General features: G+C 44.5%; 2 protein-coding genes across 2 annotated transcripts; both read left to right on the top strand.

The window, feature by feature from the left end:
* Positions 1-35,266: 35,266 nt before the first annotated feature.
* Positions 35,267-50,407, top strand: Strap (serine/threonine kinase receptor associated protein). The gene is made up of 10 exons (XM_032905508.1): positions 35,267-35,625; positions 36,467-36,602; positions 38,653-38,734; positions 39,054-39,126; positions 40,686-40,782; positions 41,358-41,495; positions 44,693-44,829; positions 47,102-47,251; positions 47,797-47,862; positions 49,016-50,407. The coding sequence occupies exons 1-10, from the start codon at positions 35,514-35,516 to the stop codon at positions 49,075-49,077; spliced, it is 1,053 nt and encodes a 350-aa protein (XP_032761399.1). The 5' UTR covers positions 35,267-35,513; the 3' UTR covers positions 49,078-50,407.
* Positions 50,408-52,936: 2,529 nt separating this feature from the next.
* Dera (deoxyribose-phosphate aldolase) lies at positions 52,937-131,903 on the top strand. Its single transcript, XM_032905507.1, has 9 exons — positions 52,937-53,055; positions 75,108-75,205; positions 76,501-76,648; positions 77,728-77,823; positions 79,529-79,663; positions 94,098-94,226; positions 127,396-127,508; positions 130,776-130,925; positions 131,152-131,903. Exons 1-9 carry the CDS (start codon positions 53,025-53,027, stop codon positions 131,206-131,208), a joined length of 957 nt encoding a protein of 318 aa, XP_032761398.1. The 5' UTR covers positions 52,937-53,024; the 3' UTR covers positions 131,209-131,903.
* The last annotated feature ends 125,844 nt before the right edge of the window (positions 131,904-257,747 follow it).

The following is a 257,747-nucleotide window of genomic DNA, read 5'->3' as shown; positions in this document are numbered from 1 at the left end:
AGGAGCGTCATTGGTCTACACAGCCCTAGTGGGAAATTAAACAAAACTATGTTCTTTGCTTTGGAAAGCTTAGTCCCAGGTTAGCTGATGGTAATAACTTTAAGTGGCAGAGCCTCCTGGGAGGCTTCGGATGCTCAGAACAGGGGGGATCCCCATCTTTTCCTTTCCACTCCTTCATTTTCTGTCCGCAAGGTTCTGTTCCATCATGATGTGCCACGCCACCGTATGCTCTAAACAACAGCGCCCATGGTTCAAGGACTGGAACCCCCTCAAACTGTGAGCCAAGACAAAACTCTTCATGATTGATCATCTCAGGCACTCATCCTAGCAGCAGAAAGACAACTAACGCTCAACCTCTTCATTCAGATATAGGCTCAGCAAGACGTGTATGCATTGGCAAGTCCAGGCTGAATTTCTGAGCTGAATTTTGACAATCTTGTGCAATAGGCCTCTCTGGGTAGTGTACAACCTTCAACAAAAATGCAAGAAGCCCCCTAGTTCAGTGTCCGAGCTAGATTAGCTAGATCAGAAGCGAAGGTGAGAATGCCTTCCTCCTTATTTCTCTCCAGCCTAAAATGAGACCAGAAATAGCTTCCAAAGACAACGAGCCCATTTGCTGATGCAATGGGATCTAAGCCTGGCTTCCCTCCATCCCCCCAGGCCTATATTTTCCCTCTGTTTCCTTGAGATTGTATTACTTTTAGCCTTGAGTGTTTAAAAAAGGAAGATCAGGGCCATTTATTGAATGTCACAATCAATACTGATCTCAGGGCTAGGTACAGCATGGGTTCTCGGTAGGAGTGCTTGCTGGGGCTTTCAGGGGCTCAGGGAGAATTTACAATCATGGTTCTTCCTTCAGTTATAAAGGGAATGCGTTCAAGATAAACGAGACAGCCAAAGAGACGCACAGTTCTCTGTTTTATGCTCACAAGATGAACTTGTGTTTACTAGACAAAGAATTTATAGCTGAGAGAAGTAGACTTCTACCTTTAAAAACATCTAACAGCTTTCAACTCACTTGTACTGGCTTGTAAAAAATATGGTATTAAAAAATGCTGCAAATGGCAAAGGTCATAAAACGAATGAATTTCAACATTCAATTACTGGATTTTTCAACTAATAATATTGCCCCGTGTGATACAGCACCAGTTATAAATAGCCATTTAAGATTCCTTCTCTTGTCACACATAGTGAAATGTGGCTTTGCAAATGGGTCACTCAAAAGAATGGAGCTGTGTGTAAACCATGATTTTTTTTTTCCTCACAGCTCTGTTGTAGAAATGAAAAGAAACCATCAATCCCAGAATACCTCAGAACAGATGTACTTCAACGACAAGATGAAGCATTTTATACTGTGTGACATTCTTGACATAATGGAAAATATTCTATTGCCTTTCTGTTTATTTGTAACTGCAAATACACTTTTTTAGGCATTGTAAAAACTGGGGAAAATCATTATTAAGGTTTTTCTTAAACAACCAAACAAAAAACTAGAAAGTGGGAACCCATGTGAACAGCTTGTCCGTGGTACTGGCCACCCATCAAGTGTCATTGTCTTCCATATATTTCAGGTGGACGGTGTAATCTCCATGACCCCAAGTGCTTTTGGACCAGTGACGATCAGAGTAACTCACAGTGATTAGAGAGCCCAATGCGTTCATCCTCTCTAGTAAACAGCCTTCATTTCGTGTCCCTTGATGTCTTGGAGACCCAGTGAGCTCAAAGTTACAGCAAACCCATGTTTCAAATACTATCCGAGCTTGAATGTGTTTACAACACCTAGCTTCTCCAGTTCGTACCACCAACCCAACACTATCTGGGGTGCTCTCTTCCTTCCCCAATCAATCCTCTCTTCTTTGAATCTCAATCTAGTGTAATAGTCCATTGGGTAAGGGCACTTGATGCCAAAGGGCTGAGCTTGGTCCCTGCACCCTCAAGCTGGAAAGACAGAATTGACTCCCACAGGAACTGACCGCCACAGGTACACACGTGACCTAAATTAATGTGATAAAAAGACATGCCGTGGATTCTCATATCTCCTAGATAACTAATTTCGATGCCGCCTCATCCCATGTTATGTTATGTCTGCCTGACATGTAGGAGCCTTGTTTCCCTAGCAACTCTGAAGCCTCGGAATACGGAATGAAGTTTTTCTCATTTTTACTTCCAGATAATTTGGGGTAGAACTAAACCGAACCCAATCGAATTCAGTACATTTGAGCCACTTTCCTTCGAATATCCGGACTGGGAAAATTCCCCGGGTCTTCTGCCACTACGGACATAACTACAGACCATGCGGCTGTGTAGCATGGTTGATTACCCCCCACCAGAGTCTACCACTGAACCTCGGCTACGGAATGAGACGCATAATTAAAATGTGTCACAGGAGACCTAATTAACATTCACTCTCCTCAAGAGTCCTATTAGCAGACTGCAAATTAAAAGTGTTTGAAAAGTATAATTGGCACAATGATGAGAGAACACAGAATAACCGCACTACCCCACCGAATACATAGAGAGGGAGCTGTTAAAAATGGAGAGGGTGTGGCAGAACCTCACAGGAATGGGCTGTGCCAAATCCCCACGTGGACGGGCCATATCAGACTTCACAGGGCTAGGCATTACCAAATCCTCACTTGAAAGAAAATTCAAATGACAGTCACAGAAGGACAGACCCTGTATGGCTTTGTTCTTGAAGGGTTTTTAAGTAAACTTAGAGTAGCAAACACTGTGCTATATTTGTGAGAGCCAGAGGCAGTGGGAAATGCAGGGCTGTTGTTTAATGATATAAAATTCCGGTTTTGAGACAGGTATGTTTTACAGATCTGCTATACAAATGAACAAAATGGTACTTTTCACTTAACACTATTAAATGAGTTTCTATGCTAGTACATATTTCTTAGCATAAGCACATCTCTCTCCCTCCCTCTCCCTCTCCCTCCCCCCCTCTCTCTCTCTCTCTCTCTCTCACACACACACACACACACACACACACACACACAAAGACATTAAAATCTGTCCAGTTGACTGGTTTTGACGTCTATCTTGGTCCTGATGGTGACACCCCACGGGCATGCGCACATCTAACCTCCTGTGCAGGTGACATCAATTACATCTCAGTACAGTTGTTAGAGAGCGTTTATCACGGAAAGAAAATGACAGAAAGACTCATAAGCTCAACACTAGATTTTAAATAAGTAGGTGAACAGTAGATATCAGATTCATCAAGAAGTAAATAGGCAACGGTGGAAACAATGCCTAGTGCCATCATGCTAGGCTTGGCTCTGGCTCCCACAATGCCTCCTTACTCCTCATAACCACCCCCAGAGATGAATATAATCATCTTTACCTCAAGGAGGAAACCGAGGCAAGGAAAAGTTAAGGTGCAGTAGATCCAGGACAAAGCTGGGATTCAGCCTCCAGTGTTATATCAGACCTGGGGTTTGAAGGACGTTGCCTTAACCACTGGGTGATGTTTTGGCAGACTCTGCTGCCCAAAGCGTACCCTTGATATTGCTCCAGGCAAATGTTCCATTCCCTGAACTCTCAAAAGTCCACTTAATTCTTACGTTCTTCCACCGTATCGTGCACAGACTTTTAGTGACGGACACATTGTAACATGACCTTCAGCAACTACGTTTAGAAAGTCTGCTCCTTGTATCTGAGATGAAAATGTGAGTTTCTCTGACCCTAATAAACACGGATGCTGGGAGGATGCCATTCTTGTGATTAGACATCAGATAAGATCCTTCTTAGAGGAGACAGGATTTGGAGGATTCTCTCACTCACGGGCCTTCAGAATCAAGCACTGTGATCCCATTGTGAACATTTTCTTGAGAGAAGAGTTACCTGGCAGGGGAAGGTGAGAGCTTTTCATCCATTGGCCAACAACAACAACAACAACAACAACAACAACAACAACAACAAAACACCTTCAATTCAATGGCCAGAAAGACGTGGGCCCTGCTACTATACTGTGTGAGCTTGGAAGGAATCCTTCCTCAGTCTGTATCAGAACACAATCCCCAAGGTACTGTGGAGATCAGTAGATCTCTGGCTGAGGTGGTGTAAGATATTCCCCAACAATCCCGCCCTCTGGTTCTACACATCTCCTCTTGGTTATTCCATCAGGTACGAATCCGGGCACCATTACAAAGCCCTTTGTGGATGTAAATATCTCAACAAGGTTGTCACTGAGGTGCTGAGAGCATTCTAGTTGGTCTAATTAGATGAACTGGTACAAAGAGGCTGACCTCCTCTGAGAGACACTGGACACGAGTGAGAGTCACCATTGCTGGCTGGAAGAGAGGACCACCACCAACAAAAACATCCAGGATGGATGTCTATGCTCTGCTAAATGCAAGCAAGGAAAGGCAGACCTAATCACCACCACAACACAACAGGCCATGGCATGTCACTCCATGCCAACCCCTCCAGGACCTCAGGCTCTTTTGACCTCAGATTTTCTATGGAGAACAGAATGACCTTGAATATCCGACCCTCTTGTCTCCTTCCCCTCTTTAGTGCTGGGATTACAGGTAGGCACTGGAGACAGAACCTAGGCCTTTATGCATGTTAGACAAACACAGTTGAGGTGCACCCCTAGCCTGCTTTTCTGGTACACATTCTAGGTTAGTTTTGAACTCACTCCTTTCCCTGGGGTGGCTTCTAAGCCTGATCCTCTTGCTTCTGCCTTCCAGTTATTAGGACAGTGAGCGTGTACCATGCCCAGCCCAAGCTTCATTTCTTTTAAAGACATATAAAATGGCATTTTTACTTGGGTTCGTGTGTTCCTGTAGACACCCACCTTCAGGCATGGCACAGCCCAACACACGAAAGTCAGAGGACAACATTCAAGAGTCAGTCTTGTGGACGACAGGGGTCAGGCTCAGGTTGTAAGCTATGGTGACAAGCGCCTTTATGTGATAAGCCATCTCATCTTTCCTCATCTCTCCAACCACGGTCAGTAGATTCTGCTGAGGACCAACCTGGGGCAATGCCCTTGATTTTAGAGACATGATCCCCTGAACAGAGAAAGCATGGCCGCTGGGCTCAGGGGTTTTGGCCACAGAGTACTGAGCTAATACATGTTTTAGCTGGCAAAGTTCGTGACAAGTTTCCTGTTGTTCTCAGAGACAGAACAGATATGTATCTCGCTCTTCATGTGGGTCCCGAACAACCGGAGCAGGAGCCGTCCCAAAAGCTGTTGCCTGTACATGGGATGTGTTCTTCTAGCTGGGCTGCCTTGTCTGGCCTCAGCGGGAGAGGATGCACCCAACCCTACAGAGACTTGATGTGTCAGTAGGAGGGGGTGGGGTAGCCAGTGAGGGGCTTCCACTCTCTCAAAGGAGAAAGCAAGAGGAGTATGGGGGAAGGATGGTAGAAGGGGTGATCGGGAAAAGGATGTAAAGTGAATAAATTTTTTTAAAAAAGGTTTCTTGTAGCACAGCAAGACAAAATGAAGATGCATCTCATAATGATAATAGATTGATAATAAGTTGAATCAATTAAACACACATCGAATTGACCCGTGGGGTATGGTTAAACCCTTCTGGGCTCTGTTTCCCACTGGTCGGTGAAATGCAATATTTCCTACCTTATCGTCAAACTCTTCGGACGACTTTCAGAAGCGAAGGTGCTCACCATCCAGAAGAGGAGGAAAGCACTCAACACTCAGCAATAATTGTCAGCCTAACTCCACAAACCGTCTCTTTTGGGCATTAAAAAAATTGGGCATATAAAAAATTATAATAATATATTCTTTTTAAAAAATCAGTAGCACTGGGCATGTCTTAGGAGTAAAAAAAAATTGAAGTTGCTATCTTGGGTTTTGGGTGACCAAAGCATTCAGTATTTCTTGAAACTCTTCTGCAGCCTTGCCATTTGTCCAACTTCCTGGCCTTTCACATACTGACACTCAAGGATACTGAGATCCTGGGAAAGGTTTCAACCATTGCCTCATGGCTGACTCAGAAACCTTGGCAGCCATGGACTGTTTGTCGTTGGATGTGTTAAGAGGATCTCTGCCCGGAGAGGCCAAACACTTAAGTCTTGGCCTTTTTCACAGATAATTCCAGCCTCCGCTCTAGCGGGTGGGGTGACCACATTGTACGTGCATGTTGCTTGTGACTTAGATGTTCTAGTGACTTCTCTGGCTCTCTAGGGTGTCTGATTTTCTCCATTAAAGATCCTGACACTATTTGAGATGTTTGACCTCAGAGGTGGGGCCCCATTGTTTCAGGAAAAGCAAAGCAAACACCAGCATGGTTTTGGGGGGTGTATGGGAGGCAGTGATGGGTGTGGAGACCTGAGGTCACATTCGGGTGTTTCTCTCAGCTCTGTCTACCTTGCTTTTCTGAGCTAGGATCTCTCGCTTGACTTGGAACTCGGCTATTAAATGAAGCTACCCGCTCAGTGAGCCCAGGGAGCTGCCTGTCTCCACCTCCCAAAGTGAGATTACAAATGTGTGCTTTTTTACATGGGGTCTAAGGGTGGAACTTGGGTCCTTATGCTTTTGAGGGATGGAGTTAATGACCAGAGACCCCCCAACCTTCTCATATGCATGCCTGTTCTTTACGTTGGTACCCCGGTCCTCGACCTCAGGTATCAGGACTGAGATGAGAACACTGTAGTTAATTATAGAAAGAGATGGCTCAGAGGTTAAGCATGCTGGCTACTCTTCCAGATGATTCAGTTTCAAATCCCAGCCTCTATGACATGAGACTTATAACTGCCTGTTAATCTGGCTCCTGGGGATGCAATGCATCCTGCACACATCACACATCACACACACACACACACACACACACACACACACACACACACACACACACATAGAAAAGTCTTTTAAAAAGTAACTTTGAAAGTAATCAAAGACCCAGCATTCCCTAATTTAAGCCGTGATGAGGAGATCTGGGTGGCTTAGAGGATGCCTTGCGTAGGAAAGAGAGTTCTTTTATCCCCCACCCCCACCCCCATTAGAAATAGGTTTTAACAGGGAACAAAGACTCGCTCAACTGTCCAAGTGTGTGCTGGTGAAGGGCGAGTCAGGCAGTGTGTTCTGGGAATTACTTACGACCTTCTTGGAGGTAAAGTGTCCTTCACACAGTAGATTTTGAGGGCAGCAAGTGAATAGTGTGGGCTATTAGCTTATCATAACTCAATTTGGTTTTGTTTGTTTAAAGAAAGGCTGGGCTCTGACTTTCTATGTAGCTCAATGAGACCGTGAACCCCTGTTCCTGCTGCAGCTACTGAGTGCTGCGGCTGTAGGTGTAGGACAACCCTGGAGCAGGCGACAGTGTGGCTAGGCTGCCTCCACCTTCCTGTGACTGCGTGAGTCAGCCACTGGCCCCTGTGGCTTCAGGTTTCCTGATATTTACCAGATTCCCACCTCCCTCCCACTCTCCCTCATCCCTGTTGCTTTGGCTTTTGGACAAAACGCTAATGGGGTCTTGTCCGTTACCCTGAACTCAACAGCTTCCTCGTTGCTCTCCCTGCCCCCACATCAAAACATCTCCTCCCACACTCCAGCCACAAGATCTCAAATGCAATGCAAGCCTTATCTTTCCATTCCCTCGAGTGATTTCCCACTGCTTAAAAATAAATCCCAAGCTCTTCAGCATGACATGAGAAGTGTTCTAATACGTGCAGGCCCTGCTCGGCTCTCGTCCCACTGTCCCTCTGTCTCCAGGACGCACTTCTCCCCCTGTGATGGCTTTCCCATACGCTCTTCCCTCTGCCTACGCTGCCATTTCTCCCTCCCTCCACCCAACCTCAGTCGCCTGTTCCACCCCATCTCCCTAACCCACCCATTTGCAGATTACTAGGAAGACTAGAAGTCATAGCAGCTCAATGCAGCCCAGTGAGGCCAGTAGAGGGGGAGGGGCGAGAGCGGCTGGAGCCTGTGCATCCTAGCCGAGTTTTAATTGCGTGCGTGCGTGCGTGCGTGCGTGCGTGCGTGCGTGCGTGCCTGCCTGCCTGCCTGCCTGCCTGCCTGCCTGCCTGTCTGCCTGCGCGCACGCGCATCAATGACAACTTGTGACAATTTGTTTTCTCTTCCTACCATGTAGGTCTTGGGGCTCGAACTTGGGTCATTGGTCTTGGTAGCAAGCGCCTTCAACCGCGTTGAGTCCTCTACTTGATCTTCCACCTTACTTTTGGATTCAGGGTCTTTCGTTGACCCCAGTGCATACCATTCGGATACCCTGGCTGGCCGTCAGACTCTGGGGTCTGCCTGCCTACCCCACCAGTGCTTGGGCTGAGGAATGCATAGTCACTTTTCTTTTCTTTTCTTTCCTTCTCTTTTCTTTTCTTTTCTTCTTTTCTTTTCTTTCCTTTTCTTTTCTTTTCTTTTCCAATAGGCACTTTATTGGCTAAGCCATCTCTCTGCCTCCTTGTTTTCGTTTTCCTTTTGGAACAGGATATCATGTAACCCAAGCTAACTTTAGACTACTACTTAGCTGAGGATGCCCTTGAATTTCTGATCTTCCTGTTCCTCTCAGTCCCAGGATCCCATGGGCGTCCTAAGGTCATACTCTACCTAATGAGCTACATCTCTAGACCCCGTTCTTCTTAGCAAATACACAGATAAAAAAAAATAAAAATACTTTAAAATGTATATATTATATATGTATGTCACAAAGTTGTTTAGTCTATTTTTTGAACTTTTTTTTCTTGACTGTATCACTAATATGAACAGTTATATACGGCAGGCCGTGTAGCATATATAAACTTTGCAATATGAATATTTATTTACTTAATGATTTTTGCTGGACATGCTCTTCAGCAACTACTAGCTTCCTGTAACGGTTACATCTTGCCTACCTATTTTTTGTGATTTATAATTTGTCCTTTGTGTGTGCACGTGTTTGTTGGTTTGAGGCCGTCTCACTATATAACCCAAGCTGGACTCAGAGTCACCACGTATTCAGCTGGCTTTGAATGTTTGTTCTCTCTGTCTGAACCTCCCAAGTTCTGAAATAACATGCATGCCGGGCCACATCCACCATCACCTTGTTCTTAACGAAATATGACTCCTCTGTACTTCGGCTCTCTGCAATAACTTGGCCAAGTGTACTTTATATTATGCCTTAGCATCAAAAGTCCCTCTGGGGACACTAGAGTGGCGCTTGCCTTACTGTATTACCCAGTCTCCAGTCCCTAGTGAAGATGCAGGTCTGCCATATCCGTTGTATATCAGAATCATGGAATGCTGCTCACAGGGCATGACACGGCCTTCACTATCTCCAGATCAGACCAGCAGGCCAGCTTACTGTCAGAAGACTCTCACAAGACCAGCTGACTTAACCTTCCCTTGTGGACTGAGGAGAGGAGAGCGATCAGATCCGAATCTCAGATGCTCACCTCACACCCACCCATGCACTGATGCTGCATACAACCTTGGGCCAGGAGTGCTAGGGCATGAAGGAGATGGAAACCTAAATAAAGGGGGCACTCAGCCAACGCAGCTTCTGTGAGGTTATCCTAATGCTGAGACGAGACCTGCTGATGCAGCTGCTCGGGGTTGGGGTGGGAATCACCCGTGCTCACGAAACTCCTCACCCACACCCTTGCAAGCAAGCCAGAGAAGCCCGTGGTTTGTCAAGCCAGACTTGGCTGGAGTGGCTGCTTTGATCTGCTATCCATACCTATCCGAGGTGAAGAGACATCCAGTCGTGTGTCCCCAGGAAGAGGCACAACAAGCGTTCTGTGGCAACAGAACATTTCCCTGATGCTTACAGTTTTCCCTTTTTCATGCCTAAGGTTTCATGCCAAAGCTTTGCATATGCAGAGTTCATGCCTTCCTGCTGGTTACAGTGCTTGGTTTTCACATGACTCGGCAGTTTCTCTCCACACAAAGCCGATTTCACTATGTTTGAAAACGTGTACTCCCTGCTTCTATAAAAAAAAAAAAGAAAGAAAGAAAGAAAATTCATTAAAAATAGTATCTTATAGAGTAGCAAATATCATCTAATAGAAAATTTCCAGCTAATAGATTTGAAGGAAAGTTCCCAAGTGACATTTGAGGCTGGGGTGGATGGGTTAAACGACATAGACCAAAGACATAAAAAGACATATGGGGCAATTTCATAACGGTGGGAAAGTTTGGAGCATAACTGTGTAGTTGCTTTAACTCGGGGAGACTACGGTGTGTCTAAAAAGAATTTTAAGAGGCCAAATTGAAGTTTCCTTAGAGTCAGGCCATGAATGTCCTTGAATATAGAAAGGCATGAAAGTTTATTTTGTTAAAAAAATGGAACTACTGAAATGTTTTTTTTTTTTTAAGAAGAGAAATAATATAACCAAAGCCACCCTTCAAGACAGACTAACTGGGCAGGGACATCTTAAGTGGATTAGAGAGGGAGGGATGGAGGAGGCTGTCTGTGGAGAGGCCAGCAGTCAGACAATGTACCCTAAAGGTATGAGGATGCCAATTAGAGCAGTAACACCCCCAGAAGGTGCAGAGGGGACAGGTAGAGGTGGATCGGTAGAATTCGTTAGTTATCTGGCTCTAACACTCAAAGGGGAAGAAGTATCTGTTTGCTTGTATTTGAGAATGGCCAGGAGGAGAATGTCCTCTTTGGCACGACTCCCAAAAGGAGAGGGGTGAGCAGGTGGTCGTACTGGACTCTAACCTTAGGAGCAGACATCAGGAAGCAGGCAGGCTGGGAAGGTGCTGACATGGTGGCTGTCACTGCAGTGTACCCAGTGCACTTCATAGTCCATGGCAAGCTATGAATGGAAAGTCTGGAGCATTGACAAAGGTGCAAATTCACAACATGCACAACTACAGGCAATGCACACTACAGGCAATGCACACTACAGGCTATGCACGCTGCAGTCAATGCATACTACAGGTTATGCACACTAGACTGTGCACCCTACAGTCAATGCACACTACAGACTATGCACATTACAGGTTATGCATACTACAGTCAATGCACACTACAGGCAATGCACACTACAGGCTGCGCACCCTATAGACAATGCACACTACAGGCTGTGCACACTACAGGCTGTGCACACTACAGGCTGTGTACACTACAGGCTGTGCACACTACAGGCTATGAACACTACAGGCTGTGCACACTACAGGCTGTGCACACTACAGGCTGTGCACACTACAGGCTGTGCACACTACAGGCTGTGCACACTACAGGCTGTGCACACTACAGGCTGTGCACACTACAGGCTGTGCACACTACAGGCTGTGCACACTACAGGCTGTGCACACTACAGGCTGTGCACACTACAGGCTGTGCACACTACAGGCTGTGCACACTACAGGCTGTGCACACTACAGGCTGTGCACACTACAGGCTGTGCACACTACAGGCTGTGCACACTACAGGCTGTGCACACTACCGGCTCTGCACCCTCCATCTTCTTCTGGCCAACAACTAGCTGCCATGGCTGAATGCTTGTGCAAAGTGCTTTCTTGCTCAACTTTGGATCCTTAATGCTCCCTGTCCCTGCTGAACTTCCTGTGGAGGACTCTACAGTCTAGAAAGCTTCCAGACGACCTTCCTTCTTTACCTCATCTACCAGAGATCAGACGTGTGTCATCGTCTACCCTGCCTCCCCGCCTTCTCTGGATCCTCCCTTTTCGTTTAGACCACGATTACTCCATCCTGCCCACACAGTTGTCTACTGCTGTCTTGGTGTTCACTCCTCACAGCACCTAGGGTAACACAGGAGCACCCTGAAGAGGGTCAGCTGCCTGTGCCGTTCTGTACAGTCAGAATCAGTGTTCAGTGTAAATCATAAAATGCTCAAGCTTTGTTCCAATTTGATCAAAATTAAAAATAATGACCTTGATCATAATTATAAAATAATTCCATTCTGCATTAATAATTTTAGACTGGATATCAGAAATTCTAGTGGGTGGTTATATTCAACCTCCAATAACACTGAGGCAGTGACCCAAGGTGCAATGCAAAAATCTCAGGTTATAAAGTTACAAAGGCCATTGTTATTTTTTGGGGGTGGGGAGTTATGCTGACTTACGTGGGCCCATTCATATTGGTTTCGGCACTCGCCAACCACTCTGTGAGCAACTTCTGAACAACATTAGAGCCTAGTGTTTAAAAACAATCCTGATAATGTGTTTATTTAGTAAATGAGCAAATGGACAAATCCAGTGCTGTCACCATAACCCGCGATTCGACTGACCACTCGCCACGCCGTAAGTGCCAACAAGTTTAGCAAACACCGAAAGTCCATTTTGATGGTTGGAACCAAATAATCTCAGGCTTCTGTTACTCTGTTTAAAATAAACTGCATATGCTCTGATCTGACCGTAGCTCAGTGGGTGAAGTGTTTGCTCCATATGCATGAGGACCTTAAGTAGAGATCCCTGGCACCTGTACAAACAGCTGGGTGCAGCAGCACACATCCGGAACCCCATAGCAGAGGTGGTGGATCCCAGAGGCTTGCTGACCAGCCAGCCTAATTTCACACCAAGCTCCAGGTTTCTCAAGAGACACTGTGGCCAAAACTAAGTGGACAAGCAATAGAGGAGGATGCCAGTGTCGATTCCTGAACTCCAGTACACACATGCACACACACACACACACACAGAGACATATACTCCAGTACACACATGCATGCACACATAAACATATACACATATACACACATGCACACACATACAGTCACATGCATGCACATATACACATATACACATGCACACACATATAGTCACATGCATGCACACATACACATATACACACATGCACACACATATAGTCACATGCATGCACACATACACATATACACACATGTACACACACATAGTCACATGTGTGCACACATACACACACACAAACACACAAACACACACACACAGAAAAACAAAGCAGAATCATCAGAACAAAATGGCTTAATCAACCTAATCAGGCTGTCACCTGAATCACTTCTGCAATTATGGTTTTGAGATTACTGACATTTGTTTTCTAAAAAACAATGTAAAGTGAGATTGCTGTTTCAGTTGCAGAAGCTGTGACAGGCTCTCTCTTCAGAATATGAATTTAACTTTCAGGAAACAGCTTACGGAAAAGTCATTACTGGAGGACCTGTTCTCCCACATCCTTAGGAATTGCTTGCTTTCTCTCCCGTGTTAGGCTATGGCTTAGAAATCTAATGTATTACTAACTCTGCCTCAACTGAATGCCTTTTGACTCAAGAGAATAAGACTTCAGCAGAAACATCTGCAGATCTTCTGAGAGGCAGCCAATAATGTGGAGTTTCCTTCGGCAGAAAAAATTAATCCTGGGCTAGGAGCCCAGTCCAGGGTTGTCTGTACGAGGGACAGTGAGGTCAGTTCTGACATCTAGAGAAGAAGACACGATCACTCAGGGGGACAGTAAGACTTGGAAAAAGTAATGTTTCCTGGTTATTTTCCTGCAGTTAAAACACCTGGGAAGATAGGAGGAGAGCAGACGGCTTCAGAAATACTTATGGGCATAATTAAAATGGAGGGGTGAGTCAGTCTGTGGAAAGTTCGGGTCATTATAGAACGTTACTATGTAAAAACATAAAAAAGGCCAAGTATTTAGTCTGGTATTGGTTAAATCACAGTTCCATAGTTACAGAGTTATTAGTAAACACATTTGAGTTAACAGACTAACGCATGGACATAACGCATTTCTCGCCAGCTCACATCGGCTTCGGGCATGATGAGTTTTCTAGTGTGACATTTATTTCTATTTTCAGTCTCCCAGGTTTTTTAAAAATATATATATTATTAATTTTACTACTGCTAGTAGTGGTAGTAGTAGTAGTAGTCTTTTAACGACTCGACCAGGACTCTCCCAGACCTTCAAAGACCTTTCATTAGGCCACCCTCCTCTGCCTCATTAATTCTGAATGCTGAAGACCTGAAGATCCTCGGCTTCAGTCAGTTGCTACCTGGATGCATTTCGTATAAACACCTATATTAGTTACTTTTCTCATCGCGTTGACAAAATGCCTGACAGAGACTTAAGAAATAAAGGGTTTATTTCTGACTCATCATTTAAGAATACAGTCAACCATGATGGGGAAAGGCACCGCGGCAAGAGCACGAGGCATCTGGTCACGTGATACCAGTGGTCCGGAAACTGAGGGAGAACACTGGTGCTCAGCTGGCCTTCTCCATTTTAAAGACTCCTCCCACTCCTGTGTGTGTGTGCCTGTGCATGCGTGCGTGTGTGTTTGTGTATGTGAGTGCGTGCCTGGTGTGAGTGTGTGGGTGTAAGCAAGCGTGTGGGTGTAGACTATGTATGCACATGAGTGTGCATTGCATGAGTATGTATGCATGTGAGTGCATGTAAGTGTGTATGCACATGTATGTGCACACCCGCACCAGTGCACACTTATGAGGGGTTAGAATCCTCTGTAACCAGAGTTACAGGCAATTATGAACTTGCCTGAAGTAGGTTCTGGCAACCCTACCCAAGTCCTCTTGCAAGAACAAAGTGCTCTTTTTTTTCCCCCTGGAGCTGAGGACCAAACTCAGGGCCTTGCACTTGCTGGACAAGTGCTCTACCACTGAGCTAAATCCCCAACCCCACAAAGTGCTCTTAATCATTGAGCTGTTCTCCTTCCTCTTTTTTATTGAGTCTTGGACCCCATTTTGTAAAACATGCTTGTAAATTGTGTGCTTTCCCAGTTTAAGGAACCCAGTACAGAAATTCCCTAAGAGGAAAGTCCAAAGGTTTGCCCCCTGGGTAATTCTAGACCCTGTCAAGTTAACAATCAATATTTACCATCACAGTGTCCATTCTCTCTGTCATTCTCTCACCCCTCTAATCACTTTGGCAGGCCCTCATTATCTCTAGACTGCCACGGAACCTCAAATCTAACTATTAATATCTCTTCTGTATTGGTGCTGTGCTATTATATGTTAAAAAATTCTTATAACTGTCTCTTAGTACACTTAGAAGCTACTTATATGAAAAGGAATGTATGTGTGCTACTTTTATATTATGCATGTCTAAAATCAGTTCGTTTCTACCTTTATCCTACTAGCCCATAATATTTAGACATCTGTGTGTGTGTGTGTGTGTGTGTGTGTGTGTGTGTGTGTGTGTGTGGTTATGGAGGTCCTACCTCAGAGTCCTGAGCAGTGAGGGTTACAAGTTTGTACCACTGCACCCAGTTTGTCTCTGTTTTTAATTCTCAATTTATAACGGAAATGGTCTTTCGACTCAAACAAGGGCCTCCTTGAAGCACCTTTTCCCTTGCACTGGTAGGGACCTCAATCTCAGGCCAGCTCTCCTGATAATCTCTTCTTTGCAGCCCTCAAATGCAAGGATTCCTCAAGGATATTTTCCCCCTTACATAATCATCTCACTGTGGCAGATTTTTCTGGGAGCTTTCATTATCGTCTGTATCAATGTACAAATTTTAGAACATGGCCAAAAAAAAAAAAATGTCTTTAACGCTTTAACACTGTCAAAAGACTGGAATTCAGACGCAGTGCTCATGGGAAGTGCTTCTCTCTTTGTATTCGCCGGCTGCAGCTTTCTGGAATTGAAGGAGCGTTTGCCAAAGCAGCACTCTGTAACAGTTCTCAGGCCATTGTGTGCGCCAGTTATCTATAGCCGCATAGAACCCATCCTTTAAAGCAGGAACAAACATCCGATTTTGCCCAGAAATCTGCAACCCAGGCAGGCTTAACTGAGTGGCTTCACTGTGCTCTATCCCAGCTGAGCTGTGTGGTTCCTCTGGAGGCTGAGGTTGGGGTGGGGGCCGGTCTCTCAGAGCCTGGCAGATTGCTTCCCGCTGTGAGCTTAGCTGTGACCTTCGAGAGGTCCCTTTGTGGTCTTGGCCATCGCCACACCACAGCCTCTGTTCTAATGAGGAACATCCCGAACACCAAATGCATAGGCATGTTGCTCTGATGACCTTATCTTACTGAAAACACTGACACGGCCTTGCCTGGCCTGGTTTCCAGAGGACAGAGACAAAGACTTTAGCATTTGGATAGCAGTAAGGTTGGGGCAAACCTTCTGGATAAGGGCTTTCTTTTGGAATGCCTTTTCAAATTCCCAATCTGCTAGGAGTCCTAAAGCATCAAGTCGCTATCTGAGGGTTAATTCTGGATCATCCGCATAATCCGAAGACAGCCCATATGGCTCTTCGGTTCTAAACAGCAACTGTCTGCCTGTCTCTCCCTGGGTATGGAGCAGCACTCTCTCCCCGGGTGTGTAACAGCACTGTCTCCCTGGGTGTGTAACAGCACTCTCTCCCTGGGTGTGCAACAGTACTCTCTCCCTGGGTGTGTAACAGTACCTCTCCCTGGGTGTGTAACAGTACCCTCCCCTGGGTGTGTAACAGCACCCTCTCCCTGGGTGTGTAATAGCACTCTCTCCCTGGGTGTGGAACAGCACTCTCTCCCTGGGTGTGGAACAGTACACTCTCCCTGGGTGTGTAACAGCACTCTCTCCCTGGGTGTGTAACAGCACTCTCTCCCTGGGTGTGTAACAGTACACTCTCCCTGGGTGTGTAACAGCACTCTCTCCCTGGGTGTGTAACAGCACCCTCTCCCTGGGTGTGTAACAGCACCCTCTCCCTGGGTGTGTAACAGCACTCTCTCCCTGGGTGTGTAACAGCACTCTCTCCCTGGGTGTGTAACAGCACTCTCTCCCTGGGTGTGTAACAGCACTCTCTCCCTGGGTGTGTAACAGCACTCTCTCCCTGGGTGTGTAACAGCACTCTCTCCCTGGGTGTGTAACAGCACTCTCTCCCTGGGTGTGTAGCAGCACTCTCTCCCTGGGTGTGTAACAGCACTCTCTCCCTGGGTGTGTAACAGCACTCTCTCCCTGGGTGTGTAGCAGCACTCTCTCCCTGGGTGTGTAACAAGAGTAGACAAAAATGATCTCATTTTCTACATTATAAAAGCAACTGTGTTCTCTGTATGTGTATATGTGTGTTAGTGTATGTGTGTGTGAATGTAGTATGTGCCTGTCTTGTGTATGTCAATGTGTATGAGTGTATTAGCATGTGTATATGTTAGTGTGTTTATGTGTATGTTAGTGTGTGTATGCATGTTAGTGTGTATGTGTGTGGTAGTATGTTTGTATGAATGTATGTGTGTGTTAATGTGTATGTGTGTGTATATGTTAGTGTGCTTATGTGTATAGGTTAGTGTGTTTATGTGTATGTTAATGTGTTATTTGTGAATGTGTATCTGTTAGTGTGTGTGCATGTGTGAATGTATGTGTATGTGTGTGTTTTGTCTGTGTTGATATGTATATTAGCGTGTGTATGTTAGTGTGTTTGTGTGTATGGGTGAAGGTCTATGTGCATGTGTGAATGTGTGTGTATGTGTGAATGTGTGTGTGCATGTGTATATGTGTGTGCATCTGTGTGCATGTGTGTGTGTGTACATTCCTATAGCAGCTTCTTTACCGGTGGTAAATCTCAGCCCCTGTAGATCAGTGTGTCATTTTTCCTCTGGCTTTTGAAGAAGGAAATAGAGTGTGCACATAAGAAGTTCCCAGCATGTGTTTTAAGAATAAATAGTTCGAACAGTGTGACGGCTCAGACGGATAATCAGATCCGGTTTATCTCCTTTCTACTAAGGTGGCTGTTTTTAGCTGACACTCATCTCCTGGGGTACAAACTGCATTTCTACTTATTTCATTTAAAATATTAGGTTTCATTTTTAAACGGGAAGAATGACTCTTGTCCACCAGGGAAACCACACCTGTGGCCCTGACACGCTCTCTGTTCAAAGGACGGTCAGAGGCAGCCTCGCTCTGAGCCCTGAGTAGCTGCACACAACGTAGCACAATGTCGCCTCTAGAGCCAGTGCTCACTGGCAGAAACCAGCAGGTCAACACGTGGGACCCTCGCATTTCAGGGGCTGCAGAATTTATAATTTCATAAAACACTACAGGAAAAAAATGTTAAGTTGGCATTTTATTCCAAATGCAAGTCATATTTTAGAAAGCCATCTGTCTTGTTTTCCAAAGAAACGCTCATTGGCCTAAAACCCCCATGTTCCTTTTCCAGTGGTTGTAGATCATTTGCAGACTCCGTGGACAGATTTGCTGTTCTTAGCTTGATAGCCTAGAGTCTGGGCTCTACCCCTATATATTTACTTCCCGATATCAATTTCAAATAAAAAAAATAAATAAACTCCTTTGAGGATCGAGCTAACACATTTGCAATGCAGCTTGCCCGGCAGCCTGTGTGGCTCTAAGCCCCCTTGTGGGTTTGAATGCTTTTATTATAGTCACCATTTGGGGGATGATATGATGAGCTATGATTTCACGGTGAGAGTTCTTTGGTTGACACAGGACACAAAAGGCTTAAGTCAGAGAAACAGTCAGCCAATAAACCAATGATTTTTTTTTTTCAGTGCGAAATGTCTCCGTAAGAATGAGATTCAGGCTTAGATGGATTTCTCTCAAGTACTGGCCCACCTGCTCATTCTGAATTGGCACAAGGAAGTGAATAAAGACCTTTATAGTCTATGCATGGAGTGGCTGGCACCAAGCTGGCTTGTGGAGTATGATCCTTGTCATTATTGTCACACTCAACTGTCACTTCCTCAATGAGGCTTGCTTCCCTAAACTTTCCAAGCACCCCAATCGAAAGCACTGATCTCATTTGGCCCAGACTCAGCATCACACACCTCTCTCTTACAGAACGCACTCTCCCACTCATAAATTCCCCCAGCAGCTTTTCCTAAGTGGGTCACGACATCTCCCAGGACCCAGCTATGCACATGTCAATAAGAGTGTTATGTCCCAAAGTCCCTCGTGGAACTGTCCGAGTAATGGCCTTTGAGGATTTAGATCTGTGATTTAAAGGACCACTGCGTATGAGTGTCCCCTACCTCACTTCCTTGGCCATCATTATCCCAGCTCAGCATGTGCACTGACCAGTCTGGCTACAGACTTCTAGTCTTGAGTAGCTGCTGGAATCCTAACTGAAACAGGGCTAGTGGCGGCTCTACGTGGAAGAGAATATCAAATACCCCAGGCATACTGGTTCTTTGTGGCTCACCAGGAAACAGCCAAGACCCTGCACCACAAGCATTTCAATTATGGAGATGGTCTTCCATTTGCCCTACTGCCAAATGCATATCAAGGTCTGGTCAATGACCTGGTGCCTTGACTTGATCCGCATATGTCTGGCCTTTGGTAAAGAGAGCTTGATTATCATGGCACAAGCGTGTCCTGCTGTCCTTTAGGTTTTAAGAGTTCCCACCAATGAATGGCATGACCTGCCATATGTCAAGACAGGAACAGGAAGTAAACACGTTTTTTCATAAGTCTGTAGCTTGGATGTTAAAGAAATTACATGCGGGGCTGGAGAGATGGCTCAGTGGTCAAGAGCACTGACTGCTCTTCCAGAGATCCTGAGTTCAAATCCCAGCAACTACATGGTGGCTCACAGCCATCTGTAATGGGATATGATGCCCTCTTCCGGTGTGTCTGAAGACAGCGACAGTGTACTCACATGCATAAAATAAATTAATTACATGCGACGGGTCATGGTTTCTCATGTAAAAAAAAAATCTGGAGGACTGGGAAGACAGTTCAGTTGGTAAAGTGCCTACTAAGTGCCATAAGCCTGCGGGTCTGAGTTCAAATGCCAGTGACTGTGTTGAACACTGCGTATGCCTGTGTCTGTGAAGTGCTGGGGTGGCCGTGCTCAGGCAGATCCTGGGCTTTGCTGGTCAGCCTGGAGGGTCAAATTGCTGAGCCCCAGGTTCAGGGAGGGGCCCTATCTCAAAATATTAGGTAGAGGTCTGAGGATCCTGAGCTCAGAGGGCAGGGTCCTTACCAACGCACGAAAGGGGTATATGCAAGCCTATTGGCTTGCGACTCAATTAAAAATATAATTAAAACAAAGAGTTTGCATAAGTTGTCCTGCGACTTCAACTCATGAACCATAGCACACTTGCACATGCGTGCACAACGCCCCCCTCCTGCAACACACACACACACACACACACACACACACAAACACACACAGGCACACACACACATTAAGGAATGCAAAATAAATTTTAAAAAGTTTAAAAAGAGTTTTATGTGAGAAGCCTGACAAGGCTAGACAGTGCTGCTGCTTAGAAGCCTTGATTATTAAAAGCAAACCAAAACCAAAACCAAAACCATGCCCAATGCCAGGTGTGGGCTACCTTTCTGGGTCCTTAGTCACCTCACAGCCCCCAGCTCCACCCACACAGTCCAGCCTCTTGTCACTCCACCTGGTTGCTCAGCAGTACTGGATGAAAAGCCTGGACTGCTGACAACATAGTAACTGATCAAAAGATACACAGTAGTCAGGCTGGAACTGAGCAGGACGCTCCTCCTGGCTAGCTTTCATTATGCCACAAGGTGCTGTTCTGGCTGCTGGGGGAGAAATGGCCGCAAACGTTACCTCTCCAACAGCAGAGATGTTCACACTTGTGCCATGGTGGAGTAACTGCTATGGGGGTAACCAATCACCCTCTGACAGAGTTCGAGGAACACTCCGAGAAACGGAATCCACACCTAGTCAAAAACCCATGGTGGGGGAGGTCACGGCTCTAAGGGAAACTTATTTCTGTTATGAAGCCAAGTTGACATAGCAACGAACTGCCGTCTCAGTAATTATGTTTCTACCTATAGACAAACGCTATTCTCGGCCTTCAACAACAAACTTTCCCTCCCAGGAAAAAATGGTGATGGTAGAGACTCAAGTGTGCAAGGAGCTGAGGGTAAGTGCTGAGGAAGCTAAGCCCTAATGAACGCATTTACGGCCGTCTGAAGGCCACACTGTAAGAGGAGGACTGGAAAGAAGAGAAGGTAAGAGCTGGAAGATGGAGGCAGGGGCTGTAAACCAAGCTTCTGGGGAGGGACAGGGGCCCTGCCTTGGCAACAGGTCTCATGGACAGTTGTGGATGCCATTATCTTCGTCCTGTGTCCACCAGTGTTCAAGAGGGTTGGTTATCAACAATGAACAAGGCATCACAGACTGGGGAAAAGGATCAGAGAGGACCCATGCCTCTGGAGCTGATAAAAATGGGTGGCCATGGAGAGATTATTCTGGGGGAAACTGTCAAATAAATTTATGTGTCCATTAGTGTTCAAGGGAGGGCTTGTGGTTACACACACACAATGAACCAGGCATCACAATACTGACTTCTGCATCACTGTAAAATGACATATGTCTGTGGGGTAAAACACAGACAAACATGAACACACACACACACACACACACACACAAAGTAACTGAGGGTAACTTCTAACATTGACTTCTGGTTTACACATGCACACATGCACATATGTCTGTGTGGATAAGACACATACAAACATGTACACCTGTGCTCTGGCTAGTTCTTGTCATCTTGACAAGCTTGAGTCATCTGAAGAGAGAGATCCTCAACTGAAAAATGCTGTCATCAGACTGGCCGGCCAGCAAGCCTGTAGGGCGTTTTCTTAATTGAGACTGGTGCGGACCTATCCAGTCACTGTGGTGGTACCTATCCCTGGGACAGATAGAAAGAAAACTGATGAAACCAGGGGTACCAAGCAAGTACGTAGCTCTCCTCCATGGCCTCTCCTTCAATTTCTGCCTCAGCTTCCTACACCGAGTCCTTCCTTGACTTCCCTTCATGTTGAGTGGTAGGTGAAAGGTAAAATAGATTTCTTTCCTTCCCTAAATTGCTTTTGGTCATGATCTACAGAAATAAAAATCAAACTAAGACAGCACACCAGGGCAGGCACACACACACACACACACACACACACACACACACACACACCTAAATACAAAATGAAACTCTTGACTCTCATCCACGCCACCAGCTCTCCTTGACAATGTGTAGAAGCTGACACCTCTCACCATCTCTCTCACTGTCACCTGGGACCCGAGTCCTCATCCTCTCCTTCTCCTGTGGATCCTGAACATCCTCCCATGTCCCACAAGTTACACTCTCCCAACCTTCCAACTGGCCTCTTCCTCTCCGTAAGAGCACATGCTCCTCTGAGAGTCACGAAGATCTGCATCTGGCCAGCTCTCCTAACCGCGTCCAGTGTGGTCACTCCATGAAACCTCGGCAGATGTCGTGCCATCACCCCAACTGGAGTGTTCTCCATGCATGTAACCGTGTGGCTTATTCCTCTACTTCTTTCAAGACATCAATGTGAGTACATCAAAAAGAGAGCCTGGAGTCATTATCTTCTCCATTCCTCCCAAAACCATATGCCAGATCATCCCCACTGGCTACCATCACGAAACGCAAGTGCCACACCAGTGAGGAGTTTCTAGGTTTCACTCTCCCTAGTCTCCAAAACACTGCCACATAAGCAGTGGCACTCGGATACATAGATTTATCAACACAGAATAACGGTGCATTTCTCTGAATCCCTCACCCAGGTGCGAGACAGGCTTGATCTTTTCCATGTCAGGGATCTGCAAATGTCTTGCTAAAAAAATAAACTGGCATGGTTTACAAGGAAATCTAGAGTCTCTTCTGTTGTCTTTAAGCCCAGCCCTTTTAGTGCCATGTAGCAGTTAATGGCACAGATGGTATCGTTTTCAAGTTTTTGTTTGAGTCGATCAGGAAATCGTTATAACTAAAAGGCAAACAGCATGCGTGTGGGAGCTTGATGTGTGATCGTACGTTACTATGCTCTAAAAACTGAAGTGGCCCTTAATTCTTGGAGCATTGGCACCACAGGTCTTACCTTGTAAATTTTTTCTCTTCTGGCCCTCTCACTTTATTTTTCCCATTTCCACATGCAGAAGATGGGTACAGACATCCTCCTCATAGAGTGGTATTTCACGTGCAAGCAATGAGGGCTGCCCGTAGGAGGACTGCATGAGCCGAGATGACTAGTGTCAGGGACATTGTGGGTGAGGGAAAACGTGATGAGTGTAGAAGGGACAGGCTGGAAAAGATGGTCGAATGGTTAATGACACTTGCTCCGCAATCATGAGAACCTAAATTCAGATCCCCAAACCCTCAAAAAGAAAAAAAACCCAACCAAACAAAAAAAACAAAGAAAACAAAAAACAGGGAGTCCCCCACAAACACCTGTCACCACAGCTCTGGGCTAGAGGTAGAAGACAGTAGGGTCTTTGGAAGGTGATGGCTTCAACCTAGTTCATTCCAGTTCAAGAAAGAGATGGCTTCAAAGGGGTAGGCAGAGAGTGATGGAGGAGGACACTCAAGTCCTTCTGGCCTCCACATGCATGCACAGGTAGGCGCACACACGCATGCATATACACTCACACAGAGACATAAATAAATACATCTTAACATATTGTAAAAGTGGAAGTGAGAGTAGTTGGGGAGAGGATTAGCTAGAGTGGGAAGCAGACAAGAGATGGTGCAGGGAGAGGGAATATGTTAGAAACACTCTATGCTCACGTATGAACCGTTGTATGCTCATGTATGAAACACTGCATGCTCATGTATGAAATTGTCATAAGGGAACCCGTTATTATGCATATAATTCATAGATGCTAATAAAACACTTAAACGTGAACTCTGAACCCAACAAGAGAAATAAAATAAACTTTTTTTTTTTTGCTTTTTTGAGACAGGATTTCTCCGTGTGGCCTTGGCTGTCCTGGAACTTGCTTTATAGACCAGGCTAGCCTCAAACTCACAGAGATCCTCCTGCCTCTGCCTCTCCAGTGCTGTGATTAATGGCAGGCACCACCATAACCAGGCTTAGAAAATAAACACCAAAGCAGTTTGTTCTTAAATTATCTTATTTAAAAGCAAGATAAAACTTTTTTTCTTGCTTTTAAATCATTCACAGTATGCTGGACATGATTGAACAGGACTTTAGTCCCAGTACTTGGGAGGTAGAGGCAGGTGGCTCCCTGTGAATCCAAGGACAGCCAGGATACCCTCATTTAATACAAGCTCTTAAAATTGGAGTTGGGTGTTTAATCCAGCAATAGGGCCTGTGCTTCAGTGTGAGACTCTGGGATAGATCCCCAGCACAAAACAAACAGACAAACAAACAAGAAAAGCAGAAAGGGGAAACAAACCACTTAAAACTGGTTTTACAACTATTTCTAAGAAACATTATCAGATTTGGGAAATCATGAGCCATTTCACCATTTTGGGCTTTTAGGGGTAATCAGAAAATTATAAATAATATATATTTTGTAGTCAGAAAATTTTTTAAAAAATTGCTAGGAGCGGGAGAGCTGGCTCAGTCGTTGAGAACACTTGCTCTTGAAGAGGACGTGGCTTTGGCTCCGAGCGCCCACATAAGGGTTCACAATTGTCTGTAACTCCAGTTCCAGGGAATCTGATGCCCTCTTCTGGCCTCCAGTGCCATGGCACCTATATCATGGTGCCCAGACGTACATGAAATAAAAATACATAAATCTTTTTTTAAAAAAATCTCTATGTGTTTATGTGTTCCTCTTTGATCAACAGTGGCAACCCTTGGCATGTATATCCAGTTCTAGGACCTAGACATTAGAAACACCTCTCACATTTTTAAAGCCAAAGGCTAGTTGACTTGGCAGAAAGCCAGCTCTGCGTCTCCCAGCTGATTCATCTCTGGGTCTTGTTTAATCACCAAGTGAATGCAGTGCTCCGAGCATCGTCCAACCAAACTAACAAAGAGAAGGAGCGCTGCTGACAAGCAATGGTCAGACCTGGAAAGGAGAAAACAGCTCTAGAGACCATTCATGACTTCGTTGATGCTTATCAAATGCTAGATGCAAAAACTTCGGGAAATGGGAACGCCGAACCCTACCCCCCCTCCCCAGAAAAGTTTTTTCCGTGTAGCCCTGGCTGTCCTGGAACTCACTATGCAAAACAGGCTGACCTCAAACTCACTGATCCATCTGCCTCTGCGTCCCACCTGCTGGGATTAAAGGCGTGGGCCACTATGCCCAGGTGGCAACGCTGATTTCTAAACATCCTTCTAATAGTTGAAGTGATGGCTCAGCACTAACCACACTGGGTGCTCTTCTAGAGAGCCTGACTTCCATACCCAGCATCCAACTCTCACAGCATCCGGGAACTCCAGCTCTAAGGGATATGGTACGTTCTTCTTGTGGGCACCAGTACTCGTGCATACATTAACAGAGAGACATATGCATGACTAAATATTAAAAATTAAAGTGTATTTCCAAACAATTGATTGTCCTGTGAAATCTGAGGGGTATTCATTGGTAATATCCACGAATACGTTATTTCAGAGACAGTGCAGAATCACTAGACACAGACATGTGCCGTGACGACATTTCTCAAATGCACGCCTTTCTCTCTACCATCTTCTGACCTTTGGAAATTTGACTCAACTTGACCCTTCAGGTTTCTATGGAACCGCATGCATAGGAGGGTATCAGTGACCTAAACCTTGAATTTATCCACTTAGTCAAAGTAATCATGTTGTGGTTATCACCTGAAAGCCTAAATCAACAAAGAAAAACAAACAAGGATTCCAGGAGGAAGGAAATTGCTGCCACTTTCCTAAGCGTCTTTTGGGCCAAATTGGATAAAAGTAATTGGTATCAATAAACAAGAGGTGTTTATGAAAGGTTCATTTGAATTCTAATCGTTCCAATGACATTTTATTGTGCATTTAAAATTTTCTAAATGCCAACAAGACATTATAATTTGTTAGTTGAAAAATGAAAGTATTTGTGTAAATGACACACCATCTCTACAAGGTTGGCCTTGGCATTTTTGTGTAATAGATGTTGAACGATCGCCATCTAGTGGCTAAGCGAAAATTCACTTTCGTTCCTGTAAAATTTTCTTCCTAAGGTAGCATTTCTCACTATGCCATTACCTAATCAAACACTCCAGGAGTCAAGCACATTCAGATGCAGTAACATGGTGTTTTAAAAATATTTAAATAGTTTATACTTGTTCCTGTTTGAAGGTGTGATGTATGTTGTTGTAGAAAATGTCAAAAACATAGAAAAATACAAAATTTATAACCCTGTCATTAATGACTCCCCTTATAGCATTGTAATGAATTCACTGGGCCTTTTTTCATATGAATTCACATTTTCATGTAATTGATATCATAAAATATTTGGCTTTAGGTACTACTTTAAAGTTTTAATGCTATATTATATGTTTAAAACTATATTTAAAGTATGCTAAAGTTTGAATGAGTTTGTTTAACCTGGGTCATTAAATATAGTTATGTGGGAGTAGGTGGCACTATCATTTATTCAGGAAATTAGAAGTAACTAAGTGCTGTTGGGAAATGAGTTTAGAACTTTACAGATCCAGGAGAGTGGCTGGGAAAACAATCCGAACTTGGGAGGCCAAGGCAGGAGGATTGCAATGAGTTCCAATGTCAGTCTAGAATACATAGAGAAGCTCTGTCCAGCCAGGGCTCCAGAGTGAGACTCTGTCTCACTCAAAAGCAAACCAAGAAAACTGAAGGAGCACGGAAGTGCCAGCCAGTCACACTGCTGACAGGATCACTGGAAATCGGGGTACTAGACTGACCCCCCACAGTAGTCACGAGCCACAAAATTGTAACAGAATAATCCCATACTGGAGTTCATGTTGAAACAATAGCTTTTGAATATCATTCTACTTTTGAACGGTTTCAAGCGGGTTTTAAAACTGCCCTTTCTGGGTGTGCTGGTATTTGCTCTTGATTCTAACATTTGGGAGGCAGGTACAGGGGTGCTCTAACCCTGAGGGCAGCCTGCTCCAGACTGAATTCTAGGGCAGACAGAGCTACTCCGAGAGATTCTCTCTTGAGGCTATATACCAGTTATCAGTACAAACCAATTAAGGGAGATCTAGGGAATAGGTTGTTTTTACAAATTTCTTACACGCTACAGTTGTATCTCCTGATGGGAACATCCCCAGACTACAGGGAGAGGAAACTAGACGGAGAAATACCGTTGAGAAGGATGTAGCGTTAACCACAGAGAAAATGGCATGAGCCAGTAAAGCATGTGTTGTAGCTACTTAATGACGACGACTGACACAGGTTGGCATTTAATCGAACAAGAGGCATGAGAGAAAAAAAAAGAAGAAGAATCAAGGATTCCTCTCTAATGTTGCCTTGATACCGAATCATAGTATGTTCAGAGAGGCAGCTGGGTGAGCTAGATACCCTGGAGAGCCGGATGTGTGTGGGAGGTGGCAATGTGTATTAATTACTTTCCTTCAGATCCGTGTCAGTGCTGCAAACAGGCTGTGTAAACTTTTTCTTTTTTTCCTTTGTGAATGCCTGCAATAGGTGGAATCGTACGTAAGCCACCGGACTTCACCTTTCCACTCTGTGATGTAGTAGGTAGAACTGCGAACAGTGCGCTCACGCGTGGGCGCGCGCACGTGGGTGTGCTTGTGTGTGTGTGTGTGTGTGTGTGTGTGTGTGCGCGCGCGCGCACACGCGCTAGGCATCAACCTTGCATGTTGCTCTTCAGGGGCCATCCATGTTGTTTTTACAGAATTCTTCCACGAGTCTAGGCTGACGAATCCTGGGGCTTTGGTTGTCTTCCCCTTCCGGGCGTTGGCGTTCTTATCCTACCTCAGGGCACACGGATACCTATGGTGGCTGCCGGCAATCGGACTCAGGTCCTCTCGATTGGAGATGAGCACTTTACTGTCTGAGCCGCCTCCATGGCACTGCAGGTCTCCTTTTTTGCCTCATCTGGTTGCTCTGTTACTCCTTCAGTGAGGTGGCCTTTCTGATTTGCTTCCGGGTTTTACTGAGTTCTACTCCAAACCCCTCAGACCACAGTCCCCCATCCTGTTAGCACCCAGTCCTAGCTTTGTGTAGCAGTCAAATCTAGTTTCCACCCCGACCCGTCTCACGTGACCCCTGCCCGGCCCAATACACACACAGAAGCAGCCCTCACGACATCCTTCACAGACGGCAGCAAGGGCTCCCAGGAAACTCTGGGCTCCAGGACCTCCCAGTTTGAAATGCGTTCCTCTTTGTTGGGGCTGGCACAGACCTGCTACCTAAAGATGCCATTTCCCCCACTCAACTTCTCTGTGTTTGGTACCCACATTGTTTTGGTCTGTATGGGGTCCTCTCTTCTCACAGTCTCTTTCAGTAACTGTCATGGCTGAGCAAGTCCCTAAGGAGTACTGTTCCATCTCTAGAAATAAACTCTCTGCGAGGGCGAGTTTGGGGGCTGCTTTTGCTCCACGGCTAGCTAATAATCTCCAATTAGCGTAAAGAGCCTGTGTCCTGGTTTGCTTCTTTTGTGGCTTTGGTAAAAACACTGGCCAATATCAACTTTGGGGGGAAACAGTTACAACCAACCCTCCAGGGAAGCCAAGGCAGGAGCCATAGAAGAACAGTGCTGATGGCTTGTTGTCCTGCTTTCCCCAGCCACCTTGCTTGTGTAGCGATGGGCTGGGCCCTCCCATCTCAATGAACAACAAAGAAAATGTCCCAAGGGCATACCTGCAGGCCAGCGTGCTGAGACAATTCCTCAGTTAAGATTCTCTTCTCAGGTGCATCTAGGTTTTCCTCAAGTTAACAACACTACCTAAGGCAGCCTGAGAGTTGCGACTTCATCCAGCTCGGCTGGTTCTTCCTCTGCTTCTCCTTGCTGTGTGGAGAGTAGAACTCAGGGCTGTAGGCTACGCGTAAATGTAAATGTTCCACCACGGAGCTGCTGCAACTCCAGCCCTCTGTCCTTGCTCCAAAGCGCAGGAGGAAAAGCAGAAGCAGGAAAAGCTCACAGGCCTTTGTTTCTTGTTCCTAAACTCTTCTCACACCCTTCCCAGGACTCTTTGGAACCTACCAGAGTCCTCCAGGAAACTTCTTTTCACATGGAGAAAAGGATAAAGCATTCCACCCTGACTGAATGACCTGGGCTTCCTGCTAGGATAATGATGGGGTTTTCTCCTTTCTCCTTAGTCCCCTGGGTAGCCAGAGAAGCTCTTGAGTTTGCCCAAAGATCCCTGCTGATTCTGGTTTGACACTCGCTGAGCACTTGCTTGGATGCTGGTCTGTTCTTCACTGACGGCTGCTTCTGTTTTCCACCAGATTTGGCTAAGGACCAAAATGTTTCTATTAATGACTTTACTCCTCAGAAGTTACCCATGGAGGGCATGACTAAGGTCCTCCCCTCTGTCCCGAGCACACTTACTCTACATAAACTATCACTATGATTAGAAATCGTGCCTGTGGAAGTTCAGGGAAAGCAGGCACAATGTGTGGATGTGTTATTACCTCTCAGGAAGGTTTGAGGAATGCTGGTGGGAAGGGGGTCTCGTTTTTATCCCAGTCTCTATTTCTATCTCTGTTATGTTCATTCCAAACAAACAAAAAACGAGAGCTGATCTTCTCATCAAAAACACTCCCCTGACCTTGGAGATGGAGCTGCGAGGATCTACAGGGGTTAAGGCCAGTCTCAGCTACTCGACCCTCTCATGTTTCTGACTCAAAATCTAAAGTAGAACTAAACAAACAAATGAATGAAAGTGAAAGGGCTAACTAGGATGTACCTCGGTCTGGGTGAAGCCCGGTCTCGGTCTCCAGGCACCCGTGACTCCTGCAACTGGCAAGGAGAGGCAGAGGATCTGAAGTTCAAGGTCATCCTTATCACAGCACCTCTGAGTCCATCCTCACATACATGAGACCACGTCCCGTAATTTAAAAACCTAGAAAGGGCTGGCAATATGGCTCAGTGGGTAAGGGCACTTGCAACCGAATCTATGAGCTGAGTTTGCTTTTATATCTGCAGGGATGAAGGAGAGAACTGATTTCCTAAAGTTGTCCTCTGACCTCCGCATTTGTGTGCATTCGCACATATACGCACTAAATAAACGCAAACTATTTCTAAATCAGAAGATAAGAATACTCAAAGTGTCTATATTAGGTCTCTCCCTGTACTGGACATGTAACTGGGAATTTCCCACAACAAAAGCAACTCGTTTCCCACCCGCCATCATAAAACGTGTATTCATTTTCCAGGTAAAGCTATAAACGTCTATCTAAAACAAGCCTAATGAGACAGGGGAGAAAAGAAAACACACAGTACGTTGCTCCAAACCAGCTGCCAGGCCAGGTTCCAGAGCGAGACCCTGTGAGGCACGCACAGGGACTTTTTTCGTGGCATTTCTGCCTTGGTGATCTGGAGTCAGAAGATCAACCAATGTTTAGTGAATAGCTGATTACTGAGGACAGGATCACCACATTGCCTGCTGAGGCAAATAAAAGACAGCATCTAGAGAGCACAGCAGTATCAGGGATGTGTACTGGGGCTGTGCAAGAGGACCAGCAGAACAGCTTTAGAATTCCCGAGGACTTCGTGGTGTTGTGAGTCTGGCTCTGCCTGATGCTCTCACGGAGAGCCATCACAGCCCTCAGAATCTGTGTGTTGTAGAAAAACTCTAAAGGGGTTTCTCACTGGGCAGTGTCATGGGCACTGACAACGACAGTGACTGACCTTTCCCAAGCATTGCTGCAGGGGCAGATGAATGATTCAACCACCATCCTTAGAATTTGGAGACACAGAGTGTTAGCAGAGTTCGGCTAAGATGCCTTTGCTAGTGGCCTTGACTTAGAAAATCTAGGGGAACAATTCAAAGTTGAGAAAGGTGCACTCTTGATAATTGAATGATGAATTTTTGAGGTCAGGAACAAGAACACTGGCAGCCCAAATCACAAATCACATATATATACATATATATACATATATATATATATATATGATTCTTTTAAGATTTTTTTATAAGACTACTTTTTAAGATAAATAATAATTGATCCTTCCTTTGTAACTTCTAATTGCAGTCTGCCATAAGAGAACTGGTTGAGAAAAGTCCCTCGCTTGCTTACACTTTGCTCATCTGTAACAAGCCACTTAGACACGAATGTATGTGGGTTCTTGGGAATAATTGGTTTTTCACCTATAATGTGTAAAGCGTTTGTTGGGAACATGCTGGTTTTTTTTTTTAATGTATTCGTATTGTAAATGTTCACTCGAAGAAAAATAGAATGTGATCACAGTGTAATTTTTTATATTGCTTGAAAGATTTCTCTTGTGTATATATAGGCTGTGGGATGAGAAAAAAAGTTGTTGGAGCTTGTTGGAACCTTGCTTCATCTCCCGTGTGTGTGTGTGTGTGTGTGTGTTTCCCCCTTTTCACCAGCCCCAGAGACATTTTGCTGACCCCAGAGAATTTTTTTAATCCCTCACAGAAAAGTCTGCTGAGTGATTAACTGCTGTCTACTCACCCCTCCTCAGTGAACCTGACCTGCCGAAGTTGGCCTTTGGTGGATGTGTGTTTACTGCAGTGATTTTAATTGTGCATTGTACATGTAAAAATCTATGTCATAATAATTTATGACCTTTTATTTTTTGATCGGGTCTCACTCTGTGTCCCTGGCCAGCCTGGAGTTCACTAGGTAGAGCAGGCTGGCCTCCAATATAGAGATCCAGCTGCCTCTGCCTCCAGAGTGCTGGGGTGACAGGGGTGAGTTACCACTCCCTGGGGTTTGTTTTTAATCATGGGCTTGTGTGTCTCTGTGTGGATGTGTGCACATAAATGCAGCTGCCCAGAGTCCAAAGAGGATATCTGAACCCCTGGATGTGGAGTTACGGATAGTTGTGAGCAGCCTGGTGTGAGTGCTGGGAACTGAATTCTGGTCCTCTCCAAGACTTTCCTCAGCTATCCCTAATCCTCAGTCGTTGCTATAGGCAGAATCCTAAAACAACCATTAAGAGTCCTGCCCTGGGACTGGGGATTTAGCTCAGTGGTAGAGCGCTTGCCTAGGAAGCGCAAGGCCCTGGGTTCGGTCCCCAGCTCCGAAAAAAAAAAGAACCCCCCCCCCAAAAAAAAGAAGAAGAAGAAGAGTCCTGCCCCAAGCACAGATGCGCTGTACCATCTGCCCGTACCTTTTGTGTGTGAATGGCCTGGGATGCCTATGGCCTCACAATCACTATTTGGGTGAGACAGCATCATGTGACCAAGTCCTGGGGAATGTATTCCTGTGGTTTGACATAAGCTCCGTGTCACAGGCCACACATGAGTACGAAGTACTCTGCCTTGCTGTGAGCATGCACAAGCAGGCTTTTCTTTTTCTTTCTTTCTTTCTTTTTTTAATTTAGCCATCACAGTAAAGATGTGTGGAGCAGCTTATACTGCCATATAAGGCAGTATCAGAGAGGGGAGGAGGAGAGGAAGAGAGGGAGAGGGAGAGAGAGAGAGAGAGAGAGAGAGAGAGAGAGAGAGAGAGAGAGAGAGAGTGAGAGTGTGTTTACAGTCCCTGCTCTAATTCAAAGGCCTATCAGGCTGGCCTCTTCATATCTCCTACTTCCCCACGCTATCACTGCAGACAGAGCCTTCAGTCACAACCACCCCAGGACACACTAGAGACACAACCTTAGACGTAACGGCTATGCTTATCACCTTGTTTTGATCTGCAATCAAAATACTACTCTATTCCATAACTGTGTACAATGATGGCATATTAAGAAAAAAATTAAAAAGTAGAACAAAATAGGGGCTTTTAAGAAGCCCTAACAGACTCAGACTCCCAAATCCCAAAGGTATGATTAACAAGGATCACAATAAAATCCCAGTGAATAACCCTGGTGTGTGAACACTTCCATATCATCCAGTAACAAAATAGGCATCCACTTTCATTTATTTTCATACAGCCGATTTGTGCAATTTCTTTCCACATTGATCAAAGGAGAACATCTTCGTCATCAACGAATCTCTTCATGTAGAGATGATTTATTCTGTACGTCACTTCTACAATGTCTATTACAATGCCAACCTGTGCTCGATATGCACTTTAAAAGCCGTGTGTGCGTGTGCAGTATGCAGAAGTCAATCTTAGGTACTGCTCCTCAGGACCCATCCACTGTTGGGGTCCAGGCTGATACAAGGCTTTCTCAGAGGCCCCACAAAAGGAGAAAGGGAATACTAATTCAGTGTCTTTGTCCCAGAGCAGACTTAGCAAAGTCCAGTCTGGGACCAGGGCCTCCAAAGAGTTAGGATTTCAGTTTGTGAGAACCTGACTTTTCCTCCTGAAGGGACCAGAGTATCACTGTGAGCTCAGTCTATGGTGCACGTGAAGTGTTCTGTGCTCGTCTTGTGCAACACTGCTTGATTAGCCTCCTGCTGATTTCCTCCCACTGTATGATAGCTTCCTCTGTTCCATATCCTCCCCCTGCAAACGGTATAAAGAAAAAAGACGCTGTACTTCTTAATAAGCTTTATGCAAAACCTTCTGACCCCAACTTTCCTGTCTTTATTTCTGATACCCTGGTCCCTCCTCTTAGGAGCCTGTCACTGAAGAATGACTTGCTGGTCCAGAACCACCTACCTTGTTTTGTAGATAGTCTCTCACTGGTACTTGGAACTGTTATGCTGACTGGCCAGCAAGCTCCAAGGATTGTTATCTTTCAGTGATGGACTACAAGAATTCATCACACTATACATGGCTTTTTAAGAAAATGTGGATACTGGGCATCAAACTCAGGTCCTCTTGCTTGCATGGCAAGAACTTTAGCTCAGTAGACTGGGGTCTCTCTGGCTGTAGTAATAGTTGTTAGAGCCATCTTATCAGTTATGTTCTCATCGGTATTATAATGGCTATTCCTGGCTGTCAACTTGACACTATCTGGAATGAACTACAATCTAGAATTGGAGGGCTCACCTGTGATCCAGATCTTGAGGCTGGAACTTGGCATGGAGATCTTGAGGCATCGTGGCTATGAAAAGCTTAGGCCCAGGCAAGGTAGTACACACCTTTAATCCCAGAAGACTAAGGCAAAGAGATCTCTGAGTTCAAGGTCAGCCTGAGACAAAGCCAGTCCCAGATCCAGGCATGGTGGTACTCACCTTACCCTGGGCCACACTTTCTTATGGAGACCTACATAAGGATTGGAAGAAGGAAGATTCGCTCTTCTTTGTCTGCTTGCATTTGCTCGCCAGTACATCTGTTGGAATCTACTTCTACAGAAGACCAGCTGAAACGACTTCCCTAGTGGGACGGAGCAACTGCTAGATTCTTGGACTTCCCATTCACAGCTGCCCGTTGTTGGGGTAGCTGGACTACAGACTATAAATCCTTCTAATCCCTTAATATAGATATTCCATAAATTCTGTGACTATAGGGAACTCTGACTAATAAGATACTCTCTGAGCACTAAATGAACATTTTTTCCACTAGAAAATAAGCATTTGCTGGCCATCCACTACAGACCACTTATCTGTCACCAGGGTATAAATGTTGTTGGCATAACCATTCTCATTACTGAGTTGTAGTGGTGGTGGTGTGTAGAGAGAGATATAGGTTGTAGGGAGAGAATGGTTGTTACAGGGTAGGCAGTTAGATGTGAGGTAATTATGGAAAAGTGTGGCTATATCTTAACATCACTGTCTCTATTGGGTCAGGTGCTCCTTTGTGCAGTTGGATTGTTTGTTCCTAAGACCACAGGACACTTACCCACTTACCACACACACACTAACAAAAGGCCTGCATGCTCAAAAGACCCTTTCTTCATTAAAATGACCCTTACATGGTGGTTTTGTTCTTCCATCCGTTTATAGCCTTTTCTAGAGATCAATGGAAGGGATAAACTAACCAGAAAAAGGGAGAGCTGATCCTCTATGATTTGCAAGGGGAAAGGGGTCATCTTACCCACGAGAATGTTATCCACCAAATAAGTATCCACAAATATGTCTTTAAAATCATAACACTGAACTCTATGGATTACTCCCAAACCTTCCTTCAGGGCATCCCACTCCAATCTCTTTGCTGTGTACGCTTCACTTTGCCAAATAAACGTCTAATTCAGCTCTTCTACTGATTCAATTCGCTATTTTGAAAAAAGTAAGAACCAAGATACACACCCCCAGTGTTGTTTATTCAAACTAATGAAAAAATAAGAAAAAAACATAGACAGTCACATCTGAGTTATACATGAATAAAGAAAAGAGTGAAGTAAGGGTGGGCTGGCAAGAGGGCGCAGCGAGTAAAGCCCTAGACGCCAAGCCTGACAACACAGTTTGATTCCGGGTTCCTCTCGCTGCCCTGACTCCACCACCACACAAGAGGGCGTGTGGTTGCTCCGGGTCTTGTAGATGCTCGTGGACGCGAGTGGGAAGAGCTTTTGGACTTTGAGTATCCAGAGAGAACAGCAATTAGAGAGTTCCGACTCTACAACAGCAACCAACAATGGGCGGACTTGGGGCTCACAACACTGGGTACTGACTGGACGCAGTCCGCGTTACGTCAGCACCACGCTCAGCAACGGCTCTGAGTTCGCGCCTGCGCACTTTGCTTCTTGCCTCGATTCAGGGCGCTACCGCCTTCCCGCCGTCCGTCACTTCCGGTTGACGCGCCCCGTCAGTGCGCCATCACTTCCTGCCGCTACCGGTGTGGACCGTGAGTGGCGGCGGGCCGGTTTCCCGGCGCTCCCCTTCCCTTCTCCCTCCCTCCCTGTCCCTCCCTTGGCGACCGCGCGTCGCGGGGATTCCCGACCCGGCCTCGGCGTGAGTGCGGGGGCCTTAAGCAGCCTGAGGCGCCGCGGCAGAGAAGGAGGACGACCGCGACCCTCGGTCCCCGCTCCGCGTCACCGCGCTCGCCGCCGCCATGGCCATGAGGCAGACGCCGCTCACTTGCTCGGGCCACACGCGGCCCGTGGTGGATTTGGCCTTCAGCGGCATCACGCCTTACGGCTACTTTCTGATCAGCGCTTGCAAAGGTGAGCTGACCCCGCGACGGCCGCGGCTCCCGTGTGCCGAGGGGTGGGTGGGTCATAGCTGCCAGTGATTGCGCTACTGGAACAGAGGCTCGCCCCTGGCCAGGCTTTATTTGTCCCTCCTCACCACCGTTTTTAGTGCTCCGCAGCACTGCGCCTTTCTACACACACAGCTACATTGTATTTCTCAAGGATTTAAGGGGAGGAGAAATTAGGCCAGGCCGACAGGAGTGCCTTTTAAGTCTCACTCATCATATTGTATCAGCCTTTGTGGTGTGAGCCTCATTTTTTCCAGATGAAAATGTACGTTAGGTTTACATGGTCCAAAGTAAAATCGGCTATCTAGATCGTCTTGACACATGTCGGTGTCATCCAGCCTCATGTTTTTTTTTAAAAAAGGTTTTATTTATGTGTGTCCGTGTGGTGTCTCTATGCGTGCTTGTACATGTGTGAAGGGGTGCCCAAAGAGGTTACAAGGCGGCGTCAGATTTGTCTAGAACTGGAGTTACAGGCGGTTGACAGCCTCCGTGTGGGTGCTGGGGATCTGAATCAGGTCCTGTGGAAGAACATTTCCCAGCTCTTTAGAGTTGTTTTGTAACCCGAGTTTGCAAAGGTGAGGGAGGCCTCTTGTTCGGTACCAGAATTGTTTAGGCTTCCCAGGAAGGGTGACCCAAATTCCTAGTCCAGTCACTGGGACCAGTGGCACAGACCAGGATGGGAATCCCCAGTGCTCAAAGGGAGTAGGTGGGACCAGTCAGAACAACTGTTTTCCAGTTTGCTGCCCAGGATTTGGTAGTATGTTGCATGCATCTAAATCACATTATGTCTTAAAATAATTTTCTAGATGGCAAACCTATGCTCCGCCAGGGAGATACAGGAGACTGGATCGGAACATTTTTGGGTCATAAAGGTGCTGTTTGGGGTGCAACATTGAATAAGGACGCCACCAAAGCTGCCACAGCAGCTGCAGACTTCACAGCGTAAGTGTGACAAAAATGCTTAAGTTCATTCTTTCTGAATGGTGTGGTGACGTTGTCAGAATCTCCAACTTCACAGTTAGGCATAAAGTTCTGACTCTGCAGGTGCCGTGGAGAATACATGGTGTTTGACCTCACCAAGATTCTGTTCTGGTTCTCTGAGCATCCTCGTCTTCACTAAGTTCCCAGACTTGAGATGTTTAAATGATTGACCCTCTCCTTGATACCAGGAGTCTTAGTGATCTATGCAGCTTGGAGAATGGATATTGGTGATGTCCTTTACAGATATTTTTGTAAATTTAGTGCTGTATAGTGATGTCCCCAGACACTTTTTCCACTCAGTTTTATTAACTGGCTCTAGATACATTTAAAACCGGGCCTCAAACTTACTTTTTATTTCCTGTGGTTTTAAAAATTGCTGTCTGAAAGATCATTGATTTTCCTTAGGTCCTCACTGTCTTAGTTAAGTTTCATTATTGTGAAGTGACAACATGACCAAGGTAAAGGTAACTAGATTTAATTGGGACTTACTTAGAGTTTTAGAGGTTCATTGATGAGAAACATGGTGGCATCCAGGCAGACATGGTGCTGGAAGAGCCAAGAGTTATATATAGAGATAGATCCAAAGGCAGCCAGGAGACTGTCTGTGGCAGGCAGCCAGGAGGAGGATCTGGATCACATTGGCCAGACACACAGACCTACTGCAGCGTTGGATAAGTCGCCTCATTGCGGTTCACTTTGTCTTACCTGTTTTTACTTTGGGTTTTGCATATATTATCAAACTGACTTAATGACTCTCTTTGCTCTTTTGAGGCACGTGTCACCTTTTATATAATTACCTGTGTTTGTAGTCACCTTTGTCTTTAAACTGATGAAGGTAACTTTTATTTACTCTTGTGTATGTGGGTGTGCACACGCCATGGTTTGTGTGGGGGTATGGGGTGAGGGATGTGATTCTGGTTGTCAGGATTGTACCTACAAAACCATCTTGCTGGCCCAAAGGCAGTGCCAAGTGCTGTTGTATGTGATAGTAGTCCAGAGCCTGGAGAGTGAAAAGGGCCTTCTCGATTTCTTATTTAAAAGAATTTCACACTTTGGAACAGTTGTAAATGTGTCATCATCTTTGGTTGAAGCAGATTATAAACAAGGTTGCTGGATGTGCTGCACCTGTTTCTGTAATCCCAGCATTTGTGTGTGGAGGCAGGAGGATCTCAAGTTAGAGACTAGTCTAGACATACCAGCTCCATGCCAGGACTACACAGAGCGATCTTTCCAAAGAGGGAACGAAACAAAACAAAAACAGGAATAAAAGTGATTAATTGTTGAAGGAAGGAAATTGAGATTAGCATTTGAAGTGAGTATGCGAAGAACATTAGGACCCAGATGGGCATCATGTGGGAGCCTCTGTGAGGAATGGGTCATAGTTAGGATCTTGGGTGGCTGGGATCAGCAATAAAAGGAGGTTAGGGCAGAGAAACTAGAGCGCAAGAGACTGGAGTAGTTGTAAGTGAAGTGTGGTGACATCATTTCTCTCATGCATGCTCTTATAGCCATGTATGTAACTCCCAAGTATGTAGTTAGGTGTTGTATCACCAGTTCCTGCCTGTTTCTTAGATTTGTAAATCTTACTAATGCTGTTCATTCAGAGTGCTTTGCATTCCTGGCCTTTGGTGTACTTCAAGTTGTTAAATTCTATATTTTGCTCTGGTCTGTGACTAGATAAAAGGATGACTTGGTGAATTGAATTGGCTAAAATATTTTGCAGATTTGGTAAAAAAAAAATAGCTCTAAGCTAAAAAACTAGAATAGGTCAATTTGTGAATCTTGCATAAATTATTCTTTTTCACTGTCAAAAATATTAAGAGTTAAAAAGTCCTATGGGAAAATTGTCTTTTAGGGCTTTTGATAAATTAAGTATCCTAATAATTAGCACTGTGGGAAATGCATAATACAATAATACAATAATAATGTAATTATGTTGAATTGATCACAATCACCATTATATTTAACATCGTATTAATGTTACATACTATTTGTTTATGTTTACATGTAGCAAAGTGTGGGACGCTGTCTCTGGAGATGAACTGATGACCCTGGCTCACAAGCACATCGTCAAGACCGTGGATTTCACACAGGTGTGGGAGTGGAGCTTGGGGTAGGGATGTAGTTGAGCCTGCACACTGTTTGCATAGCGCACACACACAGGCCCTGAATCCCACTGGAGAGGAAAGAAGTGTTGCTGGGTAACTCCTGTGATGCAGGGAGGGAAGGAGGGCAGCAGCAGAACTGCAGGCAGTTCTGGCGGTTCCTGTGGTGTGGCATAGCTAAAAGGACAGCAAGCTTGGCAATTCTCTAAGGAGGTCACAGTGCCCTCCTAGAAGTAGTTGGCTGCAGTGCTGTCTTTATTGGGAATTATAAAGTGGTTAGTGTAACATTTTTCTTTTTTGTTTTCAGGATAGCAATTACCTGTTGACTGGAGGACAGGACAAACTGCTGCGCATATACGACTTGAACAAACCTGAAGCAGGCAAGTGCGGCTGACATATCACTCTGTGGTTTTACATTTCCTTTAAGTAACGGACTAAAGAACTCTAGAATTGTGACAGCTAAGATAATCAGCAGAAAGAAGCATCCATCATTGTTAAAATCTTTTGTCAAAATAAATCCTGTTAGGCTTTTCTTATTCTGTGCAGATTTCATTTTAATATTGGCTTATTTTACTGCAGAGCTCGTAGCCTTCTGGCAGTGTAGAACATCACCACGGTAATGGTTTTTCATTTCATGATGCTAGGGTCTGTGAAGGTACGAGAGCAATGTTGGTAGAGTTAGGTGATGTGTGGTGTGGCCCTCTGGAGGAGAGGATGCTGAGACAGTGGTGTGCATGGTAAGGGTTAGGCTTTCAACTGTTTAGCTGTATTGGTCCATAAGAAACATTCTGTAGGTGCTGACAGGGCTTTTGTGAATTACAAAACGGACATTAAAGTTTAAGAAGTGATTGTGATGAGCAGTTACTCTGTAGAGTTGTACTGTTTGGAAATGCATCTGTAATGTGGTGGACTGCTTGTCACTGCTGACTGCAGTGTCTGCTGGGCATTTTCTCTCTGTCTATGGTGCACTTATGCTAATGTAGCAAAGTGTTGTTGAACTTGCTGGACACAGTAAAGGCATACAGGGCTCGGGTGGGATAGTTCAGGGCTCGGGTGGAATAGTTCAGGGCTCTGGGATACATTTTTCATCCCCACCTCTCACAACTGTGCTTTGAAGGTGGTTTTCCCAGTGGATCTCAGTAGAAGTGATGGCAGTTCATGGGGCTCTGACTCTTCGTCAGGCTGTTAGTGACTCAGGTGTACGCTGTCCTCACAGACTATATGTAACAACTTCTATTGCCCCGTTTTAAAAATGAGGAAAGGAAATTTCTTTCATGGGAATTGCTTATACTACTTTTAAAATTTCCCTTTCTCCTTCTTCTACTTTCGTGTTGCATGCTTGTGTTGCGTGTGTGTGTGTGTGTGTGTGTGTGTGTGGTGTTGGCGTGTGTGCGAGTGTGGGTGCATTTGTGTTTGTTTCCCCCCAGTAGTTACTACCAACAATGACTTAGACAAGGCCCTAGAGTTAAGTTTACTATGAGGATTAGCTTAGTACATCCTTGTTCCTGGGCCCATGTTTTTATCCATTAGTAGTATGTTTATCCTAGGGTTTTACTGCTGTGAAGAGACACCATGACCAAGGCAACTCTTATAAGGACAACATTTAACTGGGGCTGGCTTACAGGTCCAGAGGTTCAGTCCATTATCATCAAGGCGGGAGCATGGCAGCCTCCAGGCAGGCATGGTGCAGGAGGAGCTGAGAGTTCTACATCTTCATCTGAAGGTGGCTAGTGGAAGACTGACTTCCAGGCAGCTAGGATGAGGGTCTGAAAGCCCACAGGGTCACACCTACTCCAATGGGACCACACCTTTTAGTAGTACCACTCCCTGGGCTGAGCATAAACAAACTGTCTCAATGTTGTAACTTTCAGTTGTTTTCATATTGCTCAGTTTGGAAAGCCAAATATTTATTATTCATTTTAAATTGTTTCTTCTAAAGAACCCAAGGAAATTAGTGGTCACACGTCCGGTATTAAAAAGGCTCTGTGGTGCAGTGAGGATAAACAGATCCTTTCAGCTGATGATAAGACTGTTCGGTAAGTTAATTTTTCTTCATTAGCTTAAAGGTTGAAAGGTATTTTACCTTGTGGTTTATAAATACTTTACTAATCATGTAGGAACATGTGTGTAGCTTAAGTCAGTGTAAGTCAGAGTGACGTGGAGTTACTATCATTGTCACATGGAGTAGAATTCAGAAAGTCATTGAGTTGCGTGCGGCCTTGCGGTTGTTCCTAGTTTTGTTATGGACAGGTTGGCTGAGGGAGTTCATGATGCCCTTTAACTTTTGTGTGTTGAGACCTGCTATATTTTGTGTAAAGATGCACAGCTGTGAGAGAGACCAAACCAACAGTTAGATTAGGTAGCCAGAACTAGGTGCTTTATGACAGTTTTATTAGGACGTTAGGAAAGTAGAAAGTTGATTTCACCCATACCTAACGCAGGCTTTTATATTTCATAGGAACTCACAATTCCTACTAATTTGTAATGAAAATTACTTTATTACAATTGTGACCATTTTCTCATGGATTTATGCATAGATTAAAAAAAGCTTTTTTTCTGGCTATTGAATAAATATACTTATGTACTCATTCATTCGTTTATTTATTTGCAGGCTCTGGGATCATGCCACAATGACAGAAGTAAAATCTCTAAATTTTAATATGTCTGTTAGCAGCATGGAATATATTCCTGAGGGAGAGATCTTGGTTATTACTTATGGACGATCCATTGCTTTTCATAGTGCAGTAAGGTATGTCCATCCAAGACATTTCTTCATTTCCTTCAGTGGGAAAGAGGGGGAATTAACTTTAAAAATAAAGGGCTGGAGAGCTGGCTCAGCTGTTGGTTAACAGTGACTGTGTGTCTTGTGGAGAAGTCAGTTCTCACCACCGTCAGGTGGCTTGTACTCACCTGTGACTGCAGCCTTGGTATCCGTGGCCTCCACAGGAATCCACGTGTACATGCACAGGCACACATTCATACAGATAAAATGATCTTTAAAAACTTGGAAGGTTTATACCAGAAAGTTGCATGATTCTTTTAAAGGCAGATTAATACCTGTGCTGTGTAACTCAGTCAGAGGGAAGTGTTCCCACTCCTCTTAGCACCTGTCTCTTAGGTTGAGCATACTGTAATCAGGAATTAGCAAATTTTAGCTACCTAGGATATTTATTGGCATATTTTATATTGTTTTTTATCAAAGGAGCCATTGGCAAGGTGTTGTATATTCCTTACTATGTAGAAATCACTGATACTGTTTTCTTTTTTCTAATTAAAATTTTAAAGAGACAAGGCCTAGGGATACAGCTCAGTGAGAGTGCTTGTCTAGCATGGATTAGGAACCTGGGTTTGAATCCCTAGAATCTAAAAGCAGGGAGGGAAGTAATGCAAACCCATTCATTGTGTGTGCATGTATGTGCATGCTTTGGTTTTTTTTTTTTTTTTTCTTTTAATTATTAGGACTATGATGCATATAATCTTGTTTTTAATTAAAAGTGTTTTCATCCATTAAAACACCTTTAAAACATTTTTATTGGTTGTAGTGCATTAAATTGTAAGAGCTTATGTTTCAGTGCCCTGAGCAGTGTAGCTGGTATTGTGCTGCTATATCTTTGTTCTCAGTACTGGAATCCTGTAAGTACAATGTTGAGTTCAGCTGTAGAACTGACTGTGCACTTCTTAGCCTTGGTATTTAAAGGGTTTCTGTAAAGATTAGACCACATTCCCCTCTGACAGTAGTCTTATGATATGGTCTTGAAGAATACCACAGTGTTTAGCTTCATTGAATAGGGGACAAAAAATGACACGGAAGCTCTAAAACATGTAAGAGAGCTCCTATAAACAAGAAGGCTATTAGTGGAATACTTTTACACAGACCGTGAGATTGTGCAACTGTAACTGTTCATCTCTGGACCGTGCGTTCCTGCTCTAGACTGTTGCCTCAGATCTCATTTGGTAGTCACTGACCCGTTGAATATTTGAAATACCGAGGGCTGGTCTGTAATGCTAGATACAGCACAGCCAACTTTAGGGTTTGTGTGTTTGTTTTTTTCCAAGACAGGATTTCTCTGCATATCCTTGGCTGTTGTGGAACTCTGTATAGACCAGGCTGGCCTTGAACTCAGTTTTACCTGTTTCTGCCTCTTGAGTGCTGGGTGGGATTAAAGTTAGACGCCACCATGCCTGGCTATTTATATGTGGTGTGTGTTGATTGATGATCTATGTTGAAATAATTTTCAGGATTGAACTGAAAAGGACTGTAAAGAATAGATAGGATTTTTTTTTAGGGGAAGTAGTTGTGCATTGATAAATACAGTTTCATTATAATGCAACTAATTAATCTTAGTTATTGCTGGGAAGAGACACCATGGCCAAGGCACTTACAAAAGGAAGCATTTAATTGGGAGCTTTTGGAGACTTACATTTCCAGTGCATAAGTCTGTGGCCATCATAGCAGGAGGCAGCTGGCATGGCATCGGAGCAATGGATGAGAGCCTGTATCTGACCCACAAGCTGGAGCTGACACAGCTAACCAGACTGGATCTGCCAGGGGCTGGTGAACTCCGCTCACTCCCCGGTGACACACCCTGAACCATCCTGATCCTTCTCAAACTGGTCTAACTGGGAACCAGGAGAAGACTCCAGGCTTCATTCTCCCTCAGACCAGCACAGGGCCTTCCCTCCCTGGTTAGAAACAGCTGCCGAGAGCAGTGGCAGGTGTTGCAGGAGAAGCCTGAAGCCTGCACCCCGCACCCTGCACAATTGAGAAGACATTTAACATCCCTTTGTACTGTAGTGATTCCTACTGTAAACTATTGCTCTTGTTTACCTTTGTCAGTGTCGAGCTAAACAAATGCCTTGTCCCTGACTTTTGATTTTTCTTTTTTTCGGAGGTGGGGACTGAACTCAGGGCTTTGTGCTTGCTAGGCAAGCGCTCTACCACTCGCTAAATCCCCAACCTCTCTTTTTTTTTTTCTTTTTTTTTAAAGCAGGGTTTTAAGGGTGCTCTTCATCATGTATCTCTGGCTGGGTTCTTTTTTCTTTAGCCTCTTGAGTGCTGGTATGCAGATGCGTGCCACTGCTCAGCCCGTATGACCTTTTTGTATTTACTAAAATAATGCATGTTTATAGAGAAAAATAGAATGAAATTTTTCAGAAGAAAATGAACTAATCGGGCATTGTCACTGCTCTAAGTGGTGGAGCTTGGGAGAACGGAGGTGACAAAGGAGGTGGGCTAAAGTCTTGTGCAGTAGCCAACTTTATTCAGAGCATCAGACAGTTTATATCCACCGAGGGTAAAGAGAGGCGTCTTACGAGCTTAACCTGTACAGTCACAAGGCTAGTTACATGTAATTGAGTAACAACAGCAAGTACTAGTAAGTAATCTGAAGTGAGGACTTTCCTACCCCCTGCACAGGAGGAGCATAAATCATTCCAATAGCTACTCCATGCTTTAAAGAAACTGAGGTCAGGGGACTCCAGTTTTCTTGAAGAGTTCTCACACGCATGCAGAATTCTCACAGAACTCCATTCCTGGACTGAGTTCCAGCATGGCATGATGTTCATCTCTAAACCTGAGCCCAGTAACAGTTAAGGCGAGGAGGAGCTCAAGTTGAAGGCCTTTCTGGACTCTGTACTGATTCTGTCTCAAAAACAATACAAGGTCCCAAATACGGTTTATCAGCCAAGACATTGATCAGAAAAGTGGCTCCTGCTCAGAATACGGAGTTCCCACTACTAAATGTCTTCCTGAGATGAGGTCCATTAGGGTATAACAGTATAACAATCTTAAGTCATATACACCTAACTGAATCTCTATTTACTGTGTATTGGGTTTCAGAATTCAGGAATAATTTTTTAGGATTAATTTTAATATGGCTAGATAGTTATTTATGCAGTGTTAAAATTTTTGTAGACATTTATGTTTTTGTGTTCTTTCCTTCACAGTCTGGAGCCAATTAAATCCTTTGAAGCTCCTGCGACCATCAATTCTGCATCTCTTCATCCTGAGAAGGAATTTCTTGTTGCTGGTGGAGAAGACTTTAAACTGTATAAGTATGATTATAATAGTGGAGAGGAATTAGGTGAGTCTCATTCTCTCCCCTTCATCAAGTATCTCCCTCCACCTGTGGGTCCTGACCCCTTCTAGGGGTGTGTGTGTCTCAAATGACCCTTTCACAGGGATTGCTGAAGACCATTGGAAAACACAGGTATTATGATTCATAACAGGTAGCAAAGTTATAGTTCGACGTAGTAACAAAAATAATTTTATGGTTGATGGAGGTCACTACACCACCACAACTGTGTTAAAGGGTTGCAGCATTAGGCAGGTTGAGAGCCACTGCCTTAAATAATTTACTATCAAAATATTATGAATGCCTTAGGTATTTACGTATGGTTTGTTGAAAGTAAGTTTTCCAGCTAACTAAAACTGGAAACTCATACCTTCAAAAACAAAGGTGTTATCCATTTTTGATAGAAATACAGACCCTCTGACAAAATAGACTGAACTCATTTCCTCTTATCTGAGTCTTATCTTTACACTGATGTTCTGTAGTTCACTGATTTTTGATTCTTTTATTGGGATGGAATATTTGTATTTCAAGTCAAATATGAAACATATGCAAGGGTATTTTGTTCTTTCTAAGGAGAGAACAGGTATAAAATCCTGTTTACCCAGCCTCCCTTCTTCAACCCAAGTCTCTAGAGAATGGTGGGGGAATCATTGGTTTAACAAGGACCCTTTACAAAGAGTAATATATATAGGATTATAACATATAATATTTACTATATATAATTTATTTTAACATAAAGTAATTAATATAATTTAAATCGAAACTAAAGTATAACTTAATATAGTAATATATAAAATATTAAGATGAGTTATATATTGACATGTAATATATATTATTTTATATATATAAATATATTATTATTAGTTTAATAGTTCTTAAGAAGTAGAATGGCTGATGTATGATTAATTTGAAGCAGAAACATCCTAACTTTATCATGTGTAGAATAGTAAGTATGCTAGATAGGTCAGAGAGCACGATCTTTAGTACCTAACCAAGTCCAACTGTTTTGCTTTTAGTTTAAAAATCTCTCTTTCTGTTTGTAAACTGGCGTCTCTTCTTACCTGTATCTAAGTATTCTGGTTTTCCACCCACAGAGCTAACTCACTGGATTTATACACAAAGAGCAAGAAACGGCTTTATTTTGTTTCTTGGGAGAAACTGGTGGACCGGGGTTGCTTAAGTCAGTTCTAGAATGTTCAGTCACATGTCCGTTTTTTTCAGCTTGAGAGAACTGTGGCTGGGCTGGGGCGGAGGAGGTGCTCAGCGTTCATGATCCAGGCTGTGTTCAGAGGAGAGATAGATGGGTGTGAGTTTTGGATACAGTTGTTCTCATCCAGTGTCTGTTCATGGAACTTTGGGGTTGTGTCTGAGGGTTGAATCCAGGAGGTTTGTATATGATAGACAAATATTCCACCCTGGTCCCTCTACTCTTAGAAATATTCCATCCTGGTCCCTCTACTCTTAGATGCTGCTATTCCCTGGCTAGTCAGAGATGGAGGAAACTCCAGAATAAGATGGAGAGGCATAAGATTATATATGAGAGATTCGTAAGTTTTCCTGCAGTAGAAAAACCTTCCCGATCTCTACATTCCCGGTATTAAAATGTGGGGTCAGGATTGAGCCTGTGTCAGCACTGTGGTGGAATTAGGAAGCCCGATAGATGGCCTGGTTAGGGAGTCAGGAGCTGGCGTCTGTAAAGAGCTCCATCTGCTGGCCCTCTGCAGGCATGGATGGATCGGCTCTAAAGCAGGGTGAGTTCAGGACCTGGACACTGGGGTAAGGTTGAGACTTGAGCTCCAGTCTAGAATTTAGTCTTTATTGACAGCTTCTCAGTTCTCAGTGGGACATGAAACTTCATTTTCCGCTTTTGAAAGACAGTCTGTGTTGGGACACGGTCAAAAGAGTGACTCATAGTGAATGATACTAAGGGTCTCTCAGGGGACCCTGAGAGAGTCTGCAGGAAAAAGTCAGAGGCCTTTCTTTCCCCTCAGCTGCATTTTGTACACCGGAACCGCGATAGCATTGTCCGCAGCATCAGACTGGTCCACCCTGTCTTTCAGCCATCAGATCCCATGGCTCCCAGACAAGAGCTGTGTGGATCAGTGAAAGTTGACAGGGCTGCCTCTGACATTGGACAGGAAAGGGCTAATTCTAGGGAAATGGTAGAGGTGATCCCCAGCAGTACAGACGGACAGTATCTCTTCTAGTACAGCGCTATTTACCCTAATAATTAGCTTTGCATTTATTTAAATCTGATAACCCCGCTCTTCGCTGTTTTCAGAATCCTACAAAGGTCACTTTGGCCCCATTCACTGTGTGAGATTCAGTCCCGATGGTGAACTCTATGCCAGTGGTTCTGAAGATGGGACACTGAGATTGTGGCAAACTGTGGTTGGAAAGACCTACGGCCTGTGGAAATGCGTGCTTCCTGGTGAGGACGTCTCTTCAACGTTACCAAATTATGCTGCGGAGACTGTGTGTCCTTCACTAGTTCTGTTGCACTATGTCAGTTGCCTTTAGACTTTGAGTTCTACATATGGCATAAGCAAGTGACGTCATGCTGCTAACTGAGCAATGGCCTTTATGTGATGAATTGAATGAACTGATTTCAAAATTTATTACAAAGGAGCTCGGGAGTTGGCCCAGGGGTTCAAAAGCATACATAAAAAAATAAAATAAAATAAAAATAAAGCTTGTTAGAAGGCAGTATGAAGAATTTGCAAGTATCTATTCAATTGTTTATAGTATTACTTGATCCTTACCACTGAAAACATGTTTTTAAGTTTAAATAACAAACAAACAAACAAACAAACAAAAACTCCAAATACGTATTACTAATCCCAGAGTGACTGTTGTACTAAAGGTGGCTTTAGATGTCTCTTTTAGACTCAGTGACTGTTAGGAGGAAGTGTGCTGTGTGAGTTGGTGGACACCTGCCCTGCTCCCTAGTCAGTCACCCTGCTTTTCTCTTCACAGAGGAAGATAGCGGGGAACTGGCAAAGCCAAAGATCGGATTTCCAGAAACAGCAGAAGAAGAGCTGGGTAAATACAAATTAATGAACTTTTCTAAGGGTCCTGGGTATGTAAAAATTCAGTGTATGAGCATTTTTGGTCCATGGCAAAAGAGACTTAATAAGTGAACACATTTGAAATACATTATAGGAAGCTTAAGTGTGAGTGTGTAAGCATTCGCTCCCGAGTTCAGGCTCGTGCACGTGGACAGGACTGATGGGCTCCCTCATGCTTTCAGAACAGGTACTTAAAGGTTCCCGAGACAGTTTATAGCCATGAAGGGAGGCAGAGAGGGCTTCCTGCATAAGGGACACTTACATGCGAGGAGACCGCAGGACGGACAAGGTGGCTGGTGAGGATGGACAGGAGGGCTCAGCAGAAAACAGAAGAAAGGCAAGGGAACCAGCGTGAAGGATGTCGCTGTCCAGTCTGAAGAGTCAGGGTAACATGAGATGAGAGGCTAGGCCAGCCGGCTCCTGGTTTGCTCTGCTACAACCTTGATAGTTTTATAAACTAGGAGAGTGAAAAACCTTTGATCTAAGTGAAGGTCTAGATGTAAAATTAGGAAATTGTCTGGATGTATAGTGTGGAGAAAGAGTTAGACTAGAGACCGTAGATTCAGGGTTAGTAGCCACAGGACAGACACCAAGAACAGAAGGAAGGCGGCTTGTCTTAGATGCATAATGGCTAGATTGGAAGATTGCTCATTACTTGTCTTGTAACGTGGGGCGGTAAGAGGAGTTGACCGCAGATTCTGAGGCCAACCCCCGCTTTGGATGCTATTAGAGCCTGCCCCCAAGAAGCAGTGCTTAATGGTTATGTTTTAATTACATGCCCTTGATACTAGGAATTGATTACTAAAGGAAAGGACAGGACCCGCAAAGGCATGCTTTTAATTAGATGCTGACTGGATAGTTGGAGTCAGCCGAAGTTTATCCCGAAAGGAGAGGGATTGGGGTTGGACAAGGATGTGAAGACCAAGAACGGGTGACTGTGTCTAAGCTCTGCCCAGGGGTTTGGTGGCCGGAGTCCTGGGGTAGTGTGATGTTCAGTAGCATTTCTGTCTATTTTCTCATTCTCGCCACAGCATGAAAAGACCCTCTATTCATCCCTCCTTGTACAGAAGTGTAGATTTCCTTCTTCCTTTATTAAGTCCGCTATGGCCTTTGTCTTTTAAATGCAGAAGAGATTGCTTCAGAGAACTCAGATTCCATCTATTCGTCAACTCCTGAGGTGAAGGCCTGAGCAGCTCAGACGTGTGCCGCAGATGCCATGCAGTTGATGGACTGAACAAGCAGAGACCGGCATCGGCCTTCAGTTACTCTGCCTGTGCCAAAGGGGACAGACTGTTGGGGCATGGATTGCTCCAGTGCACGAACAACTACAGTGTTGCCTGTGAGTGAACTGGCTGAGCGTGCGGTGCAGGCAGGAGGATTCTGTTCACCTAGTGCCTGCCAAAGCCTGCTGCCGCGATGAAAAGCCAACTTAGTGTCCACTTTACCCCAGATCTCCTGTAGCTGTTTCTGTTATGGAGAAGAAAAATATATTGGCCTATTTTTCTGACATTTCCCTTGAAGAATGCCTTTTTTTCTCTGCTTAGTTGTGAAGAAGAGGAAATACATGATAAAGTAACTGGTTTGATCTCTTTCATTGTACACTGACGGCTTCTGGACATCTAATTTTTTAGTTATCTAAATAAAATGCCTCTAAAACAATAATTTTCTGTTTCTTTGGGAAATTCTGACATGCTTGAATATTAAAACTAAATATTCAAAGTTTTCTGTATCATCCACAGCCAGCAGTGGCAAAAGACAGTTTAGTTAGAGCCTGAACTAAACATTTCCTAATTTTGAAATTCAATTATTTAAACTTGAAACTTTCCTATCTTTTGCTAGGTGTTCATTTATCTTCCGGAAGGGTAGAATTGCTTTTCTTGTTTAAACATGCATGTTAGTTACTAAAAAGAAAAGCAATTAGGAAGACAGGTAAATAAGCAGAAGTCCCAGTTGTTCTGAAAACCGCTGTCCGCAGTCAGACATCTGCTTGGTTGTACAAATACCCACATGACTGTGAAACTGGGTTAATCATTAATTTGAAGTAGTTTATGATGTATCAGACTTTATCACATTGAAATTTGGGTCATTCAAAAAGTCGACCTTTAATACATTGGATTAGTTGAATAAATTTGTAGTCTATTATTTTATAATATGAAGAGATTAAATTAGTAATTTGGAAATAAAGATGAACAGCTTGCATTAATTTGCTTTCTTCTAATTTGTCTTTTGAGTGACCTTTAATACTTTGATTAGAAAAAAGCTTTGACTGGTTTGTGACAACCAGAAGGCGGCACTACAAGCAGCGGCTGGGGAGCCAGGGGGACGCCTGTCACAGCCGCTGATGAGCCTCAGGCAGTGGTGTTCCTGTGTCCATGTTTAACATGCTTGGTTCTCTGCTCTGTAGCAGTACTGTTAATGTATCAAGATTAGACTGAGAGTCTGACCCTAAATAAAGTTGAATGCATCTTTTATAATGGAAGTTGCTTGAGTTCATGAAAATAATAAAATAAGGGCATTTCTTATTTTGTGCCATTGGTTTCCTGTTGCTGCAGCAAGTTCGTAGCCTGAGCCAGCATGCTTACTAAGGGACTGCAATGTCGCGAGGCTGAAACAAGTCTCACTTGAATAAGGTCCAGGTGCTGGCAAAGCTGCATTCTGTCTGGAGTCACCAGGAGAAGCTTTGCCCTCAGCTGCTAGAAGTCATCGTGGCACTCGCCTTCCCTCAGCTAAACCTGCTTCTCAAGCTTCTTTAGTGACTGTCGCTACCTTAAATTCAGGTGCTCACATGAAAAGGCCTGGATGACCTTCCGTGTGAGTCCTACATCTGGCTGTGCTTATCCTGGGAGCTCTCCTAGATCTGTTCAGGGCTTCTCTTCTGTTACTCCCTCCTCAGGCTGCCCATGGTTCTTGGATGTTGCAGTCTACTACACCCTGCCTTTGCCTGGTTCTCAGCCTTGCAGTCTGCATTGTAGGAAAGGCTTTAGAATTTGAATCTTAAGGAGGTTGGGTCACTTGGTTTGGGTGCTGGTATTTAATTCCTTGATGGTGTGCCAGTTTTCTCATAGCCTGTTGAAACTTTGATTGGGGCTGAAGCTTCCAAGTAAAAAAGCGGGGACTGGAGACTCCGCCTGGTCAGTAAAGGGTGTGCTGTGCGGGTATGAACATCTGAGTTTGCTTCCCCAGCAGCCACATACAAAGTTGGACATGCTACTACATACATGTGCACTTCTGAAATGCCCGGGCCATAGGTGATAGCTACATATTACAAGAGTGCTTGGTCATCGTGGCCAGGGCAAATCTGTAGGTTTTTGTGTTGAGATGTGAATATTTTGGCTATGCATGATGTTGGTGTTCTTGGTGGTCTAGAGGGTTTCAGATAAACTCCAGGCTTGTAGTGCCTGCTCTTAAGTTTTGCAGGGTAAGTGAAAATAACAATGGTATTGTGAAAATGATCTAGACACATCCAGAATACTTAGAAGTAGTTGCGTATGGGCTAGACTACATGGTAGCTCTGTGGGGGAAATAAACCGGCTTCTATCTAGATAAGTAATTGTGTATCTGACACTACCTTTAATAGCTTCCATTTATCATGTCCTCACATATTTATGAACCATGCAACTTTGCATGCAAACCTATTTTGATCACCTAGTTTTGCAGTAAGTAGACTATAGTGTCCTAGAACCTTCTAGTCATTGTGTAGAATTGAAATATGAATGGTTCAAGTTCATTAGAGCCCTCTCTACCAGATTGCTGCTCAATTCTCAAAGTTTGGGTCTCTGGGTATATGTACATCTCTGGCAGGACTTTCCTGGGATGAAAATGCTTTCATACATCTGAAAACACTAGAGCAATTGATTCATTAGACAAGCTGGTAGCTCAGACTTTGAGCTCAGCAGAGAAAGTTCCATGTGCATATAGATTCAATGGCTAATGCCCTGTGCTGTGAACCTAGAGTAATTCAGAGAAACCAGGCTGAAAAAAAAAATCAGAATCACAGAATCTCAACTTTAGAAAGCCAAGAAATTGGCTGGATCCTCTCTTCAGATAAGGAAAATGAAGTTCACAAAGGCCAGTGATGTGTCCTAGGTTACATATTCAATTATTATTCACAGAACTAAGTTAAAAACATCTTTTCAGAAGTTGAGAGTGCTTGTGCTCCTTAAGACTTCAGTATGGTTCCCAGTTTATGACTAACTTGTGGTCCAGAGGGTCCTGTTCTGGCCTCTGCAGGTACCTGTACACATGTGCTGTCTGTACATACATACGTGTGTATACACAAAGATGAAAATACCATGTTTTTTAAATGAAAGAAACCAAGCCTTCTATTGAATGTGGCATCCGCCTGTAATCCCAGCAGTGGGGAATCTGGGCAGGAGATTTAACAAAGCAGTCTCTGGGCCAGCTGTATTTACAGAGCGAAATTTCTGTCTAAAAACCAAACGAAAGGGCTGGAGAGATGGCTCAGCTGATGAGAGCACTGATTGCTCTTCCAGAGATCCTGAGTTCAACTCCCAGCAAACACATGGTGGCTCAACAACCATCTGTAATGGAATCCGATGCCGCCTTCTGGTTTGTCTAAGGACAGCAACAGTGTATTCACATGCATAAATTAAATCTTAAACAAACCAAAAAAACGAGAAACCAGGTCTTCCAAGCTTATGTTCTAGCTGCTCTTTAATCGAGCCCAGACTAGAAATCACAGCGTGTTCTAGGTCCTAGAGTACCTTGGCTGTCACCTGAGGGCTCCGGAACACTGCGCACCATTCGGGTCCAAGGCTGCAGTGCTCTGCCCATGCAAGAAGGAATCGAGTCCTGCCACTCACATGATCCTACAGCTAAAGTTCCTAAGACTCACTCAGTCTAGCTCAATTGGCAATGTAAGCATAATGGAGCTGGGGCGTGCTCAAGTCATGTGCCTGATCCGGAAGGACAGGGAACAGGTAGTGTAAGGTCCTGGTTGGGAGCCAAGGCCCAGAGCTAGCTCAGAGACAGGACTAAAGGGGCGTGGTTTTAGAGGGCGTGGCTTATGAGGCAGAAGGGGCGTGGCTCAGGGCGGGCATTTGGCAGGAAGGAGGAAGACCAGGCCTTTGTGGCGCCCTACCCTGGTGCAAGAGTTGCCTTTCAGCTGTGGCCGCAATGGCTGCTCACTGCCGGGGCACAGAGCTCGGTAAGGGCCGGCGGGTTGCGCTCCTCTTCGCCAGGTTGGGGGTTTGGGTGCCCAGGGCGGTCCCCGGAGGGCGGAGACGTGAACTGAGGCAGAACCCCGGGACAGCCCTGCCGTACTGTCTTTGCAGTTTTTCCCTTTAAGCGGAAGCAAGGAAGGATTCATTAGATCTTTCCACCTTAAGCTCTGTGGTCGCAGAAAACAAACCCCTGCGAAAAACCTGAGGGAGTATTTGTGCCATTTACAGCCGGATTCACGTAGCCATTCCCAAAGTTGACTGCGCTGGTGGAAGAGTGGTCATGGCCTTCCGCTAAAAGTGATTTTAGACGCTTACACAAAATGTCCTTTTTAAAACTATTTTTCATCTGATTGATGCTAGTTCAGATATTTCTGGGGAAAAAAAGTCTGTAATTCAAACGTGGCAAAAAAACGTGACTGAGCCAAATGTCAACGATTTAACTTTGTATGATAGTTTGCTTCATATCCTGGACCCTCTTAGTCGTGCGATTTGGGGTAAATTACTCACTTTGTGCTTACGTGCCGTCATCTGTAAAGTAGTTATTAGGAAGCTACTTCTGTCTGAAGGTGGTTTGGATAGTGTGAGGACGGGATACTCGGAGCTTCCAGTGGATTTCTCTGCATTTAGTGCTGATAAGCAACGATAAAAATTGGGTAAAGTTCTCTTCTTAGGGACTGATTTTGCGTAGTTATAACACATGGTTACTCTTTTCTCTTCAAAAGGGACTTGCTCCACGAATAAACAGTCTAGACTTTAAAGACGTCTAGAATTGCATGCTCGACAGGTAGCTTCTGTACCAGGTTCACCTCAGTCTAGTCACTCCTTCCAACAGACGGTGGCTTACACTTTATCCCTTAAACGTTAGCTGCGATCCAGCGTACCCTGGATTGGAAGAGTGAAGATGGGGGCTAAGGGTTGAGGCTGAGGTGTGTCTGCATCTTTGTACAATGTCTTTCTTTTAAAAGTTTCACATTTGTCTTTCGGGTGATGCAATTAAAGCATTTTTACTTTGCTGTTGCACATACCTGTAACTCCAGCATCCGGCGTGAGTCAGGCCGGCCTGGACTACATCGGAAGAACTTCTCTCAAAAAGAAAAAAAAAAACAAAACCCAAAAGACTACCAAAACCCCACCTTTCGTGTGTCTCAAAATAACAGTGTAGAAATTAAGAGTTGCTATTTAGAATAGTAGTAAGTGTGTGCTCACACCTCCAACTAAAGCAGATACTTTTTACCATTCTTGTTAAAATCAGGTGGATGGCAAGAGTCCTTATCAGCTGGGAACCGCAGCTCGAAAGTAAACTGCTAAAGTGAATTATATATGTACTATGAAAAAACTGTTCTGTCTTAATTTCAACACCGCCTCAATTCATGGTTTTTGTGTTTTGTTTTTTGTTTTTTGTTTTTTTTGGTTCTTTTTTTCGGAGCTGGGGACCGAACCCAGGGCCTTGCGCTTCCTAGGCAAGCGCTCTACCACTGAGCTAAATCCCCAACCCCGTTTTTGTGTTTTTTTGTTGATTAAAGACATCTTAATGTTTTTTATGAACGCTACCTTTTAAAAAGAAATTAGTTTTATTTAAACACATTCATATTAAATTTTTTTTAACAAAATGCAGATATCACCAGGGGAATTGTAGACTTCATTAGTCATTGTCATTTATAATTTTCTCTATTTTATTTCAAGTGTGAGTTTTGCCTATACATGTCTCTTTACGATGTACATGCAATGCCTGTCGAGGCCAGAAGAGGGCATCCGATCCCCTGGGATTGGAGTTTCTGATGGTGTATGGCTGCCCCGTGAGAGTTGAACTCAGGTCCTCTTGAAGAGCTCTTGACTGCTGAGACATATCTCTTCAGCCTTTAATCCAGATTTTAAAAATCAATTTACTTGTCTGTGTGTGTGTGTGTGTGTGTGTGTGTGTGTGTGTGTGTGTGTGTGTGTGTGTGTGCGTGTGTGGCGCATAGAGATCAGAGGGCAGCTTTCACAGTTGCCTCACCTTCCACTTTTGCCATCCTGGATTGAAATTCAGGATGTCCAGTGCAGCAGTGTCTGCCCACTGAGCCATCTGGCTGGCCCTGAACTTGCCTTTCAGGGCGAGAACACTGCAAGGAAAGTTTCTTCCCAGCAGGGCATGTGTAAAAGAGGTTTCCAGATAGGGATGCTCTGGTTGTATAAATGGAGGTTCAGCCGTCTGGGTCTGGGTGGTTCTGGGGCACACTCAGGGAACCGCCATGCTGGTTAATCCTTCCAGGCTGTGTCAACATGTTCTAGACTTTTCTGACTTTTCCTTACAACGTAGGTGCCTGTGAATATGTTTTCCCCTTAGTTCCCCACGTAACCTATATGGACGAAGGCCCTCACAGGTGGAACAGAGGAACACATCTTGAGCTACTTACCGTTTGGGGGAACCTGTCTGTGCAGCTGGGACCTGTGTGTGGACAGGAGCTGTGAGGGCCATGCCTTCCTAGGTTCCAGTGTCAGTCAGAGGCCGTTTGATGACGTCTGTCATCAAACTTACCACGGTGGTGGACAGTGGTTTTGTCTTGGGATTTCTACAACCGATGAAACACCGTGAGGAAAAACAAGTTAGGGAGGAAAGGTCCTATTTCCCTCCAGGAAGTCAGGGCAGGAACTCAACTAGGACAGGGGGCAGGAGTCATGGAGGGTGCTGCTTACTGGTTGTTCCTCATGGCTTGCTCAGCTGGCTTTCTTATAGGACCCAGGACCACCAGCCAAGGGATGGAACCACCCGCAGTGGGCTGGGCTCCCCCTTATCAATGACTGAATAAGAAAATGCCCTGCGGGTCTGTCTACCATGTCCTGGTCTTGTGCAGGCTTGTTTTCCCAGTTCCCACTTCTCAGATGACTCTAGCTAATGTCAACTTGGCACAAAGCCTGCCAGCACAATTTCATTTCAAATTAGTGCATGCTTAGAGGTACCTGGAAACGGGGATTTTGTACTAGGGAACATTTTAGCAATGTCTTACTTTATGTTGGTCGTTTCTGTTAGGGGAAAGCTTCAAGCAGATCTCAACTGTGAAGAAACAGTTCACCGGACACTGTTATTAGTAGGTGGATACAATTATGGTGTAGGGTGTTCAAAACAGAGGGTAATCTTGGTGTAGCCTAAAGGAACACCAGAACAGCCGCTCAAAATCCACTCTTTCTGCCAGAAAGTTGTTCTAGAAGCCAAACCCTGCTAGCAAGCACTTGGGCAGAAAGTCCACTCGGCTTTTATTCTACAGAGGTGGTGAGTGTGTCTTTCCCCATTTGCTGTGGTCCAACTTCATAGTCTTCTGAGGTTGGCTGGTTTTTGTTTTTATGCGTATGTGTGTTTTGCTTGCGTCTGTGTCTGTGTACCATGTACATTCCTGGTACCCTTGGAAGCTGAAAGAGGTCATCCCAGCCCCTGGAACTGGAGCTTCAGACGGTTGTGCACTCTGGGAGCTGGGAGCAGGACTTGGGTCCTCTGTAAGAGCAGGCAGTGCTCTTAACGACTGAACCATCTCAACCAGCCCAATTCAAAGTCCTTTTTAAAAAGACTGTAAATGTGATATCAGTTCATCTTTTACCTCTGTGCGTTTATGAAGTTAGATATGTCTAGATTTTTTTTAGTGTTTCTGAGATAGCATTTTAAAAATTGTTAATATTTATTGGGTCTAATTTTAATTTTATTTATTTTATGCGTATGGGTGCTTTGCCTGCATGTGCATTTATGTATCATGGGTGCCTGGCCTTGAGTCCCCTGGGACTGGTGATACAGATTCTGGGTATCGGGACTCATACTCAGGACCTCTGGAGGAGCCTGAACTCTTTTAGTTGAGTGTGACCTTGAACCATGATCCTCCTGCCTCCACCTCTCAAGTGCCAGGATTATAAGAAGCCTGACTTAGACTTCGTTAAATGAGTTGTGATAACAAGATGTTCTCGCTCCCCTGTGTCATTGTCGTTTATTTTTGTGTTTATAGGAGCTTGTGTACGATTAGCAACATAGGAAGCTCATTTCTTCCTTCCTCTGTCTGGACACTGGGCTGCTGTATGCATGGCTACCCTCCTCACCTGTTTGGGCTTCCATGCCCTACTGTGGACTTGAGGGTGTCCTGCCCAGGTACCTTGAGGGTGCCTTGTTCACCTCCTTTCTTACCTTTGCCCTGGTGGTTCAGGTCTGCCCTCTAAGGAAGACAGGGGAAAGGAGCCAACGTGCATTTTATAAAGCAGTAAAATTAGGTGCACAGAGATTTGGAGAGTCCTGTGTGGAGTGCCTCTTGTTTAATGGCCCCAGGGTATGGATCCCACAGGTAGCTGACCTGTTCGGATCTCTAAGAGCACAGGCGTCTCAGCCAGTGTGTATATGTAGGACAGTGAAAGTCACTCAGGTGTTGGCTGAGCGTGCTGCTCCAGTGCTGTGATTTGATACCAGTACTAGGGGGTGGAGACAAGAGGGTTAACAATTTTGAGGCCAGCCTGGGGTAGTTTTGAGACAAGCTAAACTAAGCAAAAACCACCACGAATGAAGGGAGGAAATTGTATTTGAGCGGGTAGAGTAAGGAAACCCCTAACCTGACTGCTCCATTATTAAAGGGAAGGTTCTTATTGGGGATGAGTGAGAAGTGATATCCAGAGGCCACTGGAAGAGTCTAGAGCAGAGAGAAGAGAAAGCAGACTGGACATGGCCAGAGCTGGGGAAGCAGGAGAGAGCAAGACCGCGTACAGGGAGAGCCTCCCTGTTCACCTGTAGCAAGAGAGGGACTAGCTGGATTGTAAGGAGATGAGTAACTGTGGGTAGCAAAGCCTGTGAGCTGGAGAGAGTCTAGAGTAGAGGAAGTGAGGCAGGCTGGGGTGCTAGTGTGGAATTTGACATCTATAAGAGAAACTTGTGATACCGGGGGAGCCTGGAGGCCAGCATGGGCTTCGAGATGCTGTGATCCATATGTCCCTTCCACCAGAGGTCAGGGAAATGACTCCTTGGGGGGGGGGGACAGAAAACCTGTTTCACAGGTTCCTGAGGAACACTGGCTTCTACCTGTCAAAAATCCTGCTATTGACCAGCTGGAGATCATTTCTGGATATTTGAACTAAGACCTAACACAAATGACCTCAGAAACACAAAAGGACAGGAAGAGATGGGGTCACACCGGTGAGTCCAGGGGAGGCTTTCTTTCCTAATGCTGTTCCTCACCGGATCCTTTGTACACAGGGATTGAGGGAAAGCAGCTTAGAAGGGTCCTTTAAACCCAGGAACCCAGTGCTCAGATTCTCGTGTCCACCCTGTTCTGCTGTAGTGTCTGTGACTAATACATTGAGCAATTCTGCGTACGGATCACACAAGTGCGGTGATTGCTCATTTCTGTATTTTAAGTTGGGTGTCCTTTTTATGAACACTTTTATTCTGCTTTTGAAGTCTGCTATCTTTTGTTTATAAGCACGTACATGAGGCTACCTTTTAATACTCTGATGCCGTTTTGATAAACAGAAAGCTATAAAGTAATAATCAGAGGTTGTTGTGTAATTAAATAACTAAAGGTCCTCTGTGGTACCTGCTGCGCTGAAATACTTTTTTTTTTTTTTTTTTTTTTTAAATAGAAGTATCTAAGCCCTGTGGATTTTAATTATTAGGAGGGAAGGCAAACTTCAAGCCCCTGCCTGGAAAGAAAGACTACTAAATGAGACAGCAGACGGAGCCCTGGAGGACGCGATTGAAACATGTCACTAGAAATGGTTTAAGTGGAGAGTTCTGGCCCTTTCAAAACACTGCCTGTCGCTTGAGGATTGGGTCACCTTGAAATGTGTTCATCTTTGAATTAAAGGCATGAAAAGGCACTTTGAAAATTTTCAGTCGACTTTGGCGTGTGTTGTGAGCGTCTGTGGGGTGTACTTCCTCTGCCGTCTCCCCGAAACAGTCGGTTCCCTGGAAACCAAAGTGGTCGCAAGAGGAGGATAAATGTTTAATCTCTGCGCCAACAACCCTACATAGTTTTTTAAAATGCTGAGCCACTCACGTCCCAACTCCTTGCTCTCTTTGTATACTCGGGCTCTCCTCCTGCAAAGACACGGCAGGCAGAGAGTCGCTGCTGGTAATTGCTCTCCAAAAGGACACCGCGTGGCTGGTGCCAGGGTTGTCTTAGGCTCTCGCTAATGATGCCAAGTTACGCTCGGTGAAGAAAGGGAGACTACTGAAATTATCCGATCAGAAGCCTGATTCTGATGAGCGTTTCAGTTAACACCTCAGGGACTTACTTTTGTCCTCTTCGTTCGGACGGGATGCGTTTGTGTGTGTGAGTGTGCAGTTCATTCGAGTGTCTATAGAGAAGTGTCTCAGCGACTAACAGCACTGGCCACACACGCCTCAAAGCTTGACTTCAGTCCGAGGAACCTAGATTAAAAGTATCACAGACACGTATCTGTAATCCCAGCCTCCCACAGAAGGAGGCGGAGACAGGGAAGCTACAGAAACTCTAGTGCCCTCTGTCCCTAAACATTCAGCAGGGGAGAAATAAGGACCTGTCCGAGGGAAAAGGAGAGAACCAACTGCCCTCCACATATGAACCATGGCACACACATGCCTAATGTACACACTTTAATAGAGACACAAGTCATTTAAAATGTAAAAATGTCTAGTAGGGCTTTCTATAGTTTGTTACAACTTTTTGGTAGGACTACACAGAGAAACCCTGTCTCGGGGGAAAATGGATCTTTCTGCTGTTAGTAATTTAATTAATGTAAAGAAAAGTTGGATGCCTGTGTCTCTGCCGTGTGACCTTCTTATGTCCCTCTTCCTTATCTAGCAGTGGTCCCTTTCCACAGTTTAACTTTCGCAAGCCAGGCTGAAACCAGACATCTGCGAGTGGTCATCGGAGACTCTCTGCTTGGCTGTGTGTGGTTTTCCCAGGTGCACTGATGTTTCTGAAGGACTAGGGCCGCTTTGATCTTGACAGGGACGTCTGTGCCCTGGCTTGACGTTTCCTAGTCTGTAAGAAGAGTCACATGTGTTGCTGTTTAAGCACATGATGATAACCAGGAGGTGATGCTTGTGTGGACCTGGTGGGCCTCTTGGTGTCTCTTGCTGTTTTTGAAAATCTAAAGTTACTCTAAAAAGTATGTTCGAAACAAAGAATCCGGTGTACAATCTCTGAGACTCCGAGGGCTCTCCTGGCTCTGCATTTGAGCCGTGTGATCCTTCAGTGGCTGTTCCTGCAGCTGTGCGGGCTGGTGTTCTAGGGTTTCCCCTTCCTTGTCTTGCTGGTGGCAAGGCTCACTGGCTTCCCAGAGCAGTCGGTTGCACGTCTTGCCCTCTAGTTGACTGAACGTGACTAAACGCTGTACCACACTGCCCTTCCCTCTATACGTCTCAAATCTCAGTGTTGGGTGTCTCCCTTAGTTGTTCTCTCCCCGCCATGCCAGTTAGGCTAGCAGCGAGCGAGATCCCGGGAGCCTCCTGCCTTCGCCTTGGTTAGAGTTCCTCAGTGCCAGGATGACGTGTACACCACAGCACTCTGGTGATTTAGGGGAAGCTGAGTCTGGAGTCAGGTCCTTGAGCTTGCCAAGCCAGCGCTTCGCTGATCAACAGAGCCGCCCAAGCACGGGCCTGTGTTTTGTATTCACCCCTCTGCCTGACAGGGCACTGGTTACAGCCTTAATGTTTGCTCCCATTAGAGATGTGGTGAGGACTCCCCGCTTTCTGCTCTCCCCAGGCATGTGGTCCATGGCGTCGCTGTGAGGGCTCCAAGACTTTTGATCCGCTCCAGGAAAAGCTTCCTTTCTTTGAACTCCTTGTTCAAATAGAATAGATTGCACTTGTCCTTTCAGCTTTGTTTGTCTTTTAAACTTGGTATCATGTCCTTCCATTTCATGTAACACATAATCTTCCTTGAACTTTTTTTCAGTGTTTTTGTTTGTGCACACACGTCCTGGTGCCCAAAGAGACCAGAGCCATTGGATCCCAGTGGAGCTGGGGTTAGCGGCAATTCTGAGTCTCCTGACGTGGGTGCAGGAAATCAGAACAGCGGTACACATGTCTAACTGCTGAGGTGTCTTTCTTCTCCAGCCCCACTCTAGTGATTATGGATATAACTTGGGCTTTGGAATTTAGTGGCCTGAGTTTCCCTTGTAGGCCTGGCAGGTACTGTGTGACCTTGAACAAGTAATCGAGTGTCTGGGCTTCAGTGTCCTCGATCTGTAGTTCTACCCTGGAAGAGTGACTTAGGTCAGTCCTACCATGGAAGACTGACTTTGGTTACCATCAACTTGATGATTGATTGATCTCCAACCAGTCAAAAATTCTGGCTGCTTTTCTATTTCCTTCTGACGTAATCAACTCTCATGATCTCCATTCCTCCCTGTAGGCACCCTTGGTCTCTTCCAATCTCCTGAAGTACTCTGTCTCTGTGGTGCTGACGTGTGTGTGGTAGTGAAGTTTACCATTCTGGAGATGGGCTCTCTTTGCTAGGTCTCTGTATCTCTAATATCGATTACAACAATAGCGTTGTTCATGGCACAGCTTTCTGTGTGTGCCCAGGGTCCCATGTATCCCAGATGGACCTTAAGCTCTGTATGTAGCTGCGAATGACCTTGAAGTTCAGATCATCCTCCTTCCCTCCTGAGTGCTAGGATTTATGTAGGTAGCACCACATATGCGGTTTATATGGTGCTGATGTCAAATCTGTGCTTCCTGCTTGTTAGGGAAGCACTTTACCAGCTGGTGACAGCCCTGATATCCATCCCTCCATGGCCCTCTGGCTGGCTAGTATACCTGAACTTTCCTCTTCTGAGTTATTGGGACCCACCCCGGCTCCTCCCACCTGCTCTCCAGCATCACAGGGTGTGGGGGTAGGGAGAGGGAAGGGTTCTGTACTACCTAGGCAATCCTGGTCTCTGGGTTGACTTTGGGACATGCTGTCACAGTTCGGAACTCCTAAGACCTCATCCGCTCTGCTACTAGAATCGTCACTGGTCTCGGAAGTCAAACTTAAAACCCTCACTCTGATGACCTTTCCTCCTGCCTCTCTCTTATGCCGAGGTGGAACCCAGGACTTCTTGCATGCAAAGCAAACACCCATCTCACCTATGTCCTTAGCCCTCCTGTAGAGATTCAAAGCCAGGAGACAGCAAATTGCTGTAAAATTCAACCTTTTAGCTTTGGATGATGTGGGGTGGCATTCTATGGCCACACAATTGAGTCGCCCTGCTTGAATCTCTAGCCAGTAAGAGCTTGAATGTCAGGTGATGTCAAGGATGGCTCTCAGGAGGATGGGGGACTTTTACTTCCGGTTGTGCCAGCCTCTTGTTATCAGGGATTCTTCCCCTCGGTAACACTGTGGGAGGGAAGTGGGATGTTCCGTTCTCACTAATGTGCAAGAGACTGACAGTCTAAAGCACTACTTCTTTAAGAAGCCTTAAAAGACGGCAAAATGGCACTTCAGTGGTACAGATTCATATATTCATCTTGAGGGAACCCTGCCTGCTGTCTGTGGAACCTGTCATTCTTGTTCTTCTGTCCTCTCCTCTGCACCCCCAGTATTAAGGGCTGCCCCCACCCCTGCCCCCACCGACTGCTTATCTTCCTGTTTCTCTGGCTGCTAAACCCTGCCCTGCTCTCTGGGGCAGGTTCCTCTGAGTATGGAACAAAACTCAGCTGGTCACGTGACTTCCACCCGCCTCAGGGGTCAGCAGGTCCGTGGGGCTGGCAGCAGGGAGCCTGCGTTCTTTCAGTTACAGTCACAATAAAGCAGGGAACCTCTTAGTGGGCACAGCTTCTTTTGGAGGGCAGGGTGCTTTGAGGTTTTTGACGATTGTCCCGGAGTGTCTGAAAATGCTGGAGAAACCGGCCCATCTTGCCACAAAGAACTTCCTCCTAAAGAGAGATGGTGGGAGATCAGGTGCTTTGGGAAACAGCATTTTGAATCAGGGCTCAGCAGGTAGTGATTTTCAGTCTAATTCAGTCCCGGAGCACACACTCCCAGGCAGCCTGGACTGCCCTTGCTCAGTAAGGCAGCAGGGGCTGGTTTGCTTGTTTTGGGAAATAATATTCTGTCTGCTTGTAGTTGGGTGTTAGCGCTTGTTGGCTGCCTGCTGTTGGAGGGGTATGTCTACAGTCCTAGCTCCTTCTACCTATGAGTGGTGTGTGTGTGTGTGTGTGTGTGTGTGTACATGTGTGCACATGCACGTGCGTGTGCATGCATATGTGTGTCTCTGTGTATATATATGTGTGTGTGTATATGTGTGGGCATGAATATGTATGCATGTGTTCATGCATGTGTGTCTCTGTGTATATATGTGTATGTGCATGCATGTGTGTGTATGCATATATGTGTATGCTTGTGCATGTGTCTCTGAACATAAATGTGTATTTACATGTGTGTGCATGCATATGTGTGTATATATATATGTGTGTGTGTACATGTGTGGGCATGAATATATATGCATGTGTTCATGCATGTGTGTCTCTGTGTATATATGTGTATGTGCATGCATGTGTGTGTATGCATATATGTGTATGCTTGTGCATGTGTCTCTGAACATAAATGTGTATTTACATGTGTGTGCATGCATGTGTGTGCAATATATGTGTGTATGCTTATGCATGTGTCTCTGTACATATATGTGTGCTTGCATGTGTGTGCATGCTTATATGTGTGTGTGGACATATGTGTATATGTGCATGCATGTATGTGTGTCTGTCAATGAGTGTGAATACATAGATGTATATCTGATGTGTGTGTAAAGTGATTATTAATATTCAGTATATTGATTAAAGCTGAAATTGATATGACAGCAGTTATTCCTTGACTAGCTAGTTCCTCAATTATCACAGAGACTTTTTAATATTTCAAAGCTTAGGCCTTAGCTGGGCAGACCCTCAGCTATCTCATCTAAACTAACCAGACCACGTAGCCCCATCCAGCCACATGGCTAGCTGTACCTTCTAGGCCCACAGTCATGTCTTTCTCCTTTGATGGCTACTGACAAAAGTACCCTTGTCTTTCTTCCCAGAGTTCCTTTCTCCCTCCCAGGAAGTCCTGCCTTCTCTCTCTACTGCCCAATCACAGGCTTTAGCCTTTTGTTGACCAATTAACTTGGGGAATAAGGTTTGTAAAACAAAAGCTGGTGTGTGTGAGAATTCACTCTTGGGGCAACCAGATCTAGGGGTACAGAATTTAGCATTTGAATATAGAGAAGCACAAGACCAACCCAAACATTTCCCTCATTTTGTCTAAATAAAAAGGCCCTTTCTCTAACAATAGAAAGCAACATAAAGTAGGAATATAACGAAACAGTTATGAAAATTATTAGAGAAGAGTTACATTCATAAAGTTTAGTCTTTCTGTATTCGGCAACTCTGGATAAAGAATTTTATCATCTGTCCTTTCTTGGTGAATTCAGTATTTTGTATCTAAATCATTTTCTGTCATAACTTGCATTGCTAACTTAAAAACATTTTCTCAGCCCTAAAAACATTTTCTTAAATCCTAAATAATTTAAGTTTAATTGTGAGACTATAACTATCTAGTCTTTAACCCCATCAGACACCTGAGAAGGAATACATATTACCTGAGTGTGCAGGAAGTACATGCAAGCTGCCTCCAAAAACTATAGAAGTGACAGAGACAGCTGGCTTCCTGGACAGTCAAGATTATCCCTATAATATTATAATATTCTTTATAACATTGGCGTCTTTATCTTCCAGCCTTCTGGCCCAGTGTATCTGACAGACATATTTGCAAGGCAGGAGTTACGAAGGACTTGCTTACTGGATCTTGGCAGAGCTAGGCAGTTACTTCTGCCTATGTTCAAGTATTGTCCATTTTGGAGAGCATTCTGTCAGCAGATAAAGTTAGGGCATTTTCTTTGCCTGGTGGCTTAGCTTGTCACAAATGAAGCCATCTCCAAATGGGGGTCCTTTGATGCTCATCATCTTTCAAGTTGAGTGGGGTGCTGTCTGGAGCTGTCATGTCTCTATGTCAAAAAACCCTTACGTCAATAAAAGCATCTTTAAATGCCACATTCTGTGAGTCTCTGAGGTTTGTGAAGACCATGTCTATTTATAGCACATCTGAACAACTAAGTGTTGCTTGTTTCTAGCTATTTATTATCCATTCAACCTAGGATGTATATTTCTGTGGTAATATAGACTAGTATCTGTCATGTCCATGAGTTTGACTATTTCTTAAATATCCTAAACAGATTTTAATAGCAGCTTTAAAAGGCCTGGGACTAAAAATTGCATTTTCAAGTGAGTTGCAAAGGCCCAATACCTTATACAAGAGTTGAAAACATGCACGCATGATCAGTTGTAACAAAAAATAACCTTACATTTGTATCAATGTACAAAGATTTGCACCAATGAAGACCTTGAACCCGTATCAATATACAATAATCCTTATCAATGTAAACATAAGTAACCTTATTTGAGAATAACAAGGGCTGAAGAGATGGCTCAGCCGTTAAATGGTAGGCTCATAGCCAAAAATGTAAGAGAATAACAATAGTTCTAAGTTGAGTAGATTCAATGGTCTACCCTTTTTCCTATTATCCCTGTAATGTTACTATAGTCCCCTTTTTCTTCTTAAGCCCCTCTCCTTTATGTGTATGTGCATGCATATATGTGTGCGCATGTGTTTCTGTGTGTCTCGGTGTGTGCATGCATGTGTGTGTGCGTGTGTGTACCTGTGTGAGTGTGTGACTGTGTGAGTGTGTGACTGTGTGAGTGTGTGACTGTGTAAGTGTGTGACTGTGTGTGTATGTGTGCGTGTGTGTACCTGTGTGAGTGTGTGCGTGAGTGTGTGACTGTATGTGTGAGTATGTGACTATGTGTGTGTGTGCCTGTGTCTGTGTGAGTATGTGACTGTGTGTGAGAGTGTGACTGTGTGTGTGACTGTATGCGTGTGTGAGTGTGTGTGAGAGTGTGGCTGTGTGTGTGACTGTGTGTGTGTGTGACTGTGTGAGTGTGTGACTGTGTGTGAGTGTGTGCGTGTGTGACTGTGTGTGTGTGTGTGTGTGTGTGTGCCTGTGTCTGTGTGATATGTGACTGTGTGTGTGAGAGTGTGACTGTGTGTGTGACTGTATGAGTGTGTGACTGTGTGTGAGAGTGTGACTGTGTGTGTGACTGTGTGAGTGTGTGTGACTGTGTGTGTGTGACTGTGTGAGTGTGTGTGACTGTGTGTGAGTGTGTGACTGTGTGTGAGAGTGTGACTGTGTGTGTGTGTGTGTGCGTGTGTGTACCTGTGTGAGTGTGTGCCTGTGTGTGTGTGTGTGTGTGTGTGTGCCTGTGTCTGTGTGAGTGTGTGACTGTGTGTGAGAGTGTGACTGTGTGTGTGTTTAAGCACAAATCAAGGTATGCAAGGAGAGCATGAGACTGGTAAGTTGGTGTCTAGAGAACATTTTATTATTGCTTGTGTTGTTTTGTTTTGTTTTGTCCGAAACAGGGTTTATCTGTGTATCTTTGGTTGTCCTGGAACTCACTCTGTAGACCAGGCTGGCTTCAAACTCACAGAGGTACACCTGCCTCTGCCTCCCAAGTGCTGGGATTAAGGGGGTAATGCCACCACCATCCAGCTGATTATTTCTTGTAAATCACAGGGTTGTGGATGACATAGACATGCCACGTGTAGTGTTCTTTGTCTTCGGTTTGGTCTCAAAGGGCACTCTCGTACCCCAGTTTAAGAACTGTAGTATTTGTAGACTGCTCTGTTTAAACTATTTTTGTGAATAAAATTGTCGAGGATTGTTCTAATGCTTCGAATTAATTGGGAATCTTCATGTCCAAACACTAAAGGTCCTTGTCCCCAATTGGTTTTTGATGGATCAATAAAGAGTCAACAATCAATGGCTAGCCTGAGAGAGGGGGCAGAACTTATAGATCTCATGAGCTAGGAACTGGAAGAGAGGGAGAGAGATCAGATTTAGAGCTGCAGAAGGAAAAATCATCCAAAATAGCAATTTTGGGTAAATACCTTAACAGGTATGATTTCAAAGTGCAAATATGTGAATTTCAATTACAAATAATAGTGATTCTCAGTAGACCATTTAAAACCTGTTTGCTGGAAATATCAGGTGTCAGAGATAATAAGAAGTCACAAGTTTTATGAACTACAGGATTAGATCTTTATAAGATCGTATTCACAGTCTACTGTGTAGGATATGTTCATGGAGGTTAAACTTTGAAGTGGGTTCCTGAGCGAGGTTTTGAATAGTAGGGGTTTCCTGAAGTGAGATTTTCATCGGGTACTGTGTGGTCAGATCAGGCCATTCCGTACTAGGTGGTAGCCTTACATCTCATGAAGAATTGGGGCAGACATTATGTGGTCATTAATTTCCACCAGCATGCGTCTGAGTAGTTTCTAGGGACTTTAAAAAAAAAAAAAAACCTGAATAGATTTTATTTTTATTGCTAACCCTATTCTGAGGCATTTAAATAGGAGTTATGATATTCCCACAGAATTAATTTTATTTAGGACTGTTACAACATGTAAATTAACTTGCAGAACTTGCGCAGAGGTGGCAGCTTCCTGAATGGTACACCTTGGCTGATAGCATTGGGGGAGGTGTCACAACCGGAATTTAAGAAGCTTCATCAAGTTCCATTGTGATTCTTTTATTAAGAGGGAAGTGTGAAAGAGGTTTTCTCTGAAGCTCAGGGCATCTAGAATAATCCATCAAATCTTTTTAAAGGCCTGAGTGTTGAATCTTTACCCAACAGGGTGCCAGAGTTAGCCTTCCACTTGAATTTCTTCTCTGTGGTCTGATTCTCTTTCTTTTTGCTTCTTTGTTTCTTCCTTCCTTCCTTTCTTTGCTTCTTTGTTTCTTCCTTCCTTCCTTTCTTTGTTTCTTTGTTTCTTTCCTCCTTTCCTTTTTCCTTTCCTTTCCTTTCCTTTCCTTTCCTTTCCTTTCCTTTCCTTTCCTTTCCTTTCTTTTCCTTTCCTTTTTTGAGATAAGAGTCTCTCTGTATAACCCTGACTGTCCTGGAACATGCTCTGTTGCATTTAAACTCACAAAGAGCCTCCTGTCCCTGCTTCCCTGGTATTGGATAATCCTTCCTGGCCATCAATGTATTTAGGACCTTGGGGAAGTTCCTGTCAGCATTTTTCATAGAGGACATTTGTTGAAAGATTAATATTTAGGCTACGACTGTGGGTCAGTGGTAGAGCACTTGCCTAGCACGCCAATGTGCGGTACCAAGGCAACGCCACATTAGCAACAAATCCTACAGGCTTGGAAATCCAAACTGGTTTACTAATTCTCTTACTAAGTACGGACACACTGGTCCCTGGACTAGCGCTTGCGAAAACGAGCAATATTTAAATTGGTCACTTATTTAGATGAAGGTTGGACTTTATTATCTGCTAAAGAGGCGTTAAATTCTTTAGGCTCCAGCTTGTTGCAATAGGCAAGTTTTGAAGTAGCCACCTTCCTTTTCAACACATTAAGTCCTTTCTGTAGTCAGTGTGGCTCTTTGCTTTCCAAGGTACATGCTTGTAAAATGTGCAAATTACAGATAATCAATCTTCCTGAGAAATGGAAATTCGCGATCACATTTTTCATGCAATACACTTTCTGAGGCTGCTGGTAGGGGTGCGTGTGTGTTTTCCACAAAAGCCTGGCCTGAAGTAACTCATTACAGATTTACAGATGGACGAATGGTGACAGCGTGGCCTTTAGTCTGCAAGGTGTCACTGTGGCCCTCCTCATACTTCATGCTTACACATCCCGCAGCCAGTCCAGCCTGACCCTGCTCAGAGGGGGCCGCACACCTCGGTCTCTTGTAAGCTTGGGCTGAGGCTGGGACGAGTGTTCAATGCTTCCCCTGTGAAGGCAGTGACGAGCCAGGGCAATGGCTGTGACATCTCGTTGGGCAGCTGTTAAATGCTGGTATTGCCCTAGTTTGTTGTTTATTTACAGACAAGGTCTCCAGAGGCGGACCCTCCTTGTCGGCCTCCACACTCTGAGTGCTGGGGTGCCAGGCTTGGGCCACCATTGGGCCACCATGTCTGGTTTTCTGCGCTACTCAGATGGACCCCAGGCCTTCACACACGTTGAACACGAGATACATCTCTGTCCTGTCCTCACTTGGGGCACTGTTGTCCAGTGGCTCCCATCTGTTTTTCTAGGTTTATCTTCCCTCTCAGCTATGAGCCATTAACACTCAATCTTTCTGTTCCAGTCACCTAAAGAAGTTTTCATTCTATATTTTCAAGTGAAAAGGTCCTAATAAAAGCCATGAAAACAGTCTGGGAAATGCTGGTCGAACGCGTTGACTTTCCCCCTGTAAGTTGTCTGATACTGTGCTTTTCCTGCTTTGCCTCACATCTGCAGGGGTGGCGCACCCTTGTTATGCCTTGTTAGGATGCGTTCCTCACGTCATTGCACAGCACCTGCCTCTGCACGTGCTAAATCAGTGGTTCTTAACCTGCCTAATGTCGTGACCCTTTAATGCAGTTCCTCACGTTGTGGTGACCCCCAACCATAAAATTATTTTCATTGCTACTTTATAACTGGAGTCTTTCAACCGTTACGAATCATATTGCAAATATCCGTGTTTTCGGACGGTCTTCGGTGACCCTCGGGTTGAGGACCGCTGTGCTGAATGGAGCGATGGTAATATCTGTTCACGGGCACTCAGGTGCAGTCCCCGTTCTCCTGAGGAGTTCTGGTTCCATCAGTAACAGCAGTGCAGCTGCTGCAGTGGTCGCTGAATGAGTGATGCTAAGGATGCAGAGAACAGCTGGACCTGAGATGGCCAACCCAGAACTGAACAGAAAATGCCAGACTAGGAGGCTAGTGTTTTAGTGCTCCGATCACCCTCCTGTTAACAGCCGATGGAGTGAACGGGCAGAGCAGCATCACCTAGGGGTGGCTAGGAGGATGAGGGGGGGTGGGAAGACCAGATGCTGCCAGGCAGAGCAAGGCACAAGACTATGACCACAGGCTAACCTGCTGTGATGGTGTTCTGAAGGTGTCGTAACCCGTTTAAGTACGGTTGCAAAACACACCACAAATGCCAGCTTAATGGAAGTGGACAGGCAAGATTGCCAGAAGGCAGAGCCTTTCTTTCGCAGAGCCGGTCTTCGTCTTGGTACTAACCGTCTCATTGTGATTGTCTGAAGGGTAGACAGATTTATTCCTCACCAGACTTGGATTGACATCTGTAGGTGAATGTGCGTTCAGTAGAAATTTGAGGTTAGGTACAAATAGCAGGGGGTGCTGTATCCTTAGAAAGGCTCCTCTGGGCTGCCTGTTTGTGGGAGTTTGGGTTCTTAACATCTGGATCCTTAGGACCAGATTAACGGGGAGAGGAGTAGCAGATCTGCTTGGTGTCCACAAAGTCCACAGATGCCCTTGAACGCCCGCCCCCAAGTCTGATAGGTGGGATACTCTTAGAAGAAGGTGGATCTCACCTGCCCTCAACTAAGTTCCCAACTTCTGTTTTTTGGGGATAGAACTAGGCAAGGTGACATCTTCTCCTTGACTGTGGAAGTTGAATTTGACCTTAGCGGTAACATCCTAGTGTCTTTGTTTCTAGCCAGCCTTTTCCAAGGTGAAGGTCAGCATGAAATACTTTACCAGTTTCAGTGAGGGATACCAACACTGGCTTGCGGGAATAGGAGCATTTAGTGGTGAGCTGTTTCTTGTGAACGCTAGCACAGCTGGGAGGGTGTGGCTTGGCTCCTGGGAGGATGCAAATTAGACTTGAAAACAAACAATACTGAAATAACTGACAGCCGGGTAATACAGCTAGGAGGGGAACTTGGGAGCAAGAACAAAATTAAAATATGCAAGTGCATGTCAGCAAGCTACAAGCCTGGAGACAACAGGTGTAGGCGGAACAGTTAGAATGAAGACTATGGGAAATTTAATCCTTTATTTATTCCACTTTTGGAGGGTGCCCTGTCAAATAAAGCATCACGACTCATTTTTGTTTCTTAGGGACAGAGGCCAAGTCCACAGGTTTCTCATCCTGTCTGGTTGTGTTTTCACATTGTGTGGGTTAGGGACCATATGAAGGACCCCAAACAAACAGAAGCAAAGTGCCAGCGAGGCTAGAACATCCCTCTGTTCACTGAGACTCGAACCAGAAAAATAAGAGAACAAAGTAATAACCGACTGAGGGGCCTGAACGTCACCAGCGTGACAATGTGAGAAAAACAGTGGGGTTTTCTCCATCGGAGAGTGGAGCACTTCATCGGAGCACTGAGGAGCAGTGCTGCCTTCCAATTACGGCTTTGTGTCTGTTCTCCCCAAAGGCGTGTGAACTAGAAACCCCTCTTGGCCTCCGAGGCAGAAGATTCCATGGTCCTGAGGAGAGTGTGTGTATTAGACTCGTTTCTCCTGGCAAGGAGACGCTAAAGGGTACTTGAATGGAATATTAAAAGTTATGAAGGACATAACAAAGGCCAATCAGTCCTTTCTTTTCCCCAGACCCTATAATATGAGAACAAGGGTTATTTGACGAAATTAAAGAGTAGCAAATGAAGTGCTAATAAAACGAGATAGTCACTTATATAATTCATTGCCATGGGAGGTCACAGAGGCAAATTCTGTGGCTGGATTAAATACGGGGCTGGGTAATTTTATGGCCATTAATGGTATTTTTAGCAGCCAAAGCTGATGCGGGGAGAGGTGATTCTTGTTACATCCCCCAGTAGATGTTTCACGGGGACCTGTAGCAAGCGGCCTCAGCTGTGAGTGCCGGCCTTGTGGGTTCCAACTTTAGCCGCCGTGCATTGGAGGGTCCTTTTAAAGGAGACTGTGCCCAGGCGTCCATCTGGGTGCCCGTCAATTTTCTCTTGTGCAGACCCAAAGTCATTTGTGACCTGGGAAGGATAAGACAAGAAGGCCTCTGGACTTGGAGAAGCCCTCCTCTTACTTCAGTGTCATCCAATGTACTTCGCTTGAGATTTTTAAAGACCCATTGGAGGCACAATGCGAGTTCCGAGTTATTCTGAGTGAAGGGGCGGGGCTGAAAGTAACTGGCAAAGTCACCTTGAAGAACGGAACACAGGCTGAGAAAGGATTCCCAGAGAAACGGACCACTCCTCCTCTCCCGTTACCTCCCCTCTGCGCCCCTTCCCTTTTCTTCTTTTCCTTTCTGAGACGGGTCTCTTGTTGCCCAGGCTATCCTTGGATCTGCCCTTTTGTCTGCGGATGACCTTATACACTCCTGTTCTCCACGTTCTAGACTTACAAGTGTAATTACCGTGGCTAGTTTTATATGGGCTTTCTGCCAGCCAGTCAAGGACGTGGGCCAACTGAGCTATGTCTTCGCTTCCTGAAATGAGTCTTTGTGGGTGGGGGTTCATTGTTCCTACAAGGTAAGGAAGGACGTTCTAGGTAGAAGGAAGAAACAGGACACAAGCCCCAGAGACCACATAAAACACCAACTCAGGAAACTGCTGGTTGTTTAGGGACCCTGAAACCCGGTGTTTGAGGGAGGGAAGGGGGGAAATGTCTAGGGAAAGCTGAGGGATTGGTGGTGGACCTTTGGGGTTTGGTTGAGGGCTCTCAGCACCAGCAGAACATGAGGGGGTCTGAGGAGTGGGCAAGAGCAAGGATCCTTGAGGGAAGAGCCCTGGGTTGCCTGGCTTCAGCTTCTTGGCTGTGAGCCTTGCGATTCTGTACAACTCTTGGCTCCAGTAGCCCCAGTTGGCTCTACTGTCCCCAAAACAGTCTTTACCATGAACTCAGTCACATGTAGTAGTGGTCAATTGACCTGGTTTTTTTAAATATATTTATTTATTTAGCCTCCCCTACATTTGGGTGGAACTAGGTTCTCCTAGGTCTTAAAAGAGTTGTGTACGTCCTGATCTCCATTTAATCCCACTGTCTGGGGCTCTGCCTTGAATCCACTCTATCTTCGTAGGAAGAAGGGGCAAGAGGCTGCCTGACCCAGGCATCTGTTTTCTCTCGAGTTGGCTTCGCAAAGAAGCAAGACCAAGTGATATTTTAAGGAGCAGAACAGATGGATGGAAATGTTGAAAATCTGTTTTATTAAATGATCTCAGCTAACAAAATAATTTCATCAGAAATGAAGAAAAAAAAAACCCATCCGAACATGGTTCCTACTTTAGTGATATAGAATATTTCTGTAACTCATTCTTACCCAGATTTTGAGTTTCTACACACCATTAATATTGATCCACAAATGGAAACGGGGAACAAAGCAGTTTGGATGAAGGTCTACTGATTGTCCTGGTGGTCCCAGATCTCATCTTCGTGATAAGCAGACTCTTTTGGATTGGTTAGCAATTACTGGGATGCTCAGTTGTGGGTGTTAGTATAATAGGATTGACCAAGAACAGCTGTGTGCTTGTCCGTGAGGGCATCTCCAGAGGCAGGTAGGTCACGAAGTCTCTGACCGAATGAGTGAGTGAGTGAATGAATGAATGAATGAATGAACGAACCCCTTGACGGACTCACAGTTCATATGATGGAATTAGTGACAGGTGGTAACCGGTAGCAGGCGGGTCTTCCTGGAGGAAGTAGTCACTGGCAGCAGAGCATCCTGCCATGGTCCCCCACTTTTCTTTGACTCTGTGTGTGTCTGTCTGTTGTGTGTGTGTCTGTGTCCATATAACTATGTATAGAAATCACAGGACTTATCTCCAAATTCCATCCTCCTCTTCCACCATGCGTGTACCAGGGATTGAGCTCTGGTTGTCAGGGCTCTGGTTTGTGACAAGCATATCCTTACCCTCCAAGCTATTGCAACAACCTCTGGTCCTTTTCTGAGCTATACTTTCTCTGCTTCCTGGTGGACCACAAGGTGAACACTTTTCCTTTGTTACAAGAGCCCACTGGAATACTGTTATTTCCAAATGCACAGAGACAGGTGACCGTGTGCCGAAATAAATCCTTCTTCCCTTAGGTCTTCCCAATAAGTAGTCAGAGACCATTCATGTGGCCGACACACCTTACAATCTGCACGCAGCAATTCTCATGCACGTCAGAGAGGTGTGGGATTGACACATAGTTCCCAAAGGTTACACTCTGCCCACTGTTGTCTTTTAAGACTCTTTAAAAACCATGAGGTTCCTGGGGAGGGTCAGTGATGTAGAAATGAGGTCAGCTGCAGCAACAGATGGATGTGTGCACATCCAGCTTACCTGGAGGGACCACGGGTGAGCCAGACCCTGGACTCCCGAGGGAGCGTCCATGACTCACACTGAACTAAGCACGAGAAGCAGTCCTACCTCTACTCAGAAATCCTGTCCACATCCTGTGGTTTAGGTGACTTTCCACGGAGGTCCACTGGCTATGGATAACCTGGCTCAAACAAAATTGACAACACAGGCTGGGCTACCCTGAAGCAGGAGTGTGGGATATATATCTTCTGTAGCTTTGGGTGGGATTTTTTTTTCTTTCCTGGTTTTTGAATGCCTGCTACACTGTTATTTGTAGTACATTTTGAAAAATTCTCTTTTGATGGGCTGTATCATATCAGCATCTAGCAGATATTAATCTTGTCAGTAAGTGGGTGGTGATCAGAAATGCCTTTAAGTATTCACTAATTCACTTAACTATTTATTAATCATTTGCTCTCCTGGACTAGACACTCACAAATAAGTCTTCTCTGTCAGAGGTGAGACGTGTGTGCCCAGGGAGGAGGGCACACCCACTGCTGGGCTTATGTGCGTAATTAATCACTTCAGCTCCTTGTAGTTTTCAGATGCACTTGATTTTGCCTGAAGTGTACCTTGTGATGACCAGGCCTTCTATAAGGTTGTGTATTTGTCTGGAAAAGAAGGGTGACTTTAAGAACATATTTGTTATTATTTTGTGTATGTGTGTGATTTTCAGGCTCATGCATGTCACTGTGTGTGTGCAGGTCAAAGGGCAACCTTACGGAATGATTTTTCCTTTTCCACCATTGGTCCTAGAGATTGAACTCAGGCATATGTGGTAAATGCTTTCCTGACTGAGCCATTTGCTGCTCCTCAGACCCCTGTGTTGTAAACGGGCACTGATGATGAACAAAGCTATGCCCTTTCACTAGAGGTGACTGTGGGACTCTTCAAACTTACAAGTGTCGTTCTTTCCTTCATAGATCTCAGCTGGGTCTCCAGAGTTCAAGTGAACCATGCGGCTGTGCTGAGGCGGGCCGAGCAGATCCAGGCCCGCCGAAGCGTGAAGAAGGAATGGCAGGTATGGGCCTCATGAGCATTCTGTCCCCGCACCTCACAATGCACACCTCGTCCCTCAAGGCCACAGTATTGAGTTTCGCTCAAGATGCATCTAGACTTAAAGGATCGCAGCTGCCCATAGTTTATTTTAATAATTCATACATGATGATGATGGGTTGGAGAAAGATGACACATTTATCCAAACAAGTTACGGATCTTACCGCTCTGGAGCGGCCAAACCGCAAGTGACTTTGGGGTATCTTTATTCATGAGCGAATTAAATGGCACGTCTCCTCGACACGTTTATCCAGCTTCTCAGGCTGCTTTCTGTGGCTTCTATTTTAGTTTTAAAGCCATAAACATCTACACTGGCGTGTCCACTGTGGAGGCCTGAGGTGGGAGAATTCGCCTTACTATTTCTTTTCATAAATCACTTTTCAAAATTCCAGAAATGATGTCTGGTGGCGGACTTCCAGTCAGCACCATTCTCTAATGCAGCACGGTCACAGACGTGCTACGCAGGCCTGAAGGGACTCCGGGGTTCACTTCACAAGAGCTGAACACGTGATGTGTCCCATCTGCCCATCCTGGCTGAAAAGATAAAAAGGAAATTCTTTTTAGAGCGAGTTATTCTAGAATGTGAGGGTTGTTTTAATAATGGAACTGGGTTTAAAAACAAGGGACTTAGAGATTTCAGGAAATGCCACCCCATCACCTTGGATCCCAGGAAAGAAGGTAAACTCAGGTTACGTCTCACGGCCCCATGTCTGTGGTGGGCTCTCTACAGACAAGCTGGGAAAGTGAGAAATAGCAGGGGCTGGCAAAGGCTTCAGTTGGAGTTTCTGAGAGAAAAGTCCATCAAGTCTGCTCTTCTGTTCTAGTCTGGCTAATGTTCGTCTCGATCGCCATTCTTAAAAAATAATGTAAAATTAAATTGTTTCTGTGTGTCCATATGTGTGTGTGTGTGTGTGTGTGTGTGTGTGTGTGTGTGTGTCTGTGTCTGTGTGTCGTGCGCCATGTCCATCCTGAAACACACATGGAAGTAGAGGACAACTTTTAGGAGTTGGTTCTCTCCTTCTATCATGTGTGCTCTGGGGATAGAACTCAGGTCTTCAGGCTTGGTTGCAAGCTCCTTTCTCCCCAGAGCCTGGCCTCTCGTGGTCATTTTTGAGCTCTGCTTACACCCTCTATAAGAAAACGCCTATAGTAGCATTGGCCTTGTCTGTTAACACTCCCATTTGTCTCTTGTTTTTCTCCTCTCTAACTGAGTTCAAGGTGCATTTTCATTTTGATTTCCTTTGTGTCTCCTCTCTCTAGGCTGCGTGGCTCCTGAAAGCTGTCACGTTCATAGACCTCACCACACTTTCTGGTGATGACACGTTTTCCAACGTTCAACGGCTCTGTTATAAAGCCAAATATCCAATCCGGGCAGACCTCTTAAAAGCCTTAAATATGCACGACGAAGGTGAGGCTGTGTGCTGTGACCTGGGCTTACCTGGTCCCAGCAGGAATTCCTGGAGCTCCCGGCTTGATGATTGCCTGCTGATGTGCTGTGGTGACCCTGGTTCATCTCTGCTTCTGTGTGTGCAGACAGGACACTGAGATGCCTCTTTCCAAAGCTAGAGAGATTCCAAGCCCTGTTTTCAGATCAGCTTTTGCATCTATGGATTGGAAGTTGTTGGTCGAGAGTTTCCTCAGTTCTTCAGTTTGTGATCTTTTCTGTCTAATGGCCTGAACCACAGACTCTGATTCCCTAGCCATGAGGGGAACGGCTGGTCTCACCACTTAATGGGCACATCACGTACGAAGTCAGAGAAATGCATTTGCAAATAAAGGGCACGTGGGAAGTGCTGTGTGTTAAGTTAGAATTTAAGGATTTAACACATCAAAACAAAAGCTGACACCTATCACTCTCTTAGTGTACAAGAGAGAGAGAGAAACTGTTGAAAAGCTGCCCGAGTTTTGAGCTTTCAAACTTCAAATGTGGAGGAGACGGGATGGTGGTGGTGGGGTGTCAGGGGTGGAGAGGTCTATTTCCTCAGTGAGAAAACCAAGACCTGGGGCGCCGGGAGGAGCCAGGGCCACAGATGTAGTCACTGGCTGAGGCAGTTTTTGGGAGGCAAATATCCTCTGTGTAGATAAATGCTTCCTGGCTCTGCCGTGCCCAGCCGCTATGCATGCAGGGAAAGGTGCTGAGCTAGCCCAGCGCAGGCTTCACAGACAATCTGTGGGCTTTCAGTAGACTCAAGCAACTCGGTGGCTTTTGAAAAGCACTATGACATTTCTTCCCAGTTGACACTAGAACATTTCCTTGTTAGAACTAGAGGTGTAACTCCGTGTTGAGGGCCCAAGGCCCTGGTTTCCATGCCCAGGGCTATAAAACAACACAGACACTCGTCTTTTCCCCTTTGCTGCAACCATGAGGGGCAAGTATTTGTCCCTCTCGTTTGCTCTCTGCCGCTGTTGTCCCGGAAATGATAGCTAAAGGCATGGTATGTGCGCTGAGCTCCACGTAAGTAGGCTGCTGTGCTCTCCCCTACCCAGGCATCACCACGGCTGCGGTCTGTGTTTACCCCGCCCGGGTCTGCGATGCTGTGAAGGCGCTGAAGGCCGCCGGCTGCAGGATCCCTGTGGCATCAGGTGAGACTTTATTTTGGTGACTTTTGCTCTGGTTAGTTTTCAACATATCTGAGGTGTTTTAGCTCAGTGGACATGGAGTGTCCCCCGTAAATTTATGTGATTGCGTTAGTTTCATGATTTGTGACTTTAATGTGTGCTAAATTTATGTAGATATTAAAGTAAGCATGATGTCACACAGACAGAGTCCCATCACTTCAGGAGCTCATGGGGAGGACAGTTGGCTTTGAGGCCAGTCTGGGCCACACAGTGAGATCTTAAAAAACAAACAGACAAAACCCACCACCCAAACCTTGACATATTAAGTCCTAAAAGTATCGAACCATGGCTTGGTTTTTATAAGGAAACCCTGGTTTTTATGCTTTTTATAGTCATAATGTCAGCTGGATTGTGCACGCGCACACACACACACACACACACACACACAACACACTGAATAAATGAAAAATAAGCAGACTATAAAAAAAGCCTCCTAAAGCATGTGTCTGTGGGTGAACAGACGGACAGACGGAGACAGATAGTATTAGATTCTAGTTTTCAGAAGGCTGCAAGAATATCCTGGTGCTTTAAATAAAAGGTCTGAGCCAGGTGTGGTGGGACATGCCTGGAATTCTACCACTCAGAAGGCTGAGGGGAGGATCGCTGCTAGTTTAAGGCCAGCTACAAGGAAAGACCATGCCTCGAAAAGAAAAGGCAAGAGAGAAAAGAAAAAGCAGTTTGTAAAGATCAGCTATTTATTTCACTAAAGTGCTATATCTTTCTTTAAGATTTATTTGTGTGCATGTATGTTTGCGCTCGTGTGAGTTCTGCATCAAGCCCTCTGGATGTGCACAGACGCCAGGAGAAGTCATAGACCCCCCGTGTGGGTGCTAGCAGCCCAAGTTGGGTCCTTCGCAAGAGCAGGCAGCGCTTTTCACCACCGAGCCATCCCTCCATGTGCCTCTCCGTACATAGCCGCTCCAAGACGGCTCCCAATGTATTTGACACTGTGTCTTTCTAGGCCTAAGTTTTCTTACCATCTCAGGACATTCGGCCCGTCTCTTACAAAATGGTAACAGACCCCAGGAGTTGTCACTGTGGGAAAGAAAGATCAACAGACCCCGTGTAGAATCAGGGATGGGATGAATGAAAAAAGTCCTGGTTTTTAAACCCACAAGCGTGTGTTCTTGCCCCTTTCCTGCAGTGACGCTGCTTCCCCTCCTGCTGGGCTTCTCCCTGGTCTTGGCTGCCTTGCTGGTTGCTTTAAGAGACACTGGGTGGGGGGGGTTGGCTCACAGCCTGGGTGCTCTGGTTCACTAAGTCCATCATGAGCAAATGGAGGTCAGATCAGGGCCAAATGGGTAAGTCAGGAACGCCAACCTGAACCTACCAGTGTCTGTTATACAAAGCCACACCAATGATTTTATTCCTGTCAGCTGACAGATTTAGTTAATTGATAGTTACTAAGCGTACCTTGCAAACATCTCTGTGGCAACTTAACCTTCGGTCTTCCAGAGAGCATCATGTTATCACCCCCGCCCCCCCAAAAAAAAGCCTATGTGCACTCGCATCCTGTCACCCCAACTTTGTCCTGTGTGGCGTGAGTCCTATTTAGGTACCGTTCATGCTTCATCTTTAAATGCCGTACTTATGAACTGACCAATGAAATCTGTCCCATTTAGTTCCCTCCCTCATTCTCTCTCTCTGTCTTCTTTGAAATCTCTCCCAGTGGCCACTGGCTTTCCGGCTGGACAGACTCATTTAAAGACTCGATTGGAGGAGGTCAGACTGGCGGTGGAGGATGGAGCTACTGAAATCGACGTGGTCATTAACAGGACCTTGGTGCTGACTGGCCAATGGGAAGGTGGGTGCAGGTCCTTGCTCCCAGGGAGCCCCAGCCCTTCCTGGTGGGCCATGGGGGGATCTGGAAGGGACACAGCATGGCTTAGGATCAAGTTCCAGGTCACAAGTCAATGGTCAGAGGACACACGGCTAAGAGTGTGCCTCTCGATTCCCTGGGCCGCTCTCTGTCTGCAGGAGATTACATTTCCCTCTGTGTAGTTAGGTGCACAGTCATCCCGTGCAGTAAACCCAGTTTAAAAATTACTAATTTGCTTCTGTTTTGGGAGAGTTCCTGCTCTTCTGCACTGTTCATAAATCACTCCAGGCAAGGCCTCTAAGCAAGGTTTACTCTAGGATGTTGGGGGAGGTCACCCTTCACATTAATCTTTGCAGACTTTGAGGATGCATACTATTTATTAAGCTTATTAAGTGCATTTTTGCTACCTTAAATGCTATCACACATTCGTTTGTAGGGTTAGTGCCTTACTGTCATGCCAGGCTGTACTAAGATCCTGTCCGTTCAAGTAACAGGGTGCTGTTTTACATGAGGTATGAAGCCATCAAATGAACTTTACCTATCTTTATATATATCTTATATCCTAAAGATGAGGACATTAATAACTAAAATAAATATAGTGCTCTCTGAAAAAGTTACCGTGGCAAGTAAGTTAACATTTTAGATGAAACTAAATTAATGCCAAGATAAATATTGTTTCTTGATAGATGTACTTATCAAATAAAACATATATTTTTAAGTATTGAGGATCAGTGGATCACTTAGTTCATTTGTTTATTTGTGTGTATATGGATGGTGGGACTTAGACATGGCAGGGCTTGACCATGGAGATCAGGGGACAACTTTTGGGAGGTTGGCCTCCTTCCTCCACGTGTGCCCTGTGGATCAAACTCAGGTGACCAGGCTTGGCTGTTGTTGTTCTTAACCCTGGAGCCATCTTCCTGGCTTCTGTGTGTCACTGTTAGCTGAGACGTATCAATCTGATAACTGGGATGGCTTTAATGACTCAGAAACAGTGTAGACACAACAGCCGTGGACAGCAGGAGATTTCACCACAGCTGCCTTGAAAACCTAGGTATAGTTTATTTCTGGAGCCTTCCATCCAGACCTTAGGTTGATCCCTGTTAACTGAGACTGCAGATATTGAAGCTAGGTGTGAGAGAGAAGACTCGATAGTGTGTATCTGTAAACCTTTTCCCAGCAAACCTATTCCACTGTTGGCCGGGGTTGACGGTTTTTTGTTTCGTTACGATGTAACAAGACTCCAGTCAGCGGTCTGGTCACAGGGCACTCGGAGGGAAGTATCCGGAGTAGATGCAGAGACCTGGACCAACTCCGTCTTGCAGTTCTGAGGTGTGTGAGTCTATCAGCACAGCAGGAGCACTCCACTGTCTAAGGTGGCTTTTGAAGCTCCCCCTTTCACACATTCTCCCCAGGGGAAGGAAAGAAGGCTCTGCTCTATCTGAAAAACTCTGCGTCCTGTTTATGTCATCTCCTGTCCTGGGCTAAGTCATTTACATGGCCTCATCACTGGCTGCACGGGAAGCTGCAGAACAAGCTTTCCAGCTTAGAGAGTGAGCAACATTCATGGTCTCTCCCATTTCCTTCCCCTTCCTGCATATGCTACCATTCTTGACAGTTCCACATAGCTCCTTTTACCTGTGCCCATTTCGAATCGTTTCTTGTGTGTGCTTTGGGCATTCTTAACCCTTCTTGAAAGTCATACTTCATATGTATTCTTGTTTCTGAGTAGTCTGCATATATGCTTTTGGTCACAGATTTCGGTTATGATTTCAGAGTTGTGGATAATGTAAGTGTGCATATTTTAAATAAATCCAGATGCACTTTTTTTTCATGGTCTTTGACAAGCAGTTGAAGACATAGATGTGCAGTTTATATTATAACTTGTGTTCTTGTCTCTCAAGTTCTATTAATTGAAAAATAAAATCCAGTAGGAGATGGGTTTTGATGTAATTGGCTATCCTTAACAGACTCAGGAATGGCTGTTTTTGAGATAATAATTTCCCCAAAGTAGGCATTTCCATAGAATATAATAACACATTTTTTTTTGTCCTACACCATACTTTTCCATTAACTTTTTTTTATGGCATTAATAACCTCTTGACCCAAACCAAATCGAAAAGGAACGTTTAATGCTAGAAATTTATTTCTAAGTAGGAGCCAGCAGTGACTTAAGCCTTTCCCCACTGCAGTGTTTTGCCTTAATTTTGTTTCTCAGCGTGATTATATATTGTGTTATTCAGTGTCCTGTTTTTATACTAGGGGTTTACTGATTAAGAGCCTCTCATTATTTCGGTGGGATGCGCTGGTGGGCGTGCCCAGCAGGCTGTTTGTTACATGTCCTGTGATGGGCTCTCCCCTCCACGAGTTTTGTGAGTTTCTTTGGGGATTATTTGATTTTCTCATCACGGCAGTGTAACACCCAGTGAAAGCCTCTTAGGGAAGAAAGGGCCTGGCTTGGCTCACAGTCCATCATGGCAGAGAAATCACGGCAAAAGAGTCAGGGGGAGATGACTGCAGTGTCCAGCTCACCCCAGAGGAGGGCTAGTGCCCCCCACATCCAGGGTGGCTCTCTCCTCAGGAACCCAATCTGGAAGTTCTCTCACATGTGTGACTCACTTTCTCCAGCAAGGCCACACCCACTCCCATAAAGCCACACCTCCCGATCCTTCAAATGGTGCCACTCAGCATTCGGATCTATGACTCCCTGGGGGCTCTTCTTGTCCAAGCCACCACATCCCCATTCTTGTCTCTCCACTCTTTTTATTATTTTTAAATCTGTATCAGTGTTTTGCCTGCATGTACGTAGGTATGTATCCTGCAGGCCTGGTGCCCAAGGAGGCCAAAGGAAGGTGTCAAATTCCCTGGAACTAGAGTTACAGATGGTTGTGAGTCACCATGTTTGTGCAGGGAACAGAAGTCGGATCCTTAGTAACTGAGTATCCAGTGCCCTTAACCGTGGAGCCGTCTCTCCAGCTTCAGCTCCATTTCCTGTTGATGTGAAGAGTTAAAATAAAAACTTCATAAAAACTGCAAAAGAACAGCAGATAAGGGGAGCCGGGCCTCTCCAGCTTTGTTCCAGCTCCATCTCCCCGCTTGATGGACCGTTTGCTCTATGTCTCTCTTTTGTCAGATGTCTGGCTCTTGCCTAGTTCTTGTGGTCCCAGACCTGCGGTCTTTGCTGCGCGGCTCCGGTCTTTTGCTGTGTGGCTCGCGGTCTTTGGTGCCTGGATCGCTGTCTGCTATGTGGCTTGCAGTCTTTGCTGGGTAGCTCATGGTCTTTGCTGTATGGCTCCTGGTGGCTCCCGTCTTTGCTGTGGAGCTCACGGTCTTTGGTGCCGGGCTCGTGGTCTTTGCTGCCGGGCTCGTGGTCTTTGCTGTGGAGCTCACGGTCTTTGGTGCCGGGCTCGTGGTCTTTGCTGCGTGGCTCTCGCTCTTTGCTGTGTGGCTCCCACTCTTTGCTGCAGGACTCCGCCCCCTGCAGGCCCAGGCCCAGGTTCTTACTTTGTACTGTCCTCTCACATCTCAAGTCTCCAGGCGCCCCCCTCCCCCCTTAAGTATTTCTGTTTGAAGTCAGCATTCCCCTCCATTATTGACTACATCTCCCTTTTATCCTCATCACCGCTGGAATTTTTAAACAACCCATGTGTCTCTTTGGGTAGGCATTAAAGGAGGGGACAGTGGCCTCTCATTTCCCCGGGCTCCGGGGTTCTTCCCTTGTCTGTCATTCGCCTTTGTTCAGTATTTGACTTGGTGAACTGCCCTCTCCTCCTAGAACACTTGGTCATAATGTGTCTGATTTCACATTCCTGAGGTTCCCTCTAACTTCTCAGTACCCTCTTTTCTTAGTACCATGTTCCTTAATGTCCTCTGTCCTCCCTCAGGGGTTCTGTCCTGGCATCACTAATCCTCATTCCTAGAGTCAAGCTCTGTTATGTCCTCTCCCATGTCAGCCTCCCGAGCTCTGGGCACCGGCATCCTCATCTGCTTGGTCATGTGTGTGCTGTCGACTCCTGTCTGCACTCCACCCATCTCCACTGCTCATTCAGGGGAACGGAGACCGGAATCAGAGTCCCCTTGACATCAGGGAATCTAGCCTGACACGTGAAAAAGTAAATGCATTAAAATAGTTACCTGCCCTCCATTAACTTAAAGAAGTCGTGGTTAGACTTAGTGCGCTCTTGATTGCTCCCGATGCTTTCGTTGGTGGTCGTGTTATCTTGTGTGTGGCGAGGCGTTCAGGAGCTACTGAAATCCCTGAGGTAATTCATTCTACCTCGAGCAGCGCGGACTGCTGTGGTCTCTATTTATATAGTGCTTTTTGTTCAGTCTTTCCCTAGTCTTTGTAGGCCGGTCCTTTTCTGTTAAGCCTTTTCCTGTCAGCCATGTTTGGTTCATTCACACTGTGCTGTCCTGACCTTTTGTCACTGGCTCTTGCTCGTGCAGACCTGTGTATATCTGTTTGTCACTTGAGACACAGTGAAGATGGTATCGTTGGCTCCCAGAGTTACCTGACAAGTGTTTCCTAGGTTCTCGATCTAGCTCTCTTCCCACACATTCCTGGGTCGATTCTGGTACAGCCAGAACCGAAGGCTGGATCTGATGGGAGGGAGGGGCTCCTGCTCCTGTGAGAATCTCTTGACGTCTCCGACTTTCTTAGTGTCAGTAATATTCCTCTACTATGGTTCATGTTCTACTACGGTGTGTGTGTGTGTGTGTGTGTGTGTGTGTGTGTGTGTCTTTTTGGTAGTCCTGAGGGTGACACCTCTCTTAGTTTACTTTTCAAACAGCTTTTGGCACAAAGGGCTCATCATCACCCACTCTGTGAGCAGGCTTTGATATCTGCATCTGAGCCTTCTGTAGCTAAGACACACAGGGGCGGTCTCATTTCTGCCTCACAGAGGTGCCTACGATATTTACCTCAGACCTGGAGCAGTTCTCCGATTTGGACCTTGCTTTTTATCTACTTCTGAGACCCCAGCACTGGAACTGCCTTCACTGAGCCTGGGGCCCAAGTGTCCATGGGAAACCAGTGGGCGGGGCTCCTGGGTGGTTCAATGGGCGGGGCTCCTGGGCTGGGCGGGGCCCCTGGGCGGTTCAAACACTGACTTTTTCTGGTGCAGTGTGTTCGTTCAGTGAAGCAGTTGTCAGGATCTCCTGTGGCCATAGCCTCGTCATCTCCACGTCTTTCAGTTGAGTGTGGCGAGTCCCTTGCTGTACTCTAAGCTTAGTTTGTAGCACGAACACTTAACACTGTCTGGTTCAGTGCGAGAGAATGGCGTTCCAGGAGCACAGCCAGTGTGCCTTTCCTTTCCTCCTCTGAACTCGACGCTAGGGACCTGAAATCTGGTCAGTAATCAATCTGCTTTTTGTTATTTACTTCTTTTTATGTTTTCGCAGAAGAATGGAGATCCCCGAAAAGAACTCGTTGTTTCCTTTATAGAGCTATTAATAATGATAGGCAATCAGAAGAGCTATTTCTAAATCTATAGATCCTCCTTAGGAGTCTGTAGTTCCTCTGTCCCCGGGTTGTTTATAGCCGAGCGCGTCGGGAGATACAAGAGCCAGATGCTTTTACGGTTTTGTTTTTTTGCCGCGAGTCTTCAGCACTTCAATAGCATTGGCAAAAATGTGTGTGTTTGATTTCTTCTGGGTTATTTTACTGCTGGGTGATTTATTAAGCCCATCTCCATTTTACCCTTACAAGTTTAATTAATTGCTCTGGCGAATGAAACCGTGTTCTCGAACACTTTGTGACTTTCTCTTGGTGTGAAAGGTTGCCGTACAGTTTTATATTAAGTGTTTTACTGTACATATAATTATCTTAAGCATTATTTTCAGGACATTCTTATGCAGCGTTGAACGTTTCCCTGGCACTCAAAAATAATTGCTTAGATATGTTCTCTAGCAATTATTTTTTAAGCCGCCTTTGAATAGCAAGAAACAAAAAGGCCTCGCTTTATGACTTTCAGACAGGATCCACGATGGCTAAAGACTTGGGAGTCTTACCCAAATCACAGTTTTATGTGTGCAGGATGCCCCAGCGTGGCTTTCTACACTTAGAGCCGTGCTTTCCCAGAAAAGGCTGTGCGTCCCCAGCTGCTGTGAGATTGACAATAGAAAAGAAAATGCTCGTGTTCCTGGTGGCAGGGCAGGGCCAGGGGTGGGGTGGGGGTAGGGAGCTGCATTGCCAAAATAGTGTGGTGGACCAGAGGGAAGGGTTCATCAGTGGTTAAGAGTGGGAAGCCATGGAGGCTGCGTTGCAGGGAGCCTGTAGACAGCGTTTACGCACTGCACCTCAAAAAGCTAAGAGAAAAAGATCCACTGTTCCCCCCGTAAAGAGGTGACAAGTGTCTGAGGACGTAGATATGTTTGCATTGACATAAATATCAAACAAAACATGCATCCATCGAGATATCTCATGGCACCCCATTAACTGGTACAGTTTTTGTATTTCTATTTATCAGTTTGAAAATAGATGGAACAAGGAAAAAAATGAAAACGAAATCACATCCCAGCCTGACTCTCTGCTTCCTGTCTACCCCTGGACCCAAACTGTCGACGCACACCGGCCTCTGACTCTGACTCCGCCCACACAGCCTCACCTGTTTCTTGACCAGAAATGACAGGCAGAGGTTGGGTACTGACTTCCACTTCTCATGAGCATGGTGGAAGTGGTAGGGACCCCAGGGACAGGCTGCAGACAACTCCCGTGAGTTGTGCAATAATATTGATTAAGTACCACAGTGTGATATATACTGGGCTTTTGCTACACCCCCTTCACAATCCTGAAGGCCTCATTATAAGTCAAAACATTTCTTATGGGGTTTTATGTGACATCACTCTGCCAGCGCTTCTGGTGTATGTGTTTTGTTAAATTTTGCATTATTCTGACTAATTTGCAGTCGAGGTATTTGAATTCCATTTTCATTTGTCAGTCATCTTTTATAATAGCCTTCCAAATTATTATTTTTCTGGTACGTGGCAAGAATCGTTCTTTCTTCTTTTCTCCTTAAATGAGGAATTCTCAGTTTTGTAATGTTTGAATTTTTAACAATGAACATATTTTACTTGGAAGTGTGTGAGCAGAAAAAAAATAATAAAGACTCTAGGGGATAGCATGACGAGGTGTGCAAAGACCTTACTGTTGGGACATTGCTGAAGGATCGCTTATCACGGCCAAAAACCTGGAACCGTAGGCTTCTAACGACAGGGGAATGATTGAGTAAAGTTTTATGTCTGTACAATAGAAGATTGTATGGCCATTAAAAATTATGTGATAGGCAGCTCTATCTATTTATCTATCTATCGTTGATCTTATCTACGTATATATTTATGTATATATATGTAAGCAGATTATAAAATATGTTAAGTTTCAGTTTTGAGTAATTTTATTAAACCATATAGAAAATTACAAAAATAGCGTGCTGAGCTCATCAGTCAGCATCTCCTGTTCCAAAAGTGTTTTTGAGGTTTTGACATTTTGTGTTTTCTTTTTTACATATATACGTGTGTGTGATACATGCGTGTAATTTTATGAACTATTTGAGACTGATTTATATGCCTGCTGACTGATTGCCCTTAAATACTTTACTAAGTATCCTCAAGAAGTGACGGCAAGATCACCACAGGCCCGAGCGCTCCTTCACGTCTGGCATTAGATACACAGGCTCCGTTCAGATGTCTCAGGTGCCCAGGGGCATAGTTCGGTCTACATCAGTCATTGCGTCGCTCCTTTTTCTTGTTTATTGTGGAACAGCCCCCCAGCTTTTTCTTGGTTTTGAGGAGTTCGGGCCTGTTATTAGTAAATTACAAGCTATATTTCAGGGGCTACTGATGTCCAGCATGCATAAAGTCCTAGCTGTGAGCTCCGGTGTCTCATAAAACATGCTGATTTGTCCCTGCAGTCACAGCCCATGGGAAGTGGGTGACAGGAGGATTGGGAGTTCAAGGACACCCTCAGCTATATAACAAGTTGGAGACCAGCCTGGGCTACATGAGATGTCAAACACGTATACCCAAAGTCAGACTTGCTGGTACTTTTGTTCTTATTGGGTTCAAGTTATGTATTCGGGAATAAGTGCTGGGGTTTTTTCCCCATTCTTTGAGAGTCACAAGATGTTAATCGGTCTAGTTCTTGAGGATGTTAAGTTTTACTGCACTAGGATGATTCCTGCCGAGTCTCTACACTGTAAGACCAGAGGTTTTCCTTTTAATAAGTAAGTATAGATGGTGAATAGATTTCATCTCAGACCATGTTAATATCCCGCCTCTAACCCAACTTTTATCTACCCTGTTCCCATCCATTGATAATTATTCAGTTATTATTCTGGAGTTTTTGTCAAAGGGCAATTCCCCGGTTGGATCCGTCCTTCTACACTTGTTACCCTCCCGCCTGCTCTCCTCCCTCACCACCCCTTCTCTCCTTCCTTCCCTACGAGCTCATAGATTTCTTTTGAACTAGCATGGTAGTAATCTTTTTTTTTTAAGATTTGAAAGATTTATTTTTATTTATATGAGTACACTGTAGCTATCTTCAGACACACCAGAAGAGGACATCAGATCCCATTACAGAAGGTTGTGAGCCACCACGTGGTTGCTGGGAATTGAACTCAGGACCTCTGGGAGAGCAGTCAGTGCTCTTGACCGCTGAGCCATCTCTCCAGCATGGTAGTAATCTTTTACTATCATTTTTTTAAACCTCTTTTAATCCTTTTGCAACTTTAAAAGTATTTTCAATTGACACATGTCATAGTGCGTGTCAGCTATAACATTTTCGTAACACACACACACACACACACACACACACACACACACACACTTTATTCATATTCACCCACCATAAGCCCTCATTGGCCACTCTCTCCCTCGTTCTCTCTTCTGCTCCTGGGACATAGGTGTGACTGTACGGACACAGGCGCGTCCTTCTCCTCTGCATCCCCCCCCCCAGTTCCTCCTCTGTCCTCTCACCGTGCTCTTTCCGTTTCCTGCTTTAATGTCATTGTCACTTTCATATTAGCACTTTCCCACCCAAGCTGTCTGACATTTGCCCAGCGGAAGCTACTTCAAACTGGTTTCTGCATTCTTCCAACGTTCCCGTCGTTCTTCGGAACTCCTCCTGGTTAGAGAAGATGGTTCAGGCTCATCCTTGACTTTCTTAAAAGCCGTTAGTCTGGAAACAGCTGTTTTCCAAGGAGCTTGGGTCCTTTTATCTGGGTACCAGATACACGGACCACTGTTAAGATGCTGCTGTTCTGTGTGCACTCGGTGGTCAGATCTCGCAACTGCATGAACATATTCATGGACACAGCATTCATGAACGCATATCTACAGCTGTGTCTTGTTTGTCTGCCTTCCTATTCCTGTGTGTGTGTGTGTCTGTCTGTCTGTCTGTCTGTCTGTGCATGCATCCGTCTATCTGTCTTATGGGCCTTTAATTCATAGATATTCTATTATGATCCAGTACCTGAGGTGTTATCTATCCTCACACCCCCTCCTTTATTATTGTCCTTTCATGTTACAAGAAACCTTGTTCCCATGTATGAGGGACTTCAGTATGGTCCTCTGTTCGGTCAGTGTTCACACGGTCAGTTCCATTGTATATAACGTTATTGAAACGCTTTGAGCATCTCACTGGCCTAATACTGCTGACCTCAGTCGACAGATAGTGTCCATCACGCTCCCTGGCAGACTAAGTCCCTCCTCCTTCAAGGCTGTCCCACACCCGCTGTGACACACTAGTTTCCTGCCTGTCTCTGCTCTCAAGGCCCTGGGTAGCTGGTGCTGTCTCTCATCTCTGCCATCTCTGCAGAGATCCGCCAAAGGGCAGTTTCTGAGTTGTCTTTCCAGGCCAGCGGTGAGCCCAGGGCCCTCAGTTCTAACAGAGTGAACCAGGCTTTCATCTTCATTCTCCATGTGCCTGTCATGAGAAGCATAATTAATTGTTTACCCTCAAAATCATCCAAACAATTACTTTTACGTCTCTTCTCAGAACTGAACAATGGCTATGGAATGAAGTAAATGGAGCCTGGGAATAATCAGTAACTTTGTCAGGTGAATTAGAGACACGGGGCCTGGAAAGACCTGTTATAAAGTTTGACCACTACAGTGCATTGTTCTGCCTGAGGGCCAGCAGAGAGATTCATAAACTCTTTGTGTGTGTGTGTGTGTGTGTGTGTGTGTGTGTGTGTGTGTGTGTGTACATGTATACTGGGCTCTCTACTAGAAGTATTTGGGGACGTACAAACTTTTATTTTATTTCTTTAATTTTTATGTATATGACTATTTTGGTCACATTGATGTCTGTGCGTCATATGCATACCTGGTGCCCATGGAAGTCAGAAGAGAACATCCGGTCCTCTTATGAATGATTGGTGACCACCAAATCGGTGTGGGGTCCTTTGCGAGAGTATCCAATACTCTTAACCCGTGAGCCATTTCTCAAGTCTGAGGAAGTATAATCTTATTCAGAATCTGAAGACACAATTTGTTCTGTCCCATTATGGACTAGCAATAAGATTTTAGGATCCTTCCGCATTTCACCAGAAATGACTAGTCAGCAACGCACAGGAAACTCTCAGAATTTTGAAGAGGTGGTGCTTTGAAACTTAAGACTTTTTTATATTTTAATTAATCATACCTCATGGAGAATCATATTGGAAGGGGCATTTCCAATAACATCTACTCAGATAGTTAAGTAGCAATTACAGTAGACCTGTACCCTACTCCTGTCCTTTCTGTGGGGGAGAGGCATAGGGAGGGGACATTCATCCATCTATCTATCTATCTATCTATCTATCTATCTATCTATCTATCTATCTATCTATCTATCTATCCATCCATGTATCTATCAATCTACCACTTTCTCCTTGTTTTACTCATTTGTATCCAGAGAAAAGTATCTGTTGAGTGTGGTAAGAGACATGTGTTGAGTGTGGTAAGAGAGTATGGCTGGGTCCTACTTCAGCCACCAAGGTCTTTTATTGACACGTATCATGGTTTCCCGGCGTCTATCACTGATGTCGATGTGCAGACATAAAGCTACATGAGCACTAATCATGCTTCTTCTGGGCTTCTTTGGCTTGGGCTGTGCTGAAGCGGCTGGTTTTCTTGTGTGTAACATTTGAAAATCTTGCGATACTGTCATAAATCATAGGACAATTTTTTAGTTTGTTTTTGTCTGTAAAGTTATTTTTTTTTGCATTTCTGGAAGTATGTAAGAAACATATGGGAAACTATTATTAAAGAATAAATACCTATGAATTGCCCCATTCTCTAACATTCGCATGGGTTATTTTATTGAATCTTCCCAAAGGTATGTGAAAAAGGTCAGCCCCTCTGAATAGGCTGGAGAAGTGGGGTAACTCTAACACTCCCACGGCTCAACAGACCGCAACTGTGCCAGCTCTAGAGACTTCTGTTCAGAGGGAGAAAAGGAAAACCTCGGGACAGAGTGATGTCTCGGTGGATGCTGCTTAGCCTGATGACCAAGTTCAGTTCCCAGGCCCCACGTGGTGGGAGACCCAGCTCCTCCAAGACGTCTTCCGACCTCCACGTGTACTGTGCACAGGCACGCAGTACACGGAAGCATGGTAAACAGACAGAGGAAAGTGATGATATTGTAAACTTCCCAAGACAGCGTTCGTAGTTCTTTCCAAAGAGGTTGTGTTTTATGTTCAGATTGGAGCAGAGAGAGGGAGGACTCAGACAGCACGACTTGAGCACAGGATACGAGCTTGAGCCCTGGAACCCACGTAGTAAAGCAGGGCATGGTGGTACCCACTGCACTTCCAGCTCTGGAGGCACTGAACCATGTTCTGGATAAACCATGTAGATACCTGGGGTTCACTGGCCAGCCAGGCTAGCCAATAAGTGACCTGCAGTTCCATAAGAGACACCGTTCATCACTCTTGTCCTGTTCCCTTGAGACAGGGTCTCCGCGGTCCTACATATGTACTACATGCACACAATAGAATAAAATAAATAGAATAAAACTGAGCTATAAAGATACTTTCTCAGGAACAGATGATATTGTTAGCGCCATGAAATTAGTAAATGATGTGAGAAATTCACACATGGAGACTGAACGTGGCTCCTTCACATTCCTTCTGTTTGGGTTATGAGTTAAAGAACACACCCTCCATGGGTCTCCCCCGTGGGTCATTGACCACTGGCCTTGAGGGCAGAAGCGGTGCCATGAGTGTACTAGAAGGGAGACAGATTTAGTGAGACAACTCTATTTTTTAGGGGTAAGGTATATAAGGGCTGTTAGGGGTACAGGTGGAAAGAACTGATTGACCATAACACAGCACCTAATGATCCTGTGGGCAGGAAGCTAAGGCGGGACTTGAGTGTATTACTTACAGGGAACTCTCCAAACAAGGTCAGGCACCTACTCAGAGACACTCTCCAAGGCCAAGTAGAGAAAGGAAAGTTCCGCTGAGAGAGGCAGTCCTCTATTTTGCACCAAACTCAGAGAGCTATCCATTCATGGTGGACTATGACCTTAATAGCAGGGTTCTCCAACACCCTCTGGTTGGTGGTCATAAGACGCATCTAGTTCTTCTGCTTTGTTTACTGCGGGTAAATAAATTTAGTGGTCATTAAAAGAATTGTAGTTTTTTTCATAAACACAATCATAATCAATGGTTTAAGAATTCATTATTCAGATCAAAGTACAGTGGAGCAAAAGCTATATTAAATATCTTTAAAGATTTTTTTATCCATACAGCAGAATTTCTTGTCTCTTTAGGAGAATGGGTTAGGCTGTGAAGTAGGATTTGATTACACACACACACACACACACACACACACACACACACACACACACACACACACTGTTTAATCTTCATAATAACTATAAGGTTCATAGTACACTCTGAAGATAGGACTGAGGACCGAGACTGGACACAATGTTGCCTGGGTCCTGCAGGAAGTGATACAGCTGCAGTCCTCAGCTCCTCTCTGTCAGGCTGTGGAGCGTGGAGCCTGCTGTTACTTGCTTACCACAGAAGTTTAAGTCACAGGTTAACTGGGTTAGCATTCTTGGGTTTTAGACCACAATTCATCGTGTGTCGATTTCTCTTGAAGAACAATGTTTTCTTTAGATTCAGTGTCCAGAAAAGTCCTTCCACCCTAGTCACCTTCCTGAGTGGACAGGATATAAATTGTGACTGTGTGGAAGGGGGTTCTGATTTAAGACACTCCAGTGTCACAGTGGGCACTTAGGTCAAATGGCTTTCCCACAAGTCAGCTTAGGTTGGCAGGAGGTGGGGGGAGGTCAGACCTTCTGTGGGGACAATCTGGTGGTGACAGACTTTCATTCTTACCAGATGTCTTGTCTTGTGTTGTTTCAGTCCGTGTGTAAAACAGCTTCCCCTAAGACATATGCACAAGCCACCTTGGATGTCCTAGTAGATTTTCCGTTTCCTGAAGTTTGGAAACTACATGACAGTAGGTTAGGGGGAAAAGGCTAAATTCCATGCTGTCATTGACAGGTGACTCTTAAGTAGCTTTTGGTCCACTTTGGCTTGGTTTACTAACATTTTTGCCTCTTTACGAATATTTCTATTCTTTGTTTTACGTGTTTTATGTTTTGTGTGCATTTTGTTTGTGTTTTGTAAGTGTTTTGTTTTCTTGTTGTTTTTCCCTTGCTTTGATGTCTTTGAACTGCTTGGTTTACCTCGAGCTGCTTTCCTCAGTTTTATTCTGCCATATGTAGACACACGCACACCTCAGGCTGCTTGGTCTACCTGTCTCTGTCTAATCTACTTCTCGGGTTGGAAGTGAGCTAGGGTTAGGGTGATTGACAGCCACCTCAGCGCACACCAACCGTGAGCCTTCTTCACATGCATCCATGTCACCTGGGCAGGCCCATCACTTCCTTGTAGTTCTATGCTCACAAACCCTCTTCAGTCGTGGGCAGCATGTTCTTCCTGTATCAGTATTGCCCATCTCCCCAGAAAGATCTGCTTCACATGCTAACGAGAGAACCTGTTACCTCTGAGTAGAAGAATTCATAGGAACCATGGGATTTTTTTTCCTTGTGGCATAGTAACTGTATGCTGTATGTGTGGCAGATAAATTTGCTTTTATCTTCTCCCTCAGGTCAGAATCACATGGCAAAAGTAGAAATTATTTATAGTTTGCATGTCTTTGGAATGGTATTTAAGAGGCTTTATGACTCTTGACCCCAGGCCCGGGGCTTAGAAACAGTTTTATGGTGGCAAAGCATGTATTCCTTGTAGCAGGATGTGAACTGTGGCAGGATGCTCTAGGCGATATTAAATTGGGGTGATGTTTAGTGAGTGACAAGTGTTTTATGTGTCCTAAATCCGAAATGGGTTTCCCTGGCTCCAAAGAGTCCACGTCCCGATACTGCTTGCCCGCTTTGTAACCGTCTCAATATTTCCCTCTGCAGCCCTCTACGAAGAGATCACTCAGTTTCGAAAGGCCTGTGGGGAGGCCCATCTCAAAACCATCTTGGCTACGGGAGAGCTCGGCTCTCTCACCAACATCTACAAAGCCAGCCTGGTAGCAATGATGGCAGGTAAGCTCTGAGTATTCAGACACACTTCCTCCTGGGCTGATGGTTTTCTAGGGGAAACAAGTAGATGAAATCATTTGGACAAGATTGAAAGTGCTAACGTAACCCTTCTTTCCAGAGGACTGAGACATTTTTTCGTGAATGCATGCGTCAGACTTTGGGCCCCTGTCCACCTTTCTGTTTGTGGTATTTCTTTGCTGCGCTATCCCTATGTGGCAGTAGGTGGCGCTCTTGTTAGCAAATTGCCTTCTGTGCTAGTTGAGTCTTCATTGGTCAGTGTGCTGGAGAGGATTTCTCCGCGTGTTCGGCATTGAATGTTTCTGAGATCTGTCTCTGTGCTTTCCGAAGTGGCCCCTGCTTTTCTGTTCCCGCTAATATAAATGAGAATTAGTGTGGCGTTTTTCACACTTTCAGATAGAGGCTGACTCGTTGCCTCGCGCAGAGCAGATGGGTCGGCTCACCTTGGGCTTCCCCTGTCCCTCCCGAGTGGGTCACTTCAGCTCAGTTCTCTGCCCCTACTCTTGGCCCGTCCCACTCCTCCCCTTTGTGCTGTTGAATGATCTTTTCAGTGCTGATTCGATTATGACCTCCCTTCTTTACAGCCGCGTAGTCTGTTCCCCGGCTCTGCCCCTGTCTTCTGCTCTCTTATTTCCCTTCACCCCCTGCTTCCTCTGCATGGTCTGACCTGTTGAGCCCCTGCCTAGAAGATCTCTGTCAGAAACACCGCCCTCAGCAGGCCTGTGTCCACACCACTTCCTTCTCCACCTCTTGACTCAGCTTCTCCTCGAGAGCCCCATATCTTTCTATTAGATGACACGCCTTACTGTGCTGGGAGTGAGAGCTGATTTTGGGCTGCCTTACCAGGGGCCCTGACCCTGGGATGAAGATGCCTGGCTTCCCTGGTTCAGGCCATCCATCGTGGTCGCACTTTAGATGATTATACTGTTGTGTGCCTTTTGAATGCTCTGTCAGGCCTAGGGGATGGTTCCCTTGAACTCTACTGAGCATCGGCCCGGGCACTGGGGATGCCACAGCCTGGTCCCTGCTGCCGGGCACTGTAGGTATTTGTTGCTGCTGTGTCCTTTAAATCCAAATGCCTAACAGTCTGAGGCTAAGTAGGGATAGCGTACTTTGCACAGCGGCTCCCTGGGATGCTCTAACTCAACGTTCCACAGTAGAAGGCTCATTGTAACCCCGGGGCACTGCGTAAAGGCCCTCAGTGTGTTAGCTAGACGCGTGCGTGGTCCCCTTCTGTGTTCTTAGCCAAGGAAGAGACCTGTTAATCTTGGCAACAAACTAAAAGTTAGGGCCGCCTGCTGGGAACTGCAGCCAAACATGGCAGCAGCCACCTGTGGGTCACCGTTCGAGGGCTGCTGTGCCACTGTGCATACAGACTAGGCACTTGTCAGGACCACAGCTGAGCTGTCCCTGAGGCGTCTCATACCACAACTGGAGCACCACCATGAGGGAAGTGTGAGTGGTTGCTCTGAAAGGCCAGGCGTGGACCCTCTGCACGTGCTGCTCGCAGAGGGAAGGTGGTGTTGGGCCGCCCCATCCACTCTGCCCCAGAGAACCCTGGCTGGAAACTGCTGCTGCCCTTGCTTCCTGTCCACTTTGCCCTCTGCTGTGCTTACGGGCTCTGCTTCATCACTCAGCTGGCCCGTCGAGCGTACAGCTGTGGGGCACATCAGCAGATTCATTTTCGGTTTATCCTTCTTACGCTGTTACTGTAGCGAATGTGGAAAACACTGGGCTGTGTGGTGGAGCTGCAGACACATGGTACCAGTGGACTCCAGTCAGGTTGGCCTCCTCCCTCGCTCTCTTGCTTCTCCCCCCCCTCGCCTGTTCCTTCCCTCCCCCCTCCCTCCCCACAGGGGGCTTCCCCTGCCTTGTGTATGTTCTGTATGAGAGAATTACTGTCTCTTCTTTTGACCTTCCTTGTCTTTTAGTCCCTCCCCTCCCCCATATTAATAGCGCATTTCTAATTTCATAGGAGAAGCATATGACCCCACATAGGAGATCAAGCATGTGGCCGAAAAACTCACTTCACACATACACACACGCTTCTCATGTTTTGTCTTTTACATCTAGTCTGGCTCCAGTGTTTGGCCTGTGAGGTAGCTGGCCATGCTGGTGTCTGTCTGTGCTGACTTTGATTTCTTTGGGTACCCAGAAGCGATGGAGTTAGACTGCACAGTAGGGTCTGTTTTCAGTTTCCTGGATCCTTCTTTCTGGTCCGGTGAGGCCACAGTAAGTTTTCTGTTGTTTGTGTGCGTGTGCTCCCGGGATTTCAAACTGTGCACCTGCTGGACAGCTCTGCCAGTGAGTTCTAGGTCCCCATTGTTGACGAATCGTTTCAATGCCCCTTTATTGTCACGTCAGCCCGGACTTGATGAGGAAGCCTGGAACTCGCTGATTTTCTTACGGTCTCAGAGCTCCTGATACCTGCAGTCTGTGTCTGACCTCTGGTTTGCTGGCTTTCACTGCAGGGCAGCTGTTTCTTAAGAAGGGTGATGTAGTCCTTGCAGGGTTTATTTTTTTACAGCATTTCACAAATGCTGTAATGTGAAATGTCGCCCATTTCACAATCTGTATTTATCCTGCTGCTACATATAAATGAGCTGAAGTCTTTTTCAAATTTAGTGGTGTTTTGTATTTTTAAGTTTTCTATATAATGCACAGAATACTTTACAGTACAAAATACTTTAATTTTTCTGACTAAAAAAACCCATCAATCTCACGGAGTTGAGCTCACATTCTCTGAAGTGTGGGTGTTAAGTGTCCGTGCACTGTGAGAAGCTCAGACCGTGTGCTTCACTGCCTCCGACCACTGCAATCAGGAAGTAGAGCTTGGCTGTCACCCTGGTGGGGTCTGAGTGACTCTCTTACTGTGCTGCTGCTAAGAGGATGCCATAGGTATCATAACACGAAGCACTTCATGTGGTGAGTCATGTGGCGGCAGCCACGTAGGCATGGACCCAGAGCAGTAGCCAAGAGTTTATCTTACCTGCCGCTTAGAGGCACAGAGGGAGAGCTCAAGTCTGGCCTTGGCCCACATCCAGTCACACAGTTCCTCTGTCAAGGCCGCACGTCCAACTCCCAGATGTATGAACCCTTGGGGCCGTCCCCATTCAAAGCACCGTCGACTCTCTGCAGTCAGTTTTATGCATTTCACCTGCTTCCCCAGCTCCACAAGCACCGATCGGGTCGTACCAACACCCAGCGGCTTTGTCAGTTTAGAACATCGCGTAACTCGCATTGTGGCTACCATTTTACTTGCTGCTCCCCCAAATTAATAACTGGGAGCCTGCAAGTTTTCTTACAGGTGCTCCATTGCCACACAAACGCGCTGAACTGCTAAGATTACGGCTGTGAAGTTGTTCGTGCCTTGGTCCTAGTCTGATGTCTGTAGGGTCTGTAGTCACAGCTCATTCCTCATCCCAACAACTGTTGTTTATTTTTACTTTTTATTTTTCTCCTCTCCCGATAGATCTTGCAGGAGTTTTGCCGATTTTATTAGTCTTATCAAAGACCTAAACTTTTCTTTTTGTTCATCGTGAGTTAAGGTGTTTTCTAGCTTCCTTTAGTCAAGTTCTCTTGTCATCATTTAGAATGTTACTTAAAGTGTCATTTAGATTGAGACCTTTGGTGTCTAAATTTTGAGAGCTTTTTTGGTAACTGAACTCGGGTCCTCTGTGAGAACAGCATATGTGCTTAGCCACTGTGACATATCTTCTGCCCCCAGAACTATTTTGTTGAATAATATCTACCCCATGTTGTCTGTCTTTCCATCAGGGATCCTAAGTATGTAAGTGTAAGACAGAGTGATATTGCCCCATAGGCTGCTCAAGTCTTATCTGCTTAATTTTTCAATAACCATCACCACCACCACCACCACCACCACCACCACCACCATTATAACTGTTCTTAGTACTTTTGTTCTCCAAACAGAAAATTAGGAATTCCGTAGGCATTAACATTGTACATTTAACCACATGTCATATCCTTTATTTTGTATCTCAAGTTGGTTTTTAAGCCCACCCAGTAAAATTTATGCCAGTGTATAGGTTGGGGTTTGGAATTTTTGTCTGTTTGGTTTTTTCTTTGTTTATTTTGAGATTGTCATTTAATTACAACATTTCACTCCTATATTGAGCCCTTGTTTTTAAACTCCCTGAAGTCGTGTTTTCTATATCTATCTCTGAACTTATTGACAGCAGCTGACTTGAAGAGCCCCTGCTAACTTGTATATCTGAGTTATCTCAGGGTCTGTGTCTTCAGCTCCTAACTTCCTAGCCCCCAAACACCTTTCCTGCCATTTTCTAGCTACTAATAACTGGTACATAAGTCCATCAGTATTGTGATATGTCTGAATTCTCCACCAGCACCTTTGCCTGTTAGTTTAAAATTAAATCGTTACAGGTCTGTGGTTTGCGAGAACCATTTAGGTTATTTCAGAAACAATTCTTCTGGAGAAATGGAACTGTGTTAGTGCGGGTGCTGTTTGTCATAAATAATACCTTAGTTAACTAAGGCATTTGCGAGTGCTATGACCCACATGCCTACTCCCATATTTGAGCTGAAGTTGAAGCTCCTAGCTGGTGGTATTAAGAAGTAGAACATCAGCCCTTATGTGCGGGTTGTCATTTCCACAGGCACGAGCAGTCTGCTGTGTGTTTGACTTACTTTTGTTTGCTGTCTCTGTCTCCTGTGTACTCTCTGCCTCGCTGTGAAAGCTTCACAGTGGTCCTCACCAGTGCCGTGTTCTTGGACACTCCGGTCTCCAGACCTGTGAGCCAAAATAACTTGTATTTAACATGTGTTGTGTGCAGTATCTCATGATAGCCCCAGAGAGCAGACTGAGAGTCACCTAAGTGTCTCCCGTCCTCCCTTCTGTGTGACTCTTATTTAGTATTCTCTCAGAATAATTCCAGCGAAGGATCTCAGTCAGAGGAAGCTCTGGGCTCTCGTTCTTTCCCTGCATGACCTGACCTTGTGTAATTAAAATAATGTGTTATCAAACAACTGAGGTATGACAATACATTGTAAACCTTGCAAGCGATTGAACTCAGCATGAATCCTACTAGTCGTGGGAAAGGGGGCAGAACTGAATCTTTCCACTAGGCTGTTGCAGGCCTAATCAGAGTGTCACTTCTCAGAAGCTGTTGACTGTAGCTCCGGGAGACATGTGTGATGTTTCGCCGCGCTTTTCTCATCCATCCCAGAGCTTTGAGGATTGATGAAAATGTTAGATACGAACTCATTAGAGGAGAGATCTATAAAATATATCTGGTTGAGAATAACTATTAGTTGTAACCCAGATTCCTGCCCATGCAAACCTCTCACGTCTCTTTCACTTCTGTACTCCAGAAGCTGGAGCAGCTGTACAGGCGCCTCAGACATAGAGGCAAACGGAAGAGCACACAGCTCTAGGTTGTCGGGCAACTTTGGCCGAGCCAGGCTCACAAGAGAGAAGTGGAAAGGAATTTTAAGAAGCCAGGGGGAAAAGAACACATCGTTTACAGATTTGCCAGAGGTTCTGCACCCACAGCTCACTGGGCCCAGCCCAAGGCTTGAAGATGAGAATTCAGGGTGCTTCTGGAGGGGCTGATGTGCATGGGCCTTTGAGTTAATGGAAATCTGATGAGAGAAACACAAGTAAAGAAAGAGCTGGGGTGGGGGAGGTAATATGAGAAGAATGGGGGTTGGGTAAGAGGGGCTGTGTTCCCTTTCCTCAAGTCCCTAAACCATGACAAGGTAGGAAGTGCCTCGCTTGGAGAAAACAGAAGCAGGAGGCAGGCTGACGTCCTTACTCAGAGGGATTCTAGCCCAGCAGCTGCATGCTGCACCTTAGGAAGGCAAAGAGTAAAGAAGAACCTTCTTTATCTCTGGGAACGTAGTCTGCACGCGGGCTAACAAGCTCTCCTCCAGGTTATCCTAGGCCCTAGCTTCAGGAATAACACAGGCATGATAAATAGCGTGGAGTGGAGACGCACTGCAGATGCAATCGGGAAGTCATCAGGCTTGAACGGCCGATGCGGATCTGTGCGGAGAAGAAGCATTCGCAAAAATACGGGGCCGGAGGAGAGTGCACCTTACTGGAATGTGGAATGAGTTTTGAACTTGGCCAGAATTTTGTAAGGTAGAGGAAATAAAAGTCAGGGTGGGGAAGAGCAGGAGCCAGGGGTTAGCTGATTTGAAATCCAACCTCATAAGATCAGAGTGATGCAGGAGCAGCGAGGTGAAGTAGAGAAGTAGGAGCATAATGTAAGTGAGGTCATTGCATGGTAAAAGAACTGGGAAAGTCACTTGGACCGCAAGAAACAAAACCCAAACCATGCAGCGATTAAGAGCAAAATTAATACCTAAAGCTTTAATATGATTCCAATAGCAAGGGACACCAGAAGATTGTCACAAGCCATACTGAGCTCCCTGTCATGCTGCAAGTCTTCCTTGCTCAAGGAGCATTGATCCGGATGGTGCATACTGATCCCTGTGGTGTGCCAGCCTGATTGGTTATTTATTTATTTATTTATTTATTTAGTCCTTTTAAAACAAGGTCGTGTATTTCCATAAGTAAAAGTGTTTCACTTACACAAAGAAGAGCTATCAGTGAGACTCCCACTGGAGAAGGCATTAGAATATAGACGTGCTGCGGTAAAGACTGTGTGAAAAAGGCTTCCAGTTTGGGGATCAAGGAGGGCTGAGGAGGATTGCCCTTCTGGGTAAAAGATTTCTCCGAGCAGTTATTAGTAGCGTGGACAAACAGACAGCAGCACTGCATGGCTCACAGGACAGTGCAGCCCACGTGGCAGGAGTTGGGTTCCCTCCTTGTAGGTTTCAGAGTACAGGCTCTGTGAAGATCACCGTGACTGACGAGTAGTCCACAGGGCAGGTTGTGCCTAAAACAGTTCCGCAGGCGGGGAAAAGAATCTAGATGTAGTCACGCCAGTAATAGTGATTTAGGGCACCAAGTTACTATACGTCTGGCAGTGGTCACAGTTCCGTTAAAATGGAGTGGCCCTGACTAGCAGCCTGGAGCTGTGACCCAGAGGTTGTATTTCCAAGACAGTCTCCAGGCACTGCAAGGCAGTGGTGAGTCAGAACTTTATGAGACTTCACAGGCGATGGGGAGGGGAGGGAGCGTGGGAAGAACTTTCGCTTTGGTTTTTTGATCAAGGGAGAAAGGCTCAAGCCGATGTGTGGTTCAGGGGAGACACAGTGAGAAAAGCGCCAAGCACAAGGGGCCTCGTGGACAGGGCTTTCAAGTGTAACTTTGTTTACGCTTCCTTAAACTAGGCCGGGAAGTTAAACCACTTACAGGGTAAAACTGACTTGCTGTCCCATGTTTGCCCTGCCTGGCATCCACTCCCGCAACAGACATTTCTGCAGGTTCAGTCCCGCTCCCTCCCTCTCTGACCTTTGCTGAATGTGAAATAGAAGCTCCAGGAAAGGAAGAAGGTCACAGATGGTGTCCCTGGCCTGGTGGGTCGCCGCTCCAACACGGTGTCTTCCCTCAGGGTGCCCGGGTGCCCGAGTCTCTTCCGTGCGCTCTGGCCAGACAGCAGACACCTTACTTAACTGACTGCAAACTCAATCGTCCCGTTCCAACATAAGCTCATGTTCTGAGGAATCCGAGGTTACAATTTTGACATCTTTTGTTTGAACGTAATTCAACCCATAGCAAAAGAAATCAGGTTTCTTACTTCCGAGGAAAACATATGGAGTCAAACTCACCAACTTGAATTCAGGGAAAGAAGATTGATTTTTTTCCCCCCTTTAAGCAATATATGTTGTGTGGAATGGGGAAATCTAGTAAACATTAAATATTTCTATCTGCAAAAAGCATTTGGTAGGATTCTCAATGGGAGATTAATGGCTAAAATAAAGAAGGAGGCATTAGGAGATAAATTTGCTTATGAGCAAGCGACAGAGACTTACGGGGGAAGGAAATTCCTTCCAGATTGAAAACCAGTGACGTACAGCCCCAGCCAGGAAGCAGTTTGGGGACCCGTGGGCTTTTCACTTTATTTTTATTGGACTTTGTAATAAAAATACAGGTCCTCAAACAGTCCAAGACAGAGTGAGTAATACTGCGGGCATCAGTAATCAAAAGTTATTCTCCATCATAAACTAAATGACTGGAAATAAATGCTGACACGAGACTGCACCACGTGCTGGAATATTATAAAGCGGGGCCAGAGACTCTCCTGTGTTCTCTTCTCTTCCGCATGGGTGAATATTTCTTTATTTGATCTCAAAAAATATATTTGAGGGTTCCTAGGTTTACTTCATAAGAACAAATAAATGAAAAAAGATGTATTTTTTTTTAAATGCGGAAAGTTATGTTCTGAAGGAAAAACCGGCTGACAGGAGCTGAAGGTTATATTGCCATTTCTAGAATAAAGAAGCGAGAGACCCTCTGTGTTAAATGCTCAGCAAGCTTTTCAGTAGAAAGACTTAGGTAGCGAGGGGCATTCTGGGAATCAACAGCTTGGTTCTGTGGTCCTTGGCCCTAATGGAAGTGAATACAAAACAGTCATTGTTCGCCGGATTGAAGCTGCAAATCAGAGGGAGGGAACTGCAGCACGGAGCCCCTTTTCTTTTCAAATGTTAGCACAGCTTTTAAAAAAGTCCATGAACTTCCCAGTCATCTCCTATGTAATTTCTGCCTTCCCGGGAGCTAGTTAAGCAAGCGGGAAACGGGGTCTTCAAGTTGGAGTTGCGCCCTGCAACATTTTCTGTGTGTAAGTCACGAAAGAGATCTTGGCTCGTTCATCCGTCTCCCTGTTATTTGCCAGTCAAAGAGTCTAAACGAATGTTTGTAAGTAGACTGTGGGGGCCTGGGAGTGCAGCTCAGTGGTGGAGGGCCTGTCTGTCCTGTCCAAGGCTCTGGCTTCACTCCCTAGCCAAAGTTAAATAAGTAGACAGATAGTTTCTGTTGAAATGGCAAGGAGATGGTTAGGATTGTAAACTGCTAAACAAACAAACGAACAAGCAAGCGGGCCGGAGAGGTGGCTCCGCCGTCCAGAGCACTTGTCGCTTCTGCAGAGGACGCTTGCTCTGGTGCCAGCACCCACATGGCAGCTCACAGCCATCCGTAGTTGCAGTGCCAGCGGGTGTGACACTGTTTTCTGACCTCCAAGGCCACTAGGCCGGTGCATGGCATATAGACGTACATCTGTCTATCTACCCATGCACGTAAAATAAAAACGGATCTTTAAAATGGAAAAATGTTTGCCCATATAATGATTTTTTTTTGATTGTTTGGTTTTTAAGGAGTTCATTAACCCCAAACCTCTCATTCTACTGTGAGAAAACCTGAAATACAAAAATGTCCAAACTCGGGAGGAACTAAAATCTTAAACCCACGGAGAAGGTAAAAGAGCTACTGAGAGGGCTGTGCAGGCTCACTCTCCTTGGTAGGTCTTTTTGTGAGGATTTCCTGACGAGCTTCATAATTGCACCTTTGATAAATCCAACTGCCAGAGAATCAGGGGGCAACTGGGCCTGGGTTGACGTGGCACAGTGGGGTGGCGGTTACCTGGTGGATGTGGTGGTGGTGGGGTTACCTGGGTGGATGTGGTGGGGTGGTAGGGTTACCTGGGTGGATGTGGTGGTTACCTGGGTGGATGTGGTGGGGTGGTGGTGGTTACTTGGCACAGGGTGGATAATGCTTTCTCTGAAGTAGTTGGGAAATGGCCCTGAGTACTTCTGTTAGCGGGCAGGACCCTGAACTTCTGATCAGGACAGGACTCTTTCTTCCAAACCCTGCAGTTTAACAGTCATTTTAAGAGAGTCTCCAGCTTGGAAGGGACTCTTGGTAGCCAGCACAGGACAAGCTGCCTTTGTAAGTTGTCTGCTTGGTAGGCTGGACCTGTTTCCCCGAGAGGTCCGGTCCCATGGGTCAGCAGTTCTCTAGGCCAGTCCAAGGGCTTGGCCGCACCAGCCACCCTGTAGCACAGCGCAGCCTCTGAGCCACAGGCTGGTGCCCGTCTTCATCTTGCTTCTGCTTGTGAGGGGCATGGTTTCCCAGCTTTTAGTCATCTTTGTCCTTCACTGCCGTGAAAACAGACCATCGCGGCTTCTCCCATCTTCTACATGTTGGCTGTGGGGTTTGCTTGGGGTCCTGCCCCGTTCTGTGCTGTGTGGACTGAGAAGATGGCTTCTGAGAGAGAATGGAGACAGTGAGTGAGTGACAGAGCAGCCAGCACATGAGGCAGCACCCGTCTCTTAAGTCTTGTATTCAAGCTAAAAGCAGAGAGCTTGGTTTGCTCTGTGGGAACGAAGAGGTCACAGGGACGTCGTTTCTATCATCTCTTCCTGCCAGCCCACTGTGAGGGAGTCGGAAGAATTCACATGGCTATCGACCCTAACAAGTCTTGCTGGGGACAGATGTGAAGGACTGGGAAGTCACCCGATCCGTGTTGCAGAGGTGTACAGAGAGTTACTCCCGTGTGTGTGGGGAAAGAGGTGGAGGTGTGGCTGGAGAGTGGGAGGTCAGCCAGAAAGCATTTTAGAGCCTCGAACTGTCTGAGGGGCGCAGGCGTCCTCACAGTAGGGGCGTGGAAGGCTTTTAGTGTGAGGGCTGAGCACTGGACTGGCAAGGCACCCCTCCTCCATTCATTCTTTCAGTTAGTGGGGCCTGTGGAATGTTAGAATGTCTCCCGTGCCCAGCACGGGGGACAACGATGCAATCCCCTAACTCCAGACCCTTCGTGATGCTGGGACAATGCTTGCATTGACATTTTGGCAGCATACCTTCTCTGATGTGTGTTTCTGTTGGAGATGGGGAGCTTTGAGGAAACTGAGGTGACGGTGTGGCTGGCAAGGAGATGAAGCCGAGAAAGCTCTGCAGAGCAGGGGTGACTTGGGGCGTTGTCCTGGTCGTGTCTCTGTTTGTCTGATAAAGCACCCTGACAGTTAACGACTGAGGGGAGAAGGCTACTCAGCTTTCAGTTCCAGGTTGCCGTCCCTCAGTCAAGAGTAGAGTGGAGTGAATGCATGCTGGCCCAGCCCACGTGTTTACACCTCCCCATCACCTGCCTAGGAATGGCGCTGCCCACAGTGGGCTCCGTCTTCTCATGTCAATTAACAATCAGGACAGTCTCCAAAAGGCCATGCCCATAGGCTAGCATGATCTAGACAATTCCTTAAGGTTTTCTTCCCGGGTGGTTTTAGGTTCTGTCAAATTGACAGCTGAACATTAACCATCGAAAACATGTTAGAAGCAGAAACAATAGTAGCTGGGGACGGCCGTAGAGGAGCAGAGGCAAGAGAGCAGAGAGTGGTTTTGTCGGGACATGGGATCTGAGAGAAACCAGATTGTTTGCAGTCTAAGAGCCAAGGCCTCTGCTTCCCCTAAGACCAGACGCAGCCCACGCTGGTTGGGTTTATCACAGACTGGCTAGACTAGCCATCTTGACAATACATTAAAAAACAAATTCTAGCAAAAGTCACAAGGGTAAATAGGAGGCCGTTTTTCTATTTAGAATACATGAATGAGGTTCGGCCTATAAATCTAAGACAAGATCTGCTGCCAGCGCTCCAGTTACTCGTGGAGGAGGGAGAGGCCGGACATGCTCTGACTTCAGTTCTTGGGCCGCTGTTTTCTCACTGCGACCCAGGCATGAGCGCGCTCAGTTGCCTTGTGTGAAAAATTTATCACCAAGTGGGGCATGGGGAAGTAAGCTTCCTGTGCTGATAAGCTGCTAAATTGGGCAGGGACAACTGAGGAGGCTCCAAAGAGTCAACGTGTTGGGAGGGAACGTAGATCATGTTGCACGGAAAGCTGCTGGTGGAACGTTCCCTGTCATCACGCTGGTTTGATATTAGCATCCTAGTGAATAATTAAAAATGTGCCTGTTTATTTTTTAATAAAAAGGAAAAGCACGAAGTTACCTCTGCGTTTGCAATGATCCCCATCACTGCATCCATCATACGCCAAGGCCTTTTCTTAGCTTGTACGTCAGATGGCTAGAAAACGTCCTGCTTGATTCTGCGGTATTCGATGTTATAACAATACATTTCCAAGCCACAAAATAAAGACCTTTAAAACTACTTTTAGGCATTTGCAGTCCGGCTGGCATGTCCTCAGTTGAAAGACTAGTACGTGTGTTTTTCTGCTGCCGTTATTTTTGGAGTTCACTTCTCACTTCGTGTTCTTGCCAGCACCGTTCACTCAGGTGCAGTTGTTGCTCCTCCTGTCCCGGCCGTGATGTCAGACCCCACACTCCCAGGATGTGACCTGGCTCCTCCCTGTCATCAACATACTTCACCGTTAGTCTTGTTGGATCCTTCAAGGGTAGAATGAAAACATGCCCTGACTATTTTTTTTTTTAATTGCTGTTGGTTGTTTGTTTTTGTTTTTGTTTTTTTTTTTTTTTACTAATTATTTAATCCCAGACAAATGGCTCAGAGAAAAAGCAGCTGGTTCAGAGGCCAGAAAGGGGGGACACAGAGGGAGACACACGTGATGTCGTAGCCACATGGTTTGATCCTCTTATATTTTTGGTTGTGAGCTGAGCCTTTAACGGCTGAGCCATCTCTCCAGCCTGGTTTGATCCTCTTAAAGGACCCAGTTTGAGGAGCTCAAGGCATTTGAGACCTCGGGAACCCAGCGGTTCCCAGCAGTTTCTGAATGCACTGAGTCTGTGGAGTAACAATAGCATTGCTCTGGGGGAGGAGGATGATGGGGTGGAGGGCATCAGAGAAGGAACTCCCTGAGAAGAGGAAGACAGTGAGCTGAGAGGGTCTCAAAGACCAAGTGTCCCGTGTCCTGTCCTTAGAGCCAGAAATGGCTTGCAGGCTGTAGAAGTATTTGTTTTGGATAATGTAACGTGGGCTGGCCTTGACCTTGTTTCAGCCTCACAGATGCTGGGATTGTAAATCTCAGAATGCCCCAGCCCCAGCGTCCTCGTAGGAGACAGTGGTTTAATGAGCTGCAGAGGTGACCTGCCGACATTCCTGTGTCCTAAGTAAACTCCTCTTTGTCCGTCCAGAGTTCATGGGGACTCGGAGGCCTGAACACTCGGAAGGAGGAAAACTTGGGTTCTGGGTTGCTTGGCATTTATTGCCAGCCTCAATCTGGGGAAATACATTTTGATTCCAGCCAACCATGCATTTATGAGCTTTGGAATACAATCCATTTTTCGGTTGGAGAATTGCATTATTAAACTGTTCAATTTAATAATTAAAGAGAGAAAAATGCTCTTGGTTTATCTGTGCTGTCAACTAGCAGTCTAGTGCATGCAGATAACTTGGATCTGTGTCTAAAACCAAATGTTCAGAGATACAAATAGAGAAAAGATAAAAAGAAAAATCTAACATAATTCCCCCAGAGACCTCACATAAGAAGAAGGGCGCCACTGCAGAAAACAAAACAGAACCAAATACAATCACAAAACTCTTTACTGCTTGGTGACAATCTAGTTCCCACCAAATCTCATTCCTTTCCTTTATAAACCCAGATGTCTCTTGCTTCCTGGAACCATTATTAGGAGACTATGGGTAAATACTGTGATTCTCCATTTTTGTTAATACATTGAAAAGGGAATAAGGAGGCTTGCAAGGATGAGCAAGAACTGCTCCCACTGTCTCTGAACTGAGAAAGTGGAGGACCGTCTTTCAACAGTCACTGTAACTTATGCCACCTCACCTGTTTTCCTTTAAAACAAGAGTATGTCTACAAATGCGTCCTGTGTCTGATAACAACAAACAGGGGACTTCTCTTCATAAAAGTCCTATTTCAGAAAATCAAGGCGAATTGGAGTCTAGGTGTTGTTTTTGTTTTGTGTTTGAATGAAAGAAATCCTACTATAAATGACGACCGAGCTGCCTCCGGAGACTGTAGGATCGAGATTTGAACCATCGATTTATAAGGATTTCTTAGTGTCTCTTAGTGCAGGCGTTCAGGGGCCTTTTGACAAGTTACTGGGATGCATGAAGCTGTTTTAAGACTTAGAGTCCGTGGGTAATTAGCTAAAGAAGAAAGGGGAGAGCCGAGGTTTTGGTTTCCTACTCTATAGAGCTCACATTTTTAAATTTGATGAAAAGACAGAGTCAAAGTTAAAACATCGATCAAGTTTCTTTCTTTTCACACAGTCGACAGTCTACTCGAGAGCACATTTTTGTAAGCTTGTTATAGTAAAGTCAACAGCATGTGCTTGGGAAAGCCCGGGATTGGTTCTAGGAAAGCAAAGTCAAGGTAGAGAGAGATTCTCCTGAAGATTAGCACCCGCCAACAAGTGAAGAACGGAAGCTTGTGTGTTTGGAGACTCCTTTCAGCTAAAATCTGGTCACTCTGTTGTGTTCTGCTAAGCAGTATTTCAGCACCAACCTTTGTAGGAAAGGGTTGTCGTGGTCTAAGAACTTCGGGGGATACTGAGTACCATACAGCCCTGCCAGCCAGGCTGCACTCCCTTCTGTGAAAGAATGTGGTTTATGGAGCTGGAAAGGCTCAGCAGGTGAGGGTGCTTGCTGCCAAGGCTGATGACCGGAGTTCAGTCCTCAGAACACACAGGTTGTAAAGAAACTGATCCTTGCACATTGTCCGCTGACCTTCACATGTCTGTTTAAGCCCGTCATTCCAAACTTACGTCAGACTGGCAAAGTTTCTCTCATCCTCGTTAATACCAGACCCAAGAGGAGAGCAAAGCCTTGCTAGATCCTGCCAGGTCCTATAGACAGAGCATGTGGCTCCATGGAGGACAAATGTTTAAGCAGGCGCCATTGCAATGAGCTCCTAACTCTTCAGCGTGTAGTGTAGATATAAGTGGGACAGTGTTGCAAAGTCTCCCCTGCAGTAACTTTCAGTGTTGCTCCCCATTACTGTGTTAGAGTCACACAGCCGACGCCCGTCAAAGTTTACACCTGTGTGGAGGGGGCACCAGGCTCACCGGTGTGCAACAGCATCTGTGCAAAACTTGAAAACATCTTATTAATAATTTTTAAAATGTCCAAGGTATGCCAATATGGTGGCTTAGCTCGTAATACTAGGATTTGGGAGGCTGATGCAGGAGGATTGTCAGGAGTTTGAGGCCAGTCTGGGCTGCAATAGTTAGTTCCAGGCCGACCTTTCTTCCAGTTGGAAACCTGGCTCATAAGACAAAAGTCCGTGAAGTGGAGAGCAGCCTAGGTTCTGCCTTCCTCCTTCCTGCCTCTTCTCCACCTATGAAGGTTAAGTTAGAGCCTTCATTCACCAAGAGTAAGGAGCCTCCATAGCAGACAACTGTCTCTGCACTGACCCCAGTCTGGACACTTGACAGAGTCTGATAATTGGAAAAAGGAGAGGAGAAAAGTTGTACCTCAGTTGTCCAGTTCCGCTGTCTGAAACCATGATGAGGATCATGAATGCTTGGTCTCTAAGTGAGCAGCCCTGGTTGTGTGGAAGCCACCCCAGCCCTCTTCAGTCAGGAACTCCTGCTGGTGATCAGGAACCTGTCATGGTGTCCCAGGGATGTCTCCTGACTTCTTTTCTAGCTCTTCACTGCATGGCTCAGCGTCCCCCATTCCTCTCCATCCAGGGCCAGAGGCTTGTTGATCACAGCCAAGTACACGACTCAGGATGTAGCAGCTCTTCACAAGTCCTGCTAGCAAGGCCGAAGAGGTCATGAACTGTCCCCAAGCCTGGGGGTGCTCACCTGCTGCTGCCCCCAGGCTTTCTAGAAATTCCTGCTTGACTGCTTTAGTCTTGAAGTGTGGCTTTCCCCTTGGATGCTTCTAGACTTTTCTAGGAAGATACCCAGTAGAGTCCCGAGCGTCCCGGGACTGCTTGGGTTTCGGGTTATTTATAAAGCGTCTCAAGCAGTGCTTCCTCCATGCTGAGTGCTCAGTGTTTACTGAAGAAAGTAAATTAAACAGCAGCTCCTGTTTATGGACGGGCACAGCTGGACCCATGGGGTCTAGGTCGGGAAGTTGTGTCCCTTGTGGCCATTTGCCTTTTAGAGCCGGTATACCATGCAAAGGTGTACCTGGTGACACTTGCATTATACTTTGTCTTGTTTTCTCCCATCACTACTGTCCTGTCTCCCTCTCCTTCTACTTCCTCTCCCCAAGTCCCTCCTGCTTTCATAGTGCATGTTTTCTATCCCTCCTCCCCCAAAACCTCTCTTCCTCCTAGCCCCCTTTCTACTTTCAGGTTCCAAGCATAGATATACACAAGCATGCACGCACACACACGGATACATACAGACCAATGCATGTATATGCACACGCACACATGCACACATGCATGCACACACACATGGATACAGACTGATACATGTATATGCACATGCACACATGCATGCACACACACACTTGCACACACAGGTGTATAAATTCAAGTCTAGATATTATGTGTGTGTGAAAGAAGACGCAGGATGCTAGTTTTTCCGAGTCTGGCTTACTTGGCTTACGTAGTAATGATGGACGCCCTCCCAGTATGAGTCATTTAGATTCTCCCTGTGAGTCACTGCTGAGGCCATCCTGTTCCTGGGCCCCTCGTGGCTCACGGTGGGATGGTGAGGCATCACCAGCTTCCAAGTGTGAGATGTCACCGTCCCTCAGCTCCTTCTGGTCTAGTATCTCCTCACTTGGCTTCTGCAGACTTGAATGTACATTCTTCCTCCATTTTCTGCTGATTCAGAGCCATATATTCTCTCTTTATTGGCTGCTCTGTCTTTCTGGAGGAGCTGCCTAAAAAGAGACAGGGCCCCTGTGGTCCTGGAGGAGTTGTCCAGACAGGGTTGTAGAAATGTTCCCATTCGACTCTCCAGTAGTTCCTGTGAGGGCCCGCTGCCCTGCGGCTTCTGCCTGCTAGTTTTTCCTAACACTGTGTGAATGGCTCTCACACCCTCTTGCTGGCCATTTCCTTCCTTCCACAGTGTATTCAGTTGGACCTTGCTTCTTCTACAATTTCTAGTGGAGACGGAGTGGGGAGGTGGAGGTCTGCATAGGCATGAGTGAGGCAGACAGAACATATGTACGTGTGTGGGGCGTGTGTGTGGACACAGTCACAGAGTGTGACACCCATTGGAAGTGGATAGATGTGGGGAGTCACTGAACTCATCTGCAGGAGAAAAGTAGACAGTCCGTCTCTTAGGGCTTGGTGTTGCATGGATCTTTACCATGGTAGCTTCCAGAGCTAGCCTATCGATGCAGGCAGTCACTGTGCTTGCCATGTTGGGTGTGGCACTGCTCTAACTCTGTAGGTCGTTTCCTCATGCAGGTAAGCCATCTGTCTGCCATAGTTCTGATCCTGTGTTTATGCTCCCAACAGGAGGAAAGCCACAGCAATGGCAGTTGTGCTGGCCCTGGTAGAGTTCTGACAGGGAAGGGAGGACTAGAGCAGAGCCGATAGGGCAGAGACCATTTCTGCAGAACAGTGAACTGTCTGGTAGGAAGCAGACAGAACTGTGGTATTCGGAAGCCTGGATGTCGCATTGAAGAAGCCTCTGTCCAAATCTCATGACAAGGATGCGTTGTTGTTCAGCCACGGTGTCTGTGGATGTTGGCATCTTCATCGCTGATGGCTGCTGAGTTACTTCATGGATTTATGATAGGTATAGAACACGTGTAGGTGAAGCTCGCCTCTGGAGTAGCTCTCAGAAGACATCTAGAGCGTGCTACTCCTACATACATGACCCTTCATGTTGATATATCTTGGTCACCGTTGTAAGAAATACCAAAGGTTGGTGATGCTTTTATGAACAGCATGTCAGAACAGTCAAATACTAGGTGGGATTCATATCTCAGACTGTGCAGACTCCAGGTATGTGCCTGTGTGCCCTCGATGTGTACGCATGCACATGTGTGTGTGTGTGTTTATGAGTGGGCATGCACATGTGAGGGTGTGCATTTGTGTGACGGCCAGAAGTAAACATCGAGTGTCTTCCTCAGTCTTTTCCACCATGTTCTTGTAAGGCGGCCTCTCACTCTTTACCTGGATCTTCCCAGTTCAGCTAGGCTGGCTCCAGTGGCCCTCAGTGATCACTCTGCACGTCCCCCTATCAGCACGGAACGGTACGTGCAGGCCATGGCACAGCTTACTTGTTAATGTGGGTGCTCCGGGGTGAAACTCAGGTCCCTGTGCCTGCACGTGAGCACCTCACTCACTGAGCCACCTCCCCAGCCACACAGCTCAAGGGTTTGCAATGAAAAGGTCACAGTCAAACCACTTCTGTCTGTCTGTCTGTCTGTCTGTCTCCTGATGCTCTTCAGATCTTTGTGTTTAAAAAGGGTTGTAATCATTCGTTTCCGGGTATTAGGTTAAAAAATAAACAAAAACAAAACCCTGGACTAAAGCAGCACAGAGAAGCTTCTCACGGCCTTTTGTGAGAAGAACATGTCCATGGGCTTCCAGACGTGGGACGTAACTGCCTGTCTGTCACCCCAGGTGTGTCTTCTCCCTTTATAGGCTATCGCCGCAGATCTTGCTTCCCATCTCAGTAATAAATTTAACAGTCGAGTTGCTACTTCTTCCCTGGGCTTTACGTTTTTAAGTTCTCTGTGCCCTTTGGGTCTTGACATTGCAGAATGTCACTTAAATACATGGACGTCTGCTCTGAAGACCTGCGCCTTAGGGGAAGAGATAATGCCTACCCTCAGCAGTGGTCCTTACACGTACTACGGGCAACATTAGATACACACGAAAAATTAACTGGAGGCGCTGCGTCCACCGAGCTGAAGTCAAAGGTGGTTGTGAAGTCCTTGCCATGGCGATGGGAACTGATCCTGGGTCCTAGGCAAGGGCAACATGTGTTCTGCACCGCTGAGCCATCGCTCCAGGTCTGTCTTAGGGATTTTTGAACAATCCACCTGACACGCCGTCACAAGCTGCTGGTGAGCTTTGCCGATTGTGCTCATCCACTAGCTGAGGTTTTCGGGGCCCCTCCCTTCCTTCCTTTACCCGAGAGCCCCTCTTTCCTTGGAGAACCGCAGCCACTGGTGGTGGCTGAGTTGAAAGGAAAGCAGATAAAAAGGAAGGGGTGATGAGTTGTGGTCCCCGCAGCTGATGGCCACCCGGGAGCTCTGGACAGTAAAGGCTTTACACCGAGAGCTTCACAGGCACCACCCATCTCCAGATCTGCTCATGGGAGGCCAACAAGTTCTCTGGGTGCCTCAGAGCCATCGCCGGGAGATAAAGCTCCCTGCAGAAAAATTAACACAGCTTCCTTCCTTTGTGAAAGGCAGGCCACTGTGCAAATCAACTCTCCAGACTCACCATCAATTGTTGGGGGGAGAAAAAGATTTATGATGACATTGAGGTATGATAATCTCAAGTATGTAGTGCATTGTTTTTAAAGGCTTTGTGTTTAAAATTCATAGCACTTTCTAATCCTGATAAAGTAGCCTAATTTTCCAGCTGGCTTTGTTCAGTAAAATGTATTTCTAAATCCATTTTAAGCAGCTATTTCTTCAATTTGAGTAATTTTCTCTCGAGTTAATAGATTCCACACAAGCATACCTGACTTTTAATGTTAATATATACTATACATTCCGAACTCGCTCATGACAGTCGCGAGCACAATCAAAATGAAGTTCGGCTGTTTAAAGCACAGCCTAGTTGTTAGTCTGTTAAAAGGCACTTCTCTCTTACTCTTCCTGGCCAAAATATGGTGATAACCCACTGAGTTTTCTTCCTCGTGTGGAGGGTCCTTCTTCCTCTCCCCTCACCACAAACACGAGGGCAGAGAAAGCATATGATGGACATAGTCTTTTCACTTTAAGAAGACTTGAAAATCATCTTACCAGTGGGGGACACTGCCTGACCCAGTCAGTCCTCGCAGCCGGCTTAAGGGATGGCCAGAGACAGAGCATTTTGACTCAGATGGATTTGCTATCCGTCATTTGGTGTATGTAAATCCATGCTTTTATACTCTGGTCGTGTAGAACATTTTATGGCTTTTAAAGGATTCGTTTCTATTGTTAGTCGCGTGTCTTAGTAGGGGTACGTGTGAGTGTAGGTCCCATCAGAGCCAGAAGAGGGCATCTGCTCCCTTGGAGTTGGCAATAACTGGCAGCTGTGAATGACAGATATGGGTGCCAAGGACGTAAGTCAGGTTCTCCAGAAGAACAGTTGGAGTATTTAACGACTGAACCATCTCTCCAGCCCCCAGCGCTTCTCTGTGTCCTCCAAACTCTGACTCCTGTCTAATCAAGCTGCGGGTATCCAGGCTTTCCGTACAGTCAGGGGTCACCAAGCTGATTCCTGTGACTCCCATGGTCTCTTCCCTGCGATGTCTGGGGCTCTTTGAAGAAAAAGATGGTAATGCAGAGACAGATAATGATTCTTTCTAACCTATGTGGGTATTACACGGGGAGAAACAATTTATATAACGAGTCAGGACGGATGCTAATAAAGCAAAGTTCCATAAAGAAGCATCTTGTGGGGTGGCAAGATGGCTCAGGGGGTATAAGGCTCACCTCATAAACCTGAATTTTGTCTGGGAACTCATGGTGGAGAGAGACAAGAAAAGCAGCTCTCTAAGTGAGACATTACACTACATCTAAGTGAGACATTACATCTACACGCACTCACGCGCACACACACACACACGCAAAGTAAGTTTTCAAAAAGGAAGATGACTCCTGGAGAGCTGGCACAGCGGTTAAGAGCATGCACTGCATTTGCAGAGGACCTGAGTTCAATTCCCAGGACCCACGTTGGACAGCGCACACGCCTGTAACCCTAGTTCCAGGGGACTCTGACACAGGCCTCTGTGGGCACTTGCACTCATGTATATAAACCCCTCCACACACACATAAATACAAATAAAAGCTTTTTTCCTCTCGACCGTTTCCAGCATTTTCCATCGTCTCTGAGAGCAGAGCTCAATTCTGAGACACAGAGCATACTTAGATGCTGCCAGGGCTCTTCTCCTGTGTGTAAACCTTTACAACTTCTGACCCCTTCCTACCTGGAGAAATTGTTACACAACTCCAAATGTCTAGATCAATAAAATAAATAAATCAAACAGTTACTGATTTTTCTAAAATAGAAATGTGCTTTATAACTTGTTTAGTATAAAGTCACGTTTGTGTGTTAACTATATAGGTGTGCTTTTCCCTTTTCACATAAAGGATCAATTCTCGGCTGAATTAGTCGACACTCTAGGACATGAGTAGTCTGCTGCTTTTCAGAGTTGACGACGTTTTGAGTTTATAACATGACATCGCAGAAGGCTGTTTATAGAATATTAGGAAATTCTGTCCTAGTCCCAAGCTAAAACTCACTGAATTTTTTTTAATGAATCCCAAGTCATCAACTAAAACCGCTTTTAAAATAAAACATTAGCACAGTGTCATGTGAAGGTGTGCTAAGTTGACAATAATATGCTAGCAATGATGGTAAGAAAATGTGTAGTCTTTGTTTTCTGTCTCTAAGCCATGATGTGTCTCGAGGAAACCCTGATGCAGGCAGCACAGACCCTGCAGTTTAGAGCCAGTAGCCTCCAGTCTATGCCGGGTCTTCTGGGAAGCGTTGTTGGCGTTTTGTGGTGCAACCCCATGCACGGTTGCAGAAGTGCATGCACCGTGTGTTCAGACCTGAGGCTGCAGTGAAGTCCCATGATGCAGTGCAGGTGCGTGCTGCTGGAAATACTGTAGCTTCCTTACACGACTTATTAAATTAACATGTTACATAGGACACTCAGAAGGCTTTTGTTGATGAAAACTTTTATCGACTCTTATATTTTATTACGCACGGTTTCTTTTTCCAATTGCCTCATGTCCGCATGGGTTTGTATGTGGGTAGATGGGCATGCGTCCTGGGCACACGCATCTGAAGGCCGAGGGTTGATGTCTGTGATCATCCTCCATTACTTCCCCATCTTATCCATTGAGCCAGCGTCTCTCAGTCAAGAGCTCTCACGCGTGGTTAGCGTAGCTAGCCGGCTTGCTCTGGAGATCCCCAGTCTCTGCTTTGGGGCTAGTGTAACAGGTGAGCCAACCACACGCAAATAAACCTCTTCAGGGTTGCTGGGGGTCCGAACTCCAACCCTCACAACTGTGCTGCAAGCACCTTGACCACCGGCCACTGCATCTCTCCGCCCCTCTTAACAGATTTAAGCCAATATTTAAAGGATATTGGTCTAACGCAGCTGCAGATTTTGGGCTTGCAGAGAGAGGAACCTTAGGAACCTTCTTCCTAAGGAACTTTACTTAGGGAACTCACTGGAGCCTTAGAGTAGTACTGTTTAACAGAGAGAGCAAGTGCAACTTTTTTTATAGCGCCACTAATCAAATGAAAAGTCAAATAATAATTTTGAGACCTTATTTTATTATTTCCAGTATTGTTACAGTTCAGAAATTTATTGTAAACAACCAAACTTTAAGTGAAAAGAAGCTTCTGAACCAATTCCTAGTCATATTTTAGTGTGTAATTGACTTTAACATGTTTTGAGAAAAAAAATTTCAGTATATTTTTTTTGTAGTAAATTCTCAAAGCCCTGTGTATCTTACCCTTACTCCACGTGTCAGTGTGGGTGAACTCATTTCAAGGGCTTAGTAATCCTAGATGTGGCCCCATTGCCTGAGACAAGGTGGCCCTTTGGGTCACAGAAAAGTGCCAGGGACTCCCAGCCATCTGTCTTGAGCTGTCCTCAACAGGTTCTGTGGCTAAAGTTCTGCTCTGGCCAGTGGGAAAAATCCCACCACTGACATCCGCCCAACGGGTCTTTTCCTGAGTGTGACGATTATAAAATGTGTCGAAGTTTCTTTCTCCCCAGGCAGTGCTGTGGGTAGTTTAATTCCTGACTTTGAAGGCTGTTTCTTTAACCGCCCCAACAACCAGGGAGAGCGTTAAAAACTGTGTGTATCGATGTCCCTCATACAGTGATTAGGGAGGAGGCCTGCATTATGGGTGTCGGACTTGGGGTCAGTAGGAAATTACGGAGAATACTAGACAGTTTAAAATCTGAGATCAGATAACTATGTATCTTACCATGGTGAACTTCTCGTTTGTCAGATAGTGGATACTCCCCAGCTCTTCCTCTGCCCTTCCTTCCCTCCTTTTCCCTTCAGCAGGTTCTCACACTATATAACCCAGCCTAGCCTCAAACATGCAGTCCTCCTGCCTCAGCCTGAGGGTCACAGGACTGTGTAACCACAGCTGGCTCTTTGGTTACTTTTTCCTTGTCCCCCCTTTCCTCCCTGCAAACTCATCCTTTTCTCTTACAGTCCACTTGCTGTCTATCGCAGGGCCTTTGTTCTTGTCACAGAACATCCCATGATTCTCCTTCCTCAGCCTCACACAGGGGAGAGCAAGGAGAGGGCGAGCCCGTAACATGGGGGGCGGGATGCAGCATTTGCGTTTGGAGACTCTAGGTTTTTACACATATTTTCTAAACAACTAACGATAATATAAAAATAGAGACTACGTACAGCAAAGTTTGAAACACTGAGCGTTCACTATTGTGACTCTTAGTTCAAAATGCTGAGCAAATCAAATTGGCCACTTGAGTTAGGTGAAGCTTTTCTTACCGGCCACGACCATAAAACTCAGCGCTGTATACAAGATTACGCGGACGACGTCCACTCTTAGGGCTTACGCAGCCGACGTCCACTCTTAGGGCTTACGCAGTCGACGTCCACTCTTAGGGCTTACGCAGCCGACGTCATTCTTAGGGCTTACGCAGCCGACGTCCACTCTTAGGGCTTACGCAGCCGACGTCCACTCTTAGGGCGTACACAGCCGACGTCACTCTTCGGGCTTACACAGCCGATGTCACTCTTAGGGCTTACGCAGCCGACATCACTCTTCGGGCTTACGCAGCTGACGTCCACTCTTAGGACTTACTTGCCTTGGCTACTTACTTGTTTCCAGCATAGTCACAATTCTGAAATTTATTTTAAACAAACAATTTTTTTTTTAATTAAAAGGAACCTCTGCAGTATAAAACTCTCACTGAAAGCCCCCACCCTAACGCGGGGTTGGCTAGACACTGAGATTTCGTGTTAGCCAGAATGGCTGTGAAGTCTGAGAGAGCCTTCCGCTGATGCTCCTGGTCCACGTCCTGAAGGCTGGAGTTGCCAGTGTGCGCCTGGCCCGAGGTGGTGCTGGGGATCGACCATTCTAGGCAGTCACTTGACCTGCTGAGCCAGAAGCCCAGCCAGACCGTTGCTGGTACGGTTCAGTCTCCACACAACGTTACCAAGAACAGTGCAGTGTGGGCCGTCACTCCACAGTCTGCTTTGGATCAAGCTATCTCGTATTATTCTAAGTGACCACATCTTTAACTTTTATTTAAGGAGACCAACTGCAAGGAACGTGGTTCCCATGAGCCAAGGATACCGTTGGTGTTTAGAGCCATTTTAACCCCTGAGGTTGTAGCTGCTTTCTGATTGCCCTTCTGTTTGAATATGCCTTACTTCTTAGGGTGCTGCCTCGCTTGAAGGATGGACTAGACACAGGGGAAAGCATTAGCATGGCTGTGTGTGCAGAGAGAAAGAACGAACCGGAGAGAAAAGACCCTCCTCCCTTTCTTCCACTCCCTTTCTCTTTCCTTCTCTTCCTTCTCCTCCTCTATCGGCCTGCCTGCCCATCCATCTGTCTGTCCGTCTGTCCATCCACCCGTCTGTCTGTCTCTCCGTCTTTCCAAACATCCCCCCGTTTCTCTCACGGAAAGACATTATATGGATCATGCGCCCACATCTTTGTGAAACGACTGTTCTTAGATTAAAGATTTGCATTCGACTGCTGCTTCCAACTTCCTTCTGTAGACATTTTTCAACCATGAAATTGGATCTTTATCTCTCACCCTAAATTATTTTTAAGCACATATGGAACAAACGAGTCTAGTAGGTTTTAATCTGGCGTCTCATATTTTTATACATTCTGTTTATTTTAAAAAGCACCTCATTGCAGATCGTAAGTGTAAATTAGTGTTAAAAATCACCATAAAAAAATCCCCAAACTTCTCCACTCCCTTTAATGGGTCATTTCTCAGGGAGTAATAGAAAACAGGAGGCTAATGAACGGCGTGCTCAGGGCTCTTACTGAAGGGTCCGTGCGACTCGCACTTAGGGACAGGCTCTCTCCGGCAGTGCTTGAGCTTAAACCCTATTTTTCATTAGTAAAGCACACACTGTTAATAGCAGCTCCCATTGCGTTCTCCTTTGTGCGTCGGAGCACATTTTCCACGGTCACCAAGGCTTTCAGGTCTTTCTAGAAACTGCCTGTATCATAAATAAGATTTGTTCAGGAAATAAAAATGTATGTTTTCCCATTGTTAGTTATACTTTAAAAAATAATCACATCCGAAGCTTATTATGCGGCAATAGCCCTAAGATATTATTTTTGTAAATGTACTACTTTGGTCTTAATACTAGTTTTTAATCTCTTCTTGTTTCTATGAAGTCTGAATGAGATTTTGAAAATTGAATAATAATTTGATCCGTTAATCTTTTGAAGCTAGTAATTTTATTTTCCTCTCTTTGCGGTCTCTGAGGCTCACAAATGAATAGGGCTTCATTACTGCACTCTGCATTTAATAACCATTATCCATTATCTTGTAATTAAGACTCCCTGTAACGAATCATGAGGACAATGCAAAAATACATAGTACATTTCTTTAATGAACTGGAAAATGTTCGTCTTGTTCTATTTAGTAATGAGCTGCTGAATAGTCATTAAATCCACTGGAGGATAGAGTTAGATGGATTTTGAAGACTGTCTTGAGTTTGTGGTTAATCTATTAGAATTAAAATTTCATCTTCTATTTTTATCAACAGCTGATTAGAAGTCATTGTCTTTGACCAAATTGATTAGAAGACCATATACAGGGGCAGCTGTTGTTTAATGGAAGTTTTTAATGAAACAGTACCATGGAGACTTGTAATTACAGGCCGCAGGAAAGCTTTGAGTAGCCTTAGACCACAAAAAGAGAACTGAGCTAAAGGTGCCAAATTAGGAAAATAAGAAATACAGTTTTATGTAAAGCAGTGCATTTATTATTAATTTTTAATTTCAACTACTCACAGTTGAGCGCTGGTCCATTTGCTGGACTCCTCCTGACACTGTCTCGGGCCTTTCTCATCTAGTTTTGGCGTTGGCGCACTTCATTAAACTTGTGGACATAGCTTATGTGGATGGGGAGGTATTTTCTCTTAAGGTTTTGGCTCCTAAACTGAGCACTCGGAAGGCATGGTTGGCTGTTGCCAGATTCACACACACTCTCTGAGGTAGGATTGGCTGTGACTGGGTTCGCAGTCTCTCTCTGAGGCACGGTCGGCTGTGGCTGGTTGAGACTCACTCTAAGGTGGGTTCACTGTGGCTGAGTTCACAGTGCTCTAGAGTCCAGTTGTCTGTGGCCAGGTTCACAGGTCCTCTGAGGAAGGCAATTGTGTTTGGGCTTTTGATGATTCTGAAGGCAGCATGTATTTCACTGAGGTAATTTTGTTTTAGCAAAGGGTAGGAGAAATGATATTAAAATGAGAAATGAAACAAAAGCATGACTCCCTAGTCTCACTGGAGAGTCCAGTGTTCTTCAGCAGTGGTAAAGCAGTCATATAATGTATTTTCTAAAATATTATGTGTAATCAAATCTTGATTTTTTTTCCTCCCAAAAATCTAATGAAAGTCACTTCCTAAATGCCTGGACTGTATGCTGTATGATTCTCTGTCATCTTCTTCCTGATTTCCAAAACAGACCATAAATGCGGTGTCTGAAAACCCTGGAGTCATGTGATCAGACCTCATGCCGCCCTAAGGACAGAAGCCAGATGTTTGCAGGTTCAAAACCCTCTATAGTGTTTTAATGTAAGAAACATTAGCAGTAGCTTTGATGAAACCCAGGGCTTCACATATGCGGAGTTGTCCCTGGGCCAATAGTAGCATCCCCTAAAACATATGTTTATAGAATCACCGTGTCCCCTCAGCTTACTTAAGCGGAGGCCATGCCTGCTCTGCTGTGCTTTCAGTGCTTTTGTCAATGGCCAGGCTCTCCCACCTACCTTGTCCTTCAGTTTTCTCTCTAACAAATTGTGCCCATGCATCGTCCCTGCAGCATCGTCCGTGCATCAATCTAATTGAAGGGATTAATTCAAACATTGCAGTTCTTTCTGACCATCATATTCATCTGATACATTCCAATTTATTCCTCATATATACAGTTCTGATTGCAGTTCGCATCTGATGTCTAGGAAAGGAAGGGCCTAGCACAGTCCCTAATACTTCCAGATCTTGCTTTTCCAGGTGACTGTGACAACAGGTCGATGGACACTCCTGAGACTCAAATGTAAAGAGCTGGAGTGCTTAGGAAAGACAAAAGCAACAAAAATTTGGAGAGAATTACAGAAGTTATGACCATGCATAATTCTAATATCAGAAAGAGAGAGAGAATAGAGAAAGAGAGGAACTGTATAATGGCCAGAATTGTCCCAAAATTAAGGACAGAACATAAATCACAGCTCTAAGAAAGTCAGAGACTGAAAAAGAAAATTGTTCCTAGTCATGGCTTATACAAATAGGAGAAAGCCAAAGGCAAACAGGAAACCTTGAAAACTAAAGCCAGAGAAAGAAAACATATTATCTACCCAAGTCAAAGGAAATGACCTCATTGGACAAAGGAAATGACCTCAGCAGACAAAGGAAATGACCCCAACAGACAAAAAAAGGACCACATCAAACATAGGAAATGAACTCAGCAGACAAAGGAAATGACCTCAGCAGACATAGGAAATGAACTCAGCAGACAAGGAGGCAGACATGATGCAAGCCGACTTCTCATCAGAAATCAGGTCAGCAATGAGTGAGGGAAAGTTCTTAACAGTGGAGCTCTGTAGCAGTGGTGGTGTCCTTCTTCACTGATCAGGAACCAAAGCTGAGGGAGGAGGTGCTAGATCGTCTTCCCTGCTGGAAGTGTTAGAGGAAGGCTTTTAGGTGGGGAAAGACCAGAAAGTGTAATGAGTAACAGCAGGACTTTGACAGACAGAAGAAACAATTTAGGAACTCTTTATTAAAAAGCAAGAGCACTGGCAGTACCCACATAGGAGTGCAGTGTTACTTGAAGATGGACTGGGATGAACTGAAAAATGTGTATTAAATACTCTGGGGAAGTCTAAATAGTGTACGAGAGAAGCATCATTGCTATGATGAGAGGAAATGAAATGGAATCAAATAGAATGCTCAAATAAGCCAGAGAAGACCCAAAAGGGATGTGAAAATTAAACAAAAAATGTAACAGATGGAAGAGATATGAAGATAGTATAAATTAATCCAACAGAACTAATAATCATTTTAAATGTTAATGGTCTAAATATACCAATTAAAAAAGAGTCTTAAAAAAGGCCACTGAGTTCCCACTGAATGTTTATAACAAATCCATGATAAAGACCCGAAGGTTGAAAGAAAAGGGCTGGAGAAGGATACACCATGTTAACTTACAGGAGTAGCTGTATTCTACACAGTACAGACATTAGCAGCACTGTGAAGGCTTAAAAAAGGTTTTTATATTTGGCAAGTGGATTGCTTTTATTTGTTTGTTTTTAACAGTGCATAAGATTCCTTAATATGCCTATACTGAGGGTGGCTCAGCGAATACAGGCACTTACTTCAAATCTGATCACCTGAGTCCAGTCCTAGGAACCTGCGCGGTGGAAGGAGAGAATCAGTTCCCACACGCTGTCTTCTGATTGCCACATGTGATTCCTGGCAACACACATACACAAACACATGCATGTGCACGCATGCATGTGCACACACAGATGCATGTGTGTGCTCGTACACACACACACACACACACACACACACACACTGAATAAATAAATGAATTTTAAGAAAGTCAGTACCTAGCAACAGAGCATCAAAATATGAGAGTCAAACTTTTACACAACTCACAATGTGTTTGCGGCAGGAGACTCAAAACCCCATTTCAGTAAATGATAATTTAAGCAGACAGAAGAAGAGCAGGGTGTGTGTGGTTGACCCGAATAACTCGTCCCACTGTATGGCAGGCAGGCACCCGTTTCTCAGTTGGCTTGAAGCCTCAGAAAAGAAGGCGCACGGTGACCTTCTGCAGTGTGTCCTTTTCGTGGTATTTATACATGTGCTAGAGTATTTTCTACTTTACGCATTGCTGCAACCAAATATCCAACAAAGCAACTAAGAGAGGAAGGAATTTTCAACTTGTGGTTTGAGGGTCAACAGTCCATCATGTTGGGCAAGTCATGAGGGGAATCTGCTTCAGTTAGTGTCAGAAGCATTTGACTGGAACTCCTCAGCTCTCACATCTTGGCAGAACAGGAAGCAGAGACAAGACCAAGATATAGACCCCAAGCAAGGATGAAGATAGAAACCTCAAGTTTTGTTCCTAGCAACCATCTTCCTCCAGTGAAGCTCGGCACAGCTCTGCCTCTTGATGGTCCACAATCTTCCAGGACAGTGTTTCCATGTAGGGACCAAGCCTTCACCGTCCTGCTCCTAGATCCATAGACTAATGGCCATCTTCATATAAAATACATTGAGTCCAACTTTAGAAATGTCCATAGTCTTACAGTTCCAACCCTGCTCAAAGACCCAAAATGCTCTGAAACTCAAAGAAGTCCCTTCACTATGAGTCTGGTAGTCTCAGAGAAGTTATGGGCTCCCGATGTACACCAAGTCCAAGTTCCCATTTGAAAAGAAAGGAATGGTGATGTCCAGGAAAGACAATGCTGAAACAAGACTGAAACCCAGCAGGGACAACCTCAAATCCTGGTGGGTGCCACACATGTGATTTCTCTGTTGTGTCAGCTCTTCTTGGCAGATAGTCCACGTTCCTAGCATCTCTGTCATCCTGGGTTCTACACTGCTGCTTAATTACCTCTATAGCTTTATGAATAACTCACGCAGGAGAGCTGCATGCAGGGCCACTGACCATGGCGAGTGTCGAGTGCCCCCTATAGCTTTCTAGAGCCTAGGTACAAGTCTCCAGGACCTATCTCTTGCCTTCTTACCTGTCTGCAAAACCAGCAGGACATGGATGCTATCAAACAGATGAGCTCTCATCTACTGCCACCCTGAGATGCCACCTGTCCCTTTGCACAGAACTGTAGCTGTAGAGGCCTCTGTGTGCCTTTCTGACTTAACCCATGAAAACATGTCCCCAGCTGGGTACCCCGAAGACACTCACCTTTCCAACCCAATCTCCCTCTAAGTGAATTCTCATCACTGCATGCTGGGGCTCTTGATGAGGGGAATTTGCCTTCAAAGTACATTTCTTCCTGTCCCAGGGCAAATCTTAGTGATATTTATAATTACGAAAACATTGTCTGCACCTCACCTGTTCTCGGCCTGAACAGACTCAAGCTCCTTCACTACCAAGCATGTGCCTCTTTCCTTATCCACTCACCCTACTTTCGTCTCCCCTCCTCACTGCAGATCCGAGTCAGTAGTGAACAACAGCCCCACCGCACTCTGCATGTTTTACTGGCTCAGAATTTCTTTCACCAGAAGCATCAATCAGTTTACTTTGGAATTCAGCCTTCCTTAGGCTTTCCAGACACAATTCCCAAGAGTCTTTGTGACTTCTAAACCCTCATTCCCTGTCTAAATTTCTCTTAGCCTTCTGGTCTTTCTGAGATCCCTTCAGAATGGCCCATAATCTCTACTGCTTAGAGCATTATGGGGCTTCTGTGGGTCACTACCCCAGACGCCAACACAGAGGCCCTACCTAAGGCCTCTGCTTCATCTGTGTGCATAGTCCCTGAGGGATTTGGTGCTTTTACATATATTATCCCTTCTGACGCCTCGTGTAACTCTCTGTAGCAGTAGGGATTTTCAGATCCATTCTAGAAAGGAGGGAGATTGAATTTGCATGGCTACCAGAGCCAGAGTTGGACACCAGGCTGACTCCCAGCCCTTCATGTTATTCCTCTAAGGTTGCCATGGTTTTGTAGGGAAGCTGCTTTTACACTTCCCAGCATGTATAATAAAGGTGTGTCTAATCGAGTCTTCCGGTGTACAGACTAGCTCTGGAAGTGTCTCTTCAACCCAACCATAAGGGAAGATTTAGGTTTTTTCTTCATGTTCTGTCCCACATTTCTTCAATAGACTCAGAGAGACCAAAACTGATTTTAAGCATTGTTGCCCAGATTCCTTGGACAGAGCTGTGAACCTGCTCCTAAGTGGTCTGTGTTGGGGGATACAGAACATGGGTTTCTTTCATCTGAAAATATAATTCATTTCAGGTGAGACAAATTGAACACAGAGTGACCACGTGACATTTCAGTGTACGTACTCCTTGGGTAATATTTAAATCTGCGTGGATATATATGTATTCAGTTATTTGTCACTTTTGTGGTGAATGAAAGCACTCCAAGCTCCAACTCTAGTTTTTAAAAACTGCATATGTGATACAGGATACAGCATCACGGTCGGTTTTCCCTCGCCTAAGTAGGACCCAGAACATCCTTCTCTTGCCATATATGGTGGAGCTTTCCAGAGCATGGATTGGTTGGGTTTTGAGCACTGCTGGGCTAGGGACCACCTGAAGGAAGGCATTTCTGTTTTGCCTGACTGTGTGGCCCCAGACAAGTGGGACAGTTCTAACAGACAGGCCAAGGTAAACTGCTTTAGCTGAAATCACTTACAGACTCCCATAGAGAAAGGGAAAGAGGAGAGGGACAGAGAGACAGAGGGAGACAAGGACAGACAGACTCTGTACCATGTGACGTCACGGAAGCCACTTAGCTTCTCCATGTCTTGGTGGCCTCTTTGAAGATAGTTCTTGTAATAGGAGTGGTAAGGCTCTATGTGCTCACGACAGCACACAGCTCCTAGGTGCTGATCCTGCTGCTGTTCCTGTAAACTACACAAGCAGGTTTAAGACTCAAGAGAAGGGGTTGGGGAAGTCGTTGAACACATCCGCAAACTAGGAAAGGGTACCCTACCGTTCATGAAATCCTCACCTGCGTGGGAGATCCGCCGCTTCATTAAAGCAACAGAAGTCACCTGGTGACAGTTCCGGGGCTGTCACACCTGTGCTGTGTGTATGTTTCCTCCCGAGTGTGAGAGGATGAGCGTGGAGTGAATAAGCACCCCACGGTTCTGTGGGAAGAGTGTCAAGATACATGGTGGTGAGCACAGGGCATAAAATTGTTTTTATTCATCTCAGTTATGCATTAAACAAACCAACTGGATTTTAATTGGCTGTGAAATATAGAGGCAAGAGTATCAGAGTCTATGAGAACCCACTGAGTGGCTAATTTAATTTATCTGGTGGTGAAAGGCAAAGTTTTTAAGTGTTTTTCTTTTCATTTTATACAAGTGTGTGATGCGTTATTACTCCCCCCTTCCTGGACCCCACCCACTTCCTTATACCCTGCCCACCCTCCTTAGACCCGCCCATTTACTGCCCACCCTGTCTAGACCACCCACCTGCCTATACCTGCCCACCCTTCTTAGACCCCACCCACCTTCCTACTGCCCACCCTTCTTAGACCCCACCCACCTTCCTACTGCCCACCCTTCTTAGACCCACCTACCTATATCTGCCTATCCTTCCTAGACCCCACCCACCTGCCTATACCTACCCACCCTTCTTAGATCCCACCCACCTGCCTATACCTGCCCACCCTTAGTCTCTGCCTACTTCCCTATACTCGGCCCACCCTTCCTATAACCACCCCCCTCTCACCCTTCTATTACCCCCTTCTAGCCCTCCACCTCCCCTCAACCATCTGTTTTTTCCTTTCATACATTGATGTCTTTGTGTTTGTTTTGTGATCCATGAATTTTGACCAGGGCCATGCAACTTTCTGTTTAGAACTGTCTGTCCCTTGGGGTCTGGCGGGCTCAGCCATGGGTACTCAACCAAAGACACTGACTGCCCCTCCCCAGAACTGACCAGTAGCACAGAGTTCAGCAGGGAGGGCAGAGCTCCATCCGTGACTGAGAAATGACGGGCTCAGTCATGTACAGGCCTGGTAGTGACAGCTTCTGCTGTGGCGGGATGTGACTGCAGTGGCTGTGCGTGCCCAGAAGACGGCAATTGACAAGCCTTCTCCCTTCTTCTGCCTCTTACGTATAAACAGAGTTATTTTAAAGGGAGCTTTTCCTTTCAGTTTTTCACGTAATTACCAAAAAATAAAGTATTCCATGGGTGTGTGTGTGTGGGGGGGTGGGATTGCACACAACTCATTTCTTTCAGTGACTAAAGTGTAAAAAGTAAGTTCTTAATTAACCTGGGAGTTTTTCTTGCTTCTGTCTTAGGATCAGATTTTATTAAGACCTCTACTGGAAAAGAAACAGTAAACGCCACCTTCCCGGTAGCCATCGTGATGCTGCGGGCCATTAGAGATTTCTTCTGGAAAACTGGAAACAAGGTAAGTTATTGCCAGCAAATCTTCCTTCAAAGTGAAGAGAATGCTATTTATAACCCTCCTCACAGCCCACAGTACACCCGTCTCCCTGTGCAGAAGGTGTGAATGAGTCGCCTTTATTAAGATAAATGTTTAATTTACCTCTCACTACAGAAGAACACTTGGGTGGGGGGAGGCATGCGATTAACACGTGTGTGAGTGCGGGCACACTGTGTGATCAAGATGTAAACTCACTCTGTGTCCTTTTATTAACGGAAGACAGTTTCAGCACTGACAAGAGATTCCTAAATGGCTTCTTTAAGCAACTAATTGTTCGGCGACACAGAGGTTTTTCTGGCAAGGCGTTGGCCGGCGAAAACAGGTTAATATAGAGATTTAACTTCCTCCCGGAATGGAAAGAATCGCAGAGTAACATTTATTGAATGATAAGCTGTGGTGGCGACACGAAAAGTAGGCAGGATAATGGGAAATCATCTCCTCCCGTCATTATTGAAGGACACACGTAAATTGGTTTTTCTGTTGGGAAACCCCCGGTCCAGAAAAACTTATTACTTTTAATAATATGAGGTGAAGAGAAAATTCTCGAGGAGATGAACTTATTAAACAGAATAATGAAATGCGGCGTAACAGCGGGGAGAAGCTAACTTCCCTCCTATGGCTCTTGAATTAAATATCCATTTTTGCGTGTGTGTGTTTTATGGAAGGTGGGCATGCTGCTTGGGAGAGTGTCGAGCTGAGGAGGGTATATGCTACCTTTTGTCAGCTTTTCGAAGAATAACACAGAATTTTTTTGAAACGTATGAAGTTAAAAGGAAAAATGCATATGAGGTGTTTCTTAAAAACCGAATTTGGAATTTTCACTTCAAGTTGCTTGCCTAGTTACAACTTATCTAAGAAATTTTTTTCATAGTTGAGTAGGTGTGTGTGTGTGTGTGTGTGTGTGTGTGTGTGTGTGTGTGTGTTTAATATAATGAGATTTCCCTTCATGAGGGGCATCTTTTAAAAACCAGTATCTTGATTTCTGCCACCTAGAACCTCCTTCAAGCAGACCTTTAATGCTTTACGTGGTGGACGGACTGTCTTTATGACTTTATAAGTGACTGTAGCTTAGATTTATTTGGAATTAGAGACTTCCATGGATTGTGCTCCTTGTGAGAGCAAATCTGTAGCAGAATTCTCTCTGGAAGAACTCGCAGTGTTAAGCACAGGTAGGAAAATAGCTGTTGTTATCGTAGCGCACACTGACCCCACTTGCAACTACTTGGCGGTCTTGCTGCATTGATGCAGATCTGCCGACTTAGTGAGTGTTTTCTTGTTATTGTTGGTCTGTTTTGTTTTCAAAGAGAAGCCATATGAGGAGAAATTCGTTGTCACTGTCATCACTGCCAGGCCCACCAGATTCATTGCTAAGGTCGTTTAACAAACTAATTCTGCTGGGTCACAGAAGGATTCTGATAAAGCACTGACCTTGGAACATCTGAGACTCAACTTGTCGCGCTCATGGGTTTCCGGGCTCCAGGTCTTAGCGGCTGTGGATCTGGAAGGTTACCGTGGCATCCATGTTTCCTGAGCTAAAGCATGTTGCTGGGAACTAAAGGAATGGCTCTTGGGTGGGTGATGGGGAATTTTGTTTGTCTTTATATCCTTCCTTTATGGTCTTTCTTGCTCCCACTTAACATTAAGCAAAGGCCAAGTAAAAGACACATCCTAGTTACTTTGTAACGTTTGATATCCAACTGCCGGAACCCGTATCTGCACCTGCAAGCCAGGCACCGCCTTAAAGTTGTTGACAGCAAGCTAAGTGGTGGTGCCGTGGGTGGTTCCTCCTCCAGTGATGCAAACCCTGCCGTATGGTACAAAAGCGCGCCTTCCCAGGCTGTGCTTGGTGCTGCCCCTGAGAAGCTAGAGTTTAATATTTCATGATTGATTTCATCACAGATTTATGTTTTCTGTATTCTTTCCCTTGAACAATATTAACATATATAAGAACTTCTTTTTGAAAACATGACCGACTGGAATTGTTGACACTGAAATATATTTATAGAAAATCTCTATGAACACTGCCCAACCCATAGAAAGGCTCCCCTGGTTGCCATGAATGCTGCTGTCGGCTCATGGCTTCGCTTGATTTGTTTGTTTGCCTTTCCTCAACAATGGCTAGAAGTGCCGTACTCCTGCTGAGCTAGCTGCCCCATGTGTGACTGAGGCAGGGGAACCACTCCGAGTCCATTCCTGACCCTGTTCTGTGGTAGTGGTCCGGTTCACACAGTGGCCTCCTGTTGCTTCATTAGTCACTTTCTCTATGCTGTTCGCAGTGCCTCCTGCTAGCGTGATCTTTCTGACAGAAGCCCCGGTGTGGCTTGGCAGCTTTGGCTACTCTTTTGGATGGTTACATCCCTAGGACAAGCGAATCCAGGGGACTATCAGATTACTATATATGGGACCTGTTCTTTTCCAATGGATATCAGACATACTCTAGAAACAGCACATATTGGCTGTTTGGGCTATATCTTTTTTTTTTAAGGATTTATGTGTGCATGCATGCCTGTGTGTTTGTATGTATCGTGTATGTATGCATATATGCATACATGCCTGTGTGTCTGTGTGCACCATGTATATGTGGGTGCCTGAGGAAGTCAGAAAAGGGCACCAGAACCCCAGGAGCTGGAGCCCCTCAACATGAGTGCTAAGAGCTGAATGCACGTCCTCTGAAAAAGCATGGGTTCAAGATGGCTCTCAGCCATGAATTGGGCTGGTTTATGACTATCCCCGTAGACTCTCCCATGCTTACACTAATGGCTGGCCTGCTTTATAGAACTCCACGCGTGTACAGCCTCAGAGAAGAAGCCTGCAGCTCAGCTGATTAAAGCTACTGTAGTTCTTTTTGCTGATGGCTGCCGGTTTGATTTGGTTGACCTCCTGGCCACACTGATTCCATCTTAAGTACACACGTACCTTGCACCTCCAGATGAGGGCTCACTGGACCAGTGTAGACTGGGTGGACACCTGTGGTGTATTTTATCTCTCGACACCTCCCTTGGCTTCTTCAGATGTGCAGATTTAGTCTAGACAGTGGAGGCTAATGACGTGACGCATGCCCTCATTCTTGCCGCTTCAGAAGCAGGGCCCAGTTCCCGCTTACCTTGGAAAAGTTATTTTGAAGTTTGGTCACGTAAGGTTCTGCTGGAACAGGTCCCTTTGCTGAGAAGGAAAGTGTGACTCAAGATGGGGGACACTGTTTGACAGTGGCTTCTCTCCTCTCCTCCTTAGGTAGGCTTTAAGCCTGCAGGAGGCATCCGTACAGCGAAGGAATCCCTTGTGTGGCTCTCTCTGGTAAAGGAGGAACTAGGGGACGAGTGGCTGACTCCCGACCTCTTCCGGATAGGGGCCAGCTCTCTGCTCTCCGACATCGAGAGACAGGTGAGTAAAGCGCATTGTCCTTGGAAGAGTAGAGGCTGAGGAAACCTGAGCGGAGTCTCTGCCTCCTGCAAGCAGACCTGCGTCTGTTGTAGAGGTCGGGTGTAAATTTTGCAGAGAAGCGTGCTAACGCAGCGCCGAGTAAAGTTATTATTGTGCAACAGCATAATTACTGCTTAATGCGGTTCCTTGCTTAATTATTAATTAATGAACCTGGCTTTCCTCACAGATTTACCATCACGTGACTGGACGATATGCGGCTTATCACGATCTTCCAATGTCTTAGGTCAGCAGCCAGCCCAGAAAAGCATCTTGCAACAAATTTTTTTAAAAAAAAAGTTTTTGCATAATCGCTAAGGTTATGTAATTACAGAGCCATTAACTGACTCCCCCCCTCCCCAAATTCCCCCTGAAATCAACTCAGAACAATAGAGGAAACAAACCAGTCGAATCTAAATGTGGAACTCAAATCAAGAAAGGTTGAAATGGTCTTCATTACCAAGATGTCTGCATGTATTAATTTTGTGAAGATTTTCTCTGAAAAACTCAGAAAAAAATGTTTCTAATAGCCCGTACTGCAGAAAATTCTGAAGGGAAAATGGAGTTAAATCGCCTGAGACCTGAGATTCCAGGGCAGGCGGGGCCCGGAGGGAAGGGTGCTTGTTACCAAACCTGACACCCTGTTCCGCTCTCAGTAACTACAGGGTGGACGGGGAGAACGGACAGCAAAGATTGTCCTTGATGATCACATAGCCATGTCCCCTATCTCTGATGCATCATAAATAAATTAAAAATGGGATCAAAATTAAAATGGGTGCTACAGCAAAGGGACACTCTGCCTCCCTGTGCTGCCTCCTTGGAGCCCTGCCCTGGCATCCACCTGACCTTCTGTGCTGTACAGAACACTCTCATTAATTGTTTGCTAACGAGATTATGATGTTGCAAGAAAATGTGAATATCACTGAATTTTAAATACAAAAAGTCTCTGTGCTTATTTATTTTGTTCACTTTTGGTGGGCCTGAGGGGTGGGTGGTCTGGGCTGGAGCCTAAAAGTACTTTGAGCAGGTGGAGGTGGTGGTGGTGGCGCCACATCTTTAATTCCAGAACTCAGATGTAGAGACAGGTGGATCACTGTGAGTTCAAGGCCAGCCTGGTCTACGTAGAGAAACCCTGTCTTGAAAACAGAAAAAAAAATATTGCTACGAGCACCTCCTGCCCGGCGTGGGAGCACCTCCTGCCCGGCGTGGGAGCACCTCCTGCCCAGCGTGGGAGCACCTCCTGCCCAGCTTGGGAGCACCTCCTGCCCGGCGTGGGAGCACCTCCTGCCTGGCTTAGGAGCACCTCCTGCCCAGCGTGGGACATCAGTCACCCTGCCTGGCTCGGGGGTCTTTGTTTTCTTTTTTTCTTTAAATGATTTCTTTTAATGAAGAAAAATAAAAACTGGGCACGTGGTGGCATCTGCCTGTGACCAGGCATCTTCCTGTGCAGTGAGTCACAGGCTTCTGTCTAAAAACCAGGCAGATTGCATCTGAGGAAGGACACCAAGGCTGGCCTCTACTTCCCACACCCGCATATGCATTGACTTGCATACGAGCGCACACATGCGTGTGTGCATGTGCATGTGCATGTGTGTGCACACCTGTGCACGGTGTGCACATACACAGGTAAGTCCAAGCTTGGAGAAGTAGCCCTGGTATAGGGATGGCATGCTTGTAGCCTGAGAGAGGCCTTGGACCTCGATACCCAGGACTGCAAAAATAAATGAGTAGGTAATCGGCAAGCTGGATGGGAATCCAGCTGCCGAGTCTGCAGTTACTTTTGAGACTCACCTTCATGCAGCTAGGGACCCACAAACAGAGCTGTGACGCGTGAGTGGTCTCATGTTCTGTATGTCCCTTTGCTCTGTGACTCCGCCTTCCTTCCAGCTTCTGTCAGCTTGCTGATACCTCTACCACCTGCAGAACCGGAGCCTTGTAATGGTGCCTTTTCACCCCCCCTCCCTCCCTCCCTCCCCTCCCTCCCCTCCCTCCCTCCCCTCCTCCTCCCTCCCTCCCTCCTCTGAATTCCTCTGCTGTTGTTAGTCATGAACAGAAGCACTGGTGGAGTCAGTCCTGTTCATCCTCTCCTGCACTGACGTCTAGCCCAGCCTCTGCTTCTCTCTGAGAGACCTCCGTCCAGTCCACGTGTGTCCTTTGACCTGTGTCTGCCTCTGTGAAGGGAAGGGGTGAGGGCAGATGACATAACGGAGTTTTCAGACCCAAGATCATGTCTCCCCCCCAAGGATAATTAGAACAAATCCAAGAAAATGTTTTATGGCTAGAAAGAGAAAACACTTTGTACCGTTCTAAATTAGAATTTGCCTCTCGGGAGTCAATTAAGCAATTCCCTCAAAGCACCTCACTAACTAAAGGAAACAACTAAAGCAAGAACGGAAAAGAAGTCCTGCTTTCCCCAGCACTGAGGCGGAGTGCTGACGCCTGGCCTGTGCCTTAGCTCGGAGGGCCTCATCCAACTTTGTCATATGCTGGCCCTGGTACTCACAAGCACAGTGGCCAGTCACCTTTGGAGAAGAATTATCACGGAAAATAATTACACCCATCACCTTTGAAGCTATTCTAATTGCAGTGGGGTTTCTGTTTTCCTCCCATTAAACCCAGCTGGTCATTTTAGTTGATCAAGTGAGCAGGCGTCATTATCTCCCATTTTAATGTATATGAGGCATCACCGGAATTGACCCCTGTGGACCGTTCTGATGCATGCAGGAAATTAAGACCCGGGAGTCTCTCAACCCTATTAGAAGCTGGTGAGCATGGCCTGGTCCAAAGATAAATAATGCTGTATTTTGAGGGACAATTTGTCCTAAGGACTTTGGGATTCTTCGTGAGGCATGATTGGCCCTTCTTACCTGACTGTTTATCTGCTTGCTGCACGGATGACTTTAATGGGTCCCAGCTGATGTCGGTCGCTATTAAACACAGGAACAGGTCATTTCTAAGGGGACCATGTGACGACACCTGCATCATCAGGACACTGAGAACCGGGCGTAGGCCTGCAAGATTTAAGAAGAAACACATATTCGGGTCATCCGTGTTAAAAGAATGCCATCCTGGCTTTACTGAGAGCTCCTTATATACCAGAGGCAAAAGCTGTGGAAAAACAATAAAGCAGGTGAAAATCCCCAACCAGGAAAACAGAAAGTCCCGGCCCCAAAACAGGGGCGTAAACAACTTCTTAACAACAACAAGCGAGGGGGAAAGGTGTCATGGGAAGTCCTGACCCCAAATCAGGGGCCGAGAGCCGCTGCCAAGGGTGTAAACAACTTCTTGCTATAGCAGGCTGAAATGCTCAGGGAAGGGAAACACCCCAAGGTAGGGCCCCACAACCATGTTTTACTGTAAGGAGATCTGTGTACTTCCAAGCACTGGGGAGAGATGTTTTACACAATCAGAGAATGAATGTCATGTTCTGTGTGAAAAGATTCAGTTCAATAAGGACAAGATTTCTCTAACCCCAGAGGGTCAACAGTGTTGCCATTAAACATGCTAGGCCAAAACTTTACTCTTAAAGCACTCATGAAATGGCTGCTTAAAGGGACTTAGGAGGCATGTCTCAGTGACTTCAGGCCCATCCTGGTCTACATGGAGACCACATGGAGAGTTCCAGGCCAATACGGACTACACAGTGAGATTCTGTCCTAGAACAAAACAGTCAGCGCTGAAGCCAGAATCCATGCCAGCACATCTTGAAGTATTTGACAGGACATGGTCAGGTTTTCCAAACTGAAATGTTCTTGCCTGTTCATTCCCCATACATTCAAAACCACGATTGTGTGGAGTCTGACTTGGTGTGTTAGAGGCCACCTCTGCCTAGCCATTTGATAATGTGGTTGAGTATTTCTGTCGATGATAATGTCATAATTTTGGGTGACCTGTAGTTCTACGACTTTTAAGAGATTAGGTTTGTTTTTAGGAGAAATTATTTGAGTTCTCAATGTGTGTATGCATGGGGAGAAAATGACTCGTGTAATCACAGAGCGGTTTTATAATTATGAATTCTTTGCTTGATTCTGGATCGTTTCAGTGCTAATGAGAAATGCAGATGAATTAGCCTGCATGAAAGCCAGAAAGAGCTGTGCAGAAACTGTCAGGGATATCTAGAAATGAGTCTTTGTGGTAAGTAGTTGCACGAAAGGTCTTGAGTGAGCCAACACTTTCCCATGTTGGGAACAGACAGCTTCCAGAAGCCAAATGAGTTCTTTGGAAAACAGCAAAAGTACAGTGGGAAGCTGATATCCACCCAGATGGGTTTTGTTTGTTTTCTGTTTCTGACGCAACACAAGCAGAACGCAAAGAAATGAAGACCCTGAGCTATTGGGCCTGCTTTGTCACTGGAACTAGCGTACGAGAGTGGATCAGTTTCTTGTGCTTTCCTGGTCATACTCAGGAGCTCCATCTCCCAAAGGAAAACACGTATCTGTGTAACCTCCACAGAGTGATCTTTCCCAGAAATGACCACAGATAGCATCTGGCTGATACATAAAATACGTAGTAAAAATAATCGTATTTAATTGCTCAAAACCTGCTGGGGAGAGAAAGCAGAGGGGTATCCATCTGGTCAGTTCTTATTTAATGGGACAAACGAGGATCGAATGCTTAATGCGATGTACGTGGAATGTGGTGACCTTAACAGCGAACTGAAACTTTCTCAAAGAGCAGTAAGAACAAAGGGGAATCTGTAGAAAAGACAGGCCTGAAATTTGCAGCGCCCGAGTGGTGTCTCGAAACCACCCGTGCTCCAGCTCCAAGGTGTCCAGTGCCCTCTTCTGGCTCCCAATTTGGGAACGTTTTCGATTCATCTGAACAGTACCGCGGTTGCTATCGTAGCATAGCACTGTGCTTTACTCCAAGGGTCGACAGGAGTGAGAAAGAGCTAGAAAAACTGACTATATGTCAAGGAACTGGGCATGTAGCTCAGCTGGTAGTGCGTTTGCCTAGCAAGTGTAAACCCTTGATTGCATTCCCAGTACCGCATACACCAAGAATGGCGGTGTCCGTCTATAAGTCCTAATACTTGGGGAAGAAGAGGCAAGAGGAACGTTATCCTTGGCTATGGGGTTTGATGCCAGCCTGGATTACATGAGACTGTCTCAGAGTGAAGAAAAACCTGCCAGTTTGTATTTTTTTTAAAACCTAGGAAGACCCGAATTTCCTTCACATCCGATGATCCCAGGAGACTTCTGCATTCAACTTAGCAAAGGGAAGCTAGGTGAATTGTGAGCCCGAGCTCCTTCAGTCCTGAACATGCCATCAGGGGGTGTTCCAAGCTGATCTTGTGCCCTGAGTTGATCACCCCTTGATTGGGGTGTTTTATGCTGCCAAGCTAAAGAGTCTGCAGTTTGAGACTAGAAATTGAGACCTCATGTGAAGACACAGACTGGGGAGCTGGGACCATACTTGTGAACCACTGGCCTAGGGAGGTTTGCCCTCAAGTCTGTGATGCCAGAGTAGAGTGTGCATCCTTGAGCCACTCAAAGCCACTGGCCACAGGGCTCTATCGTGCAACCCCAGGAGTGTTGTGTGTTTGTTACTCTGGTCTTCATATCCTAGAGTAGGAGTGGGAACCATGGTAATGACACCATCCCTTAATCCCTTCACAGTGGGCAATGAACTTGATTCCACTCTGGGCTTTCAAAGCAACCATTGGAGCTGAGAATAAACACTTTAGACATCTTTAGGACCATTATCCTTGAACTCGCCAAAGGATTCCAGCAAACAAGCATGGTGAGATCCAGCTGCACTTCGTTTTACCGATTTGGAATGCTTTAGCGTTTGGTGATTCAAGTGTAGTCTGGTTGCTTAAAGCTGAGCCTTAGTTTAGCAGACGCCATCCTTTGACTTAGGTTTGGGGTAGATAGCGTGCTCTAGGGATGGCCCACTTCACAGACAGTTGGCTTTTCATTGGAAGGTTCTGTGTAGGAAACCCCTAGGGCTAATGGAAATATTAGGTGCTAAGTCTGTTTGAGAGTTTTACATTTGTCTTGATTTTTAAGCATGTGCTCTGCCAATACTGGGCATAGCCAGGCATTCTAAACAACATAGATGCCCATTTTTGCTGGCTAGATGTTTGTGTGTGGAATGCATCTCATCCTAGTGGGAATTCTCATGTACAGACATGCTCCTATGACACACAATTATGTTGTTTTGTGCATCCCTTGCACCTTAGCTGTCCCCAGCTGCCAGAGAGCAGCCCATGACTACTTTCCAACCAGCAAGCCATCCTCAGTAACTGGCTCCTTCCTGAATATACAGCTTGCTAGATGATTTCCTGGTAGCTTCACCTCTCTCCTTTGAGGCAGGAAATTTCCCTCTGCCAGCCCTCACAGGCCTGTCGAGAGCAGATCTGGCTTCCCTTCATAGTGCCTGCCCTCTACCGTGACAAGCTGCCTTTCTGGTCAACTAGTTGGAAACTGCTGTGTTGGAATAGGTAGAGGGTTTATGAGTTACAGGAATAGGATCCCAGTTCACTTTGGGATAGGGAAGCAACAGCATCTCCTAAGGCCAAACATGCTACAGAATGGGGGTCGGAAGCTCTGGAGCCTGAGGCATCCGTTTATTCCATAGCTCACCCTCAGATACAGCTTATCCTTCGCACTGAAATGTGGAGGGGAACAAGAAATAAAACTGATCCTGGGAAGTTGGGAAATGCATGGCATGATAAATTTCAGGTATTCCCCTGGCTTCCATAATGCCAATTTAAAAAATAAGTAGGGTTTAAGCAATAAAAATCCTAAAAATATTTTTGTGCATGTGTGTTTATGTGTGTGTTGTGCATGTGTGTGCAAGTGTGTATGTATATGTGTGCATATGTACACATGTGTGCATGTACAAGTGTGTTTGTGTGAATGTATGTATGCATGCCCATATGTATGAGTGTGGGCACATGTGTGCATGTCTGCTCGTGTGTACATGTGTGTGCTGATGTGCATGTGCGTGTGTGTGTGTGTGTGCGTGTGTGTGAGTGTGTGTATGTGTTCATAGGTGTCTGTGTGCAGGTGAAGGCCTGAGGTTGTCTTTGAGTAACTTTCTTAGTCTCCACCTTACTTATTTGCTTATGTATTTAGAGTCTGGGTTTTTATTAAACCTGGAGCTCACTGATTTGGTTTGACTGGTCCTAAACTCCAGGGATGTTTCCAACCCAGACTTAGCCAGTGCTAAGATTAGCGGCTCATACTGCACTGCTATGCTTAGCTTTTTAAAGAAAGCAAAATAAAAACCCATACCTTCTGGGAATTGAACTTGAGACTTCATGCTTGTTCTGCAGCAGTTTGCCAACCTAGTCATGCGCCCAGCACACAAATCGATTTATTTGTACAAGTGCACAGGCTCCTTCTCAGGTTGTGCTGGGCCTCCTTTAAACTCATCCGTCAGCTAAGCAGTACCAGAAAGGAAGGTTCAAAATCAAAAGACATTTCTCATGCCTTACACTTAGCAGCTGCTTACTATGATTCTTGTCATTCTTGTAATAAAGTCATTGGCTTATCTCTTCCTGATCCCCTCTTCATTTGTGCTCAGATTATAAAGCTACAGAAAGCAGGGTGGGGCAGCATCGGGTGGATGGAGTAGTCTTCCTCAGCCTGATGGAAGGATGGATCTCTAAACCAGAAGGCTGCAAATCTAAGCTGTCTCCCAGTGGTGAGAAACCCCATCAGTAAGGGTGCTCTGTGTATGTACATCCTTAGGCACGCACTTATGGTGGCTACAGATATGTAGGAGTCCAGGCTTGAAACCGGGTGGTCACAGAGTCAGAACATGGTTGCCAATATCAAGCAAGGGAAGCGAGGCTGGGCAAGCCAGTGGTCCGGGTGCTTTGTCTTTTCTTCCTTCATGGGACACCATGGTAGACCCAGGCTCTAGGCAGCTCCTCTCTATTTGCCTAGTCACTGTGGGAATCTGGAGTTTGCCATATTTTCATTCTGAAGGGAAGATGGGAGATGGTCCACTTTACTGTTGTCTTTTTTTTATCCCTACTTTCTAGTCTTGCTAGGTGAATTGTAATATATAGAAAACGTGTTTGGGAAAATATTTGTATTTATTAAACTTATTCATTCTTATGAACCTATAAAAGCACCTTTCTGTCTCTCTGTCTCTGTCTGTCTGTCTGTCTGTCTCTCAATGTGGATTCCATGCATTGAGTGACAGCAAAAGTAACTGTATATTTGAAATCTTTGAAAGAAGTTTGAACGCCTTTGGAATGACTTACGAGCTAATGTGCAGAAATTCACTCCATTCCATGGTTGACTGTTAGTTTCACTTTCCAAGCTTTGTGGAACTCCTAAATGTTATTAGATTCTGTCTTTTAAACTACAGTCAGTATCTATCTGGTAGAGTGATTATAGCATTCGACACACCTGTAGCGAGGATTTACAAAGACAAGATATTACAGGTGTGTAAATGCTTGATTTGAGCTTTAAAAATTGGATATGAATATTTGGGGTATAATATACTAGAATCATGCAAACTTTGTCTTATAGTAAAATATTAGTTGGTAAATTCAATCCATAGATGCTTGGTATTTGTACTACAGTTTTTAAAATGCCTTTTCTGTTGAGCATGGTGGCTCATGCCCTTAATTCCCAGAATTTAGTAAGATGAGGCAGAAGGATTACAAATTTGAGGCTAGCCAGGGCTGCTTGTCTCTAAGTGGGGTTAGAAAGGTAGCACCTTTCTAGTTTGAAAATCATTTTGCCTAGATGAGACAGCGTTTAACAGGTTTGGATATGGTCCATAAAGTTCACACCCAACAGCAGCATCTAACTCACTCTGACTGCTTATTAAATGTGTTTCCGGTTTACTAGGGCCCATATTTTTCTTGGTAGCAATGGATAATTTATTGTCCATGCAGTGTATGGTGAGTGCTGTTCCCTGGGGTTCATCTGTGTTGATGCTGCAGCAAACTTGTGGGTCTGGGGATTATGACGCCCGCTGATGAGTTGACCAGGCCATCACTTGAGCTGGGATTTGAGCCCAGTTGCAGTGACAATGGTGTTTGTGCCTTCACCTCGTGTCACAGAGTAGCAAGTGGGCTTGCAGAAGGCAATAACCATGCCCCAAGTCAGTCACTATAATCCAGCTGCTGGGCGTATCCTCTGTGACCTGGCATGGGGGGAATCTTTCATGGAGCCATGGAGACAAAGCAGCATCTTCTGAGGGGCTGAATATCATACGACGTTTTAGTCTTTCCATGCTCTCAGACCCTAAAATGTGGGCTACTATCTTCATATTCTTACACAGTGAGCACTGGTTTCTACTGTTAATGTTAAAAATGTGAAAGACAAACATGCGAAGGCCTGTATGTAACTGAGAGGATTAAAATTGAGTCATTGGAACTGGAAGATAATCCTTCATGCCATTGGTCTGGCCAGATCCTGACAGGAAACAAGAGTTGTTTAGAAAGGTTTCAGAGTCCAGGATGAAGGCTAGGAGATTCATGAAGGTCACAGACCTTCCTGTCTCAGGGATGGAGAGATTTTGTGGTGGTTTGAATAAAAATGGCCCCCATAGGCTCATAGAGAGTGGCACTATTAGGAGGTGTGGCCTCATTGGGGTGGGTGTGGCTTTGTTGGAGGAAGTGTGTCATTGTGGGGGCAGGCCTTCCGGATCAAAAAAATGCTCAAGCCAGATCTAGTGGACATTCATTTCCTGCTGCCTGCCAATCAGAATATAGAACTCTCATTTACCTCTCCAGCACCATGCCTGCCCGAATGCTGCCACGCTTCCCGCTATGATGATAATGGAGTAAGCCTTTGAAACTGTAAGTCAGCCCCAATCAAATGTTTTCCTTCATAAGAGTTGCTCTTGTCATGGTGCCCCTTCACAGCAGTAAAACCCTAAGACAGATGTGCATAAACATTTTATTGCAATCATGATCTTTGTGTGCCTGATGCCTTTAGCTTTCTTGAAGGAGATGTGAGAAACAGAACCATAGATCCATCACCAAAACCTTCCGAAGACAGAAACAGCATCGTCTCACTACTGTTTTTGGTGTCTTGAGTGTGATGGCCTTAATGCCACTTGAACGTCTTTGATGTAAGAGGTGCCACAAGACAGGACAATGGCCAGGAAACAATGAAGCCCGAAACTGAAGGGAGTGTGACCAGGTGGAAAGCTTGAGTCCCTCGTGAAGGGGGACCACGGGTCCCAAGAGGCTTCCCTGGGGGCCAAAATGGCCAAGGAGTTCTGTTGTCAAGGTCTCTGTTTATTGAGAGGAATGTACAGCATTTTAAAGCCTGAGGCAGGAAATGAAGCAGGAACTGAAGCTTAGGGGGGGGGAGTTGGGAAGGCCCAAGGATATAAGGAATCACTATACTGCAAAGATATCCTCCTATAACAAAGAGGCAACAGTCTCTGGGGACATGTTCTTTGAAAAGGTCAACCCTTCTCAGGAATCTGCTCAGGGACATCCGGTGTTTTGCTCAGGCTGAAACATCCTGTCATTGCTCTCAGGGTCTTCCTGGGAGAGGCTCTTAGTTCAACAATCTCAAGTCTGTATGGCAGTCAATTCAAGGTTAAACCTCTGTGGCCATGCAGCCCAGAGTCAAGTAGCCACCTTGAGCTATGCATTCACAAAGCAGCTAGGCCCAAATCCAATACGGCTCACTGCACAGCTCCACTGCCATGCCCTTCCCTATGAAGGGAAGCCATTACTTTACCACTGCTGGATTCTTTCCTCCCCCTCCAGGGAAGATGCAGGGATTCACCTTTTGGATTGTGAAATGAGAAGAATATAAATCTGGGCATTTTTGTAATGGCACTTGCCCCTTAGAATTGGGGGATTCTTACTCCACTACCAAAATTTAGCAGAGAAGTGATGGATTCCCTCAGGGAGGCTTAGATAGTGCTGCCAGGACCTGGGTAGTGCGTCTGTAGACTTCCAAGGAATAGAATGTTGGAAAAGCCCACTGCACCCTATAGCAAGGAACAATTTCAAAATTCAATGCTGTTCACAAGAAAGGTGGTATGTGGTTTACTCCTCCTCCTTTTCCTTCTCCTCCTCCTTTTCCTCATCTTCCTCTTCCTCCTTTTCCTCTTCCTCCTCCTCATCCTCCTTTTCCTCCTCCTCCTTTCTTCTTCTCCCCCTCTTCATATTCTTCTTCCTATTCACCATTCCCACCCAACCAAGTTCACTTTGTCTCAGTTTTATTCAGGGTTTTGAGAAGGTTATTTCCTGGTGAGTTACCCTTCAAGTCCTAGTAGAGTATGTTGGAATCAGCATTATTCAAAGAGAAAATAGTACTTGGAAAACATATAGAAGCGAACATTCTGTGCATTTGAGCAGGAGTGGGATTTCATGGTTTTAAGAAAGAATGTCTCTGGACAGGTGAGGTGTATCATAGGGAGGGTTGTCTTACCAAAAGCTCATGATATGCCTAAGAGTCAGATTTCATTCCTGGGACCTGGTGATTCTTAAAAGACCAGATGTCACTACAAAAAACCTGTGAGGGTTCATGACTTATTTATTGTCCCTTTTTCTCTCATGAATGTGTGTGGAGCTTCCCAGCTGATGCATGAAGCAATGGATTGAATGCAGAAGAACAAATGTTGTGTAAGGTGTCCATTCACAAGATGGAGTGTGAAAAGATTTGCCAAAATGTAATGCCACATGCCTTACGATGGTTTTTATAAATAATTCTCTTTCAAAAAAATTTTATGACATGAACTAGATTTAACCAAGTAGCAAAATTAACTGCACTTCATAAGTATATACCATAATTTACATCAAATTAACTGAACAAATGACACTGTGTTCAGATCTTTAAGAAGTCCTGATACCAAAATATTTGGAAGATGGCTGTCACAGAGAGGGGAGAATCTTGGGAGACCTCGTAATAGGAGTCAGCACAAATCATATTTGATACCTAATTCTTAAAATCTTACAGAGAATACTTGTTATTACTGTAATACTTCCCACTGAAGCCTGTGGTAAGTGGGTTTTGTCAATTCTTGGAATGCCCTCAAGGCACTTTTTTCTATTCTAATGCAAAATGCTTGTCTATTTGAAAGGGATTAATCTTGCTAATAAATATGGCCTCCTTGCCCACCACCCAACAGGTTCCTCTGTACCAAACTGCATGTGCTTTGCTCTGCTTTTTGTCCTCAATTTTCACTATAAGCATGAATAAATGAAGTCGCCAATAACCATGCCACGGTCTGGCTCTTTTACTTTCTTGAAAACTTCTCTACCTAATTCATCATTTATATTTAAAGGTTCATTCATATTTTATGTGTGTGAATCTTTGTATGGATGTACATGTTCCTTGTATGTGCAATGCCTGTAGACACCAAAAAACAGCATCAGATTCCCTGGAACTGGAGTTGTGAGCCATCATGTGGGTGCTGGGAACCAAACCCAGATCCTCTGCAAGCACAGTGAGTGTTCTTAGCCACTGAGCCATCTCTTCAGCCATAATCCATTACTTTGGGCTTGACTCAAATTTACAGGACATTGGCAAAACATAGGCAGAGTTTTGGCTAGGCTCTACTAAGAATGGTCTCTTGTCCCATTCCCAGTAAAGACTTTATTCCCAACTGAAGCCTCCATGTCCCTGTCAGCATTCTTGTCTTCTGAACTCACACAAGAGATGTCCACCAAGTCTGCATCATTCTAGAGTTCCTCTAGGTTGTACCTGGAGACCAGCTCCTCAAGTTGGGCTCTACCTCCAAAAGTTTTCAGAAATGTCTCCCCTACAGGTAGTTTCAACAAATAGGGCCGAACATCAAAAATATGAATTTGTGGTTCACACCAAAACAGTAAGGATATGTGTGTGCTGATTGGGCTTCCTGGTTACAGAAAACAGACACTGGACTCAGGTCAACGTCGGTGTCTTTACGGCTTCTGCACACTGAGATAAGAAAGGGAGTTACAGCTGTGCACGCAGACTTCGAGCCATTGAAGCCAGGGCCTCGTGGCAATGCCACCAGACCTTTTTCTCATGGTCTTAGTTCTATTCCATGCTACTTCTGGGCATATCATCCTCCAAAGGGTAAGTGTTTTCTCTGTTTCCTCCTGCCTTTGCTTCCTATCTCCTATCCTGTTAGTCATCTGTAGTTATCTTTACCCATGCGTTTTCCAGTACTTGGTTACTCTTTTGTCTAATTCAAACCATGTGTGTGTGTGTGTGTGTGTGTGTGTGTGTGTGTGTGTGTGTGTGTGTGTAGACAAGAAAAGGGTGTTGAGTGTCCTGCTCTCTTACTCTCCCCATTCTGTCCTTAGAGGCAGATTCTCTCATTGCACCGAAGCCAGGTTGGTGCTCTACAAGCCCCAGTGATCTTGTCTCTACTTCCCACAATACTGAGGTGGCAGGGGCCTATGCCACCACGCTGAGCCTTATGTGCTGCTCCTCAGCACAGAAAGCGCTCTTACGCCTCAGCCATCTCTCTAGCTCCTAATTCAGACTCCCGAGGCAAAATCCGACCACATAAGCTAAGTGTCTGTTTTCTGTATGACCTGTACCGTCCTAGGGACTGTGTAACATCTGAAAGGCTGTCTTTGGTTAGATACCTCCCCAAGTATATATTTATCATCCATAAAAGTATATAAGATATAGAAAATAACTGTCTCCATATAGTGAATCACTCGGAGCCAATTTCTTGAACAAGGGAGTGAGGACGTAATACCTCGGAAGAGCAGTGCAGCCGTGCCACTCTGAGCTTCAACCTGTTCAGTAGACATATTCATCCCTCTGTACTCAAAAGTAGAGAGAACTCTGGAAGACCATCTTCCAACATGACAGCCGTTGGAACCGTTATCTTTAGGACGGATGACCACAAACACATTTAATAAAACCTCCCTATTCCCACTTCTTATTTATGATTTCTTTTGCTAGAGATTACATCTGTGAGATTGTGTCCATGGCAGTGCATATCAAAAATTCGCTCCTTTTTTGTTGTCGAGTAGGATCATATAGTAAGAGATCATTCATCTACACATTTGTCTGTTAATGGAAATTTTAATTATTTCGTGTTGCTATCTGAATAAGAATAGGGATGCTAGTGTGTACGCCTTGTGCATATGTGTGGGGGGGCATGCGTGCATGCATGCACATGTGCCTGTAGAGGTTAGAGGACACCTTGAGGAGTCAGTTCTTTTCTTCCACCATATAAGTACCTGGGATTGAACTCGGGTCATGAGGTTTGGTGACGAGTACCTGCTGAGTCACCCCACTAGCCCTAGAAGCCTGTATTTAGTGTGTATTATCATGTTTCCTGAGTAAATGTTTTAAAATGGCACCGTGGGGTCATTGTGTGGGTCATGTTTAACTTTGGAAGAATTCCCATCCTGAGTTCCAACTAACTCTACCTTCTCACACTCCCACCAGCAATAAATCTGTGGTCCAGTGGCTTCTTGCTGCCAACTTTGGTGATGTCAGACTTTTTCATTGTATCTATTTGACAGTGTATCGTTACCTCATTGCAGCCAAATTTATGTTTCCTTCCTTCCTCCCTTCTTTCTTTCCTTCCTTCCCATCCTCCCCCACCCCTTTTTTTCCTGTTTCTTAACTTGCCTTACTCACTTAACTCCATGGCCACAGTCAAATGGAGATGCTGTTACTTAAAACCCAAGCACATCAAGAATGTACATGTGCCTGCTCCAGACAATTCGCACACTGAGTTACCTTTAGTCCTGGGGGTTGCAGGCGCAATGGCAGACAGACGTCTACCACCACATACCGTGTGCGTTCGTGTCTCATCTGGGCATCCGCTCTTCCGTTATTTAGCTGGATTTAGCACCAAGTAACTACTCTCTAGATAAAATCCTCCTGATAATTTATATGGTAATGCAAAGTACAGCCTATTTCAGATTGCTTAATGCTTTGTCTTTAGAGCGTGCCTTCCTTCAGAAGTGCTCAAAGCCTTTGAAGTTAATATTCACAACATCTTTCTGAAGTGGGTAGGAAGCTGTGGGAGAAGAAACTAGAATTCCAGAAAGCAGAAAGACTTATCCCAAATCTCAAAGTAGATCATCTCAGACTGTCACTTGAATCACAGCCGTTGCCCCAGACCATCTGTAAGTAAGCAAAGCGACTTACCTCTCATAGGGTGATAAAGGTTTCAAATGAAGTCAGGTCGCTTCACAGGCTGATACAAAGTTACTACAGATCCCCGCCCCATCTTTCAGCACAGGAAAGCTATCATGAGCCCGGGCGGTGGAAAATCCCCCTGGATGTGTGCACTGATGGTTGTAAAGAAACACACAGTCATTCTGCCCCGCAGAAAGAGATGTGTGAGAATTCAGTAATGTAAAAAGAGCAAATTTCAAAGAACAATGCACAGAATCTCTCCTCTCCTGCACACATAAATATTTCCAAATAAGAAGACTCCAGGTTTTGAGAAAAACAACAAAGGGAGAAATAAGACCCTTAGCAACAAAGAGACGAGGCGCCAGTGTTCCCGGCTGCTCGCTGCGTCTGAACACACTGCATATTTAAACATACTGCTCTAAAGTAACGCGTCTGTTGCTTTGCAACTGTGTCGGAATCCACACACCCAAATCGGTGCCTTCTTTCCTCAAAGAAGGCATCTTTCGGACGTGGTGCATCTGCTTCAATGTCACTTTGTCACCAATAAAAATATCTGGGGGGTGAGGTGTGTGGCTATTTTGAGTGTCTTTGCGGTTTTAGGAAGACACGTCCCAATGTCCTCACAGGTCAGTCCCTCCATGAACAGTATTACCCCAATTATTCTCTTGCCATTTATTGCTTAGGCCTTGGACTTGATATCTTCAGTCTCCTCTTAATCCAGGTCTCTGCTCCATCTGGATCCTCAGGGTGATTAAAAAATGGTTGTTTATTTTTTTAGTTTTATCCATGTGTGTATGTGTGACTCTGCCGTGTATGTGTAGGTGCCCAAGGAGGCCAGAAGAGTGCCTGGAACCACACACGCCCCACCCCAGACCTGAAGTGACAGGTGGTTGGGAGCTGCGGGACATGGGTTCTGGGACCCCAACTCAGAACATATAGGAGAGCAGCCGCATGCTCAGCGGAGCCTATCTACCCTGTATTGTTATTTTTGTTCTCCATTGACCCATAATATATGTGCATATTAGCGGAGAAATGTGTGATAATCCAGCTTGTGATTACAGTTCCTAATGATCAGATATGGTTATTTAAATTTCTGCCCTTAAATGTTTGTCATCTGCTGTCAGAATCTTCAATATTCTCCCCCCAGTTCTTTATAAAACACACAATGTATTGTTGTAAACTGAAGCTACCTTTCTGTGTTCCAGAACACTGGCATTGGGACTGTAGCTAGCTATGGCTCGGGAGATGGTTTATTAGGTACAGTGCTTGCCCTACAGAGTGCAAGGTTCTGCGTTTAGGTCCCTGGAACTCATATAAAAAGCTACTCACAGTAGCTTGTATGTATAGTCCCAGTCCTTAGACAAAGGCCAGAGGCAGTAGAATTCCTGAGACTTGCTCCCAGCTGTTCTAGCCAAATTTGTGAGCCCCAGGTTCAGTGAAAGAACTTGGTTAAAAAAATAAGGTGGTGTGGTCATTTGAATATGCTTGGTTCAAGGGAATTGGCACTATTAGGTGGTGTGGCCTCATTGGAGGAGGTGCTGTCTTATTAGAGGGAGTGTGTCATTATGGAGGCACGGCTTTGAGGTCTTATATATATGCTCAAGGCTGGCCATTATAATCCAGAGCTTCCTCCTTGCTGCCTGTGGAAGACAGTTTCCTCCTGGCTGTCTTTGGATCGAGATGTAGAACTCTCAGCTCCTCTAGCACCGTGTCTGCCTACATGATACCATGCTTTTTGCCGTGATGATAATGGACTGAACCTTTCAAACTGTAAGCCAGCCCCAATTAAATGTTGTCCTTTGTAAGAGTTGCCTTGGTCATGGTGTCTGTTCACAGCAATGAAACTCTAACTAAAACAGGTGGAAAGCAATTGAGGAAGGCATCTGATGTCCACCTGTGGTCCACCTGCAGTCCACCTGGATACCTGCACACATGTGCACAGACACACAGTCATTAGCCAGGTGCGGGGCTGCATACCTGGAATCACAGCACTTGGGAGTTGGAGGCAGGAGGATTAGCAGGTCAAGGCTATCCTTGGCTGTATAGAGAGTTTGAGGTTAGCCTGGACCACATGAGCTTCTGTTTCACAAAACACCAAAAACAAAAGAAGAAAACCTCAAAAACATCACCACTACCACCACCACCACCAATAGTGATAATGTAGTGAATTTTTTATTTTAAATCTTTTGTAGGAGAAGGTCACTTATGCTTGATATATCTCCTTTGAAGTATTTACATCATGAAGGAACAAGTAATAATGTTTGATAAATAAAAACAATAACGACTTTTTCCTACTTGTGGGATTCTTCTTCCTACTGGGTTCCCCTGTTCAGCCTTGATGTGATGCTATATGTCTGGTCTCATTGTAGCTTGTTTTGCTACACACACACACACACACACACACACACACACACACACACACACACCCTTCCCCAACAAAGCACAAAGTAATATGGACATTCAGCTGCATTGAGCAACATGTACACCCCTCCTTAAAGAAAGGCTGATGGTCGCTCTGACCCATAGCATCCTCTGGTGATTTGCCTTTTGGGTCAAATGCTAACATATCTTGGGACGAGGGGCCACGGGCTGACGAAGCATAAGCTGATTTTGAGTATATGCCCAGTAGGGTGAGCTATAGTCTCAAAATTAAATTTTAAGGAAAAACCCTATTTACTATTTTATACCTATGCATAATTGGGTATTCATGTGGTCAAAGTCAAGTGCAGCGTGGGAAAGGGCATGTGGAATGAACAGAGGCTGACATAACCCAAGCCTGACCATCAAAATAGAAAACCGCCCTTAGCCTCTCTTAGTAACCAGCTCATCTGCCTCTAAACTTAAAGGAGAAAACCTGAGCATAGTGCACATGCTCTCAAGTACTCTGAACTTCGGAATAAGATTCTCTTCTCTTCTGCTTTTGCATGTGCTTCTTCAGTTCTCTGAACAAGCTGTCATGCACCTATGATACCTGGACCAGACAGAGATTACTGGCAATACAACAGGAGAAACAAAATTCACAGTTGCAAAATCTGTCAACTAGCTACTAGTACAGCAGTTCTCAACCTGTGGGTCGAGACCCGTTTGGGGTTGCATTTCAAATATCCTGCCTATCAGACATTATGATTCTCAACAGGAGCGAAATTACAGATATGAGCTAGCAATGAAATAATTTTATGTTTGGGGCTCACCACAATATGGGGAACTTTATTAATGGGTCACAGTATTAAGGAAGGTTGGGAACTACTGTCTAGTGGCATAGACATTGTCTAGCACAGGAACTCACTGACAAGCTTAGTCCTAGGTTGCCTCCATTGTGATAATCTGAGGCTCTGTATAGTTTGGTAAATTCTCAATATCATGCACTGGAAGTAGTAGGCCTAGCATATTGTCACTGGTGAAAGATACCCATACCAAAGGACACATGAGCAGAGCAAAGGATTTAGAAGTCAGTGCTATAGGTATGAGCTTGTGGTTTCATAGAATGAACAGGATAGTGTTCCTTCTGTTTGTATTTTGTGGATAGTTTGAAAAAGTATTGATATTAGGTCTTCTTTGAAGGTCTGCTAGAATTCTGCACTAAAATCATCTGGTCCTGGGCTCTTTTTTGGTTGGAAGACTTTTAATGGCTGTTTCTATTTCTTTAGGGATTTAGGGTTTATGTGATCCTGATTTAACTTTGGTACCTGGTATCTGTCTAGAAAATTGTCCATTCCCTCCAGGTTTTCCAGTTTTGTTGAATATAGGCTTTTGTAGTAGGATCTGATGATTTTTTGGATTTCCTCTGTTTCTGTTGTTACATCTCCCCTTTCGTTTCTGATTTTGTTAGTGTGGAAACTTCAGACCAATTTCACTTATGAATATTGATGCAAAAATGCTGAACAGAATTCTTGCAAACTGAATCCAAGAACATATTAAAACAATCATTCATCATGATCAAGTAGACTTCATCTCAGGGATGCAGGGATGGTTCAATATATGGAAATCCATCAACATAATCCACTATATAAACAAACTCAAAGAGAAACCCCACATGATCCTTCTTTAGATGCTGAGAAAGATTTGACAAAATTCAACACCACGTCATGATAAAAGTCTTGGAAAGATCTGGAATTCAAGGCCCATATCATACTTAAACATATAAACACAATATACAGTAATCCAGTAGCCAAAATCAAACTGAATGGAGAGAAACTTGAAGCAACCCCACTAAAATCAGGGACTAAACAAGGCTGCCCACTCTCTTCCTACCTATTCAATATAGTACTTGAAGTCCTAGCCAGAGTAATTAGACAACAAAAGGAGGTCAAAGGAATACAAATTGGAAAGAAAGAAGTCAAACTATCACTATTTGCAGATGATATGATAGTATACTTAAGTGACCCCAAAAATTCTACCAGAGAACTCCTACAGCTGATAAACAACTTCAGCAAAGTGGCTGGATATAAAATTAACTCAAACAAATCAGTAGCCTTCCTCTACTCAAAGGATAAACAGACTGAGAAAGAAATTAGGAGAAAGACACCCTTCACAATAGTCACAAACAATACAAAAGACCTTAGTATGACTCTAGCCAAGAAAGTGAAAGATCTATATGACAAGAACTTCAAGTCTCCGAAGAAAGAAATTGAAGAAGATCTCAGAAGATAGAAAGATCTCCCATGCCCATGGATTGGTAGGATTTATATAGTAAAAATGTCTATCTTGCTGAAAGCAATCTACAGATTCAATGCAATCCTGATCAAAATTCCAACTCAATTCTTCATAGAGTTAGAAAGAGCAATCTGTAAATTCATTTGGAATAACAAAAATCCCAGGATAGCAAACACTATCCTCAACAATAAAAGAACTTCTGGGGCACTCACCATCCTTGACCTTAAACTATATTACAGAGCAATAGTGCTAAAAACTGCATGGTATTGGTACAGAGATAGGCATGCAGATCAATGGAATAGAATTGAAGACCCAGATACACACTTATGGTCTCTTGATCTTTGACAAAGGAGCTAAAAAAAAACCATCCAGTGAAAAAAAAGACAGCATTTTCAGCAAATGGTGCTGGTTCAACTGGATGTCAGCATATAGAAGAATGCAAATCACCCATTATCTCCTGTACAAAGCTCAAGTTCAAGTGGATCAAAGAACTCCACATAAAACCAGATACACTGAAACTAATACAAGAGAAAGTGGGGAAGAACCTCAAACACATAGGCACAGGGGAAATTTTCCTGAACAGAACACCAATGGCTTATGCTCTAAGATCAAGAATTGACAAATGGGACCTTGTAACGTTGCAAAGCTTCTTTCAATAAGGCAAAGGACACTGTCATTAGGACAAAATGGTATCCAACAGATTGGGAAAAGATCTTTACCAATCCTATATCCAATAGAGGGCTAATATCCAATATATACAAAGAATTCTAGAAGTTAGATTCCAGAGAACCAAATAACCCTATTAAAAATGGGCTACAGAGCTAAACAAAGAATCCTCAACTGAGGAATATTGAATGGCCGAGAAACACCTAAAGAAATGTTCAACATCCTTAGTCATCAAGGAAATGCAAATCAAAACAACCCTGAGATTTTTTCCTTCACACCAGTTAGAATGACTAAGATCAAAAACTCAGATGACAGCAGATGCTGGCAAGGATGTGGAGAAAAAGGAACACTCCTCCATTATTGGTGGGGTTGCAAACTGGTACAACCACTCTGGAAATTAGTCTGGATGTTCCTTAGAAAATTGGACATGGTACTACCTGAGGACCCAGCTATACCATTCCTGAGCATACACCCAAAAGTGTGCCAACATATAATAAGGACACATGCTCCACTATGTTCATAGCAGCCTTATTCATAGTAGCCAGGAGCTGGAAAGAACCCAGATGCACTTCAACAGAGAAATGGATACAGAAAATGTGGTACATCTACACAATGGAGTATTACTCAGCTATTGAAAATAGTGACTTCATGAAATTATTAGGATGGAATTAGAAAATATCATGCTGAGTGAGCTAACACAGTCACAAAAGAACACACATGGTATTCACTCACTGATAAGTGGATATTAGCCCAAAGGCTCAGAATACCCAAGGTACAATCCGCAGACCACATGAAGCTCAAGAAGAAGGAAGGAAGTCCAGAGCATGGATGCTTCAGTTCTTCTTAGAAGGGGGAACAAAATACTCAAGAGAGGAAATATGGAGACAAAATGTGGAGCAGAGGCTGAAGGAAAGGCTATCCTGAGACTGCTCCACCTCCATCCCACATATAGACTATAAGAAGTAAGGCATATTCGAACAGAAGGGCAATCAGAAAGCAACTACAATGTCAGGGGTTAAAATGTCTCTAAAGACTGCTCCACCTGGGGATCCATCCCATATACAGACACCAAACGGAGACACAATTGGGGATACCAAGAAGTACTTGCTGAGAGGACCTGATATAGCTGTCTCCTGAGAGGCTCTGACAGAGCCTGACAGGGCTCCCCAGTGGAGGAGTTAGAGAAAGGATTGATGGCACTGAAGAGGTTTGCAAGCCCATAAGAGGAACAACAATATCAACCAAATAGACCCCGCCCCCAAGCCCCCATTGACTAAACCCCTAACCAAAGAGTATACATGGAGCGACCCGTGGCTCCAGCCCCATATGTAGCAGAGGATGGCCTTGTCTGACATCAATGGGAGGAGAGGCCCTTGGTCCTGAGAAGGTTCGGTGCCCCAGTTTAGGGGATGCCAGAATGGGTGGGGTGGATGATGGAGCACCCTCATAGAAGCAAGGGTAGAAGGGATGGGATAGGAGAAACAGGGGAGAAACAGGGCATAGGAGAAATAGGGATTTCCAGAGAAGAAACAGGGAAAAGGGGATAACATTTGAAATGCAAATAAATAAAATACCCTGTTAAAAAAAGAAAAAGTCGGGCTGGAGAGATGGCTCACTGGTTAAGAGCACGGACTGCTCTTCCAGAGGTCCTGAGTTCAAAATCCCAGAAACTACATGGTGGCTCACAACCATCTGTAATGGGATCCGATGCCTTCTTCTTCCGAAGACAGCTACAGTGGACTCATATATAATAAATAAATCTTAAAAAATAAGAAGAAGTCAGTGGTAGCAGGGGCTGGGAGATGACTCGTCCACTCAGGGGCTTGTTCTTGCAGAGGATCTGGATTTGGTTCCCATTTTCAGTTTCTTTTTCTAAATGAATGGGAGCAGAGCAACATGTGCAGTTCAACTCAAAAGCTTGCTTCTGCAAGAGTAACTCTAATTTTCACACACTCTCAAAAGTTTGTGTGTGTGTGTGTTTACATGTGCACAGCCACGTGTGTTTAAAAACATATTTTTTTAATGGTTTTAGAGCTTTGAAGAGGTGGAGCCTCATTAGAGGAAGTGCGTCACGGAGGGAAACCCTTGAGACCCTGTCCCACTTCCTGTGTGCTTTGCTTCCAGATTGCAGACACAATGGGATAACCTGTCACTTGTTTGCTTCATGCCAATCACCATGACAGACATTACCCTGAACATATATCAGGAAACAAACCCTTTCCCCCCTTAAGTTGTTTCTTGTGAGGTGTCTGGGCCCTGCAACAGAAAAGTAACAGTAACGGTTGTACCCACTTATTGGTTACAAATGTAGGATGCTCTCCCAGTACTTACTTTGCACTTACTGACCTCCCAATGGAATTAGATGTGACCAGGATCCTCCTATGCTCTGTTAAAGGATTGTTGAGCTGTTGAGTTGAAGTACACACACAGACACACACACACACACACACAGACACACAGACACACACACACACAGACACACAGACACACACACACACACACACACACACACACACACACACACACACACACACACACACACACACAGAGACAATCTCCTCTGCTCAATGCAGGCTTTGTTAGGTTGTCAGCTTGACTGAATAATTATTGAATCGAGAGATAACTAGATTAGCAATTCATACCCTGGGTGTTCTATCAGAGCCGCTCAGAGAAGATTAACTAAGGAAGAGAATGCAGTCCAGCCTGAATTGGACAGAAGCTTACCTGGAACCAAAGGGAAAGGAAAGGCGCCAGTATGTGAGAGCCTTCTCCATCCACCATGAGGGGCGCACTTTCAATCTCCCCTGCCTTCCCTCATGGGAAATTAAAGGTGTGTGGCTTTGTGTGTGTTTGCTTTTCTGAACTCAGAATTCTCCCTCCTTACTGTTTGTGCAGTGATAAATCAGCCATTTGTAGCCATTGGCTATTTTATTTATTCAAAAATATCAGGAGCTGGAGAGAGGGCTCTGGGCTTAAGGGCAGTGGCTGCTCCTACAGAGGGTCCAGGTTTGATTCGCAGCACTTATGTTGGTTTGCAACTGTCTGTAACATTAGTCCCAGGGAATCGAACACCCACCCCTAACCTCTGTATTCAGGCACCAGATGTGGTAGTGCATATGCATACATGCAGGCAAAACACTCGTACACATAACATACTAATTCTAAAGATAAAAAAAATAAAGTAAGCATCAATCTGTACTTTATAGAGGTCAAAGTTCTCTCCTATATGTATCCTCCCGTGCTGAGCTTGACTAAAGTACCTTTCTTTATATTGTGCTGGTATTTTTCGAGATACCTTCTTCTCCAAACCATTATTTCGTTTGCTTGTTGCCCCTATCTCGGAAGGACCTTAGGCATCAGTCACTTGGTAGTGTGCTACTCAGACTTGCATCACTGTGGCCAAGGGCAGGAGGGAAACAGTCTGAAGGAGGAGGCATTCATTCGGGCTCCAAGTTTCAGAGTTCTCAGGAACAGTCCTTGGTGCCATTGCATCTGGGGCCAGCATGAGGCAAAGCATCATGACTGCAAGAGCAGGTCATAGCAGCCAGGAATGAGGGTAAGAAGAAAAAGACAGACAGACAGACAGACAGGCAGGCAGGCAGGCAGGCACGCACGCACGCACACACACACACACACACACACAGAGAAAGAGAGAGAGAGAGAGAGAGAGGTAAAGAGAGAGAGAGAGAGAGAGAGAGAGAGAGCCTTGCTAACACCTCTTCTATTCTCTTTGGGTGCAGCATGGGAGATGGTCCTGCCCACATTCAGAGCAAATCTTTAGTCAATCATTTCTAGATGATCCTCAGACAAGTCTGGAAGTGTGTTCTACAAGGCATGTTGGCGCTCCTCAATCCAATCAAGTTGCCTATCAAGATGAACTGCCACAGTTGAGGTAATTGAACCTGGGGAGGTAGGAAGTGACCTATCCGGATCTACCTTTTCATGTGGGAAGACCAAGGTGAGAGTCCTTCCTTCTGTGAGTACTTTGGTGTGAATGCTTTCTCCAGAACACACACTTATATTTAATCAACAGTGTGACAGTATTAGGAGCCAGGGTTTCAGTGAGGGCCCTGCCCTCTTGAGTAGAACCATGACCTAATGAAAGAGGCAGGGGAAACTGTTTGCCTCTTTAGCCTTTCTGCGCTCTGTTATCTGGGACTACAGTGTCTAAGACCCTCTCTTGGAATCTGAGAGAACTGATGCCCACCTAAACACAGAAGCCATCAGTGTCTTGATCGTGGACTTCCCAGACCCCAGAATTATCAGAAATAAAGTTGCATCGTATATAAATTACCCAGTCTATGGAAAATTGTTATAGTTGCTTATTTTAGTCCATTTTGTGATGCTAGGGCAGAATACCAGACATTGGGTAGTTTGAAAAGACATTGGTTTGTTCCAGATCAGGTGGCTCCATCTAACTGGCTTCTGGTCAGGACCAATGTATGTAGCACAGCATGGCAGAGGTGCAGAACGAGAAGCAGCTGTGAGCAGAAAGGCCCGAGCTAGCCTTGGTTTGCTATAGCAATGGCTTTGGAGTCATAGACTACGGGTTCTTAAACGTTTTCCTTTCTCAACCCTCAACCCTTTCATGTAAGCAATTCTTATAGAACAGCAATCATATAAACATGTTACATAGGTATATAAGACATGGGTTTACTGACAATAAATCAAAAGGAAATCTATCTATCTATCTATCTATCTATCTATCTATCTATCTATCTATCTATCTATCTATCTATCTTCTATCTATCTATCTATCTTCTATCTATCTATCATCTATCTATCTATCTATCTATCTATCTATCTATCTATCTATCTATCTATCTATCGTAAGCCACCATGTAGGTCCTAGGAACTGAATTTGGGCTGTCTGTAAGAATAGCAAGTGCTCATAACTGCTAAGTCATCTCTCTCGCCTCTCTCTGCCCTGAACGCCTATGTAATGAGTTCTCATAAGCTTGAGGCAGCAATGCAAACAAGCAATCGTGAAATCAAACATGATAATACAATACAACCTAAATATATGCTAATTTGATTCCTACATGCTGAGGAATGACAGTAGGAGAATATTAGAAGTCTTTGTTTTCTGAGATTAAATCATTATGTTTTCATAAGAGCAGAGAACTTTCTACATATAATAAAAATGCACCTCCTGAGGCTCAGCTACAGTGTGTCAGGCTGTGTTTGTTGGCATTGCGTGGCAGAGGTAGGACAGCATGCACGGTAGGGAGTGTGCATGTCACATGGGTAGAACGGAAGCATCAGTGACGTCCCATGATCCGTGCATAAGCACCGTCAGGGAGTCCAGATTCATGATACACTTGACTCTGGGTTCAGAAATCTTTCACTGTTACCTGTTTTCCCCCTGATCCCCAATTCTCTGTCATGTGACCCCATATGGGATTGCGACCACAGTCTAAAGATGTCTTCTAGAGAACTGTATGGAATTAAGTTCATGGGAGCACCATTAATCCCTTCTGAGGTCGATGCCCTTAGGATCCAACCACCGCCCAGGAAATTCTGCCACTCAAAGTTCCCACCACCTCAGCACTAACTCATTGGAGAAAAAGACTTTGGTCTGTGAAGCCTTGGAAGACAAACCCCATTTTAACCAGAGCCCAGAGCAAATGGACTGAGCTGATGAGCCATCTCTTGAGACAGAGCTGAATTAAGTAATGTATAACTTACAGACGAATGATAGAGAATGAAGAATATTGAGTCATTAAGAAAAATGAGTTTAAAAAGTGTTTATTTCTTCCATTTTCATGTATGTATGTATATATATGTATGCAGTGTGCATATGTCTATATGTGTATGTTTTGTGTGTATACATATATGTGTTCACATGTAGAGGCTCAAAGTTGATGGAAGAGTCATCCTCCATTGCTCTCTACTCCATTCATTGAGTCAGGATCCCTCAGTCAAACCCAGAGCTCACTGACATGCCTGGTCTCGTTAGTCACATTGCTTTGGGTGTTCAGTGTCCTTTCCTGAAGTTGGAATTACAGAAGAAGCATTCTACCTGCCCGGCACTTCATGGGTTCTGGGAATCTAAATTCTAGTCCTCATGCATGCATGGCAAAGAACTTGAACACTTTAATCCCAGAAAAATGTTTAAAAAACTTTCTTTGATAAGGGTCATGAATTAGCAGTAGGAATGTGGAATGGCGCTGTTATTTTTAAAATCTATATACATTCCCCCCCCCTTTCTGTGCATGAGTGTGAGTACATGCACACTATGATGTTCATATGGAGGTCAAACAACAATTTTGGGAAGTTGGTTTTCTCCTTTTATCATGTGGGGGTCCCAGGAACTGAACTCAGCTCATACGGCGTGAGGGCAGACATTTCCACCTGCTGAACCTCTCACTGGTCCTGCACATTGATACAGTCCTCGTGTTTTAATTGGACAAAATGGGCAACTCTTTTTTTTTTTTTCCCCCCGGAGCTGGGGACCGAACCCAGGGCCTTGCGCTTCCTAGGCAAGCGCTCTACCACTGAGCTAAATCCCCAACCCCCAACAAAATGGGCAACTCTTGTTTGAGTCTCAAAGTCTTTATGTGATAAAGGATTTGTTGTTTTAAATTTACTTTGATGACTTCTGTGTCAAAGTAGGAGGCATGTAGTGCCCAGCAACTGAGTTTCTTCAGCCCATGGGTCCCTCGGGTGATTGAGAGCTTAGCGCCCAGCCCCTGCTGCAGGGAAGCTACACTACCTGAAGGGAACGCAGAGGGAAGGTGAACAGGAAGCGTGACCCTGCTCCAAGCACACGGAGTGTCTGCTTCTGCCTCCACCCCGACATTACCACAGGGAGGAAACACCATCAGGTGCACTGAGCAATACAGAAGAGACATGCTAACACGCCAGGCCGTGCGGCTCTGTCCTCACATAATTTCAGTTCAGAGATTTCATTGCAAAGTCATGTGAAAGCATGAACAAATGGGTAGTTTGGCCACCGTTAGTAGATTCGAAATCATTATTAATGCGCGGCCCCATAAAAACATTGATTTAGAGGAACCTTTATAACATTGAAGTGCATTGTATTTAGGAGTAATTAACATCCTTTAATTACAAAGAATTGCCAGGCGCTTTTCTCCCTTGGCTCTGTGGGAGCTACTGCAGCTGCATGCAATTTAATCACAAAGGAAACAGCTTGTGTTTTATGTTGAATCTGCCTTTAATGGATTAAAAAATATTCTTTGGTATCCTATTTTATAATTAAAAGATACATTTGAGTCACCAGTGTTAGAAAACGTGATTAGCCCAAATGCCATTAACCTTATAGATCAAACCTTTCTCCTAGATGTGGATGTACACACACACACACACACACACACACACACACACACACACACACAGAGGATGGAAGCTTAGAAAGTAGATCTGTCTGTCCATATGCTCACGAAGCTGTGTGGCTTAATACTGAGTTCGCTATTTTTATTCTTCCATACGACTCGCATATTTTCCCATGCACTGAGACTCACTGATGCACTTTGCTAACCGGAGAGGCGTGTAGGCAATTGCTGGGTATGAAGACGCTGACATTTTCTGAATTTCGAGTGACAAATGACATACTCCTGTCAGCTGACTGTAACGCAGCAACATATGGTGCTTCCGATGGTGGGTGTTATTTCAAAGTTTGCAAATCACACCATGAGAGAGTCCCTCTGCTGGGCTCCTGGAATACTTAGCAACTGTGAAACTGAAGTGACAGTACCGAGAAAGCACTAAAAAGAAAAAAAAAATCCCCCTCCACCTTGTTGACAAGGAGAAGGCGCTAGAACTGGAATGAGTGAACGGCTGGTTGATTTGCGCAGGTGGAGGGGTTGAGATGTCAGTCTATTGAGAGAGGAAGCCTCGTGTTTTCCCTTTTAGAAAAACTAGGAAATGGTCTAATTTCTTAAGTCAGCATGCGAATTATTAGATTTCAGGAAAGAATTTAAAAAAAATCCAGGGACTGACAATTAGAATAATTGTCAACTATCATACAGAAAAGCTTGGGAAATGCAGAACGTAAGCATCATTTCAGGGGTAGAAAAAGTTGACAAAAATGCTCTCATCCCCCAATTGAAAGGTAAAGTCAAAGGCTTGGGAAGAAAGTATCTACTTTTCTTTCCGAAGACTTGGAAACAAAGTATCAGCTGTTGCAACCAGCCGAGTTTACCTAAAACGACCCTGTCCTGCTCCTTCCTTCCCGTGCTTCGTTTCTTTAATAGTGTCCACAGTCAAAGCCTTTCTAGTATGGCTAGGCCACCGATCTGAAATTTGACAGAATTAACTTGCCGTCTGCTTCCATTACAGCAGAAAAAAATTCTGCTTTCACTACAGCAATTCCACGCAAAGCCCTCCTCAGGCCACAGCCCAGGCTTCCTGCTCCTGTCCGCTCCTTCTGGGAAGGCCTTCCAATATTTCTCATCGCAAATAAGACTGATTTATGTATGCATAAAGAGTACAGAGAAGCTACACGTGACCAAGGATGACATCTTTTTTTTCTCTGTTAAGCATCCCAATTCATCGACTACCCTGTACACTTTCAGTAATTTTACCCTTAAATCAATGAATTCTGAGTTGTTTTTTTTTTTTTGCATTCAAGAAATGGAAATTGTCCAGTAGCTCAAGGAATGCTGGGATGAATGTCTTTAGATGTTCTAAGTTCTTAACTTCACAGGTGTTAATGGTAGGTCCAGGTGACAAGCCACAAACAGCAGCAACCTAAGAAGAACGTCTGAATTAAATCATAAACCCTACTCACTCATAGGTAAACTGATCATCTCCTTCTCACAGCTGGGGAAACTGAGACACAGAAAAATCCACCACTTTACTGAAGTTCCCTTGGGAAGCCATGAACCAACAGCGTTCTAATATTGACCTAAAGTAGAAATTTGTTAACTTCCCTGCAAAGCCTCCTTCTCCAGGCTACAATGCCCCCCTTTCCACTTTAGCACTGACTTTTCTTTTCTAGCCACAGGTCCCTGGATCTAAGGGCAGAACACAGGTAGGCTGGATTGGGCCAAATGTTTGCATTCTGTCAAGACTGTTGGACTCTTCTCAGAGCACCTGAGCAAGCAGAAGTCTGACACAAGGAGACAGTCGTGGGCACCAAGGAGAGAGAGCTTTGGTGTGGACAGTTTCCTCTCCACGTCTTAGCTGTGGGAGATAAGAACTGGGCTTGCAAGATTCTCAGCTGAGTTCCATGGGACATTTACTAAAAACCCTTTTGATTTCTTCTTACCCACATGTGGCTGAATAAATGCCCGAGAGATAAAATCAAGTGATTCTTAAGAAAACTGTTTTATCTTTGAGGGGTGTCTATCTTGCCTTTGAGTCATTAGAAAGGAAATGCTTCCCTTCAGCATACAATTAATCTTCAGAGCAACTGAACACGAGAGTCTCACATGTGTGTGTTTGATTGCTACTGCTTATGTCTTTAAAAAATGATTCAAACAGGAAGTGACAGAGAGACAGAGAGTCCTGCTGCATGCCCTATACAAGATTCCATTGGTGCTATGTCCCTGGTGATGAGGACACTATTATGCTTTCAGGCCACAAAATATCAGTCCTCCATGACAGTTATCGAGACAAACCGCATTGATGAGCCAACAAGATTCTCCATGTCCTCAGTAAGTTCAGTCCTAGGAAGTATTTGGTGTGCATAAAATCAGTTGGGAAGGTGATCCTTATAACAACAAGGTGCTCATGTGTCCAGCTGCTGACCAGAGGTCCCGGGGAACAGGAGGAGAATCCTCAAGGGCAGGAAATCAATACTACCTACGTAAACTCACACCTTCATGTTGGGTATGGAGTGTGCAGCCTAGTCAAGAGATTCCTAAGTGCAGTCTGTGAGCAACATCAGAGAAACAAAGTGTTACATTATTGGCAGCTGTCTCGGAGAAGTGGCTACCTATACAGATCCGTTGTTTGTGGCAGAGCAGACCAGCAATGGTTGCAAGCAGGCACCCCTCATCATGTTCTCAGGAATTAAAGTTTGCCTTTGCACAAATATGAAACAGGCATTTCTTCTGGGTGCATGACTTAGAAAAAGAGCCATTTTGTATCTGTATGGACCCAGTTGTCAGCCACACATCTACTCTCCAGGGCTCAGCAAGCGATGCAGGAACACACATGCCTCGCCAAACGGCACTAGCCTAAGCTCGTCCATAGAGGGCGCTGGAGGAACACCATGTCTCTTCTGGCTTCTGTTGGTATTTGTGGAACCTCCCTCCTCCCCCAGCTCTGCAAATGCTAGTTTGAGACAGCTGTGGCCTTGCTGTCCCTCAGCAAACTTCTCTGACATTCAGTGCACGCCACCACGCGTTGTCCCTCAGGCCTGCTGGTTAGGATTATTTGTACACGTGTATTATTTATTTGTATGCTTTGCTTCTATCCTATATGAAGTTGCAGCTTTCTGAGTCAGTTACAGATATACAGTTTAGGTCCCTCCGTTATTCCTATTTTCTGTGGTAGTTAAAGTCTTTTAACACACAATATGTTTATTAATTCTTTGACAATCGCATGTCATGTATTTCGATCATAACTTCTTTCCACTCTTCTCTAACTCCTCTCAGATCCACCCTACCCCACTGAACTCGATGTCCTTTTTTATTATTACTATTTTAAAATAACCCACTAGGCTCAGTTTGTGCTTGCCATATTCTCCTGGCACTGGGTATCCATGGTCAACATACCAGGGGACACACCCTCACTAGGAAGTGACTCTTCTTTCCCCCCAAACTGTCAGCTGTCCTCAGCTAGGCATGGCAGCTCCTGATCCTTCCTTTCCCCGACCCGAGCTGGAACACTGACTGGCTTGATCTTGTGCAGACATTGTACAGACAGCTGAAGTGGAAATTTCTAGTTCCTTTGGAAGCTCAGTTGTGTCGTGTGGTGTTCTTATGGAAGCTGGCTGAAGAGAGGACGTTTCGCTGAAGCAGACAGTTAAGAGGATGCATGATGTTTGGGAAGAGAATATGTAGAGCCTAACAGATAGTGAATGGTGCTCTTGCCTTAATTCTCCTTGGAAGTCTTTGCTCATCTTTACCGATCTTCGTAGAGAAGAACTCACCAAAGAACTTGCTGTGGTACTCTGGCTGCTTCTGTGAACTCGTACCAACTTGATGGAGCTTCACAGTTTCTTCTGGATGCAGCCGCTGTTACTGATACATTCCCGGTGTTTGCTGCTTGGACTAGACTGCCGCTACTGGTTCGTGTTTGATGTTTTGGACTGGACTGCTGACATCCTGACAACAAAGTCGGTGTTGTCCTACTTCTAGATAGGTCTACATCCCCCTTGTCCTATTAGCCATCTCTGTCACCTACCTTTGGTTGGTGGGCTAGAAGAAAGGTTGAAGCATTTAAGGACCTTTAATAAAGTCTAAGCCTACAAGTAGCCACAGCAGCTATGAGTTCACATGCACAACAGTCGGACCATTTCCAGAATACACTCTTTCTATGTTCTTCTCTTACCTTTGTCCCTTCTGTCTCTCTCAGCTATGGTTTCTATTGCTGTGATAAACACAACAACCAAAAGCAACTTGTGGAGGAAAGGGTTTATTTCCCTTACGCTTCCAGGTAACAGTTTATCACTGAGGGGAGCCAGGGCAGGATGCAGCATAGCAGGGACCTGGAGGCAGGAGCCGATGCAGTGGGCATGGAGGAGTGCTGCTTACTGGCTTGTCCAGGGCTTGTCCAGTCTGCTTTCTTATACCATCCAGGACCATCAGCCCAGGGGTGGCCCCACCCACAGTGAGCTGAGTCCTCCCACATCAATAGTTAATCAATAGTATGTCCTACAAGCTTGCCTACAGGCTAACCCTATTAATTAATTTAATTAAGGATCCTTGATTCTTAAGATTCCTTCCTCCCAAATGACCTTGGTTAGTGTCAGGTCAGCTTAAAAATTATGGGCCACTGAGCTGTATATGTGTCCCCTGCACGGGACTCATCCACCACAGCAGATGAAAGACAGGTGGTTCTTTGACAAGATTTAGAAGATTTAGTGGATAAAGATGCTTTGTGCAAAGGGGGAAAAGGCCTTACTTTCCCAGAGCCAGTGTTAACATCAAGGTACTGAGCTTGCTGGCAAGAGCTTAGTTGGCTGTGAACCATAGGTACCCTGCAGAGGACAGTCTCTCTGGACCCCTGCAGCTCTATAAACTCGAAAGGTGAATGCCAGTGTCTCAAGATGATGCCTTCCTCCTAGGAGAGCACACAGGTAAGTAGTCAGCTTGGAGGTAGGCATGGATGTCGGGCAATCTGCTTTTGTGATGACCACTGTGGTCAGAAGGCCTCCTACGTTGGATTGGGCATGATCTGGGATCTAAGAGACAGCAGGTAGGCTCCCCAGAGTAAATGGCTGAAGGCAGAACAAGGCAGGACTTACTACATTAAGTTTCACAGTCCTGTAATTAATATGCATTTATGCTTAAGTCCATATCACTTACCTGGTTGTGCTGAATAGGGTAAAGAAACACTGTATCCAGGAGCCCTGTTTACACAGCATATCCTGGGGTATCTTATTACATGGTAGTGACTTCTGAAAAGAAGAACTTATCAGAGTTATTATATAAGAAACAACAATAACAATGTAACTAGAACTAAAAGTCTAAGCACTTTCAGACATTAATATCACAAGTATTTAAAGGGTCCACACCGCATACTTCCTGTGTGGGTGTTGTTTTGAGTGTTTTCTGTGTATTTGCTCGCACAGTTCTCGAAGAGGAAGACTGAGCAACCTGAGTGGCAGAGCTGGGTGTTCGATCCCTTCTGGCTTGGAACCGTCACTCTCCATTGTTAGCATATGATAACCTTCAGTTCCTTTATCTATCAACAGGGTTAATACTACTTGCATGATAGAAGTGTTGCATTGATACATAAATGAGATGGTATTGATGATGTATTCTAGACAATCTGGAACTTGTTAAAAACTTTTCACAATTTTTTTGAGATTTAATTTTTTAAAAATAATTTTATGTATGCACTTGAATGCATGTACATTCAGTGCCAACGAAGGCCTGGAGAGGGCACTGGATCTCCTGGGACTGTGGTTACAGATGGTTATGAGCTGCCATGTGTCTGCTAGGAAATGAAGTTCAGGTCCTCTGGAGGAGCAGCCAGTGCTCTTAACCACTGAGACATCACTCCAGCCGATCTGGTTAAAAGTTTTAAATGTTCTTCCCCAGGTAAGCAAAATGTCACTTACCCAGTGGGAGGGAGGGCACACATGATGTTGTCAAAGTAGGGGACAATTGAATCTCCTGAAACTGGGACTGAGGAGTGGAGGCAGAGATTGTACTGGCCACTCTCAGAACTTGAAAAGCAAGATGCCTGTACGAGCTTCCTACCTGCTTATAACGGCTGGAGATATTAATAGATCCCCATTGGATCAATCATCTTACTTTTTAAAACCCCAATTTACTAAGTAGATCAAGGGGCTGCAAAGCAAATCACTTACTGCTGGGTCTGCGATGAGCCTTTTGGCTCCCCCTCCCTAAGCCCTACACAATCTTCAAGCAAGAAAGGGGGAAGCACCACGTGGGTCGCAGGAAGATGGCTCCATAGTGATTTATTTTCCCCTCTGCTTTTAAGAAGAGGGAGAGGAGAGGATAATATAGAGTAATGGCTGCACGGCGAGGTTGCGGATTGAACAAATACAATAATGTGCTACTCGGGCATAAAGCAGTCACTCCGATTCCACCGTATTGTTCTAAAAGTCCATGAACATGAATATACAAACGCTCTAAGTGGAAGGCTCCTTTCCTGGGGTTATTTATTGAAAAGGCTTCATAAAAATATTTCTGTAAGAGTGGGGTCTTTTATTGGCTTAAGCCGACTCTGATGCCCCCTTTTGCTCTTGGTTGGGGTGGAGGGGGATGCTAAGAAATTTAGAAAAATGGCTGTAACTGTAACACTTGGGCATCGTGGGTTGGTAACCAAGGCAACTCTTCCCGTTCTGCATTCAGACTTTCCTGGTTGATTATCTATTGTGGTGCCGATAACCGCAGCTGAGAGGAAGCTCTCTCTGTTTGTTGTGGAGACAATTAGTACTTGACATAAAATAACATATTTGGATGAATTGGGAAGATCCAAAGTTTGACCGAGTCTCTCAGGAACAAGCTGCAGCTTTGCACTAGGACTGACTGGTGCCTCAGCCGTCTATGGAGAAAGCATCCCCTTCTTGTTGGTGGTTATTATGGTTATGGTTGAGAACCTTCTGCGTCTTCTTAGATTCTGTTGGGAAATAGCTTAATATATGCCCACCCACAAGAAGGTGATGCTGGATTTCATCAATACTGAATCTTCATTGATAGGCTTATTCCCCCAGCTTATCTCTACACAAAACGCTTCATTAAAAACAATTCCCTCAATTGCTGTCATAATTGCTCTCCACTCTTCTAAGACTATATGTTAAAGTTCTATTTCTTTTCATTCAGATGTTACCTGAAAACATGTAGTCTTTCAACCCTGTACCTCCGCCTTGTCTTCAGGTACAGCTTTATGAATGAAAATTGCCATTGGTATTCTGATCATTCCGTGAACAATATCACCAGTGCACCCATGGCTGTCAGAAAGTTTTCCTATGTCTCTGTAAACCGTTAGTCCTCTAAAGACAAATATGTTTTCCTTGAAACAATTACATTTGTTTTCGAAGTCTCACTTATTGGCATAGCCTGTCCATTGTCTCATAGCCTGGAGATCCTCCTGCCTTAGCCTTCTAAGTGCAGAATTTACAAGTATTTGTGTCACCACACCTATCTGGAATCGTGGGTTTTTCTCAGCCCTCTGTTACAGTGTAACGACTGAGCTCTAAGAGAATAGCCTGCAGTTTGTCAGACTGCATCAATAAACAAGGAAGAAAAGGTCTTTTAAATTCAGTGATAAAAGCTAGTCCGAAGCCACACTCTCCAATCAGCTTTAACAGTCATAAAGCTGTTGGATTGATCTCCATCTGTCTATCTTTTCTATCTCTAAATTGGTTCTGAATTCAACTGGGACAGAGGGATGTTATTTATTGGCTGTTCCCAAACTCCTAACATATGTTTTCCATATCGAATGCAGTTGATAAGTAGTAACTGTTGACAAAGTCGGAATGTAAATTCCACGGCGGAGAGCCTGAGCTTATCTTGTTCACCGCCATTTCTCTGCTCATAAAAGTTGTTAAAACCAGGGGGGAAAAAAGCTCAGATCACAAATATCCCCACTCCCATCTCAGAACACTTTATATTTGGTTGTTTACGTTAACAATATCCCCCCAAAAGACTTAGTGTGAGATTTCACTAAGAATGAGAGCTGTGAACACTTTGCTGTTCTTGGGCTCATTGACAGACAATAAGCAGCAAATGCCGTACAGTGGGCATTCCATACTAAACTCTGCTCGGACTCCTAGCAAAGACCTAAGGGGCACGAAGGATTCAAAGATGTACAACAGGGTCCAAAAATAGAGCTGGAACTCACATAGTACTGAGGAGAAATCAGCCTCATGGCAATGTCTCCTGAACCCTGGCTTCCAACAAAACGCAGACGATGGAGGTGTCACAATGTGGGTCCCTGGGAATCACATTTTCAACATGGTAGGTGATTCTTGTCACCAGTGAGTATGGACTTTCAAATTTGTATTTTGATCCTCTCTAGAAAAGAGCCAGAACTTGGCAGAGAGAGCTCTAGCTGGGTAGAGGACTCTAACCAAGCAAGAAACAAACAGGATGCGCTGGAAGAGAGAAATCCTGAGAAATTTCTAGAAGAGAGGACTAAAGATAACCGTGGTGTCTGTAGAGAAAAACATCAAGAATTAATTCCAAGAAACCTCCAGGATCATCCTAGAGAAAGCCAGCAAAGAAGCTCTGTCTTAGGGTTTCCATTGCTGTGAAGAGACACCATGAGCAAGCAACCTTCATAAAGACAACATTTAATTGGGGCTGGCTTTCAGTTTCAGAGGTTCAGTCCATTAAAACCATGGCAGAAAGCATGGTATCATGTAGGCAGACATGGTGCTGGAGGAGCTGAGGGTTCTACATCTTGATCCAAAGGCAGCAGGAGGCTGTGTAAGTTAACCTCAAAGCCTGCCCCCATAGTGACACACTTCCTCCAATAAGGCCACACCTATTCCAACAACGCCTCTCCTCCTGATAGTGCTATTTCGATGGGGCCAAGCATTCCCACACATGAGTCTATGGAGGCCATACCTGTTCAGACTATTATACTAGCGAAGAGAATCGAGGACACCAGAGGACAGCAGAGGCTAGTTTAGGGGCCAAAGAGGAAACGATGATGCAGTATCCATTGTCTTTATCAAATGGACAGTGAAAGCTCTTTTGTGTGTGTATGGATTGAAGCATTCACTAGGAAGTTCTTAGGGAAATTCCAGAGTTATCGGTCTCTTCACTGTTGTTAACGTAGAAGACGCGGCTATTAGAATTGATGCGATGGTGCCTTGGATGGGTCAAGCGTAAGGAACCCAATTGCTTGTCATGATTCTGTGTTCTAGGCTCACTGCGCATGCGGCAGAGCCTTTTACAGGCTGCAATAGCTCCTAGACCGTGTGGGGAAAGTTCCTAGACTTTGCGATTAGCCTGTCTGGGTTTGAACTCTACCCTGTGACTCTCCGGCTGACTTTGAGACCTCTGGTCAGTTTCTCATCACAAAGTTTTAGTTCCTTCTTTTGTATAAAGGGGATTAGGGTGGCGTTTACCGTGCCAGGCTGTAGCGCAAACTTTATAGTACGAATCAATACATAAGTCGCACTGGGAATTACCATTTGTGAAAAGGTAACGGCTTATTAAACGTTGGCAATCAGGGTGCAGGGAGAGTAGTCAGTAAAGGACTTGCTTGCTGTACAGACACGAGCATATGAGCATGGGGCCTGTAAGCAAACTGGACCCGTGGGATGTGCTTTGAGTCTCAGTACTGGGGAGGCAGAGACGGGTGGATCCCCGGAGCTCTCATGGCTGGATAAGCCATAATCTGTGAGCTCTAGGCCAGTATTGTCTCAAAAACCAACAAAACCCCAAACCACCAGTAGCAAAACAAACAAAACAGAACCAGCCAAAGAAACCCAGGTAGATGGAGGCTGAGGAAGGACAGAAAGACACCCAAGATCAACCTTTGTCCCCAAGATCAACACATACACACACCCTCAAGATGTGACCATGCATACATAGAAATGAATGAATAGATAAATAAATAAATGAACAAATGAAGCCATAACTGGATGCATGATAGAGTTTTTACAAAGGCAAACATATTTTGAGTCCCTGCAGCGAACTAAGTAAAAAACCAGCAAGTGCATAATGACCACCATCTGAGTGTGTTAGCTTTTGTTTACATCAGCCTTTGGAAGATGAGAACTTTGTTTTCTTCTACAGGCAGAGCGTTTTTTCTTCCCCAAGGCATTACTAGCTTGTGCATGAAAGCCTTCTCCCACTGTTCTCTTTCCTCTAGGAACTTCAGTGATATGCAAGTTGGTGGTATGATCTTTGCTTTAACAGTCTGGGGGCTAAGAATTACTTCTATTGGATAATTCTGTTCTTTTCTCTGATCTGTGTATATATATTATATACCATACATATATCCTATCTACAATTTTTTATTTTAATTTTAACAATGTCTAAGAATGTATGCACATATGTGGGTATGTACACATGAATGTTGGTAGCTTCAGAAGCCAAAAGGTGTCAAGTCTCCTCGATCTGGAGTTACAGGCTATAATTATGTAGGTGCTAGAACTCAAATATATGTTCTCTGAAAGAGCAGTCTATGTTCTTAACCACCCTTTTGATTATAATAGTTGAGCCCTTTGAATGTACCTAGTATAGTGCTAGAAGCTGTGGACAATCTCAGGAAGCAAGCAAGCACACACACACACACACACACACACACACACACACACACACACACACACACACACACACACACACTAACACACATGTTGGAAAAGTCTTAAGGTTGACTTTTACCACGTCCAGATAGCTCCTCTGGGCTCGATGCAAAATGGAGGACTCCCTTTTTCCAGCAGGGCTTCCCTTCTGTGACCTTGTCTGGGGAGCTCGACCCTCTCAGCTCTATCTAAGGAAGGTAACATAGTCCTTGACAAACCTTCAAGTTCAACTTCCTCTTTTCCCCAATAAGAACCCTCCCACAAGTACCTGGGATTCCTGGAATGCCTCGCCATCCAAATGAGGTATTCCCAGTACTTTAAATTTCACCTATGATTTATATTCACCCTGAAAACTCCTTTCCACTCTCCAAGGTTCATATACAGCTCTTGGTCACCCTGAATTAAGTATATGTGCACCAGCCATGTCACTGTAATCGTCTAAGAGAGCTGTTTCATTGAATATTATCTAAAAGAGTTGTAACACTAAAATCCCTGTGTCCCCACGGAAATCCTGCAGTTCCTACCTGGGTCTGAACTCCACTTTATCCTGAACACCCTGAGGAGGGGGGAAACAAAGGATGAGGAACTATAGCTTGTTCTCAAGTATCTCTCTCTCTCTCTCTCTCTCTCTCTCTCTCTCTCTCTCTCTCTCTCTCCCTTTATTCTCAAACACTTAGAATTTATTTGAGGACACAAAGCATAAACCTTAAACACAATGTAAAATGCCGATATAGGAAACAAGATGTATGTCAAGGCCACTGAGAGCAAACAAGACGATTTCATCTTCCAACTCAGTGCATCATGCTGTCCGGCTCAACTGGATGTGACTTAGAATCCTGAGTCTTTCCTTTAACATGCAGATAATTTCATCCTACAGATCATTATATATATAAAAAAAATCACCAATTCCAAAGTTGTTAGAGGAACGTAACACCTGCACCAACATCATGCTAGACATATAGAAGAGTACATACGGGAAGTTGGTATCAGTAACATTAATGTGATTTGGCTCAATTGTTTATCAGAAGGACTCTCGAAAATCACTGCCAAATTTGATTGGATGTGCATGAACAGAAATAGGAACAAACGTTTCCAAATACAGATATTTTGATAAATGTAGTGAATATATTTGTAATAAAGGATGAAACACAGATACTTATATTGGAAGCAAGACTGGGGGGAAAAACCCTCTGAATACATTGTGGGTACAAGCAAAAACCATCATGCCTTGAAGTAGACTAAGAAAAAACAGGAAAAAAAAAAAAAAAAAAAACCACAAACAAACATCAATCACGGTACAAATCAGGAAGAATATAAGCAAGTCTGTTTCTGTCTCCTCATGATTTTGGAATAATATACTCATGAAAATGAGACATGCAAAGTTCCAGCAGTTCCAGGACAAACCTGTCAGATTGATTTAAGAGCTACAGGCAGCACAGAATATGCATATGCGAGCATATCTCTTACGTGAGCCAGGGGTTAGCAATAATCATTGTGACTTTTTCTGTTCTTGTTTGAGAGACAAGCCTTGGTTGACATAAGCAAGGCCTTTTACCTTGGAGAGGGAGACTGTCTTACAAATTGTCATCAGACAGGTGCTATTCAGGAAATAAAAAGTTCTCAGATAATGGCTGAACTTCTTACTAAACTGAAAAGACTCTAAAACCAAATGGTAACAGTAGAAATGAAGGATACATTAGCTGGTAACAATAGTTGTTGTTAGACTTATCCTTGGCTGTCAGCACTAGTGCAAGACTTGGCACTTATAAACATGGTAATATTATACAGAGAGAAGTAGCTAACACCCCTAGGAGAGGAAACATAATACAGCGGGAAAAGGGGGAAAAATTAAAAGGCTAAAAGATGAGATGCCCATGCAGTGACATTGTTTTTGCAAGTATTGAGAAAGCTGGGTGAAGTGTTGAAGGCCAGTAATATGAGCATTCTGGAAGCTGTGGCAGATGGGCTGAAGCGAGCTGGAGGCTACCCTAAGTGAGCTACACAGTGGGTGCTCAGTCAGCCGTGACTGTGTAGGGAGACCTGGCAACCTCAACCCCCAAAAGAGAAGTTGAGATAGCATGAGCAAATTCAATTATCATCAAGAAGCTGCATAAAATATGATCTTGTTCCCTGGAAAAAAGTTAGCATGTTATAAGCCATAGATGACTGAATTTCTCTATGAATATGAATGCATTTTAGGTGTAGAAAAAGAATAGACATTGTTAGAGATATTTACTCAAGGAAACTGACTATGCACATATACATAGTTATGAATACTATCAAAGGAATTCTTTTATATAGCCAACAGATACTTTGGAGTTTTATAGTGAAACCCCTCCCCCCCAAAAAAAAAACCCAATTAATGGAAAATGTGAAGAATTTAGGAATCTCTATGTCTCACCATGATTTCCTTTAAAAAATAGAGTTTGGAATATATTCAGCATGAATTATTCCTCATTCAAAAAATAATTGCCCGAAAGCAGAAAAATAAAAGAGAGTTACCGTGTGGGCACAACTCGTAAATCTCAAGTCTTTCAGCAAGCGTGTATATACATGAGTTTATGCTTGAGTTTACAGGGAGTGTTTGAAAATTCATGCAGAACCCCAGAAAAAAGTTACAAGGCGAAATGATTCAAATCGAGGCCAACCAACTTATCAATCAAAGCAGAAATGCACTTTACAGTACATTTAGTTCCAGGATACTTCGTAAAATAACCTGTTTGCTTGCTGACACAGTGCATATGAATTTAAAATTGACTGTAGTAAGAGTGAACATCTTTTGCAAATGAACCCCAGTGTGTCACTCCTCTCCATTGCTCCTCGTTGTTTATTGAATCAAACGCATGATTTGCAACTTAGTCACTGTCTCCACAGTCCATGTGACTCAGTCTACTGCGCCATTCATGGCTTATTATCTCTTCCTGGTTGGCCACTAAGTTTTGTGGTGAACAGGATCATTTTAAGTGCCTTCCTCATCGTATTGAAATGGCTTTACAATTTTAACCTTATCATGGAAGATCTGCCACGTGCGTCTCTGAAACTGAGTTTTGAAAACTAAGATGTCTGTGGAGGCCGTGTAGATGATCAAAGTGAGAATAGAGAGTCCAGAGGTGGGCAGACAAATGAGAGAGGCCACTCAATACCTGAAGGTCCAGCTTCTCCTTACTTCCATGCTGGGCAAGTGGTGATGATGCTCCTGAATTCTAGACCTTTCCATGTTATAGGAAAAGTCAGAAATCTAACTCATATTAAATCTTCAAACTGTTTAGTGTGTGTGTGTGTGTGTGTGTGTGTGTGTGTTTGCGTGTTTGTGGCTCCTGTGTATGTCCAGGTTCACATACGTGTGCTGTGTTGGGTGGCTTCCTCAATATTCATCGAGGCAGAGACTCTTAATTGAATCCAGAATTCACCACTCTGACCAGTCTGGCTAGCCAGCTCACTTGGGGTCTACTTTCTCTCCTCTTACAAGCAGTAGAACTGCAGATAGGCCATCCACCCATCACACCCATCCACCCATCCACTCCACTGCACTTCCAGTGTTCTGGGGTTTGAACTCTGGACTTCCTATTTACATGGCAAGAGTACTAACTACAGAATTCTCTCTGCAGGCCTCAGCCCACTCTCTGAAACATTTTCTGACCCATTTGCCAAGGTTTTTTTATTCACTAGTTTATATATTGAAATCCTAATCCCCAGAGGTGGGGCCTTGGAGTGGTGGCTGGTTACAGGGGTGGGTGAGGGGGTGGGAGTGTGGGGGTGTGGGGAGGATAGGGGAAGGTGAGGAGTTGGGGGGATAAGTGGTGGGGGAAATGGAGCTCTTTTTTTTCTTTTTTTCGGAGCTGGGGACAGAACCCAGGGCCTTGCACTCGCTAGGCAAGCCCTCTACCGGAAATGGAGCTCTTACAACCAGGATTAGTACCCCTCTGAAAGTGCAGAGGGCTTTCTCACCTCTCCTAGGTGGGAGGGGACAGTGAGAGCTCAGTGGAGAGGAAGTGGAAGACACTGAATCTGCTGACCTTGATCTTGGACATTTCAGAACTGCAAGGAATAAATTTCTGTTGTTTATAAGTTCATGAGTCTATGCATTTAATTATAGCAACATGACTAGACTAAGATACCCCTTCTCATCATTGGGTCTTTTTGTTTTTGTTTTTGTTTTCATTTTTGTTTTTCTCTTAGCCTATGAATTATCAAATCCTGCCTGGAAAAAAAACTTACCTTTATTTTGCTATGGAAAGCTTTGTTCTAATTGCTAACGATGCTTGATTTCTTATGCATTACTTGGAAAATCCTTGCAACCTTGAATTGAGTGGAGGGTACCCACTTACAAAAGCCTATGTCAGGGTTGTTCCTGGAGACTTCCATCTCAGCTGAACCCTACAGAGTTAATATTACAGGCCTAAATTCTAGTGGGGAAAAACAAAACCCAATTACATTGTATTCCTTAACAGATGGTACATCTGCCCTTTCTAATACAATATCCTGCCTGGGTAGAGTTGTCATAATTAAGTAATAGTTGTCTGCGTAATCGTGATTGACTGAAGCATCTATGTAAGCCTTTTAGTCCTTGTACAACCCGAGGTTCACCTGCTCCTGAAGTCCACTTGGTGGGAACTATTCCTAGGTGAGATCCTAAAGAACTTAGAAGTCTTTGTTGGCTTTAGTTTGGGAAGACAAGAAGTTGAGAGGGAACTATGACCCTAAAACTCCGGACCCAGAATTTCAGCTCCCCAGTTATTTATCTTGGCTTCATGTTCCTATCATTGGTGGTTCAACAGAACTGCAGGATGTGCATGGAGTCCGCCCCTCATTCTACTGAGAATTAACATGCCGTTCTTCTCGAGCTGTGTAAACTACGTTGTTTATGAACCAGGTGAGTATGTGCTACGAAGAGTATTATTTAAGCTGCCAACAGTCAGTCATTTTGACCTGGGAAAGCCAGGAAGTTACCTGAGCGGCTCAACTCTAGTTTTCCCACGAGTAAGAGAAGAAAAACAAGAATGTCTTCCTTGTAGAGCAGTCCTCCTTTCACGATTAAGTAAAATAATATATGTGCAAATCCTCCCTTAGATATGCCGATATAGTGTTTATTTTCCCTCGCTCGAATAACTTTGGCACTGGCTCCCTTAATGGGGAGGTAGCTAATTTCTTGGGAGCTCTTTGGAGCCAGCAAACCAGGACTGGATGAAATCTGGCTCCCATCTTGTCTGTGCCCACTTCACTCGAGCTGAGGCGTTTCCACGGAGACCCTACATCCTGCAAAGTCAAACATATTTACTATCTAGCCCTTTGCAGAAATAATTATGCTGACTCCTGCGTAATTTTTCACTCTCATGAAGTATGCAAACATTTAGCTTCAAGGCTGAACTCCAACACTGCCCCGACTGAACCCTTTCAGGGTTGCTATTTATTTTTCTCCTGGTCACAGGGCAGAAAGGAAAACACCTGTGGGATCTGGGACCAAGACAATAATTGCTTCTAAGTCTTATCTCCCTCAGCCAGAAGAAAACAGCTGGAAAAAAAAAACCCTCCATGGAGAAGGGCAGAATTAAAACTGTCTAGGCATTTCCACTGTGCTTTGGCACAGAGAAGGAAGGATAGAAGGCAGGAGAAAACATTTCCAGTTTAACAGAATTGAAAAGCAAACACAAATCAAATTAGCAAGGCCAGTAAAGTTTGAACGGCATATACCTCACTGCTGTTCTCGAACCAATGGATAGATACTGGAAAAGGTCTCACTAGTTCTTTGATTTATTTAATAAAAGACATTTAAAAAAATCAAATGGATCACTGGGCGGGAATTTGACCAGAAACACCTCCCAAGTGATAATTAGCTTGCCAATTTTTCTCAGAGTTTTATGTTACCATAAATATTCATGACACATCTCTCATCCAACTCTAGGTTCTTCAGGAAACAGTTATCAGTTTAAGAAGAACATGAATCAGACTGGTAAAGCTAATTGGTTAGGGTTCTTTTTTCTCCTTCGTCTTAAATAAAGCTGTTGTAGGTTCCCGGGGTAATGAAGGCCTTTGTTGTTATGACAACTGCTTATTCCTTTGCCTTTGAAGGAGCTGGCGATTCGATAGGCAGTGCACATCAAGAATAATTAAAACGAATGATGGGCGGGACACAACGCTTACAGGCGTACACCAGCACCAGCGTAAGTCAGCTCACGGGTCTTCAGTTAACTGTGTTCATGGCAAAACATATGTCGTCTGAGCTGGTCATTTGTCCCAACTTCCATGGTAGAAGTTATATTTCAAGATTTTTTTTGGTGCATACTGCTTGTGAGCATGTGAGCACACGGTATGTGTTCATAAGTGTGTGTGTGCTTGTGTGCATGTGTATTTGCGTGATGCCCATGCACATGTATGTGCGTGCATGTGTGTACATGCATGTGCATGTATGTGCGTGTTCACACGTGTTGTGAGTGTGCAAGTGGTACATGCATGTGCATGCATATTGTATGTGTGCTTGTGATATGAGCATGTGCGTGAGTGTGTGCGCGCGTGCAGGTGTGCATGTGTGTGCATGTGCGTGTGTCTCTGTGTGTGCATGTGTGTAGTGTTCTCTGTCTAACCTGCTTTTCTCCTCAGCTGCTTGAACCACTTGTGGTGAGTTTGTCAGGAAGCCAGGGCACCCTGTAAGATGCTCAGGGAAGCTGACTGAATTTACTTACTCTGATTCTGTGCGAGCAAGTGGGAGTGAGGGTGTATGCTGGGCCTTCCTGTTATTGCTCACTCTTTAATTTCAAATTTCTATTGAATTCACACACAAATACGATATTTACATTGTTTTTACTCTTCCTTCTCCTGTGTCCCTCTTCTCCCTCATGGCTTCTTCTATCTTAATCATTGAGACACAGACAGACAGACAAGCAGGCAGGTAGACAGACAGGTAGGGCAGCAAGCAGGCAGACACACACATAGGCAGACAGACACAGACAGATAGACAGAGGCTGGCTTATAGACGGGCAGACACACAGACAAGCAGGCAGACACAGACCGACAGACAGAACAGAAGGTAGGCAGATATAGACAGACAGGCAGACATACTACACACACACACACACACACACACACACACACACACACACACACACACACACACACACAGCCCCACTGAGGCAGTTTTAGTGTTACGAGTGTGTTTCAGGTGGCCTATCAAGGGGCGCGTCCCTGGAGAAGGGCGATTACCCATGTCTCAGCAGCCGCTGAGGGCCAGCGGCTCTTCATCTCGGGCCTGTCAACTTTCTTACCGAGGTGACGTACCAGTGATGCTTTCCTTAGGCAGGTTTTGTTTGGTCAGCCTCCTTGCTGTGGGTTTGTGGGTGCCAACTCCCCATCATGTCCACATCCCCTTCTCTCTCATCTCTCTGGGAAGCCTCTGTGAGCTTGCTAGGAAGCTTCCTGTTTAGTCAAGGAACAGGAAATTGGGAGGGATTCAACATGGCTTCCATCAGAGACCGAGTAACCGGGGGGTTCGCATTTCTGTCTTCTGGTTGCAATCGATCTTTATGGGATTCTACCAATAGGTAAGAAAGCTGGTTTGAATCGCGACTGTGTCCAAGAGGATCATCTACTGAGGCCTGCCGTCAGTGCCTTCATAAGCCCGCCTCGCTCCCCCCATTAAACAGCCTGGTTACTCTAATGCATTTTACCTTCCAGCTCCAAGAAATGACATAATTGTGATTAGGAACATTTTATGGATGGAACATGGATTCTTTTCTTTTTGTAAAGTGATATAGATTTGGGGTATAAAATATCACCATTTTTTTCATACTAATGGACTAATAGCATCTTTTCCAGTAATGCATGCTCTTGTTGTGATATAAAGCATTTGTACGCCACCTTCGTCATAAACATCATCGTCCCCCTACTGACCCTCAAGTCTCATTCTCCCTGCCCTCGTTTTGTGTTAATAGATATGAAATGCTTTGAGTGGGCAGAACATGTTTTTAATGGATGGTAACTCCAAAACCAGACTTGGCTACCTTTCTGTAATAAATAATACAAACTTCCCTGGGCTTTTAGAGAGTCTGTTCTGTTATTACGGAAGTACATTTGGACAGAAACAGCCCGATGGGCAGGTTTGTGCGTTCTATTTCAAATTTCACAGTATATATATATATACAATGTGTTTTCAGTGGGTGTTTTGCAAACAAACAAACAACGAAGATTTCCCACAGTTCCGGAGGCTTTGAGGGTAACACGCCTCTCATGAAGGATTTGCTCTTATAACCTAATCGTAACGCAGAAGCACTGCTCGAATGTGCTGCACTTTTACTGTGTGGGTTTGAAAGGTAGGAGGACATTGAGAAGAGGGCAGCCCGTCCAGGCATTGGGAAGATAGAGCGTCTGGTGAAAGCGCTGTGTGGAGTCAGGATTCAGCTTACCAGCAGAGGGCTCCCCACAGTGTGCCACACTGGGGGTTCTGTTCCCCACCTCGCAAAGGAAAAAACGAAAAGAGAGTGGTAAACTGAGGCAAACTTCCGCAGACGTGTTAACAAGAGTCTTCTTTTCCTGGCTCTCTTCATCTCCAGCTCTCGTCAAAGCACCTTTTGGGTATCACCATGGCTCTTCCTGGAGACGGTCGCAGAGAATTGTGAAGTCGTTGTGTGGTGGATATTTCACTGTTGCTCTGAATCCGTGTTGACTGTATGTTCAGAGAGAGCGTTCTCCTGTCACCTAGTTCTCTCTGGAGATGTCGAGGTAACTCTAACCTAGAGTGTAGAGCGAGTACGGGTGACAGAGGCACCCCACCAGCAGCACCGCAGAGGTGGAAACGCACAGTACAGGAACGCTAAGGCACAGATCCGTTCAGAGGTCCAACAGAAAACACCATAGAGAAAGAGAGAGTATGACTCAGTTTACAGAGATGACAACGCAAAGGAGAGTTAACTGAAAGGAAAGAAAATTTGTGTACTCCTCAGACGAGAAAGTGTGTCAACATCATGTTTTACAAAAGTGAGAAAAATTAAATAAGGACAGACGCCAGATATAACTGATTTTTAATTTATTTCATTGGCATAAATACATTATGTGTAGTACTGGGTTTCATAAAAATATTTTTATCTAAGTACATCATGTACTTTGAACTTCTTCACCTTCATAGACAGCCTCGTTTCTGTTTTTTATAACCTATATGTGTATATGTATGATCTAGCTATTTATATAAAATATAGAATCTGCCGATTAGAGAAAACATTCAGTATTTGTCTGTGTTTCTGACTGGCTTATTTCACATCATAGGATGATTTCCAGTCGCATACATATTTTTTCCTGGTAAATGACACAGGATTTTAAATGTGTAAAATGAAAGGACTATCCTCCAAAGGTAAGACAGCAAACTGACAGGCAGAGTGGAAATCTGGTTAAGGGGAAAATGGATTCCTCTTCAATGGCACCTCTGTAAGCCTTTTGCTTTGGGTTAAAATGTCAATGACTATTTTTCCTCAGGTTTTACTGCCTGACTCCCACCATTGATGGTTGCAGATTCATGGGCCAATGGCTTGTGAGCTACCCATTTAGTAGGGCATTTGTTGGCCAAAGGTGTTGAAGTTCTATCATGAAGTTTATGGAGTCAGCTGACAGGGTGAGCCTAAACTGCATCACGATAATTACTCAAAAGAAAACACTAATAGTGACCAGGGAACTGGTTACCTTTCTCTGAATCTACTCATCTATTCATTGAGCAGCCACCCCCACCCACCAAACTTCATCCCAATACAGTTCTTTGGGTCTTCTTCTTCTTCTTCAGGCAAGCACTTCCCTCTTCTTCTTCCACTTCCTCTTCCTCTTCCTCTTCCTCTTCCTCTTCCTCTTCCTCTTCCTCTCTTCCTCTTCTTCCTCCTTGTTCTTCTTCTTCCTCCTTCTTCCTTCCTTCCTTCTTCTTCTTCCTTCCTTCTTCTTCTTCCTCCTCCCTTCTCCTTCTCCTTCTCCTTCTCCTCCTCCTTCTTCCTCCTCCCCTCCTCCCCTCCTCCTCCTCTTTTCTTCTTCTTCTTCTTCTTCTTCTTCTTCTTCTTCTTCTTCTTCCTTCTTCTTTCCTCTTCCTCTTCCTCCCCCTTCCCCTCCTTCCTCCTTCCCTCCTCCTCCTCCTTCCCCTCCTCCTCTTCTCCTCCTCCCTCCTCCTTTTCCTCCTCTTCCTCCCCCCCCCCCCTCCTCCCCCTCTTCTTCCCCCTTCTCCTCCTCCTCCTCCTCTTCTTCTTCTTCTTCTTCTTCTTCTTCTTCTTCTTCTTCTTCTTCTTCTTCTTCTTCTTCTTCTTCTTCTTCTTCTTCTTCTCCTTCTCCCTCTCCTTCTTCTTCTTCCTCCTCCCCTCTTCTTCTTCCCCCCTTCTTCCTCCTTCTCCCCCCCTCTTCTTCTCCCCCCCTCCTCCTCCTCCTCCTCCTCCTCCCCCTCCTCCCCCTCCTCCCCCTCCCCCTCCTCCTCCTCCTCTCCTTCCTCCTCCTCCTCCTCTTCTTCTTTTTCTTTTCTTTTCCTTTTAAGCAAGGATCTCACTGTGTTGCCAAAGGTAACTTTGAAATTATTTGATTGTCTGTGAAAGTTTTGAATTTGGCATCTTACTGCCCACATCTTTCAGGTTCTTGGTGACCAACATGAACAACCAACCACACCTGGCTCAGAATATTTTATGTGTGTATATTTCCTGTGTATATATGCCACGGGAGCAAGAATTCAGCTCCCTGGTTCACTGAAGAATTTCTGATATCTGACACAGGAAAGGGCCCTAGGCAGCTTTTGTTCAACAGCGAGTCTGGGGCTCTGACACTGTAATAAGAGCCCCAAGTTATGCAGAGCATAGAGCAAATAAAATTGGAGACCAAGACTATGTAAGAGAGGATTGGAGAACTCCCTGTGTCTGTTTTTAAAGAGTTTCAGTTTAGAATTTTGTTTCTTCAGCTCTTGTGTGAGTTAAGGTGATGCCAGCTCTCATTTCAGGAAATCCTCAAATCAAAGGGCTCAGGACACCAAAAATGTATTTTCACTTAAATAACATGCAATGTTTTTGACCGACACTAGTTTAAGTAGGCAGGAGATGGCTGGTTCTTTGGCATACAATGATCTAAGACTTCATATCATAGTGGCTCTGATGTGCCCAATTTAAACACCCTGGCTTGGAGCATGCACATCACCAGTGGTATCCCTTCCCTATGGGATCTTCAGTGTGGTAGGAACAGATACGGCTTCACAGGCACATGACCTATGTAGCACATGGCTCAGAGGAGCCTTGTGCTTAGTTTAATGTTCTTAGTAATTTTTTAAAAAAACCTCACACTTTTATTTTGCACTATGCCTTGAAAACTATGTAGGAGGGCTGGAGAATGAGAAAGGTAAACTTTAAGAGGGTAGCTCATTTCCTCCCTGTGGTTCACATGGTTCACATACTCAGCCCCAAACCTATATACATTCAAGCAATGGTAAATGAACTCAGCATGTTGTATGTGTGTATACATTCATAAATACATATGTAGCAATATATGAGGAGGAGTCGTGAATCTGAGAGGGAGGAGAAACAGAGGAGACGGGAGAGAGGGAAGGTGATGTAAATACAGTGTACTCATGCAGAACATTCTCAAAAATAGGGACAAACCTCCCCGAACAATATTTCTACATTATGAAAAGGGGTAGTGACTCTTCCGAGGAGTGCTGGCCATCTCTGCATCCATGTGTAAAGTTTCCAACTTTGAAACAAATCGGGAAATCATTATGATATTTTAAAATGTCTAGTATTTTTAAATCTTCAATAGCCAAGCAGAAAGAGTAAGAAAAATACCGCTGAGCTAAATACTTTTCTAAAACCAGAATGCTTTAGCTTGGCTAGTAAATATCTGTATCTTAATAGAGAGGACATTGAGCGGTCAAGAGCCCACATAACCATGACAGCGGTACATGTGACCACTGGAAACATATGCCAGAATGTCCAGTAGTATAGATTTATGAAGTAGTTATAGAGTATAGACTGTTCATACATTCTTCTGTTCTACCAGGAGATCTGCATTCTGAAAGAAAACTGGAGACCGATTGACAAGAAAGGAAGGGGTTGGCTATAGTTTCAGCCAGAACTAAGGTGAAAAATATTCTTAGTTTTACTTTGCCTTTCTTGTGGTCATGCTGCAACCTATAGGAAAGGTGACATAAAAGCCAGGGACATTTATGAGTAGGTTTAACTGATAGATTGTTGGTCTTTTGCTAGCTGGAAGGCTGTGGCTGTCCTGGTGCCGAGGCTTTGGGCCTTAATTGTTTAGACTCTGCTATTACACCATTCTTAGAATACGGGTGGTTAAATTTAGTTCCGACCCCCCTTATTTTCTTTTATTGAAAACAGATTGTTTTCTCACATAATACATCCTGAGTATAGGTTCCCCTCCCTCTACTCCTCCTAGTTCCTCCCTACCCACCTCCCCTCCCCTCTGATCCACTCCCTCTCTGTCTCTAATTAAAGACCAACAGACTTGGGCTGGAGAGGTGGCTCAGCGGTTAAGAGCACTGACTGCTCTTCCAGAGGTCCTGAGTTCAATTCCCAGCAACCACATGGTGGCTCTCAACCATCTGTAATGGGATCCAATGCCCTGTTCTGGTGTGTCTGAAGACAGCTACGGTGTACTTGTATACATTAAATAAATAAATCCTTGGAGAAAAACAGTCTTCTAAGAGATAGCAACCAAACATAATGAAATAAAACAATAAATTACACAATAAATTGAAGCAAAAACTATCATATATCAAACTTGGATAGGACAGCCCCATAGGAGAAAATAAATCCTAAGATCTGGCTCAAGAATCAGAGACCCACTTATTCTCACATTAAAGGAGTTCCTTAAAAACACTAAGCTAATAGTAATGCACATATGCGGAGGACCTGTGGCAGAGCCCTGAGGATCTGTGCTTCCATCTCATATGCACCTTGCTTAGCTGAGTCAGAAGGCTGTGTTCTCCTGGGTCCTCTATTCTCTCTGGTTCTGACAATCAACCTTTCTCTTCCAGATATTCTCACCAGATCTTCCCAGGATTCTCTGAGCTCTGAGGGAGGGATTTTATAGAGACCTCAATTTAGTCTCTCTCTCTCTCTCTCTCTCTCTCTCTCTCTCTCTCTCTCTCTCTCTCTCTCTCTCCTCTCCCTCCCTCCCTCTCTCCCTCTCCCCCCCCCCCCCCCCTCCCTTCCCCCCCCCCTCCTCTCCCCCCCCCCCCCTCCTTGCCTAATGTCTGACTGTGGGTCTCTGCATCTGTTTCCATCTGTTGCTGGAGAAAGTCTATCTCATGATGACTGGATAAGAAACAGATCTGTGACTATAGCAGAATATTATTAGGGATCATTTATTGACTACTCCTCCTCTTCATCCTCTCCCTCATTTTCATCCTCCTCCCCCTTCCCCTCCTCCCCCTTCCTTTCTCTTCTTCCTCCTCCTCCCCTTCCTCCTCCTCCTCCTCCTCCTCCTCCCCCTTCCTCCCCCCTTCCTCCTCCTCCTCCTCCTCCTCCTCTTCCTCCTCCTCCTTTTAGGTCATCAGTGTTTGGTTTTACCCTAGGTCTCTGGGCTATCTAGTCTCTGATTCTTGGTTACCCAACCAGTGTCAGGTATGGGTTCCTTCTCATGGAGTGGGCAAAAGTGATCAAAGCAGACATTGGTCAGCTACTCCATGGAGTGGGCCTTAGATCAAAGCAGACATTGGTCAGCTACTCTCACATGTTCTGCACCACCATTGCCCTAGTATATTTCTCAGGCAGGAACAGATTGTAGGCCAAAAGATTTGTGTCTGGGTTGGGGTCCACATTTCCCTTTCAGTGGCCTGCAGAGAACCTTCCTGTACCAAAGACATTAGAATGAAGGGCAAGGGCTCCATGTAGGCATGAGCTCAACTTTTCCATGTCCATTGAGATGTGTGCATGTTGTCCTCAGCAATAGGACCATAGGACCTTGATGTCACTTTGTGGAGATCAGTCCTTTGTCTTAGCAACATCCCAGGCTTTTCTGGGTTTTTCATGGGACCCCTTGGCCAACAATTCAATTGAATGAACTCTAGTCCCACCACTGGAAGACTTGCCTGGCTTGATGGCCTGTTGAGATTCCACATGCCCCATTAGTAGGAGTATTCATCAAGAGCACCATCATAGATTCTAAAAAGTTTTTACTGCTCTAGATTTCCACACCACCCTCCAAGCGTCTCTCAATTCCAGCAGCCTCTCCCTGCACTCTCTCCTTCCACCCTATCTCTCCCTCAACTTAATCCCCCGTCTAGTCTTTGCATGCCTCCAGTCCACCCATAAAATCTATTCTATTTCTTCCTCCCAGGGAGATCCCACCAGATCCCTCCTCTTTATCTAACCTCTCTAGGTCTACAGACTCTGGTTTTGATGTTGAGGGAAGGTTTCATTTTCACAGTCTGGTCTCAAGTTCTTTGAATAGCTCAGGGTGACTCCCAGCTTCTGATCTCCCTGCCACCACCTCCAGAATGCTTTGATTACAGTTTATGCCCAATTCTTGGTTTATGTTCTTCTGAGAAGTTGTCCCAAAGCTTTATTAATGCTGGGCACATGTGCCTTACCAAAGATACACCTCCAGCACTGGCATGCTATTTAACAACTATATACATAGCTCTCTGTAGACTGAGATAGAGGTAGTTGAAGTTTAAAGGCATTCAGGTCTACATTGCAAGTTCTAGGCTAGCAATGGTCACATATGAAGATCTTATCTTTAAAAAATTAAGCATATACATAAATAAATATGATATAGCATATCTACAGTTGTACTTGTTAGTGATTTAGCCATATATCCTCCATCCATTACCCATCCACTTGATTGTCTGTCTATTTATTTATTATCAGCAAATTCTAACTACTGGTAAACATAGATTATGGCTATTTTATGTTATATTTTATTTCATATCTCTATGTTTCAAAAAAGGGTTTATCTAGGCCTAGTGATACAAGCCTTGGAATTCTAGATACTTGAGAGCTGTGGCAGGGTGATCACAATTTCAAGCTACAGAGCCACAGAGTGAGTTTGAGTTCAGACGAGGCAGTGTAATGAGACCCCATTTGAAGATTACAAAGTACAAACGATGAAGTCTGAACAATGCATGGATAAATGAATGTAACAATAAGTCATTATGACAGAGCTGAATGCGATTTCCTTTTAACAGAGTAATAGTAGCGGGTTCTCCCTAGAGCGTATGACCTTTCTAGCCATGGGTCCTCACGTAGTTGGTTACTCCCATGTATTACACCAGTGGGTACATCTTGCTAGGTCAGTCATTATTGTATAGCTGGCAGAGTTCACAGATGGGTAAAACTGGTGATTACTCTTCTCCTCTTGTGGTGTGAATATCACCATCTATTGCTATGAAAGCTAAACTATAGAGATGAAGCTTCCGGGTCAGCACCAACTTGATTTCTCCATGATCTATGACTCAAGTATGTGATGCCTTCAACAATAAATTCTTACTATCAAGTTCTGGAGGGTGATCAAGGGCAATGACAATGATCTATGACATTTTGGGATTGTGGGGCTTCATTGGTCAACAACTCTAATCAACTCTTCTTGGCATTGAGATTTTTTTTTGTTAGCTCTTGATGTCTAGTAGGGACACAGACTACTAATGATTTACATTATGCACATTGTCAAACACCTTGCAGAAGGAACAACAAACAGCTTCAGAACTCATGGAACCTGGTTAGCACAATCACGGCAGGTGTGCCTCAGAGAGGCAGAGGACTACATGTCCTGTGGACTTCATATTGTTATGGGATTTTGCTCTGCTTGCTGCCCTCACATCCCTCCTAACCCGAGTTGTATGAAAACTCTAAAGGGCTTCCCAGCCTCTCACGTGGAAGTATTATTGGCACTCACAATTATAGTGATTGAACTTTTTCAAGCATTGTTGTTGGAGCAGATTAATGATTCAACCACCATGCTTGGGAAGAACCGAAGAGACGTAGATTGTTAATGAAATTAGGTTAAGATGTTTTTGCTACTTTCTCTGATGTAGAAAAATCTCAGGGAACAATTTGAACCTCAGAAAGGCACACTGTTAATAGTTGAGCTAAGGATTTTTTGAGGTCAGGAAACAAGAACAATGGCAGCCCGACTAGTACCATCTGACGTGCCTCTTTCCCACTAAATCTGGGCTGGTGATCAAGGTGATGATTAATTTCTTGTGCTTATTTTTTTGCCTTCAGCATCCTGGTATGATTTAATAAAAAAGTTAATGAATATATATGCATATTGAGGATTTCAAGTAGAAATGACTGATTTTTTTCTACCTAAAAGTTTAGATTTGTGATTCTTTTAAGATTTTTATAAGATTACATCTTAAGATAAATTCTGAGGTAGTTGATTCTTTCTTTGTAACCGCAAATTGCAGCCTGTCAGTATGAGAAACTAGCTGAGAAAATTACCTTGCTTGCTTACATTTTGTTAATCTATAATGAGTTGCCTAGTTACGGATGTATGTGGGTTCATGGGAATAATTTGTTTTTTTTCTTCACCTGTGCCATGTGATGTTTAGTCACGAGAGGGTATTGGGGAATGTGTTTTTCTATGTATACTCATTGTAATCGATTACTTAATGAAAAAGAGAATGTAATCACATTATGATTATTTTTGGTGCTGCATGGAAGATTTTGCTGGATATATAAGCCATGGGAGAAAAAAAAATTAAGTTCTTGGAGCCTATTCTTTGAATCTTGTTCCACCCACCAAATGTGTGTTTGTGTATGTTTTATGAAAAGTGATTGGAGCTTGCTTGTTGGAGCTTGCCATCCATGCACAAAACACAAGTATGTGTATGTCTGTAAAGTGGTTGGAACATTGCTTCATCTACCCAATGTGTGTGTGTTGTGTGTGTGTGTGTGTGTGTGTGTGTGTGTGTGTGTGTGTGTGTGTGTATGTGTGTGTGTGTGTGTGTATGCATATGGGTATGTATGGAGTTGTTAGAGCTTGCTGAAGCTTGCTTCATCCACCAAGCGTGTGTAAGTATGTGCCTGCTTGACATCGTCACTGACTCCACATCCCATCTTTGGGTAACAACCCATAGATTAGTTCATCCCTTAACGTCCCTTAAACATCATCAGAGAAGCTTCTTTTTGTAGTTCATTAACACAGAAGCCCACAACTGGTCAAGAAACAGAGAAAAAGAGATGATGTGGTGTCTAGCCCTGAATGGGACTTCTTTATCAAACCCATACTCTGCAAAGCTCAGGAAGCATTGAGGAAGAGCAGGGAGAAAGACCATAAGAACCAGGGGCAGATGGCTACAACAAACAGGACTTTCTGGACGCAATGCAGCAGTTGAACACATGAACTCACTGTGTGTTTTGATAACATTGAAGCCAGACAACATCCCAGGGTGGAGGGGAGGCAGATAAGAAGTCTTACTCCTGTTAAGGGGCTATAGTAGCTGGTTCAAAAGCCCCTGGCAAATGATCCTGTGAGGCAAATATTGAGAATAATGGTGGAAAGTATAAACTTGCATTCAACCGATGGTGAGTATGACACGCATTATTAAGTGATATACTGTGTTTGGTTGAGAGATTTCTGAGGAGATATGCCATGGAAGAGAACAAGGGGATCTTATATTTGCCTTCTGCTAACCACACCTTGTTGCTGGGAATAATAGTGCTAGCTTTCAGTGGTGCTATTTGCAGGCCTTTACAATGCAACAGAAGCAGGTGTGGATGCCAGAGAAATGGTGCACTATTGTCCAGCAGAGTGGGAACACTTCAATTTTTCATGCTAATGTCTGCCTGGGAATAAAAGAAAGTATACTTCAGCAGATTCGAGCAGAAAAAAAGATTATTGAGATAAAATTTATGGTGTCTACAGCATAAAGTGTCTTTGAATCGAGATGTGGTTTATGAAATTATGTCAGACTTCAAAAGGCAGGCCCTTACAGCCTCAGTCCTACCCTGAAATGTCTTCCTTTCTCCCTAGAGGAACAATGTGTTACATGAATACAGTGACGGTTGGGGCAACCCCAGTGTGTCAGCGCAGAACATTATCTTAGCTGTGTGAATGAGGAGTCCTGTGGGCTGCAAAGACGGGAGACTGCTGTGCCTTCCAGCATCACTGGGAGCACAGTGTTCTCTGCAGTGAGCTGGGGGCCACTGTGAGCTAGGAGAGGGGAAAAACCATGACTAAGCTGGCTGAGCATTGCATAATTCTCAAAGTACAAATGGTCCCTCCTTCTTTACAGTAATGCACTGAAGCTCCTGCAAAGCTTTGAAGAGGGGTTTTAATGGCTCGGTGCGGGGACTTTGCATAGAGTTATCATGTCAGAAGGTGATTTTTCTCTTCCTTCAGACTGTTGAATAAAGGACATAAGATTTCCAGAGAATAAGATACATGAACATGATGAAACCTTGCTCTACAAGGGACACTTGAGACCATGGGAGTGTAGCCTTCTCTTTAGCCTTTAGGGACATGTATATGGTTTCCACACAATAAGTAAACAAGGGGCACTAAAATATACTCTAGTATATTTTTTCAAATGAAAATAAGTTAATGTTTTATTATAGTGTGTGTGTGTGTGTGTGTGTGTGTGTGTGTGTGTGTGTCTATATGGACATGCATGTACATGGCATGGGATGTATGTGGAAGTCAGAAAACAGCCTGGGGAATTGATTGTCTCCTTCCAGCATGTATGTTCTGGAGACCAAACAAGGGTCATTAGGCTTGGCAAAAATCATCTGCCTACAGTGCGTTCTCTCCAGCTCAAGTTTAGTTATTCCTACATTGTATGGGGATTCTGTCTCTGTAATGCACAAAGGTCCATCAGAGTTTGAGAGGAAATCAGTATTAGGGAATGGGTAATAAAAGAGAAAACCGGGCATATGATACGTATGTAGGGAACACAAGAGACAGTGTGAGTCAAACATCCAATGGGTATCTAATACTTTCTAGTTCTCATGTAGAATATAAGAGAGGCACAGCTGAGTTTGTAGATGTGGAAAGGGGTTGAATATAGTATTATTTATAGGGAGTGGGAAAGAAACATTAGCCTCATGGATGCAAACTCACAATGTGTACCTTGAATTCTTCGATACTCCAAGGGGGATGGGGCAGAGCTTTACCAGGGTATTAATGATAGGAATTTAATTAAATTTCTATTTAATTGCATGGATATGTGACTGATGGAAGTCCTACTTCTCCATCTTGTCTCTGTCCTTAGTGTCTATTTATTGAATTCTCATGATCAGGACCCCGAAGAGAAGAGGAAAACGATGAGAGATGCGATCCAGCCTTATGAAACTCACATCTGGTGCAGGAGGTGAATCATAGCCACTCGAAGAGCTAACTACATTTCAAGGTAATTTTGCCATAAGCAATGAAAGTGACATGAAGATTCAGAAAAAACGATTAATCACAACTGGAGCTGTCAAGGAAGATTTCACATTATTTTCATATTGTCTTTGTGTACTTAGTTATTACTCTTTTCCGATAAGGGAGATGCTGTGGGATTCATCCTCAACCTTTCCACATTTCCCGGGATATGATGATCACTTAGTAGCCACCACCGAATAGAAGAAAATGAGCAAGCTGAGTGGCATTTGACTCAATGGAAGGGATAGAAACTCTACCCAACAAGATTATGGACACACACACACACACACACACACACACACACACACACACACACACACACACACACACACGTATGCAAAATAAGGAAGCAAACAGCATTTTCTGGATATTCAACACATGACTCTCTTACACCTTTTCACTTATTTTAGTAGCCCATTTAATTGTCCCAGAAGCCCCATGATGCAGTTACAAATATCTCTGCTTAAAAGACCAAGAACACAGAGTCTGAGAGCAGACAGGTGATTTTTCCATTTGTGCTGGACTTTGAAGTTCTTAGGCTGGCTGCTGGCAGGAAAAAGATGAGGTTCACATGGTCTCTGTGAGGTCATGGCTGCCTCTAGCTAGGCTGTAGTACATTACGGTTTGTTACTTGCTGTAGCTAGTTACAGCTCACTCAGTATGTGACTCTGACTCTGTGGCTGGCTTGAACCATGTTTAGGATGTCAAATCCCAGTCCTCATGGTAAAAGGTCCTCAATGCTTTCCCTATGTACTTCTGTCCATGGCCCTCAACTTGCTGTTCCTCTGCCCAGCCTGGTCCTCAATGCTTGCCCTACATAACTCTGTTCAGTCTGGCCCTCAATGCTTGCCCTATGTACTTCTGTCCAGCCTGGCCCTCAATGCTTGCCCTGCATTCCTCTGTCCAGCCTTGTTCTCAGGTAGCTGTTTCTATTCCTCTCTATCTATGTTCCAGGCTTCCTGGCCGCTTATTTTTCTGACCTTCTTCCAAGTGCTTCCTCTTCTCTCCAGTGTGCTGATTGTCCTGGTGTCTTCCCTGACCTATCTCCATGCCATATCCTCTTTTCCTTACATGTAGGTACAGCAATGATCTTGATATCATGGAGACTTCATCCTTGTCACTTCTCCCCAAACTGCATTGATGACAGAGCCCCCTCTTCTCTCGCCAGAGTGCATCTCACTATTTCCACAGTTCCAAATGGCCTTTCTAGGTCCGCAAATGGAAATAAAAGAGAAAAGGGCATTTATCCCCCTGGGTCATGCTTCTGAAATTTTACATCATCAATAACCCTTTCTCATCTTGTGGAAGGAAGAAGAAAATACACTGAAGCTGTGCACATCTGGGCATTGACTCACTTAGAGCCCATATGTGTTTTTTTTTTTTTTTTTTTTTTTTTATCTAATTCTTCAATCCCTGCTCCCCTGGCATTGTGTTCCGCCATACTTCCATTAGCTCACCTTGAGGCGTCTGTTAGCTGCTCAAAGAGAATAGTGAGGGGCTATTCAGCCAAGGAGCTACCCATAGTGCAACTACACCTGCCTTGGCCTTCTCCTCCTGGCTTCAGAACTTCTGAGGCTCAGAGGAAAATTCTGGTGTCCCAAGAGAGGGCATTTCTTAAGAGCTGCATGAAACAGCACCCCTGACCTGCTCTAGGGATTAATTAGCAATTAGCAAATCCTTTAGAACTTGGCTACGCTGAGTAGAAAATCCCCAGATTTGGACTAATTTGCTATTATTTAATGAGATGAAGGGCCGTCCCCTCATGTGTAACTTTTCAACTGTGTACAAGCAATGATTCTAAGCCCTATATGACCATCATTCCATCCAAGGGGTCAGGCCTTGCCTCTGGAGCCTCGGTATGGAGGAAAAAGTGTGGCTGTCACTGCAAGCCAGACACAAGGGGAGTTTCACAAATAGTCCTATGGCTCCATCGTCAATAGAAGAAAATACCAGATGGAAAGTTGTACTGGGACCCTTTACAGGGGCTTTTCTGGTCCCTTCTCTCTAGCTAAAACACAGCTGGAAGGGGAGACATGATCACCCAAGCATCCATCATCCACCATTCTTCCCGTCTATCAACTTCCCTTGTGTGACCCCCAGCAGCTCCCGAGGGAGCCCGAATATGTACTTTCCAGTCACCCCAACTTCAGACATCAGTCTGAACCTCTTTTTACGTTCAATTTTACTTTTAAAAGAAATCTGATAAAATCTCTGCTGTTCGTCAAAGGGAACACACACGTTTTTAGGTACAAGGACCAAACTAGAGTGGGACATCAAATTGCATGTCAAAACTGCATTTTGTGCATTCATTTATGCCATTATTGAAACTATAGAAATCCCCCAAATCTCCATGTATTGGCAACAACTAAAAGCCCCAGGCAAAATGAATCAGTAACCTTAGCGAAAGTCTTTTTCTGAAGAGCTCACATTTTACTGACCGAATTCCTTTTGAAATAGGGAAATGAAGTGTGTGGGTGCAGGGCACAGCAGTGCACACCGGTAATCCCAGCTCCTGGGAAGTAGAGATGGAAGGATCAGTTTAAGGTGATCGTGGGCTATATATCATTTTTCTCTACAGAATCTGCTTCCTAAAATGGCAGTAGCATAGTGACTAAAGATACTCAGTGCTATTCCTGTTTGTAGAATGCCAGAAAGGATGGGAAAAAAAAGAAAAGAAAAGAAAAGAAAGAAAGAAAGAAAAAAGAAAGAAAGAAAACAAAAAAGAAAGAAAAACAAAGAAAAAAGAAAAAACTTGAATTGCTGTGTTGGAAGGTGATAACAGTTTATGAGAGACAGTCTGCTTTTCCCATAATCCTAGAATATATGACTGAAAAAATATTTAAAGCCAGTTAAGTGAAAATCAAAAGGTCTGAACCAACTTCTCCTGAATTCACAGGTTAGAAATGCAAAACAGCAGGTTTAATTAAGTTAACCAAGATAAAAGTTTTAACGTCACACATAAGTCATATTATATCTTGTGTTCTTGAACTCATGTTGCCTTAAGACACTTGCTTAACAATGCTTATTGGGTTCTCCCCTGCCCTGGGGATTGCATTATGGCTGGAGACAGAGAGACGCGTGCTGTAGAATCCTCTGTTGGGAAGTAATTATTAGTAGCTTGGTGGATGCATGTAAGTCAATCAGGATAAAATAGCCAGAACTTCAGTTTCTTTCTGCATAGCTGTTTATTACGATGTTAGGACATTAGAACTTGTTTTCCTCTTCACAGTCTCATCTTAAGCATAAGTAACCCTCACCAAATACTTAGACTACCATTACCAGGTGAGAGCAGTTATCCGGGGGATTGTTTGAATCTCTATTGGTAGCAATTGTTTCCTCCTTGGTAGCTAAGTATTTGGGTGTAAATTTGGTACATCCCAAAATATAACATGGGTTATATATTTGGTTGGTATTTTTTTATTGTAAAACTAAACGAAGGCACAGCCATTGTCAACTGATGATCTAGTATGAATAGTAACTCATTGATTCCACTAAGCAGGAATGAAGACCACCACCGAAATGAAGGTCAATTAAACAAGGTTTATTTACAGGGTACAGGATTGACTTTAGGCTGGGTGAGAGAACACTGAAGGCTGATTTTTCAGGACTCCTTATACAGAGAAAAGGCACAAAGTGTGTGTGTGTGTGTGTGTGTGTGTGTGTGTGTCAGTGTTCCAGAGGGATTTGGTCACGTTATGAACAGGCAAGTGGTAATACTAAAGCTGACAGCAGATAAGATTGTTTAACGGAACACCTTAGCAGAACATCTCAAGGTTCCTTAGCAGAACATTCTCTCAGGGTAGAGTTCAGGGTATGGTCAAAGTATGAGACAAAGCCCATAGGTGGGAGCATATCAAATTTCAGAAATAGGTTAAATCACGGTCAGCGTTGAGATTTACAGTAAACAGAAATGAACTTATTCTGACCTGATAGCAAAAATGTTTCCATCCTTAATGTGGAGTCAGGCTGCTCAGTCATTTTCCCTTGCATTGTGAGGCCCTTTCAAGGCTTTGATCAGGAACAGTCATTTCTGTCCGTTGTATGGGGTGTTAATGCTAGCTGGAGGGTAAAGAGTTTAGCACTTTCTATCTGTGGAGAGACAGAATTTGAAATGCATTGGAAGATACATGGCCAGACTGTGAGTAGCACTTGTAGGAGTATTAGGGGCCTCTAGCAGCTGAAATGAGAGTATTTGCCAGGAAGACAGTTGAATAGGGATTGGTACCAATTATTTTTTCCTTGGTAGTCTAAGTATTTGGTTTTAAGATTCTTCTTACCATAGCTAAGGTTTCTCCAATTATGCCTGATCGGTTAGCATAGAAGTAGCAAGTTTCTCTCAGGGCCACACACAGCTCCCCCTTGTTTGATAAAGTTAATAAGTTCAGACCTCTCCTGCTTTGTAATGGGTCTACTTGTTCTAATCTAGAGACCAAGTTTTCCAAAATGCCCAAATCCTGTTTAATTTGAGCACTTAATGTTTTAAACCCTTGATCTTACAGGACTAGCACTAATATTCCCAGTGCAGGAGAACCAGCTATCCCTGCACCTAGTAAACATGGAATAAAACAAGTTTGCTTGGCTTAGGGGTGGTCTGATGTAGACGTAAGTGGCCTGCATCCCCATTGTAAATTTGAGGAATGATGTAAGTAAGAATACAGAAGAAGGATGTATTGTATGTACAATGTAGGAGACCAATAGGCAACATAAACTATTATTGCTGTAGACCCACCAGCCTTCTGAAGGGGTGGGGAGAAATAGCTATTTGTTTTCAGTGATGGTGGCAGCTAGGTTCCATATAATGGTCATACCGTTGTCTAAATAGATGACAGACAATTTGATTTATTGGATAGAACACATAATTGCTGATATCTATCTCTATCTATCTCTATCTATCTATCTATCTATCTATCTATCTATCTATCTATCTATCTATCTATCTACCTCAAAACCAGCAATCTGGTGTGAGCTTATGTGGAAAATGATTAAGTAAAGGTAGCTGAGAGCATAGTTAAGAGTGGAGCATCTGTTGCGAGTGGGTATGGGTAGTAAGAGAGGCCTTTGATTTCTGAATGGGTGTGCAGGAGTGAGTAAGGATGGTTTGGTAGTAGTTGCATAGGGCCCAACCATATCTTTAAGACATTTCCTCAATGTGGCAGGATGTGGGCATGATGGTGGTACTTGAGGTACTGGGAGAAGATATTAGTCACTATAGGTTTTGGTATTGCTGGTTGAACTTGCTTTCTCTGAAAAAAAAAAAAGGTTTGTTTTGTTTTGTTTTGAGACAGTATCTCACTATGAACGACTAGAACTCATTATGTAGACCAAGCTGTCTTCAAGCTTACAGAGATCTACTTGCCTCTGCCTCCCAAGTGCTAGGATTAAAGGTCTGCACCACCACACCCAGCGAAAAATTCTGGGTCGGAAGGTTCAGTCTTTTTGCGGGGAGAGGTGCATTCTCTGAATTGTAATAAGGGTACAAGGATCAAGTCCAGAGAAATATAACCCAAGTCCTCTTGTTTGTCCAGTACTCTGGAGGAAATCATATATGTTTGGGAATAAAGGTTACAGGATGGCATGATCTTTGCTCATAATTGGGATTGATCTCAGTAGAGTTTAGGGTTATATAGTAAGAAGGTCAAGTTTGGATTTTTCCCAGGGGGCAGTACTTATGCTGCTCCAAGAAGCACAATAATATTCATCTTCACAATCCTTAGCATAGGAGTGAGCTCCTTGATCTAGGCAGGGATAAATTTGGATTCTTGTAGGATTTTTTCTCAACTGTAATTACTATAGCCCCAAGTACTTGTACTTTCTTGTTTTTGAGAGAATATTATGCCAGCTTGATCCATGGCAAATCCATAACTAGGTAAGACATTGATAGTGTGACCAAGGTTGAATAAATGACAAAGACTGGTGCTCCACTTGTGTAGGTACTGACTGAAGTTAAGTCTCTTGTAGTGTTAACCTAAGCTGCAGTCCCAGGTGTGAAGTCTATGGGGATTATCATAGCTAGAGCTTGTGGGTATAAATATAACTCAACTGGTTAACATAATCATTACAGCATACATAGCAATAAGATAAGCAGGAACAGAGCAAAACATGAAAATTTAGAAACTTTAATCTTAAGAGTGCCATTTTCAGTCATTGTCCATTTCTGGTAGCCTGCCTCTCTTTCCATAGAATTCTCAGATTCCTTTTTGAGATGTAAGTGATGAGTTCAGACAAGAATACCAGCAACTTTAAGAGCAGTGAGTGTCCTGAGAATCACGGTGTAATGCCTTTTCTACCTAGGTCAAGTTGTCCTGAGTTTTCTATGGCTGCTGCAGAAGGGACAGCAGCATAACACAGTTCCTGCTTCAGAGCAGAACCAGCAGGGCATGGGCCTCCATAAATGTTGATGGTTGCTAGGGGTAAATATATATATATATATATATATATATATATATATATATATATCCTCCTTTCAGGAAATATTCTCCATGTCAAGGTTAATGACTCCAAGATAATTAGAAATAGCATGAGTCCACAAGGGTAAGGTTATCTAATGTCCTTAGCAAAATGGTAAATGCTGAGACCTTCAGGATAGCCATTAAGGCTGTAGGAAAGAACCCTGAAAACATGATTTCAAGAAAATATATTTTATATTATACATTATATATACATTTATATATATATTTACACATTATATACTATATATTCATATATTACACAGTATATTATGTTTTAATTATATATTATGTATTGCATATTACACATCACATATCACATATTATATATAATATTTATATTTTATATAGAAGTATTATACATTTATATAAATAATATATAATTTATAATAATAAATTTTATATTCTATTTATATAAATATTAAATAATATATAAATTTCTTAATTTATATATGCAAAATATAAGAATGCAATATTGATCATATGAGTGGCTTTACAGACCTAAAAGAACAAAGGCAGCTGCACTAATGAGCCAACTTCTCAGAAAGATTTAAAAGTAGACAGATTTCTGAGTTCAAGGTCAGCCTGGATCAGAGAGAATTTATGTCTAGGCGTGGTGGGAATGGTGATCTCAGCACCAGCTAGCTTATTGTCTGTGCTTACAAAGGCAGGTAGATCTCTGAATTCATTTGCTCTGTCTTTTATGAATGCAAATATGAAGGGGCTTGAACATGTCAAAGAGAGTCAATTCAGGGTCCTGCAGAAGAATCTCTTGTAAGTCCTTAAAGACCTGCTCATGCTTCTCCATTCATTTCAATTGGGTGTTGCCTTTGATAGTGGCTGAGTACAGATGTCTGGCAAGCTAGAAAACTGAATATCCAGAGGCAGGGATATTCAGTATCTCCCAAGAGTTCCCTGATTTGCTCCTTTGTGGTTGGGGTAGAGATTCTGTGGCTTCTATGTGGGCCCTTGACAATAGTTTTTTCCTTTCTTTTAACTTATACCCCAAATAAGGGTCCTTATTAAGGGTACAAATCTGAGCTTTCTTTTTGGAGACCTGATAGCCTAATTGAGCCAGAGTTCTTAAAAGTTCTTGAGTAGCCTTTAAACAGTCCTTATTCCTGACAGCCAATAATAAATCATCCACATATTGGAGTAAGGTGACTTTTGAGTACTCATTGCAAAAAGAGCTTAACTCCTGGTTTAAGGATTCATCAAAGATGGTAGGGGAATTCTTGAATCCTGATTAGGTCCAGGTAAGTATTCCCAGTTCAGAATCAACCCACTCAAATGCAAAGATGGAATAACTTAGTTTTGACAGAGGAATGGAGAAAAATGCATCTTATAAGTCCATTGCAGTGTAAACCTCATGATTGGGTAGCAACATACTAGTAGATCAGAGTACAGAGAATGGGAAAATTTAGATGAGTAATTTCTATCCACTTGTTCACCTCCCTTAAATCCTGTCCTGCTCTGTAGTCTGGGTGCCTGGTTTTTCAACTGGCAATAAAGGAGTGTTCCAGGCTGACTGTCATTGAGTGAGTATGCTTGCCTCAAGGAGACACTTATGTGGATCCTGATCTCTTCTCTGGCCTTTAAGCTAGTAGGGTACTGTTTAACTCAGATGAGCATAGCTCCTCAGGTCAGTTACACTATGACAGGGGCATGAGGGGGGATAGTGTTGGGGTAGGAGTATATGCTTGGCCAGGCCAGAGGGATTTATCATCGGCTCAGACAATAGAAGTGTATTTCATCATTTTTTTTATTTAGTTCCTACTCTGGGCCATGAATTAGACCTTGGAGAATGAGACATTTCTCACTTAAGGGACAGATGATGGTCAAGGTCTGGCTAGATTCCTTATGTGCAGTCTAGGTATCTCACCTGAGCCTGAGAATGAAATCATTGCCTGGGATTACTCAGGGAAATGGATATTCAGGAGTAACAATGAGAGGATGACTCACGGTTCCTTTCCTAAATCAACAGTCTGCATTGTAGTCCAGTTATCTATTTTTAACTTCCACTGTAGCCCCTTGTACTTCCATTTTTTTGTCAAGAGGTCCTAGAAGATGCTTTAACACTGAATATGACACTCCCATGTCTACCAAGAAGCTTGCAAGTTGCCCTCCCCCACAATTGAGAAGGTTATCATAGGCTTCCAAAGGCCTGACTGAAAGAGTCCTGGCCCCCTCATTCTTTCAGAGTCAGGACCATTTTTGCTGGGGAACACCCATCCGTGGTGGTGGCGATGGGCTACTTATAAACACATTGGTTCTTTTTTTGGACTTGCCTCCTCCTCCTCCTTCTCCTCCTCCTCCTCCTCCTCCTCCTCCTCCTCCTCCTCCTCCTCCTCCTCCTCCTCCTCCTCCTCCTCCTCCCTCCTCCTCTTCTCCTTCTCCTCCTCCCCCTCCTCCTCCCCCTCCTCCTCCCTCTCTCCTTCTTCTCCCCTCCTCTTCTTCTCCTCCTTCTCCTCCTCCTTTTTCTTTTTCTCCTTTTCCTTCTCCTTCTGCCCCCTCCCCCCGTGCCAAGAGCATGTGCATGTATCTGAATTAATTTTCCTTATTAGCAAATACTTGCTGGCCTTATTGTCAAACATTTTTTCATTTATTTAATGTATGTGAGTACAATATTGCTCATTTCAGACCCACCAGAAGGGGGCATTGCATCAAAGATGGTTGTGATCCACCATGTGGTTGCTGGGAATTGAACTTAGGACCTCTGGAAGAGCAGTCAGTTCTTCTCTTCTCGGAGAAGAACCACTGAGTCAACTCTCCAGCCCCCCCTATTGTCAAACACTTTGGGGGCTATTTCTAATAACTGTGAACTATTATTTCCTGCAAATACATCCCCTTTTTATTCTTATGCTGGGGCCAGCTGGGTTACAAAGGCCAGGCTAATCACCTGGAGGTTTGCTGAGTCCTCTAGGTCAGAACTATAGGAGTGTTCAGTTAGCATGCCTCCACTAGACACTCAGGAAATGTTGATGATGATTCTTCTGAGGTTGTTTCCTATCACCTATTTTAGACATTAGTTAGACAAATTAGTAGGTTTGTAAGCTGCCTGCCTAAGCCCCTCCAGCAGAGCCTGGAGTTTCTCACTGAGTGACTTCCTACCTCCTTCAGTCCAGTAGTATCATTCTGGTAGAGCCTTGTGAATTGCTACCTTTCTCTGGTCATTATGAAGTGTGTTTAGCATGGGCACTGCCTATCTGTTTCTGCTAGGATTTGCTTTCTTTCTTCTATAGGGAGGCATGCAGAGAATTTGTTGACAGTCATCCCAGATAGTTAAAGCAAACAGAATCAATCAGAGAAACCAGAGACCTGGGACCTTTGCTGAAAGGAAGATCCTGGTTGCTACAGTTGTAAAGATCTGTTGTAGTAAATGGCACATACAGGCAGCATCCTTCTGGGGCTTGGTGAAGAGGAAGGACAGGGGCTGAAATCTAGTTTTCCTTGGGGACAGAAATAGAAACAGAAGCTACAGGTCAACCAGGGGAAGAGAGTGAGTCTGCCACACCATAGGTATGGCCATTACAGTATGGGGAGGGGGAAAAGATGGGAAGTGACTTCACAAAGGGAGCCAGGGAAGGAGTAGTTGAGTGGGATGATTGTAGAAAAGGCTGAGGAAGGGAGGAAGGATAAGTCAATGGACTCTGGAGAGGTGGCGGTGGCACAGAATAAAGAGGAGTATATGGGGGAAGAAGAGGATCTTCCTAAGAGTCCTGTAGGAAAAGATTTTTGGAGGATTAGGGGTTCTGGGAGTCCTGTTTGTCACAACCAGAGAGTGGTCACCTTGCCTAGTTTGAACCACACAAACCTTCATCCATAGCAGCTGATTGGATGTTGCCTGTGTCCAAGTTAGAATATACCTAATCTAATCCAGGGATCCGGGAATAGCAAGAGAATACTTCAGGGTTAAAAATAACCCCTGGGGACCATTCAACCCCAAACATAGGCCACTGCAACTCATATAAGGACTGGAGGCAACCCTTGGTGATAGGATACTCATAATCCTGATGATAGGGGAGTAAAGTTTGTCAAAGTTCCTTAACACACAAAGCCTAAAGGAGTGTTCTGTTATCCACTTTGTCTATATGTTCATTTGTCCTAAGCTCAGACCAGGAAAGACTTAAATAGAAGAGACAAACAAACAAACAAACAAACAAACAAACAAAAAAAAACCCAAAAAAAAAAAAAAAAACCAAAGACCTAGATGCAGGGGACCAAGAACCAGACATCAAAAACAAAACAAGCAAAAAACCAGACAGACAGAGTGGTGCCTTGCTAGTACCCTGGACTGGAGTTTGTGGACCTCAGTCAGGTACATCACCAGATTAGATCCCTATGACTTACAAATGGAGGTCTCCTCAGACAGGTGCTTGCTGATTTCTTTTTGCCTTGGTTTCTCACCTTGGTAGTCCATAGAACCAAGAAAATTTCCCTGGGCCATGGAACGTCTTCAAAGTGAGCAACCCAAAGAGAAGAAAGGCCTTGGTTCCAGAAGACTTAAGGGAAGGGTCACTGAGGTTAGGTTGGGTCTAATCTCGCTGAGGTTTCCAAGAATGTTGATATCATCAAGTGAGAATGAAGACTACCATCCAAATTAAAGTTAATTAAGCAAGCTTTATTTACTTTGAACAGGACTGACTTGGTAAAGCAGAAATGTGAGAGCAGTGGAGGCTGATTTTCTAGGCCTTTTATATAGAAAAAAAAAGTGGGGATTTCCAGCAAGATTTGGTAGCATAAGGATTTGGCAATTGATAATCAAAAGCTGACAGCAGATAAGCTTATTTCATGCAGCATCTTGGCAGAACATCTCAAGGATCGTTGGCAGAACATCTTATCTCATTAGGGTAGAGTTGGGGATATGGTCAAACTGTGAGTCAAACTGCATAGGGTCTGTAAAATTCTAGAGATAGGTTTATTCATACTTATACTCGAGATTGACAGTAAACAGAAACAAACTAATTTTGACCTTGTAAGATAATGGTTTCTAATCTTAAGTCTCAAGGCTAGTATATCAAACTGCTACCCATGTTTGGAATTAGGACTGGATAGTTGTTCTAGAATCTTCTCCCTGTCCCTTGCCCCATCCTCAGGACTTTTTATTTCCCTGAGGTAATCACTCTCCACATAACAAAATAACATTTCATTTACTACAACAGGTCTTTACAACTCTTCATATCTTGTCATAGTTTAACATACAAAATGTGAATACATAGGCATTATCATTTTGACATTTGTCTATTTAAACTTTTAACTATTTTACATTTTCTTTTTTGAGACAAGGTCTCACATAGCTTGGACTGGCCTCAGATTCTCTGTGTATCTAAGAGTGACCTTGGACCACTGATCCCCTCCACCTTTACCTGCCTAGTGTTGTATGGAGTGGTTTTTTTTTTCTTTTTTTCGGAGCTGGGGACCGAACCCAGGGCCTTGCGCTTGCTAGGCAAGAGCTCTACCACTGAGCTAAATCCCCAACCCATTAGTGTTGTGATTATAGACACGCCAGTATATCTGGTTTATTCAGGTTTGGGGATCAAACCCAGAGCCTAGTGCATGCTAGATAAGCATTCTACCAACAGAAAGAGCTACAGCCCAAGCCTACCCGAGCAGGTTCCCCTGAATGTTTTCTTTCCCCTACAAATTTAATTGTCAAAGAGTAGAAGGTGCTGATCAGTCCTCTCCTGTGGCCTATGGTTCATTTCTACTCTTTCTTCTGTATTCCATATAAATTCAGATCCATTCTCCTTTGATCTTTTCTGCAAAAAAATCCACGCTAAATCCATTCAAATATATCTGTGGCTGAAGCTTGTGTTGCTCTAAATATGGGTAGTGCGAGCCTCTTCAAGTTGTCCAAGAGAACTTATCTCAACCTTTGGATTGTTTTCTTCCTTATTTTTATGTATGCTCTCATGGCTGAGGTCCAGGTTGGCTTCAAACTCACTCTGTAGACTGGCTATCAACTTGGTATTCTCCAGATTCCTACTATACTTCTTTACAAAGCATTTATTTCCCAAGTGCTAAGATTATGAGTGTGTACCACCATGCACGCTGATCCTTAGATGCTGCTGTCACCTTTCCTATCTGGCATGACAAAGACCTTCAGGCTCACCTTGTGTGTCTCATTCCTCAGTCATGGGAATTGCTACTTCTCTAGACATCCCTGGGCGTGTGAATGGGAAGAACGCTCCAAGTGTTTCATAACTGCCACCAGGATGCCAGAGATGCTCCTGGCTTCTAGACATCTTTATAAATTCATAATGGTAGCTTTAATTTAAATTCAGGAGTTTAATGTTTTCAAATATTGTTGCTTTATTTTATTATCGTTGTTTATTATTTCGCACCGTTTTTGATGGAGCCAAGATTCTTGTGTAAGGTAGAACAGCTCTCTACCATTGAGGCCCATCCCCCAGCTCTTCACTCAAGTTTCACATTACAGCTGTATTCTTTTTCTTAACTACTAAAAAAGCCCCACAATTTTCTAGGACAGAGCAGATGAAAGATTCAGAATATTGCATAATTATTTACTTAATCCAAGCATTATATATTCAAGCAACACACATACCATCACTGGCAACATAATTACTGAAAATAATTAAAAAATTTTTGCAGACCCTCTCCCCATCCCCCCATTAATTTTTATTACTGTACTATACATTCCCTAAGCATATAGCCATTAATATTATGCCTTTCCATTTTAATGCTCATTTGATCTTAGTTCTGTAATAACTGCAGGTTTTATATATTTAGTCTCTCTCTCAGTCCTCCTGTTGATGTCTCTCTAGTGACTTTGCTTCTCTGAAGCATGTTTCTAGAATATTCCCCAGGAGAGGCTCTTGGGAATACTGTTCTTTGAGCTTTTGCGTGTTGTTAACTATTTGTTTATACTCTCTGTAAGTTTGTTCGGCTGCATAAAATTGATTTCCTTATATTTCTCGGAGACATCTCTCTATTTTTTTTAAAATGTTAAATAGGTTATTCTATTTGCATCAGTGATAAAGCGTGGTGTTGGAAAAGTCTCATGGTAACTTTTGTACTTAGCTTGCCTTTCTTTTAGCACATTAGGTGTTTGATAGACAACTTTTACCCTTCGGCATCCAGTCAGTTTTGAGTTGACTCTGCTTCAGTATGGGTCATTCCGAGTCAATGTCCTGAGACGTGTGTTGCTATTTAATTATTATTACTACTACCAATTTTATTTTTCAGTGTGCGGTATTGTTTTTCTTCTGACTTTCAGGGATGGGGCTTTGATTTACTCTTGTCATTTCTGTCTTGTCTTTCCTTCCTTCTTCCCTGGGTCCCGTGTCATGCACTTTAGATTTGCTATGTTCACTTCCTCTGTGTCACAGTTCTCTCTATTTCTGCCTACTTCAGCCCTGCTTTCCCTTAAGGTACCTTGTACTTTGGTATTCCCGCCAGTTTCTCCTTTATTCCTTTTGTGGCTTTTTCTATGCCATCTTCCCTGTGGCTATCATCTGATCTCTAAGACTTCCTTATTCTCTTTCACATTTTTATTTTACATACCTTACATTTATGTTCGACATTTACTTTATAACGTCTTCTGGCTCATTCTGGAATCTGTTATGGGTTTGACCTGTCTCTGATACCCTTTTATTGTTATAGTGACACTATTCTGTTCTTTCTTCTCTTTTATCTTATAATAACCTGGCCTGAGATTTGATGTTGATTCTCTTTTGTTGGACATTTTCATGTGAAGTTTGTTGTCTGTAGTTGTAGAGGCTGGTCCGGGCTGGCTTTGGCCACTTTGGGGAGTTTCTTTTTTCTAAGAGTTCAGGACTTTGCTGTCTACTTCCATTTCCCCTTCCATCTATCCCTTTCCCCTCCTCAGTTGGGCTCATTCTGCTCAGTTAATTCTGTCTCAGAAGTTTCTCTTCAGCGTGCAGAGCCCTTTTCTCAGAGACGGGTCTGTTTTTGAAGAAATCTCAAATGTTTTCACATTTGCAGTCCCTCCAGTCCTTACCTTGGTCCCTCACATTCCCGCTGGTTAGATTGGCTGCAGCTCTCTTAGTCTCCGGGTCTCCTCCTCTCTTTGCTCCTCTGCTCTTGTTACCACCCTGAGCTGGTGGCCATTGGTGCTCAGCTCAACCTTTGTGGTTCTTAAGGAAGTCTAGAGCCGGGTGTAACTCACAGCTGTCATCCTGGTGCTCAAAAGGCAGAGGCAGGGGAATAGCTGAGAGTTCAAGATGAATCTGGTTTACGTAAGGACTATAAGGATAGCAGGGCTGGATAATGAGAAATTCTGTCTCACTAAAAAAAAAAAAAAAAAGGTAAGTGGTAATCTAGTTACTTACCTTCATTGTAGATGCAGGATGTAGATTTTGTTTGCTATCAAATGGTTCTGTCTGTTTTTAACGTAGATATCTAGATATAGACATAAATGCATTCACATAAGGTGTTCATTGCATAGTCTTTCCCTGACTACAAAGTGTTTCTCTTCACTTTACATACATTGTATCATTTAATTGTTATTAAATTAATTATCAGGCGTATTTTCCATAGAGTCTCAGGCTCAAGTGCCCAAATATTGTCATAAGAGATAGAGCAAAGCTTTAAATGAACCCAAGAGGGTCCTCAGTCTGTGTTTATGAAAAAAAAACACTTGAAAATCATCTCTTTAATGTTTAAAGCTGAGTGTGTTCTGACTAAAAGGCTATAATTTATGGTTAAGAAAACATTAGAGAGTGTTAATTGTGAATTTATAATTTCTTTTCTTCTCCTCACAGCCCCAATTTCTTTAATGAATATATATTAACTTCTAAATTGAGTTTTATAAAAGGTTTATTTTTGTGTTTTTTCTGTGTGTGTTTTGTCTGAATGTGTGTATGTGTATCATGTGCATAATGCAGTACCCTAGGAGTCCACACAGAGGCATCGGATCCCTTGGAACTGGAGTTACAGATGGTTATAAGGTGACATGTAGGGCCTGGGAACCAAATCCCTGTCCTTTGTAGGAATAGTCATTGCTCTTAACCACTGAGTTATTTCTCCAGCCCCTAGTACATATTAACTTAAAAGGAAACACCCATTTTATGTTTTGCTATAACAATTGAAGTAGGGTTGAAAGTTCCCCACTACTGTTTCAGTCCTTGCATAGTCTGTGATGAACCTGAAATCTATGTATATGAACACACACACACACACACACACACACACACACACACACACACACACACGAGACAGACAGACATATACACATATATACACATGCACACTACACACACACAAAACAGAGACATATACACACATACACACATACACAAACACAAACACACACATACACATAGAGAGATACACAGAGACATACACATACAGACACACACACATAAACACATGGAAACATACAGAGTTATATCATATAGATTCATATACACATAGATGCACAGAGACACACAGAGACATATCCATACAGACACACACATAGACATACAGAGACACACAGAAACATATCCACACACACACATATAGATGCACAGAGATACACAGAAACATACACATACAGGCACACACATATAGACACATCGAGACACACACACACACACACACACACACACACACACACACACACTATTAAAATAGCAAGTCCCATGCTGGCGATGTGCTGTACTTGTTGACTTGCACAGAGATATCAGGTCCATGTCTAGAGACATGTGGGTTTGAAAACTTGGGCTCTACCTTGCGGGGATTCCTTAGATGTATTTTTTGCCTTCATTTCTTTGTCTGAAGCACGGGAGTATTTCAGAAGCTTTTGTTGAGCATAAATGTGAGAATAGCCATGAACCATGGCTTGAAGTAGTACTCAGCAGTATGCAGCAACACTAAAGTTTGCACAGAAATGGCTGTTAAATAAGCAAAGAAACCACCAATAATAATAAAAAAATCAGGCTTGATTAGGACAAGTATTATAGGATTATAGCTATTGTTTAATATCAAGCCTTTAGAAACAGATGGTTTTTTAATGCTTATTTGTTTTAGAAGGGCAATCCTTTCCTCCCTCCAATTCATCAAAGATCAGTGATGGAGTTTAAAAAAATCCATCACTGCAGGAGACTAGTTTCTCTAAGTACCTTTGGATCAGGTGGTCCAGTGTGGAAATGACAGGGAATACATCACAGAAAGGTCAGATACTTGGTGTAATTTGGAAATTGACTTCCTGCAGTGCTCTGGAGCCAGACTGGAAATTTCCACATTGGGTTGGCCAGTGCTCGCCAGAGCCTTTGTTGGGTCTCCCCAGAACCTGACTTGGAAAGTCAATTACAGCTCTGGTTATTATAAACAAATTTTACTGAAATGACCACCACCACCACCACCACACACACACACACACACACACACACACACACACACACACACACACGGTAGAATTGTTAAAATGTTATATCACCATAACCTTAGTGGGTTGAGGTCTGGTTCTTACTGAACAGTGCAATACAAGCGTTCCCTTACCCACGAAATTTGGTATTGTGAGGTGTTTGCTGTTGAGGCAGGAGGTTTCGGCACACACCTGTGATTTGAAACCTCCCTTCCTCTCATTTCTGACTATCAACTACCTCATTGTGTGTTCAGGGACAAGGTGCTCATTGGACTCCATAACCGAGACAGAGACCATTTTCTCTGGAGACCCTAGGTAGGGCTGAGAAAGGTAGGGTATGCTGCTCATCTGGCAAGAAGCAAACCCCGGTACTTCAGGCAGCATGCTGGGTAAGGTCTATTCCTTACCACTAGTGACTCTGTTTTTAGCCATGGACCGAAGCATTTCTCCCTGCTCTCCTTGCACCCAAGCGAGTGATCTCCAGTAACTCTCAGCTGCCATTGAAAACCGTTTGTTGAGATAAAACATAGTGCTCTTTTTTTTTAAATTTATTTATTTTATGTTCATGAATGCTCTATCTGCATGCCAGAAGAGAACATCAGATCCTGTTATAGATGGCTGTGAACCACCATGTGGTTGCTGGGAATTGAACTCAGGACCTTTGGAAGAGCAGCCAGTGCTCTTAACCACTGAGCCATCTCTCCAGCCCCAACACAGTGCTCTGAAGGGAGTAGGAGGGAGTTATTCTGACCCCAATATGAGTTTCATGGCCTGTAAATACGGCTGCAGTTTGCCCTGAATGGCATTTTCCATTGCAGAAGAGATTGCATGAACTCCAACTGCCTGGGAATGAACAGAGCCTTAAATCACGGTGTTTGCCAGATACGTTAGTGGAGACATCAGGGTTCGTAAAACATGGACGTCTCTGCTGTCAAGTCCAGGTGCTGATGACATTCTTGGTTGGGAGCCGATGCAAACCAACATTCTATTCATTCAATTAATTAATTTGGATTTAATGCATTTCAAAGCTTTGGTACATTAGGTCTGGTACACAGATGAATGGTTAAGTGGACTAAAGATAGCCCAGGATAATTCTCTTTCAATCTGCAACATTCCAACTCTTCACATTCATGAAGTTTTAGTCACTCGGATCTTCAATGAAGGTGCATCTTTTTCAGGGAATGTCATGTCAGACTTCTAAACATGTACTTCATGACCTTGAACTAGGCGTGTCCCTAAATGTGTCTGCCTTTGCTTCATGAACTATGACTTTAAACTGAGCATACTTAGGAATGTACGACTTTAGTGAACATTCCTGGGAATATTCCATCTGCTAAAGTGATTTTTTTTGGTTCTTTTTTTTGGAGCTGGGGATCGAACCCAGGGCCCTAAAGTGATTTCTTAATGTGAATACAGATTGCTTCCCCATTTAGGAAAGATATAGCTCATACCTCAAAGGAATAAAAAAAATTGACTTCTTATGAGCCAAATATGAGTGACCATGACCTGGGAACAGAGACTTAGATTTTCTCCCAAGTACATGTTCCAATTAGATGTCCATTTCATGACATACATATAGTATCAGAACAAAGAGACCCATACAACCACACACTTTCCAATGTAATGGCGGGCTCACAGCAAACTAGGGGAAACACTACAGAAGGCATTAGCTGCTATCTGAGCATATTCTTATCCATTTGGTTGGGGGAAACCATAAGTCTGTTCATATATTCCAAAGGATTTGCCTAGCAATCATGAAAGATATCAGGAAGGGGGACTAAAGATGAACCAACCTCTCTACATCACTGAAGTGGACTCAATCAGTCCCTGAAAATTCAGTTTTCCCCACAGCCCCCAGAATTCTCATTCATTCTGACTAGATTCCCAGACTCCTTTGTCATATGTACCGGATTATTGAAAAGAACCATTCTCCTCTTCAGTTCAGAGTATTCCTTTGCTCTAGAAATAATTCTTCCGTTTGAGACACACCGCTTCGAGTAACAGTTCTTTCTCCACCATTTCATTTATTTTGGCTTGGGGCTCTCCAAGATGCAAACCTACTGTGTTGGTTACACATGCATTTTCTTGTCTTCATTTCCTCTGGGAAAACCCTGGAAAGTCTCTGAGAACTTACAGTAAGCTTTAGTGACAGCAACAGTACCATTTGTCCCGGGTGGGTGGTGCATTCTCTTGAAGGGAAACCACAAGGAAAGTGAATCTGTTAGCCAGAACTCAGAGGACACAAACATGTCGGCTGGGGTACACCAGGGCAACAGTCGTTTCTTAAGTATTCAAAAGCAACCTACAGAGTTATGAGACTTCATTACTTTATTACATTTTTTTCTTTCCTCTTGAGATTTTCATGCATGTATACAATGAAATATACTCTTACCTACTCCCCATTTTTTCTTCTCCAAATTCTATCATACCCCCTCTACATGGGTATACATGTAGAGGCTTATATCGTAATGCCCGCCCCCTTTGGATGTTCCATTGTCCAACTCAAGCTGCCCCCTATGAACTTGGATATGGAACTGAACCATCCAATGGAGCAGGGAAACCTTCTAGCAAACACAGGCTCAAAAGACAAGTGATTCTCCTCCTTCCAGCATTCTGTACTGGCAATAATTCTTCATTAGGTAGTGAGGCCTGGAGAGCACCTGCCCCATCGATGTCCCATAACAGAATTTTGAATGGTTTGATCGTGTACCTCTCATATGTAGATAGTGACAGGTGAGTGAATTCTTGAGTGTGACATCCATGCCATGGCCGGAAGACAACATTTCACGGCATCACCTCCCCCCCCCCCCCTCCTCCTCCTCCTCCAACTGTCATGTTCTTTCTGCCTCCTCTTCCTCGATGTTCCCCCGAGCCTCGGCTTGCAGGAAGTTAACAATGATTCTTGTTTTAGGTAGTCACCAGACCATTTTAATAAATTGAACATACATCTCATAATATTACTTAGCTAGAACTGACATTTTAAACTTGTTTCAAAATATGTAGCTGCATTTTATTGCACACTCTATTGAAAATTCTGGGTTTCACCATCTCTCATGTTGCCCATGTAAAGAAACACTATTTTGCTTTTTATATGTTATATCTACTCTAACAGTTTCACCCAATGGGTCAGGGGTAGCTTGGGGGTTGTAAAGGGAAATTTTGCAAGGGCTAGAAACATTCTTGTCACGAGTGTAGAGAAGTTACCAGGATATACTGACAGAAGACAGGGATGCTGCTAAACTCTCCTAGGCTACCCCTTACCTCTTGTAAACAATTATCCTTTATACATAAAGAACTTAGAGATCTGCAATCACAAATGCACATGTAGTGTTAATAAAGATTTAAAACATGCAGGTAGGTATGGTTGCGTGTGCCTATAATCCCAGGACTTGGCAGATGTAAACAGAAGGGTCAGAAACTCAGGGCCATCTTCTAATACACAGTGAGTCCAAGGCCTGACGGGCTCAACATCAACAAAAACCAAAGGCTTTGTCTCAGCTCCCGAGTGCAGTGGCTGCAGTGCTATTTGTAGCAGAGATCCATGACCATGTTTTTAAATGCAAAGGAAAGCAAGCACACGGCATTTCTTAAACAAAATCTTCGTCTACAGCAACCACCAGGGTTTTTGCTTCCTGGGAGGCAAGGGTTGACAAGCTAATTTGTCTTATCTCTAAAGTGTCTCTGCCCTGGCATCTTCCCACTCTGAATCCATATCCGTCCACCAAATGGGGGTGGGAATGGAGGGTGTATGGGGGGACAGTCCACTAATTCTGACAACTGGATGAAGCTGCATTCTGGGTGGGGGTAGAGGAAGAGGGCAAAACATATCTCAGAAGCTGACCTATGCATATCTTATCTGCTGAACCTGGGATCTGGGGACCTGGAAACAGTGGGGCGGACGACAGTCCAATGCTGTAGACAGTCTTACTACAGTTTCAGTGTACTTTTATATATGCATGTGATAAAGACAGCAATGATTCAGGGAAGTTTCTTCATCTCAGAAAGACATAATCAGAAGGACAGGCAAATAGAAGACAGTAAGCATATACTAAATATTAACAGAGCAGCCCTTCCCCAGAATTTCTCAGGACAGACCTAAACACAACGGCCTGGCACATGCTATAGACAATGCCTAGGAAAGCACAAAAGCAAGGCAGAAGGCGATACCCAGATTTAGGGTATGCTGACCATATTGGACTCTACAGCTATATCCTGACGTCCAACAGGAATCAACATGTCTAATAAATTTAATGTAAATGTTTGCTACAGGAAGCATGAAATCATATCCAAGAACAAACCAGGGGACAAAAAGTGCACCCGAGGTAAAAGGTCCTCTGCCATTTGCCTTAGAGCTTCTCCAAGGCACTGTTCACCGTGCGTCATCCTTTTGACTATGCTCTGACAAACGATGCTTGGAGCTCAGGTCAAGCTGTGTGGCACTGGGAACCAAATGAGAAACACTGCAGTCTTCAGCCAATCGGCATGTGTTTGTGGGATGTGACAGATCAATACTTAGTTAAGTTTCATCGCTGTTGCAATAAAATACATTGACAAGGGTAACATAGGGGAGAAAGGGTTTATTTTAGCTTTCGTTTCCGGGTTATATATAGTCCATCCTAGTGAGCAGGTCATTATGGAGGCAGACTTACCTCATCTCATCAGTCAACAGCAGAAAGAAATGCATGCATGCACGCATGCACGCATGCACGCATGCACGCACGCCTACTGCCTACTATACTTTTCTATATAGATGAAGACCCAAATGTAGGGAGTGGCGCCTCCAACAGTGGGCACGTCTTTCCTCATCATTTGACGTAACTTAGGCAAATCCTTACAGACATATATACACAGGTCAACCCGATCTAAACTGAGTGACTCTAGATTGTGGCAAGCTGACAATTAAAACTAATGCCTCACAAGCCCAGCAGGAAGGCTTTTTCCGCACAAGCAAAAGATTTAAAAACTGTGCATCTTGAGAGGAGTTAGAGTTTCAACTTGAAACCAGAACATATTTAGCTGGGAATAAGTGGAGTTCATGGCAATATTGAAATTCTTTTTACATTTATTTCTGAACATTGTAATACAGAACAAGCAATTCCGTGGGCCTGATTGACTACAGAGGGGACAGCAGGTGAGCCTGAAGCAGGGCTAAAGGTGGAACAGCTAGGTCTGGTGAGGCCTGGGGCTTGGGCCTGCTGCTGCCTTGTGGCGTTCGACCCAGGGGAAGGCAAGCGAGGGGAGCTTCTCACTTCGCAAGGCCTTATTTCCCTTCCCCACTCCAATTTCCCTGGTTCATTTTCTCTTAATTGGTCCTGATTGGACGTCATCATAAATCAGAATAATTTCTCTTTCATGCTCTTCAAATTTTAACTTACCAAAAAAAAAAAGTCTTTAGCTGGAAATGTCCATAAAAAATGAATGTCAGTGGTTTCATCTTTAACAGGAAGAAAATGAAACTCAGACATTCTTGGAGTCACAGTCAAACTACCTCAGTATGATTGTGAATTGATTTATACAGGGCCTTTAAGAAACTTCATGTCCTTTTTGGAATATACTGAGCAGGAATCACTCTTGCACAAATCTAGAAATTATAGCCACCCGTGAAGTTAAATGCTATATCTGTCTTAGCCTGGGTCTGCACTCGGCTGATAATTTACTTCAAGACTCAAAAAGGCAATTTGACTCTGCTAGATAGTTCTCAAAATGACTTATTCAACACTGAGAATTTAGATAAAGACTGAAGATTCCTCTCCCCTTCCCTATCTGGATACTTTCTTTCCCTCCCCCTTCCCATTCTTTCTTCCTGTGTCTCTCATTCCTTCCTTGTTTCTTAAGCTCCTTCCCTTAGGCTTCCGTGTTCTGGTCCTTCCCTATCTCTCTCGTCCCTTCCACCACCCCTCCATTCTTTCTCTGTCCCTCCTACCCTCTCTCCTCTTCTCCAATTCTTCCTTCCCTTCCTTCCATTCCATTTCTAGCTTACACACTGAAGTCATGGCCTTGCAATCACTCACAGGAAATGTGTGGCTGAGGAAACTTCTGTTGGGCTAGAGGCTGCACCACCCCCAGCTCCAAGGTTGCGAACGGCAGCAATCCACTTAACCAGTGGATTTGAGTTATTACTTTAAGTAATCTAAGGTCTACTACGTTAAAGACGTGTGTGTCTCGCTGATTATAAACTTGCTAGAGATCAAATCTAGAGTATAGAAATTGACCTTGGTGCGTGTAAATCACATTATTCTGAACAGCCGCAGAGAGGGCTGCACCCAGTCTGCCGGCTTCTTTCCGGTTGCAGAATGCACGGGAAGACATTTTGGTTACCTAAACCTAAGAACCTGACGTAAATCAAAGACCGACTTAGTTAGGTTCTGGAACATTCTTTCTCCTTTCTTTGTATGTAGTGCTGGGGAATTGAACCCAGCCTCGTGTATTCTTAGGCTGGCATTCTACCATTGAGCTACATCCTCAGGCCTGGAAGTTTCTTTGAGCTTTTACCTCACCATGCTAGTGGTGTGCAGGTGGAGGGAAGGCCCTGATGACTACTGCGCTCTTCCCCTCTCTTACAAACCGCAGAGACCCCTCCTGATAATTATCATGGCCCCGCACTGGGAAGGGTGCAGGGTGAACTGGAGAGATTCCCTCAGGGAGATAAGAGAGGGCCTAAGAAGGTGAAAAATTGGTTTCCCTCACTCTGGTTTTTGACCAGACTTTATCTAGCATTTACCCTTCCTTCCCAGTGACAGGGCTACTCATACTCATCCAGTGACAAGAAAATCAGGGGCTCTGGAATGCTCAGATTTGGCGAATGATATTTAAAAAAAGTTGGGTGTGTAAGTCTGCTTGAACAGAGGCCTATGTTGATTCCTTTGGCCTACCACCACCTCTTTAGAAAGAGCCGGAAATATTTATGTCTTAGGTGAGATTGCTTGCCTTTCTTATTGAGATAAAGCGATCATGTCCACCACAGGAAATGCTGGTCCTATGCTCTAGCCATCTGTGGGAGACGAGGGCACAGACCGTTGGGAAGGTGAACAGAGAAAAGGGTGGGACAGGTTGGAGGGAACAAAAGAATAGAAGCCTTCGTGAGCACCTACAGTGTGTTAAGCTTGGCATCGGTTCATGCACATTCTACAAAACAAAACTATTTATCTGGTCCTTTCTCCCCCCCTCCATCTCAATGATTATTAGCTATAGGAGATTTATGGTTTAATGATTAAGCACTGATAACTTAAAGTCACTTTTTGTTTCGATACCCAGGGAGCGTCTTTGGATAGGGGGAGAAAGAGATGCTAGCTCCCTGCCTTACTTAACAGATAAGGCGTTGTCTCTCACTCCTAAACCAGCCATCCTGGACTCCGATAGGCTCGGCTCCCCCAGGAAACTCCTCACAAGCTGTTGAGCCTTTTCCTGTTTCTTTAGCAGCAGCAAGATTGGTGAGAGGAGACAGGCGAATAAAGACTAGAGAACAATTAACAGGCTAGATGGACTTATCTAGGCAGACTGACAGTCAAACGGGAGCTTTCTTCGAGCGCCTGCCTAGAAGGTGCTCTACAGAAAACAGACAGGGAAGAGGAGTGGCGTGGTGGAGGGCTGGTTGATCCAAGGCCACGTTGTTCAACACCCCCCTCCCCCACGTCCGTGTCCCCAGCAACACTCATCCGATCCTCCCTCCCTCCTTTTCTTCCTTTCCTTCCTTTCCCCCATTCTTCTTTCCTCTCCTTGCTCTGTGTTTGCGTGTGTGCTCAGTATGCTCCTGTGTAAATACACACAGAGGCCAGAGGTTGACGGTGAACATCTTCCCCGTTTCCTCCAGCTTATTTTCTTTTGAGATAGCCACGCCCCTAGAACCTGGGAGCTCACCAGTTGGCTAGGCTTTCTGACCACTGAGCGTCTCGGCATTTTAGCACTGAAAGAGGCTAAACTTCCCAAAATGCCAAGTCAGTCAGCTTTTCCTTTCTGTTGTTACCGTTGTTTAAGTACTGCTTTTCTCCAGATCTTGAATATAGAAAAGATGACTTTTTATAAGAATATTCATCTTACTATGATATATATATATATATATATATTTATATATATATATATATTTAAAAATAGCAGGAAACTTTATGAAACAAACCTGCTCCTTCCAGGAGGAGAGGAATACTTTGATGTCTAATTTTTAATTCACACTGCAATGTGGAAAGTCCCCTGATAATTTATTGTTTTTTTTTTTTTTGAGAGTAAGAGATCAACCAAAAGAGAAAATTCTAGAAGGACTGCTATAGCCAACTTTGTATTTAGCTTATTCCTTTTGATAAAAGACTTTTATTTTGTGTATGCTAGATACTACATAGCAAATACCTTTGCAGCATATTTAGAAGAGTCACAGCATATACTCCAGAGAAGCTTGATAGCTTTGTGCTATTAAATCCCCATTGAAACATAACCAGGCTCTCAGGCTCCCGGTTCCCAGATCACAGGGTTTGGAATGCACTGAGGTTAGATCTGGCGAGCTCTTCCTCTATGTAAACCAAGGTTTTCTTCCACAACGTAAGAGCCTGTGAGTTCCTACTCTGCCTTCGTGACTGACATTTCACTCAGGTCTTCTTTGTTCATTGTACACTCATGCATTTTACCTGCTATGTTTTTTTCCCATTTGAATGACATGTTTAAGAAACGTGACTTAGTTGATCTGTTGACGTGGAGGCCCTGGTCACTAACACGAGGAGGTGACTCATCCTCTTTCTGGGCCAGCCTGTCACAATGGGGAAGGATGTTTCGCTTAATGCTTTTCTTCTTGTGAGTTGATTTCTTGGGTCTGTTCTTTGTAGAGCTGTAGAAGAGAGAGCGTCGTCTGAAGGCTTGAAGCTTAGTCCTTCCATTTTAGTGATGACCCAAGACCCTTGAGTCCACTGCTGACTTTTCTCACGTTTCAGACATACTCCCTCCCTCTTTTTCATAAGGCCATCAACAGCAGTCTTAATGGGAGTCCTGAATCTTTAATACCACACAGTTCAAGAAGACCCTTTTCTGACTCCCCTGCTTAGAAAGTCTCAGTCTCTCTCCTATCATGGAACGTGTGAGGTTTTCTTCCCAGAAGGAACCGTAAACATCGTAGTGTCTTGCATTCTTATCTCTTTTCTGTGATATTTTGAAATTGACTAAGGAAAGGTTTGTCCTGTGACCTGTCCCATCATGTCCCCTGCGTCCTGGCAACGTGTCTGGCGCTGTGTAGATGTTACGTTCAGGGGCTGGGACTGGAACGGTAACTCCTCCTGTTCCTCAGCCCCATGCACACGTGCATGTGCACCCCCGTGCCCCACACTTACCTGGTAAAAACCAGGACGATTATCCGGTTCAATGTTTTCACCTTCGCACTGCCATTGGCCCTTCACGGGGGTGACCCCTCCGTCCACGTAAAAGGTTTTACATTTGTTATATGAAAGGGCTAGAATAAACGAACGTTAATTAGTTGTAGAGTCTAAAGATGACATGGACACTTTATTTTCCAAACTGGAAATGTTAATTATGGAAATGGAAAGTATACGGTGGGCTAAGGAGTCAGATCTTAATACAAAAGGTAGACGTGCTGATGCGGGAACCTCACGCTAACTGTTTTGAGAATTTGGCTGCTGTAGGAAACTGTGCTGAACCATACTTTGATTATGCCATAGTGTCACCTGCTGAGTTTCAGAGAAACATGATGGCTTGAGTCTACCTCTTAACCCATTGATAGGAACCTCCAGCGATGAGTTTCAGGCATGTGCACATTTTCTTGGAGGATGAGGGGATGGCTTACTGGGTAGTGTCTGCTGTGCTAGCATGAAGACCCTTATCTCATGGTCTCCTTCCACAACTCAAAAGCCATTCATTCTGTTATTTTTGACTAATGACAATAATAGACTCCTGTTTTTCCCATTCATTTTCATTTTTTCCTACTGAATTCAGACCCCCAGTACCCATCTAGAAAGCTCGATGTGCCTCCCACCTCTAGCCTCCAGCACTAGGAAGGGAAAGGAGACAGGCAGACCCCAGGCTCCTTGCCCAGCCGGCATAGCTGAATTAAAGAGGGTCAGGCTCAGAGAACAAAGGTGAGAACGATCCTGAACGGCACCCGATAGCTACCTCTGACCTTCACATGTATGTGCACACACGACGCACACACACGCATTTGTCATTCTGTTGAGTGTCAGAGATCAAAGGAGAAGGTGACCTTTGATGTTTGGCAACCAGAATCTGAGTTCAGCGTGTTTATTATGTTCTTTTGAAAATCAATAAGCTAATAACAGCATCAACTGCGTGATCCTTAATTCTGTAGACGCATCCCGCGTGTCACTTCACACTGCCATCGGACTGTCTGCCTACGAAGCATTATGGGATGTCTATTCTGTGATTCTCAGGGATGGCACCGCATTCCCTGGAAGGATGCCACGCAGCCCTCTGTAGACTGACCGTCCTCCTCTGCCCACTCACCATATGGATTCTGGCTTCTTCCTCTTGTTTTGCTTTAAGTCAGGGTTCAGGGCTTTTCTCCTTTCACATCCTTTTTTTCCCTCATAAGCAGAATTCTTGACTCTTGTTTCTCAAAGCCCATGGCTCGGTAAATCATTTCCAATTTACCATTGTCAATCTCGGTGTTTAACATGCCATCCGCACCCTCTCAAGAGTAGCTGAGAAAATTCTAATATGAGCTGTAAGGTTCTGAAGTCATGTGGACTCCATGATGAGTGTCCAGTAAATATTTGTTGATGAGGTGAGTGGACGGGCCCGCCTACGCCATGCAAACACTTCCGCAAGGGCAAGTTAAAAAAAAATTAAGAAGATCTTAGGTGCGCCCCTGCATGTGTGTGTGTGTGTGTGTGTGTGTGGTGGGGGAGGGGCGTTGTTGGCACTTTGTTCCTGTGAAATAAAAATGAAAGAGTTTTCTTTTTTTTTCTTGCATCTGACTTCCTTTTGCAGGTTTCTCCACCAACTGGCTAGTGGCCAACTTTGTCAGAGCCGAAACATCAGAGAGCTGGAAGAGAGGTTCTCGGCTGATAAATATTTGATTTACAAGGTATTTGGGAGGTTTAAAGAAATGGAAAGGAGTTTGCCTAATGGGAGTTGTGTTTAATACAGCAAGGAAGATCACCAACAACCAGGTCTCTTTCCCCTTACAATGGCCGGTGGGTATCTGGCTGGACCAGGCTTATTGTGATACAGATTATGTCAGGCTTGACTGGCAATGGAGAGAAGCTGAGGAGGCGGCCATGCTCCTGATCCTACAACAGAAGCACAGCCGAAGGGAGTATCCTTAGACTTTCTTTTCTTCTCTTCTATAAGCTGTGATAAATATTGTATGTCTCAGCAGCATGGGGAAAAACGATTGATCCTTTCTCAGTGATAGAGACATGTGGCTGTGTATGTTATATGCAGAATGAATGATGGAAGGAGAATGGGGAGAAGGGAGCGGCAAGAGATGCAGGGGGCTATGTATGGCGTTGCCAATAGCCATCTATCAAAGAGATGTCGGCAGTGGGAGAGTACATGATGGATTTTAGCTCCCGTTTAATCATCTGTTGCTTTTCTGTCATCCAAGTTTTGTTTTGTGGTAAGTTTTGTTCCTCGTCGCCGTAAAACAGACACAATTAGGACCAACCCCAAACCTGACTGAATTAAATGCTTAAGGAAACAGTGAGCTGCCTTTTGGGTGCAATGGATCCAGCTGGCTTTGAAAACAGCACACTTGAAATCACCCCCAAACTCAAGGACGAAGCAGACCATTCTCAAGAGGGGCAACACTGCCACTGAGGGAGGAAAAGCTGGTTCTTGGGGGGAAAGCAAAGGTTATTATATAGTATTATGGTTAGTGACTCTCCACTGGGGTGTCGTATACAAATAGACGGCACCGGTCTTCTAGTGTGCCCTCCCTTGACAAAAGGCAGCTTCACTTATGAAATATTTTCTTGGCTGTACGAGTTCTTTTGGAGGCTCCTCAGTTCAGTGCTTTTAGAAGGGCTTTGTTTTGTTGGAAAATTGTAAAGGCTTAAGTCTGGGGGTTGGAGAGATGGTTCAATGTTAAGGACTCTTACATAACTTGTAGAGAGCAGGGGTTTGGTTCCCAGCACCTACATGGTGGCTCACAACTGCCTGTAACTCCAGTTCCAGGAGACCAGACACCCTCTTCTGTCCTTCATGGACTCCTCCATGCATGTGGTGCACATAAACTCAAGTAGGCACACATATGCATATTAATAAATAAATCATTAGGAACTCTTCAAACAGCATTAGCAGCCGAGTGAGACATGTGTAGATATTCAGGCCGCACTCCTGGTTCTTGGTGGATTATTTACTTGTCTTTCTAAATAAAGATTCCAGAGAGAGTGAAAGCCGAGTAGGGGATATTCATTAAAGTTTTGAGATGCTGAAGTATCTTCTGATTGTAGAGACTGTACCGTGGACCTATAGAAAGGCAGGATAACACATGTGACTCTACTCAGAGTGTGAACATTATTAAATACTTCATTGGGAAGTATCTTGTTGGCTAGCTTAAATTTTTAGAAGTAAAGTAATTAGGTGAAAAAATACACATTCTTTCAAATACCTTGACTTCTGTTATCTTCAAAGAGAAAGGATCAGGCTGGCCTTGAACTTGTGATCTTCTGTTTGTGTCTCTCAGATACGTAGGTATATAGGTGTGTGCTGCTGCTCCTGGATGATGTGTTGGCTTTAATGCTACTTTTACTCATACTGCCTTCAAGCATTTTTAAAGCAGTTTGCACTCCTGGGAGTGACATATACCTGTGACTCTCTTACCAGACCCTCAGTAGCATTGGCTGGTATCATGGTAAACCCCTTAGTTAACTGAATCTGAAGAAAGAAAAATGGTGCCTAGAAATGTCCGGTGGTTAAAGCACTTGGCATATAAGCGTGAAGACCAGGGGTCACATAAATCCTGGTTCTAAACCACCACCTTCCTGTTCTCCTTAGACACTATCTGTCCTTCTGTTTCAGAATCAACCCTCCTCTTCCCCCAATCAGACTCCTTCTACCACAGGACCCAGAACCCATATAAATGCTGTTTGGGGTGACTCACTTGGCAATTACAACCCTGGAAGGTAGAGGCAGGTGACTCCCCCCCACCCCCAGGCAAGCTATTGGTCTGGACCGTCCATATAGGCAAAGCAATGAGAAAGATTCCTAAGATCAATTGCAGACCTCTTTAGGAGCAGACATGAACAGGCACACACATATACACACATCCATGCACACATATACACATGCACACACACATGCATATCTACACCTATACAAATCACATACTGATACATATGAAGAAAATGAAATGTTTGAGCAGCCCCTGCTTTTAAAACAAGTTTGTGCGATTCGAAACCATCCCATTGTTTTCACAGAAAACTGTGGCGTTGATAGAAAAGTAAATTTAGCTCCCAGGTCATTTTTAAAGGTTTTTGTCAGTTTGGCCTTTTCGGTGTCGAGGAGAAGTCACAAAACAGAGATTCCTTTTGTAGGGAAAGTGTCAACGGTTCAGAATGCCTTGAAGCCACCGGAGGATAGAAACTGTAACATGAACAGCAACTGCTCTGTTCCCATGGAGCCAGGAGCTTGGAGGTGGTAGATGACAATTGGTAGAAGGAGTCTGATGTCGGGACTGGGGAGTTCTGAAAGGGAAGGATGGATAGTATCTAAAGAGAACAGGAAAGTGGTGGTTCAGAACCTAGCCTGTCCCTCACCAGAAACTGCCTGACTCTGTTTCTTCTGCAACCACTCTGCAGAAAGACGTGTCATATTCCTGTCCCCCCACCCCCGTCCCCCTAAGACACCGTGAGCTGCTGTGGCTCTCTGTCCATGCCCCGAACACACGTAAACCCAAAGCAGAATAAGGCTTGGGAAGAAATTATGGGTGATGTTGGGAAGGATTTAGACTTTCCTCCATGAAGACTAAATTAGGTTATATTTCACTGATATTTCAAGTTGGATTTTTTTTTTTAGTTAGGAGGCTGAATGTCTTTTTCATAGGGCTTTAAATTTTTTTCCTGTTCTATTTTTCTTCTGTGGATACTCTATTGAGATCTGTTGCTACCGGCATTCACAGCTTACATAAAAATAGATACCAAGGCTAGACTGGAATGGGATGGAGTGATTTCTCTTGCATCGAAAATTAAAGTAAGCTTCATTTTTTTTTAAATTTTACGTGTGTGTGTGTGTGTGTGTGTGTGTGTGTGTGTGTGTGTGTGTGTGTGGTGTACATATTTGGTGTGAGTGTGCCTGCCATAGATGAGGAGCTTACAGGAATGTGTCACTTTCCTTTGTGACAGCCCTGCGTATTCCTTTGAGTCAGGGTCTCTTACTGAATGTAGAGCTCACCATTTTTTTCCCAGATAGACTGGCAGCCCACAAGCTCCAGCAATCTCAGTTACAGGTGTGCTCAGGGATGTGACATCTACCATGGCAACATGCCCCTAAAGTCGGTTTATAAGAGTAAACAATATCCAATCAATAACAAACTTCTCGATGGGCTTCTTTGAGGAGCTGATTAGAGAACAACTGTGCTATTGAAGATCCCCAGCGTGACTTGTGGGGTATGTAAGGGTCCCGCCTGCTTGATCTTGCTAAACACTCCTTGCGGGCTAGGACTATTCCATGTATATTCCAGTGCCTTCTTCTAGTACTCATCAGGGGTCTCCAGTAACAGACCTGGTTGGATATGTATGCAGCAACACAGCAAGGTGTAGACAGGCAGAGCTAGACAGTTCAAAGACAGGGAAGTGGTAGACAGATAGGAGGTGACGAGCTCGGGACTTGACTCACACCTCACAACAAATTGCCTGACCACTGGGATGCTGGTGGTGTGTCTCAGTCCCAGTTTGAAAGCCTTAGTATCATGGAGGAGACATACCTCTGGCCATGTCTGGTGGGGATTTCCGGAGAGGTTTTCCTATCTCCAGAGAGAGAGACCTACACGAGGTAGGGTCTTGGACTAAAAGGAAGAGAAAGCAGGGTGAGGATCAATCTATCAGTCTGTCTTTGTCTCTGACTCTGTCTCTGTCTGTGTCTCTGCGTCTGTCCACCCCCCCTCCTGACAATTGATTCCATGTGACTAGGTCTTCCTGCTACAATCTCCTCAAATAAGGAACCCACATATACTATTCCTTCTTTATCACATATTTTGTAATAGCAATTAGAAAAGTTTACTAATCCACCAAGAAAAACCTGTGATTGTCACCTTTAGTCTTTAGTCCCAGGCCAGCATCCAATGCTGCGACCCTTTAATACAGTTCCCTGTGTTGTGCTGACCCCCAACCATAAAATCATTTTCGTTGCTACTTCATAACTGCAATTTCACTACTGTTACAAATCCTAGTGTCTGAAAGCCAAGGAGAAGTGCTAGTGTGGGTCTCTACGTGCATAGCAGAGAGGCTATGGTTCTGATGGCCAAGTCTGGGGAAAGTGTCCCTCGAGGTGGTTGGGGCACTGTTTCCATTTGGATTTATCTGAATGCCAGCTGACTGATGGTACCCACTCATAGTGAGGACAGATCTTCCCCACCTGATCCAGCAGATGACCTGCCTGTCCACTCAGAGGCACCTACTCAGACTCACAAGCCATGAATGCTTGGTAGTTCCCTAGGTGTCCCAAATCCAGTCAAGTCAAGTCAACATCTAAAGTTCACCGGTTCTTTCTGTTATCTCTTAGCTCCAAATTGGCTACATGGGTGGACGCATTACATGGACAGTCTCTCCCTGCCCTGACCTGTCACACGCAGCTTTGTAAGAAGCTCAAGGGGGAGGAACTACTGAAAATCCTCTCTACCTGTGGCCTGGGTCTGTGTCCAAAGACATGCTAATGTCTATACGTCCATTCTCAATTTGTGGGTTTTGACCCCGTTGTGAGTTGAATATCCCTTCCATAGGGGTCGTATAAGACCATGGGAAAACACAGATACAGCATTACAGCTCATAGCTAGCAAAATGCTATTATGAAGTAACAACAAAATTATTTAATGGTTGGGGGGGGGGTCACCGCAACAGGAGGAACGGTATTAAATTAGAGTCTCAGCCTTAGGAAGGTTGAGGACTACTGGTCTAGACCGTCTGTGCTGGGGAGCTGGGTGAGTTCATCCAGCACCAGACTTCAGAGCTTCGAGGCAGACTCCCTCATTCCATGCTAATGAGTTCAGTTTCCAGTGAAGTACACTTCACAGAAAGAAAAGAAAGAAACTCAAAGGTGACTTTGTTTTGTTTCTGATTTGAACACTATCACAATATCCATAAGAAAGAAGTCGGCCTCTAAAGGGCTTATCATCATAATAGCAATATTTTTAAAGTGATAAACTTCAAAACCAGAAGGGGTTTTTGTTTGTTTTCCTTCTGGGATAGATAGTGTCCCGGAAGGGTATTCCTCTGGGAAATCCTTGTCAAAGGATGAAAGGAGAGAGGTTTATGGAGGCAGCGCCAACTCCCGTTTCCTTCAGAAAAGCAAACAACAGAAACGTTACCTGCTGGAGGAGTTTGCCTTGTGGACAGAGCATGATTTGGCCCTCCCTGCTGTTCACTGACCCGTCACAACTAGAAGAAGACAGTCACCCAGGAGGTTTTTTTTGTTCGAGCAACATATTTCATTAGGAGTCTGTCTAAATGGACAGACAGGCAGAAGAAGGAGAATGTAAAGATTCGATAAATTAATTGGTTGTGACAAGAATCACCAATCCGCCCACCCAAGCTGGAGACCAGGAGACCTGGGGGGAAAGTTCACTGGGTTCATTTAATTTTCCCTAGGTCTCAGGGTGTCGGTGCCTCTACTTGCAGCTAGAACATACTCCAAGGATTTGCTGAACCAGCTGACTTTGATTCTCTTGCACTCTCCAAGGCAATCCTGATTTTGTTTCTTTTAAAGTTTTGATTGTATTTGCTTTTTTATGTGCTGAGGAACAGCGGACATGCCACAGTGCACATGTCAGGGTCAGAGGACCACTTATGGGTCCTTTCACTGTGTGGCTTCCGGGTAGCTGAACTTAGGTCATCAGGTTTGAAGAGTCTTGACCAGCCCAGCTCTGTTTTGTCTGCTTTGACTGTGTGTGTGTGTGTGTGTGTGTGTGTGTGTGTGTGTGTACGCACAGAGAGAGAGAGAGAGAGAGAGGAAAGAATAGAGTGAATTTGTTTCTGATCCGTTTAAACATTATCACAATGTCTCATAAAACAAAAGTCAGCCTCTGCTGTGATGGATTTTAAGACAGGTTTAATCCTGAGCAGCACGGCAGCGGCAGGACACAGTGTAATGAATTTTTCAGCTCTCCTCTGGCACACGTACCCACACACGGAAACACATGTATGCATAAGTAAATAATAAACCTATAAGAGAGGGGTGTGTTTGGGGATGAAAGGTAAATCTTGAAAATCTGGTACAACCAGGAGTCAAGCGATGAGCCAAAATGAGAAGGACTCCCTCCAGTCTTGAAAACACGCCACCATCTGTGGGGGAGGAGAGGAGTCCCCGAGAGGCAGGTAGAAGCGGAATCCAGGCCCATGACCCACGGAACCCTATCTCAAAACAATCACAAGCCGTGGCGCTAATGACGAGATGTCTCACGTGGCAAAGCGCTTGCTGCAAGAGCACCTGGACCTGAGTTTACCTTCCCAGCACCCAGGAAAAGATGCTAGGCGCACATGGCAGGAACCCAAAAGCAGGGTGGGTGTACGAAAGTGATACCTTGGTGCTGGTTGGCCTGGCTGGTAGCCAATTGGCAAGCTTCTGGGTCAGTGAGAGGCCTTGTCTCAAAACAAACGAGGGGAGCGATGGAAGAAGTTACCTTGTGTTGACCTCAGATCCCCATGCTCTGGTGGATGCACGCCCACGTGCACCTGTGTACACACACAGACATGTACCTATTCATACACTACACACACACACACACACACACACACAAATCACTCTCTCATATACCCCCTATTCACACACACACACACACACACACACACACACACACACACACACACACACACACACACACACACACACACACACACACACACCTATTCCTACACTACACTACACCACAGGTCACAGTCACAACACCACACACACACACACACACACACACACACACCCTCCCACAAAACCAAGAACAGGAAAACAATAAAATAATAGTTACCCCTTGCCACCAAGGCTGTTGTAAATGAGTTGGCCGTGAGTGAGAGACATCGCTGAAGCCATTAGCTCAAGGTTGGCTCTGAGGGGTGACCCCAGGCTCATCTAGGGGCGAGCATTAGAACGCTCTTAATTCTTTTACTGCTATCTGATTACACATTTTATTGTAGTAAGACACACTGCACATCTGCACATAAAGGTTACCATTTAAACACACTCATCCAGATGCTCCAAGGGGAAATCTGCCTCTTTTAAAATCTATGTCTGATACAGTGGAGAGTGGATTGCAACGCCATCAAGGAGAGAAGGGCTTTCAAAGGATAGCTGTGTGGTGTGTATGTGTGCGCAAGGCTTACTAACACACCACTTCATTGCAGAAAGGACTGGAGACTTGCTTGTTCATGAGCATCCGAACTGTAATGAATTACAAATGAGTACTTGAAATGTCGGGGGTTCTTAGTGGCCTGTTTGTTCTCTGAGGCAATGGAGCCTCTCCCAGGAGATGTAGACCACTGTTTGTGGTAAGTCAAATAAGTATAAAAGCAGACATCCAATAACTGGGAAGTAGAGAGACTGCAGAGGCTGCAGAAAAACAGCTGGAGGAATTCCTGAGGCAGGAGGATGTGACCCAACCTTTTAGAACGAAATAAATAATTAAGAGGAAGCCTTGAACAAAGACCATGAAATTAGGGTCTGGGGACACACTTCAGTCAGGAAGGTGCTTGCTAAGCAAACGTGAGGACTCCAGTTCGGATCTCCAGCACAGAAGTAAATCCATTACTGAGGAGGAGAAGACAGGTCCACCCTTGAGCTCACTGGCCCCAACTGGTCTAGTAGGATCGGTGAGCTCCAGGTTCACTGAGAGATCTCGTCCCAAAAATGTAAGTGAAAAAAAAAATAGAGGAAGTCACCTGACATCGACCTCTGACCTCCATGCACGTGACACCAAAGGAAATGCCCCCCATAGACATATACATCATAACACACATATATACTAATATAGTATATGTTCATATAGTGCATAGAACACACACACACACACACACACACACACACACACTATGAAATTGGAGGCTTGCTAGGTGATAAAAAAAGAGTCTAATTCCATTGTGGACTTAACACACAAGATTTTTTTTTTTTTTTTTTTGGTTCTTTTTTTCGGAGCTGGGGACTGAACCCAGGGCTTTGCGCTTCCTAGGCAAGCGCTCTACCACTGAGCTAAATCCCCAACCCCAACACACAAGATTTTTATTTAATAAGGATACATTCAACTACCAGATTTAAAAAAAATATACACACCAGGCATCAGGTCTCCGTGTGGGGTAAAGATTCTAAAAGGACCTAGAGTTATATGTGTGAAAAACTCTTCTGAGTTCTGGCAATTCATCCATCCATCCATCCATCACTCATCCATGAAATATGCAATTAAACATTTCTTTGACATTCTCGGGCAAAAATCCTTTCAAAGTTGTAACTTTGTTCCTCTTACAGTTCTTGTATTTGGAGTAAGTGAAGAAAAAAAGAATAAATACAGAGGTGAACCAGAAAACACCCAGGCAGTAACCTGTATTATGAAGACGAACACTTCTTATTTCTTTTTTTCACACAGTTTTACATTCATATGTGTGTGTGTGTGTGTGTGTGTGTGTATGTGTGTGTGTGTGTGTGTGTTGTGGGTGTATGTGACAGAGAGAGAGAGAGAGAGAGAGAGAGAGAGAGAGAGAGAGAGAGAGAGAGAGAGAGAGGTCTGAGAACAGTTTATAGGAGTGGGAATCTGTATTCTTTCTTCTTCTACCACATGGATTTTAGGGACTGAACTCAGGCCCCGAGGCTTGGCAGCAAACACCTTTATCCACTGAGCCATCCTGCCAGTCTCCTTCATGCATTTTCATGGATCCCGCACTCAGTGCCGTGCATATCCAGCTCCTATTTTCATAACCTTTAGCCCACACACAAGGCAAAAAGCAGACTGTTTGGAACGCAATAGAGCCTCAGTTAATTATTCAAAAGATTCAGCTCTTTATAGGCAGAGACTCTATGGGACGAAGATTACAAGATTATCGAAAGAGAGGACCGAAAACCACGCAGCATAATTAAGAGAGGAGCAGGTTAAAATTAGATGACAGTGAGTCTTATTGGCACAAATAGTGACTCCATCAACATGGCGTGTGAATAGCAGGAGACCACCATTTGTCTCACTTGCGTGTCTCATCTGCCTTGGGAAGTTGGAGATAGCGGGGCACTTTGCCAAAATTAGAAGCAATTTGAATTGTACATATTAAGAATGTTGACCGAAACTTGTGCATGACTGCCTTTGAGTTCTGATTGCTGGCAAGATAAAACTTTAAATACACTGTATGAAATTCTCAAAGAATTAACGGGACTCTTTCAAAAGAGAAACAGGCACATATGTAGCAGAGGGCTGCCTTGTCTGGCCTCAGTCGGGGAGGATGAGCCCAATCCTGCAGAGACTTGATGCCCCAGTGTTGGGGGGGAGTACCTGGAGGGGGGACCCTCTCAGAGGCGAACAGGATGGGGGGTGGGGAGAAATCTGGGCGGGGGAACCAGAAAAGGGTCAACATTTGGGATGTAAGTAAATTAAATATTTAATTAAGAAAAAGAAAATGCGGGGTGGAGAGAGAATAAAGATGGGCGAGTTTGAGTTCAGGCAAAAGAATGGACACCCTCTGCGGGGGTGGGCGGGGAGGCAATGGGTGGGAAGAGTCAGTGATCATCCGAATCCAACCTGGGGGTATTTAGATTTGTTCAGAGTCTCAGCCTGCGGTCTGGATGATTGACAAGCATAGGGCAGTCTCCTCTGGTAAAGAAACTGTGGGAGACACAAGCCAAACATTTCCCTTCCTAATTTTCCTGGTAATAGCAATTTATCTTCCGCAAGCCCCGGTGGAAACGGAGCACTGCACGCTAATGCGGATGGGGGACCTTTCTGCCCACCTCTCATGTAAATGTTCTAATGGGATTTACCCGACTTAGCGATGCAGTCCAGTGCGGGGATCTCCCGTCCATTCTCATACCTACCCTTGTTCACAAAGTCTATCTAGGTTTCTGGAAAAGATTCTCACTCAGCAGAGAGGAACCCACACTAGTGCTTTCGGGGGAAGTGTGGGTTTACCATGAAATCCGAACTGATCCGAAATCCCAGCAAGAAAATTCTGGGTGTCTTAGTGCAGAAGTGGGTTTTCTATACGGGACTTAGGCAGAACTGTAACTAGTGCTGTCTCGCATTCCAACGCTCACGAATGCACTCCCTCCACCTAAGGCATAGAAATATACATTCATGAAGGAACCCACTCAATTCCTTTATTTTTAGGAGATCACATTAAATATTTATGCCCCTCTGTCCTCTTAACCAATTCTTTCCCCTAAGAAAAAAAAAGTATGTATATAGTGTGATTAAAAATTTACCTTGTAACAAATAACTTCAATTAGCGCCTTCCTTTCCCCTGTTCTCCGAGTCAGGCTGCACTGTGAAATAACAATCACTTTTGAGCCTCTCAGACTGGGAAGACACCCTATCAATGGTGGCAGGCAAGTCACAACACAATGTAGACTTCATATCCGTCAGAATGTCAAATGATCTCATTAGAGTCTCGGGTCTGTACGTGGGCGCACTTCAACGACTCTGCTTTTCCTGCACCGAAGTTTAGCAAAGATTAAGTCATTTAGCAGCGACAGTTGGCTACGGCAGCCAAGCAGGGGCTTAGATGAAATGTGTCAGTCATGTTTCAGCAACTCTGCCTCGACGGGAGGCCACAGGGAGGAGTCACTGTCACATAACTGCCCATGTGGGTGAAGTCTCCCCACAGAACATCCCTCCTGTAAATTTTGTACCTTCTTGTGGGCTTCTCCCCAGTATAACTATTCACCATGAAAATTAATTCCCTGAACATCATAGCCTGGAATTATTTAATACAATTGTAATTCTTTGGGGGGGAAAACCTCCCTCGTTGGAAAAAAGATACTGAAAAGACGGACTTTAGAATTGCACATAAAGAAATAATGTTTTGGGGTCATGGGATGGGGTTCAGTGCATAGAGAGTTCTAGCATCCACACAAGAAAGGTGGCATGGCCGCATGTGCCTACCCTGGTATTAGGGGGGCAGAGACGGGTGGATCTCATGAAAAACTTAGCTAGCTTTTCTAGCAGAAACTTAGACAAGAGTCTCTTTCGGCCAGAGGCTCTGTCCCAAGGTGATGAGGTGGAGAGGGATCGGGGAAGACGGCTGATGGCCTGGATGTGTGCACTCATGACTGCACACATGTGCACACTCATGTGACCGTAATTAAACAGTGACGCTTACATAGTATCCATTTATAGAATACTCAGTCTTAGGCTTTATTCGTCTTCATCTCCCCCAAAATATTTTCTTTTAAAAACAGTGTATGTGTGTGTGTCCTATTTAGCTTAACTTTGGGGGTCAAATATTGTTTCTGGTGTTATCTGCTACTGAGGGAAACCCCACAGCACTGTAGGTTGTACCTGGCACCTGCTTAGGAGAGAGAAGCCTTGACCTTCCAAGGGTCTGGGTCACAGGTCACTCCAGGAACCATGATGACCATTTCCTACTTGGAATTTCTAAGATCTATTACTTCTTCCTCTAGGAGGTTGATGGTCATCCGGTCCCCATAAAATCTAGAGCGTTTGAGGGTGTGAGTACAGCCATCACACAAAACAATGAGCGGACTAAACACTCGAGGAACTGAACGTGAAAGAAACGCCAGCCGTGAGTTGGTGACGTTCATGCGGTTTTGGCTTCTTTAACTAAGGGAAGCTCCTTTAACTGTGCTCTCTGACAAGCCACAAGTTCTGTAACTTTTGTTGGAAAGTACACAAGAAACGCAGCCACCCAGCGGTGTCTGAACAGAGAGACCTCTCACACAGGAAGTTGTGCTGTGTGTCATCACCAGTAGGTGAAAGAGAACATTCTGGTTCTAAAGAATTCTCTCAAGTTAGCTTGTGTTTTCCTAAACCGGATATCCATCTTGGGGTTCTACATGTGAGTGGGGTCAAGACTTCACTGAGAGATATCCATGAAGGGCGTTTCTTAGGTGCTTTGATTAATATAAAGGAACAGCATGTTTTAAAAGGGTTATTTTCATTTTCTGTAGATGTGCGAGGGCCCGCATGTAGGCATTCGCACAACATGTGTATCTGCTACCCACGGAGCTGGAAGATGCCATCGATCCCCTGGACTGGAGTTCAGACGGCTGTGAGTCCTCCAAATGCGACTCTCTGAAGTGGAACGGATCCAGGTCCTCCGCACGAACAGCAAATGCTCTTAACGGCTGAGGGGTCTCTCCACACTCCGTGGGGGTGGTGTTGGTGACCACTCGTTTGTTTTGTTTTTAGGGAGAGGCTTGGCTTTAAAAATTTTGAGTTTTATTTTGAGATCCTGAAAAGTTTTAGTTAGTAAACTGTCAACTAGCACTCATCCGAAGAACAGGAAGTCATGTCAGTAGATATCTGCCAGGGAGAGAAGTAAGCGTTGTGGGATGTGTGCCAAGGCCTCTAGGATAGCTCCACCCTTTCATAGTTTTCTTTCTTTTTTTTCTTTTTTGGCAGCAGCAGGGTCTGGTGGATTTGCTAAAGAGCTAGCAGTCCGGTCAGATTAAGGAATGGAAGAATTCTTCAAATAGGGACTTTCAGTCTTCCTCCTGGCGGTTCGTTGAGTGTGAAGGAGACAGAATAGGATAAAATAAAAAGGACGTCACTGTGTAAGAACTTACTGTGGCATTCTAATTGAAATTAAAGTTCCGCTTGAAGTGGGACAAAGTGATATAGCATTTAAAGTCGACGCAGCACTTTGCGCTCTCCCAGACCAATTCCTCACCGCGTCAGCATCTCCTTGCAAGGTATTTTAGGTTTTGGTAGATTTATTCACGTGTCATTCGGGCTCTGTGAGTGAAGACTGCCCAGACTTAGAAATCCAGCGACACACAAGACATCGTTCCCGTGTTCACGGAAGAGTCTCTCTAGGCTGTGAAGATCTCCCTGGTAGGCGGCTCAACTGTCTTTGAGGCCCGAAGTATTGGAGACATAGAAAGTCAGTGTTGTCCATTAAATGAATATCGTCAACAAGCAGGAGTTTGGGTGTTAAAGACCATAGGTCTTAGAGTCAAAACTGGTGGCTTTCAGTCTGTTTGGATGATCCTGGAACTTTCGTGTCACCTCTTCCAGCCTCATCCTCATTATCCGGAAGCCAGTGCAATGCTGTCACACAGGAAGCTGGGCATGAAACGCTTTGTATGCCAAGCCCTTTGTCTCCGGAACTAAATACCAGAATGCAGCAGGCAAGAGTTTCAAAGTGTGTCGGGCAGACACTGACCATAGTGTGTCTGACACACACACACACACACACACACACACACACACACACACATACACACACACCTCTATCCAGTATGTATGTATGTATGTATGTATGTATGTATGTATGTATGTATGTATGTATTTATTTATTTAATGTGTGTGAGTACACTGTAGCATCTTCAGACACACCAGAAGAGAACATCAGATCTCATTACAGATGGTTGTGAGCCACCATGTGGTTGCTGGGGATTTGAACTCAGGACCTCTGGACGAGCAGTCAGTGCTAGCCGCTGAGCCATCACTCCAGCCCAGGACTATCCAGTAGTTCTTATTAGCAGTTGACTCTCTCTGAACCTCCCTGGAGTCCAGGTCACTTGGGTCCATTTGTCCTTCTGTGGATGGTCCAGCTCTCCTTGCCTTCTTTGCTCTGATAACAGTGAGTATGACATGATCTGGGGAGATCATGAGCTGTACACTCCATCACTCCTGGGTTAAAACCCGGTCCTCATGCTCTCTGTGAGTCTGGAAGACTCTCACATTCTCTCTGCTCTTCTCATTTTGTCTCCTGTGGAGAGAACAGGTGGCTGCTTTTCAGACACATCTGCACATATTTATCGAAGCACAATGGATACCCGTTTCCTGAAAACCCACCAGCTCCAGTAAGAGAAGCTAGAAAGAACTCAACATTTGGAGCATATGTAACGTCCAAAGGTCAAAACAACGAATATAGCTAGGAGTAATTTTTCACAAGTTGATCTGTAGAGACAAGCCAATGGCCATACAAATCTCACTCTGAAAGTGATTTTTAATAGTAAGGTGATTCTAAAGTCTATACAGAGACTTAAAGGTCACAACAGACAAAACCCACTTTGAAAATAAGAAATTCTGATGAGGAAATAAAATACTTTGGGGGTGTGTGTATGGGCCAGTTCAATTTTTGTAAGATTACTTGAAAATCTGGAAATATTCAAATGCCAAGTTTTTGAAACCAAACTTAAGTAGATATTGGGCTAATTCAAGAGATTGCTGGTAGTCTAAGATTGTTTGCATAAAACCCAAGAATGATATACAAGAAGAAAATCAAATAGAAACAAAGGGAGTTTGTGAATGTACACAGTGCCAGTAGGTTATAAAGGCTTTGCAAGAGGAAGAAAGAAGAAGGAAAAGGAGAATAGGGGAAGGGAGGAGAGGGGGAAGATGGGGGGGAGAAGGGAAGGGGGGAGGTGGAGGAGGGTAAGAAGAGGAAGAAGAGAGAGGGAGAAGGGGAAGAAGAGGAAGAAGAGAGAGAGGGAGAAGAGGAAGAAGAGGGAGAAGAGGAAGAGGAAGAAGAGGAGGAAGAATAAGTAGAGGAAGGAGGAGAAGCAGCAGTAACAATAGCAAAGAAACAAACAGTAATAATAATAATAATAATAATAATAATAATAATAATAATAATAATAACCAGATTTTGTTCACAACAAGATCCCCCAGGTTCTTCTTGTATGGAGGTTAGTCTGTCTTGACAAGAGAAATGCTTGCTGGCTCTTTAGTGTTTCCTGATGTAGAACTGGCCATTGGTGTCATCCCCACACTTCCTAGTTACTATGAGCATTGCTGTGGCAAAGTGTCTGACAAGAGTAACTTAGGGTAGGAAGGCGTTACTCTGACTTATAGTTCGAGGGTTCTGTCCATTGTAGAGGGGAGGGATTGATGGTGCGGGTGCCTTCTGTTGGTGCATGAGTAGGAGGTCGCTGCTCGTAGTGTGTCTACAGGTGTGAGTGTGAGCTATGACACTCACTTTGTTTTCTCCTTTTCCCCCTTTGAGTCCGTCGAGGACTCCAGCTAATTCGATGGTGCTGCCCAGATTCAGAATTGCCAAAGGCACGCCCCACAACACTCCCAGCGATATGTCTCCTAGCTGATTCTAAGTCCAAGGAAGTTGAGAATCAAGACTAATGACCACATGCCTTAAGGGCATGCACACCGGGACATGATACAGACATGAAGTCCTGGCTGGGGGAGGATGTGACTATAGACCAGCCATGAGGTGAACCCCTGGAAAATTCGGAATTTTCTAAAGGGCAACCCAACTGGAAAAGAAACACATTTATGGCAGTTTCTGGGTTTGGTATGTTTATGATGGAGGAATGGTGAAATTGTTTGAGTCTAGTCATGGATCTGACTCATGTGTGTGTCCAGTCATAACCTGGGAGGGTAACAGAAAATATACGATACGTAAGTACCACATGGGATACTGGGGTGGAAGGTTGTAAGTGGAGAGGGAATAGTCAGCTGGGAAAGGAGGTGGGAACAGGGAGAATATGCCACAAAGAAGCTTGCTCTTTTGTAAGCTAATAAAATTGGGGACTAAAGAGAAGGACCAGTGGTTGAGTGCTTCCTACTTTTCCAAAGGACTAGAGTTCAATTCCCAGAACCTGTGTCTGGTGGCTCATAAGCTCCAGCTGCATGACCTCTTTTGACCCCTCTGGGTACCTGTACACATGTGGCGTACACACACACACACACACACACACACACACACACACACACACACACACACACAGAGAGAGAGAGAGAGAGAGAGAGAGAGAGAGAGAGAGAGATATTTAAAACATCATAAAATACTAGTAGTTTTGGTTATATACATTTTTCTATCTTAAATATCCCCATAGGTTTGTATGTTTGAATAACTGATCCCCAGTTGGTGGAACTTTTTGGGAAGGATTAGAAGGTTTGGCCTTGTAAGAAGATGTGTGTCACCGGGGTTGGGTTTTGAGGTTTCAAAAGTCAAACCATTTACATTTATTTCTCTCTGCCTTCAGGTTGTGGGTCAAGATGTTAAGTCTGTTGCTCATTTCTTCCCCTATCTGGACTCACATTCTCTGAAATGATGATACAAATTAAACACTTTCTTTTTTAAAGTTGCCTTGATGGTATTTTATTATAGCAGTGGATAAGTAACCATGAGGACACAGGCCCTCACTAATAACCAAGAAACTATCTGCAATCGATACCTGCTGGCAAAGAAACAACTACTTTTCTCCAATGGAGTCTCAGATATATTAATTAACCACACTTCAGGGTAGGCCCCATACAAGGAGTAGTTAGCTAACAGAAAGTGAACTGAATGGTATTCTGGTAGGTTTTTCTGTGTCATATTCCTTTGTTTTGCTTGTATATTTTGGTATCTATTTGTGTGTGTGTGTGTGTGTGTGTGTATGTATGTATGTATCTATGTATGTATGTATGTATGTCTCTCTCTTTTCTGTGTGTGTGTGTGTGTGTGTGTGTGTGTGTGTGTGTGTGTATTTCTTGGTATTTTATTTGTTTTTCAAAGGGAAAGATTGAGAAAAGGTGGCGAGTTGGGTACGGGAATCTGTGAGGAGTCAGAGGTAGGGAAAAGAATGATCAGAATGTATTTTTAAAGTTTTATCCAGTTAAAAAAGTAATGGATACACCAACCATTCAGCCAACTAACCACTTATTAAAAACGTAGGGTACACCTGGTACCTTAGTCTGCACAGACTGCTGATCTCTGCAGTGAAGGGCTAAAGTCGTTGCTAAATGATTCTGACCAGGTTAGTGAAGAAAATGAAAGCCACTTCTGATGAAAAATGAAAGAGAAAGAGAAAGATGGAAACTCTGAAGATGGATAGACTGTTGGGTGTGAGAAAGATATCTTTCCTTCCCTCCCTCCCTCTCTCTCCCTTCCTCCCCCTCTCTCCCTCCCTTCTTTCTTTCCTCCCTTCTTTCTTTCCTTCCTTCCTTCCGTCCTTCTTTCCTGTCTTTCTATCATCATCATCATCATCATCATCACCACCACCACCACCATCATCATCATCATCATCATCATCATTTCACTTCACATCCCAACTACTGTCTCCATTCCTGGTCATCCCCTCCCACAATCTCTCTCTCTAACCCTCCTCCCCGTTTCCTCTGAGAGGGTGGAGGTCCCCTCTGGACATCCCCCTCAACCCTGGGACATCTACAGAGCTAGGCACATCCTTTCCTACTGAGGCCACACAAGGCAGCCCAGCTCAAAAGACATATCTCACAGACAGGAAAGGTCTTTAGGGATAGCTCCTGCTCCAGTTGTTTGGGACCCACGCAAAGGCCAAGCTGCATGCACATCTGCTACCTATGTACAGGGGACCTTGGTTCTGCCTTGCATGCTCTTAGGTTGGTGGTTCAGTCTCTGACAGACCCAAGGGTCCAAGTGAAATGACTCTGTTGGTCTTCCTGTGGCATTCTGATCCCTTTGAGGGCCCTCAATTCTTCCCCCAACTCTTTCACGAGTCCCCAAACTCCATCCACTATTTGGTTGTGGGTCTCTGCATCCGTCTTAGCTGCTGGGTGGAGCCTCTCAGAGGACAGCCTTGCTAGACATCTGCCTGAAAGTATAACAGAATATCACTAATGGTGTCAGGGATTGGTGTTTGGTTTTGGAATGGGTCTCTAGTTGGGCTGGTTATTGCTTGGCCAGTCCTTCAGTTTCTGCTTCATCTCCAGTCCTTGTATTTCTGTTGCAGTTTGTTGCAGTTTCCTCTCCAACCCGAATCGGCCCATACAAAGAAAATGCAACTCAATTAATATGAAAACAATCTAGCATCTAGATTGGGCAGATCCACCCTATACTGTCCTATTCCTAGCTCCCAAATCCCTCATCCCTTGCACCTTTTATTTGCCAGGTCTCCAGCTTCTCCTTCTCCCTTGACGACTCTTTCCTCGCTCCTTTCCCTTCTCCTCCCCTGACTCCTCCCCCTCCTGACTCCTCCCCTCTCGCTCCCGCTCCCGACTCCTCCCTCTGCTCAAATCTCGAGCTCTTGTCTTTATTTTACAAATTCAGAGAGAACTCCAAGGCAAACCACAACACATTTCTTGTAGACAGGATAAATATTAGGTAGAAAGTTTTGTGGATAGGTTGGTGTCTCCATTGCCATCTGGCCTTCTTTCCTGTCTCCACACCTGATCCTAAAACCCCTCATCCCTCTCCCTATACCCTCTCCAGTGGAGTTTCCTCCCTCCATCTACCTCCTATGGCTGCTTTATTCCCTCTTCTACGTGAGATTCAAGCGTCCTCTCTTGGGTCTTCCTTCTTGTTTAGGTTCTGTGGGTCTATGGAGTGTAGTGTGGGTATACTGTATTTTACGGCTAATATCCACTTATAAGTGAATCCATACCATGCATGTTCTTTTGGGTCTGGGTTACCTCACTCAGGATGATATTCTCGATTTGCCTGCAACATTCATGATGTCTTTGTTTTTAGTAGCTGAATAGTATTGCATTGTGTGGATGTACCACATTTTCTTTATCCGTTCTTCGGTTGAGGGACATCTAGGTTGTTTCCAGTTTCTGGCTATTATGAATAAAGCTGTCACTTGAGCTTTTGAGCTTAGCCATTCTGAAGGGTTTAAGATGGGATCTGAGTCGTTTTGATTGCACTTCCCTGATGACTGAGGGCTTTGAGCAGCCCTTTCAGTGCTTCCTGGCCATTTGAGATTCCTTTTTTGAGAATTCTGTTAGCTCTGTACCCCAGTTTTCATTGGGTGATTTTGGTTGTTGGTGTTATAAAGAACTTCTTGAGTTCATCACAAATTTGGACATTAGCCCTCTGTCAGATGTAGGGTTGGTGAAGATCCTTTCCCAGTCTGTAGGCTGCCATTTTGTCCTATTGACAGTGCCCTTTGCTGTACAGAAGATTTTCAGTTTCCTGAGGTCCCATTTATCAACCATTGATCCTCGGGCCTGAGCCATTGGTGTTCTGTTTAGGAACTTCTGTCCTGTGCCAGTGAGTTCAAGGCTATTCCCTACCTTTTATTCTGTTAGATTTAGTGTATCTAGTTTTAAGTTGAGGTCTTTGATCCACTTGGACTTGAGCTTTGTGCAGGGTGATAGATATGGATCTATTTGCATTCTTCTACATGGAGACATCCAGTTAGACCAGTGGCATTTGTTGAAGATGCTTTCTTTTTTCCCCCATTGTATGGTTTTGCCTTCTTTGTAAAAACATCAAGTGTACAGAGGTATATGGGTTCATACCAGTGTCTTTAATTCTATTTCATTGATCAACTTGTCTGTTTTTATGCCAATACCATGCAATTTTTGTTACTATTGCTCTGGATGGTGATACGTCTGGAAGTTCTTTTATTGTTCAGGATTGTGCTGTTCTGGGCTTTTTTTGTTTTCCCGTGTGAAATGGCATTTTCTTTTGCACAGCGATCACACCGAGGGCTTTGGGCCAGAGCTGTGATGTCCCACAGGTGTTCAGGTGTCTCCCACTATAGGAGTCCTGCTAAGGAAGAGGGGATCTTATATGTTCATGCAGGCGTTCACTTTCTTTCTTCGGTGAATGCCTTTAGATGCTAATGGCGAGAAACCATACCAAAGTCTGGATAGGAGATTCTAGAACTTTCCAGTCTAGCGAAACGGCTTGAAGATGAGCTGAGTTTACTTCGTCACATCCTTTATCCAGTCTTGGGTCATCTTTCCTGGGAGGGTTACGTGGAGTAGGAGAGACAGTAATGTCCTGTTTGCTCTTCAGCATCCTCTCATAGCACAGAGGGTGCTCATTGCTGTATAGTGGGCGAATTTGTCACAGTGCATTGAATAACAGTCAAGAAAAAGGTGAATAAATCTCCTCCCAAAGAGTAATCCATTAACGCACACCTATTGATCCCGTATATGGGCTAAATACTAAAAACTTTTTACCAAATGTATAAATCCAATATATGTGTATGTGTATATATAATTTTTACTTCGGTGTATCAAAGTGCTTTCCAAATGAATGCCCCTTAATTCTTAGCATCAATGAACAGAAGATAGGTGTCACTGTGACATTTATGTACATGTATAATATGTAAAATACATATTTCAGTCATATTCACCCACACATTTCCCTCTTTTGTCTCTACTACCCTCCCACTGGTCTGGTACCCTTTTCTCTTCCCAAATACTCTTTCTTCTTTCATGGTTGTGTGTGTGTGTGTGTGTGTGTGTGTGTGTGTGTGTGTGTATGTGTGTGTGTGTGTATGTTGTGTGTGTGTATGTGTGTGTGTATGTGTGTGTGTGGTGTGTGTGTGTGTATGTGTGTGTTGGTAGTAGATTCTGGATATGAGAAAAATTATTTGTCTGAGTCTGGCTAATTTTGCTTCACACGATGATCTCCAAGCTGTAATTGTTTTCTGCTCTTATTTTGTTCTTATTTGACACTAGTATTCTTACATAGATAGAATGACGAAAAGAAACTACCTCTTCTTTAGCTACTCTTTTGTTGATGGGGCCCTAGGCCCATTCCATATGTGTGCCATGTGTATACAAACATGTATACAGAGCATGGATCTTTGTAGCACATGTGTGTAGCTTCTACTGAATCCTGTGGTTTTAGGAGTTGCCATGGTAGTTTCTATAATATCTGCACCACATTACATATGTATAATAAATAGGACTTTGCTTTTCCCTGTATCTTCACCAGCACTTATTGTTGTTCGCTTTTTAGCTAATAGCCATTTCTAGTGGAGTGAGTGAAATCTTAATGCAGTTTTGGATAATACCAAATCAATGACTTTTAAAATGTGTTAGACTCAGCCCAGCAGCTCTCTGGATTTTAGGCGTGGTCAGCTCCTTGGCTGTGCAGATCTGCTCTTAAGGGAAGGTTGGATATTAGAAGGAGCTGTGGCTTGCTCAAGCCCCTCTATTTCACTTTTCATCTGGCTGACTTGATATTGTTCCTATTGCGGAGTCAGGAGCTCAAGAGAACGTGTGGACTGTAGAATGCAGAACATGAAAGGTAGGATGTGGGACGTAGAAAGTGGGATGTGGGTTGTGGGTATATAGTGTGAAATGTGTGTGTGTGTGTGTGTGTGTGTGTGTGTGATGTGGAATGTGTGTGTGGGTGTGGGTGCGGGATGTGAGTATGGGACGTGTATAATGTAGGATGTGAGCTACAGGATGTGTGTGTGTAGGGGTATAAAGTGTGCGCTGTGGACTGAGGGACGTAGCCATGTGGAACATGGATGCAGGATGTCGGGTATGGAATGAGCATCCAGACATGAGATTTAGAACCCACATGCTGTCTGTCATACCATTCTTCAAACCCCACTGCTCAAGGCAAGCCTAAATTCTTGAGGTGAATCATTTAGACTCCATCTCTTCCTAAGTTGACAAATTCATTCAGTGGGGGCACGATGACAGAGAGGCCAGTCATTGTAGTCCCTAATAGGTTCAATTGACTCTTTGGGGTACGAGGACTGTACCTTACTGAGGGGCTGTAGAGTCAGAAACATGTTAAAACATCATACAAATGAACCGTATTCAGAGCACACACTTCTTGACATATGTACTATGTAAGTATGCTCTTGGGAAGGAGACTAACACATCTGACCTTTGTTTTTTTCTTGAGGAATATTATTAATAAATGTCCAATTAGCTGACAGAAGTATAGGAGCTATTTAAAACAGAAGATAGTATCAATTATAAAATGGTAGGTCCAGAGTAATTGAACTAACGGAACTGGAGTGAATAGCCAGCCTGAGTCTGCTGGAGATATGAAGATAGATTATCTAGTGTGAGAACCAGGGAGTCCTGTTTACAGACAAGGAGTTAAATTCTCACAGCAGCTCAAGAGAAGACTTTTGAATTAATGGCTAATTTCAAACAAAGCATTTAATGTCACCACTTGAAATGTTTCAGTAATAATTCACATGGTTTAATTCTAAGCCACTTATGATTAAATTTCAAATATGCTAAGGTATTATTAGACATTTATGGGAGAAATCATTTTCCCCCCTGCAAATTAAATGTTCCTCTTTGACAATTATTCAAGTTATGATGGGAATTCTTGTTTCCTTTTAATTATAGCCCAAACACTTATACGGATAATGCGGCGAGACGTTCACTATTTCATTCTAGACCTTTATTACCGAAATGCGAAATATCTCAATCTCTAGCTCTCGCCCCCCTCCCCCTCGGTTTTCTTTTTAATCCCGTAAAAGCATCTGTCTTTGATTTCAAGTGGAGTACCTGCTGTGCGGGATGCCATGCAAATCCAATTTGTGTGTAACAAAACCAAATGGGCTGAAATGAACTCTGCATTTTAAAGACGGTTCTGTTTAATCACCGCCATCGCTCCTCTTTAATGAATGCATAATCAAGTTAAACTTCAGGCAGGAAGCGCAAAGGCCGCGTTTCAGAAGGGAGATGCAAAACTCTTGCCTCATCCCTCTCTGCCCATCTTTCTCATATGCCTGGCTTGGCAGACCAAGGGGAAGACTTTAAAGGTGTGCTGTGGCAAACTGTTGAGAACCAGCATAAGCAGCAACTGTCGGCCCCGCCCCTGTCCCGGCCCCGCCCCTGTCCCGGCCCCACCCCTGTTCTGGCCCCGCCCCGCCCCACCCCTGCTTCTTGCTTTTTTTCAAAAATTATTAGTGCTTATATCAGAAAGGGAGGTTTCAGGATTCCTGTCTTCTCCTTTGCCCCTTCCCTCGTTTGCCTTGCACAGGACATAGGTGGTGTAATTTGGCTTTGGAAGGGGGAGGGAGGGGCGGTGCATAGAGGGAAATACAGTAGGAGACACTTTTGTGGTACACACACCTAGCCTTAACAATTTCTTAAGGAAAATATATCCACCGTTTTTGCTCTTGGCAGGAGAAAATCTCCTACAAAGACCGAAGGTGCCAGATGACTCTTGACTTTTGTGCAGTCATAATGCAGTTCAGACAGAACAGTTAATCATGGGCAGGGAAAGAGACAAGCCGATGTTTTATAGTGGTGGGCCCTTACCAGCCATCTAATTAATACTTTTCTGAACTAGAGAGCCAAGCGCAGCGCGTGGGTCCACTAACATAGGGTCAGATGATGCGTGAGTGGGAGAGCTGGGCCTATGGCACCAGCCTCTCACCCCCAGTCTGTTCAAAGCAACAGGAAAATATATTTGCCAAGGAAATGCAGTCCAAAAGAAATCTTTATCTGATAGCCTGTCTGCATAAGCTTTGTCTTCAAGTTGAGTCCACAGCGATGGAATAGGTAAAATGAATGCAGGTCAAATGAGACTTTCAAGCAAATATCTGAGAGCTCGGGACAGGGTCAGAATGGTGGGACTTCTTCTGCAATGCTCATGTCTCAGACCTGTGACAGACAGGAAATGGGATTCCAGTCACCTAGAGTGAGTAACTGCCGAGCTCCAGTTCCCAGACTCTGTATCGCCCCCTACAGGGCCTAAGGAACATTACAGAAGAAGCAGCAGGAAGACCGTGAGAGCCAGCAGATAGATACGAGTGGACTGCCTCATCTTCTTACTCATCTTCTGGACCTAGCATGGCTGTTTGAGTGACAAACAACTGAGCAGCCGCTGGCAGAAGACCTGCATACACGGTAAAGAGTTCAAAGACGGAGGGCAAAGGGGGGGGGAGAAGACAGGAGAGGTGAGAGGGGAGGAAGAGGGTGGGTTCAGGGGTGGACGTGGTCACAATATGTACCTGAAGTTATTAAAATGAAATACAAAACAAGAGCAAAAGGGGGCCCATGAGATGACTCAGTGGTCACTTGCTGTCAAGCCTAAGGACCCGAGTTCTATCCCTGCGACCCACTTGGTGAATGGAGCAAATGTACTTCCTGCCAATCTCCTTCTGACCCATCAAATGTGTCCCCCAGGAAAATAAATAAAGGTAATAACTTCTTAAAGAGCAGAGGTCAGAACCTGGAATTCTATCCACTTTCGACCATGATCACTTACAGGGCGCAGAACTATTTCAACACTTGGATATAAATAAATACGGTTCATGTAAAGTAATTTGGATTCACTTTATTCTTAGCCGAGAGTCGTCATGCTGTCACTAAACGGCGGTGAGCAGTGAGCACCGGCTCTTATCCTAAAACCCTAGCCCTGCAAGTTGTTTTAATGTGGCTACATGTTTCCTGGTAGTGCGATGGGCCCCTCTCTTTACTCCTCAGTGTCAGGAGCTCATACGCTTCCCTTTGGCATCCTACGGCGCTATGAGACGCAAGGCGCTGCGACCGGACCAACTCTTTGATGGCCTGTGGAATGGTTAGTAAAGTTCACGTGGCCCACGGGACTAGTCCGTGAAAGCCATGGTAAGGAGTAGGACGACCCCAGTGGAGAAAATGTCAAGAAGTAGGCAGGCTTTCCTGGCTTGTTAGAGTGTGGCTGCCCCTGACTGCAACATCTGAGAGGGTAGAGCATCCTTCCCAGGGCTATGTCCTTGGGGGCGTGTCTCCTGTTCTCGGTCTGCCCAGGTGGTCTGCAGTAACTTCATTCAGTTAAGGATCTGACTGTTGAGTTTAAAGTCCTTCCATGTACTGATAAGGAGAACTATTTATTTGTAAGGATGTATTTATCTTCTATGCTTATGTGCAAAAGTCTACATTTATGCATGTGCATCATATGCGTGGTTGATGCCAATAGAAGCCAGAAGAGGGCATTGAATCCCTGGAGAGCTGGAGTTGCAGACAACTCTAAGCCACAATGTGGGTGCTGGGAATGGAACCCAGGTCCTCTAGAAGAGCAGCATGTACACTTAACTGATGGGCTAGCTCTCCAGTCCAAGTAAGAAAAAATATAATAATAATAATAATAATAATAATAGTAATAATAATAATAATAAACCTTGTTCTGTGAACCTTTACACATAATTCTATCCCAGACCAATTATTTTACCTCCGTATCACTGAGAAACTTCCAGTGATTCTACTTCAGGGGGATGGAAACACACGTGTGCTTTCTTCCCGGAACTGATTCCCAGACTGTACTGTAGTCAGTAGAACCTCTTGGCCCTATCAGCTTTTTAAGTTTTTCTATACCAACACAAGGTGGATTCACATTATTATTGGTCTGTTCTGCACACCCGAGGCCAGAAGGCTCTGCATATACATAGGAGTCAAACAGTCCATTATGTTTAGAATATTCTGGAGAAAGTTAAATCACTTTACTATAGTGATCATTTAGAGCAGCAGGGAAACTCATAAACCCACGTCTTCAAAGATAAGATTATGTGGGGGAATATACTGGTTGGTCTGTGACATTCTACATGTAAGGACACTGGCTACCCAGAGGCCATGATTATAATATTTAACAAAACATCAGAAACAGAAACTCTGTATGTGCAAACATGCATATATGTGCTTGAATACATGGAGAGCAGAGGCTAACTTCAAGTGTTATCTTTTAAGCACCTCCATCTCGGGGTTTCATTTGTTTTATTTTTTTCAGATAGGGTCTTCTCATTGGGTCTCTCATTGGCCTGGAACTTGCGAAATAGTCTATGCTGGCTAGCCAGTGGGTTTCAGAGATGCGTCTGTCTCCATCTCGAGAGCCCTGGGATTGTAAGTGTAAGTTGACACCTTTATGTCAACTCTGGGAATTGAACTCAGGTCCTCCTGCTTGTCCAGCAGGTACTTTTTTGACCAGGCCATTTTCTTTACCAGAAACATTCTCAGACCTTTCAGTGCAAGACTCTATCCAAATCACCTCTCTCTGCAGATAACTCAGTTGTTATCAACGTACATGGCCACTGGATGTCTCCACTCTTCCTCAAATGCAGTGGTGCCATTTTTGGCCGGCAGGTAGACACACAATGCAAACTCCCAAGGACTGTGCAGCAAGCTCCTGCAAGAGTTCTAGGTGTGCCCAGTAGCCTTGCCTGCCCCCTGACCTAGCAGAGTGGCTTAGAAACAATTGGTGTGTGTGTGTGTGTGTGTGTGTGTGTGTGTGTGTGTGTGTGTGTGTGTGTGTGTGTGTGTGTAGGGTTGCAGGTGGGGCACTTGTTGGGTCTTGTCTATTTGAGTCAGTGTGTATTCATTTTCTTAATTTGTCCCAACACCCAGTATTTTTTAAAAATCTCTAAAGCAGAGTAAGTGTGAGGGCCCTGGAGGTGAGCCAGTGTCAGTCGGGAGAGGGGAGAACATAGGCAGATAAGAATGCTGAAAACAGCATGTAGATCTGTCCTGAGAGACACAGCCAGAATACGGCAAATACATAGGCGAATGCCATCATTAAACCACTGAACCGAGAACGGGACCCCTGTTGAAGGAATCAGAGAAAGGACTGGAAGAGCTTGAAGGGGCTTGAGACCCCATATGAACAACAATGCCGATCAACCAGAGCTTCCAGGGACTAAGCCACTACCCAAAGACTATACATGGACTGACCCTGGGCTCCAACCACATAGGTAGCAATGAATAGCCTAGTGAGAGCACCAGTGGAAGGGGAAGCCCTTGGTCCTGCCAAGACCGAACCCACAGTGAACGTGATTGTTGTGGGGAGGGCTGTAATGGGAGGAGGATGGGGAGGGGAACACCCATATAGAAGGGGAGGCGGAGGGGCTCGGGGGATGTTGGCCTGGAAACCGGGAAAGGGAATAACAATTGAAATGTAAGTAAGAAATAACCAATTTAATAAAGATGGAGGGAAAAAAGAACGCTGAAAATTCTTAGGCACCATGGGAATACACGATATAGACACGCTATTCTCTGGCATGCTCTCTGGTTTGGATCTGTCCTTCATTCTTAGCAGTGGGACCTGACCAGGAAGCACCTGGGCACCCTGACTGCCTATTGGCGCTAATGTTGGCAGACTGTAGTCAAGTCCATTGCTTAGTGATGTTTGACAAACATGCTGTGTCTCTAATGCTCGCGCCCTTCTTGACTAGGATAATCCTATTTCCTTCAGATTCCTTGAGAATCTTAAGTGATATTTTATGTGGACCCAGTGGTTAGAGGCAGGAAAAGTTGGAAAAGGACTTGGGAAGCAATGAAAAGTTAGAAAAAGATTTTAAATCTTCAAAAAGATCTTTGGTCTAGTTAAAATGGAAAATGGAAGGATTTAATACTACTTCCATTTTATTATCTACGCAGGGTTGATGGGAATTATTTAACTGTATTAACTTCCCCTTTGTGAATGTCCAACGTGGAGAAATACTCTCAGCTTTGCTAATGAGTGGCCCCAAAGACCAGAGAAGCGGTATCATTTAAAAAGAAAGTAACAGAGGTACTTGACGAATTCTTGGGATTTATGGAGACGGGAGGGAATGAAAATAGCTGAAGCCCCGTGCAATGCAGGGACAAGCAGCTTTGCGACATCCATCACACCACAGCGTAGGAGTCAGACCGAGGCAAAGGGGCAGCTCAATTTATGGCGGTTGCTCTTTAGTGAGGGCTGGAAACACGTCCACTACAGGAAACCAAATCTTTCCCTCTCTGAAGAGAGTCTACTAGATTCCAGAAGAAGTCTGTTCCTCTAGTTCCATCCTTCCGCTCCCAACTATTTTATGTCTATTTAGGGAATGCAACAAACTTGTTTGTAACTGAAAACCACCGGGCCCTGCAAGCAGTCTGTGATTCTGCGCATGCTCCTACTGAGAGCACAGTACCAGGACTCACCTATAGGAGAACCTTTGTGCTCCCTCAGGAGCACCAACTACCACTAATTAGCACTGCTCGGTGGAGGAAGCTGACTTGGCTGTTGGTATTGTGTTTGTGCCGTACCAGATCCATGTCTCAATGCATACAGCTTAGCACGAATGAGTGAGTGAATGACTACCAAGAATATCGTCAGCCTACATGATCACTAACTCTGTCGCTCCTGATTCAAACTCTGAGTAGGATGCAAAGGATCCCATGAGTTCTGGCTTGGTGGACTCCAAACTGCCCAAAAGTTTGATTGTTGGAGAAAATAATCCAATGAGTATTTATAACCAGGGCTTTTCTCTTGTAAGTGTTTTGGACAGCTAATTGAAAGCTTTTATTGACCATATCTTATAGAAAGAAATCCACCTGCTCAGGATTCTGCATGCAGCAAATGATGCGCTCTGCTGCCTTTTATGTCACTGGATAAAGCAAACATGGTTCATACATACTTTGGGATTTAAAGAGAGATGAGAAGTGAGGATCACAAGGAAGGAGATGCAGCCGGATATCATTATGTGGACTCTGGACTTACATGCATGTATGCATGTGTGCATGTGTGTGAGTGCCTGTGTGTGCATATGTTTGCATGTATGTGTGCCTTTGTGTGCATGTGTGTGTATGTATATGTCTGTGGGCATGTGTAGGCATATGTGTATGTGTGTGTGTGTGAATGAATGCATGTACAGGTGTGTATGTATGTATGCATGTGTACATGTGTGAATGAGTGCATGTACATGTGTGTATGTATGTATGCATGTATACATGTGTGAATGAATGCATGTACATGTGTGTATGTATGTATGCGTGTGTACATGTGTGAATGAGTGCATGTACATGTGTGTATGTGTATGTGCATAAGTGCATATACATGTGCGTGTGCATGTGTACATGTGTGAATGAGTGCATGTACATGTGTGTGTGTGCATGAGTGCATATACACGTGTGTGTATGTGTGTGCGCATGTGTACATGTGTGAATGTGTGTGTGTGTGTGTATGTACACACACGCTAGTATAGGTGTGTGAGGCCTTTGTCACAGAAGCAGAGAGGGAGCATTGAAGGGAGAGAAAGAGACCTTAAGGTAGGAAAGATGGGAATAAATAAGGGAGAGCAATGGGATACATACGACACGAGAGAGAAAGAGGTCACTATTTGGAAGGAGAGAGGGGTCCAGCAAGAGTGGAGAACAATGGGAGGGCAGAGGCAAGGTAGACGAGGCCAGACAGCGTGGCGTTCATGCACAGAAAATGCCATGGCGAAACCTATTACTTTCTATGCTGATTTAGAAAAATTAGTAAGTGCATAAACATAAGAAGACCATTGGACCCAAGAAGAAAACAATTCTGCATTACACTCGTGCGCTCTTGTGCCATAAATGCCAATGGGGGGGAGTCACCCACTGGGATTTAAAGACTTACACGCCTGGCATTAGTTCCCCAGTATTTGTCCAAGTGTGCCTTCATCTCCCCACAACGCCGCTCACGTGTCAGTGGCATCCAGGTGTCCTTTGTTTGGAAGTTTGCTGAACGAAAAAGCCAAGGGGAGGGTGGGATGCCTAGCGGTCTTGGCTCCTCTTCCTGGCACTTGCTCTGACCTGAAAACATGACAAGGTGTAACCAGCGCCTGCCAATCCCTGAGGGCTACACCAAGCTCCAACTTTCCCGTGTCCTAGAATAGTCCAAGAAGTTGTTAAACAAAGCAGAGTCTTGGTGTTCGTTCCTAGACATTTGTGTTCAATAGGATGTCTGGTACGACTCATGGATTCCTGTAAGGGGATACTCTTAGTTTTAGCTAACACATAGTAATTACACATGTTTATGGGCTACTACTGCGTGGCATTCCAGTGCCTGCATAAAACATGAGGTCAGGCTACTCAGATATTTGTCATCATCCTTTGTGTTGGAAAATGTAATTTTTTTTAAACAAGTACCATCGATGGTTCACACTTGGACCGAACTCTGAGGAAGCCACAGTTGAAGGTTGAGTTTCTTGCGTCCATGGGAAGAGACTGGTCAGGATGCTGAGAGGGGTCAGCGACAATTATCTTCCTCCTGGAGGGAGGGGGAAATGGTTGAGGAAAGAAAGGAGCAACCAGGGTAGACACGGTGTGTGGTAATGAAGGCTGCATTCGGTCATCTTGAGAAATCATGACAACTTTCTGTCTCCTCAGATGACTACCACTCATGGCCTGCTTCAGCCTGTGGACTCAGACATGCTTAGGAAGTCAGAGGGGCCGGAGCATAGACTTCATAAGTTTGCTTATTGGTTTTCACTGATTGACAGTAGGAGGCGTTTTCCTCAGTGCGAGAGGTCACTATCAGTGCTCAAAGTCACTATTAGTACTTGACTTTCAGTTCAGTGCTCCAGGTCACTCTCATTACTCTGACCTTTGACCTGTCAGTGCCGAAGGTCACTGTCAGCACTCTGTCCTTCTGCTCAGTGCTTCGATTCCAGCGACCCATTTCCAGATGGTACAGGAGCAGCAGGATGTAATCACTCCGAACAGAAAGCTAAAGAGATCCGTGAGCCCTTGAACCATGCCCGTTCACAGGCAGAGAGACAGGTTCTACTGCTCAAGTTGTTTCTAACTGCGCCTGCCCTCGAATGTCCACTTTCCAGAGAGTGTTCCGGGTTTTCTTTGTCTTCTTGCTTCTCAGAAAAACAAGAAAACAGAAACCCAGCATTGACATCAAGGAGTGAACACGACGACCTCGTAGTCTTCAGAATTACACGCATAACTGGGGTCGAAGGAAAGTTCTCCACCAGATTCCCTGAAAATCCCCAGACACTAGAAGTTAATGAAAATCCTCTGCTTCCCTAAACCAACTTGCTGTGACCCCAGAAGAGTGGTGCTCACCCTACGGTGGCGTTCTGGCCTCCTCTGGGAACGTTTAACCGTGTACTGAGGGAGTTTTAGTTGTCACTACCTGGTGGTGTGAATGACACCCAACGGCTAGAAAGCAGGGAAGCTACAAAACTCTATGGTGCACAGCACAGCCAGGACAGGGCGCAATCCAGCTTGGATGCCTGTGTGCTGAGGCCGAGAGACCCCTCCAGTGGAGAAAGCAGTGCCCTGGGAAGAAGAACGCTGCAATTGAAACTAGTTCCCCAGCGACTCTAAGAAGTTTGGCTTTTTGTCCCATGACTGACTTTCTGAATCCCCAGGTTGTCTACACAGAAACCCAGTTAAAAACCAGAGGAATCTCTGGAGGCCTTAGGCACTCAGCAGGGAGGAGTGTCAGAGCCAGGGATAAAAGGAGCCTCTCTTTGTCTGGGATGTGCACCTTACACTAGGCAGGGCTTCTTTACGAATTCTATGCCTTTGGCTTAGGGAGGGAACTCACCCCAACACTTGCATTGGGGCCTTCAGGTCTTTGTAGCTTGGAAGTGCCCTACTTCCATGTTGGATCTTAACACCTACCCTCCTATAGGTCAAGTATTCTCCTTCACAGTCTGGGTGTTTGGTTCAGAAGCAGCAAATGTAAATTTCTTTTTCTGTAGCATAGATTTGTATCAAGGGAGACATTTCTTTACTTGGGTGGTAAGTCCCTACGATAATTAGCACTGATTGTGCTGTGCTCCAGGTAGGCAGCTTAAGTAGAAAGGCTGACAAGTAAATCACTCATGACGGTGACCTAGGGACTGGTCTCACAGTTCTCATTTAGTCACATGAAGAAGAGGGCAGGATTAAGTGACATTATTAAGTCAACTGTTAAGAAGCCTTGCTGTTACTATAAATAATGAGTAAACTATTCGAGCTGGACACCATGACACACACACACACACACACACACACACACACACACACACACACACGTGCACACGTGCATGTATGAGGCATGAGATGAGAACTGTGGATTTCTATGTTTGATGTTTAAGTTTCATGCTCTCATATTGGTGTTTACATTGGCATTGCAGAGCCAGACATTATCTGTGTGTGCCTGAATTTATGTGTTTAAGAAGATCAGGCGTTCAAGGCCAGCCTCAGCCACATATAAATTTTGAGATGACCCTAGGCTACCTGACATCCTGTCTCAAAACAATTACAATACCACTATCTAACACACACACACACACACACACACACACACACACACACACACACACACACACACAGTGGCTTAAGTAATAGAAACTTACGTTTGAAAGTATTGGAAATGGGATAGCCCAAGACTAAGGCGCTGGCATGGTTGGTTCCCTCCGCAGCCCCTTTGCTTGGTGTGAAGATGGCCTACCGTCTTACTTACCGTCTCTCATCCAGTTCTGCTCTGTGTGTGTCCTTGACAGCTCTTTGTGGCCTTGTTTCCTTTTCTTCGGGGAGAGGAGAAACTTGGATTAGGAGCCACTCAAGCCCTCTTGCTTCTACCTGTCTGTCTAAGGGGTTACAGAACAGAGATGAATGGTGCTTACAGGAGAATGGCGGCTCAGGCAGCTGCATCCCTGAAGGGCTCACCTCAGCATGGGCAGTGGCTTATCCAGGCTATGTCACTGGGGTTTCCTTGAACAACTTCCAGGCAGTTCTATCAATTGTTTATTGAGTGTATCACTTCCGGAGCAGCCTCATGAGGGGAGAGAGAGAGAGAGAGAGAGAGAGAGAGAGAGAGAGAGAGAGAGAGAGAGATCACTGCATAACACCAGTGTCATTATTTTGTGCTCAGTATATCAACGTGCATTTATAATACAATGCCGGTCTCACACCTACAAGTATTGCTGACACAGAAGCAATCTGTCCTAACAAACAAGGCACCTTCTGTGCAACAAGCATGAGGGTAGCTTATACAATGTGGATGCGTTGGAAAAGGGAGTGCTCAGTACGGGGGCGGGTGGACTGGCAGGCAGTCTCATCACACTTCTCAGGAAAGCAACTGAGTTTAAATCTTACCGATTGTTTGTTTCTGTGATGTTTCCACTTAAAAATTTCGGGGCATGGTTGAGCACAGGTAACCGAAATCATGGTAAAATGGCACAAGGGGTGAGGGACGAATTCATATAAATGTGAAAGGGACAGGATGCATCTGTATTAGTACTTTGCAGTGGTATAAACCACACATCCATTAACTCGGAGGCACTGGGTGACTCCCTTAAATTCATGTGGCCGTAGAGTGACATGGCCAGTGCTGTGGACACTCCATTACATTCGATGTCCACAAGGAGCCGGCTTAGGGATCTCCTCATGCGGAACTCAGACTGATAGAGAGCAAGCCCTAGAGCTGTTTCTCAGGATCCACTCCGACATTGCATCGTGGATGGGCACAATAGCTGGAAACACTATCTCTACGCGTCATCTAGGAGACCCAGAAAGTATTAGTGTTACTGGAGAATCCTGTACTCACCCTTTCATGTTCACAGAGAGATCAACAACGGCTTGGGGGAGTCAGGAATGAATAAGTAGAAGCCGTATCCACCAGAGCACAAACACAATCTTTTCACTTATTTTTTTTTTCCTACTCACCTCGATCCCTCATAGGATAGAAATGAAGGGTAGAGTTTTGAGTCTTGGGTTGGTTCGCCTGTTTGATCAAAAGTCTACTCTTGGGCCTGCCTTTGTGTATTTCTTTAAACAAAGAATCGTTTGAATAAAATATGCACAGCATATCAAGGTGCCTAGCTAAGTCCGACCTAGCAAAGTTAGTGCTGTAGAGGAAACTTCTTTCCTGGTTAAGAACTTTTAAAAGATGTAACCGATGCAGATGAATTCATTACTCATTCAGAGGGGGGAGGAAAAAAGAAGTCACAAATGCTACAATCTAAACTGAGATCTTGGAGATGTGACTTCAATTACAGTGCGTTTGAGGCAATCAATAATTACACAAGGCAACTTCTCTAAGGCAGTGATGGGCCTCAGAATCAGACTGGGATCTGAAATTCAGAATACCTCCACCCATCCCCGGAGTTAATTCCATATGCAGGGCGGAGGATTTCGTCTCGGAGAGCTAACAGGCGGCAGAAATAACACAATTTTACTTGCACGATTTCCTAAGCAGGAGTCACGTACTGAGTGGATGGATATTTTTTATTTATTGAATGTTCTCAGCATTCCTCATCGGTGTCTCCAAGCAGCAGAACTAAGATCAATAGGAAGGCGTACGGTCGCAAGACAGGAATGAAAAATGAGATTAAGAGTAATGCTTGTGAAAATGCAAAGATGCACGTTTGGGAGACAGGCTGTGAGACGCAGGCTCTCTCATGTTCCCTTCTTGCGTGAGAGTACTAGTGCTGCGGCCGCTTTGACAAGACCAGCCTGGGTATGGGGGTGGCTCAGTGGCTACAGGGCTAGCTGTGCAAACCAGAGGACCTGAGGTCACTTTCCCAGCTTCCATAGAAGATGGGCGATGTAGCGCAAAGCTGAAACCCCAGCGCTGAGTGACGGAGCAGAGACAGACAGATGCTGAGGGTCACTGGCCAGTCAGTTGCGGTGAAGACGGAACTTCCTGAATCTCCAGGAAGAGACCCTGTTTCAAGACCATCAAAGACGCTAAGGATACCAGCTTCTGTTTTGGACGAATGGATCTCAGTTTCCAACACCCATGTTGGATGTCTTACAGCCAACTCTAGGGGATCGGCTGCCTTCTTCTGGCCTCTATGGGTACCCACATGTGCACACAAATGCACAAGTGCACATTCATGCAAGCACGTGCCCACACTCGCTTACACATATAAGTGCAGATACATAAATAACTGATAAAAAATAAATCATTAAAGACAATAAGTGATAGGAGACGCCTGACATCAACCTCAGGCTTCAACATGAGCATGCATAGGCAAGCATACTCCCACACATATGTGCACATGTATGTGTACTACAAACACATACACACACACATTCACACACACACAGACACACTCACACACACACCACTACATTAAAAATGATAAATAAAACAATAATTAATACGACACAGGGGAGAAACACAAGGTACTATGGGACTGTGAAAAACAAACAGAGAAGGTGACCACATGGATCTCCACGGGGGAAGGACTCCTAACTCCGACGTGAAGCAGAAGGAGTGTCCTGGCTGGAAAGTACTGTGGCTATGTTTTGTGTTTTTAGTTCTCATGGGAATATTAACACAGTCAGCTAAACATCTTTTAAAACCTTCACTTGAGCAATGTATGTATAGCAACACAACAACTGTTGCTTAAAAGTGTGTGTGTGTGTGTGTGTCTGTGTGTGTGTGTATTCTAATTCTTGGAGCTAATGAATGTCTATTCAACTTTGGAAATTGCTAGACATCAGCAAGTACCCATTTTAGTGCCACAATTCAGGTGAATCTTTCCCTTTCTTCTTCTCCATCTTCCCTCCCTGTCTCTATCACGAGTGCTGTCATCTAAACTAAGATGTTTTCCGTTACAGAACAGTCAGGCAATCAGTAACCACACAAGGTAGCGTGACTAAGGCAAAGGCCTGGGCTACAAAGACCTACTGTTCGCCCCTCTCCTCACCCCTGCCTCTTCTCATCTCTCTCCCTTCCTTAAATTCCCTTTTTTCTTTCTCCCCTCCCCTTTCCTTTCTTTTCCTGATTGCTATAATTACCAGTCAAAAGTAGAAGTCCAGATATAAGCTAATGCGATCTCTACTTTTATGCGGTTGGTAAAACTGGTGGATATTGGAGGCTGAAGAAAGTCTGGACAAGGACAACGTTGCAAACGGGTTTCCTAGGGATCGTTTGCATGTGTGCAGGTCTGACACAGGATTGACAAATACCTTGGTTGTGTAAACATTCAACCTCATTTAACACAATTCAACTGAACTCACACCCAAAGGTGCCCTTTTCCACACCTACGAATGACAGCTTAAGTCAGTCTTCTTTTTCTCTATTTCTAAACTTCCTCAGCTCACAGCTTCTCCTTCTCTCAGGGCTGATGGGAAGCTTGAGAATTTCACAACCTCACGGGAGTAGGGAGTAGAATAGCTGAGATGGTGGCCAGCCCCTGGTCCTTACCTGTTCAGTCATTCTCCCTGAGATGAGTGTGTTCCGCTCGCTCTTCCACAGGGCTCCCTGCTGCTGCCTATCCCCTCCACTTGCTCTTTTTTGGTTCTCATCCTCAGCCTTCTCTTTCAGAGGATTATGATGACCAACTTGACATCATTTACATAGCCGAAAAGGCAGGGGAGGCAACCCGATTTTTAAAATGGAACATACATTTTTTAGACTGTTTCTTAAAAACAATTTTTTTTGCACAAATTGAAGTTCCTGGGAGAGTGCTTTGAGACAACCTGAGAGGCAATCAGGTTGATAATCATATGTAAATTTCGAGTTATATAACTAACAACCCATTGCTCACAGTGCAGGTTCCTCGGCGACCATAAACGATTGGAAAGGAAGAGTGCTCCTCACTCACCACTGCAGAAAAGTCTCCAGTGCACACTCAGCACAGTGAGGACCAGGAACGGCCGAGAAGCCATTAACGTCCAGCTGCCTCCATTCTTCATGGGTTTATGAGAACAGCGGTTCCAAACTTTCAGGACGGAAGTGTTCTGCATTCCGACGAGTTCTTCTCTCCCTCTCTTCTCCCTTCCTTCCTTCTCTATTTGCTTCTCTCTTTTCATATTTTATTCTTAGCCAGAATTGCTTCAATACAAATAGCTAGATTAATGCAGAAATTAGGTGATTTTTTTCATAGTAGGCAACTAAGAAAGTGAGAGATCTCCTTTTTCCTATTTGATCAAACATTCTTATCCATTTCAGCTAATTCAGTACATAGTGGAGATTTCTCCTCTCTCTCTCTCTCTCTCTCTCTCTCTCTCTCTCTCTCTCTCCCCTTTTGGTTTTCCTTCATCTATGTTTTATATTTTTTGAAAATTTCATAGAAGCATGAGGTGTGTTTTAACAACTTCATTCCCCTATTCTTCTTCCTTCTATTCCTTCTCTATTCCTGTGCCATTTTTCCTCTCTAAATTTAATGTGTTCTTTTTTTTCTAAGCCCACTGAGTCTACTCAGTGTTGCTAATATGTGTCTAAGAATAAGGCCATCTACTGGAGCATGGTACTCTCAAGGACCACATCCCTGAACAAAATGCCCTCTACTTCTCCCCCACAGAGCAACCAGTTACCAATAGTTTCTCATTTGGGGGTGGGACTTGCCCAATGATCTCGTGCCCATTTCTGTTAAGATTTTGCCCGGCTAGATCTTACCCAGGTCTTTGGGATGATATCACAATACCATGAGTTCACACATGCAGCTGAGCCTGTATCATCGTGTCAAGAAAGCAGTTTTCCCATTTCCCCACTGCTTTTAATTCTTCCATTCTAGCTCCCCGTTTTCCAGTGACCCCTGAGCCTTGTGAGCACAGGGTATGACACAGTATTATTTAACAGCAAGTGCTGCAGTCACTTGTTTTCTGGATGTTGATTGGTTGTGGGTCTCCGCACTGCTCATCGTATACTGCAAAAAGAAGCATCCCCAATGGGCTGGGGGATGCACTCATCTTTGAGAAGAGAAACCACTAGAAGTTCATTCTAAATGATGGCCACTTAGCAGAGTAATAGTAGCAGTTTCTCTCCTGAGGTCTGTGATCTATGCAGTCATAGGTTCTTGGCGCTGTTGACACTGTCAGACGTGAGAGTCACCATGTGGAGTAGGCCTTCAATACAAGCAGAAAGTGGTTACACCTGTACCATCTGTGCCACTGTTGCTGCACTGGGTTTACCTGGCCAGGCCATGTGCTTCCGTGAGAATTGGATTTCCTGGGAGAAGCCCTTGACCTCAGATCTTCCAAACAGATGCTAAAATTGAATTGTGGGGAAATTTTAAACAAAAGCTGCATATGTTACTAGCACAGTGATACAATTTACAGCACATCAAAGTCGATTTTATTTGGCTAGGACAATGCTCACAGGTCAAGTGCTTGCCTCACAAGCTCTTGGTGTCTTTCTCAGTATTCTCCTTCTTAATTATGGAGACAGTGTCACTCACTGAACCTGGAATCCACTGACTGGTTAGACTGGCTTGTACTTGGGCCTCAGCAGATGTCGTTCAGCTGCTTGTTGAGTACCTCTCTCCAGCCAAACCAGAGGACAGGTCACGACTCCTCAGATTCCTCACAAATGAGCAGACCTCAGTTTACTTTTGAAAATGGTTGTGCAGGGGGACAGATGGGTTTAACAACTGCTGTTCATTAAAGAAGGAAACACATTAGGTCCGTGAAGGCTCTTGTTTTAATGAAGAATTCATGGACATATTCAATAGACAATGAAGACCTCGTTTGTTCCATTGCATCACGTGAATGATGTCGTACGGTGAGTGTCTGTGGGATGCTTAACTCCATCCATAATCTAATTATCTGTAGGAAGGCAGGGAAGACTTGTTAATTGTGTGTCTGGAGACAATCCAAACTCCATGGGGGCTAAGATATGCTATGATGAACCAGCAGAGACTTCGCGATCCGATAAACGAGATTTCTGCATCTTCATCCCTTTCAGCCTGAGATTTGGATGCAGTTGGGATCTGATATCAAGGTGCTGGTTATTAGTGGATAAACTTCTGTTAGTACTAGCATAAATGGGAAAAGCAGATACTCTTAGTTTTGCTGATTTAACAAGCAAAATAAGAATTGATGCATACCCACAAATTACTCGGGAGCAGGGATGATTTCCAGCAAACATTTGCTGGCTGATGGGAAAGGAAAATAACTACTGGCTAATTTGCATTGAAAAACCCAGGGCCTGGGGGGGGTGTCTTTGGTTCATGCTAGTATATCATTGAAGGGCCAGAATCATACAGAATATATCCCTCCTGTTTTGCAGATGTGGAGATTGAATCTCTGAGATGATAAATAGTTCATCAAAGGTTACTCAACTACTGCCAGCTGGGGACTCAGTTTATACCCAGTCTTGTCTTATTCTTAAGCAGAGGTCAGTTTTGGTGTCTCAGCACATGCTAGGAGACTGTGAAAATGATCAGTGCTTCTCCTACGAAGATAGAAGAAGGTTGTGAGTATGTGTCTGGTGATAGCCGATACACGTAGCAAAGCTTTTCACGATCACTTTAAAGTCACACTGAATTAAAAAATAAATCTATCATTTGTCTGTTGACTCATTTCTTCTTCCCTAATGACTTTTGGAAAGACTTCTCCCACTGGGTTACATTGATGGTCGGAGTAAGGTTTGCCAGGTAAATACTTGGTGTTTAACTGTGGGCAAACCACACTGACTCCTTAGATTTAGATTTCTTCATTTATAAAATCAGAAACATGTCCAGATGTTCCTTGACATTCTCTTCAAATATACATTCTTAACGACTGAAGAATTTTGTACAAACAAAGCTTCAGATGTACAACTGTCAGGACACAGGGTATCACTTGCTTTCCTAGAGACACGTCCAATTCATCGTGTGACATTTCTCTCCTGTAACATTTAGCTCTTTACCCCCCTCCGTTTATCCAGTTGAGTAGCATCGATGGTCACTGAGCCTCGTAAGGTGGGAACCTGGTAACGCCCCTTGACTTCTCTCCCTGGGTCACCCACACACTTGAGCATTGCTGCTTCATGGCTAAGTGGGTCATCTTTCAGTGTTCACCCTGTGAGGCATGGCTGTCCTTGGGGAAGTAACAACACCTCTGTGTCTCAAGGTTTCAGATATATAATGTGCGGCTAAGAATAATTCCAAGGTGAAAGATATATGGTAAAAGCTGTAAAACAATTTCGTTCGTTCACTTCTCAACGTTGAATCCCTAGTTTGCGTCTCTTCTTGTCTCCATACTGGGCACCGTCACCGTTAACCAGGTCCTTATTGGTTCAGGCTTACGTTGCAATGATTACCTAACAAGGCTCTCTAATGGCTGTGTAGTTTCTGTCAGAGTCTCCATTATATTTCTGACTGAGTGATTGCTTTGAAACAGAGATGTCTCAGACTGCTTTGGTCTGGAGACTTGTGATGGGTTCAGTGTACGAGGGGCCATGTTCACAGTAAGCTAAGCTGTGACCTCTGCTTCCCACGTGTGTGCTCTGATTATGCCGCTTCCTGAGTTTGCCTAGGATGCTTCTGCCCCACCCTTTTGCTCATCTAGGCCAGGGATGCTGCCCCAACTTTTGGCTTCTTTGGGCCACACTGGGTGACAAAGAATCATCTCACACACACTGTAGCGGATAGTGAACCTGAAACCTAACATCCCATGGCAACAGTTTTATTCTGATGAAGCATTAGACTCTCACTCCTTCAGTCCATTGCCTTGTTTTGAGTTAATATGGAATCCCGTGATTGCAGAATACAGTGTAGGAATGCTGTGTGAACTTAAGTTAGAGCGCAAGCAGAATGAGTTTTCTAGTATTTCTTTCTTGAGATGTTTGTAGATCCCAGGTCCTAAGTTCTCACAAAACTTGAAGTTGTACATGTGGATAAGATGAAGAGTCTCGTTGGCAGAGTATCATAGCAATATCCAGTGTCAACTGTAGGCTGAGATTCATTCATTCTGTTTATTGTCTGTCTGTTTATCTATCTATCTATCTATCTATCTATCTATCTATCTATCTATCTATCTATCTATCTCTCTATCATCTATTAATCATCTGTTATCCTCTATATATCATCTATGTATTTATCATCTATCATCTAATCTATCATCTATTATCTACTTATAATCTATTTACCATATATTTATCTACCATCTATTATCATGTATCTATGTATTATCTATCTATCTATCTATCTATCTATCTATCTATCTATCTATCTATCTATCTACCTACCTATTTATCCACCTGTCTACCTACCTATCATTTATCTATTTTCTCTCTGTCTTCATGTTTCTCTGTTACTATCTCTAACTCTATTTATCTCCATAATCATCTCTGCCTTCATGGACCACATATCTTCTACAGTCTTGAGGTCACATGCGCAGCCTGAGGGCACTACAACGGACAATTTGTTTCTTCCCGGGAAGAAGAGAGACTTTGGGAAACTATCCCCTTCGATATATTCACTAAGGTGAAGAAGATTAACTTACTATGTAGCATGAAGTGGAAAAGGAAGCTTGGTAGAGAAAAATCCCCTTTGAATTTTTCCACTTTCCTGTCCAGCTCGTGAACTTTGTGGCCAGTTAAACACCAAACGCCTTTGTTCTTCTAAACCTTGCCTCTGTGCTGCATATGGCGAGCTGGGCCAGCCGTCTGGGATGTGACTCTGGTTTCGGGAGTAATATTAAAGCTTCTAGCACTTGCTGTCATTGTGGGAAGCAGACTGTTGTCGGAGTGTTATTATTAATGAGAATTACTTCTGGACAGCTTGAACTGGAGGATAATTTATTCCCCGCGAACTTCTAATTGCAGCAAAGTGGTTCATTCACCGCCACAGTGCTTGTTCCTGCCTCTCACGGCAGTGAAATCAGGCAGAGCCTGAAACAAAAGGCTGGTTTCTGGAGACACAGTGAAGCGGGTCAAGAAGGTTTAATTAATGTAAGAAACGCTTGAGGAATGGAGAAAAGCCATCTGGTGTGCACAGGGGTACCTACTATGTGCAGGCATACTGCCAAAACTGAAATGCCTGCTTCTGAGTGATCAGTCCCCACTCTCGGCTTTGAAGCCTGTCTTCTCCCTGGCATCTCTGGTAGAGCTTCCCTCGTGTTAAAGCCAGTGTGCCTTCCTCTTCTTTTCTTCATTTACTGTGGGGGACCCTGCT

This window comes from Rattus rattus, chromosome 6 (assembly GCF_011064425.1).
Source record: "Rattus rattus isolate New Zealand chromosome 6, Rrattus_CSIRO_v1, whole genome shotgun sequence".
Lineage (NCBI taxonomy): Eukaryota > Metazoa > Chordata > Mammalia > Rodentia > Muridae > Rattus > Rattus rattus.
Note: the sequence above shows the minus strand (reverse complement) of the source record. Positions and strands in the feature narration are given on the sequence as shown.

What these genes read in the sequence shown, in the direction of transcription:
- Dera (XM_032905507.1), top strand. Translation starts at nt 53,025, where the DNA reads ATGGCTGCTCACTGCCGGGGCACAGAGCTCG. An exon ending in CTTAAATATGCACGACGAAG is followed by an intron (nt 76,649 to 77,727) that starts GTGAGGCTGTGT and finishes TCCCCTACCCAG; the next exon opens with GCATCACCACGGCTGCGGTC. An exon ending in CCTGGTAGCAATGATGGCAG is followed by an intron (nt 94,227 to 127,395) that starts GTAAGCTCTGAG and finishes CTTCTGTCTTAG; the next exon opens with GATCAGATTTTATTAAGACC.
- Strap (XM_032905508.1), top strand. Translation starts at nt 35,514, where the DNA reads ATGGCCATGAGGCAGACGCCGCTCACTTGCTCGGGCCACACGCGGCCC. An exon ending in GCAGCTGCAGACTTCACAGC is followed by an intron (nt 36,603 to 38,652) that starts GTAAGTGTGACA and finishes GTTTACATGTAG; the next exon opens with CAAAGTGTGGGACGCTGTCT. An exon ending in AACAGCAGAAGAAGAGCTGG is followed by an intron (nt 47,863 to 49,015) that starts GTAAATACAAAT and finishes TTTTAAATGCAG; the next exon opens with AAGAGATTGCTTCAGAGAAC.